General features: G+C 37.4%; 4 protein-coding genes across 4 annotated transcripts; all 4 read right to left on the minus strand.

Moving 5' to 3' along the window:
- Positions 1-2512: 2512 nt before the first annotated feature.
- SLC9A4 (solute carrier family 9 member A4) lies at positions 2513-86127 on the minus strand. The gene is made up of 12 exons (XM_043997013.1): positions 85226-86127; positions 69938-70401; positions 44858-45117; positions 42901-43118; positions 32343-32545; positions 30377-30463; positions 27802-27872; positions 23831-23992; positions 18589-18685; positions 14519-14650; positions 12204-12291; positions 2513-9891 (listed from the first exon to the last, which is right to left on the minus strand). Exons 1-12 carry the CDS (start codon positions 85503-85505, stop codon positions 9539-9541), a joined length of 2415 nt encoding a protein of 804 aa, XP_043852948.1. The 5' UTR covers positions 85506-86127; the 3' UTR covers positions 2513-9538.
- Positions 86128-100398: 14271 nt separating this feature from the next.
- On the minus strand, positions 100399-126311 carry LOC122750146 (interleukin 18 receptor accessory protein). The gene is made up of 14 exons (XM_043996812.1): positions 126275-126311; positions 125894-125976; positions 125435-125467; positions 124140-124147; positions 122004-122116; positions 121107-121443; positions 120831-121014; positions 117906-118056; positions 114420-114491; positions 114126-114249; positions 111877-112028; positions 110766-110903; positions 102451-102624; positions 100399-102313 (listed from the first exon to the last, which is right to left on the minus strand). The coding sequence occupies exons 1-14, from the start codon at positions 126309-126311 to the stop codon at positions 101958-101960; spliced, it is 1962 nt and encodes a 653-aa protein (XP_043852747.1). The 3' UTR covers positions 100399-101957.
- Positions 126312-139000: 12689 nt separating this feature from the next.
- IL18R1 (interleukin 18 receptor 1) lies at positions 139001-174834 on the minus strand. The gene is given in 11 exon segments (XM_043996707.1): positions 139001-140275; positions 142759-142917; positions 147063-147209; positions 149391-149530; positions 155349-155463; positions 156980-157042; positions 158626-158773; positions 163244-163409; positions 172562-172794; positions 173799-173800; positions 174777-174834. Coding segments are annotated over 11 exon segments (1602 nt in total). The 3' UTR covers positions 139001-139904.
- A 5107-nt stretch (positions 174835-179941) lies between these two features.
- Positions 179942-224167, minus strand: IL1RL1 (interleukin 1 receptor like 1). The gene is given in 13 exon segments (XM_043993412.1): positions 179942-180183; positions 183078-183130; positions 188723-188810; positions 188813-189037; positions 192554-192721; positions 194156-194302; positions 206449-206594; positions 206684-206825; positions 211489-211551; positions 214662-214824; positions 214919-215093; positions 220961-221171; positions 224085-224167. Coding segments are annotated over 13 exon segments (1887 nt in total). The 5' UTR covers positions 224149-224167.
- Between the last annotated feature and the right edge of the window lie 64191 nt (positions 224168-288358).

A 288358-nucleotide genomic window follows, 5' to 3' on the forward strand; every position in this document is an offset into this window, starting at 1 on the left:
GAGCAAGACCCACAGAGCAATTACCATTCAAAAGAAAATCCAATTCAAAAAACATACAGTGCCTTCCTTGCTTACATGAGTCATCAGAGAAATAATTTTAGTAATTCCAATGAATGGACTACTTGTGCTCTCATCCACTTTCTGTATCTCCCACATATTTAGTGAAAACAGAACTTCCAAATCTCTACTGCTCCCAAGAGAGATCATTTAATCATTTTTAAAAAGAGGTCCTATGAGGAAGTATGACTACATTGTGACAGGTTGGAGTCCCTCTGTTTCCTGCTACTAAGCCTTCTGCATCAGAGAAAGGGACGTTAGTGTAAAAGCACTTTATTGTCAAGTTCTTCATTCTTCAAGACTGATTTCTGAGAATGTAAAGTAAACATCAAGATTTCATATTTTTATTTGCATTTTGTGTCACCTTGTACTAGCACTAGAGATCATAGTCCTCTTATTTTGTAATTAACTCCCATTTACATTGTGTTTTAGAGTCTACAAGGTATGTTCTTCCCAATCCCCCTGCAAGGTAGGCAATGCTGCTATTATTAGTCCTATTACAAGATAAGGAAACCAAAGCTCTGAGAATTTGTGATTTGCCTGTCATTATATAGGTAGTATTTGTAACAAGATTCCACCCCAAATGGAGTTCTTTATTCACCTTGTCACATCATCTCCCATTTCACCTGTTTAGCAGAGCTTTGATGGCTTTGCTAAGTGCCTAGCATCCTGAATATAAGCCTAGGCAATGGAAAATTTGATTTCTCCTCCATCACACTTGCTGAAGCATCCACAGAACTAGAGATCATTAAGGTCTCAGTGTGAAAGACGAAAATTTATTGAATCAATTACCAGGCACAGATGAAACAACAAAACACTTTATAATTGCAAGATTGGCTGGCATTGATACAAGTATCTTTGAGTTTCTCTAGCAATTAACAGTGACTGATGGCCTCAGAGAAAGTTTTCTTTTCTCAGAGGAAATTAGAAATAAGACAATTGACAGAGTAGAGTTGGGGGAGGGGGGGGGCTTAACTCTTTTATTTGTGTATGAAGTAAAATTACAAAATCCTTGAAGAATATTTTATGGTCTCTTAAAAAAGAAATAAATATTTTACCTTTTCTAATTTTGAGTAGGTATGAAGGCAACATTTTTAGAAAGAAAGATTTTACCCATATTTAAAATCTTACATGTTCTCATAGGCATTCTTCTCTAATATTAAAGAAATAATTTCCAGGGGAAAATTAGACTGTGAGCCCTGCATCAGCCTAGGAACCAAGGCCTCCTATCTCCAGCTTCTTTTCTCTAGGGCCTTTCCAGATGCCCAAGTTGATTTAGATGCAGGTCATTTGCCTTTGATTTCTGTGTTCCTGAGCCTTCTGAATTTCTTCAGAGGTCAGTCTTCATACCAGACCCAAGTCCCACTGATACTTCCTGACCATCCTTTCTCCTTCTGCTTGCTATAAGTCAGGCTTCCTAGGATATAACATCAATATGCCATGACTTTGGACCTCAAGGATGAGTTCATTTGATTACCTTCCTCCCTCATCAGACTTCTCCCCAACTATTGGTATTCTGCCTGAACTCATTCTTCAGTGGTTAGCATACTACTAGTGATCATACCAGATAATATAGTGATACCTCTGGCTGCTGGTATATTATGTTCATGCTTCCAATTGTCATCTCCTTTACTCCCATCTCCCTTAACTCTAATCCTCAAAGTCTCACTCCAAATCTACCTACCCCTCCACTTGGATTCTCTGGATGCCTACTCCATAATTTTAAAAAAGTATTTCATTTAATTCTTTACTTTTCCCACTCCATCCATCTTCTGGCTTTCATTGACTTCCTCCTAATGACACTAAATCCCTGAGCACCTTTTCTAGTAGTGGGTGAATTTTCATATCTCCCTGACTCACTCACTGGTCATGGTGGGAAGTTGGCATATTCCTTGATCATTGTTTCAACTTCCAGATTCTCATTCTACCATCAACAATCACTCCTTTGAGGTTCAAGTTATTCAAATTTATCATCCAGTCTAAATCCTGGTGGTTGTTGTTTCTCTACTCTCAGGTCATTCTCCTTCTCAATAACCTCAGTGCAGAATTAAGAGCCTTTCTCTCCACTCTAACTCTTGTCTTCTTACCAGGAAAATTTAACATACATATTGATACCCTCAAGTACCCTAACTTCCTAGTTCTCATTCTTCTCAATTGTGGAGAGCCTCTCATTTCCCATTGTGGAGCCTCTACTCCACTTCGGCTACACAGTTGTTTATATCTTTGATCTTACCAACACCAACAAATGTTCTACTTCCATGTTAAATTCCTTTATCTAATCATAATTATTATTCCACAGGGGAAGCTCTCTGCCTTTCAGCTCCTGTCCCTATTCATTTTTAAATAATAAACATTTTTATTTATAGTTTTCCGTTTCAATTTTTATCCCTCTTTCCTTCCCTTCCCTCTACCCTCACTGAGGCAGCAAATAATCAGAAATGGGTTATACATGTATGATTATGCAGAGTATTACCATATTTGTCATTTTATACAAGCAAACTTGATTAAAAGAAAAAAAGGAAGAAGTGAAAAATAGCATGCTTCAGTCTGTTCCATAAATATCAGTTCTTTCTTTGGAGGTCCTCACTTTTACCTCTAATGCCTCCATTTCTCAGTTCTTTCCCAGGATATCACCTTGTCACTGTTTAAACTTTTCCTCTTAGGTATCTCCATCCCTTGGTAAACCAGCTTGACTATATACTATCCTCTATCCTCAGATCCCTTGGTCCCTTGTCCTATATTACCAATCATACCTTTCAAACCACAGTGTTGAGTTATTCCTCCATATGATGCTTTCTCTCCTATTTCCATGCTGCTGAATGTAGATGGAGAAATTATGAAATGATGCTGACTGGATCTATTACAAACTTATGCTGCACAATCTCACCTAGCTCTCCCTTCAGAAAGGTGATGATGTTATACCCATCTAACTGATTTACTGTCCCACTTATCATAGTGCTGTTCCAAACACCTTTTGTCTCTCCTCAAGCCTCCCAAGGCACACCTCCTTCCAGTCTCTCTTTTTGTTTTTGTTTTTTTTGTTTTTTGGGTTTTTTTTTTTTTTGCAGGGCAATGAGGGTTAAGTGACTTGCCCAGGGTCACATAGCTAGTAAGTGTCAAGTGTCTGAGGCAGGATTTGAACTCAGGTCCTCCTGAATCCAGGGCTGGTGCTTTATCCACTGTGCCACCTACCTGCCCCCCTCCCATTCTCTCAGTTGAAGACATTGTCTCATACTTCATTGAAAAAAATCTAGGTTGTTCACTGAGACCTCCCTCTCACCCCCTTCATCTCACATCACTCAAACGTTACCCCTACTATTTCCTCCTTCACCCTTGTTACACATGAAGAGTTGAACCTTCTTCTTGAAAGGTGAACATGTACATGCACCTGTGATTCCATCCCATCTTGTTTTCTACCACAGATTGTTCCCACTATCCTTATTCTCTTTCATCTTTAATTTCTCTCTATTGGTTTCTTTCCTGCTGCTCACATATATGCCAATGTCTCCTTCATCCTTTAAAAGAACCCACCATCTCCTCTGATACTACCATCCTGGCTAGATAATGTCATAAATTTTTCATTCTTTCTCACTAAACTCTTTGAGAAAATGACTTATACTCATTGCTTGCACTTCTTTTCCTTTCTGTAATAAGCCTCCTGCAACCGGGCCTCAAGTATCATCATTCAACTGAAACAGCTCTCTCCAAAGTTATCAGTAGTCTCTTAACTGCTAAATTTAATGGCTTTTTCTTAATACTCATCCTTCTTGACACCTCTTGTAATCTGCCACTATTGATTATATCCTTCTTCTGAATACTCTCTCCTCGCTATGTTTTTATGACACTGCTCTTCTCTGGTTCTTCTCATAGTCTTATTTATTGGTTCTTCATCCATGTCATACCCACTAATCAAAGCTATACCCCATAGCTCTGATCTGGGTCCTCTATTGCTCTATTGCTGTATGCTCTCTTGCTTGGCGATTTCATCACTTCTCATGAGCTCAACTGTCTCTATGTAGATGACAGTCAGCTACCCATCCTTAAGCTCTCTCCCAAGTTCTGGTCTTGTATCACCAACCTCCTTTTAGATATCTTGGGTTAGCTGTCTCATGACCATTTCAAATCCAATATGTCCAAAAAAAATATGATTTTTCTCTCCTGACTCTATACCAAGGCTCCCCTCTTCTGAACTCCTTTATTATTGTCTAGGTACCATCATTTTGAGTCACCCAGACTCACAACTTTACTGTCATCTCTTGAACTTACTTCATATATGCCTATCTTTTTTCATATCTTGCCATTTCCACCTTCACAACATTTCTTGTATACATCCCCTTCTCTCTGCTCACTTTGTTCCTATCCTGGCCCAATCTCTCATTCCACTTCATGCTTGGACTATTGCAATATCCTTTTAGTTGGCCTCCCTGATGCAAGTCTCACTTTACTTCAATCCATCCTCTACTTAGTTGCCCAAGGTGATTTAAAAAAAATTGTAGATTATGTCACTTTACTTAATAAACTCCACTGACTCCTGATTACCTTCAGAATCAAATCCTCTGCTTGACTTTTAAAGCCCTTCATAATCTGGCCCTTTCCTAAGACCTTTCTACTCTTCTGAAACTTTGCTTATTTCCATTTACATGGTTCAAGGACATTGAGCTTCTTATTCTTTCTTATAGAGGCATTCCATCTCCTGAATCACATCTTTTCATGTCTGTCATGTCTCTAATGCTCTCCTTCCTTATAGCTGCCTCCTGGATTCTTTGGATTCTTTTAAGACCCATCTCATATCCCACCTTCTGCAGAAGACCTTTTCTACCCTCCACTGCTTGTACAAACAGTAATTTGCATGTTGTTTTCCCCATTTGAGTATGAAAGCAGAGATTGTTTTATTTTGTCTTGACCTTTCTTTGAGTCTTTAGGGATTAGCACAGTATCTGGCACATAATTCATAATAAATGCTCATTGACTGACAAAAGAATTATCTGGAGCATTGGGTTTAAAGCCCTCTGAATTTCCCCTTGCCCCAAATATGGATTTCCCCCTCTAGACCAATTGTTATGATTTTCTCCCATTCCAGGTCCTGTCAGAATCCCATCAGGTCAACTACATCCTGTCAAATGGAAGGCCAAGGTCCGTTACACAAAAATGCCACAGTAGTAAACCATAATTCAAGTTGTTCATTATGTCAATTGGCTCAGAGGTTGGGTTAGCAATGCTTAAATCTCTGACATGAGATTGAGATTGTTGTTGTTGTTGTCCTTCATTCTCAAAGAAGACCATGACATTGAGTGATGTCATGACTTGCAGTGAATTGGATTTAAGTGAGGGAGGGCTGTGCAAGGTCACCAACCTAACTCTCTCCTCCAGAGCCATCTGGGTCCAGTAGCAAGATATATATTGGGGTGACTGTTTAAGGCAACTAAGCTTAAATGACTTGCCCAGAGTCACGCAGCTACTAGGTACCTGAGGTGAGATTTGAACTCAGGTCCTCCTAACTTCAGGGCCAGTGCTCTATCCACTACACTACCTAGCTGTCCTTATGAGATTGTACTTCAGATCAGAAATATTAACTCAAATCTGTATTCATTCAATTACCCAAATCTTGAAGATGGCCAGATTGGAGAAAAAGGGATGTTTGTCTTCAGTGTTCCTACTCTCATTTTTCGGTGGCCATTCCCCCTGCACCACTCCCCCACCCACCCCATCACCATTCCCAGGTACTTGGCTTATAGAGATAGTCCTAACAGAGATGGAGGTCATTTAGCCCATCCTCATAATTTTACATATGAAGTGAACATTCATTAGATCTACTTTGGGGGTGGGGAGAGTGGGCATTAGCATTCCTAATATTTTTACAGAATCTTGTATTCTTCCTCATTGCCTACTTCTAACTTAGGAACATACTTGGTATTTTTTAGCTATTAAATTTCAAAGCACCACCCCCATCTACAGGTTCCCTTTGTTTCATTCTCACCCTTCTTCCTATTATCATATACTCATTAAAAAATCTAATACCGATGACTTATACCTTAAATGTCAATTTAGATTTTATATACTGATAAGTTTGGGGGGTTTTTTGTTTTGTTTTGCATTTTAAGCCATATTTCTATAATCATATTGGGAAATATTTTGTCCCAGTTAAAGGAAAGTCGGGTATGGGAAGGAGGGTAAACTCTCCTATTCTTATGAAATCCTGACACTACCCAAGATGGGTGGAAAACTCTTTTGGGTGGGTATGAATTATATCAGTGAAGCCAATTTTTTTTAACCCTATCAGACATGACCCTTAGCCCTTCCCAGAAGTCTAGTATAAATAAAGTTTCCTTCCTACTCTCTGAGAAAGAAAATCCTGAAGAAAGGACAATAAATCTAATTCCTAACTTTATTCCTTCAAGGTGCCTAAGGTGTGGCAATATGGCATACTGCAAAGTTATAGTAGGAGCTTGGAAGATCTGGGATAAACTCCTGGCTCTGACACATACTGATTGCGTGACCCTGGGCAAGTTACTCTAAAGTTACTGGGCAATTCTTTAAGACTCTAAATTGCAAGGTCACAACCTTCATTAACAGAGGGAGTTCTGTAATTTCCTATATCAATTAAGCCACAGTCCACTATATATTCCTATTCATTTTTTCCAGATAAAATAGAAAAGTGATGGAATTCTGAAAGAAAGAGAAAGAGAGAGAGGAAGGAAGGAAGGAAGGAAGGAAGGAAGGAAGGAAGGAAGGAAGGAAGGAAGGAAGGAAGGAAGGAAGGAAGGAAGAACTTTAGATAAATTCACACATGGTAAAGCTACTAAGTGAAATTATGGCTCTTGCTAGCCCTTTGAATTTGACAGCAAAAAGTCAACCCACTCTCCCACAATAGGCCTCTTGGTGTCACTGGCAAAGACAAACTAGAGTGGCATAAGAATACTTCTGGTCTTTTGTTTACTTCCCTGAGGAAAGGAAGAGAAAAAGAGTACATCCCATATTATCTAGCCAAGAGGGAAACCATGCTGTTGACACTGCAGATTCAGAATTGAGGGATGGGCTCTTGATGCCTGTTGGAAAAGCACATTCTGTAAAACTGATACTGAGGGAAATTACAGGAGTGCCCATTACACACTGGACCAATCCCCAGCCTGCACTGCCAACAAGGAAAGCATGAAATGGTGATTGCACTGTAGGCTGAGACAATATTGGATGATTAAACAAAGAGGCTTTTATCATTTTTTAATTTTGATTTGAATGGGTGCCATTTTTTTCCTCTGTGAACTCCTCAAGTCAACTGCAGCAATCAGTGTCTCTAAAGGGCCCCCCTTTATTTCTTGTGCTTCCTTCAATCAGCAGCTAATGGTAAAAACTGCTCTGTTAAGAGGTACCTTTATCCCTTATTCATCAGATTTCTTAGACTTGTCAGGGCTGACATTGCTTTTCTAGATGGCCAAATGCCACTACAGCAAATGTCTAAAAATGATAAGGATCTCAGTTCCGTTGTATACCCTACCTTGCTGAGATAAAATTTCCAGTTGTTTCTTGAAACTACCTAAAAAACTATACTAATATTTAAGAGTAAAAGTTTACCACAATGGCTGTATCACTGAACCAGGGGTGAGAAAGACATGCATTCAAATCCAACCTCAGATATTTTTTAGCTGTGTGAACCTCAGCAAGTCACTTGACCCCTACCTGCCTGAGTTTCCTCACTTGGAAAGTGAGGAAGATAATAGCACCTACCTTTCAGGGTTGTTGTGACGATCACATGAGATCATATTCATAAAATTCTTTGAGAACTTGAAGTACTATATAAATGCTAACCATATTGATTCCCTCTGAGTTAATCCCTGTCTACTATTTTGTGCCAATTAATACATATACACATTTGAAGATTGGCTTTCTGTGTTATTTTGGTAGAGTAAAAGAAATTTATAAATAAGTGAGACAATTCATGCTCTCATTAATTTGTCCCACCAAGTTTCTATGTGATATTGGACAGCTAATTTTTGATACCTTCTCTCTACATTAGGCTATAATCTGATAACATTTTACTACTTTCCTGTTATGGTACTATAAAGTTCAAACTTCTTTTTTTTCATTTTTTTGCAGGGTAATGAGGGTTAGGTGACTTGCCCAGGGTCACACAGGTAGTAAGTGTCAAGTGTCTGAGGCCAGATTTGAACTCAGGTCCTCCTGAATCCAGGGCCGGTGCTTTATCCCCTGTGCCACCTAGCTCCCCCAAAGTTCAACTTTGTAAGAAAGAGCTTGAGAACTCTGGACTCAATGTGCCACTCAAAACATACAAAGAGATTATTATTATTTAGTATTTATAAAAATCAAGTAAAGTTTTATAGAGATTTTTCAATAAAGCATTACTTTTCAGAACCAGTATTAGAGACATGACTAATGGCTTTTGAAAATATTTTTAATGATGAGCTGTACCACATTGCCCTGAGTTGGATGCTTTATGTAAGGCTAAATAAAAATTAATAGTGGGGCAACAAAATCATATTTCATTATCCACTGATTAAATGATGACTGACATCGATGTCCTATATCAAATTATCAGTTCCTTGGGGACAGAGACTGCTTTTAAGAGCACTGGACAGGAGTTTAGGACATCTACACTTTAGTTTTGGTTCTGTGACTAACTAGTCATTTGATCTTAGACAAATATCTTCACTTCTCCAGGCCTCAAATTCCTCATCTGTAAAATACAATTGATGGACTAGATGATCTTATGTCTTCCCAATGCCTAGCTGAGTATACCCCACAAAGACAACACTTAGTCAGTATTCTTGCTTTGATATTCAGACATTCAGCTGGAATGATAATGATATGGAAACTTCTGTTTCTTTTTGAGGTTTGTAACATAAAGTTTTGGTCACACTGTATATTACAAATTCGCTTCACAGAGACTAATCCTATGGTCTATGTATTTATTACCTGTTATTAGTATTAAGTAAATGCTACAAATTAATTACAGCTCTTTTGATTTTTGATTCTATGGATTTATCTATCCCAGAAATAGCAGACTGTATAATGAACGTTCAAGTGGAAAATACACCAGAGCACACAGTTAAAAGCTCCACATTCATATGGTACAGCACACATCACTGATTATCCTTGTACCTGAATTATCTAGCATGGATTGGAGTCTCATGCTATACCACTTCATGACAATTCTTAGTAGTTAATTGCCTTCAGAACAATTATCTTTCATCATTCATTAGTAGTTCTCCCACAAACTGTGTCAGCCAAAAATGTGGTTTAACTTGCTTAGTTAAAAGAGTTCCAAAACATGACTCTGTGGATTTTTCTGCAGATGGTTTTTCTTCTGCCTTCATAGATACCTATCTAATCTTTTCCTTAGCTTGGGAAAGCAAACCCAACATAATTGTCCTCCTCAAAACTCTGAAAACTTCTCTTTCAAAGTTCCAAGTAAAATGCAGAAGAATAACTTGCTGGAGATGAAGGCAAAGTATTATGGAGAATAATGTTATTTTCTTGGGAGCAGAGGACTATGGGATTTATGGTATTCTTTTCCATTTCTGGGTTCTGCTGTCCATCTAGGCCCCACTACCCTTGCCCCTTCCTCTTCTTCTTCTCCTGACTCATACTCTTCATCCACTGCATGAAACCGTGGCTTTGGTATCAAAGGTGGCCTTACTCTGCTTATTTGGTTTCCTCGGGCAGTACTTCTTTGACCACCCAAATTTAAAGATCTCCCCCCTCTACGCAACCTTTCCATTGGAATCATCTCTGGATGCTGTCTTCTTTCTTGAAGTGACCCTGTTCGAGTATGTGGTTTAAATGTAACAGAAGGGAAGACTGAATCACTGCTGTCATCATCTAAAGGACAAAAACAAACAAAATTTGAAAGGAGTAAGGAGCAAAGAGCAAGGTATTCATCTTGGAAGGTCAACACACCCTGATGGAATACTAAGTGGAATATTGGACTCCATTCCTGGTTCTGACACTTACATTAGGCAAGTTACTTGTGGTCTTCATCTCCAACAACTTTCTCTTCAGTATCTTTATTTCCATTTCCCAAAGGATAAAATCTAACACATTTGCAATATTTTAAATAAATATCCCAAAATTCCCAGCCCATTTTCTACCAGCCCACTCTCTCCTTTGTTGGTACATTTCTCCTACATATATTCTTATTTTCCTGGATTAGTAAATGAGTGATTATTTTCATTACCAGATTAATGCATACAAAGTACTTTGTTTCTAAAAACAATACAAACACTAGTGATGTCATAATGTTAGGAAACAATTTATTGCTCGTAGAAAAGCATCACTGAAACCCAGAAAATTAAATGTGACAGTGAAGAAAAAAGTATTAGTATGATAGTTTTAGTATGATAACATTTGTCTTTTACAGATTTCAGTTGTTTTTCAGTCATGTTCAACTATTCGAGATCCCACTTGGGGTTTTCTAGGCAAAGGTACTGAAGTATTTTGCCATTTCCTTCTCTGACTCATTTTATAAATGAGGAAATAGAGGCAAATAGGATTAAGTGATTTACACAGGATCACACAGCTAGTAAGTATCTGAGGCCGGATTTGAATTCAGCAAGATGAGTCTATCCATTCCAACACTCTATCTACTATGCCATGTAGCTATAAATAATTTAAGCTCAATTCTATGAATTTTACCATCCTTAACTTATAAAGGTAGATTCTGAAGGTGCAGTGGATCAAACAACAAACCTTGAGGCAGGGAGACCTGAGTTTAAATCTAGCCTCAAAGACTCACAAGCTGTGTGACCCCAGGAAAGACACTTAACCTCTTTTCTCCTCACAGTTGATGATAACAGCTACCTGGCAGGGTTTTATAAGGATAAAATGAGATAATATGTGTAAGGTGCTTTGCAAACCTTGTTGTTCTTGTGCTGATGTAATAGTCAGCTTGTTTGCAAGTAAAATTGGATATGGTAACCAAGAAGTTCTTGAGAGGGTTAACATAAATCTTTCTATTAAAAAATATCATCCACATATTTTCAGCATCCAGTTTTCAGGTAGTAAGTGAAAATAGTGCACATCATTATGAAATGAAGTTGGTGACATAACCCAGGTACTTTTCAAATACCTAGACAGAAATTTATATAACTTATTTCTCTATTTGCCAATTCAGGTATAATTTGAAGTATCATTTAAATATCTTTTAATAGGATCTTTTCAAAATCAATCTTCTACTGGTGGTATATGTTTCCAAGACATGGAACACAATAATTTCCAATGAAATGAGAATGAGTATTGTACAGTGAGTTTATGGAGAGGTGTATGGTGGGTGAAAGCAAGTTGCCACTTGTGACAAGGGAATAACTTAGAAGAAGAACAAGTCTAAAAGATGTCATCAGGACTAAGTGCTGGGGAAGAACAAGGAAGAGAGCTGAGTGTTCTTGGTATCTTTCAAATGGCAGAGGAAAGGAATGGAAGGCTTCCACTATGATGAGTGGACTCCTTGTGTTGAACATATGGGAGGACATGGACCAGAGATCATCATAGATAAGATATAGTCTGTGTCATCTGAGAGAGTATTCAAGTCAGTGACATCATAGGTCCACTTGAGCATCAATATAAATGGTACATTCACATATCCTGAAGGTGGAACCTGAGGAAACAATTTCTAATTAAGAAATTCTGCTGAGGAGTTTGGATCACTTGATCTATTCATATTTGAATGGTGTTTTACCAGATAGAAACAAGCATACACTTCCCAAAGATTTGATAATAAACTATGCTTGAAATGCTTTAAAATTCAGTTTCCTATATTCTTTAAAACCTTAAAATTAAAAAAATAAACAAATAGAAGACAAACCAAGTCACAAAGAACATATAAGACTCCAAAACAATTTGAATTTGAAAAAATAATTTGAAAAATTACTTTTCTATCAACTTTGGGTTGGGTATTCTTATTGTTATTGTTGTTTGTTAGAAGAGTGTCTATTGGAATTTGTAGACTTTAAGAGATAAAAAAATAAAAAGAGAAAAAAATTGCTAAAATATTGTGGTCAGAAACCTATGTATTATTTTCATAAAAGTGAAACAACTTTTTAAAATTTCAGTAATTTAGAAATGGGCAAAATTCCAGAGGACCCATAAGATGCCCTTTTTCATTCTTTGAAGGAAGAAGAGCAAAGCAGATAAATTACCTGTAAAAACACCAGTCCCTGTTTCTCTGTTTGCGGAATGAGAGTTGCTATAAGGGAAGGAGAGGTAGCGGATATTTTTGATGCCACTCTACATGCAACAAGAAAAAAATTAAAGAGTAGGTTAGTTAGTAGAGATGGGGCTGCAGAAAGGAAATGAAATTAGGCAACACACACACACACATATACACTATGATGGCTCTAATTTAATCCACTGATTTTTAGTCATTTTAAGTAGTTCAATTTATATATTTATTGAGCACCTATTTTATACAAGACACCATGGTAGGTGCTGAAGGAGATTCAAGTATGAATATAAGAAATAAGCATTTATTATATGTTAGGCACTGTGCTAAGCACTTAACAAATATTATCTCATTCAATCTTCACAACAATTCTGAGAGGTAGATGCTATTGTTATCCCCATATTACTATTGAATATACTGAGGTTACGTGACTTGCCGAGGGTCACATGCCTCGTTTGTTTCTGGCGCAATATTTGAACTCAAGTCTTCCTGATTCCAGGCTCAGAGCCCAAGATTTAGAATAAAGAACCTGGGTTCAAACCCTACCCCCTCCTATTTGCTACCTTTGTGTCATTGGACAAGTGACTAACCTCTCAGGCCCCAAATCTTCCATCTTTAAAATGAGGAGGTTGGATCCTTCCAGATATCAATCTATGATCTCACGGGTGCTCAGAAGAAAGAGGGATTGCATCGTATTGGGGGATAAAAGAAAGCCTCATGAAAAAAAGAAAAAATTTAGATGGACCTTGAAAGATGGATGGGATTTTGATATTTTCCAGATGAAAGGAGCAGAATGGCAAAAGCGGGAAGCAGAAAAAAAGGGAAGGCATGCCTAAAGAACATCAAATAGTTGAGTCTGGATGTAGTTTCATATATATGTAGGGCAACAGTGGAAGATAGGACAGGAAAAAGTATTTGGAGACATATCAGAGCTTTAAGTGCCAGAAACAGGAGTCTGTATTGAAATGAACAAGAAGTGGGGAGCCATTGAATACTTGGAATCGTGGAAATGATTGATTAAAGTTGTGCTTTGTTTAAGAAAGATGAAATGCTTGAGTCTTTAATGGTACACATCCCTAGTTTACCTGGCCACTCTAGCTTATGATAAATGTTAAAAGACCTTTTCCTTAAATGCCAAGAGCCCTGGGACCAAACTCAAAAGCTCTAGATATATGGTAGTAGAATAGGGTCTACACCAGACCATAATTACATTCTATGGCACAAGACTAGGATGTACCCCAGATCAGGCCTTGACCTTCTCTGGGAAAGACACTAAAGAAATTAGCTTGGGTGTAATTTTGAATGAAGAATTCAGATTTGCTGTGAGAAGTGATAAAGAAGGTACAGCAGCCCATGTATAAAACTAATTCTAATCCACTATAACTTGTGGTGAATCTAAGCCTTTCAGATTCATGCCTTCATGTTGTATCTAGTCCTTAGAGGCAGCCCTCCTAATTCCAAGGCATGAGAGTCATAGCAAAACACGTTTTTTCCTAATTAGCTAATGCACAGGTAGTAATGGGCCTAATCTTCTGCCTTATAGATGACTCTCACCTAGTTTCATGTTAAAAGCTTAAGTTATTAGTAATTGTAATGGCTATTAAATGTAGTAAATAAAAAACCATATAATAATCTACATAGCTCTCAAGTAGAAAAATTTACTTGTGCGTATTCTTTTTTTTTTTTTTTTTGCAGGGCAATGAGGGTTAAGTGACTTGCCCAGGGTCATACAGGTAGTCAAGTGTCTGAGGCCAGATTTGAACTCAGGTCCTCCTGAATCCAGGGCCGGTGCTTTATCCACTGTGCCACCTAGCTGCCCCTACTTGTGCATATTCTAAGGGGTCACTAGAACCAACCTAGCCCAGTAGGTTGATAGGACTTCAATAGGGTCTTCTAGAAAATTCAATCAATCCTAGGCAACAGTAGAACTCCCAGAAGAATCCTGACTTGGAATGTGTTGGTTATTGGTACATCAGTTCTAACATTTAGTGGAAAGATCACATTACGCTTAGAATTTCTTTGGCAAATGCAACTTTTTACCTGGATCAATATGCTCCTGCAGCCTGGAGGAAGGAAGAGGAGGCTGCCATGGCATCCATCACCCAATTTTTTTAGAAGTTTCAAACAAATTAAAATTCATGATTAAATGAAGGTAAAAATGAATTTCATGGGGCTTGTTTTAAAATTTATAGAAATAGGTAAATATATAGATGCTCAATAAATATTGACAGATAAGTGAATGAATATATGAATTAATTTTTCTACTCCAAGTCAGTAAATGACAGCTTGTACCTGTTTTCCCCATGGCAGGCTATTGCCTTTCTTCAGACTTTCCCTGAAGGTATGCTGGCGTCGGATTAGAATTTCCTTTGCTTGTTTCTCACTTGTTTCTGTTCTTAGGTTATACTTATTGTAGGACAGAGTCTGAAATGAGAATGGGATTATGGACACATGAAGCTCATTTTGTAAGCATTTTCAGTATAGCTTTCAACTGTAGGCAAAATCATGAATTTGACTTAGTTTGTTTTTCTTGGACCTCCTTTTCCCCTTTTTAATAAACTCACCCAGATGTCTGGTATATATGCTGTGTCCTGGCTACCCAAGATCTCACCTAGATATGCTTTTCTTAAGTAGTGATCCATATACTTGAGATCTTTTCTCCCTCCATCAAATCTAACCTATCCTCTGTCATAGTTCCTCAGAGATTTTCTGGTGACCATATAACTAATTTGATAAACAGCTTAGTATTAATATGATCTTAGGTGACAGTGGCTTAATGCATTATCATTCCCAGCATAACATCATTGCATTGCATTTAAAAATGCTATCAAAGCTTCGAAGTGAAAGAAAACTTGTTTAGTTATTTTTAGTCATGTCTGACTCCTTATGACCCCATTTGGGATTTTCTTGGCAGAAATACTGCAGTGGTTTGCCATTTCCAGCTCATTTTACAAATGAGGAAACTGAAGCAAACAGTGTTAAGTGACTTGTCCAGAGTCACACAGATAGTAAGTGTCTGAGGCTGGATTTGAATTCAGGAAAATGAATCTTCTTGAATCCAGGCCCTATGCTCTATCCACTGCTCCAACTAGCTGTCCTAAAAGAAAATTACTATTAGGAATTTCTGGTCCTCAGGTCTGCTGGGGAAAATAATTGGGTGAGGGTGGGGAGAAGGGCAGAAATATCTTTCAGCATTCCTCTGGGTTTTTTTGTTTTGTTTTGTTTTGCTTTTTAGTGAGGCAATTGGGGTTAAGTGACTTGCCTGGGGTCACACAGCTAGTAAGTGTTAAGTGTCTGAGGCCGGATTTGAACTCAGGTACTCCTGACTCCAGGGCCGGTGCTCTATCCACTGCGCCATCTAGCTGCCCCCTTTCAGCATTCCTCTGATTCATATTATACAATATTGGCTATTCCTCACTTAATGTTCTTATATACAAGAAATATATTTCTGCCTGCTTTCTGGCCTCATAAATTTATGGTGAACACCCAGAGTTCTGGAATTGACATCATATGATGTTACAGAGACATCAGGCATTTTGACTAAAGAAAATATTTACATTTTAGTCACATATTATGAATTTTATCATTATGTTCAAAGTATAGCATAATGCACCTATGACACCAAGGTCATATTTATCCATAAGCCAAGAAAAACATTTGGGACATGTATCATCTATTACAGTCTAAGGATCCAGCATATGGGACCATAGGGACAAGACACTTTTTCTTTTAAACTAAGACTTTCTCTTTCTCATATTCCAGCCCTTTGAAGCTGAAAAATTCATCTGAAGACATTAGTATGAAAATGCTGGGAATGACCTGACTGTTCGAGATCACACTAGCGATTGAACAAGTCAACCACTGATTCACATCTAAAGGCTAAACTAATGTCTGAGTTCAGTGGCTCCACCTGGAGGATAAGATACATTATATAAATGTAGCCGTATTCACATCGGCCATGTTGCTTACAGCAGTGGGGTATCACTCCAATCTGATCTCTCCTGAGTCCCAGAAGGACTCCCCCTATTCCACACAGAAACAAAAGCAAAAAAAAGAGAGATAATGCCTTCTCACCCTCCTGAGACTAGTTGTGTTCCAGTCCAGCCCTTCCAATTCTCCTTCACATTGAAAATATAGGCTAAGGGAGAATCTACCCCAAATCCCTAGACAGGGCAGGTCTGATTGTAGCTTCTTCCTATTTCAACAGCCTTTGGGAAGAGAGTTCCATTGTAGGAATTACCCACGGAACTGACTCATGGTAGACTGGCCCTCAGTGATTTAACTGAGAACCCAGACCTGCATGGTGTGACTCCAGACTCCTAAACTAAACCAGCCACTTCTAAACTAAGAACTTCTTGGTATCCTAGGAACTCTTTTTTCCTTGAAGATATATGGGGCTAAGCTAGACCTTTAGATCCTGGAGCTATACAAGAATAGCCCATCTTTGGCTCTAGCCATCCTAAATGTGGACTTTTACCCATTGGTTTGGCTTAAAATTGAACCACCCTCAGGGGCAGCTAGGTGGCACAGTGGATAGAGCACTGGCCCTGGATTCAGGAGGACCTCAGTTCAAATCCAGCCTCAGACACTTAACACTTACTAGCTGTGTGACCCTGGGCAAGTCACTTAACCCCAATTGCCTCACCAAAAAAAAAAAAATTGAACCACCCTCCACATATGGAAAGAAATCAAGAGAAAAACAAAAATTACAACAACAACAATAACAACTCCTACTAATACTAATAATATTTATATAGTGCTTAGGGGTTTAAAAGGTACTTTACAAATATTTTCTCATTTTATTCTCCACAAAATTAGTAGACTCATCTAACCAGAGACCTACTCATCTGAATTAACTATGAAGTTATTTTTCTAACTATTTTGCTTGGCTCAGTCTATTTACTATTAACTCTTCTTTGTAAATAATACAAACAGGGTCCCACCATAGTGCCAGGCACATTGGACTGGGCCTCTGATTTACAGCACTTAGCGTGGTGCCTAAAAGATAGTACATATGTAATTCATTGATTAATGATTGACTTCATTGGTGTAGGGGGTTTTCCATGAAGTTTTTTTTTTTTTTCTGTTGATGCAGAGCAGCGTTTCTCTTCTACTTATAGCCTTAAAGAGTTGCTTGGGGAGGAGCAGCTAAGTGGCACAGTGGATAGAGCACCAGCCATGAAGGCATAAGGAGCTGAATTCAAATCAGGCCTTGGACACTTAGTAGTCATGTGTCCCAAGGCAAGTCATTTATTCCCATCTGCCTCTAAAAAGAAAAAAAGAAAAAGAGTTGCTTGGGGAGAGTTAATATGACTATCTCAGGGTCACATAAGGAGAATATAACAAAGGCAGAATTTGAACCCATGTTTTCTTGACTCTGAGGCTAGCTCTGTAGTCATGATACCATATTGACTCTCATGTTGTAGGTGCTAATACATATTTACTGAATGATTTATTAATTATAGGAACTGAATAAAGGCTTCACCTGTAATTTCATTAGTATAAGGAACTGACTGGTAAAGAAACTCCCTCTACCTGCATAGGTTGGCCCCTTCTCTAGAACTTATAGCCTTAGAGGCACTCAAAAAGTAAGTGACTTGTCTAAGGTTGCACAGCCAGGATGTGTTAGAGGCATGCCTGGAATGAAAGCATTCCTTATTATTATTCATTTGAGCATTTATCCTGATATAATTAGAAAAAGAGTGGGACTAGAAAACTGAAGAGCAGAGTTCCAGGCCCAGCTAAGGACTTGTGAGATCGTGGTCAAGTCATTTAAACTCTTTTGGCCTCGGTTCCTTCATAAAATGAGGAGTGGGATGTGGGAGGGGTGGGTAGACTTGATTCTGTCCAGAACTAGGCAGAAATAGCCAAGTGGCAAACACTGAGTCAGTCTCAAGTCAATCCCAAGGAAAACAAGAAGTATCAGTGATGAGAAGAGTCAGGAATTATCTAAACTATACTTAGGTTAACCAGAAGAACCATTTCTTAGTTTTGAGAAGTTTTCTTTTTGTGGGTCTCTGGATATAAGGATGAGGGCCTGGAAGCTCCACAGAAGGGGAATAGGACTCTCAGGCTAGGGTAGCCTGACCCCTAGAGTAAGATACTGGATCTGCCTTCTCTTTTATTTGTAGAGTTCACCTTCCCAGCAAAACAAACAAGCCAAAAACCTTAACAAAACCAAACCAACATAAATATCTAGATATGGACATTACCCTTTCCTCTGTAGATTTCACTTTCTTACTTAAGAGGAATGAAAGGGTTCAGCTGAGGTTAGATGAAGAGGAAATAAACCAACCCAATGCAATGATTAAATTGGCAAGCGAGAAGCCCTGTCACAAGAACCCAGAAGGACAGGTACACACCCTTTGTCGAACTTGGTACATGTTGTGTGTCAGAATGTCCCGCATGGATTCCACATCCTCAGGGGAAAGCCGTTTGGTTCCTTGAATTCTCTGTGCCCTGTATGTATCAGGGGAGGAAAGGCAGGCATTATTCTGCTAAGTAAAAACAACAGATGGAAAATGGTTCACCGTTTTACCAAGATTGGTATTTTCAAAAAAGTCGTGGAAGAAAAACCACTGAAATACCCTAGTTAAATGATACAGTATAAGAACAAGGATGGCATTCTCCCAAACTTAAAGCTGACCACTTAAGAAGGAGCCAGATTTAATTCAATTTCATTTATCTAGATGGCTTGAGAGAATATTACAGTAACTCTTGAGGTACCTGCTCTCTTGACTAATATGTCTGATACTACACACAGGAAAGATGATCTGGAACAAAGCTTAAATGAAATGAAATGAAAATTAGTTATGAAAAAGCTAACAGTTTAAGTGCAACTTAACTGAATGACAATTTGTGTTAGTAAAAATAACAATAAAACAGTTAACTTTGAGTTTTAGCAAAGCTGTTACTCTAACATGCATTTCTTATACAAAAAGTCATGAATATTATCTGAAATTTAGTGCATGCATTGGAGTAATTGGACTCAAGATGTATCAAGTTTATATGTTGCTTTCTTAGTTTCTCTTTCTTTATACCCCAAACTTATAATAGAAAGTTATTCTATGTTTCCAACCACATCTACATAAACATTTACTTTTTGTTTGGGCTTCAATTTCATTAGTGTAGGGAATTGTTGAAGAGGCAACTCTCTCAATATTGCACATCAGCAACTATTCAGCCACCAATAGTCTTGAAGATTGCCTAGGGCCTTAATAGCCTAAGAGACTTGCCCATAGCCAGTAGGTGCCAGTCAGGACCTGAACCCAAATCTTCCCAATTCAAAGGCTATCAGGCTTTGTCAGGGTGAGAGGTATTGGGGGGAAGGGAAACAGTTATTCCATACTGATAGTGGTAAGATGTATAATCAATTATAAGTTCCCCCTGAAATTGCTTATTGATCTCATTTATATAAAATGATTCAGTTCCTAGGGGTTCAGAACATATAATGTTTTAACATTTCAGAAAGTTTATATAAATACATTCATATCCTTTCAATATTAATAATAATGAAAACAAACAAAAGGAAAAAAAAAACAGCTTGTCAAGACAGTCATTACTACATCTGAGATTCATCCAGGGCCCTGAGTAAATGCTTTAAATACCTAGCACTAGTATAAAGAAAAACTTGACCAAAGAAAGACTAATATGACAAAAATCAAACTAAGTAACTGCCTCATTTTTAACTCCAACATACTATAATTTTATAACTGAGGTTGAAAGCTCTGCAAATGTTGGTACTAACAATATAGAAAAAGCCATGTCCACTAAGCCCTTGAGTTCAAAGGAGTCTCTTAGCCCTCTCAGCTTCCTCATTTGAAAATGGGAATGAGAATATCCATCCTTTTTTTCTTATAGAATTGTCAGAATCGAATGAGATAATAGTAGCTTGGAGGTTTGCAAAGAGCTTGATATGCATTGGATGCATATGAAAGTGCACTGAAAGCTATAGCATACAAGTGATGGTGGTGATGATGCTCTGGTATTTCTAGGCATCAAACTCTTACTAAGAGTATTGGAAACCAGACCACCTAACAAATTCTTAGGGGGAAAACACTCTGAACAAAACTTAGGGGAGGGGCAGTTGTATGGAAGTTAGTATTTGGCATTATAAGTCCATAGAGTGTTAGCATTTAAGTAGTGGCTTCAGTCCACATGTCTCTTTCCTAACATTGTATAAAGGTTTGTTTGTTCAGAGGTCAGCTGCCTTGATCTCAACAGAGGAATTCCTTTTCACTAGGCTTCTTAAGGAGTTTCCAATGAGATCAAACAGTTGCCATCTAAATACAGAAACAGTCATCATAGGGTAATTTTTACTTGTTCTCTTTTTTTATTATTACATCTAAATTTTGTTATTTAAAGTTCCACAGGTTGATTTGTTCAGAAAAGTAAGTGAAAAGAAAAAGGAAAAAGAAAAAGAAAATCTTTACCTGAGAGACTCTTGCTGACCCTGAATCACTGCCTGGTAGTGGGGTGGGGGTGGGGGCTGTAGTAGAAATAACTGACTCTATTAGATAGTTCTTTTGAACAGAAAGGAAGTTTATATTTTGCCTTGAGGAAAGAAAGTCAGGCAGTTGAGAGCTATGCCTTTAAATTGTCAAGCTCCAAAGTATTTTTTTTTAACCACACAACAGGCTGATTTTCATTGAGATAAGTGCGACTCACACACCCAAAACAAGTTCTGAGGGAGCAATAAGGGAAAGCCAAGGAAATTTCTCATTTTCTAACTCAAACACACTTCCAATGAGCATTTCCAAAACTATGATTAAAAGGCATGTAACTGTTGGCAGTATTAATGCAAACTAATCCACACACATTTATACATAAAATAATGATGTCTTCTGCAGCACAGCATAATTCTTATTCAAGACTATGAAAGATTGACCTTCACGAAAACATTATTCTTCTATTTTCTGGTGCTTGGTCATAGTATGGGGGTGACCAGGTTCCTTAAAGTTCATAATAGAGTAAAGCCCAATCTTTAGTCCTACCAAGATGGAAAGGCTTTGACAATAAGTCCAATGACAAACTACATGTCTATCATTGAAGGACTGGCTTAAGTTCAGAGTGGTTCATCACCAGTCTAGCCTTCCTTTCATCATCAGGCCATGTGCTGTGGTGGAAAGAGAGCTGTCCTCAAAATTAGGGAGTTTAGGGTTCAAATCTTATCTCTAACTCAGACTTGCTATGGAACTCTGGGCAAAGTTGCTTAACCTCTCGATGCCCAGGACAATTCGTTAATGAGACTAGAAATTGCAGAGCAGAGGCGGATCTACTTTGCTAGAGGGTGTTTCCTTCCTGGGGTTCCTTATACCAATGAAATCACTTGTCCAGTCCAAAAAAAAAACAACAAAAAACCCCAATACTCATAAAATCACAAAGGCATAAAGGGAGGGGACTATCCACCCTGTTGAAATGATAGATATTTCAAAAGAATAAAGTACTCATAGGATCATAGACTGGATTTTAAAGTTGGAAAGAACCTTTATTGGTTTTATCCAATTCAATCCCCTCATTTTACAAATGAGTAAACTGAGGCTTTCAAGAGAAAGGAATTTTCTTAGAGTCACACAAGAAATAAGTGGTAGATAGTATATTCATACCCACATATTCTGAGTACAAATTCAGTCCTTTCTCCACTATACAAAATATGCAAGAATGACGTTGGTGATATCATTTTATTGAAAGGGAAGGGAGTTATTCTGGAGCTGACAAACATAGAATTCAGTGTTATTCTTTTGATTTTCATTGTTAATTCTTCTCTTAAGTGGTTTTCTTAACCTAATGCTGATCTCTAGCTTCCAAAGAAGCCACAATGGGGAGGAATATTATTTAATCCTACTCTTCCAGCTTCATCTGTCACTATGTCTTACCACTCCATGCACCAGTCTGACTGGTCACTATCTATGGCCTCTGAACTATCTATGGTCCTCTCTGCACATTGGCTCATACTATTCCCCATTTCTGGAATGCCTTCACGTTTCATCTCCTCTATCTTTGATCCTTGAAATCTGATTCATCTTTCAAGATACCTTGCAAAGGGAACAGCTTCTAAAAATTATTTCTTGATCACTTTCTTCTGGACCTCCAGGTCAGAAATAATCTTTTCTTACCTAGAAATGGCATAGCATTTCATTTCCTTTATATATTTTCCATGCTCTGTTTTACACTCTAGTTACTTATGTATGTACTAAATTATCAACTCCAAATGGGGGCAGAGATACATGCTTTATATCTGCTCTGAGGGAGGACCCAGAACAGCACTCTGCACAAAGCAAGTACTTAATCAAGAATGTTGAATTAAATGGACCCATAAATAATTGTTATATCAACCTAAGTAATCTCTGAGTCCATAAGCTAGTAAGTAAATCAAGCACCTTTGGGAGTTTTATTAACTCTCAGAGTAACTAGTGCAATAATTTATGAATAATGGCCCCAAATAAAAGTTAATGTCACTTTCAAACAGTTCTAGCTTACTCTTAGTGAGTCACATACATTGGAAAAATTATATTTAAGAAGTCCCATAGGAAAGGGACTTTCTTTCATGAAGAATTAAGGTGGTCAAGGGGGGAATCTTTCATTGATTTGCTTCACATTCTATATTCTTTTTATCCATATTCCCTTATGATACAATGGAAAATAATGCTGTATTTAAAATCAGAGTGCCTGTGTCCAAACACACCTCTGACACTCAGTACCTGTATAACCTTGGTCAAATCAATTAAACTTAGTGAGGGGAAGGAGAGAACTCTTTTTCCCCATTTGCAAAATAAGTTATCTTGTGGCTTTTAACTTCCCTATACAATGTTTCCTCAGTAATATACACTCATCAATAATATTGCAGATGACCCTATAGACTTTTACAGAATCTGCCTTTAAACACAATTATAAATGTTCTTGGAACACTTGACTTTCCATATATGACCCAACAAGCATTATACCCTCCCACTTCTTGATTATTTACCCCTCCAACCCCACAAGAGGGCTCTATCCATTCCATTTCATAATACCTCTGTCAGCACAGGTGAAAGTGGGTCAATGGGAATACAATAGAGGCAAAGAAGCAATGAACAGAAACTACAGGAGCAGTCACTGACAAGAGCACCAAGCCTAAGACCAGGCATTATGGGCTTTTGGAGAAAACAGATTGATAGGCAGGGAAAGAAAAATAACTGTGTAAAAATCTAGGTTGTCATGTATATCATGGATCTTTACATAAGTTAACTTCTGCTTGACAGATATTGGGAGAAACAAGATAAAAGATGATATGCCCAGGTGAACTTCCAAATGGAAAGGCACAAAGGAAATTCATTCCTCATGCTTCCCCCTAATGACTCAAGAGGATAGCTACTGGCTTTGGAATCAAGAAGACCTAGATTCAACTCATGCCCAAATACTTATTAGCTGTGTGATCCCCAGGCACAGAACTTCACTTCTCTGTGATCATTTCTTATTTGTAAGACAAAGGGATAGACTTTGGTCTCGAAGGTTCCTTCTAGAGCCAAAGCTATGGAATTATTATTATTGATAAATTATTATCTTTCATTGAAATTCGATGAATTCTGGCACACAGTTCCTAGATTAAAAAATGGATTTACTTACTGGAAGGGAATCATAAAAGCTGTGGTACTTAGAATCCCAGTCTCCACCATCTCAATAGCTTGTTTCATTTCCAGCTTCTTATACAAAGAGACAATACTTGATTTGGGTTGGTTCTCTCTGATCAAGATTTTCCGTAAGTATTTATGGTCAAACTTTTTAAACCTGAAAATGAAAAACAACTTTTCAGAAACCAGTGATGTATATGTGTGTCACAAAAAGAGGAGAGACAGAGAGAGAGACAGAGAAAGATAGAGACAGAGAGAAACACACACAGAGAGAAGGCATCATCAGCATCACTTATTCCTTCTTTTTAAAACACTGAAAAAAGTCTTGGAATCATGGCTGTCTTAGCCTTTTAATAACAATCTCTCCTCATCCCCCCAAATGGTGCATTTTTAAATGAAGAAAAGAAAGAAGGAAATGCTGGCCCACTGGCCTGCATATATTGGAAATCAGCTAGACAAAGGGAAGGGACAAGCTGCAATCAGGGCAAAAAGTGGGAGTGAGTGGGGAATGGGGGAGGCATAGCATAGCTCAGCTCCAATTGTAAGAAAAGAAATGAGGGTGGGTTGAAGCTTTTGAACAAATGTTCTATTCTAATAGTACATAACAGCAGCAGCTGCACTTACAGTAATACTGGCCTATTCAGTGAGACACCAATAAGTTTAAATGGCCCGGTAGTTACAGTAGTTTTGCCCCATTATGCTGCAGATAATTTTGAATCCTGCCAATTAAGAAAAAGAAACAAAACAAAACAAAAATCCCCAAAACATATGTCCTGACAGTCTGAATGACAAAGAAGCTGAATAGGCTGCACGTGGATTTGGTGCTGACGATTATACTGCACCCCTGGCCTTGTATTAAGACTGAGCCTTGTATTAAGCATGTGGTCCAGTTTGCACTCTGGTGTGTTGTAAATGATAGTTATCAATCCTTCTGATAATTTTCTATTCAAAGGGCAGCTTATATGCCTCCTTTCTTTTCCAGAGGAGGGTCCAACTTTATGTTATTATAGGGTTACAGAATTAAAGCTAGAAGGAACCTCAGATACCATCTGCTATTCCCCATCACCACCATTGTACTGATGAGGAAACAGACCCAGGAAGATTAAATTAGTCAAGATCATACAAACAGTGAGAGACAGGATTTCAACCTAGAGCATCTGACTCCAGAATCAGTCCTCCCAAAGACTTCCAATGGGGATGGACCATTAATTCCTGAGGCAGCTCATTCTATCTCTAAATAGCTCTAATCATTAGCAAGTTTTTCCTGAATTAAATTTCCCTGAGCTTAAATTTCTCTTTTAGTAGAAATTACTCACTGCTCCTAGGTCTGCTCTCTGAGACTGAACAGAACCAGATTAAGCAGCCTAAATCAGTGACCTGCAAAAGGTTTTCATCCCTATGAGGCCTACCACAATCAACCCCAAAACATTACCCAGCCAAAAGCCTACAGTTTGCCATGCATGTGCCACTACCACATCTTAGTTATTCATAGCTAAAGTTGTGGTCTCCCTCTTGGCATCCCCTAAGGGGTCACAAGAAAGGTCTGAAAACTTGACAGAGTGACTCACTCCATTCATTTTAGCCTACATTTTGCTATGGACACCACGAAATGGATATTTAAAAAAAAACACTTCCATAATTTTAGGTTTCATCCTTTTCTCTAGGAAATAGTGTTCTGAAATGAGTCTATACAAATAAGGAGATCTCAAAATGGGATAGCGTGGAAAGAGGGGCGTCCAGCATTCCAACCAATACAAAGATCTCTTCTACTGTCCCTGGCGGATGGACAACTTGCCTCTGGTGACTCATTGGGGAACTGGTTCCATTTTGGGGCCTTTTAATCAAAACTTCCTTATGGTTTCCTCCCTCCCCCCCCCTGCTTTTTTTTTGGTCTGCATCTGTTATTTTATCCAGAGAACCTGGACAGCAAAGACTCCTTCCATCCTGAAGATTAGTAACAACTTTGTAACTTTTATTCTTAGAGGGTGACCAAAGACAGTGAGAAGTTAAGTGACTAGCCCATTATCATAAAGGTAATCCTTAAAAATTGGTCTACCTGACTCCAAATACTTATCCATCTACCATACTATGCTTCCTTTTTCCCCTTCCTGGTTATGCTAAGCTATGTTGGGATTTAGGGAGAAGGGATTCCCAACTCTTCTCTACTAGTTTATCCTACAAAGTCCCTACAATCATTTGCAGTTGACCAATAAGACATGATTGATTGATTGAGCCATGTGAATTTCCTTGGGAGTACAAATGATTCAGAACTAGAATGCATGTGAAATTTCTAGAAATTTCTATTGCTCTACAATCTTGTAGACCTTATCAAAGACAGGTTCTTTAAGTTAACTATGTAGCCTTTAACACCAACCCTAATGAAGAAGACAAACATTCCTGAAAGGAAGATGAAATAAAATTATAAAGTGGGTAGGACTTCTTCCACACCCTATTCAACTGACAAGAGAGCATGTGGTCTAACAGTTCTAAGCCTCAAAACGCAATCATAAAGAAAATGAAAGCAGCCAAGGAAAACTAAATGAGCTGAAGATGGAAATCATGGAGGTATATAGTGAGAACCTAGACATCTGTCCCCTAAAATGACCACCACAGAACACATTCAGAGCTAATAATATTGAAGAGATTATTCTCCCTCAGTTAAAGTCAATGCAGAAGAGGAATAAGAAGGAAAAAATGAGAGAGAGGAGGAAGAAGAGAGAGTAATAAAAGCCTTTCTTTTCAAAGAGAAAAGGAAAATAGAGTGGTCATCTGTTCTGAACCCACACAGAGAAAAAGACATCAGGTTATGTTCTACTTCCGGCTTCTTCCTAGAAGGAAGAAGGAAAGCCTGCATGAGTGTCACCTATATTCTTCCAACTATTTTCTGGTCTAGCCAGAGTAATATGATGAAAAACATGCTTGTCCCCTTGTCCCAGAACTGTCAGGAAATATATGTTATCATCCAACTGTTTTTCTTAATTTGCTTCTCAGTACTCCTTTGGACCAGTGCTGAGAAAACAAAAAGCAGTAATAAGGAAGTTCAGGAGAGGGATGTGTTGCAGAGGAAAATTACCAGTTAATTATTATATCAGTGTCATTCAGCCTCCCAAAGGTGCCTAATTTTCTTGCTAGTCTATGTCCTGAGAGATTACATGTATTAACACAATACATTTTTAGGAATATTATGAGTTTTCTTTGGACACACTGAGTTTGAGATGTCTATGGAACATGCAGCTTGCAGTGTCTGATAGTCAATTGAAGATCCAGGACTGAAGTTCAAAGAGAATGACTAGGGTTAGAAAAATGGAATTTGGATGTCACCCACATAGAGAGGACCATGTTATCTTTGATGGAGACAGGGAGAGTACATAGAGACTAAAGGAAATTTGGGAAGATCTTGGCCTAGCTTTGAATTTAATAACTTAGCTCCCCAATGCCCTTAACCTATAAAGACTTAGCTCTGTTGGTCTCTGAAAACTTGAACAGGCATCTCAATAATAAGTAGAAGAGTGAGGAGGTGTGTGTTTTAGGGCACTGGAACAGATAATTATGCAGATTTCCAAAGTACATCATCTTTCCTTGACTTTCATCCAGTGGTCTTAGTTCTGCCCATTGGAATGGGAGCTCCTTGAGGGCAGGGATTCCTGGAACATCAAAAGTGCTCATGTTTTTTGACTGGATTGTTGCCTGACTATGGAACAACACAGAACAAGTTGGGTCTCTCTTCCATCCATCAACTCTTCAAGCATTTGAAAAATGGCCATTCAATTGTTCCATAGTCTTCTCCTGGTGAAAAATCCCTAGTCTCTTGGACCATCCCCCATACAAGGTGATTGTCAGACTTCCTAATTACTTCCCCCAAATACTAGTTCCTTTTATGTCCACACATTTTTCTTACTTAATCTCTTCTTAAGGATGTTCTCTTTCCCAGGTATCATCTGCCCACAAAATGCCCAGTTTTCTTACTTGTCTCTCACTTGGTAGTGGCTCCACTGTCCACACACATCTTCAATTCCAGCCTTCAAATGGTCCATCAGCTACCGAAATTGAACACAAGAAAATGATAGTTTGTGAGGGGTTAATTCTGACAAGTACAGAAACAAAGTTCATGCATGGGGAAAATTAGGCACCTAGCAGAGTGGGCCTTTAATGTCCTCTCAGTATGCCCAACTATCTTTCCAAGTGCTTTACCTACGTGATACCCAACATTGTCTTATCATTTAGTTTCATGGATTCAGAGACTATAAATTTATTTTTTGATGATGGCTAGAATTTCTACTAATAACAAATACAGGTTATCTGTAAACATCTCAATAGAAATAACTAAGAAGTATACAGTTGGTGAAACCTAACTTATACACATTTTAATAATTAATAGCAACCTCTGATCTCTCTGAAAAGAAAGAACAAATACCACCATGGTTAGATTTAGTTTGTTTCTTCTATAGTAAATAGAGTCATCTATATGGTATAATGGTTAGAGTTCTGGACAAGAAGTCAGGAAGACCTGATTTCAAATCTTGCCTCTGTTACTTACTAGTTGTTTGACTTTGGACAAATTACTTAAATTCCCTCAGGGAATAACCTAGCCATGAAATTAAATGACTTATGCTTGCCTAGGGTCACCTGGATGATGAGGCAGAGGCAGAAATTTAAAACCCAGGTATTCCTGACCTCAAAGCCAGCTCTCTATCCAACCTGCTACTGGACCTCTCTTTTGGGAATTTAGCAACAGCACATCAGTCCAAAGGAAATACAGATCAACCTCCAAATGGATTTATGGCAGGAAACTTCAGGATGTTAGTTTCTGACATTTTCACTAAATAAAATTACAGAATAAATTTAGACCTAAATACTATGTCAGTTCACTGAGTTCTGCCATGAATGAATTGTTCTCTCTCAGAGAGGAAAAAAAAGGGATCAAAAATTTAATATCCTAATTCCTTTGCTATATACATAACCTTTGGTTTCTTGTAACAAATAATGCTTCTCAATTGTACCCCTCCTCCTTAATTAGATATTCTCACATTTCCATCAGCTTCTTAAGGTTTGGGTTGGATTATTTTAGTTTCCACTGCTCTAATAACTTTATATATATATAAAGCATATATATATAGGTTTTTAGAGCTTATATAAGTCATTTAATTTCATGGCTAGTGAATATATTTTCCCCACCAAAATATTTGCAATCTCACTAAAATCCTACTCCCTTACCTCATTGTATCTTGGGTTCTCAAAGGCTATGATGGAACACAAACTATAGCTGGTTTTATCAAGCTTAAAAGGCTGTAAATATGAGCCTGATGATGGAGTGTGTTGTTGTCTGAGGATTAGCCCGGATTTCAGGGTAACCTCAGTACACCTAAGTACAGCAATTTTTATCACAAGATGGCCAGCTATACAAGATCACAAAAAAAATTGTCCCCAGCAACTGTGAAATACTAAGATGAGACAGCAATCTACTTTGGTGGAAAGCGTGCCCACATATTTGAAACCACTGACCTTTCAAAGTAAAAAATTCCTAATGCTAGAGAAGAACCTCCAAAAATGGGGAGCTTTGGTCAAGCTGATTTTCAAGCTGGTATGACTTTCAAACCAATACCACCATCTCTTCTCAGATTCTAGTGGAGGCTGCCCAGAATCTTGTACTCAAATTCATGGAAATAGCAACTCCCTTCAGGTCACTGGCCCTACTTTCAGATCCACCCTCAACAACGATGATCCAGGAGCAAAACCCCTATAGAGAAGAGACCTGTGATTCCTACCTCCACTGATACCACCATTACCAGCCAGACATCAATTATTATCAATTGATGGAAACCCATATAGCCCAAGAGGAAGAAAGCAACAGTTGTAGGGATTTGATATGGTAATTGTCAATGCAGGTAATAAGGTCCCCATCTTCTCAGCAGCTGTAGCTACTGAAGATTTGGATAAGAAAGTCTTTACCACCTTGATAATATCAAATGATTCACCATCAGAAACCAATATGGTCTTATTAATAATGGAAATGATATTCAACAAGTCATATTATTGTCTGCCTTATTACCCCTAAGGACTAATGGTCCTTTCCATCTGACTTGCAGCCAAATCCTATGTGTACTGTCTACCTCTCCTTGAGAGTAGGGACTGTCTTACTTCCTGGTTTGTGTTCCTAGCACTTAGTGCTTTGCATATAGTAATTACTTAATAAAATAATTTCTCATTTATTTACTAATTCATTCAACAAGGCTGGAAAAATTCCTGTAACAGGAGGCCACTGGACAGAATTTCTAAAAGCAGTAACTGTCTAACATAACCCTACCAAAAATTTGAAAAGAGCAGTTACTCTGAGAAAAAGATCACAAGGTCAGTGATTGATTGAGCTGAGGCAGGAAGTCCAACTTTCTTAGTCATTCTGTCCTAGCATTCTAATGACAACTACATAACATATGATAGCCTCCCACTTGTACTGCAGGTAGATGCAATGCTCTATTTGGGAAGGTTAAGTGGTTTCTACTGAATCAGTTCTCTAATTCTTTTAGTTAAATAGACAGCTTACACGGGTATGAAGCTCTTCATTGATGGATTCCTTTTTGTTCGTCTTTTTCACATCTAGGTATCTGACCAATGGGCCAATGGTGATTCCCTGGATTGGAAAGAACAGCAAAAATTTTCACTTTATTATTCCTATTTAAAACTCAGAGATGAAAATTGGAAGGTAAATGAGATCATACAATTTAGAAAGGGGTATTAGAGATAATCTAGTCTAATCTCCTTTTACAGACAAAACTGAGGCACAGAGAGATGCAGTGAATCTTTCAAGGTCACATTGTCAATAAGTGGCAGCATTGGGACTTGAGACAATGAAGAAACCCCAGGGATGCTCACATCACCTGAGTAATCTTGGCAAATTAAGGTCAGCAATAATGAACAAAACCCCTCTTTCCCTTTTTTATCAACTCGCTGCCATTCCCCAGAAGTCTTCCAACTCCCTTCCTCTCCCACCCTCCCAGCATCAATCAGCACCAGTCCCCAGGTCCAGGCTTCCTGTTCCCAACACCCAACACTTGGTTCTGCTTCACACTAAGAACTCTGTAAAACCCCACCAAACTTTACAGTTTTGAGTTGCCCCATTCCATATGAGGTTCCAAAAGTGTACTCAATTCTACCTGGGTCCTAGTGGACCTGACCTGTATCCACCATTATTCCTCTTTGTCCTTCATGTTACAAGTGTGTCCCCCCCATAAAGCTGTCTTTTTTTTTCTTACTGTACTACTTCATGTTTACTTGCACTAAACTACCATTATTCCAAATCTTCATAAACCTGTATAGCGACATGATGCCTCCTGAAATCAGTGGTATTTTTACTACATAAAATCTATGGATTTACTTAATGCCCTAGTTTTCTTGGACTAGGCTCTCAACAGGAAAACTGTTTCCATATTATAAAATATAAGAAGGGCAGGGAAGGACTGAAGAGGTCATTTAAGTCCAACCTCTCCTTTTATAGCTGAAGAAACTAAGACCTGGGAGAAGGAAAATACCAGGGTCTGAAAACTATTTAGCAAAACCAGAACTAGAATTTAAAGCTCTAGTGTCCCTACTAAACTAATTATCTGGTTATTATTATGAAGTATATTGCTTTATTATAATCAACATCTTTTGTTTTTATTAAATACCATAAAGCATTCTTTTGTTACAGTTAATTATATCATTTTACATATTATCAGAATTAATAATAACAACAAAATAATTAACTAGTGCACTCAGTGGGGTTTCAAGAGTCCAAAATTCTAGCCTTGGTTCTACCATTAACTACTTTTAATAATATACAACCTGAGCAGGGTAACTAATTTTTTAATCTCTATTTTATTTTATAAAGAAGGAATAAAGTTTTTCATCCTAAGTAGCTTTGAATTAATTCTGTGAAGATTAATTCTAATTGAAATATGAACTATCAAGGTACTGGCAAATGTCTTTTCTAGTATTATCTGGGATTTTAATATCAGAGGAGTCAGGTGGAAGCCATTATGATCCCCTAGTTGTTAGTACTATTTCCCTTCTCAAGTTATCTTAGATTTATATATTCTACGTATCTCAATACAGTTGCAGATAAGATGCCAACCTGCATTGGCAGAGGGAGTTTCCTCACCTGGGAAATCACAGGACCTATCCATGGTTGTGTCCACGTTGTATGTCCCCTCTCAGTAAAGTGTAAGCTCCTTATAGGAAGGTGCTCTTTGTAGTCACAGTGACTCAGACAAAGTACAAGCTTGATAAATATATTGACTTTGAATTTGCATACTGTGGAGCTTACAGTTAAAAGTCAACTTAAATCAACACTTTTCAACAGTATTTGAAGCCTCTGTTCTGATCTAGTTTTTCTTTGAGCTATTAAAGCCAAATGCTGAAAATTAAGTAGTCTGTTTTTTTTTTAATTTATGCCTGCATATTGAAGGGAGGGGAGGAGGAAATATTAGAATATGATAAAAGTTACTTTCTTTTTTCAAAAGAAACTCACCAACCTGAATGAATACAGTAAAATATATAATAACAAGAGTAGCTGTCACAAACATTTTCTTCCTAGGAAACAGAGACAAGGGCAGCAAAAATGCAAGAGAAAAACTCCCGGCTCCTCTGAGTCCACTGTAGAAGATAATACACTGGTCCTTGATGGTGAAAGGAAAAGTCCGAAACTGGTTACTGACGTAGAAGAGAGCAAATACACCTACCAAGGGAAAAGGAAATGTTAGAGAATCTAATCTAATCCAATCCAATAAACATTATTAAGCACCTACAATGTGCTGAACACTGTGCTAAGCATCGAGGATACAATAAATAAAAAGAAAGACAATCCCTTCCTTCAAGTAAAGGGGAGACAGTCACAAAAGGAGGCAAAGAAAAGGTTCACAGCAATATGGGAATCAAGGTCCAATGAATGTGGCTCTAACATAGACTAATCAAATTCAGCATTTAAATAAGGGAGTGGGTTCTATTTAGTCAAGCAAATAAGCTGGGGGGTGTTGGGGTTGGTCTACAACAAGCAAAGCAAATCAGTGTCACTGAACTGTTTGCTTTGCATTCAGCTGCTCTGGCATCCTATTGACAGCTGGACTAACCATTGTTCAGTAGGAATCCTGCCTTTTTGGAAGAGTCAAAACATTCTGCACCAGATTCTATGTTCCTTGATTCAAATACATTCATTCATTTAACAAAACTTTTAAAAAATGATAAACATTTTTATTTCTAATTTTGAGTTCCAAATTTTATCCCTCCTTCCATCCTTCCCCTTCCCCCTCCCTGAGGCGGTAAGCAATCAGATGTGGGTTATACAAGTGCAATTATGCAAAGCATTACCATCTTAGTCATTTTGTACAAGAAAACTTGAAAAAAAGAAAAAATGGAAGTGAAAATAGCATGCTTTGGTCTATGTTCAATCAATATCAGTTCTTTCTCTGGAGGTGGATAGTATGTTCCATCAATAGTCCTTTGGAATTGTCTTGGATCATTGTATTGCTGAGAATACAGTTTTTCATCAGACAATACTGCTGTCTCTGTGCACAATGTTCTCTTGGTTCTGCTCACTTCACTATACATCAGTTCATACAAGTCTTTCCAGGCTTTTCTGAAATCATTCTGCCTGTCATTTCTTATAGCATAATAATATGCCATCGCCATCATATACCACAGCTTGTTTAGCCATTCCCCAATTGATGGGAATTCCTTTGATTTCCAAATTTTAGCCACCACAAAAAGAGATGCTCTAAATATATTTTTTTTTACAAATGGGTATTTTTCTCTTTTTGAAGATGTCTTTGGGATATAAACCTAGCAGTGGTATTGCTGGATCAAAGGGTATGCACAGTTTGATATCAGGGTTCGAAATTGCTCTCCAGAATGGTTGGATCTTTTCACAACTCTACCAACAATGGATTAGTGTCCCAGCTTTTCCACATCCCCTCCAACATCCAATATTTTTCTTTTTTCTTATATTTGTCACTCTGATAAATGTGAGTTGATACATCAGAGTTGTTTTAATTTGCATTTTTCTGCTCAATAGTAATCTAAAACATTTTTCACATGATTATTATACTATTCATATGATTTTTCATATTATTTGATTTCTTTAACAAAAACTTTTAAAGCACCTTTTAGAAGCAAGACATTATAACCAGCATAGCATACAGACCTCCAAAAATCAATGTGGTTTAGTAGACAGAGGATACCTATTGAAGTTAGGTCTTGACAAAGTCTTGTCTGACATATATTAACCATGTTACTATGTCACTTAACCTCTCTGAGCCCCAGACAACTGCTTAAAACTTTGAGATTCAGTTGAGTTTCCTACAGAGATGAAATCAGTGGTTGGACTTCCTTTCCCTTCTTTCCACCCCACTCTTCCAAAAAAGTACATTTAAAATCTGTTTTCAAATTGTCAGTAAGATGTGGGGATGTTTTTTAAAAAGCTCTTAATATCATGTATAAAACACAATCAATATATACTATTTCTACATAACAATATATACTAATTAATGCAAATATACTCAATATATGTTTGGGTATTTTAGAAGAGGATCTTATCTATTTAAAATTGGAAGGGACCTCAGAGGCTAACTACTCCAACCTCTTCATTCTATAGATGAGGAAATAGGCCAGTGAGGTCAACTGAATATCCGAAGTCACATAGATAGTCTGCATCAAAAGTGGTATTTGAAGGTAGATTTTCTGACTGCAGAGACAGGGCTCTTTTCCCTTTAATGTCCAGCCAGGGCGGTTTTTAGTTTCATGTTTGTTTTGTTTTTGAACACAATATAATACAAAAATTTTGTTATTACAGAAAAAACTATGCATACTTTTAACCCATAATTTGTGAATATTGCTTGTAAAAATTGTCTATCCTGACCACTAAGACAAGAATGTCACCAGCTAGAGTGGATGCCCAGGAGCCATCATCTCACCAAGCAATCAAGAGATAGAAAATATGGAAGTCTTTCTTGCAGAGGCAACTGGGAGAGATAGCCCTAATCAGCAGAAGATGGTAGCCCACTAGAAATCTATCAAAAAAGACACCTGGGAGATATATTCCAGGAATGGAGGTTATGTTGGAGCAGGGGAGATTTATATTTTCTATATTTTCTACAAGTTAACCCACCCAGATAGGAGAAGAATGCTTGTACGGCTGAAGTAGACAAAGGGAACTGCTCAGCTGATTGGTTATGACCTTTGTGTTCAATGTTCAATTGGCCCCATTCCTTTTGGGAGGATCTGGAGATTCAATGTCATGAACTGCTTTATGTTAGTAATGAGTTCACTTTATGGAAATCTATCCTTACTTCCTGCTGCTCTTTTCAGTGCCTGAAAATTTTTCTATCTCTCATTCAATTATGACTATTATAATTCTGCTGGGAGGTGGTGCTTCTGAAAGGGCCTGCAAAAATGTGGGAATGATGTAAGGACAATCAATAGATCCTAAGAATCACCAGGAACAAAGATGAACTGATAACTTCAGAAAGGTGTGTTTAGGCATTGTTTCTCCAGGTGAACTGGTAGGAAATTGGTCCTATTAGTGCCCGGATCTATCTGAAGACATGAGCTTTTCTCTGATCTTCCAGTGCTACAATGGATGGTGGTACAGGCTAAAGTCAGGAAGACACATCTTCCTGAGTTCAAATCTGGCCTCAGATACTTACTAGCTGTGTGACTCTGGGCAAGTCACTTAACCCTGTTTGCCTCAGTTCTTCATCTATAAGAAAATGACAAACCATTCCAGTATCTCTTGAAGAGTTTGGACAAAACTGAAATGACTGAAGAACAACAGTGGCCTGTGACTATAAAAGCAGGGGACTGAATTAAATTACAGTCCATAAGGCTGCTGCCAGCCTGAGAGTCTACAAGGGCCTGTACCCAAAGGATCCGGTCATTTGTGGTTCCTTGTACCAGAGGCAAAAAACCAAATGGCCAGTCATGCCCCTGCTAGTGGAGGTCAGAGATGGAGTAGCCTCCCTGCTGTGGGAATCCTTTTATAACCTCCTTTCTTGTATCTTTGGGTCTTTTAGCTAGGCAACTTGTCAACAAATTTTGTGGCTGGCCACAATATGGGACAAAGTTATCAGTAAAAAATCAGGAACAATCTGGTAATGGTCAGTTATGGCTGCTCTCTTCCCTTCCTACATAGATTGCTTGATAGTCAGAACCACTCATTGTAGCCTAAGTAGAATAGTAGCTTGCTCCCAGGTGTACACTACAGATCCTTTTTGCTGTAAGGAAGGTGATGGTTGTCTGTATCCAAGCAATCACAACTTTGAACAATTCAAACAACCCTCCACAAATTGACATGATGACTGCTTCCTTCTAGGGAAATCATAGGATCATAAATTTAAAGCCAGAAGAGACCATAGAGAACCATTAAGTTTAATCACCTGGCTTTACAGATATGGAAAGTGATTCTCAGAGAAGTTGTTACTGGATCAGCATCCCACAGCTGGTAGGTATCTAAGGCAGGATTTGAACCCAGGTCTTTCTGACTCCAAGTCCACTGTCCTATCAGTTAAGGCTCCTTTCCACTCCAAAGCCTTGGATGGACATGCAAAAGATGCTTCAATAGATGACAAATTTCTGGTCCTATTGAAAGTCTCCCAATTCACTAGTTCACAGTTTTAGCCTGGAGTAGATCATCAAAATACTCAAAGTAAGCCACTAGCAAGCTGTTTTCATTAACATATGGTGGAAAATTCCTATTCTCATGCTTTACCATGTCATGGAAATAGGTTCTCAAAGTCTATTCTAGAGAAGTGTAAGCTCTGAAATAATACCCATCTGGCAAGGTTTCTCTCTCTCTCTCTCTCCCCCTCCTTTTATATATATACATACATATATATGTATATATATATACATATATGTGTGTATATGTGTATATATAGATATATGTGTGTATATGTGTATATGTGTGTATGTATGTATGTATATAAAATGACATGCACACACATACACACTTAAGGAAGTGATCCAGGCAAACAACTTTGTAATCCATTAACTTCTAATATCTCTGGGCACTGGAAGCCCCAAGGCTAACTTCCTTATTAGATTATTAAGCACTGGAATTTAGGGTCTCCAAACTAGAAGAGCTGGTTTAGAAGTTAGCAAGAGGAATGTGACATTTGTTGCTGCATAGGATTGTAATCTTTGCTTTGGGGAAAACCACTGAAGGCAGTGAAGGAAGAATAAAGATAGAAAGGGTCAGGGTGGGAGCAAGAAGTCTTTCTGACCCAGAAAGCAGCTCTCTGGAGCTGGGAGTGCTCCCAGGAATCTGAAAGAGCTGTTTATACATTTTCTGCAGCTGCAGCCTTTGGGTTTGGGGGCTTTCAGACCCTGGTGGGATTCTTCCACCCTTTTCTCTTTCCTTCATGGGGCTTTGGGACAAGATGATGCACATATTCTGAGATTCCTGGTGGAACTCTCTTTTCCTGAAGATACTTTCAAAGAGTGTATTTAGTTGCCCTGCAAAGATTCTTTTTTCAGCTCTGATCTAGAGATGAAAAGACCTTCTTGAGCTTTGAGTGTAAAGAATTTCAAACCACATCTCCCAATCTAAGGGGGGAAATGCATCAGGATGTACTAAAGAACATGGATGTCTGAGTTGGAAAACATGGATTCTAGGTCTGGGTTTGCCACTAACTAGCTCTACAACCTCAACCAAGATACTTGTTCCCTGGGTCTGATTTCTACAACTGTAAAAAAAAAAAAATGATGACACATTGAACTGGATGATTTCTAAGGTTCCTTCTTGCTCAGAAATCTCATGTAAATTTTCCATGGGAAAATAGCCCCCTTCTTTTTCCTTTCTGTTTGCATGGATATGACCAGGTAGGTGGCAAAGTGGATGGAGCACTGGGCTTGGAATCAGGAAAATTCATCTTCATAAGTTCAAATTCAGCCTCAGACACTCACTAGCTGTGTGACCCTGGGCAAGTCACTTAAGCCTGTTTGCTTCAGTTTCCTCAATTGTAAAATGAGCTGGAAAAGGAAATGGCAAACCACTCTAGGATCTTTGCCAAGAACCCCAAATCAGGTCATGAAGAATTGATCACAACTGAAACAACCCAACAGCAATGAGCGACAATAAAATGCATGAATATTTATCAAATTTTGTATTATAGAGATTATGGCTTAGTGGATAAAATACCAGAAATTGGTATTTATAGTTGGAAGATATCTTCCAGATTGTCATATTTAATTCCCACATTTTACAGTTAGGAAAACAGATACCCACAGTGGTTAAACCCAAGGTCACACAAAAAGTAAATGGCAGTTAGGTAGGATTAGAAGTTTGGTCTTCTGGCTCTTAGTTCAGTGTTCTTTCCACTATTCTACATTTCCTATGTTTGTTTCTTCTGTGATTGTCTGATTGAGGGTTATATTCAGTAGCAGCTTAATACTCCTGAATTTTTGATGCTCTTTCTCAAGTGGTAAAAGCAGTTGAACATTCCAAGACACTACTCCCAGCTACTCCTGATGTTTCTTTTTTTCTTTACTCTCACAGTATCCCAAGAGTTGGAAGGAGCCCTTAGATTCCATCTAATCCAATCCATATCAGAAAAGAAATCCCCACGAAAAATAACCCAAATGGGGGATCATCCACCCACTCTTTCAGTACCTCTAGTGAAGCTGAATCTCTCCTGAGATGGCTCCATCTACTTTTGTCCATCTCTAATTGTAAGCAAGGTGCTCCTTACATTAGGCCAAAACCAGCCTTGGCAATGTCCACCTGTTGAGTCCCTCTGCTGTGAAACAGTCTTTCAAAGCCTGGAACTTTTCTTCGCTCTTTCCAGTGTCTGGGTTTTAGGGATGGGCCTCATGCTCCCTTCTCCCTTTTGGGGCTCTACTTCCTAGAGATAGCTTTTTTTTGAATCCTGGAATGCTTTGAGGAGGAAGCTGGTGGTACAGTGGGTAGAGCACTGATCCTGCAGTCAGGAAGATCTGAATTTAAATCTGGCCTCAGATCCTGGAAAAGTTACTTGACCTCTGCTTGCCTCAGTTTCCCAAACTGTGAAATGGGTATAATAATAGCACTCAGCCCCAGGGTTATTATGAGGAACAAATGAGATAATATTTGTAAAAAGCACTTAATTGATGTATTGTTGTTCAGCAGTTCAGTCATGTCCACCTCTTTGTGACCCCATATAGGGTTTTCTTGGCAAAGACAATACAGTGGTTTGCCTGAAGCCAGACTTGAATTTCAGGTCTTTCTAGGCGTTATATAACTGCTCATTCTTTTATGAGCAATTGTTTCTATTCTGACCAAAAACCCTGAAGGTCTTTCCTTCTCAGATTGATTTTTTTTTTGAGTAGGTGAAAGGGACCATTTTTTTTTTTTTTTGGCCTCATTTATTACCTAGGGAGACCTAGGAAAGACTTTACCTTAAAAAGACAAAGGTCTCCCACTGTATCCAGGGCCATCTGTAGTTGTCCTGATCTATGTCTTGCTGCTGGAACCAGATGCCTCTGAAGGAGAGAGGTTGGTGGCCTTGCACAGCCCTCCCTTACTTAAATCCAATTCACTTCAAGTCATGACATCACCTTCCTGATGTCATCGGTCCTCTTCAAGAACAACAACAATTCCTTTCCTCTTCCCTTTCAGCTGCCCCTACTCTATCTTTCTATACTGAGGTCTTTTAAGAAAGTCTTGTAATTGTAATGTTCCCTACTCCACACTGACCATCAACCCAAGAACAAAGTCCCTTCTGCCCCCTTTCCTCTGATCATCCCTCAAATATTAGAGTGAGTCTTAGTACAGATTGGAGCTGGCCTAAGTATTTCAAACATGCCTCCAAGCTGTAAAACCAAGCTGGCAACCAGGATTCCATAACCTCTACCTTGACCATTCAAATAGAACCAGAAACCAGACACCCCTTCTTACTGATAACCAAATGAACATTATCTTTGCCACTGTGAAGGGTAGGATGGCCTCCTGTCATGGGGCTCCCCTCAGCCTCTCCCTCGTTCTGAGGTATTGTCTCTCAAGGCTGAATTGAATGAATCTCCCTTCCCTGACAACATGCTCCCTTAAGTCCATCCATGTTTCATTCCTTTGGCATCAATATCCCAGTCTTCTCTGCTCTTCCATTGTGACTTTCAGAACTCCAGTTCTATTGTTAACAAACCATTCTTCACATTTGATGTGTGTCTTTCCCCTAGAAGTCATTTTGTACATATCTTATACATTTTGTAATTTTTTTTAACTTACCTGTCCCATAAGTTTCTTAAAGGAAGAGATTCCTTTTTGACTCAGCACACAGTGCCTGGCACATACTAGATGTGACTAAATGCACATTGAATTGAATTAAACAAATAAACTGGCAACACTGCCTAGATTCTCAAGCTATGGACCAACTCATTTCAAGTTATTATTATTTCAGAGTTACAAATTCAATGTAATAGACACATTATTTAGTTCCTAAAACCTTAATTCAGAAGACAGATAAAGCCACTACTCAAACATATTTCATTTGTTTGAATGATTTAATATAGTATCATGCAGAAGTTTCACAATAAAGCCTGATAAACTGTCCTCTCTTATGCTAGGTATATTTTCTCAAGATCCTTAACACATCCCAAATCAGGAGCTCCCGTCCTATTTTAGGGTGAAGTCTCATAACAGTGCTAAGATTTGTTTGACCCAGGATATAATTTGTGAGATCTCATTCTCACCACTCAAAAAAGTGCAAATTATAGCTGTTTATAATCTATAGCTGATCTAAAATGCAAGACTGTAGAAATTGGCAGAAAGGTGAGAGGGAAGGGGATAAATTTATCAGGATAAGATAAATTTATCAAGCTAAACATAAATGTGTTGATGTAAAAGTTCTCTTAACTTTTTACAAAAAGCTCATTTACTCTAGACTACTTATCTGAACATAATGTGAACACTCTTTGGAAAAGACCCTGGAAGAAACATGGAAGGCAAAAGGAAAAGGGGATGGATGGCAGAGAATGAGATGGATATTTTCATGGAAACAACAAACATATGAACTTGGACAGATTTTGAGAGATAATGGAGGATACGACATAGCATGCTATGGTCCATGGGGTCACAAAGAATCTAGCATGACTGAATGACTCAACAGTGACAGCAGCAACAAAAACAGTAAGAGATCTGCAAAGTGGGTTCTGTGCCCCTCAGGCGACACTCTGACCAGACTGCATTAAAGCCATAGGCTGACCCCAAGGCAGATATAATCTACAAATCACAGGGTGAATCTCACTCTCCCTGAAATAACCGTTCAGGGGGTTCATTTCCAACATAACTATAGCTATCTTCCTCATCTTTCCCTGTGTGCAAATTCCCAACCTCCCTCCTTCAGAACTACATTCCTCCCCTACTCCAGACTGTTACAGCTACTACCAGAACACAGATACCCCTGTGAATATCCACTTCCCTCCACGTTATTCCCCACATTCCTCCACTTTATTCCCGACCGACCTCCATCTCATTCCCCACCACCTGTTGGTTTTGAGTGGCAACCCTTCAGAGAGTCTCTGTGCTTCAGAAAAGTAATGGGTGAGTGTACAAGCTCCATCTCCTCTCTTTTTCAGTTAGAGTGGGACAGAGTTAGCATGATCTGACATGGGTGAATTGGACAGCACAGACTTCTATTATCTTTATCCCCAAACCCAACACTGTTCAAGAGCTCTATCATTTTCCATGATTGCAATTTTGGTGTCCTCTTCAGCCCCTCTCTCTCATTCTCTCTCTCTCTCTCTCTCTCTCTCTCTCTCTCTCTCTCTCTCTCTCTCTCTCTCTCTCTCTCTCTCTCTCTTTCTCTCTCTCTCTGTGTATGAGGCAATTGGGGTTAAGTGACTTGACCAGGGTCACACAGCTAGTAAGTGTTAAGTGTCTGAGGTCAGATTTGAACTCAGGTCCTCCTGACTCCAGGGCCGGTGCTCTATTCACTGAGCCACCTAGCTGCCCCATCTCACTCTCTCTTAACATTAATTTAATCAGTTTCCAAATGTGATTGTCTCTTCCTCCACAACATCCCTAGTATATGTTCCATTCTCTGTACTCACACATCTGCCATCTTAGGTCAGGCCTTTATCATCTCTTTCCTGGTCTATTGCAATAGCCTTTTACCTGGCCCCCTTGCTTCAAGTTCCTCCCCAATCCAATCCATCTTCCACTCAGTCACCAAATTGATTTTCCTAAAACTCAGGTGGCTCCCTATTTAATCTAGAATAATTTTATTGCACCTTCATCTCATCTTTTAAACATCCCCCCTTATCAATAAATTCCAATGGTTTCCTATTACCTTGAGACTTAAATATAAAATCCTCTGACTTTTAAAGTCCTTCACAACTTGGCCCTTCCTATCCACACTGGCTTTCTTGCTGTATTTTGGACAGGACACTCATTCTTTGGACTCTGTTTTCACTGTACCTTGGATGTTCTTCCTCCTTACTTCCTCTTCCTAGAATCTTTGGCTTCCTTCAAATTTTATCTCAAATCCTACTTTCTGCAAGAGGTCATTTATACTGCCTATATCTTGTCTCTACTTGATTTTTCATAAGTCGCCTCTCCCATGAGAATACAATCATTCTGAAAGCACTGACAGTTTTATTGTTTGTTTGGTTTGTTTGTTTTGCTTTTCTTTGGTCAGTATTTCCCACAGTCCATGGCACTGTGTAAACTCTTATTTATACTTGTCCTTGATTGATTTATTTCTGCTTTTATGTAAGTTTTATAATATATACCATTAATACAGCAGTATACTATATGGCATAAATAAATATACACATTTTGGGATGCATGTTCAATTTTTTCTTACTAATGGAGTGAATAATCAAAACAGCTTAGAAACCATTGCTTTAGGCAACTAAATAGTCTTATCATGTGAAAAATATTCTGTTCTGAGTGTGTAGGTGAAAAATGTTTCCTGGCTGTATAACATGCCTATTCTTTCCTAACTGGTTAAACCGGTTAGTGTCAAGTTTCTATTTTTCATATTGAATCTGTTTTTTTCCTTAAAACAAATAAAACACAGCCTTGTAACTCTCCAGGGCTGTGACATTGAGCTGCTGGCTTCTTACTTATCGCTCGCCAAATCTGGCAGAAGATCAGGGTGAAGCAGACGAAGGCCCAGTTCCACTCGTGGTCTTTTCCCACTGTTGACACTCCCATGAAGATGAAGATCAGGGTCTCACTAACACTGCTCAGCATCTTCATGAAGTACTTGATGGTGGTGTAGGAGGTCTGTGACACATTTTCTTCCACATACTTTTTCATTGTCACAGCACAGGCTGTGATCCTACAGGAGCAACAGAGTCTCAGTCAAAGCTACCAATTCTTCAACAACTTCAAAAATCATCCTACTGACAGAGATAAATATCAGCCTATCTTTTAACCCAAATGATCTTTCTTCTTTGCTGTCATACTTTAGATTTTTAAAAAAAAAAATCTATTTCTTATACTGGCCATCTCTCAAAGGTAAGGACTCAACCTAGGAACCAATTTTACATAACCAGATATATAAAGGTTTTAACCAATTTTATATAAAAGCAAAGTTTTTATATAAATCATTGTCATATATGAATATATATACATGTACACCAGTTATGTATAAATATATGTATATGTGTGTGCATATATAAAACTACTTTGATCTAATTCATTTTCATTGCAATCTTATGCATTTTAATTTATTCATTTAGAAAATATTATTCTAAGAAGGGGGACATAGGTCTCACAAAAGTGCTGAAGAGGTCCATGACACATGCAAAAAGAGTGAAAGGTTTCCCAAAAGTTGAGGTGGAAGCAACTTAATTATTCAAAATAGAGCAGTTAATGAAATGCCAAACAGTCAATATTTGCTTCTGACAAATATGATATAAGTTGAGGAAGAATGGGCATGTATGACCTTTTCATCATAAAATGTCAATAAGTCTATCTGTAAAGGATAGCTTGCATCTTCCCCTTTAAGTTACCACCTTTTACCCTAAGTTTCCACATTCCCATTCTTTTCTCTCCATTTCAAAGAATACTTTCAATGGCACTAAGTCAGCATCAATTGCCTGGGAAGTATAACTGAGTCAGGCATGCTAACATTTAGCATTTCTTTTGATTGTTTTTATGTATACAATTCAATTAAAATATGTGAATTTGTGAGCACTGGTACAGAAAAAACCCATAGAGAGAATTGAAGGACTCAGAAAAACAAAACCATTCTCAGGAATAAAAGTCTGAGACCTACACTGAAGAAGGCAATTTAACAATTCTCTTCAGAAAACATCTAAACCTCTCACTTTCTCCAGTTACCTGTTCTCTCTCCGCACTGAAATAGCTGAATGATAATCCTTGCCCTGCCATAGGAGAGTGAGAATGTCATGTTTGGTGGTAGTAGCCAAGAGTGAGTTATTTCAGGGCCTACCTTCCGTTACTTTTATATATTATACATATTTAATATTATGTACATAATTACATATATAATTTTACTCAATTCCATATCTAATTTTATATAATTATAAATAATTTTGATTCAAAATAATTGAATTACTTTGTAGGCTTCAGACTTGTTTAATTAATTTAATTAATTGAAAGGTACTGTTAATTCAGTAATTTCCCATTACTGGAAGTTAGTAATAGTAAATTAACACTGAAATATTCTTCCTGCATTCTCCTTTAACACTGCTGAAGATTCTAAACTAATAGTACAAAACCACAACTCTCCCCTAAGGAAAATAATGGAGGGAATGCAAATGCAAATGTTGGGGAAACATTTGTGCTATGCAAAGGGCCTGAATTTGATTTTGTGAACATTAAAAAACTATAAATCCTGTAACACCTTTGGGGGTTAGTTTCAACAGTAATGAATTTTCTGATATATGCCCCTGATAAAATGTAAGCTACTTATGGGCAAGGACTGTTTGATTTTTTAGGTGCTCAGTAAGTGCTTGGGGATTGCTTGATTGATAAAAAAAAGTGGTCCCCACAAGGCTGTTCTGATATTCTTTTAAATACTGTGAGGGATGATTGTTAATTGGTACTCACGCCAGGATGCCAGAGAGGTAGAGTGTTTCAGCAGCTAAATAAGACAAATAGCTGAACATGAAGACGATCAGTGGTTCAATTGCAGAAATATTCTGTGTGAAACGTGTGATAAAGGCAGAAATGAAGCCGAAGATGATGCCAAAGAACACCCCCCCAACCCCTACCACAATAAACCGAGCAAATCCAGCCAAAATGTCAATGGGTTCTATGTCTTCAAATTTATGCATCTTCGTGAAGGCGATTAATATATTGTATAAAACCTGGATAAAAAACAAACAAACACTAATTTAGAAACATTTTAGGCTCTCAAAATTTTAACTTGGGTTTGAGCTAATAATAATAAATAATAATAATAAAAGCTAACACTTAAATAGCATTTTACTATCTTCCAGGTGCTAAGCCCTTTACAAATATTATCTCATTTGATCCTCACAACAACCCCAGGAAGTAGGTGCTATTGTTATCCCCATTTTGCAGATGAAAAAACTGAAGCAAAGTGAGATTAAGTAACTTGCCCAGGGTTACACAGCTAGTCAGTGTCTGAGACTAACTCTGAATTCAGGTCTTCCTGACTCCAGGCCTATGCAGGTGCTCTATCCATTGTGGCGTCTTTGTTATTGTGGAGTTGTGTCAGTCATGTCTGACTCTGTGACCCTATTTGGGGTTTTCTTAGCAAAGATACTGAAGTGGTTTGCCATTTCCTTCTCCAGCTCATTTTTTTTTGTTTGTTTTATTTTTTATTTTTTTGCAGGGCAATAAGGGTTAAGTGACTTGCCCAGGGTCACACAGCTAGTTAAGCGTCAAGTGTCTGAGGCTGTATTTGAACTCAGGTCCTCCTGAATCCAAGGCCAGTGCTCTATCCACTGTACTATCTAGCTGCCCCCTCTCCAGCTCCTTTTACAGATGAGGAACTGAGGCAAACAGGCAAACAAACTGTGCCACCTGGCTACCTAAAGACAATAAGACAAAAAGACAAAACCACTAGTAATAAAGACTAACTTTTAAGGCTCCCTGATTCAATTCTTAATCCTCTCAGTGAATAAGAATCTAGTTCAGTGCTGTTGTTGTTCAGTCATGTCCAACTTTTCATGACCCCATTTGGGATTTTCTTGGCAAGGATACTGGAGTGATTTTGCCATTTCCTTCTCCAGCTCATTTTACAGAAGAGGAAACTGATGCAAATAGGGGTAAGTGACTAGGGTCACACAGCTAGTAAGTGTCTGAGACCAGATTTGAATCCAGGTACTTCTGACTCCCAGCTGGTGCTCTCTCCACTTTGCCACCTAGCTGCCCTCTGGTTCAATACTTAGGTTTTCTAAAAATCTGTAACATAACCTACTTTGTATTTGTGGAAATATCAAGTACCATCATATAATGGAAAGAGCAGAATTAGAGGATCTATACTGTTAATACTATTAATAGTATACTATACAATTAATACAACCTTAGGCAATTCATATAACCTCTCTGGGCCTCATTTTCCTCATCTGTAAAGTATGGAGGTTGGACTCAATGGCCTCTATACTTCTCCCCATTTCTAAATCTAAGATCAATTATAGTGTCAGGGTGTATCATGTAATAAACTGAATACTAGACTTTGAGTCAAGAAGGTTTGGCCCATATTTGACACTGACTAGCAATGTGACCCTGAACAAAAACATGTATGTATCAAGTAAATTTCCCTGGGAATTATCTATTTACTAAAGGTTGGAACCTAAATAGGTAGAGTTCCCATGCCAAGAGTTTCCCACAATGAGGAAAGTCACTGATCTTTCAAATATTCCCATTTGTATCAGCCAACCTAACTTTCCTACGTAGAATTCCTAGAAGCAGGCATAAGGAACACACATGAAGACTGCCCCCCCCCCCCCATGCTTCACAACTCTGCCTATTAGAATCCTGGTTCCCTTGAGCTCAAGAGCCATCTCCTATAGGAGATTTTCCAGACCCATCCCAGTGGCAGCGTCCTTCTCCCCAATCCCTGACCAAATTATTTTGTATTTATTTTGTATTTATTTACTGTATTTGTATTCCCTAGTTTGTTTTATCAATATTAGATTCTGGCTTTGTCTTCGAGCCCTCAGTATTCATGGGGGAATTGCATATCTCCTTTCCGCATTAAGTGGTCTTTCAGCTGTAGTCCCCAACCTGCTTCTACTTTAGCCCTTGGTCCCAGAAATGACAGATGCCCATTGTTGACTCTCAAATGGGGGGGGGGGCTCTTCATCAATTTGCAAGGCTTTCAGCAAGTCTGGATTCAATTAGTAGTAGATTGAATTGGTAGTAGTCTCTTTTATTTAAATAAACTGAGGCCACATTTCTAGCAAACCTTGGCTTAGTTTTGAGAGGGAAAACAGTGATTTATGGTTACAAAAGAAATCCAAGAGAAATCCAGTGGTTTGACTGTTCCACCCCCTGCATGACTATGCTCCTGGAGCAACATAGATGAGGCCCTTGGAAATCACTGGGTGTTGCATATTCAAAGTTCAACTCAGATCAAGGAAGTGAGGAGCAAGATGAGAAGCTAGCATCTCCATCCCACAGCAACCAGAAACAGCAGCTTTGCATGAGCTTAACTGAGGTTTGTGGGGTGGGGGGGGAAGGGGTGCCTGAAGGCAAATTCAAAGAAAACTCCAAGAATATGTTCTAACTCGAAGATTTGCAAGCGGCTACCACAAATTGAAACTGCCCTCCATCTCCTTGCCATACTGAGAGAAGCATTGGGTTGGAAAGGATCTTGAGAGGTCACCAAGCTCATACTCTTGCCATCTGGTTCACTTTGGAAGGAATATACCACTAACCATTTTGAGAAATTGAAGTCCATGTATAATTAAGGAGGTTAACTTTATAGAGGCAGCACGGAATAATGATAGTGGCAGTCAGGAAGACTGAGGTTCAAGTGTTGGCCCTATACCTAATAACTAGACTACCTAGGGTAAGTCACCTTAACTTCTCAATGTTCCCTATGCAACCCTTTAAGACTGGAAAAAGTCGGGGCAGCTAGGTGGCACAGTGGATAGAGCACCGGCCCTGGAGTCAGGAGTACCTGAGTTCAAATCCGACCTCAGACACTTAATACTTACTAGCTGTGTGACCCTGGGCAAGTCACTTAACCCCAATTGCCTCACTAAAAAAAAAAAAAAAAAAGACTGGAAAAAGTCCTTGGAGTTCCCCACATTAATGAAATCACAAGTCTTCTTACCCATACTCACCTCAGCCCCTTTTTAGGGGGAAAGAAAACCTTAAAAAAAAAAAAGAAACCTTACAAATACGTTGGTACCTCAGCACTCGGTGTTAATTTGTTCCAGAAGGCAAGATGAGTGGAAAAAATGACAAGTACCAAATGAATTTTTCCCATAAGGAGTAATGTAAATTGAAATAATCCATTTCTGAACCTCAGAAATTTCACATTTTACTTAGCAAATTATAAATTGGTGGGGTTGTTTTTTGATACAAACCCTTAAAGCTAGGGAGACATAAAGTTTAACTTCCATTTACCACTCTCATCATAAGTGAAGACTTGTTGGGGCTGTGGAAGGCGGCTGGCAGGGAGGGGGTGGGGAAGGGAAACTAAGGTGTGAGGGGAGCAACCAGTAGAGCCAGCAGTGTGATGGGGAAGGGATACAGTGGGAGTGGAAGGGGGTGTCAACCATGGTGGTATCACTTTTAAGCTTAATCTGCATTAATAACTTTTTCCTCCATAACTTTCATAAATCTAAATAAACAAAACAATAAATCAAACCCAAATTTGTGCTGTTGCCTTTGTTCAGTTATTTCAGTTGTGTCTGACTCTCTGTGACCCCATTTGGGGTTTTCTTGGCAAAGCTACTAGAGTAGTTTGCCATTTCTTTCTCCATTTCATTTGAGAGATGGAGAAACTGAGGCAAACAGGGTGAAGTGATTTGCCCAGGATCACACAACTAGTAAATGTCTGAGGCTAGATTTGAACTCAGAAAGATGAGTCTTCCTGACTCCAGGCACCCTATCCTGATTCCTGACACCCTATCTACTGTACCACCTAGTTTCTGACCCCCAACCTTCAATTTGTCACATTTGCCAATTTCTTAGGTATAAATGTTCACACTGAAAATTTAACAATCATTTCTCAGAGTCAGTAAGAGTTGGCTTGGCTTGGCTTCAGTACAACCATGTCACTATGCTCCAACCAAGACTCAGGTATTTTATAGGCTCCTGTATATGTTGAAACATCTCCTTGCTCTCTGATGTCAGAAAGATCCAGAGTTGAGACATTTTGGATTAGTTTTTGAATAGCATGGGTTCACCAATGACATATTTACAACTGTGCCCCTAGGCCACAAATGGTATGAGAGTGTGATATGGCAATCAGAATCTTTACTACCTATTACAGAGACTATCATTAAGAACCATCTTCATTTGTCTTACAAAAGCATCAGATAGTATAATGATTTAAAAAAACATACACTGTTTTGCAGTAATAGATACTGTCACTTTAAACTGTAAATGTGACAGTTTTGAGAGAAGATAGTTGCTAAGGCTGGTTGACTAAAAATGATTGAAACCCAGAAAAAGGAAACCCAGAAAGGAGGGGAGATACTTTACTCCAAACAGTGAAGGAAAGAAAAAAAACAACCATAAGACTTTTCTAATTGATTAGAAAGGCACAGGTTTTGATAGCTGGAAGTGTAGAGATGCTAGTTCTTTGTTCCTTCCAGATTTCTTCAACAGATACTGGAAAGATGAGTTGACCAAAGGCTAAGGAATATAACAAAAACAAAACAAAACAAAACCCAACAACAACAACAAAAAAAAACCCAAACCCCACAAACAAGCCTTAAGACGCACAATTTTGACAGACTTAAGAAATAGACAAGGATCCTTAAAGAAGCCACAGAGAATTATTTCAATCAATCAGTCAATCAGTATACATTTATTAAGCATCTACTATACAACAGACACTGCACTAAGTGCCGAGAATATAAAAAGAAGCAAAAGACAGTCCCTGCCCCCAAGAAGCCTACAATCTAGTAAAGGAGACAACATGCAAACAAATATATACAAAGCAAGCTATATAGAGAGTAAATATTGTTGGGTTGTTTTTCAGTCATATCCGATATTCTTGTATGACCCTATTTGAGGTCTTCTTGGCAAAAATAGTGAAGGGGTTTGCCATTTCCTTCTCTAGCCCATTTTACAGATGAGGAAACTGAAGCAAACAGGGTTAAATGACTTGTCCAGGATCATATACAGCTACTAAATATTTGAGGCTGGATTTGAACTCAGGAAGATGAGTCTTCCTGATTCTAGTTCTGTGCCACCTATCTTCCATAGGATATATAGGAAATAATTAACATGGGGAAGGCACTGGAATTAAGAGAGGTTGGGAATGGCTTCCTGTAGAAAGTGAGCTTTTATTTAAGCTAGAAGAGGCCTTGGAGATTACATAGTCCAATCACTTCATTTTACAGAAGAGCAAACAGGCCAAGGAAGATGAAGTGATATTTTTTTAACCAAAGTTTACAAAACTAGTAAGTAGCAAATCTGAGGTGAGAATCCAGGTCTCTTGATTTCCTATGTCAGTTAAGAAATAAATAACCAAGGATTTTGAAGGTTCAAGCCAGAAAGCTGTGTTCCAATTGTCCAAAGTTTCAGAAAGTTTGCTTAGAGTCAGATAATAACCATAATAACATAGTATTTAAACTTTTGTAGAATACTTGTCTTATAGAAGAAGGTTAAAGAAGATAGTTACTACATAGTTGAGACACTATGAGATATAGGTAAGAAAGATAGAAATATAAATATTCAGAAGCTTATGTGGTTTTGTTTTGTTTTTTAGTTTATTTGCTTTTTAAGATTTTTTTTTTTGGTGAGGCAATTGGGTCTTGCCCAGGGTCACACAGCTAGTAAGTGTCAAGGGTCTGAGGCTGGATTTGAACTCAGGTCCTCCTGACTCCAGGGCCAGTGCTCTATCCACTGTGCCACCTAGCTGCCCCTAGTTTATTTGTTTTTAAAAGGGATTTAGCCCAACCATTCTGGAAAACAATTTGGAACTGTTTTTTTTTTTTTTTTGTGAGGCAATGAGGGTTAAGTGACTTGCCCAAGGTCACACAGCTAGTTAAGTGTCAAGTGTGTTAGGCCGGATTTGAACTCAGGTACTCCTGACTCCAGGGCTGGTGCCTTATCCACTGTGCCACCTAGCTGCCCTGGAAATATTTTAAGAAAATGTATATGGACTTAAATGCCTATGCCTTTGACTCAGAGATCCCATGGCTAGAGATCTCAACTTCAAGAAAGTCAAAAGGTTAAAAGAAGGGTCTAATATGTTCCAAAATCCTTATGGCAATACTTTTTATAGTAGCAAAGTACAGGAAACAAGGTAGATGCCCATGAATAGGGGATTTGCTAAGTAAGTTGGGATATTATAAGTAAGCTGGAATATTACTGTGCCAGAAGAAACAATTACTACTATATAGAACACACAGAAGCATGAGAAAACTTCTATGAACTGATGCAAAGTAAAGTAAACAGAACCAGGGAAAACAACACACACAACAACAGTGTAAATGGAAATAACAATGACCATGACAATAAATCAAAACTAAAGCCTGTATTAGTAGAATGATCAGGTTTGGCCTTCAAGATGAGATATGAGAATTCCACCTCCCTCTTTTTCTTGCAGAGGTAGAGGACTATAAGTGAAGAATATTGCATACATAGTTGCTTAGTCCTACTGACACATTTTTTCTTTCTTTTTTATTCTTTCTTATGGGGATGGGTCTCTAGGTAGCAGGAGAAGGGATATATATATATATATGGAAATGAAGATGATATTAAAACAAAACATATTTAATGAGATATTTTAAAGCTGTTCTAAAACAGGGGTTCTTAAACTAGAGACCATGAACTGTTTTTTTAATATGTTGCTTATTGTTTTTGAATGTGATTTATTTCCTATGCATTTTATTGTATGCTTTTAAGAACATTATTATGAAAATGGATACATAGGCTTTACCAGACTGTCAAAAGGGTCCATGACACAAAAATGAGTTTTCTAGAGAAAGATCATCTTATGTATTAACGTTTATTTAATTTTTGGTATTTTATAAAGAGATATGATTTGATAGAGTTTGAAAATTGTGATCCATTTAAAAAATGTGGTACACTCAAAGTAGCAATGGATTCAGAGTCAGAAAACATGGGTTCAAATCCCAGCTCTTCCAATCATTACCCATGAGACTTTGCCTTATCTTATAAGGGAGGTTGAATTAGACTATCCCTAAGATCCCTTTGACTTATCAATGTGTGATCTCGTGAAAGCCCCCTTGAGATTAGAAGCTGTCTTAAATTAAGGTAAAGTATGATTTCAAGCTGAGACCATGAGCAGCTGACTTTGTGTCACCCCTTAAATTCTGAGAGAAATAACAACATCAGCAGCCATATATCTTTCTAAGTGCTGAAATGAGAGAGACAGATGTTGTAAAGTGATGCATTATGATAAACACTAAGTTGTACAGGACAGATAGGTGGTGCAGAGGATAGAGTGCTGGGCCTGGAGTCAGGAAATTGTTGTTGCTGCTCATCTTTCATTCTTGAAGAGGACCAATGACACCATGAGGGTGATTACTTGACTTACTAGTAAATTGGATTTAAGTGAGGGAGACTTGCATAAAATCATCAGCCTTATTCTCTCCTCCAAAGTCTTTGAAGTCCAGTGGCAAGACATAAGTCAAGAAAAATGATGATTACCCAAGATGCAGTAGGTGACCTTGGCCTTTCTAAATTAAGGACTTTCCCAGGCTTCTATTTCAAGAATTGAGTTCAAATCTGACCTTAGACTCTTACTAGCTAGTCTGGCTAAAGATAAACATCAGAGGACTAAGGGGACTAGAGTTCAAATTCTGTCAAATGTAGGAGAGACTCTGGAAGGAGCCCTAGTTTTGGAGTTTGAGGTTAGAATCCTGGCTCTGCTCACTTCTACTTATATTGTCAATTCTGAACAGAAATTAGGTGTTAAGAAATGCTTATTGAGATTTTGGGGTGGAGCCAAGATGGCGGAGGAAAGGCAGTGAGCTCCCAAACTCATGACATGATCACTCCAAAAAAATCCAAATAATGCCATAGGAAAATGCCCAGAGCAGCAAAACTCACAGAAGAATGTGCTGAAATCATCTTCTAAACAAGAACAGCTTGGAAGGTCAGAAGGAGGGAGCTGCTGTGCTGATACAGGAATCGGGCCCAACCCCACAGTCACCCTGACACAGATCCAGTCTCAGGAAGTCCTCACCAGAGAAGGAGACCCCCAGAGCCTCTGAATCTGCTGAAGGACCAGTGTCGTCTGGAACTAAGCTCCCAGTCTGGTGAGTGGGCTGTGTTGGAGGGGATGAGGGAAAGCTGGGATGCTAATCCACTCTTGGTGGAGCTGTGAACTAATCCAACCATTCTGGAGAGCAATTTGGAACTATGACCAAAGGGCTATAGAACTGTGCATATCCTTTGATTCAGCAATAAACTGCTAGGTTTATATCCCAAAGACAGCACCAAAAAGAGAAAAAGACCCATTTGTACAAAAATATTCATAGCATCTCTTTTTTGTGGTGGCTAAGAATTAGAAATCAAAGGAATTTCCATCAATTAAGGAATGGCTAAGCAAGCCATGATTGTAATGAAATATTATTGTGCTATAAATAACAAGCAGGATCATTTCAGAAAGGCCTGGAAAGACTTGTATGAACTGATTGCATAGTGAAGTGAGCAGAACTAAAAGAACTTTGTGAACAGTGACAGCAAAATTGTTCGATGAAGTACTATTAATGACTTAACTGTTCTCAGCAATACAATTATCCAAGACAATCCCAAAGGACTATTGATGAAGCATACTATCCACCTCCAGAGAAAGAACTGATATTGATTGAACACAGACTGAAGTATACTATTTTTCTCTTTCTTTCTTTCTTTCTTTCTTTCTTTCTTTCTTTCTTTCTTTCTTTCTTTCTTTCTTTCTTTCTTTCTTCCTTTCCTTTCCTTTCCTTTCCTTTCCTTTCCTTTCCTTTCCTTTCCTTTCCTTTCCTTTCCTTTCCTTTCCTTTCCTTTCCTTTCCTTTCCTTTCCTTTCCTTTCCTTTCCTTTCCTTTCCTTTCCTTTCCTTTCCTTTCCTTTTTTCTCTTAAGTTTTTTTTAGACAAAATGATTTTTTTTTTACATAATTGCACACATATAACCTATATCTGATTGTTTCCTAGCTCAGGAAGGGGGTAGAGAGGGAAGGAGCAATAGAATTTGGAACTCAAAACAAATGTTTATTTTTTTAAAAAGAGAAAAAGATGGAAAATGTTGATAATACAACTTAAATTTAAAAGTGTGTCCAGCATATCATCCCCCCCCCACCCCCTCCAAGAAAAAGTTGGTTGTTAAACATTTACCAGCATAACAACAGGTTGTAAAGTCCCACATTCTTACATCAGAATCCGTGGCATCTCACATACCAAATGGCATGAATGGAAGGAAGCAGGGATGCATTATTCAGGCCTTTTCAGTTTATTTTATATACTAATGCTTGGAGAAACTAAATGGAGTCTGCCAACTGTGTAGAGGGCTGCATAGTGCAAGGAAAAGAACACTGGCTCTAAAATTGAAAATTGGATTCAGATCCTCTTTCTTTGTCTAAAAGCATCTCTGATACTTGTCCCCTAAAAGAACCTGGGCATGTCATCGGACTTCCTTGGGCCTCTGTTTCCTCATTTGTAAAATCAGGGTTTAAGGTCCATTCCAGTTCTTGATACATGATCTCATGAACTAATATTAGTATACAAAAGCAAACCTCTGGGAAATTCTCACACAATAGCCTACAAGTACCATGGGGGCTAAAAAGCACTGGAGATAATTACTCCGGACCTAAGCAGCCCATAATCTTAGGTATGTTATAGATGGACAACGACAGCATTCTTAAAAGTCAGAAGGTACTTGAAAGATCATTTAGCCCGACCAATTCATTTTACAGATAAGGAAACTATCGTCACGGATGTATTTCCAAGAGGGCTATTTTTGCCAAGAACTGAATCAATGCAAAACAGATTGGTCAGGTTGGATGTGTGGGGATGATAGCAGGGTAATGAAGTGGGTGCCATGCAATGAGCTGAGCTGAAGAGGGGGTGACTGAAGACAACAGAGAAGGAATGACTGTTTATTAATCACAAGTCTGGTACTGCTTGGATTTAGAAAGGAACTGAAGACATTTTGTGTAGGCTCCTGTAGGTCACAGTAGCTTCTCAGACAACATGAAGAAAATCTTTCTCCAATTGTGTATAATTGCTCCAGGAAGTAACATATTTCTATATTCATTGTTTCCTTTCACTGATTATGTGGATAGCAAAAGAATTCTACTAACTCAAGAGATGGAAGTTAAACAATCTAATGCAGTGAGTGGTTTCACTGTATTCAAGGACATGTCAAATCACAAGGCACAATGGTACACATCCTGGGCCTCAGTTCCCTCGTTTGTAAAATGAATAGATAGCCTCTTCGACTTGCTCTAAGATAGAGGTTCAGAACCGAGAGTGTGTGTGTGTGTGTGTGTGTGTGTGTGTGTGTGTGAACGTGATGGGTCCCTTTGTCAATCTAATGAAACCTATGGACCCCTTTTCAGAATAATACTTTTAAATACATAAAATAAAATAAATAGGATTACAAAGGAAATAAATTATATTGGCATATAGTTATTTATCTTTAAATCCATAGACTCTAGGTGCAGAACACCTCTCCTAGATGCATAATTAAAATACACATTAATTTATGTCCTCAAAGTTTAAAAAAAGTACAAATATTTCAATTTTAAAATGTCATATCATGTATGTGCCTGTGTGTATGCTTATAGTGATTTGACATACATCCATGGAAAATCTCCTGACCATTTTTAATGGAGGAAGCTTTTCTTCCCCAAAGGGTTTCCTTGTTTCTTCCAGGAGCTGCTACTGATGCTATATCCACCCTTGCCTTCTTTCAGGCATTCTTCTCCACCTTGGAACTCTGCCTACTCATGAATTAGACTGAGATCTCCTATCTACTTTTAAGAGGTGATCCCCAAAGTTTCTAAATGAAAATGACTAGAAACAATTCACAATATGGGCTGCACTAAAAGCAACTTGACCTCCTTGTTGCCCTGGGTAAAATGACCCTACTCAGGGCAGCTAGGTGGTGCAGTGGATAGAGCACTGGCCCTGGAGTCAGGAGGACCTGAGTTCAAATCTGTCCTCAGACACTTAACACTTACTAGCTGTGTGACCCTGGGCAAGTCACTTAACCCCAATTGCCTCACTAAAAAAAAAAAAAAAAGATGACCCTACTCTCTGTGTCCGAGAGACTTCTCTGCTTCCCTAGGGACAATGCTATATGAACTGATTTCTCCAAATTATCACTTCACAGGGCTATTGTGAGGAATTGAAGTTTTGTTTAAAAATCCTTCTCCTTCTTCCTCTGCCCACTATCTCTAAAAAGACAATTCTATAGGGGAGAAGGAAGAGGAAGAAGCAAAAGAAAAAGAGGAAAGACAAAAAATCATGGGCCCAACATAATCTTTGGAGTCTCCCTCCCCCTACAGTGAAACTACCAGACAGTTAGTTACTCAGAGGTAAAAATAGGCAGAGAGCCTTTTGTTTGGAAACTGCCTGGGCCTTTTCTTCACAAAGTAGAACTGGAATTCAGAGAAGGGAGAGCTCAGTGTGGGCTGTAATAACCTGAGAATAATTCACTGAAGAGATGAGCTACATTTTGTAGGGGAAAAAAATTGAATTTTGAAGGAGGGGCAGGAGCAAATGCATTCCAAAAAGTTAGGAAAGCCATGGGCAATGCAAAGAACAAATATGTGAAAAACAGACAGTAAGGAGACCAACCTGAATAAATGAAAGGTATGTACTAGGAAACTATTTAAAGTTTTATGTATTAGATATAGTTATAGTTATGTAGTTATATAGAGTTATATATGAAGTTTATATATATAAAGTTTCATATATAAATACTGTGGAAATTTATTTTGATTTAGGGACCCTACCTTTGGGCTGAGATTAGAAAGCCTTAGGCCCTCAGGGTCTCTACTGTGTGGGAGGTACTGGTGCCCCTCCCCCCTCTGCTTCAGCTGAGCTCAAAAGCCCAGTGGGCTGTACAAGACTGCCAGGTCAGACAGCTGGGGGAAAAAAGCCCCCAGCCCCCTCCGACCTGAGCGGAGCTATCCGAAAGATCCCGGATAGAACAGCCGCAGCCCTGGCTAGCGGATTAGCTTGGTCTGTGGGGGCGAAGGAAGCCCCGAGATTTGAGTGGAGAGAAGAAAAGGTATATATAGACCTGGGAGTTAGATAACAAGGGGTGCGGCTAACAAGATTAGAGGGGGAGAAGAGGTCAAGCTGCTGCTGACGAGATTAGAAAGGTTGGAGCGCGGTAGACTAGAGATGGGGCTACAAGGACGCAGGAGAAGACGAGAAGGACGAGGAGCGGCGAAAAGAGAGGCCGAAGGGCAGACTGACGGAGCAGACAGACGGAAGATTGGTGAGAGAGAAACACAGGGGTTCAGCGGTGGCAGTAAGGAGAGGAAAGTTAGAAGCAGGGGGATTTACAAAGTGAAAGGGGCTAGGAGTTAGAATAAAGGACCTGAGTGCCCTAAGGCCTCTCGCGGCTAAATCCCCTATTGTATTCAAGAAGTTCCAAAGAGAGCAGTGGAAAGAAATATCCCACATTGAGTTTACAGCAGTCAGATAGCCAAATAGTCAAAAGTCCCCAGATTAGTCCACCAGTCAGCTTTAGTCCCCCAAATTAGGCTAGTCAGTAAAAATATTTTTACATTTGAATGGCGACCGTGGCAGGATTTACGGCCCAATTATAATTTTTCTAAACCTATAATTTTTCATATGTCCAATTATATAAAATTTTTCAGACTAATTTTTCTACCTAATAATTATTTTTCAATACATATATATACATATATACATGTGTGTGCCCAAAGATGCCCATTATCACCTCTATTATTTAATGTTGTACCAGAAATATTAGCTATAGCACTAAGAGAAGAAAAAGAAAATAAAGAAATTAGAATAGGCAATGAGGAAACAAAACTATCACTCTTTGCAGGTGATATGATGTTATACTTAGAAAATTCTAGACAAACCCAGGAACTATATGACCAGAACTACAAAACACTTTTCAGACAAATAAAGTCAGATCTAAACAATCGGAAAATGTACATATATATGTATATGTACATATATGTATAATATATATAATTTTTATGTATGTGTGTATATATAAAGGTTGTCTCTTAAATTTATCTATATTATACATATAATATATTTAAATTATATAGATATATAAAGTTATATGTCCTTACTATTTAATAATAGAGGGCCTTAAAAACCACTGAGGGGAATTTGACATGTAAGCCCCAGTGATGAGAACATTGGGTCTAGAGTCAGAGTAACTGAGTTTAAATTCTGCTAACTCCCTTGATGGTTACCTCAACTCTCTGGCTTCATATCCTTATCTTCAAAATGAAGAGGTTATACTAGATGATTTAAAAGTATCTTTGAGCTCTAAATCCTAGGATTTTTAAATAGGAGATTGATAGGATGAAATCAGTATTTTATTTATTTGTTTTCATTCTGAACCTAAACAATGAAAAAAGGCATTTCTGTACACATAGAACATAAAAAGGATTCCTTTTTTTTTTTATAGTGAGGCAATTGGGGTTAAGTGACTTGCCCAGGGTCACACAGCTAGTAAGTGTTAAGTGTCTGAGACTGGATTTGAACTCAGGTACTCCTGACTCCAAGGCCGGTGCTCTATCCACTGTGCCTCCTAGCTGCCCCAAAAGGATTCCTTATGAAACCATGAATCTATTTCACACAGCTCCCTTTTTAAAAATGAAAAAATATATATGTTCTACATGCTACATCCAAAATTGTCATGCTTGTTTGTGCTTCCTTCTGAAATTCCTCCAATGATACTTTGTATATTTTAAAGAATATTTTGGGGGCGGCTGGGTGGCGCAGTGGATAGAGCACCAGCCCTGGAGTCAGGAGTACCTGAGTTCAAATCTGGCCTCAGACACTTAACACTTACTAGCTGTGTGACCCTGGGCAAGTCACTTAACCCCAATTGCCTCACTAAAAAAAAAATAAACAAAGAATATTTCAATAGTTTTCTTTTTTGGGGGGTGGGCGGTTGGGGGGAGGGTATCACTATTGCTAATCTGTTTCACTCCACTCCCAACCTTCAATTTGAAAGAAGGGAGAAAAACCCTCATCAAACAAAATCAATCAGTGACTATGTCTAAAAATATATTACTTTTTCTGTACCTTGTGTCCATCATCTCTCTGTCCAACTGTAGGTTACATATTTCCTCACAGGTGTTCTAAAGACATGATTGTTCAGTAGAAAGCAAGTGTTTTAGAGAAAATAAAGTGTCATCAAAGTGTTTTAACATGTATTGGAGAAGGTAAAGGATGGTAGAAGAAAGGGGGCCTGGAAGGCTATTGAAGGAAAGCAGGTGTGAGAAAATATGGAACCCAGATTACAATTGGTGGGTAGCAATGAGGATGAAATATTTTTAAAGTGAAATGACTAGACCAAAGATGCCCATTATCACCTCTATTATTTAATGTTGTACCAGAAATATTAGCTATAGAGAAGAAAAAGAAAATAAAGGAATCAGAATAGGCAATGAGGAAACAAAACTATCACTCTTTGCAGGTGATATGATGTTATACTTAGAAAATCCTAGAGAATCAACTAAAAAGCTACTTGAAATTATTTACAACTTTAGCAAAGTTGCAGGTAAACCCACATAAATCATCAGCATTTCTATATATTGCCAACAAAGTCTAGCAACAACAGATAGAAAGAGAAATTCCATTTAAAATAACTGTGGTCAATATAAAATACTTGGGAGTCTACCTGCCAAGACAAACCCAGGAGCTATATGACCAGAACTACAAAACACTTTTCAGACAAATAAAGTCAGATCTAAACAATCAGAAAAATATTAATTGTTCATGGGTAGGCCAAGCAATTGGCCTACCTATATAATAAAAAATGACAATCCTACCTAAGTTAATTTATTTATTTAGTGCTATACCAATCAAACTATAGGAATGACTTGCCCAAGAAGTAAATTGAAAGGCTGGGATTTGAACCCAATTCTGAATCTAAATTCAGCCTTTTCTTCTTCTTCTTCTTTTTTTTTTTACTATACAATGTTTCCTGAATCAAAGATGACTTCAAGTTTTCTAGCCCAGGCACTGTGGACAAGATAAAGTTGGGGAGGAAGCTCTTTCCAGAAGGGACACAGATGAACATAGCTTTGAATAGGTTGAGTTTGATGAAATGATGAAATATAAAATATATGTGTGTGTGTGTGTATATATATATATATATATGCACACACACAACATACATAGATGTGTATATAGGTATGCATAATATGTGTGTGTATATGTATATATGTGTATATGTGTGTGTGTGCTTATGAGGAACCAGATGGCACAGTGGATAGAGCACTGGGCCTAGAGTTAGGAAGTTGTTATTTTTGTTGTTCAGTCATTTTCAGTCATGTACAATTCTGGAGTTTTCTTGGCAAAGATGCTGGAGTGATTTGGTTTTTCCTTCTTCAGCTCATTTTACAAATGAGGAAATGGAGGCAAACAGGGTTAAATGATTTGCCCAGTCACACAACTAGTAAGTGTCTGAGAATGGATGTAAACTCAGGTCTTCCTGACTCTAGGCCCAATGATTTATCCCTTGTACCACCGAGATGACAGGCAAAAGGTCAAACATAGAAATATTGATTTAAGAATCTGTAGCAGAAAAGTAACAACTGAAGCAATGAACTCTTTCCTCTACCAAAGGAGATGGAATAAAAGGGAAGGAGGATAAAAAAATTCAGTGAAAAATGAATGTGAAAATCTCATATTGGCATTCACACCATCATGACTGGTCTTGCCATCAACTTTCCCATAGCCCCCTTTGGTTCTACAGGCTTTCCAAACAACTTGCCTCTGAATCCTCTTATATGTGCTATCTCCCCCAATGAGCTCCTTGATAGCAGAGACTGTCTTCTTTTTTCTACTTTTTTCTCTAGTGCTTTGCACATAATGATTGCTTAGTAACTGCTTTTTCATTCATTGATTCATTCCTATTTAGCGAAGACTGACATATTACATGGGTCATGCACAGGCCAAAGATAACACATTCTTGTGGGTTACCTAAAAATTAATGCCTGCTCCAACATTTCTACAGGCATTACTTCTCATATTCCTGTAACTATATTGAAAATGGATTGAAAATCCTGGAGAGATGATGGGGGAGGATTCTCTTCCAAGATTTTGTTATGTTTTGATGTGCCCTTAACTTCAAATGATGATCCTCCCCAAAATGCTCTATCTGTACAACCTTCTATAGCCAAATGGATTACCAGGTATAATTTACACAGGCACAAATTTGGTTAGATCAGAGATTAACTCAATGTGGGACAAATAACCTCTTTCATCTAGGACTCAGTACTCTCATCTGCAATGTAAGGGTATAGAATCAGATCATCTCCATGGTCTTTTCCCAAATCTACTGATCTATACTGGTGTTTTAGGACTTTTTTCCAGCACAGGACAGGTCTGATTTACAAGGAAAACACCCTGATGCATCCTGACACATAATAATAAAAATAACAATAACTAGCATTTATTACCACAACAACTCTGAGAGGTAAATACTATATTATCCTTATTTTACAGATGAGAAAACTGAGGCAGACAGAGGTTTAGTGACATTCCCAGTATCACAAAGCTAGTAAGTATCTGAGGTAAATTTGAATTAAGGATTTACTCCAGGTCCAGTGTCCATCCAGTGATTTATGCATAGAGACTTATCCAGCACACATAATTTCAGTGATTAGACTATAACTGTGATGAAGTTGTAGAAGTTCCCTTGTAGTTTGTTTACAAAAAATGATCCAAAGATATGAATATTATAAAACCTATCTAGATATAAGCAAGGCTACACAGTATCAAATGAATGAATATCACTTGTAAATATTTACTAAGTTCCAAGCACTGAGTGCTACTGATACAAATACAAAAGTAAGGTTGTGCCTGCCTTCAGGAAGCTTATGTTCTAATGCAGTAGAAAATAAATACAGGGGCCTGGGCATCATATTTTGGTTTGGGAAGCCACAGGGATGGTGAGTGGAATACCCTTTCCAGAAGCAATGCTAGTTTCTGTTGGATAACTGTTGCCAGAGCCAAGTGATATAAATATATAAATGCTTGGCTGGATGTAAGCAAAATTGTCCAGTATTTAAAAAATCTGTTACCTACCAACAGTGCCCAGGTGGACACTACAGAAGGAAGTAGATGTCTCTTCCTAAGAGCTAAGGAGGCAGCATGGTGAACATGCTGTAGGCAGTAAATTAAGAATCACGAGTTTTAGATTCTAATTCTGACTCTGCCATTTACTAGCTATGTAACTGCATGCCAGTCACTTCATTTCTCTAGGCTCCAATTCCCTCATCTTTGAAATGAGGACTGGTTGGATAATCTCCAACATTCTATGAAGAATAGATAGCATTTGCCTTTCTATCTCTGGTGCCCATCATAGTGGCTGCTATAACTAGGTATTTAATTGTTGACTGATCAATTGATCAGCAGCAAATGTAGCTAAGGCATCTCTTGAGCCATGTACCACAGTGAATCATCCACCACGGCAAACTTAAGAAGTCATATGGGGTAGAACTGGGGCATCAAACTCATTTGGCTTTTTCAGTTATAATCCCTGGACCTGCATGCTCAAGCCATGGTGACCTTGGAGGCAGGTTTCTAGGCTGAATGTTGCATCCAACCAGAAGAGAAGATTGGAGAAGCCAGAATGCTGAGATATGTATACAAGCCCAGTGTGGAAGCACTTTGAACTTCATAGTACCATGCTATGTAGTGCCACCAATTAATGCTCCATCCCTCTACTCCTCAGAGACTGAGGAGGTGTAAAGGGTTATTTATACCCCTAGGTGATGGGGGGAAATGTGTGTAGGTTTGTTCTTTCTGTACCTTGAAATAAATATTTCTTTGTAAAATTAATCTGATTGTTGTCACTTAATAGAACTGAGGAACCCGTAACATTGGAGGAATACAAAATGGTGGAGTCATGAGTCAATGGCAGAGATACTAATCATTTAAAATGTAATGTCATCTATGTTTAATTATATTTTTATTTATTTTGTTTAAGGGTTCCCAATTACATTTTAATAGTGGCCCTAGGGAATGCTGTGGGTCTTATATGCATGTTTGACACCTCTCACATTATGGAGAGTAAGCTGGATCTGGAATAAGGAAAGTCTGGGTTTCAATTCTACTTTAGATATTTATTAGCTATATGATCCTGGAAAGAAGGAAAAAAACAAGCACCTACCAAGTACTGTGCTAAGTACTTTACAAATATTATATTATTTGATCTTCACACTAATCCTAGCAGGTAAGGGCCATTATCATTTCTATTTTATAGTTGAGGAAACTGAGACAGACAGAAGTTAAGTGACTTGTTCAAGGTTACATAGCACTGGATTTGAATTCAGGTCTTCCTGACTCCAGGCCCAGTCCCTGGACTGTGTCCCAGTCCCATCTGTTGTGCTTCAGTCTCCTCATCTGTAAAATGAGAGAGTAGGTTAATACTTAGTGATTTCTAAGGTCTTTCTAACTCTAAATTGTTGATCCTATGAATTTCAATTATAGTTAGGAGAGGACTATAATTTATCAGTGATATCTGAAATTTACAGATAATCCACAAAGTCTACTTTATTTATTAGTTTTAAATCCTACCCACCTCACAGCACCCATATATACACCCAGTCTTGAAACAAGCCTATTAATTAATAAGTATTTGCCATGATTTAAGCTTCACTTCTGATCCCTTTCCTGTGATGGAAGCACTAATGTACTCTGTAATGATAGAGAAGTAGGCTGCTGGAGGGTAGAAGAGGAGATGTGAGGTTCCTGAGTAATCAATCCCTGAATAATGAGGAGTTTGCAGTACATCAACATGTTAGAATGGCCTTGCTTTTCTCATTTTTCATATTGTATAAAAAACCCCTGGATCCTGAGTATCCCTACAGTGAGAAGAAACCACAAAGGGAAGTAAAGGCAGAGTTAAGATTAGAGGTAGGAAAGGTAGACCCAGGTCAAAGGTACAATGAAATGGGAGTAGAGATAGAGAAATAAAGCACAACAAGAAACACTTTTTAACATATATTGTTTCTAAATGTACATAATTTTAATGCTATAGGACAGTCAGGTGGCAGAATGGATAGAGTGTGGAGCGTGAAGTCAGGAAGACTCATCTTCCTGAGTTCAAATCTGGCCTCAGAAACTTACTAGCTGTGTGACCCTGGGAAAGTCACTTAACCCTGTTGTTGTCAGTTCCTCACCTGTAAAATGAATTGTAGAAGGAAATGGCAAGCTACTCCAGAATCTTGTGAAGAAAACCCCAAATAAGGTCACAAAGAGTCAGACACAATTGAAAAAAAAAACCATAACTGAACAACACATTTTAATGCCAGGATATTCTGTTCTGTGTGACATTTAAGTATTTATTTGGGGTTAAATCAAGTCACATAGTCAAATAAAATCAAGGATCCAGACAGAATCAAGTAACATGTCTTACAGTCAGATAAAGGTTCAAAGCCTATGTTGTATCGTAACAAAGAGGGGAAATAAATTTCAAATGTATGGTGATGTGAGTGGACTTCTTGGGAGCAGCTAGGTGGCACAGTGGATAAAGCACTGGCCCTGGATTCAGGAGGACCTGGGTTCAGCCTCAAATACTTGACACTTATTAGCTGTGTGACCCTGGGCAAGTCACTTAAGTCTCATTGCCCTGGGGAAAAAAAAAAAACAACAAAAAGTATTTCTTGGGGCAATCCAGAGATCAGTTTCAGTCCTTACCTCCTGCCCCCTCTCCCTACTCCAGAAAGTTCAGCTCTTGCCTGGGATGAACCCAAGGGAACAAAAGAAATGGAAATTGATTCTTTTGTCCAGCTCAGTGAAGGACTGATGGGATCTAACCACACCTAGATACTGGACATCTCCTTTGCCCTTGACTCAGGGTCTTTTGCAAGTTCTTCCTTGATGTCATCTGTGGAGTTCATTTAATTTAGACCACTCCCAAGTCATGTCAATCAATGGAATTGAATGATGCTAACCAATTAGTTTTGCTCAATGTATAAAGACCCACCTCTATCAAAAGAGGATAAAACTCTTGGTCACACCAGGGTCTTGCCCTATTAGTGTCACTCTTCCTCTTGGGACTGTGTAGGTTTTGTAGGGCTTCTAAACTCTCCTTGAGAACATGTGTTGTCTCTCTGAGAGACAGTATAGATCTGGGGATTTTCTCCTGCTCATGTTAACTGCCATGCGGTTAATTCTTTACTGGTATATATTATATTAATAAAATAATAATATGTTTATTGCCAAAGCTGGTACAATATATATATATATATATATATATATATATATATATATATATGACAGCAGTAACCATAGAATTTTTAAAAAAAACAGTGAAAAGATTACTGGATTTGGAAAGAAAGGATCCAGATTCAAATACCAACTCTGAAACCTATTAGCTGTGTCATAGACACAGTCTCAGACAAGTCACTTTCTGAGCCTCAGATTATTTATTTATTTTTTAAAAAAAGTTTAAGGAGTGGTGGGAAGAGTTAGAAGACCTCTGAGGTTCCTTCCAACTCTAAGTCTATGATTCTAAGAAGCCTTTTAAGCCTCCGCCTCTTTAATGCTAAAACAAGAGGCTCGGACCAGATTTATTTATAATGAAACATTTCTGTGCATGCACAGATCATCTGAGATGAAGGCAACCATGAGGAAAATGACATGAACCTGATTCTGGGAGAAGACAACCGATTCTATTTCTCTATCTCATGGATGAGAGTAGCCTCTTTCCACTGTTTGTGTAGCCAGAACAGGCTATATCTTTAAAACCAACAGCCTCAAATAGTCTCACTCTTTTTTCTGACAGCATCCAAGTGATGAAGATCCTGTTCATCTGAAACTTACACACCATGTACTGAGCCAGATTGGGGGGAATGGCTATCTTCCCTCTCTCCTTAGGCCCTATGGTCATGAGAATCAGGTATGGGATTTTGCTCTATCTCATTTAGCCTTTTCAGTTATAGGCACAGGTGATGAAGTCACTGGACATGGATGCTTAAGTTATGGTGATTTTGGAAGAAGGATCCTAAGGCTGGATGTTGCTTCCAATCCAGAAGAGAAGACTGGAGAAGCCAGAATGCTGGGATATATCCAGTGGGGCTTTGCATGTGGAACTCAGTGGCACCATGCTATCGAGTTCCCCCAGAGGTGGGTGTAAAGGGTCATTATGTCCCTGGGTCAGGAGGTGAGGAGGATGTGTGTAGGTTTGTTCTGTATTTTGTAGTAAATATTCCTTTGCAAAATTAACCTGATTGTCACTAAATGAAACTGGGGGATCCTGAAATTGGAAGAATGCAAAATGGTACCGGTCTTGAGTACCCTGGAAGAAGGGTGAAATATAACATATTTGGCCTTCAGGGACTAAGGGCAAGGATAGTCCTTTTCATTTCTTGAGCCCATGAATTTCCAGACCTTGCCTCGAGCCATCAAATGCCCTGCCTAGGTTGGTAAAGGTTCCTTTGTTCTGCTTCAGTGGTTTTGAGAAAGCCTACATAGTTGCCCCATTTATCATCCCCAAATGGCAATGCACTGCCTTTTCAATGGCTTTTGCTTTTTCTATTCCAGCCAAAAGAGCAAAAGCAGTTCCTTTGATACTCAAAAAGGCCCTTTGCCTTAATAGATATGCCTCTTTAGCATGTGGACTTTTAAAATACAAATGAAAGGTTTGATTTAGCCCTGACCACAAGCTGTATTCTAAGCCTGATTCTGGGAGTCTGTTTGGTTTTGGTTAGTCAGAGTAATAGGAGTGGCAATTAATGGTTTCTGTTCTGTAAATTTACCACAGAGATAATGTATCAGTGACTCCATAAAAGGCACCATAAAACTGTGGTTGGATACCATAGATACAAATCAGTTCTGTGAATTAGTATAACTTTAAAGTTATTACCTGATTTTTAAAAATATATCTCTAAGCTCTACTCAAGTTCTAGGCCTTACTGGGTCATGGAAGTATCCCTGAGGTCTCAAACATTTTGCCAGGGACCACAAACCCTGCCAGACCTTGAAGAGTGAGAAAAAATTTCTAATTGGGCCTGGTGGGGGAGAGTATATTTATTGTTTGGGGACCAGCTAAGCTAGTATTAGAAAGGCTAACCATCAAGTTCGCCTAGGGTTGATGAATTTTTCAGTCACAGAAACTTGAATTTGACCAATTAAGTCATTAAGAAGTTTCCATCAGGGCAGCTAGGTGGCGCAGTGGATAGAGCACCGGCCCTGGAGTCAGGAGTACCTGAGTTCAAATCCAGTCTCAGACACTTAACACTTACTAGCTGTGTGACCCTGGGCAAGTCACTTAGCCCCAATTGCCTCACAAAAAAAAAAAGTTTTTATATCTGCATTGTCAGGGGTGGGGTGGCCACACCAGTGTAACTGCAGAACCTTGAAGCACTGAAATGCAACTCTCCAAAAGATAAAGCACTTAGTAAGTACTTGCTTTGGGCCAGGCAGATAAAATAGTGCCTCCTCCATTTTGGCAGAGGTGGAGCTCTATGGGTGTGGAAAATTGTACCTACTGTTAGGCTCAGTTGATATGAGACCTTTTTTTTTTCCTTTTTATTCTTTGTAACAAAGGATGGCTTACTAGGTAGAAGAGGGGGCAAAGATATAGATGATAGAAAACTGAAATATGTCAACTTTTTTTTTTTTTTAAAGAAAAGAGGGGGTAGGTAGGTGGTGCAGTGGATTAAGCACCAGCCCTGGATTCAGGAGGACCTGAGTTCAAATCCGGCCTCAGACACTTAACAGCTACTATTTATGTGACCCTGGGCAAGTCACTTAACCTTCATTGCCCCGCAAAAAACCAAAAAACCAAAAATAGATATCTAGGCAATACTTAATGACACTGAGACCTATTTTTTATTCCAATAGAACATATTTACTGATTTTTAGAAGTCCTTAAAGGTTTCTAATCCATCCACATAATTTTCTTTTTCCTTTCTTCCTTCCTTTATTTTATTGTTCTCTTTCTTTCCTTTCCCTTCCTTCCTCTCTCTCACACCCTCTTTCCCCATTTCCTCCTTTCTTCCCTTCCTTCCTTTTCTCCCTCCCTCTTTCTTCTTTGTTTCTTCCTTCCTCCCTCTTTCCCTTCCTTCCTTTCTTTCAGAGTGGGTCTTTATATCTCACCTAGCTGTAAGTACAATGGTCACTCAAGCACCTGATTCCAGTGTCAATTAGCACAGAAGCTTTGACCTGCTCTATTTCCAACCTGAGCCAATTTGCCATCCTTGAGTAGGTCTCTTCTACTAGAAACTGACAATATTGGTGTCAGATGGGTACCAGTTTGGATATCTAATTATCTTGAGCCACTGCTGTAGCCTCAGCCTCTGTAGTGTTAGGGATTGCAGGCTTCTGCCACCACCCTTAGCTACCTCATTTTACAGACAGGAACCAAAGTCTAAAGAACTTTCATCATGTGTCCAAGGTCACATAGATCCTTAGTGGCAAGAGCTAGGAATAGCTCCCAATATTTATGACTCCTAGGCTTGTTCTATTTCCACTGAACCACTCTATCTCTTAGGTACTGCCAAACTAATAAAAAGTAAATCCATTTCCAGTGAAATAACTGAGATTAACCACAAGAGATCTAGATGTATTGGGCAATGGACAAACAGAGCTTCTGAAAGAATTTAAGAACAAAAATGTGTTTGTAAAGTAGTTCCCAAATAGCTTTGGTCACCCACTAAGAACAGATGAAATGAATAATAACAGAATGTGTGGAAAAAGAGCTCATGCTCAAGTGGTTGCATATGAACACTATAAATTGCACATGTTACAGGAACATAAATATACCACGGATATTTTGGTGAGTCTATGAATTCTTCAGTGACTCCTGCCACCAATGCAGTTCAGAATGCCTTCATACCATTTCATCCTATATAATTGTCGTCTGAAGAATACCAGAGATTACAAAAACAAAAACAAAAAAGCAAATGATGGCATCACAATGTTTGCCAGTAGCATTTCAGCCACTCCTACATAATTATTGGAGGGTTTTACTCACTGGTCAAGTTAGATAATGTTGGCCTTTCTAGATGACTCCAAGTTCTGGAGTAGAATTTGGACCATAAATTAATTGCATTGACTTGGCCTCTCCACTAACTTCCCTCTTCTTTACCTAAGAATAGTTAATGTAGGATTATAGGATTTAGAGCTAGAAGGGACCTAAGAGATCATCTAATCTAACTTTATAAATAGAATAAATTGAGGCCTAGTTAGGTGACTTGATCAAGGCCATACTAGTAGAGCATATCAGAACCAGAATTTTAACCCAGGATCTTTTGCTCCTTATCCAGTGTTCTTTCCCCAACATTAGTTTGTCTCTCATTAAAAAACAAAACCAAAAAACCCCAAACCTACACTTGTATCGATTCCATGTTAGTCACCCAATTGGGAGTGATTTAAAAGCTATTATTAAAAAACAACAACAACAACAACAACCTACTCCCCAGTCTTCTCCCATCAAAGTAATATTCATTTAACTCAATTCTTTTGGAACCAAGAAAGATAAAACAGGAGGAAAAACCCTTTAACTATTGCTTCTTCCACAGTGTGAAAACCCAGAAGAGCCCTTAGCAACGATTTCTGCATGCTAAGTGGAAAATTGAATTTAACTACAGAACTAATTGTTATGTCCCTCTGTTATTTTTTTAAAGAAGTGATTAGTCTACCAAATGACAAGTAGAATTAGTAAGCTATTAAGCAAGTAATGCAGATACTAATTAAAGTCACCATAATCTATCATATACACCATTGAATCTGAAACCTGTCATGCTTCCCATACTGGTCAATCAGAAGTATACTATTTCAATTAGTCCTAGGGATACCCCTCACTCAATTTTACCGTCCCCTGCAACTTACCACACTTATCCCATCATTGAGCAGGGCCTCCCCAAAGATCATCATGTATAGCTGTTCATTCACATGAGCCTCCTCAAATACTGCCAGCACTGCCACGGGGTCCACGGCAGAGATCATGCTCCCAAAGAGCAGATTCTGAAGCAAGTTGACATCACTGAGGCCAAAAGCCTTGACCTGGCATATCAGGTAGAGGGAGAGGCCAATGCCAAAGGCATTCAAAAGGGCCCCCATCCCTGACCACCATAGGATGGAGCCGATGTTCTCAAAAAAGGGCCGGGTGGGCATGAAGTAGCCCCCTTCAAGGACGATGGGTGGAAGGAGGTACAGGAAATAGATGCTTGAATCCATTACAGGTGGAGATTTGTGATCGGTGCCAAAGATGATACCCCCCACAAGAGCACCAACAATGATCAGAAGGCAACTCTCTGGCATAAGACCTGGAAGCTTGTGATAGAGATGAAAACCTAGGAGAAAACAGAGATAGATATTGTTTCCATTCATTCAATAAGCATTTAAATATTTAATACTGTATATGACAAGGCAGTGTGTTAGGTGCTAAAGTGTACAAGGGTAAAAATAAAACAATGTTTTCCCTCAAGTTTACATTCTATTAGTAGGATTAGATTTTATGTACACAGAAAAATAAATGTAAAACATATACACAGTAATTTTTAAGAGGCATGTGCAAGGAAGGAAGGAGACTAGCAATCCCAGAACAAAGTTCTTTTCTTAAAATTTTATTTTATTTTTAATTTATGGAATAAAACAAACATCTCCATAACATAGTATAGTGAAAAAGATGATTGCACATTAAACTGCAAATCTATTATGTACAACTTGCTATTCCTTTTAAATATGTAACAAAGTTATGATGTAAATTTCTTTTTTTTTCTTTCCTTTCCCCCACCTTAGAGATGGCAACCATTAGACAAAATATGTGTATGTGTATGTATGTAAGTATATATATTACATATATATAATCATTCTATACATCTATTTATCAGTTCTTTCTCTGCATGTAGATATCATCTTCCATCATAGTTCTTTTTGTAGTCAATTTGGGTATTTGCAATAGTCAAAATGGCTTAGTTGTTCAAAGTTGTTTTTAAAACAATATTGTTGTTACCATATACAACATTCTTTTGGTTCTGCTCATTTCATTGCAAGTCTATTAATGTTTTTCTAAGATCATCAAACTCATCATTTCTTATAGCACAGTCACAATCACAATCAACTACTAGTTCAGCCATTCCCCAATTAATGGACATCCCCGTAATTTCCAGTTCTTTGTCACCACTTAGAGAACTGCTTTAAATAGTTTAGAACACATAGCTTCTTTTTCCTTTTTCCTTGATCACCTTGGGAAACAGTGGCATTGCTGGGTTGAAGGGTATAAGTAGTTTAATAATTCTTTGGACATAATTCTAGATTGCTCTCCAAAATGGATGGATCAGTTCACAATTCCATCAACAATGAATTAGTGTCCCAATTTTCCCACATCCCCTTCAATATTTGTTGCTTTCCTATTCAATCATTTTAGCCAACCTAAAAGGTATAGAATGATATCTCAAGGTTGTTTTCATTTGCATTTCTCTAATCAATAATGATTTAGAGCATTTTTCATATTACTATAAATTGTTTTGACTTCTTCATTGAAAACTGCCTCCTTATATCCCGTGACCATTTATCAGTTGGACAATGACTCCTGTTCTATTGTATTCTGACTTGGTCAGACCATTGCTGGAGTATAAGATTAGGTTTTAGATATTATATTTTAGCAGAAATCGTGTTCATACAAGCATGTCCAGAAAAAGAGTGACCAGGACACTATTCAAGAATCTTTTTGAGAGACTGAGAATGCTTATCTTGAAGAAGAGAAAAGTCAGGACACAAGGCATGATACCCTCTTTCAACTGTCTGAGGAGTTATCATATGGAAGGTGGTTCCTGAGGGAAAAACTGGAAACAATGTGGAAAAATTGCAGAGACACATCTGGGTTCAATTATAATAGAGAAAATTCTAACAATTAGAGCCATAGAAAAGTGAAATGGATGGGATGGGTTTCTCCTCACTGGAGGTCTTCAAGGTAATGTGATAAAAAGGATTTATTTTCACCATACAAGTGGAATTGGATAGCTTCTGAAGTTTCTCCCAACTCATAAGAATGCTCAGTACTCAAGTTTCTCCCAACTCATAAGAATGCTCAGTACAACTAATACTAGGAGGAAAATGCACAAAGGATCTATCTAGTATTCTTTCTTGTATCTCCCCACCTTCAATCCAACAAGGATTCCAGCATGGTATATGAAAAGAGTTCTGAATCTGTAGTCAAGCTGATTCAATTCAATAAGAAATGATTGAGTATCGCTATGTGTCAGGCATTGTGCTACCATAAGTGCTGGGGATTTAGAAGCAAAAACAAAAACAAAAACATATCTCTGAACCTAAGGAATTTGCATTCTATTTGAGTCAGAGGAATGAGGTTCAAATCCCAGCTCTACCATTTTTTTTTAAAGCTGTAGGACCTTATGCAAAACAAAACCTTTGGGGGCCTTAGTTTCCATAGCTACAAAATGAGGAGGTTGGAATTATTTATTTTTAAGGTCCCTTCCTGATGTGAAGGCAATAAAATGCTTGTAGACAAGGAAAAGAAAAAAAAATTATAAAGTTTCAATTGGATTTAAATTAAGCCTGAGCTTGAAACCAGATGTTGGAGATAATATGGCTTACTCGAAAATCTGACAGTTAACTCTAATTCAGTTCAATGATTTAATGTTTATTAATCATCTTGTGTGTGCACAGTCCTGTGACAGGTGATTGGGAATGATTTTAATATTAGATAAAGCCTTAACAGTGTCCTCATGGATCTTGCATTCCCCTAGGAGGATATGGCATATACACAAATAACTATCACTGAGTCTTCGCAAAGTGCTACATGGTGCTCGAGGTGGGGAAGAGGCTAAATATTCTACCAGTGCCATTGCTCCCAGTGTCTTCTTTTCAGGGAAGACTTACTAGAGGAGGTAATATTTGATATGGGCTTCTAAGAATGGGTAAGAATTCCATTGGAAGAGGTCATTCTAATCTAATCCAATCTAAAAGGGATTCATTCCTAGAATGATTATCACAGGAGGGGATGGATTTGAAAGGTAGAATCAATAACTTGCCAATTGATTGAATATGAAACCACAAAATCAGAACTAAAAGAAATATTTTTTAATTATATAAAACATTACCAAATTAGTCATTTTGTATAAGAAAAGGAATAAAAGAAAAAAATGAAAGAAAGTAAAAAATAGCATGTTTCAGCCTATGTTCAATCAATATCAGTTCTTTCTTTGGAGGTGGATAGTATGCTTCATCATTAGTCCTCTGGGATTGTCTAGAATCATTATGTTGCTGAGAATAGTTAAGTCATTCACAGTTGGAAGAAATCTTTAGAAGTCCTTTAGCCCAAAACTGACTTGAAGCCTGATAACATCCAGAAAAAGTAAAAAATTGAGCTGATTTATCAGTGAAGAGACATCATCTACTGTGAACACTCATAGAAATGGGGTTATAGTTGGGAGGCTGGAGGAGAGATGAACAAGGTTTGGAACAGTTACTATGGTGAATAGGAAAAAGAACCAGTAAGAACAGACAAAAGAATTGCTAAGCAACAGTAAGGGCTTCACTAAGGTTATACACTCTAAATTTACAGCCAGTGAAATCATCTCAATTTTTTACTTTCTCTGGATGCCTGGAATAAGAGAGGAGAAAACAGACAGTGGCTGTTACCCAAGTCTGAGGATTAACAGATCAGTAATGACAGAAGGTCCTGGCAGTGAGGAATTTTAGGGTAGCAGTTAATGAATTATTCAGTAGCAGATCGTGGGGTCAGGACAGGCTATGAGGCTGTGTGTAAGTAAATGAGATGAATGGGGAGAAGAAATAGGGGTCAAGGGACTGGCAGTGATGATGAGTTTGAAGAGTATGTTGAAGGAATGGAAATGAAAGAAGGAAATAGAGGGGATGTGATTCAGAGAGTACAGTTCTGAACTCTGAGATCTGGAAAAGGAGAAAGAGGAAGGGAACAAGCATTTATTAAGCATGCCTACCATGTGCCAGGCATCATGCTACGGGCATTTGCTGCTCATGGCAACCCTGGAGGATGGATACTATTATTATCCCCATTTTATAAAGTGAGACAGATAAAGGTTGAGTGACTTGCCCAGGGCCACATAGCTAGTAAATGTCTGAGGTTGGATTTGAAGTCAAGTCCATCTACTGTGCCATCTAGCTACCTCTGGCTCAGTTCCCTGGCAGCCTGAAGTTCTAAGTTATAACCTTGTGTGTGTTGCCATGTGTTCCTGAAGTGGGAGGAAAGAGATCACTGAATGAAGAGTTTGAGTAACTGAGTGGCTATGATGTTAGAGGAATTGTTGATATGAATACCAAAGTCCCTGAGGATTATAATAAGAAGAACACCATGGGTACAGGGGAGGGGGAGGACCAGTGCAAAAGATTGTGAGAATCTGAAGGGAATGACCTAGAGGTCAATAGATGACTATACCAAGGATAGGGAGAGGGTGACATGTAGAGCTACCACAGATCACAAAGGAGGAAAGGTAATAGATGAATGGCTAAAAGCAGCTCTGGAAATCAAAGAGCAGGCCTATATCTGTTCCTGATCCTGTTAAGTAATTTTCAGTTGTGTCCTATTCTTCATTTGGGGTTTTTCTTGGCAAAGATACTGGAGTGGTTTATAATTTCTTTCTCTAACTCATTTGATAGATGAGGAAACTGAGGCAAATAGGGATAAGTGATTTGCCCAGGGTCACACAATGACACACAGTGTCTGAGGTCATGACTAGCCCTGTTAAGGAGATTTGGAGAAGCAATCATGGAAAGATTCAGGTGTGTGTGGTATTCTCAGAGAAAGCCACTTTTTTACGAAAAGGTAGAAGTGGAAGTAGTGACTGTAGGGAGGAGTTTGTTAAGAACAGAGTTGGTTTTCTCAAAGTTATAGAATCTTAGTTAAAAGGGGCCTCAAAGGCCACCTAATTCAAATCTTATCTGATCAGAAATTCCCTTGACAAGCTCTTTGATGAGGATTCGGGGCTCTGGTAAATAGTTCAGGAGATTTACATGCATTTTTAGGACTAATTTCCAACATACATAGGTCTTTGTTTTGACTTTCTCCTTTTTTAAGTCTGAAAATCAGTTTATTTTGTTTTATTTTTCAGTTAATGAAAATTCACCTTCTTTCCCTCCCATATCCTCTGCCCCCTACATTAAAACAGAAAGAAAATCAAAACCTCTATAATATGTCTAGTCAAGCAAATAAATTCCTTCTTTGGCCATACCCAATATAAATGCCTTCTATCAATGAAAATAGGCCAATATATACTATGTATGCATGTGTGTATGGCATGGCCAATGTAGGAATTTGTTTTGCTTGACTATGCATATTTGTTACGAGGACTTTTTTTTCTTTCTGTTTTAATGAGGGGGGTGAAGGAGGTAAAAAGGGAAATAGATACATATTTTAATATACACATATTATATATACCTTCACCCTGATTCCATTGCTTTTTCTATCAGGAGGTGGGTATGATGCTTCATCATGAAATATGGAATTGTAGTTGATTTGATCAGAATTTTTGTCTTTCAAAGTTGTTTGTCTTTAAACAATTGTTATTATATGCATTGTTCTCCCAGTTTGCATCAGTTTCAACAGGTCTTCTTAGATTGCTCTGAAATCTTAACTTTTTCCTCTTCAGTATTATAGACAGTATTTTCAAATGAGGACACAGCCTCAACGATTTGGAAGACATACCAGGCATATCTTTAAGCAGGTTTGCTCAGTGGGGGCTGCATGTCAAGACAGACAGACAGACAAAAAGACAGGCAGACAGACAGTCAGACAGAGAGACAGAGACAGAAAGAGAGAGAGACAGAGAGGCAGGGAGAGAAATCCTGTCCCTTTGGTTCATTAGAGTACAGCAGGATTATCACCCCCATATTTTGGACACCCTGCTTATTTGAATGCTACTCAAGACTGAATTAGCTTTTCTGACTGCCTTGTCATACCACTGACACCACTGAGTTTGCATTTCCCAAGAGTTTGGAATACAACTTTGCAACCTTGGTTTATCCTATTTGTAAAATAGGAACTATATAATACTATATATTTATTTTCTTCTAGAATCTAAACAAACAGAAAATTTAAAAAAATCAGCATGCTTTTTGTTGCCATTTTTATCTGTATGTTCAATATCTAAGAAGAAATATATGACAAGAAAATAATCTGATGTCAGGGATTTATTCATGATTCATTTAACAAGTTTTTGTTGAGCATTTGTTATTATATGGCAGTATGGTAGGCCTGTAGAAGGTACAAAAAAGTTTCTAAAAGTCCCTGATTTTGAAAATCTTATAAACTCCTTAGGGGACCAAGGATATATGTAGCAAAAGGTAAATAATAGTATGACAGGATAATTTTAGTCTAAATCAGAATGCGTTTATTAAGTTCCTACTATGTGCAAAGCACTGTTAGCCGGCCTGAGGATATAAAGAAAATGAAAAACATTCTCTGCTCCTAGATCCATTCAATTAACCTTTATTAAGCACCTATTATGTACCAGGCACTGTGCTAAGCACTAGGGATACAAAAAGAAGCAAAAAATAGTCCCAGCCCTCAATGAGCTAAAAATCCAATGAGAGAGACAGCAGGCAAACAGATAAATACAAAGCAAGCTATTCATAAGATAAATAGGAAGCAATTAAAATCGTGGAAGTACTGGAATTAAGAAGGATTAGGGCAGGCTTCCTGTAGAAGGTAGGATTTTAGGTAAGACTTAAGGGAAGCCAAAGAGGTCAGTTGTTGGAGTGGAGGAGGAAGAGTGTTCCAGGTACATGGCATAGTCACAGAAAAATGCCTGGAGTGGAGAGAGAGAGTGTCTCATTTGTGGAACAGGTGAAAGGCTGTTGTCACTAGATGGAAGAGTATATGTCAGGGAGTAAGGTGTAAGAAGACTGGAAAGGTAAGAGGGAACTAGGTGACAAAGGGCTTTGAATGCCAAACAGAGCATTTTGTATTTGCTTCAGGAGGCCATAGGAAGCCCCTGGAGCTTACTGAGTGGAGGGGTGTGGGATATGGGACATGATCAGAACTGTGTTTTAGGAAAATCACTTTTGCTGCTGAATGGAGAATGCAGTGATCAAGGCATGAGGTGGTGATGATGTACTGCACTACAGTAGTGGCCACTTCAGAGGAAAGAAGGGAACATATTTGGAAGATGTGAAGGTAAGATCATCAAGCCTTAGCAACAGCTTGTAGAAGGCAGGTGACAGAGAGGGAGGGCTCCAGAATGATCCCTGGCCTAAAAGCCTGAGGGACTGGGAAGATGGTGTTGCTCTTTACAGTAACAGAAGGTAAAAGAGGAAAAGATGAGTTTTGTTCCATATATTGAGTATAAGATATCTACTGGAATCCAGTTCAAGATGTCTGAAAGACAGGTAGAGATATGACATTGGAGGTCAACAGAAACATTGGCACAGAAAAGATAGATTTGAGTATCATCATCATAAAGATAGCAATTAAATCCGAGGGAGTTGATGAGATTCCCAAGTCTAGAAGTGAGAAGACCCAGGATAGAGCCCTGAGGCACATCTATGGTTAGAGGGCATGGTGTGGAGGAGGGGCCAGCAAAGGATATAGTGAAGAAGGGAAGAGAGCCTTCAGGAGGAGAGAAGAGGTATAAATGACATCTATTTACTTGATTTGAGGAAGGTGAGAACGCTAAAAATCAAAAGGGCTTAGGAAAACCTCTCATAGAAAGATATACCTGAGATGGACCTTGAAGTAAAATAAGGATTCTAAGAGGCAAGGGCAAAAAGGAAGTGCATTCCAGGCATGATGGAACAGCCTCACAGAGAGTCACAGAAGCAAGAGGAGGAACAACATGTTCAGGAAATGGCAAATAAGCTAGCTTAACTAGGAAGCATATGGTGTATGCTAGTTATAGAGCCCTGGGCAGGTGACTTAATGTCTCAGCACCCCAGGAAACTAAGACCTGAAATGACTTGGTAGAAAGAGTGAGTTCTTTATTAGGAATTCCTAACACCATTGAAATCATAGGTCTGTTTAAATCATGAAGTGCTTTAAAATTCAAGATGATAATAGGGAGACATTGATAGTTCTTGAATGGGGAGGAGCACAGAAATATATAATAAATAGGGAGAATCAACAAGATTTGACAAATGATAAGTTATAAGGGTGAGAGAGAGGGAAGAGTTGAGGATGACATTGAGGTGACAATAAAAATAGGGAAGTTTGGAAGAGGGGTAGGTTAAAGGAGGGATATAATGTGTTCTGTTTTGAACATGATGAGTTTGAGATACCTACACAACAAAGAAGTGGTGTCCAACATGTAGTTGGAGATGTAACACTGGAACTCAGGATAGAGACTAGGACTGGATACATACTGGAAGTCACAGATCATTGAACTCATGAAAGGTTAAAAGAGCATTGTAAAGAGAAAGGCTGTAAGGACAATACATTATGGAAGATAGGACACTGGATTTAGAGTGAGGAAAACCTGTATTCAAATTCTGCCTCCAAAAAAACCAAACCCAACAAAACAAAGCCAAATTCTGCCTCAAACACTAGCAGTATGACCCTAACAAAGTCACTTAACCTCTTTGTGCTTCAGTTTTAGAAAAAATTAATTATCAGAGTGGATTTGAGAGCAGAGAGACAAGAGGTAGGAAGATCTGTAAGTAGGTTAGTGCAATAGTCCAAGTGAGAAGTAGTGAGAATTGTCCTGGGGTGGTGGCAGTGGGAGTGGAAAGGAGGGATTGGATGTAAAAGATAAGCTAAATAAATCCTTGATAATAGTTCTTATCCCCTAAGCACTTCGCCTGTTCTCAAATGGAAGAGTGACAACTTCTAGCATGATTTGTTACCCCATGAAGGAGTCCAGGTCTTTAGTATATATAATGAATTGTTCAGAAGATATCCTCATCTTCACCAGCTGTTTCATCCTCTACAGACAATAATAGCTAGGTGGTATAGTGGATGGAGTCAGGAAGACTCCCTCTTCATGAGTTCAAATCTGGCCTCAGACTCTTACTAACTATATGACCCCTGGGCAAGTCACTTAACCCTGTTTGCCTCAGTTCCTCATCTGTAAAATGAGCTGGATAAGGAAATGGCAAACCATCCCAGTATTCTTGCCAAAAAAACAAAACAAAAATCACACACACACACACACAAAACCCACCCCCAAATGAGGTCATGAAATGTTGAATACAATTTAAATGATCAAAAAATAACAACAAAACCTGTTTTTCTCAGTTTCCTCAATTGTAAAATGGGGATAATATTCATCACAGGCTTATTATGAGGACCAAATGAGATAATATTTGTAAAGTGTTTGGCACAGTGTTTGGCACATAGTAGATGCCAAACAAATGCTTATTCTCTTCCCTTCCTCTTATCCTAAGGGCAGGGCTTGATTAGGTATAGATAACAAGTTATTGGTCAATTTTGTGGAGAGGCCCTTGATGTGAGTGGGATAGAAGTGGAATTTTCAGCTTAGTTACAAGGTCAGTAATTACAAAGTGTTTACAATTACAAAGATAGATTTGAGAATCATCATCATAAAGATGGCAATTAAATCCAAGGGAGTGGATGTGATCCCCAAGTCACTTTCCCCAAATTTTTAACAAGATTGAGAAACATTTGGATTTTCCTCTAATTACTTTGAGCTGAGCTCCATATTCTCATAGATCCTCGGGCTATAAGGGGCCTCAGAGATCAATCTACTCTACTTATCTATAAGGTCCATGCTGTAGGATCTGGTTATAAGTTTCAGGTCAAAACATCTAATCAGAGTTGTCCTGAGGTATGGAAGATGACCCCATATATCAATAGGAAGGGGGGAAAGAATCACAGAATTATATAATTTGAGGGTCAGAAAGGATCTCAGTTGTCATCTAGTACAACCCAATGAAAGGTTCGTAACATGAAGTCCATTAACTTGTTTTTAAAAAAAATATATATATATGCATACATATATATATTTTAAATAACTGTATTTCAGTACAATTTCCTTTGTAATTCTGTTGTATTTTATGTGTTTAAAAACATTATTTTTCTGAGAAGAGAGCAAAAGGTCTCACCAGTTAGCCAAAAGGATCTACAACACAGGAAAAGTTAAGGACCTCTGCTAATGATATCCCCATTACAACAATAGAATGATCAGTGCATTCAATAGATAATTGGATTAGATGGCCCCTAAAATCTAATTCTAAAGTTTGAGACTGTATGCATCTCTCCATGATCCAACTACCACCACTATTAGTCTGTAAATGCCTGGATAATGGAGAATGTAAGTTCCCTGAAGATTACGACTGTCTCATTTTTTCCCTTTGTTACCCTAGTGTCCAACACAGTACACTGGTACATAGCATATAATAAGTAACTGTTAACTGACCCCACTCCCTCCCAGCTTTCCTATATATAACCATCTCCTTCCACTGCTTTCTTGTCTCCATTCAATCTATACTTTCTGGTCCCAGTAATGTCATTATTTGTTTTGCCTAGATTCACATGGTCCTGCTTCCAATAATAAAGATCCCAGCATAAGGTCCAAAGTAAATCCCTTTTATGCTAAATTCTGCCATGTAGAAGAGAGGTCTGTAGTATGGCTACAAAGCCATTAATGGATCACTATAACCCCCCCCCCCCAATGCTGACAACATGCCATATAATACCATCTGCTATATGTCACCACAGGGAAAAGACACTAAATTACTTCCTTTTAAAAAAGTATCCCCTTAAAAAATTATTCCCTTGATACACACATTGTAGAGGTCATGCCTTTGTGTTGTATGTCCAATTCTGACTACATTTTTGCAGGTCTAGAGTTTCTATGAAAAGCTCAGCAGTCAAGCATCAGACCTGTACGAATCTTAAAAGGTACCGGGCAACCGTCAATGAGCTGAAACAACGCAACATGGGTAATTAAATTAAACATCTGGCTTGCTCTCATTTGCTTTTCTTGGTAAAATTTAAATGTGGGATTTTAGACTACAGATTTTTCCTGCAATTAATTTGACAGTGACATTAAAAAAAAAAAGTGGGGGAGGAAGCTGCAGAGAGGGAAAAAAAGGAATTCAATCGAAAATATAATGAACATATTGTGAATTACTGCCCATCATATCCTAGGTCTGAGATGGATGGGGGAGGGGGAAAGGAGGAAAGGGCAAATCCCAACCACTGGATACAGTCTAATTACAAATGCCAAGAAAGTAAATATTTCAATAAGCACAAATAATATGGCCCAACAGGGTAAGAAAAGGGCTACTCTTTCATGTTTTCTCAATAGTATTTCACATACTAATATAGTGGAAATTTTATTTTCATGCTCATTTCAGAGATGATGAAGCAAAACTTCAGAGAAGCTAAATCCCCTTAACTTCAGAGAAGTTAAATAACTTATCTACCACCACATAACTAGGAAGTGTTACAGCCAGGAACTGAACTGGTGTCTGTCAACTTCAGGCCTCATATTCTTTCTGTAATAGGATGCTGCCTCTCTTCCATTTAGCCCAATGATTCAACAAATATGCTTATAATTCTGTAATCTTAAGATGTGTGGTGGCTAGGTGGACCAGAGCACAAAGTGAAGGACCTGGAATTAGGAACATTCAACTTCCTGAGTTCAAATGTGGCATCAGACACTTACTAGTTGTGTAACCCTGGGCAAGTCACTTAACTCTGTTTGCTTCAGTTTCCTTCTCTCTCAAAAGATCTGGAGAAGGAAATGGCAAACCACTCCAATATTTCTGTTCAGAAAACCCAAAATGAGGTCACTAAGAATCAGACACGACTTCAAAATGACTGAGCAACAAATATTAAAATGTAATAGACATGAGCTACTTAGATTGAAAATTCAAAAAGGAGAGTTAGTAATTAACTTGTTCTGTAGAGTATCATGCCTAGGAGTAAACTTCCTTTAATTCTTTTGGATGGAGAGAATGATTAAGAGAAACAATGACTACTGTCATTGATATAGTGCTTTAAGGTTTGCAAAGTGATTTGCACATATTACATCATTTTGATCCTCACCACAGTAGATAGATAGATAGATAGATGATAGATAGATAGATAGATAGATAGATAGATAGATAGATAGATAGATAGATAGATAGATAGATAGATAGAGAAGGAAACTGAGCCTGATAAAATGTCTTAGGCAGGACTTCAACCCTAATGTGAAGCCAAGCATTCTAGGCAGTGTGAATTTGCAGTGTTTAAAGTCATCATTTTCCTTTTTTTTTCAGAAATAAAAGTTGACTAAATTAATTTAACACAATAAAAATGAATGTTCCTTTTTGTTTAGTTATTTCAATTGTGTTCGACTTTTTGTGAAAGCATAATTTTAATTGCCTAACCTTTCCCTAAAAGCTTGGCATCCCTTCACTCCTGTGGGTCTCAGTTTCTACAGCCATAAAATAAGGAAGTCTTCTTTATTTTAAAGACCATTTAGCTGTGAAATCCAGTGATTCTATGCTATTGACACATCACAGATCTAATAAAGAGAATTAAGGAAGCTGTCATTAAGAAGCTCCAATTTGCAATTTTATTCCTATGTACCAGTTGTAATTAGTATTCACATCATTCCTCAGAGCTACAAATTATGAATCAAGATAAGGTACAACCATGATGAAGTACAAAATTTCTGCCCTGACATGCTTCTTAATAATATATTTCTGTTTTTGTTTCTGAACAGAATATGTAAATGTACATATACTGTCTCCAAATAGCTGCTGGGTAATGATGGAAGTAGATCATAACAGAGGAACTTATGATACACCTAAGTTTTAAAATTATGTCAGGTTTTCTAATGGAATAAAGTTACCTAAAAATGAAAACCAGCATTTTAGTATTTCTTTTTTTTCTTTTCTTTTCTTTTTTTTCTTTTTTTTTTGCAGGCAACAGGGCTTAAGTGACTTGCCCAGGATCACACAGCTAGTAAGTGTCAAGTGTCTGAGGCCGGATCTGAACCTCAGGTACTCCTGAATCCAGGGCCGGTGCTTAACCAGAACACCAGCATTTTAGACTGAATATCTACAACAGTGTTTCAGAACATGAAGCAAAATCTTCCTGGTGATTTGTGTTCAGCAAAGAGGCCTAGATTCCCACAATTCTTGTTCATTCTCCATTCTTTAGGGATCCCAAAGCATCAGAAGAAATAAATTATCCTTGTAATATATAAGATAGACATCTCTACAATCACTAACAATGGATAGATATTGACAAAGTTGCCTCCCACAATGGCAACAAAATATGTTTGAGAGCCAGGTTTCCTTAACAATACTCCGTTCCAATATTTCTAATATTTAAATCCACCAGTGAAGAAAGAACTAGCTATGACTGAGTGAGCCCACTGCATGGCATATGCTTCAAGGAGGTCAATGATAAAAAGAAAGGTCCCATAGACAACAAAATAGTTATAGCAGCATGTCTTACAGAAGCTAAGCAATGTAGATGCCCATTGATTGGGGGAATGGCTGAACAAATGATGTATATGGTACTATATGGTAAGAAATATGATGAAGACAGAGAAACATGGGAAGATGTCTATGAATTCATACAAAGTAAAGTAGGCAGAACTGGGAAAACAATATACCAATGACTACAACAATGTAAAATGAAAGAACAACAGGAAAATGGTAGATAGAATGATTTCAAATTATAAGGATAAAGTTTCTTTCCCAAGAAGAAATTTTAGAATGTACCTCCTTCCCTTTGCTGAAATGGGAGACTATTATGCAATTAATATAGGACTTGGTTACTCTTTTGGTTAATTTCACAGAACTGTTCTTTTCGTCCTCTTTTTAATCCTTTGTTTTGAGGGGTAGTTCTCTGGGAGGGCAAGGGTTATGGGTTTATTTGAAAATATAGGTTACATATTTTTTTAAAGATAACAATAAAAATTATATAAAGAATTGACCAGAGGAAAGAAATAAAGAGAAATCATTGCCAAGTCATTTTGTCCACAAGCTTAGTGAGGAGATCTACAAAGTAGGAAATCATAATTGAAGCAAATGGTGATTCAGAAGGTTGAGATATCTGGATATTTACCTTCATTCCTCACTTTCCTTCATATGTGTTCATATAGTGGTACACTAGCAAGAGCACTGTCTCTCAAGTCAAAGGATATAGGTCCACATTCCATTTATTACACTTAAGACATCTATGACTTTGGGCAAATCAGTTATCTTTCTTGGGCCTCAGTGTCCTCATGGAGGTTTTCTCTACTGTAAATCTATACCCCTAAGTACCTTTTAGGGTTATTTAAACCCTAGCTTCTGAAACTGTGGGTTGCAACCCCATATGGGATCATGTAACTGAATGTGGGGATCATGTAACTGAATGTGAAAAATTAGGCAACAGTATATGTATACCTATTTTATATACCTGTATTGGCAAAGTTGCATAAAAATTTTTCAAGCAAAAAGGGGTCGCAAGCGGAAAAAGTTTAAGAAGCCTTGATTTAAACCCCTTGACACAACATATCAGTATAGATATTCTCATAGAGGCTTCCTCCAATAGAATTTAGGCCTCAAGCCCAGATTGGCTTTCTTTCATAAAAAGAAAGCAGAGACCAACTGTGCCCATGAATTTACTTCCTTTTTTGCTTAGCATTGAACGAATAATTTAGAGATTAACATCCTATAGTCTCTGAAGAAAAAAAAACCCCAAACCTCTGATATTCAAGTGATATGTAAGTTGCCTTTTAAAAAGAATTCTTCCTGCAGATAAATAGCGGCTGCTGACACCATCTGAAGTTATTGATGCCCATGAGAGAAGAGGGCTTTATACAAGTCGAGTTGGACCCTGACTTACGTTTTTGACATGAAGCAAGCACGCTGTGACATCTGACTGGTGCTGCTCACACTCATCATTAGAGAACCTGAGATTTTTTCCCCATGGAAAATAATAAATCACATGGCATCATCCCCAGACTAGGAAGGAAGCAGCCACCCCAGAAGCTAAAATAGCCGTCTGTGCAAAAGTGGGCTCGCCAGTACCAGAGCATGATTCAGAAGTGCTAATGTTTCTCTTTTGAATGTTTGAGTCCTCTGGAGGAGTTTATACAATTTCCTCTTATCTTAGTTGAGAAGAACAGAATTTCAGAAAATATAAAGACACTCACAAACAGGCATGCACAGCGTGAGGAGGTGTGCATGCATATACACACAGACATATGCCACAACATGCTTTTTACCCACCTATTTTTGCAAGAGATGCAAGAAGTATCCAAAGGGTCACTTCATAGGGAATTTGCACATAATCATAATCCAGAGAAAAAACAGGCAGCCTCTCATCCTGCTCAGAGCTAGCAGTGGCAGCAGCAGCAGCAAAGCGAGCTTTAGGTTCAGAGTGAGAAGTGGAGTTGCTAGATACATTCACATCACAGGCAGCACCAGGAAACTTGAAGACCACCAGCAGCATCAGCAGCAACAGTAACCATTTCCAAGCATTAGGAGGCACAAAGAGAGGAGAAGCCATGGTGCGAGCTTCAGCCTCCCACCTATGTCCCTGTCTGCTTCAGTATGCAGCCCTGCACGGGGCTCCTATGATCTCCCAGGAAGCCACTGCATGCACCTTTGCCACAGGTAGCTCCCCTCCTGAGGCCAGCCTCAGAGGTCATCCCCAGCAGTGAGCTGTCATGTCAGCAAGTTCCCAGTGCTGGTGTTTTCAGACCTTCTTTTATCCTGTGGGTCAAAGGCAGGTATGGGGTAGACTGAGTGAAATCCAGGTAAGACTCTTCGGCAGTTTCAGTTTGGCCATAATCTGAAGTGGAACTGTAGGGGGAAATAAGCAGTCACTTCTCTCAAACCTGATGCCAAGCTTCACAGAATAAGGCTTCTCCTTTATGTGGGGAAACTAAGGAGGATGCAAAGCCCATTCCAGATCCAACTGAAGTGCCTTCTACAAAGAAAAAAAATGCACCCTCTCCTCTTGACTCAGAGCCCAGAGAACGTCGTGTTGTGTTTTGTTTTGTCTTTCAGGTACTCCCCTCCTTCTTTTCTCCTCCCCCTGCTCCTTCATTTATTCTGTATGGCCAAGAGAGCAGGTAGCTTCTGAACCATTCTAAATTAAGCGCACTCCTTTGACTTCTGTAATGAAATGCTTCCCCCACGCGTGCCCTCCAGAGCTTACACTGGTGGCACCTAGTGGGCAACCACTACAACTACATCTTTACATCACTCTACCTGGGCCATTTTATTGGTGAGAAATCAGCCAAGTACTATGCTACCTACTGTACACAAGAAGAAAACACAATGCCTACTCTCAAGGAGCCTACACAGTCATAAAGGAGAGGAATGAGTGCTGTCTAGAATGTCAGAAAACTGCATTTTAATCCATCCTTTACCAGATGAATGACCCTAGTCAAGTTACTTCCCCTTTTAATATCTTAAAATGAAAGGAGTGGATTAAATCTCTAAAGTCATTTCAAGATCTAAAATTCTATGATTCTATGAGTTTATATGACTCCATAAAAATAAATACAACTCAATTTAACAGTTATTAAGCACCTACTATATGCAGGGCACTGATTCTTTTTTACTTACAGGTGCTATAGGCCAGGGCTTGAATGTTCTCATAGAAAGCAATCTTATCAACCTTGGCCATAGATGCTGCTAACTCAGTGTTAGGCTCTAAAGATACAGAACCAAAATAAAAGAGTCCCTGCCTTCAAGGAGCTTACATTCCACTAAATAGAATCAAGTATATACAAATCAGAAAAGTAATCAGAGGTCAGGTAACTGAAAGAATGTTGTTTTTTAGTAGCTAGAAGAGACTGAAGGATTATGAAGGATAAAAGGGTAACTCCAAAGTTTCCAAGTTGTTGTTTTGTGTGTGTGTCTCTTCTAATAATCTTTCAGTTTCATGTTCATCTAGTAAAAACTACACTTCCCAATAGTCCTTGCTACCAGTACAGAGTTATTGTAGCATAAGAGGGAAATTTGAGCTAGTAATGCCTTCCTAAGTTAATGGGAGTTAAGTGGGCTTCCTAAAATTCAGTCTGAAAGTAGGGTCTGAAGGAAAAAAGGGATATAGTGTGGTGGAGAAGAGGGGGAGAACAGTCTATCAGTCTTTTTAACAAATATTTACTGAGCACCAAGTATGTTCAAAGAATTATGCTGAGGTATTGAAGTTGTAAAGATAAATAAGATATAATGCCTGCCCTCAAGAAGGGATTTTTATGTGTGAAGGAGAAGTAGGAAAGGGTATGACTCTTTTTTTGAATGAAGTAGAAATCAAGGATGATGAATAAGGGCTGTTAGAGAAGGTGGGTGGTATTTATAGTAGTCTTTAAAGTATAAGCAAACCTTAAAAATTCTCACACTACAATTGAAACCCATGTTAAAGCTCTATCCTTGGTGGCAAGGTGAGTGTTGGACTGGATAGGGAAGACTTGAGTTCAAATTCTACCTCATACATTGACTAGCTTTATGATCCTAAACAAATTGCTATAATAATAAATAAATAAAATAACTAGCACTTAAATGATACGTTAAGATTTACAAAGAACTTCACAACCTTTCATCCTAACAGCAACCCTAGGAGAGAAGTGCTATTATTATAAACATTTTTACAGAGGAGGAAATTGAGGCTGAGAGTAATGAAGTGATTCTAATGAAGTGTCTAAGGCTGCATTTTTTTTAAATTGTTTTGTTTTGTTTTTGGGGGGCAATGAGGGTTAAGTGACTTGCCCAAGGTAACACAACTAGTACATGTTAAGTGTCTGAGGCCAGATTTTAACTCAGGTATTCCTGAATCCAGGTCTTATGCTCTATCCACTGTGCCAAAATAAGACACTCTGTGCCTGTGCCTTATTTTCTTAGCTGCCAATTGGGGCAGAGTGTGTGGACTTCACGAGATGGATTCTAAGATTCTTTCTAGCCTTATATTTAAGATCTTATGATCTAGGTGAATATTTATATTAATATTTTAGAGAGAGAGAATAGAGAATGAATAAGTATTAGAGTGTACAACATACATATGTATATATAATATACATTCATTCATACATATATTCATATTTATGTGTGTATATATACATATACATGAAAAATGAACTAGATTTTACATATTTTTTATTTTCATCAAGACCTATGATTTCATCAATTTAGGAAATTTCCAGGTACCTTGTGCTAAAATTTGTTGTCTTACAGAGTTGTTTAAGGTAGCAAAAGGTTGAGTGACTTGCCCAGGGTGACAAAACTAGTATCAGGGGTAGAATTTGAACTCAGGTCTTCCTGACTATCTACTCACTACACCTTGTCTCATATTTGAAGTATATGTCTGTGCATGAGTGTGTATATCTACAGAGGACTGAAAGTAGAAATAAGAAATGTGGAAAAAAAAAGTTTATTACACTTTCAGCCAACAGAGACCAACTCAAATATCTGCAGATTTTGTCAGAGTTATCCAGATAATTGCCTCATTTGGTTAAAAGTCTCAGTTTCAATTGGCAGTGAAAATCTGAAAGTTCCTATGCCTGTCTCAGTCTTCTCACTAAGGAGTCCTTCTCTATTTTCCTCATTTGGAAGCCTTCCAGCACAAAAGGTGAGCCATAGCCTTGAAGGACTGGAATCTACCCAAGTGAATCACTAGCCATTTAAGTGATAGTCTTAAATCTACCCTCAGAGGAATAAAACAAGGATGGTGTGCTCTGTGATGGCATCACTGCCAACATAGCCTGCAACTGTACTCATCTGGAAACATGACTCTTTAGGGTTTTCTTATCCGTCTACTTCTAGATTCCTAGAAACTGGCTTTTAGGCATTCCACAATAGTTAATGCAAAGGGAACCCCAGAGAAAAAGTTAACCAACTAACAAATTCTTTGGCTGTATGTGGTCAACCAACAGTCCCATCTCTCCATGCTCACACATTAAAATGTTTTATTAAAAGTTGCCAGTGTTATGTTTCTTCCCATAGAGGGTGGAAGAGTTTGACTTTGGCTGGAGTCCCTTCACTCTAGCTTGCTCAGCCCTTTGGAGAGTGAATATCTGCTGCATGTCCTGCTATTCTGACAGGGCTCAAATTCTCTATTCTTTTTTTAGGAAAGGAACAGAGATACAGAATTGGTCCCAGGTTGTTCAGAAAAATGGCTTGCTTTCCAAGTTTGTAGCTACTAATTAAACTGGGATGGTCTTGAATCTCATCTTGGCACTTCCAAACCTTGAATTGAGGGCCCGCATCCTGAGCTGGAGGACACTCAAAAGTTTTGACCCGGCTTTGGGGACACAGACCTAGCCCTGGCCCTACCTCCCAAAGCCAGACATTCCCACAGCCTGTGACATATATGACTGACAAAGAAATTCTTGGAGCAGCTCAGAACTAGGAGGAAAAGGGAAAAAAGATTGTCCTATGAGGACAATCAAAACCTCTCCAAGCCTCTATTTCCTCTGCAATAATTTTAAAATTACATTTCTATTGTACTTTTACATATATTATCTCATTTGAACCCCACAATGGCCCAGCCAAATAGTACTGTAGGTATAATTATCCTCATTTCATAGATGAAGAAATTGAGGTGGTGAGAGGTAAACTGATTTGCCTAAGCTTGCATACCTAGTAAGTGTAAGAGGCAGGATTTGAGTAAAGGTCTTCCTGACTTTAACCATTAACTAGTGCTCTAACCATTAAGTCAAGCTGCCTCTCAAAATGGACTAGATAATCTTAAGGTTTCTTCCAAACATGACATTCCATGACTATGACCTGTGTCACTCACCCTTGACCAGGACTTTCAGGCTTGGTTGTTTTAGGTCACTTCTATTTTTAGATGTATCTTAGATTAGTTTAATCTTTCCACGTTCTCCAGGAGTCATGAGTTCTTAATTGCTATGGACTTCATTTCTGAGCCTTTCTCCCCAATTTTGGACTCAGCAAGGGCTCCCAAACCAACTCACATAATTTTCCTGTTGAAAATTAATGACCTCTTTGGACCTTCCATCACATTCCTTTTTCTGGTAAGAAATTGACAGAACTTAGATAATAGACACATCTTTAAAATAGTGACTATGTCATTCCTTTTTGTACACAACTACCAGGGCTACTCACTGCTCTCTGATTTCATACTAATGATGCTTTTCAAGTCTCCTGGCTTCTCTTCTTTCTTTTCTCCAAGAAAGTAGATTCTCTACAATCCAGTTTGACAAGAAAAAATATTTTTCACCCACAGCCATTCTGCCATTATTCCCACTATCAGGGAGGCTAGGTCTCACTCAGTACCATAGACCTCCTCGGAGAACTTCAGTGCCAATTGCAGGGCTCCTTGTGATCCCTGAAGATGTGAGCCTCTAGAAGATAAAATAATTTCTCTCTTTTCTGGCTTTCTCTTGAGCAGAGCTATAAAAGAGAAAAGAAAAGAAAATAAGATAGAAGAAAAGGGAAAGTAGGGGAAAGAAAAAGAAGGGAAAGGAAAGAAAAGAAAAGGAAGGAAAAGAAAAGAAGAAGACAGAAAAGGAGAGCAAAGGAGAGGAAAAGCAAGGAAAGGGAAGGAAAAAAAGAAAAAGGAAAAGAATAAGAAAGAAAGAAAGAAAGAAAGAAAGAAAGAAAGAAAGAAAGAAAGAAAGAAAGAAAAGAGGAGCAGAGAAAAGGAAAGGGAAAGCAAGGCAAGGGAGAAAGAAAGAAAAGATGAGAAAAGAAAGAAAAGAAACTTGAATTGTCTTTGATGAGGGGAAATAAGGAGGGGAAGGAATAAGCATTTATATAGTGCCCACCATGTGCCAGGCATTGTGCTAAATACTTTACAAAGTTTTCTCATATTATCCTCACAACAACCCTAGGAGGTAGGTGCTATTATTACCCTCATTTCACATTTGAGAAAGCTGAGGCAAACAGAGGTTGTGACTTACCCAGGTTCACACAGGTAGTAAACATCCAAGGCTAGATTTGAACTCAGATCTTCCTGACTCCAAGTCCAATGTTCTATACACTGCACCACCTAGTCAAGAACAACATCTTTGCCAAAGCAGTGAGGTGGTCCCTTGGATAGAGTACTCAACTTGGAATTAAGAGGATGTGAGTTCAAACCCTACCTCAGACATTTATTAGCTGTGTGAGTCTGAACAAGTCATTTTCCATACTCTAAGCCTCTGTTTCCTTATCTAATAAAATGGGGATAGTAATAGGACCTGCTTCCTAAGGTTGTTGTCATATGAGATAGTAAAACAAAGTGTAATAGAAATGCTGGCTATTATTGTTATCTCATAGTCATTATGAGAATCATATGAGGTAACATAAGTGAAGAACTTTGCAAACATTAAAGCTCTATATAAATGTTAACTATGATCAAAGTCCTGAGATAGAGAGAAATCTGGTCTTCTGATGGGAGGATCACCAGAGAGCAGGGTTTTCTACTCTGAGCTACTGTTCTTGGGAAGCCTGGGGAGCCTTGAGCCACACTATGGACTCAGATAACTTTTGAGAAACAACTCCAGTGGTACCTCCAAGCTCATTGGGTTATTAAATCAAAAAGACTCACATCCACAGAATCCCATTCACCCTGAAGTCCTTTGACACAGACTCCCAAACTGTTCAGCATAAGATCCTAGTGCAAAGTTTGGAGCAAGGGGTAAAGAGTCAACTAGTCTGCCCAGGAAGACTCTGGATACCAGAGAATTACATATTAAAAACAAAATCTTATAATTCTTCCATTGGTGAGCATTTATTTCATTCTCCTTTCCACATCCTGAAAAAATAAAAGATAAATAAAACCCTTGCAACAAGTGTGCATAGTTAAGAAAACAAATTCCTACGTTGACTATGTCCCAAGTGTGTTTCGTTCCATATTGCATCCATCACCTCTCTGTAAGGAGGTTGGTCGCATTCTTTTTTTTTTTTTAAGTGAGGCAATTGGGGTTAAGTGACTTGACCAGGGTCACACAGCTAGTAAGTGTTAAGTGTCTGAGGCCGGATTTGAACCCAGGTACTCCTGACTCCAGGGCCAGTGCTCTATCCACTGTGCCACCTAGCTGCCCCGGTTGGTCGCATTCTTCATCATGGAGCCTCTAGAGTCATATTTGATCATTCTGCTGCTCATTGTTCCTAAGACTCTCAAAATTGCTTCTTTTTCAGTGTTGTTGTTATTGTATAAAGTGGTCTCTGGGTTCTCCCTAGTTCATTCTGCATCATTTCACACAAGTCTCCCTAAATTTCCCTGAAACCAGATCCTTTATTTCTTACAGCACAATAATATTGCATTATATTTATATAACATTAGTTCAGCCATTCTCCAGTTTACAAATACCCTGTTTCCAGCCCTTTGATAACACAAAACGAGTATCTATGAATATTTTTGTTCATATGATCTTTTGCCTCTTTCTTTGATAACTAGAAAGGACCTTAGAATTAACCTAGTCTAGTAACTTTATTTTTTAGAACTGAAATAGGCTCAGAAAGTTTAAGTGATTTTTCCATGGCCATAAAGGTGGTTAGGATTCTAATCTACTTCCTCAGACTTCAAAGCCAGTATTATCTTCATTGTGTCACAATGTACAACAATTTTCAAATGTAAATTTCTAGTGTGTGGCCAACATAATAAAAACATTGCATGAGATCAATAATAATTGGTGTTTACTTTATGTGAGCAAAATGGGCAGTCACCTATGTTAAGGCACATAGGATACATGTATTCCCCAAAATCAATCCAGCCTCATCTGACATAGTGACCAAGATTCTACTGTTAAATAGTTATTTATTTGGACTTAAGTACTGTCATCATACTATTTAAAGAAAGAAGTTTCCTATGAAAGAGATATAGTCATCAGTCCTTAACACCTTAGTATAAATTTGCGTATATTGCTTTCCTCCAACACAGCTAGTTGAGAAGACAATACTGAAAGAATATTGGTGGGTATTTACATATATATATATATGTGTGTACATATATGCATATGTGCATACACACACGTGTGTGGGCATGCATACGTGTGTACATATATGCACATGTGTATACGTACACATGTGTGTGGGTGTGCGTGTGTGCATATACAAACATACACACGTGTATTGTGTGTGTATGTATGTATGTATGTAGACAAGGGCTGGGGACAGAGGTTCTGGGTTTCTACTGGAGCATGAAACTGTCTTCAGGATCTTTGCCATCAGATGTCACCTTCATTCCCATACCACTCACTGTCACACTAGTCATGGAGAAGAACTAAACCACTGGGAGATAAATGAAAAGAAAGCCTGGTGATAAATTTTTTAGCCATGGAAACAAATGAAGATGATCACAGATTTGAAACTGGAAGGGACATTAGGTCATCTAATGCAATTCCATCCTTTTACAGATGAGGACACTGAAGTCTAGCAAGGTCACAGAGGCAGAAGTAGCAGAGCCAAGAGAAGAACCCATGTCCTCTGACCCTTTCCCCTGTTCCATATTTAATTGTAATTCAATAGGAGGGAGCACCAACACTGATGACACCACAGATTCTTAAGGGAGCAGGGATTTTTTTTCCATAATAAAGTGTCAATAAACTCCCAGATTACTACCCATTGGAGCAATTTAGAATAAATCATATCTTTTTAGAGCTGGAAGGGACCTTAGAGATAATGTGGTAAAGTTCCTTTATTTTACTAATGAGGCTATGGGACCAGAGAAGATAAATGGTTATCTAGGTCACAGACCAGATGGTGATAAGAAATAGGCTTCTACTCTAGAATTCATGACTCCCAATTTGGGGCTCTTTCCATTATACCATGGCTCATCTTTAACCTTTTCACTCTGCTTTCCAATTGGGATATCAACGTGGTGCCAATTCTTCCGTGGTTTTTATGATGTGGATGCCTTTGGGATATGAAAGGAGACCTGAAATTTTCTTCACACAGGCCCCCAGGCAGCAACCGAATGGTAGCAATTTCTAGCCACTTCCAAATTGGATCACATTCAGACCACAGAAGATGACATGTCCCAAAAGACCAAGTCTACAAGTTGGTTTGCTTTTTTGTCTAAAATAATAGATCATTCCATCCCAACAGAGGCCTTAGAGGACGAAGTTCCTCAAGCAGTTAGCAGTACGTGATAAGGTGGTGTTTGAGCACCATCAGGCGTACTAAACACAGTTCAGATGATTAGAGAATGAAATTACCTCAATACTTCAGGGGAACATTTTCCCAAGGAATCAATGTATATTCCCCTTAATGATAAAGCTGACAGTGTATGTATGTATATATATATATGTGTGTGTGTGTGTGTGTGTATGTATATATGTATATATATATATATACACACATGTATATATGTGTGTGCGTGTGGGTATACATGTGCATGTATATACACACACTCAATATCACTAGAAGAGTGGTGAATTTAAGACATATTTGTTATAGGAAGAAGCTTGGGATCATTAAAACTATGCAATTTCCCAAAGCCAATAGAGTTTGCTGTCTACCTGGTCAATTCTGGACTAAACTTATTCTCCATTTACAGTGTGTCTCCAAAAGACCTATATGGGCAATCTAGTCAACTGTGCAACTATCTAAATAACAAGCACTCTTCATTCACTTGTTTTTTCCTGTGTGGACTGGATAGTGAGACTGGACCCTTTTCAGTGATTAGCGATCTCATTTAGGAGGCTCTGCAGGGTAATACAACATCCGTTGAGAAGATAATCTGGATATCACCCTTTATAGAAAATCTATCTTTGATTTGGACTCTTTACTAGATACCATCCAGGACAATAGAAAACTCCTTGGCACAAAATACCTTATTTTAAACTTGAAGATAACACTCAGAGGGTTGTCAAACAAAGATCATGCTATATCTTCCAATGATATTTGTATAATTTTGACATAGGCATGGGAAATCCTCTCTTTTAGCTCTACTAAATCAAATACTTAAAAAAAAATAATCAACCAATGGAGTTTTAGACACACTTAGCTTTTCTTTTTAGTCATGTGACTATCAAAATGTGGTCTGCCATAGAATAGCATCTACAAAAACTTCCCTACCACCTTCTCATATTTTGTTTAAGTATGTCCTTGATGCATATGTAAGCTATTCTCTTTAAAAAAAAAATTTTTTTTTAAATGAGGCAATGGGGTTTAAGTGACTTGCCCAGGGTCACAGAGCTAGTAAGTGTTAAGTGTCTGAGGCCGGATTTGAACTCAGGTACCTAGCTTCCCCTTGTAAGCTATTCTCTTAACAGCTTCATAAAGAGGTGGGAAAATAGAGATATGGACTGTTAATTATTATATTCTCTCTATTATTTTAATTTTTAATTTTTTGGGGGGGTGAGTCAATTGGGGTTGACTTGCCCAGGGTCACACAGCTAGTAAGTGTTAAGTGTCTGAGGCCAGATTTGAACTCAGGTCCTCCTGACTTCAGGGCCACTGCGACACCTAGCTGTCCCCTCTCTATTATTTTAAATAAGAATAATAATTTGTGATGTAAACTTTATGCTTTTGGTAGAATCCCCTCTTTCACAGACCTTGAAATTTGATTTCTCAACATCATAAAATTGTAATATTTTAGCATAGACCTTAGCTGTATTTAGTCCAAAGTTTCCCATTTTTGTTTTCTTACAGGCCATGATCATGCATCAGGACTGTGATGTTAGAATCCAAATGTGGTTGTGCCACAGTTTTTTATGATAAAAATGTATTATAAAAATCTTTATATATCTTTGAATTTTTCATCAGTTTCTTGGCTTACTTCCAGTTTCACTTTTTTTTTTTTTTTGCAGGCAATGGAGGTTAAGTGACTTGTCCAGGTTCACACAGCTAATAAGTGTCAAGTGTCTGAGGCCATATTTGAACTCAGGTACTCCTGAATCCAGGGCCGGTGCTTTAACCATTGCGCCATCTAGCTGCCCCTCCAGTTTCACTTTTAAACACTCTTGAGATAACTTAACTTGGTTAGACTTCTTGCTAAACTTCATTTAAATTTATTTTTACCTGCACCAATTCTTGTGAGGTGACACTTCTCATAGTTTCCACCATCTGGTTCCTTTAAGGTTTAATAAATGAATTTACTAAAGATTAAATTTAAAGTGTTGCTCTTAGCTACGATATTCCCCACCTGGAAAAGATCAAGTGTTTACTGGTTGATGGGGAATTTCTAGATTCTTTTGATCTCTTCCTTATGTCAATTTGTTTATGTATTCTTTGTATACATTTATATATCTTTGGAAATTGGTGTTCACCAATTTCACTCATCTTTTCACATTAAACAGCTCATTTAAACAGATTATGTTTACATTTCAATTGTATACCATATCTTTCCATCATTTTTATTAAAATCACAAGTATATAATTGGAAAGGACCTTGGAAAACATAGTCTAATACAATCTTTTTATAGATGAGGAAACTGAGGCCCAGAAAGGTTAAGTTGCCCAATGTTACACAGATAGCAAGTGGGAAAGTCATGATTTGAATTCAGGTCTTTTAATTGATTTTAATCTTTTTTTTTTTTTAAGAATTTGATAGCCTAGCTGTACATAGAGAGCTGATTTCTGAATGGCACTAGTAAAAGAATAATTTACTTTCTATTAAACTATTATCACTTTTATTTTTGGTTCCTATATGATGCTCACTATCACCTATTCAAAGTATTAATGATATATTGGTGTAAAACTTCTTTTTAGCCTTGGGTCCTTCTTGTTTCTTATTCAGCAAGTATATTCATTAATGCATTTTCATCATTCTTTCCTATGCCCAGCTTTGCACTCATATTGCTGGATATCAAAATACAGGTTGATATAACTTGGAAGGAATTCTTTACTTCTCCATAGAATTTCCCTGACTCCTCAACTTTTGAAACAGGTGTTAGTTAATAAGCTGTAATTATTTTCAGTGTTCTATTTGCAAATTCTTATCCTGAACGTGGAAATATAAGATGTTCCATGAACATATTGCTTTCAATGTAAAGAAAAACCAACCTCTACTGCTGCTTTTTTATGTTTTGGTTTTGTTTGCAACAAGTATATCAAGATTATTCAATTCAGTTCCTCCAGTGAGCTCACTTCATTGATCACTTGAGAAAGTGATTTTATCATACCAACATTTATAGTACCAACAGTTAATTTAATGTTTATAGAGAGAAACAACCATGAGAGAATAGGCTGTGATTTTTTTAACTAGGAGAAAGTATGACAAAAGCCACAAGCCTGTTCAAACTTCTTTAAGTAGCATAGTCATTTTTATTTGCATGGTAGTGAGGACCAGGATGAATGGGGTGAGAAGGAAGAGATAATATGGAAGGGGGGGGTAGATAAGCAGGATCACAGTTCTTTTTTTTCATTTTGGGATAATTTGTCTAGTCATCTACATATTTAAAGGAAAAACCTTTAGGACTAAAATGGGTTTATGATCATAAATTAGATGATAGTTGAATGGAGAGATGAATCAAATAGTTCCATTCACAGAAAAGTACACCAAAAATGAGCATAATCATATCATTAGAAGACATTGGCAGCTTTGTAGCATTGTGTGAATTTTTCTTCCATGGATGTGTTCTCTGTATTTATTCTCTGTATTTCCTTATAGATACTTTATCCATATATGTTCTTTTTTTTTTTTTTTTTTTTTTTTTGGTGAGGAAATTGGGGTTAAGTGACTTGCCCAGGGTCACACAGCTAGTAAGTGTTAAGTGTCTGAGGCCGGATTTGAACTCAGGTCCTCCTGACTCCAGGGCCGGTGCTCTATCCACTGCGCCACCTAGCTGCCCCTCCATATATATTCTTATCTGTGGATAATGTATAAATTAAACCCATGTAGGTCCACTCTTACCATTAAGGGAATGTTTAATTGTGGGAGTAAACTCAAGGATAATAGGGAGAGTTGTCTGTCATTGTTTCTTTTCACATCACTATTTCCTTAAGTGGTTTTGTTTTGAACTATGTCTTCTGGTTGATTAATAAAAAGTACATTGATGGTTTGGCAAAGTTGTGCAAAGATTCTTACCCATAAAGTACATAGAACCTGAAGTAGATGACTAGAGAATTGTTGGAGGGGGGTTGGTAATATATAGGTAATAAAATAGTCTAAAAACACTTAGCATCCCACCAGTCTGCCACCATGACTGGAGAAGCAATCAAGGATTTCATAAGATTGAGGATCATTTTGTATTTTCTTTTTGTTTTAGGAGTTACTTTACCCAAGTGACCAGCTGACTGGTGATTAGCCTTTCATATTTAGCAGTTATAATCTATTGCCAGGATCATATAGTAGATGCCTCCTCAGCAAGACAGAACATGCCAGCATCTGTGGTCTTAAATTTCAAGAAGTCACTAAAACTTCCAAACCTTTATGAGTCACCAAAGATGGACTTTGTGTAAAGTGAAATTAATCTCAACTATATCAGGCTAGTTATCCAATGAGCACCTACCACAAGGAGAACAATGTTTTAAGTCACTCATGCCTGGACTCACTCTCTCTCTCTCTCTCTCTCTCTCTCTCTCTCTCTCTCTCTCTCTCTCTCTCTCTCTCTCTCTCTCCCTTTGTCTTTCTCAGTCTCGCTCTCTCTGTCTCTTTCTATCTCTCTCTCTGTGTCTCTGCCTCTGGCTCTCTCTGTCTCTTTTTTGTGTGTCTGTCTGTCTCTGTCTCTGTCAATCTCTCTGTCTCTGTCTCTCTGTCTGTCTGTATCCTTGTCTCTGTCTCTGTCTGTCTCTGTCTCTGTCACTTTTTCTATCTGTCTCTGTCTCTGTCTGTCTCTGTCTGTCTCTGTCTGTCTCTGTCTCTGTCTCTGTCTCTCTCTTGCCTTTCCCCTGCCACGTTGCCTCACTGGAGAATCCTTCACCCTGAGACCCTTCCCACTGATTTATGACTTCTTCCCTACAGCCACCATTTTAAGAAGGACCCTTGCCTTCTTAAATTTTTAGTCCATTGAGAATAGGAACTATCTTTTGCCTTTTTTGTATACCCAGCACTTGGCAAAGTGCCTGGAACATAATAGGTGCTTTGTTGTTGTTTTTCAGTCACATCTGACTCTGCATTTAACCATTTGAGGTTTTCTTGGCAAAGATGGTGGAGTGGTTTGCCACTTCCTTCTCTAGCTTATTTGGCAGATGAAGAAAACTGATGCAAACAGAGTTAAGTGACTTTCCCAGGGTCACAGAGGTATTAAGTATCTGAGATCAGATTTTAACTCATGAAGATGAGTCTTCCTGATTCCAAAACCAGGGCTCTATTCACTGTGTCCTAATAAATCTATAATAGATGCTAAATAAAGATTTCTTGATTGATTGATTGATTAAATTCACACCCTGCCTCTCCAGGCTCTCCTGCTACATCCTCCCTCTCAATTCCCCTTCCCCCTTTCTGGTTCTTTTCTGGGGGAATATCTTCCCCCATTAGAAAGCAAGGTCCTTCACCTATCAGACTGGCTAAAATGACAAAAAAAGAAAATAATAAATGTTGGAGAAGCTGTGGGAAAATTGGAACACTAATTCACTGTTGGTGGAGCTGTGAACTGATCCAACCATTCTGGAGAGCAATTTGGAATTATGCCCAAAGGGCAATAAAGCTGTGCATACCCTTTGACCCAGCAATACCACTTTTAGGTCTTTTTCCCAAAGAAATCATGGAAAGGGGAAAGGGACCCACATGTACAAAAATATTTATAGCTGCTCTTTATGTGGTAGCAAGGAATTGGAAGTTGAGGGGGTGCCCATCAATTGGGGAATGGCTGGACAAGTTGTGGTATATGAATACAATGGAATACTATTGTGCTGTAAGAAATGATGAGCAGAAGGAGTTCAGAGAAACCTGGAGGGTCTTTCATGGACTGATGATGAGTGAGATGAGCAGAACCAGAAGAACATTGTACACAGTATCATCAACATTGAGTGTTGATCTACTGTGATGGACTATATTCTTCTCACCAATGCAATGGTACAGAAGAGTTCCAGGGAACTCATGATAGAAGAGGATCTCCAAATCCAAGAAAAAAAAAAAAAGAACTGTGGAGTATAGATGCTGAATGAACTATTTCTTTTGTTTTTGGTGCTGTTGGTTTTTTTTTCTATTTTGAGGTTTTTCATCATTGCTCTGATTTTTTCTCTTATAACAGGACTAATGCATAAATAGGATTAATGTTATTATGTGTATATATATATATAAATATGTGTGTATAGATATATCTATATGTATAGGTATATAGATATATAGATATAACCTATATCAGATTACCTGCTGTCTAGGGAAGGGGAGAGGGAGGGGAGGGAGGGAGAAAAATCTGAAATTGTAAAGCTTGTATAAACAAAAGTTGAGAACTATCTTTACATGTAACAGAAAAAAATAAAATACCTTATATGTTAAAAAAAAGAAGAAGAAAGCAAGGTCCTTGATGGCAAGGCCTATCTTACTTTATTTGTGTGTCCAGTGATTAATACAGTGCCTGAGACATAGTAAATACTTAATTTTGCCTATTCTCTCTTTCTAAGCATTTTGTATTGATTACAACTACACTGAACATTCTCACCTCCTTCAACTTATTGTGGTCTAGTCCCTATCCCTTGTACATATTCACTTGTGTATGTTCTCTCTCACTGGGTAGAATGCAAACTCCTTGAAGGTAAGGACTGTTTCATTTTTTGCCTTTGTATCTCCAGCAATTAACACACAATCTAGAGCACAGTAGATACATCTTGAATGCTTGTTGACTGATTGATGAGCTCCTTCCCATGAAACCCTAATTTGCGTAGTTCACTGTGTTATTCTGAGGATCTTGTGAAGTGATGAGAAAGTTCTTTGTAAACTAGATAAGGGCATGTAAATGTAATGAATTGCTCCTGATACCCTGTTTCTGTTAAACTCTTTGCCTAGCATTTGTCTGTCCTGCACATTATTCAAAAAACAAAAACAAAAACACATTCTTGCCTGAATCCCAGACCCAGTGGCATTTGACAACTGGCTCTCTAAAAATTAAAAAAAAAAAAGACACGCAAAACACTTTTAAGTTTAATTTACATTATTAACATTTTCTCCATTGTTTTCTTAAATCTACAAAATCAACAAAATAACAAACCAAGCCCTGATGTGTAGCGTTTGCTGATTTCCAAGGTATAAATGCCCACCCTGAAATTGTAACAATCAGTTCTCCCAAACTGTTGAGAGCTGACTCCAGCACATCCTTGCTGTCTTCCTCTGTTCTCCATTTCTGACTCCTGGTCATCAAATCTCAGAAGTGGAACTGCCCTTTGTGCTTATATAGTGCTACTTTCATTTTATAGATGAAGAAACTGATGTACAGAAATGTATTGCTTGCTTAAAGTAACAAACTTTAAAAATTAACATAGTAGCCAGCTTTAGACTACAACTTCCATCTTTTCCCTCATAGACCAGTGTCCTTTCCACTCTGTCATGCTGTTTCCCTAGTACTGAAACCTGCCCTCCTGGCTGCTTATCTTGTTAGTCACTGGCTTGGGTATTTAAGGCCATTTCAGTCCTGACTCTGACTTGTGGTCACACCCACCAGCCTGCCCATCTACACACCCTCCTCCCAACACACCAAAGCTATCCAGTGGAGCAATGAGCAGTAACTCCAGCAAGAAGTCTTCAGCTAGGGTCATAATCATTTCAAGTGCAAAACCTTCATTTGATTTTGTTAATAGACAAAAAATCAACAACATGTATACACTATATCCACTTGTCATTTTAAAGGGCAACATAGATGAGCGTTTGTAATCTCCTTTCCTGTTGCTGAATTCACTCCCACATCAGAGGGGAAAAAGACAAGAACCCTTGGATGATGGGCAACATGGGGTTTGGGAATGTGCACCCTCTCCAATGAAAGAAATTTAAGGTTATGCAGTGCTGTGCTCGGCTTGTTGCTGTGCCCGCAAAGCAACAGGCCTATAGGAAAACTTGCAATGTGTCTCCTGAATCCCTTGGGAAGGCAGGAGGCAGCTCTTCAGACTTTACCATTCCTTGAGACAGTAGCACCTCCCAGTGGTTTCTCTCATAGTGAATACTTTTTTCTTCTTTTTTTCTTTATCACAAAATTCTTGGAAAAATCTTGAACACTTTCTCTCCTAATCCCCGGTGGTTTTTCACAGGCATATGGTAGCGGACACAGTTCCAGAATCGGGAATTTGGAGCAGATGACTTTGAACTTCTCCAGGTGATAGTGGGGAGTACGGCAAGGGCTTTCTTTACTCGATGAGGTAAAGAAGCAGGCTCTTTGAAGGGAGCAAATTTAATTAAAATGAGTTTCAATGTTTGGTCTTCCAAGGCAAGATTGACTGCAGCTTGCAGTTCAAAGACACTGGCGCTGCTTACATAGCTGGGGCTCAGGACACAAATGACTCTTCGACTCTGCTTGATGATCTTCACAATGTCTTCTGTGTAAGCTGGATGGGAAGAAACAAAAATTTCATTAAGTGGACTCTGCAAGTATCAGGGGTCTGGGTATCCTCCATGAAATCCAGAGGTTGCTAACTGCAAAGATGCCCATGTAAGGAAGGAAACTCTACCTGTACCCACTTACCTCCTCCTGGGATTACATCCCTTTCAAACAAACACAAGGTGTATCCATATTTTTTTTCCAATATGTTAGGGAGTAAATCCAATGCAAAGCTTTCCTCATTCAGAGATGAAGGGCCCAGGCTATCAAAGGAGTCTTGTTTAGCATAGGACACAAAGGCATCAAATTCTTTTCTATCTGATGGAAAATAAACAAAAGGGAGAATTTAGTCGATTTTAACATCATGTGTAATTGCCTCATTGTTATTGAGTCATTTCTGACTCTCCATAACCCCATTTAGGGTTTTCTTGGCAAAGATACTGGAGTGGTTTGCCATTTCCTTCTCCAGTTCATTTTACAGATGAGGAAACTGAAGCAAACATTGTTAAATGACTTGCCCAGGGTCACACAGCTAGTAAGTGTGTGAGCCCAAATTTGAGCTCAGGTCTTCCTGACTCCTGGCCCCAGAATTCTGAGCCACCTAGGTGCCCAGTTGAGGGGATGGGGATATAGAGGTGGTTAACATTGGGTCTCAGGCCATACTCTATTGCATGGAATTCCACTATAACATATACAATAAAAAAAAACACCAACAACAACAACTCTTTAAAGTGAAGTTTTCTGTGAATGCCAGTCAAGGGCCCACTTATTTAAAAGTGAAGTTTTACACAAGAAATTCCAAAAATTAAAAGAACACAACTTGGATTCTTCCTTAAAGTTCATTGAAATGACATTTTGCCCATATACCTATAGTTATGTGGTTTTTATTATACCTACAACTTTACTCTCCCATAAATTTCTTTATTTTTAATACTAATTTCCATCTTCAAAGCTCTATGGAGAAAAGTATGTTAGCAAAAGTAACAATTAAAGTAGTGCTGTTGGGCAGCTAGGTGGCGCAGTGGATAGAGCACCGCCCTGGAGTCAGGAGTACCTGAGTTCAAATCTGACCTCAGACACTTAACACTTACTAGCTGTGTGACCCTGGGCAAGTCACTTAACCCAAACTGCCTCACTAAAAAAAAAAAAAAAAGACAATAAAGTAGTGTTGTCTGGGTTTTAATCATGGCTTTGTCCTTAGACTGTTATGTGGTCTTGGGGGACAAGTCACTTAACTTCTTAGAATCTCAATTTATATGTTTGTAAAATGAAGATAATGCTAGCTTTACCAGAAATACTGTGATGTGTAAATGAGAGAATAGATGTGAAAGTGCTTTGAAATATATGAAACAAGAACATTAGATTTGGTATCAGAGAAGAAATATCTATTTTCAAGTTCTTGCTCTAGCCCCCATGACCTTTGTGATCATACTAACAACAGTGATGATGAAAATAATGATGAAATCGGTGATGGTGATGATGAATAGTAAGTATGATGTCAAAGCCTGGTTTTTGTCTATAAAAATAGGAACACTATTTGTACTAACAACCTCCCAGTGTTAATGTGAGGAAAATGTTATTCAACATATTATATAAACACAAAACTATAATCATATTAAGTAGGCATAAACAATTGTTCTTATTACAGGATTCTGAATGATTCATGTTTATTTCCTTTACCAAAATTTGGCCAAGCATTAAATGGTGTTTTGTGGTAGTTTGTGTGAAGTAGAAAAACACTGGCTGTGGAGTCAGAGGACCAGAGTTCAAATTCTGCCTCTGATGTTTACTACCTGTGTGACTTTAGTTAAGTCATTTAGCCTCTCCAGGTCTCAGTTTTATCATCTAAAAGATGAAGAGGTTGGACTAGATGGCTTCCAAGGTCCTTTCCAACTTTAGGCCTATGATTCAATAATGATGATTGTGATAATTATAATTATAATTATTATAATTTCCTGTAGGTTCTTTCCATGTCATTCAGTTAGTCAACAAGCATTTATTAACTACTTACTATATATGAAGCATTATACTAAGCACTGGAGACACAAAGAAAAAAACAGTCCTTCTCAAGGAGCTCAATTCTAATTGGGGAGAGCCAATATACCAACAATTAAGTATGTATAAGTATGTTTACAGAGTAAACTGGGAATAATCTCACAGGAAGACACTAGCAATGGTGGGGTAGAAGAAGGTTTCCCCAAGCTTCTTGCAAAAAGTGGGGTTTGGGCTGAGTCTTGAAAGAAACCAAGAGATGGAGATGAGGAAAGAGAACATTCCAGAGATAGGAGAAGGCCAATGAAAAGGCCCAAAGTTGAGAGAGGGAGCATTGTATTCAAGGAATAGCAAGAAGGACTATGGTGCTTGATCATAGAATACATGGAGAGGAGTAAAGTATAAGACAAGTGGAAATGCATAAAGGATCCTGGGCTTTAAAGGACAAAGGATTTTATATTTGATCCTGAATATTATAGGGAACCACTGTAGTTCATTGAGTAGGGGGAATGGCATGGTCAAACCTTTGCTTTAGAAAGATCAAGGTGGCAACTGTGTGGAGGAGAGACTGAAGATTGGGAGAAAATTCAGAAAGCTATTGCAATATTCAGGAGTAAAGTGAAGGTTTTGTACCAGGGCATTGGCTATGTCAGAAGAAGGAAAGAGATGTTTTGTAAGTAGAAATGATAGGACCCAGCAGCAAATTGAATCTATGTGGTGAGTGCAGAGTGAGGAGTAGAGGTTGACACCAAAGCCAACAGCCTGGGTGAGGGAGGATGGCTGTACCCTTGAGTGTAAAGAGAAAGTTGGGAAAGGGGCAGAGTTTGACGAGAAATATAATGAGCACTGTATTGAACTAGCTGAGTTGAGATGTCTATGGACATCTAATTTGTGATGCCTACTAGGTGAGTTAGTGATGTGATACTGGGGGTCAGGAGATGGTTATAGATGGATAAATAGAACTTAGAATTATCTGCATAGAAGTAATTGAATACAGGAAAGTTTGAATACAAGAAAGATATTGTAGGGGGAAAAGAGAAAAGGGTCTATAGTAGACCTTTGTGATGAAAATCCAACAAAGGAGGGAGGAGAAGACTCATCAGATAGATAGGAAATGGGACCAAGAGAGAACAGTGTCACAAAATCCTAGAGAAGAGAGGAAATCCAGAAGAAAGACTATCTCTTATACTTTCTGGTTTCTACTCATTCCCAGATATTATGTGTGCTCAGCAGGTGCTCTATGGTATAACCTCAAAAAATAGAATCCCAGTGTCATCACGTTTTGGTCATTTAACTCAATTTGGGATAGCAATTTAAAAGCCTACGACTAAAATCCTATTCTAATTCTTTATTATTATTATTTTGGTGAGGCAATTGGGGTTAAGTGACTTGCTCAGGGTCACACAGCTAGTAAGTGTCAAGTGTCTGAGGCCGAATTTGAACTCAGGTCCTCCTGACTCCAGGGTCAGCGCTCTATCCACTGCACCACCTAGCTGCCCCAGTCTCCCATCTTTTACTTAGTCTCTCAATCGGAGGCCTTTCTCCTTGCCAGAGCTTGCCCTTCAACTTGACCCTTTGATCTTCTCCTCTCTAGTCCCCTCTTGGTACTTGCTCTCTCAATTCCAGTTTCTCTCTATCCCATAGTTCCTTTCCTGCCATCTACAAAGATAGGTGAATATCTCCCATGCTTAAAAACCTTTACTTGACCCTTCAAAGCTAGCATTCTCTACTTCTGCTCTTTTTCATAGCCAACCTTTCTAGAAAAAGTTATTTACCCTGAACCATTTACACTGTCTCCACTCCTTCTCAGTCCCTTTTTACTCCCTTCTAATCTAGAATCTAACCTCATCACTCAACTGAAATTGCTCTATCCTGGACCATTAAGACAACAATTCAAATTCCACACAGCTTTCCAAAATAATTTTTCTAACTGAGAAGTCTGACATTTGACAGTCAAAGCTCTCTATGACCCAGCACCTTCCTACCTTTTCAGCTTTCTTAAACATCACCCCTAGCCACACTCTACAATCCAAATACTGGCCTCCTTCTTGTTCCTCAAACATGATGCTTCCATCTCCTCTGGTTTTGCCCTGACTGTCTCCTAGGTCTGAAATATTCTTCTTCTTCACCTTAGTCACAACCTAAGCAGGACCTTCTGCAGGATGCTTTCCCTGGTACCCCCAGCTTCCTTCCCCTTTATGATTACCTTGTATATACTTTAGTTTTTTTATTCAATTTTATTTTATTTTTGGTCCCTTTTATCTACTTGACATCTAAATTATATGTACCTACAGAATGTAAAGAATTAATTGTTATTTGAGGTTTTTATGCCTTGGGGGGCACTGGCCCGGGGCTCCGCAAACCGCATGGTTCTCCACCCACTGGTTTTAGCCGTTGCCAGGGCTCTGGCACCTCACATCATCACCACTCGGGACGCCTACATGGGCCTGGCAAAATTATAATGATTGGAAGCCTAGTGAGGGCAGTCAAGTGACTGTCAGAGTGGCCATCCCATTGGCTGGGATTGTGTGGGGGTGTTTCTAGGTTTGGGGGAGGAGAATTGGGCATTCTAGGTGGAAGCTAGAAAGTGACAGGCGTTCTGCTGCGTATTTTCAGCTGATTCCTGGGCGGTGGTATTTTTTCAGGTATTATAATTTCCCTTTCCCCATTTTATTTCCTTTTCCTTGATCCTACTGATCCTGTTTGTGTTGTTTGTTTTTTTTTTTTCTGGGGCAATGGGGGTTAAGTGACTTGTCCAGGGTCACACAGCTAGTAGGTGTCAAGTGTCCGAGGCCGGATTTGAACTCAGGTACTCCTGAATCCAGGGCCGGTACTTTATCCACTGTGCCACTTAACTGCCCCCTTGTGTGTGTGTTTTTTTAAGTTCGTTCTTGTTAAAATAAATCTTGTTCTGTTTTGAGGGAGGCTGCTGGTCTCCTTCCTTGCCCCAATATTGCGGCGAGCCGCTTAGCTAGCACTCCCCAATTGAAAATTGGTCCCCACAAGATGCACATCTCTCCCATTAGAATGTAAGCCATCAAAGGGTCTTTTGATTTTGTCTTTGTACCCTTAGCTCTTACTGTAATAGTTGTTTAATAAGTATTTTTTGGCTGATTGATTGATTAAACTCCCAAATTCCAAATGGTATTTTAATTGCAAAGTCCAATGTTTTGGTTTTTTTTCAGTATTCATTCTTCTTGACCTTTCTGTAGCATTCGATATTGTTTTGCCACACTCTCTTCCTTCCTAGGCTCTTGTAAAACTGTTCCTTCTTTTTTTCCTCCTACCTACATGACTAACCCTTATCAATTCTTCTTTGATAGTTCTTCATGCATGTTTTATCTGCTAATTACAGATGTCCTCCAAGACTCTTTCTTGTTGCTGTTGTTCCATCACTTCAGTTATGCCTGATTCTCTTTAATCCCATTTGGGGTTTTCTTGGCAAAAGATACTAGAGTAGTTTGACATTTTTTTTTCTCCAGTTCAGAAGAAATTGAAGCAAACACGGTTAAATGACTTGTTCAGGGTCATACAGATAGCAAGTGTCTGAAGCCAGATTTGAATTCGGGAAGATGAGTCTTTCTGAATTCTGATGCTATATCCACTTCACCACCTAGCCCCAGTAAGTAATAAGTGCTTTAAAAAATACTTAAATAAATTAACTGGAATTCAAAGAAGATTTCAGAATTTTGCCAGCAGAGGGCACTATATTATTGTTGTAAAAATATGACACTGAAATTCAGGACTAGATGGCAAAAACAAAAAACCAAAAAAAACCCAAAGAATTTAAGAGCGGAAGAGACCTGACTGTCACTTGTTTTTTAATCTCTCTCTCTCTCTCTCTCTCTCTCTCTCTCTCTCATTTTACAGATGGAAAAATGAGGAGCAATGAGGTAAATAATTTTAGTGGCTTGTTCATCAAGCCACTAAAAAAGTCTTACAACAAAAAGAAGCCATTTGAATGTGTTAGACCTGGTTAACTTATCTTTGCAAAATGTAAAAGAATTTTTTTCTGTTGTAATTCTCTTTAGTAAGGAGCACATGTAGTTACACTGCGACATATCCTACAGGTACTGTTGAATTGAAACAACATTTTAAACCAATTATGAAAACTACATAGCCCAGGTGTGATGGTGTCAAATTTGTTTTGGCCCAACTAGAAATGAAATCAGAGGCAACAAGATGGTGCAGTGGATAGAATGCCTGGCCTGGAGTCAGGAAGACCTCAGTTCAAATCCAGTTACCATGGAGTCAACAAAGAGCCAGACACAATTGAAACAACTGAACAACCAAAAGAAATGAAATCTACATTCCCCTACACCAAGCCCCATCCACATCCCACAATCCCATATTTATGTCAACAGTTTCTCAAAGTTCTTTCCATAATAGATCTAAACAAAGTAATAGCATGAAATAGTGGGGAGAAGGCTCCATCTAGAAATAGGAGAAGCTGGGATTCAAATCTTACCTCTGACACTTACTGTGACTCTAGGCAAATCACTTAAACTCCCTGAACTTCTGTCACCTAATAGATTGGAATAATCTTGTCTCTGGGAGCTGTTGTAAGGATCAACTAAAGATAACATATGTGCAGCACTTTACAAAACCTTAAAGTACTGTATAAATAAATATCAGTATTATCATCCACTCTTTTCCTTTCTGTTTTATGGCAGCTATTTCTACCTTGATACAAATTTTGGCATTTAGACTTAGAATATGGAAAGCACAAGGCAGCCAGGTTTGCAGCTCCCTATAAGTAGCCATTTCAAATTCAACATGTCCAACATTATTCTGCCCCATCTGTCCCCCAAGACCTCTTTTTTTCTAGACATCCCTAATACTACTCTCCAGGGCACTACTATCCTCTGGGTCACCTAGACTCCTAACTGCAATATTATCTCTTGACCAATACTCTTTCTTGACCACTACATATATCTAATCAGTTGCCAACTCCTATGCTTTCTTTCTCCACGGTATCTCTCACAAACTTTCCTTTCTCTTCAGTCACACAAACAGCAGCCTAGTTCATGCCTTTATGACCTCTCATTTGGATGATCACAATAAACTCTCTCTGTCTCAAGTCCTTCCTACTATATACCCTCACCAACTCAGATGCCAAAATGATTTCCTCAAGTGCAGGAGATCCATATTGCCACTGCACTTAAGAAACTCCAGTGGCTCTGTCTCATCATTAATATTAAATATGAAGTTCCTTGTCATTAAGAGCTCCTTACATGCCAACCCCTAACTACCTTTTCAATCTTTGTACATTCTACCACCCTCCAGATACTCTAAAATCTAGCAATACAGGCCTACCTGGTACATGACATTCCATCTCCTGCTTCCATGTTTTGGTACTGGCCTTCTATTCAGATGGATCCCCCCCCCTTTTTTTTTTTTTGCAGGGCAATGGGGGTTAAGTGACTTGCCCAGGGTCACACAGCTATTAAGTGTCAAGTGTCTGAGGCTGGATTTGAACTTAAGTACTTCTGAATCCAGGGCCAGTGCTTTATCCACTGCGCCACCTAGCTGCCCCTTGGCTCCCCCTTTCTAACCCCTGACTCCTGGAATTTCTGGCTTCCTTTAAGATTCAGATCAAGCACTAAATCCTGCAAATCCTGTCCTTGTCTCCCAGTTAATAGTGCAATGTCCTCGAAGGTTAACTTCTATATTCTTTGTATTTACTTTGTATGTTCAGATTTATAGAAATCTCTCCCAATTCAATATGAACTCTCTGTGATTAGGTACTATTTTTGTTTTCTCTTTGCTTCTCCAGTGCACATGGCACATAGGGAGCACTTAATAAATACATGTTGTTGGATTGATTCAGAGTAACCCTGCTGAAATGGTGGCTTCATGCCTATAATCCCTGCTACTTGGGAGGCTGAGGCTGGTGGGTCTCAAGCTTGGGAGTTCTGATACCCAGAGCAGAGCTAACAGCTGCACACAGTCAGTGCTTCTTTTATGCCAGGATGATCCTACTAAATACTTGTCAAAACTAGATGTTCTTGGCAGAGTTCTTGCTATACACACTCTGCTGTGGTGCTAGAGTACATTTTGGACCAGTTCCTGCAAAGGACTACAGGAATATGAAGAGCAATTTCCCCTCAAAAAAGCCTGAAATCTTAACAAATCAAACAGCACAGTCCAAGGGTTGAGAACTTTTTTTTTAACATTCATTTTCTTTATTGTGAGTTGCAAATTCTCTTCTTCCCACCAGCTGTTCCCCTACCCATTGAGAAGGCAAGCAATATAATACCTGTCATACAAGTGAAGTCATGTAAAACCTATTTCCATATTAGCCATGCTGCAAATACAAAAGCATGAACAATAAAGAAAATTTAAAAATATATAGTTTAACCTGAACTCAGACTTCATCAGTTTTTAGAGGACATTTTCTAACATCCACTTGCTAGTGACCATTTATTTCAGATCCTTAAGAGAAAATTCAAGGCTGGAGAACTTACCTCCTAGAGTTTCATCCTTGGCTTGATAAGTTCGGTACAGAAGGACTATTTCAACCCAGTAACGACAGGTGAACACACTTGCCATGAGGATTACCGCCAGTGTTAGAGTGGTGCCAAATAGTATATATGTGAAAAGCACTGGGAAGAAAAAAAAATCACAACTGTAATTCTCCACTAAGAGTTTGCAGCAGTAGGTCTAGAGAAAAGACCACATTTGCATAAGATTGTATTGCAGAGGAACACATAGTCTCAAACAGAACCTCTTATCTTACAATCATTTTCACAGAAACCCCTCCACTGGCAGCATTCCCCATCTATATGTGCTAACTCTTTAGAGAAATCTAAATGAAAGGCAGTGTTAGATTTATGGAGAGTCCTGGAATTGGAGTCAGAAAGACTGCTATTGGATCTCAGCTTGCCACTTAATAACTATGTCACCTGGGGCACCTGGGCTTGTTTACTCATCTTAAGTTAGGTGGTTGGGACTAAATGTTTTCCAAGTTCCCTTCCAGTTCTAAAATAATATGTTTTTCATGTTTGGAATGAGCGAGGAAGCCCAAGAACCCTGAGGATATTTATTCCTGAGAATTTGTCATATAGTATTAGAATATAAGCTGTTGAAGGATTAGAACTTCCCTCAGGAAAAGTCTAGATTGTTCTAAGGGCCCTGTTGGTTTCTGAAGTCAGCAACTAGAGCACTAGGCCTGGAGACAGAAACACCTGAGTTCAAATCCAGTCTCAGACACTTCCTAGCTGAGTGACCCTAAACCAAATATATAAACTCTGTCTGCCTCAGTTTCCTCAAATGTAAAATGGGCATAATAATAGCACCCACCTTCCAGGGTTGTTGTGAGGATCATATGAGATAATATCTATAAAACATTTAGCATGGTGTCTGGTAAAGAGTAGATGCTTAATAAATGCCTATTTCTTTTCTGCCTTTCTTCCTAATGAATATGAGCAATAAGATTAGTCCCAAGGGGCTGGCGGTTAGCTAGAAGTGAAGTGGAAAATAGAACTGGATTCCTCCTTAACAACAAAACCTACCCCATACCCACTTCCCTATAGACATGGACAGACCACATCTTCAACATGATGCTTTGGGGTTTACCTCCTCTTTTCTGTTTCAGCTTGATGGTCCGTGTAGCATTCCCCACAGAATTCTGAGCAAAACATATAAAATTCCTCAGTAGATCCTTTTTGGTTACTTGCTTCAAGTGGGCAATGTAATGTATGGTTTTCCACTCCACTTGGTTTTCAATACTAGGAAAGAAAGACACTCCCATCATGTATGTAGGTAATCACCTATGCAGAGAGCATGTGTTGGCACCTCCTGTGAACCTCCTGACAGCTCAACTATCACCCAGTATTTGTCTACATTCATGAGAATGAGGAATTTATCTCAGAAGTGGCATAAAGTGGAAGGATAATGTTGAGTTTGGCATAAGAGGATTTGGGTTTGATTCCCTAGCTTTGCTACTCACTACCTATGTGACAAGTCACTCTCCCAAAGACAGAAGGCGTTGGGCACATCTGTAAAATGAGAAGTTTGACCTACATAATTTCTAAAGACTCTTTTCTATTCAAATCCTATGATCCAATGTCCTTATGATTCAATCTGGATGTGGGGATTAAAATTACAAAATAGTCACCTGTAATATTTAATAAGAAATAAGAATCCATAGTTCAAATATTGTGCTAGATTCTTTTGTCCTGAGGTCTGATAATAATTACATGGATTAAGAATCAAAGTAGTGAGTCCCTTTACCAGAGACGTATCTCCTTGGCCAATCAATAAACATTTAATAAGTTCCGACCATGTGCCAGGGAAGGGTTACTAAGGGCTTTGATGTGCTACTGGAAGATAGCAAAAGGTGGAATGAAGCCATGGCAGTTTTTAGTTGGTGACAAGATTAAACCATAGACAGGACAGTCAGAACAGAGAAGGGAGCAGTTTTTCTCTCCCACAGAGTCTGAAGCTTTAGGCCAATGCCCAAGGCACGCCTTGAAACATATCTCACCACCTGGAAAAAGGGGCCCTCCCCTTGTTTAGCTGCTTGTCCTGAGAAGAGGCAGCGGTCCTGATGAAGCCCAACTTCAACCATTAGACTGAAAAAAGGGATAGCACTGAGAGCTAGGAGCCCTGGCTTTGAATGGCTTCTCCGATAACATAGCACAGTTTTGGTTTTATGCCTCTGCATTAAGGAGTGTGTGTGTGGGTGTGTGAATGAGCATGGTATATATAGTTGGTAGGTGTATATGTAGAGATATCCATATATGCATGTGCAAGAGCTGACCCACGATTCCACTTCTTATGATAATCACCTATATGACTTTGGACAAGTCCCCTAACCTTTCTCCACCTCAGTTTCCTCATCTATAAAAAAGAGATATGGCTTCCAAGTTCCTTCCACCTCTAGTGCTATGACCCCATTTCATTGATATAGGTAATTCCTAATGAAGTCTCTCCTTCCACCAAAGTAGATTGGTTCTTATTCTCCAACTTAAAAGCTCAGTAAGTTTTCTTGAGGAACTGAAACATTAAGTGACTTGCCCAGGGTCACAAAGTATGTGTCAGAGATCAGACTTGAGTCCTGGTCTTCTATCTCTGAATTTCTATCCATCTATCTGTCCCCTTTTTCTCTCTATGTAAATGTGTTTTGTTAAAGGGCTAAAATTCTAGCTATTCTGTCTAAAATATCTAATGGGTGGTTGCCAATAAATTATAAGCTTTAGCAAGAGTTAGAATTTTAAGTATTTATTAAGGAGAATAAGAATTTGGTAAAGAGAGAGAGAAAGGCCTACATTCATCTATCTATTAAAGAGAGAGAGCATTCCTAGCTCCCTTCTCCGCCAGAGTCCCCAGAAAAAAGACCCAGTCAGAGCGCCAGGCTCTTCCTTCTTCCTCCCACAAGCAGATGTCACTTCCTGATGCCAAAGAAAAGACTCCTGGTCTTGCCCTCAAAGACCTTCACTTCATGGCGGAGCTTTTCTACAGTAAGTCTCCAGCAGGTGGCATCATTCCAATCCTTACAGTGTACATATATGTATATGTGTATGTATTTGTAAGTGTAAAATAATATATGTACACATATGCACACATAAGTATGTATATACATATGTGTGCATATGCACACAAACACAGTTTTCCAAAATCTTATTAAATCCATTAAAGCTTAAAATTGCACTAAGACTTTTTGGACATCTTGTATAATTTATGGGATCAGAAATCTAGAGCCGAGAAGGACATTAGTAGTCAACTCTTCCATTTATTTCATTTTACAGATGATGAAACTGATATACCAGAGGATAAAACATTTAATAAAGTTGGAGTAGAACATCATTGGATTTTCATTTTACCTTTTGTTTTCTTGTCTTAGTTCTTCTCTGTTAAGCTCAGCGTCATCAATGTACCATTTTATCACAGGGTTGAAATTTCTTTCAAAACCAAAATGTGCTTTGCATTCAAGAGTCAACGGCTTTCCTGGAAACCAGTGAGAAAATAGGGAAGGAAGGATGTGAACATTTTACGGATGAGGAATCTGAGACTACATGCAGTACAAAAGGATAGCAGTTCTGGTAGAAGAGATGCAAATAAGGAATTGTCCCTAGGTCCATGGCCTCTTCCAAGGAGAGAAATAGGTCCCAACTTACCAAGTTCCACTTCCAATGTAGATATGTCATGTGTTGGATCAAAAATGATTGGCATGGATGAAGTATTTTTCACTGGAAGGGAGAACAAAACTTTATACTTTGCATTAGGAAAACTGACAAATTTGTTTATAACCTTTTGATTTGGAGACAAGTATTTCAAATTTTCATTCTTCCTCATCAATTTCCTGTACCATAATACTAGGAAGCAGATTTTTTGTTTTGTTTTATTGTGTAATGTTATATGTTTTTTTTTTTTTTGGTTTTGTTTTTGTGGGGCAATGGGGGTTAAGTGACTTGCCCAGGGTCACACAGCTAGTAAGTGTCAAGTGTCTGGATTTGAACTCAGGTACTCCTGAATCCAGGGCCAGTGCTCTATCCACTGCGCCACCTAGCTGCCCCATAATGTTATATGTTAAATAAAAGTATATTCCCCCAAAACTCAGTAAGGGAGCACTAACACATAACCCTTTCTTACAGGCTTATGGAACAATAGTTGATATTTTTGAGGTTATGACCCTTACCTAGAAGAGCAATGACTTGTCCAAGATCACATGGGTGGTACATACACACACACACACACACACACACACACACACACACACACACCCCTATACAGGGTATTCTAAAAATATTTTTCTATTGAGTCTTTATTAAATTATAAAAGTATTTTATTATTTTCCAGTTACATGTAGTTTTTCTATTGAATCTTAAAACAGCACAAAGGCTTTTGGGACAGCTTATATGTACCCATAAATGTGATACTCTTTTCTCACCTTAACATTATAAATCTTTTGTTCTTCTCAATGTATTCTACTATTATTTTATCTACCACCGAAAAGTGTCCCTGTAAGTAGTTTTGTTGGCATGGCATTAAAATTATAAATTAACTTTAGTAGTAGTCTCATTAATATTATATTGGCATGGCCCAGCCATGGGCAATAAATATTCCTCCAGCTACTCAATTTGTTCTTTTTTTTTTTTTGAGGGACAATAAGGGTTAAGTGACTTGTCCAGGGTCATACAGCTAGTTAAGTGTCAAGTATATGAGTCTGGATTTGAATCCAAGACCAGTGCTTGAATCCAAGACCGGTGCTTTATCTACTGTGCCACTTAGTTTCACTCTCAATTTGTTCTTTATATCTTTAAGAAGCACTTTGTAATTGAATCTATACACATTTTGAATGACTCTCAAAATATGTGAATTTCATACAATTTTAAAAATGCATAGCTACTACCTCCCATTTATTCATTATATATCTTCTATGTATATAGTTGTTGTCATGTCTTCCTCATTAGATAAAATGTAAACTCCTTAAGAACAGGGAACATTTTCTTTTAATTAATCTTTGACACTTAGCACAATTTCTGACATATAGTAATCACTTGATACTTGCTCATTGTCCATGATAACATTCGTAACAGCAGATTCGGAAAACCTTATCTACAGATAAGGCACTAGTATAAATAAGAATTGTTGCCCCTGGTGTTTCATTGCAAACCATGCCCAGGACAATATGGAACCCTCAGTCAGTGAGGACACCAGACTATCAAGGAAGACAGAAACCCTAGAATCCTACAGGGCTGCCCCTCCTTCATCTCCCTTTTTCCTTCCTGCTATGGAATCAAGCCATTTGATAACTTTATTTTCAACTCATTTTCCTTGATGTTCAGTCATTTAGTTATATATGACTCTTCATGACCCTGTGGACCATACTGTTCTTAGAGTTTTCTTGGCAAAGATACTGGAGTGTTTTGCCATTTCCCTCTGCAGTGGATTAAGGCAAACAGAAGCTAAGTGACTTGCCCAAGGTCATACAGATAATAAGTGTTTGAGACCAGATTTGAATTCAAGTCTTCCTGATAGAGTCAGGAAGTCCTAGAGCTCTATCCACTGAGCCTTATAACTGCCTCCTTTATCTTTTCCTTTATAGGTAACCGCTAAGGTCAGTTGTTGTTGTTGTTTTCATATTAGACATCCAAAAAATGTTACTACTTGGAGGAAAAGAGGTGTTTGGAATGGCAACTATTCTACAGAGGCAGTTAGGTGGCATTGAAGATAGAACACTGAACCTGGAGTCAGGAAAAACTGAGTTCAAATCTAACCCCAGAAACTGACTAACTGTGTGTCCCTGAGTAAGTCACTTAGCCTCAATTTCCTCATATGTAAAATCTATATAATAATAGCACCTGCTTCCCGAGGTGGTTGTGAGGACACAGAGAGATCATGTTTGTAAAGCAGCTCGTGGGTTAAGAACAGTCTGCAAATGCCAGGTCTTGTTACTGTTATTCTAGAAAACAGATGATCTGGGAGAGGGATCAAAAGGAGGCTGGGAAAGTGTCTGTTTTGTTTTACTGATATAAATTTTCCAGATCAAAGGTTTTAAAAGTTTTAATAGTTATAATCAGACTAAAATTGTTGGGACATTAATTATGAAGGTGTTTTAGATTGAATCAGAGCTACACTGAAGCTCTGATGTTACTTTCCCTTCAGTTTAACCTTTCCCTAATGTAACTGAGATATATTTTATTGTTTAAAAAAAGCACTGCAAGTTTTGTCTTTAAGATGTAAAAGTGTGATGCTTGAAAATATATTTGAAAATGTTTTTTTTTCTGTAAGAATGAAAAATGTGTATGTACTTTAGAAAATTTTGAATAATATGGATAAAAATATTTTGGCAATAATTTTAAAATTGGAAAGTGTATAGTCTTATGGTTAAGTGAATATGAACCTGTGTTAATATTTGAAAATGAAATTCTTATATCAAAAAATAGAAAGGAGAATTTAAAACTTTGACACTATAAAATGAAAACCAAAAAACAAACTTTAAATTGGGAATCAAAATATAAGGGGGGGAATACCCTTAGCTTTCAAAAGATAACAGTGTTCAGCCTTGAGAATTAAGCCTCTTCAGGGACAGCTAGGTGGCACAGTGGATAAAACACTGGCCTTGGATTCAGGAGGACCTGAGTTCAAATCTGGTCTCAGACACTTGACACTTACTAGCTGTGTGACCCTGGGCAAGTCACTTAACACTCATTGACACACAAGAAAAAAAAGAGAGAGAATTAAGCCTCTTCAAATAATACCTATGTAAAAGTCCCCTAAAACTTAAGACGATTTCTCTTGATTATTTAAATTGCATTAGGCCTTGCTAGACTTACTCTGTAGGAAAGTTTTCAAAAATGATTTTTTGGGAAGGGAGGTGGGGAGGAAGTTATCATCTTTTAAAATTAAGTGGAAATCAGAAATGCTTTTATGATTAAAAGAATATTTTAATCATCAAAAATATGAATGTTAAAAATTGGTCTTAGATTTTTAAAGTCTCAGATGAATTTTAAAACTACATGGGCTTTGTAAATTTATGGGGGAAAATTCCTCTATATGGAGAAATTAAATAAAGCCATTTTACTGATCAGGGCTTTTATCTTAATTATTACTTATGCACAGAGTAATTTAATGTGATTCAGGAACTAAATATTACTTACCAATGGTTTTCACTTCAACAACTGCTCTGACTATCCACCAAGTTGAGTTAATAAACTGTTTATAATCACATATATACACACCATGATCTCGATGATAAATTTCTTCAAAGTCTATGCTAGTTTTTCTCCAATTAGGACATAGCATTCCATTCTAATGCAAAAGAAAACAAAAATCAAATAATCAGACTTTCAGTTTTTATCATTAATTTGTAGTTGGGGTTCCATTCCCTATGAAAACAACACCGTATAGTAAAACCTTAATGATTTAGTCAGTCTAAATTATAGGAAGTCCCATCATTTCAATCCACCTTTACCTCAAAATTGTTTTGTAAATTGGTTTGGAATTTGGAATGCATTTCCCAGAGAAACAATATTGTATGAGGTAGTTGGACCCTCCTTCCTGTCATAAGCCAGTTCAAAAAAGCTCCTTTTGTTTCTGAAGTATTGTACTATTAGAACTTCAGTGAAAAATAGCCAATAAACAAGCAGTAAGCAATCAATCCATGAACATCTATTTCTTTAAGTAATAAACATTTTTATTTATTGTTTTGGGTTCCAATTTTTATCTCTCCTTGCCTCCTTCCCTTCCCCGCTCCCTGAGGTAGCAAGAGATAAGATACGGGTTATACATGTATGATTATGTAAAACATTACCATATTAGTCATTTTGTATAAAAAACTTGAATAAAAGAAAAAAATGAAAGTAAGTGAAAAATAGAATGCTTTAGTCTGTGTTCCATCAATATCAGTTCTTTCTTTGGAGATGGATAGAATGTTTCATCAATAGTCCTTTGGGATTGTCTTGGATCATTGTATAGCTAAGAATTCACAGTTCTTCATCAAATGATATTGCTGTCTCTGTGCACAATGTTCTCTTGGTTCTGTTCACTTCACTATACATCAGTTCATACAAGTCTTTCCAGGCCTTTCTGAAGTCATCCTGCTTGTCATTTCTTATAGCACAATAATCTTCCCTCACCATCATATACCACAGCTTGTTTAGCCATTCCACAATTGATGCAAAGCCTGGCATTTGCAGACTGTTCTTAACCCTTGAGCTGCTTTACAAACATGATCAGGTCTTCCTGAATCCAGGGCCTGTGCTTTATCCACTGCACCAACTAGCTGCCCCTGGAATCTTGTTATTCTTAAGCCCCAGACAATCTAAGTAATGGTGTGTCCCTGAGATTTTCTGGGGTTTAAGAATAACAAGATTCCAGGGGCAGCTAGATGGTGCAGTGGATAAAGCACAGGCCCTGGATTCAGGAAGACCTGAGTTCAAATACGGCCTCAGACACTTGACACTAGCTGTGTGTCCCTAAGCAAGTCACTTAACCCTCATTGCCCCGCCAAAAAAACAAAAAACAAAACAAACAAAACAAAACAGAATAATAAGATTCCTTCCTGCTCTAAACCTATGATCCTATGATCCTATGAACCTATGAACCTATGATAGTGAAGTGATCACCATACATCAGTTCATACAAGTCTCTCCAGGCCTTTCTGCAATCATCCTGTTTGTCGCTTTTTATAACATAATAATATTCCATCACCATCATATACCATTGCTTGTTTAGCCATTCCCCAATTGATGGCCATTCCTTTTATTTCCAATTCTTGATACTACAAATTCTAATTGCTCTCCCAGTACCTTTACTGAAGTTTTGCTATTCTTAGGATCTTTTTTTTTTCTTTTGAGATCAAGTCTCCCTATCTTACCTGAACTAGAAATGCAGTAGCCATTCATGGGTACAGAAGCCTTAATCTGCTGTGTTTTTCTACTTTCCTTATGCATCATGGTGGCCCTCTGTTCCTTAAGGTTCACCATATTAGTCCAGTCTTATTGTGTACACCCATTAGGCTTTTGTCCTACTGCATCTCAGAACCCCTATACTCAACAGTTCACAAAACTTCAATATCAGGGATTACAGGCATACACCATAATGCTGTTCTCATAATCTACTGGCCTAATCTACATTAGGATTAGAGACATTATGCAGTTAGTGATCATCCTTCTCAGCTAACATTCCACATAACAGGAAGCAAAGATGTGCAATACTTACTGTGGTCTATAGCTTTTTTTCTTGTTGTATTAGCTCAATAATGTAGGAAAATTAATGTGGAAATTAATCCTAGATTCATAAAAAAGCTTGCTTTCACTTCCTCTCCTCTCATTCCCTCTACTTTGAAATCTGGCTTCCCACCTCATCACACAACTGAAACTACTCTCTGCAACATTACCAGTAATCTTTCATCTGGCAGAGCTGATGGTCTTTTCTAAGTCCTCATACTTCCTGACCTATCTGCAGCATTTGACTCCCTTTACCACCTTCTCCTCATGAATATGCTTTTCCTTTCTGGAATTTCATAACATGTAATTTTTCTTAGTTCCTTTCTAATTTGTTTGACCACTCTTCTCAGTCTCCTTTGCTGGTTCATCTTCCATATCATGCCACCTAACCATGGATGTAACCGAAGTTCTATGATAGGCCCTCTTTTCTCTGTATATTATTTTCTGCCCTGGGCTGTGCCCAACCTCCTGACCTTTCCTTCAAGGTCCTATCTTCTGCTTTCTCAGGTGATAGTTAATTATCTGATAAATTAATCTGGTCCATGTTAGCAAATGTTAATGCGTTCATGGGTTATCCTCCCCTATTTATATTTCAACAAAGATATTCTAGCAATTATGCTTTAAATCTAAAAACATTACTCTAAGGTTGGGATCTTTTGGTACTCTTTGTACAAATCTACCTAAGTACTAAAGGAAAAGCCTTATCATCAGATTTTAGGTTTGCTGGGTCTATTATAGGGCAAACTGTTTAGAATTTGGAGACCCTGAATTTAAGTCTTCAAGTTGCCTATTATGAGGAGGGTGTTTGTATTTTATACTTGATATCTCTTGGTGGCATAATTCAGTCATTCTTACCTTGTACCATGTAATATCTTCCCTTTGTAAATCTCCCTCACAGTTCACCCCAGGACAAGGAACTGAATCAGTGCTACCAATGAGAAGGTATAGCTCATTTTTTACAGAGTCCATACAGGATGTCTTTTCCTTTGGCTGAACTTCTAAGGTTATATTAAGAAAACAAGTTATCCCCTTGGATTTCCTGGAAAAGATAACAAGTTTCGATAAAAATATTTACAGTATCAAAATAAAAAAAAAGATTAGATGGTATTTCCAGACAGGAATGATCATTACCTGGAATCTACTACAAGTTTTGGTTTAAACTTGATTGTACAAATATAAGACCCAGCATCAGTGATACCAACTGGTGAAAACTGAAGTATATTATTTTTCCATGTGATGTGACGTTGGTCATTCTGAATAGCATATGGTTGCGATCCATTTTGAGGTTGTTTGAACCAGTGGACCTCGGATGAACAATTGATCCCTTGGTATGCAGTTCTGCCACACACCTGTTTCTTTGAAAGATTTCTCCTATTGCAGAGACCTAGTCTAGGAATATCACAGAATAATACAAATTTCTCTCCACTCCTTGCACGGTATCTCCAGGTGCTTTCTGTAGAAGGGCAGCCTGAAAAAGAAAGAAACAGAGAACTGTAGAAACTAATAAGAGGATGAAGCTTATAGTTAGATTCCATTTGGTGAGTATACCAATATCTTTTACAATCTGATTTGATAGGATTTTAATCTTGGTATCAAGGTACTTATGTACTTATGCATATTCCTCAAAAATAAAACATTTTTTCTACATACATAACAAAGAACTACTACACTTTTCTGGCATAGCAATTGTCTCTTGGAAGGTTCTGTAAAAGCAGTTGAATACATCTGAAACACCCAGATGATTAAAGTAAGAGATAGACAGCTTAATCATGATTCATGGCTTTTTGATTGCCTTCACTAATCTCCCATTTGCAGCAAATGGTTCCCAATGTAACTGTTCATTATAGAAGCTAGAAGCAATTCTCTCCCAATATTTTCTCACTCTTTTCCTGTTGTAGAAATTTTTTTAAATCCTCCTTAAAGGGAGTGGAAATCACATGAGTTAATATAACATACTAGTTATGTAGATATATAGTCTATCTCTTTGGACTTTCACCACAATATAGAAAATGAAAGATATTTCCTTACCTGACAGATCAGAGTCTCCTTTGACTCCTGTCCTTGTGAAAAGCCAAATAAAGATGCAATACAAAGATAACATTGTGTTTTCAGCTTGCTTGCTTTGCTTCAGTATATCTAAGCTGTTGAAAGATAATACAGACTGTATTAGGTATTCATCTTCATAATTTCCTTTATTTCTCTAAAGTGCAAAATGGGAAATGAGGAAATAGAGACCAGTTTCACAACAAAAGTCACACCGGAAGTTCTGGTTTGACAAGACCTATGAGAATGGGTTCTTATGCACAATAGTCTTTGGAAAAAACGATGTGACTTTAACATTCTAAATGGTAGGTGATAGTTTCATGTTAAATGTAGTTTCATAGAGATCTTAGGAAGGGAATGCATAAAACTCCATTATAGCATTAACCCTTTAGAATTTTTCCATTTTGAATTGTTCTATATTTCGTTTTTGAACTTTTTCTCACCTAAAAAGACTGTTTCCATTGATCCTTTGAATGTACTAGATGGTGGTTTCCTAAAGAGATGCCTATATGTAAAGAAAATTGTCCATAGTAAAGTTAGAAGTTAAGATGACATTTGTAGTTTAAAAGTGGAGAGGGAAAAGGATGGAATTATATTAATTGCCAATAAATGTATCGATTCCATTGATTTTTCCATCAGTTTATGGTTCCATAGTATTCCCAAATTATTTCCTATTGGTCACAAATAGCTGAATAATCTTAGGCAAATCATGTAGCCTCTTTATACCTCTGTTTCCTCATCCACAAAGGGGAAGGATTGTACAATATGTATTCATGTTCCTTCCACCTTTCAGTTTCAAAGTTTATATAATTTGTTTTTTCAGTCAGAAGTACATATGACTCAGTACTAATTACTGGCACTAGGAAGATACATAACAAAATCTTTGAAGGAGAAGAAATTTGAATTTTACCCCGCTTCCTCTGTTAACCCTAACTTACCATTGTTCTTTTACTTTATGCAATTACATATTCTATAAATTTTTAAAATTCATTCAATTTCAATGAAAATTACAAGCAGAAAGAATTTGTGTTAAACTGAAAGTTTTTCTATAGGATTTTGTGTTGTCTAGCATTGCAATGTGAAATCCAGAATTTTGCATACATAAAAATAAAAATTACTTTTCCAATTGGTTCTACAAAAAGTACTTGCATTTTTCAGATTGTATTATACAGTCATAGGAGTATTGGATCAAATACTTATAAATGGAAGGGAACTTTGAGACTATCAAGTAAATTTCTTCATTTTACTAATGAGGAAACTGAGTCCTAGATAGAGGACATGACATGCCAAAAGTCACACAATTAATAACAGAGCCAGGATTTGAACCCGGGTCTTCTGACACCAAATCAAGTACTCTTTCTCCTGTGTAACTCTTCTTTCTTTCACATTCCAAAAAAGAAACTTCATGGAACTAAAAATATGAGAGTCTGAGTTATTGATCAATAGATAGACACCATCTTGTTTGGCCCATGAGCTTTTGAGTAATAGACCTTGCTCCAGCTAAATAGCTTTTTACCACCTGTGTTTCAGCATCTCTAAAATAACAATCTTGTTCCAACTCAGGTGGCCCCTCCCCAATCTCCACCAAGTTGCACATATTAAAAATAATAATAAAACATATGCACATACAAATGAGGCCACATAAACCATAGTTCCAAAATATGTTCCAATGAATTCTATTAATCAGGCATCACAAGCAGAAATTAATATTGTAGAGCTAAGTTTAAAGAAAAAATGTGCAGAGGAAATTACTCCTAATCGTCTCAAATGCTAACAAGAGAATGCTACCTATTCCTTTTTTTCCTTTTTTCTTTTTTCTTTTTTTTTTTTTTTGGTGAGGCATTTGGGGTTAAGTGACTTGCCCAAGGTCACACAGCTAGTAAGTATAAAGTGCCTGAGGCTGGATTTGAACTCAGGTTCTCTTGAATGCAGGGCCAGTGCTCTATCCACTGTGCCACCTAGCTGCCCTGCTACCTATTTCAAATTTATTTTACATGCTTAAAAAGTTAAATTGAGTTGAAAGGATCAGAATACCATGATAAATTCAAAAGATACCAAATTGTACCAAATGCAAGCACAACTTAGAAAGAATAAAAAATCAGATGCATGAAAAAGTCTGACTTTTTGCTCTACAAAACCTATAATACTGCATGTAGGACACCTTAAAATACCTTAAAATGATAAAGAATCCACTTGATAACCATCTCAAGTATAAACAATCTTTGCCAATTAGGGATTAGTAGTGTAATTAGCACAGGTTGAAATTTGAATATTGACCCATTCCTCCAACACACACACACACACATACACACACACACAGACACACACAGACACTCACACACATACATGAAAACACACACACGAGTTCTAGGATCCTTTCTGCCATCTTAAAGTGCCTTCATCTTGTCCATAAGTATGCCTTTCTTTCTATGAAGACAATGGAGAGGTGGGGAATAGAGCTTTATTGTTTTCTCAGCTATTATTTTAAAGCCTTTACTTGACAAGGTCTCCTTTGAAGAGCACCCACTTTCTATGTTCTCCCACTTTTTAGTAGTTGTTAAGTCACTTCAGCCATGTCCAACTCTTCATGACCTTGTCTGGGGTTTTCTTGGCAGAGATACTGGAGTGGCTCACCATTCCTTTCTCCAGTTCATTTTATAGATGAGAAAATGGAAGCAAACAGGGTTAAGTGACTTTCCCAAAGAACACATGGCTAGTAAGTGTCCAAGGTCACATTTGAACTTATAAAGATGAGTCTTCCTGATTGCAAGCCCAGTGTGCTATCCACTATGCAACCTAGTTGCCCCTCTCCCGCTATTAGCAGGTAGTTTTTAAAAGATTCCCTAACATAAACTCAAAGACCATATGCAACAAACATACTGTGTGATTAAAGCACTAGGAGGCATCAGCTAAATTAAATTGTACTCTACATGCATGAATATAAAGGGCAGCTTTACTGGTAGACAGAGTGGGTGGTCACCTACATGGTTTGATTTTAGAGACTCTGGAAGATACCTTTCCTTTTCCCTAATACATGACGTGGGAAATTCCTTCATTTTAAAGCCATACATTAGGCTGAAAATGCAAATAAACCTGGGAAGGGCATTGTCTTAAACTCAGAAATATCTAAATAACTGACTTTAGGGCCTTCTACATAGTATACAATGAACAAATATTTCTTTAAAAATGAACATAACTTCATTCCATCAGAATAGGTTGTTTAATGGGAAAGGAAAGAGCTTGAAAAGGGTGGGAAAGATGACAGGCAGAAATAAAAGAGAAGACTAAGGTACATAAAAGAAAGATATCTTGCCTGAATACAGTCCTAATGAATACACAGAAAATATTTTAGTGTTTTTTTTTAAAGAGAATATTTTATCTGGGTTTTCTGTTTGCTTGCTTACTTTTTAAAGAACAGTAGGACTGGAGGAGGTTTGGGGAGAAGTGATCTGTGAAAAACAATGAAAAATTTTGAATCTGATATATCATCGATCATATTCTACTTATACCTAGTGCATGAGAGGAAGTACAGTCCTCAAAAAATTGATCATCTCTAATATGAATAATCTAATTTAGACTTCATGAGTCCATCTATACTCAATATTTCCAAGTATTTCCTCAAAACATTTCTTATTCATAAGAAATTCTTTATTCAAAAAACTCATAAAAATATAAAATATTTTTCATTAATAAAAAAGCACACAGTGTGTGTACGCTCTAGTTATGGGCACTCTTCATCTGCTACAACCCTTTATATTAATAGGAAAACTAGCCCAGAGGATTTGTCATTTGTTGCCAGCACTGCCCAAGTCTTTCGCTCAGGGACATTTTTCTAGTAGCACCCAAAACTGAGTGATAGGTAACAATTGTCTTACCTTGGTTACCAGTAGCAAGTCATGGGAAAAGCGGAGAGAGCTGTATTTCCTTCCCATTTCAGTCATTTCAAGGTAATGCAATTGATGAAAAGCATGTGGAAATTCCCATTTTCACCGAATCCCATGTTTTTCATAGGCAGAGAGAGAGAACACATGCGGGGCAAGCCCACTAAATTTTAGAGTTTGATATTGATAAGCCAGACCTGTTGAAAGAAAGGAACCATTATTATGAAACCTTCAATTAGCCAACAGGAATATTAACTTCAGTTTTAAATAAGCCCCTAAAAGGAGTTGTTTTCAAGAAAATTGTCATTTCATGCAAAACCAGATTCACTATTCTTCTTCTGTCAAGCAGAGGAAATGTCATATATTTTAAAACCTTAAAAGATGAGCATCTACAAACTCTTCCTTTGGCCATCCAGTTCAGTCTGATAAGACATGTGGTCTGGTTAAAACGAAAGAGTATATACATCTATTTCCTTTAGAGGAAATTCCTCAGTACAGACCCTTTCTCAAGTGTGGTTTTTTTTTCTTGTAATACTAGCTAAATAACATGTGTATAAGTTGTAACCTCAAGACTGAATAGCTTCTTCTGGTATTTCTTTCATATCAAAATGAGGGGGGGAAATCCCTCTCAATAACTCTTATATGAAGTAATTGGTTCATTTGGTTAGGGTTTTTTTTTGGGTTTTTTTTTTGTTTTGTTTTTTGTTTTGGCTTTGTTGGTTAATTGGTTTTACAGGAAGGGAAATAACTTTTACAGAACAAAATCTTGACAATTTTTACTATTTCTATTTCAAAAACCAAAACGTTCACAATGGATGATGTAACTAGGAGGGTTTTGTACAGCTTCTGGAAATGATGGTGCAGAAATAAAATTATAGTATATACATGGATACAAAGGAATAGGGACAGAAAAATTAAAGAAAGGAGGAAGCTTGTAAAATAGTATCTACTCCAAAATCCTTTTTGTGGAAGACAAAGAAGCAAGAAAAATACAGGGCCTTGTAACTGTATTCTACCTGAAATGAATGCCCTGGTAGACAATAGCAGAACAGGTTCTATTTGTTTTGGAACTCTAGTAGAAAGCTATTGATAGTAATCCAAGGTAATTGAGCAAGGTAGCTATTATGAAAAAAGGCAAAAGAGGACTATTTATAAAAGTTTTCTTAAGGATCAACAAAAATGGAGGAAGGAAAGTAAGAGAAAAGATGGAAAGAGTGCTTTGGAAAAATAAAATTTTGAATAGGAGCCCCATTGATTGAGCCACCAGGGAAATAAGCAATGAGTTTCATCCAGAAGCATAATCATGTATAAAGCATGGGACTGGTATGGCAGAACATCACAAGGGAGCTTTCCCACTGGTCATAGTCCTGAGGGAAAGGGGAAAGGCAATTAGGTGTAGTGAGTAAATTCAGTATCCCACAGTCAGGCTGCTACATCAGCCCCTCAGGCTTTCAGGATCTTTTTTCTCTATTTCCATCAGTTAAATTCATTACTTCTGCTGTTCTCCTCTCACTATAAGGAGCCAATGTACTCAGTGTCCCAGTTCCATTTAACCACTTATCATCATTTAGCTTTCACAAAAAGATATTTACTCTGAAGATAGAGTGAAAACAAAAATGAAAACATTCCTTCCAACACAATTGAAAGAATTCACAGATAGACTCCAGATAATAATCCAAGGCTGTAAATTCCAAGACAGAGTGTTTAAATTTAACACTTAAATTCAAAAACAACTTCTGCAAGTCATCAGAAGAAAGGCCTTCAAATATTAAGTAAACTATTTGTCCGGGTGAGGGAGAGTAGGAGACCCAGAAGGCAACCTGTAGGAGACAGAGAGTTTTGACCTAGAGAGATTTCCAGGAAAAGAAAGAAAGAAAGAAAGAAAGAAAGAAAGAAAGAAAGAAAGAAAGAAAGAAAGAAAGAAAGAAAGAAAGAAAGAAAGAAAGAAAGAAAGAAAGAAAGAAAGAAAGAAAGAAAGAAGCAAGTGTCAACAAGATCAGGTATTGATCAGTGGTAAGTGGGGTGTCCAATCATGGAGCATGTGTCCTCTCTGACACCTGCCATAATTGAAAATTTTCTGAGAGTGAGGCACAATGGGAAAAGACAGTGGCAGAAAGCACCCTAGAGGGCAAATTTACAATGAATACCTTGAAAGCTTTGAATGTATTAAAAATACAGAGAAAATGAGAGACCATATGATTATAGGAGTTAGTTGATTGTTGTCCTTTGTTCTTGAAGAGGACCAAAATGGCATATGGCGGATCAGACCAATATGAACTCTGAAGACTTTACCAAAGTTCAACACAAATAGTCCATATGAACATTTGGAATGGAGATATCTCTGAATTTGAGCATCTTGCCTTTCTTTAAAGCTACTGCAATTCTGTTTTGCTCATAGAGCAAAGTACCATTTTTGATGCGAGCGCACCATGCTGGGTGGTTCTTTGCCAGTTTTTCCCATGTCTCACAATTGATTCCAAAGTTCTTCAGAGAGACCTTGAGAGTGTCCTTGTATCACTTCTTCTGACCACAATGTGAGTGCTTGCCTTGTGTGAGTTCTCTATAAAATAGTCTTTTAGGCAAACATGCATTTACTATTCAAACAATGTGGCCAGCCCACTAGAGTTGTGCTCTGTTTAAATATTAACCAGTTCAGCTTAAGAAAGGAACTCATTATCTGGTACATTATCTTGCCAGGTGATCTTCAGATTATATGAAATTAAAAGGGTTTGCATAAACAAAATTAATGCAATTAGGATAAGAAGGGAAGTGGTCAAATGGAAAAAAATGAATTAAATATCTCTGATAGGGATCTAGTATCTAAACTATATAAACAGGTAATAAATATATATGAGCAAAAGGCTGTTTCTTTGAGAGTGTTCCAAACACTGAGCTAGCTCTGGTAATACATGCATCAACCTCATCATCTATATGTACATCCCTGGAAAGTATCTCAAGGTAAGTGAACTTATCCACAGCTTTGATTGTTTCTCCACTTGCTGTAACTAATGGTTCCACATATGGATGGTGTGGTTCTGACTGGTGGAGAACCTGTGTTTTCTTGGTGTTAATTGTTAGGTCAAAACTTGCACAAGTAAGAGAAGTTCTCATCTGGTCATAGGAGCAGTGACACCTCCCTCCAATTATTTTAACACCAAATGCTAAGTGTATAACCTGGAATTGCTCAGGGAATTGTCAAAACAGGTTTGAAATGACTGAGGATAAGAAAGCTTCCTGCATCATTTTACAGTCCTATTTTTCTGGGTCTTCCCCCACCCTCCTTCAACACCACATTGTTTTCCTACTTCCATTTAGTTAAGTTCTTACCGTGCCCATTTCCCTTGAGATACATCCCAATTTTGGTGACCAAGTTGGAATTATGCACAAAGGGTAATCAAACTGCGCATACCCTTTGACTCAGCAATACTACTAATAGGTCTATATCCCAAAGAGATCATAACAAGGGAAAAGGACCCACATGTACAGAAATAATTATAGAAGCTCTCTTTTGTAGTGTCAAAGAATTGGAAATTAAGGGAATGCCCATCGATTGGGGAATGGCTGAACAAGTTGTGGTATATGAATGTAATGGAATACTAATGTGCTATAAGAAATAATGATCAGCAGATTTCAGAAAAACCTGGAAATACGTAAGTGGACTGATGCTGAGTGAAGTGAGCAGAACCAGAACATTGTACACAATAACAGAAACACTATGTGATGATAAACCATGATAGACTTGGCTCTTTTCAGCAAATACAATGACCTAAAACAATTCCTAAGAACTCGTGATGGGAAATGCTCTCCACATCCAGAGAAAGAAACTGTGGAATCTGAATGCAGATTGAACCATACTATTTTCACTTTTGTTGTTGTTATTTTTTCCTTCTTGAGGTTTTTCCCTTTTGTTCTGATTCTTGTTTCACAACATGACTAATGTGGAAATATGTTTAACATGACTGTACATATATAACTCATATCAGATTTCTTGCTGTCTTGTGGAGGGGGGAGGGAAGAGAGAGAGTTAGAAAAATTTGGAACTCAAAATATTATAAAAACAAATGTTGAAAACTATCTTTACATGTAACTGGAAAAAAATAAAATACTTTTAAGATTGAAAAAATGATACCTAAAACTCCTGGCCACTTCATTAAATCCATGCTGCCTAGTGCTCTCAACTCTAATCCTTCCCCCCACCCTTTCCATCTACTTCTTTAAGCTGCTTTCTTTCACCATCCCATTTCCCTGTCTTGAGTCATGTGATCTTGTCCCAGTATCCCTCCCCACTTTTTGCTGTTTGCCTCTGTGTCTTATTTAAAATGTGATTGCTATCCCATTTCCCATAAGCAATTAGAGTCTTTCCCATTAAGTACCCAAAGAACCAGGTGTGCCAGGCCCCTTGTCATAATTTCATAAATTAATAATCAATTCAACCCACAACTATGTGTGTGGGTTTTGAAACAATGTTGCAACTCATTTGTCTACAGAAAGCAAGGGTTCTTAACCTCAAGTCAATTTTTGATATATAATTTTATTATTAATCAGGGAATAAACACTTATTAAGTACCTACTATTTGCCAAGCTCTATGTTAAATGCTGAGTATACAAGGAAGGGCAAAAGACAGACCATGGCCTTGAGAGCTCATAAACTAATAGGAAAGACAGCATGCAAACAACTATGTACAAATTAAACTATATGAGGGCAGGTGTCATGACTTTTTATCTGCCCAATCCTTACAAACCGTTATGCATAAGTGACTGATATAATCTATGTATTTCAATTTTTGCTTTTAAAAACATTATTCTGAGGAATCCATAGGTTTCACCAAACTGCCAAAAAACTGGTTTAAAAGTCATTATTCAGTAAAGACCATCAACATACCATTGGTTCCAGTAATCCAGGGGCAGGTTCCAGTACCTTATAGTCACATATTGTTATTGCTCTCATTATTATTGTTCAGTCATTTCAGTTGTGTGCCACTCTTCATGACCCCATTTGGGTTTTTCTTGGCAAAGATACTGGAGCAGTTTGACATTTCTTTCTCCAGCTCATTTTACAGATGAGGAAACTGAGGCAAACAGGGTGAAGTGATTTGACCAGGATCACACAGCTAGTAAGTGAGGCTGGATTTGAACTTAAGACTTCTAGACTCTGTTCATCATCCTATCCACTGTGCTGTCTAGATGTTCCTATGGTCAAACACCAGCCCATAGAATCAATAGATTCTTATCAGGTGTATGAAGGTCAGGACATGACTGCCCCATGCCAGAATCAGAGATTTTATTATTATCTTTTTTTTTTTTGGCGGGGCAATGAGGGTTAAGTGACTTGTCCAGGGTCACACAACTAGTAAGTGTCAAGTGTATGAGGATATATTTGAACTCAGATCCTCCTGAATCCACTGTGCCACCTAGCTGCCCCCAGAATAAGAGGTTTTAACCAGGATTCTCAGGTACTCCTATTCTGAATACCTTATCATATTGGGTTGGGAAGGGTGGGTATAAGAGGAAGAGATGTGAATCCTAGGTTAATAGGGAGAATCATCTTCAGCTGCCTTCAAGACAATTCCTACTCTTTCTAATAGCTTGGGGCCTGGAGGCACATTAAAAAAATGACCTAGGGCTTCAGGAGATTCAGCACCATGACTAATGATTTACACGTTGCAACCAATCTTGTCTTAGGTTAGCAATTAGTATTGCCATTTGGAAGGAAGGATGCTGGAAGAGAAAGAGAAAAATAAAACATATCCACAAAGGTTAATAAAAATGGGAAATGAATTTTAAAATTCCTTCAACTTCTTCCAATTCCTTCCCAACTTCAGCAAAGACTGCCACAACCCTATCCTTATGGGAAGTGAAAGGATGTGGTCACCTCATCAAAACCAGAGGCCAACCAGCACTGATGCTGATAGGTAAGGAATAGAGAAGAGCAATTCCTCAAGTTAGCAGGGGTTCTCTTCTATTTCCCTCATTTTCATCTATCTTCATGCCTTCCTTCAGGTAGAAACATGTTACCTTCCCAAGTGAAGACGGGGAAGGGGAAGGAGAATTTGGGCAAGCTTATATTCATCATCTAATGGTATGGGAGATATGCTTATGGAGATATTCTAATTAAAAACACACAAAAAGGTAAATGAAACTAATTAGCTTACTCGCAGTGATGAATGTAAGGTAAAGTTTGCCATAATTACATACCCCACCTTAAAATTGTTTTTTTTTCTTTTAATGCACTCTTCTCCCCTATTCAAGATAACCAGTGATTTCATGCTAAGGAGTTATTACTCTTCAACAAAAGTAAATTTGAGCCTTCCTTTTAAGGCCATGCCCCATGTTCTTAACCTTTATTTTTACTGACCCCTCAAAAAGCAGACCAAAACATGAGATAAATTGAGACTTCTGACTGGACATGATATGGGAGAGAGAAATGTGAAGTGGAAAAATTCCTTCTGGATCAAAAGGAGGAAGTTATTGGTCATAGCAGACATTTCAACATGGAGAAAGAAGTGAACCATGTTGGTCACGGTATCTGACACCACCAAGATGGCATTGCATCCATTGGATTAGAACAGGTACATAACAAAATCTATATTTTGGATGGTACCACACAGAGATAGAGGGGAAATGAGAAGTTCCAATAGCCAATAAATATTTTGCCACACATTTAATAGGACTGAACATACCAGCAATCATGTCATGGTTGTGGCCACCAAAAGTTCCAGGAGAATGTGTAAGGTTTTGAAAAGAAGTTCCTATACACATACATACAATCACCATCATCACCACATGGACTGTTACCAGGCTGCCATTGTAGAGAAAGAGATCATTGAACATTACCAGGAGAAATAATAGGGAATGCGAAGGTACCTAAATCCAACAAATTTAGCCTCCTTCAGATGTTGGTCTTATACCATCTTGAAGGTCTGGAGAAATTGGTTCATATAAAAATTAGAGTTTTCCATTTTCTGCCTACAGATTGCAATTTATGAGAACATAGGTGATGATAAAATTGAACATATTAAAAATAATCTGAAATTGATTGATCTCCCAGGTACTCTATGTTTTTATGAATTGTGTGGGTGATAATGGGGAACCACACTCTTTCAAAAGGATGCTTCCAAATGACTTAGAATTATATGAGGAAAAGTACCAATCTATTCATCCTTTTTTAACACAGTAATCACATTACTGGGTACAAACTTCAGGGAAGTTAGACAGAGTGACACAATATATACTATAATATTTTTAACAGCACTTTTCATGGTACTACAGACTGGCAATAAGGTGTAGTGTAGTCATGTCATGTAGCCCACAACATTCCCAAGTGGATCTGCACCAGATTAAAATGTAATTAATATTAATTTGTTAATTAAATTAAATTAAAACTAATATGTGACCTGTGGGGATCATTATGTGTATTTCAGGCCCTGTTTCTTTGTGAGTTTGATACTACTTTATGATCCAGGGACACTGTCCTCTTTGCTTTTTCTTGAACAAGATACTCCATCTCCTAACTTTATTCATTCCACTGATTGCTTTCTATGCCTAGCATTCTCTCCTTCCTCGTTTCCATCTCATGACTTTCTAGTTTCTTTTAAGTTCCAGCTAAAATAATACTTTTTTACAAAAATTATTTCCTGAGACCCTTTAATGCTAGTGCCTTCACTCTGCGATGATCTCCCATTTATTTTCTATACATCTTGTTTGTACATAGTTGTTTACATGTTGTCTACTTCCATTAGACTTGAGAACACAGATTGTTTTTGCTTGTTTGTCTTTCTTTGTATCCCCAGCTCTTAGCAGTTCATGGCACAGAGTAGGCACTTAATAAATGCTTGTTGACTTGTCTAGACTTGAATGTATGACAATGTGCATTGAAGTCTTCTGAACCAAGTCATTGAGCCTCTTGATGAACCCAGAATATTCCTTAAGATCATAGATTAGAGGAGTTGCTGATCTCTAAGAACATAGATTAGATTGAGTATTTCAGATGAGAAAACTGAGTGTCAGAGATGATGTAAAGGCAAGAGATAGGTTTTAAACTCAGGTTGCCCTGACTCAAAATCTGACTCTTTATCACTACATCAAACAGATGAATACAAAACAGCCAAAATGAAAAAAAAAAATCTAAGCATAGTGTACTTTAAGGGGCTATATTTGTTTCTTATGCTTTCCATGTATTACAGGTGATAACTGCATGTTTTGTTTTACAATAACAACCTGATGGAGTGACTATATTTAGATAAATTTGCCTATCCTAAACTTATTGTGACTTACAGTGTAAGATGCTTATCTGACACTTCTTTGTCAAACAGCTGTCCTTGTAAAACAAAGTTACTTCCCCAAGAAGCTTGTGCTCGTGGGTTTAACATTAGGCTACTGTAGATGCTTCTAGATCTTACATATTTAATCTGTTCTCCTTATCTGCTTCTCTGCAATGACACAAATAAAGAACTTAGAGAAATTTTTAAAAACCATGTATGAACTGATGAAAAGTCTGGAAAGGGAACCTCAGGTATAATATACACAGTGAAGACAACATAATTCAGATAAAAAACAATGGACAATTGTGACATCAGATTTCTAAATTTAAGATGTACATTCTTCCTCTTAAAACATGATAAACTATAAATATGGAAAGTAACATCTGAGTATCAGAGACAATTACTCTTTTCAATAATTTTGTTTAACTGTTTACTATGGGAAGCTATAAAACATGTTTAGGGAGGTGGGGTTACTTGTTGGGAAGTGACTAATGAAACAAAATGTATAAAAAAAAATCCTGCTGAATGTCAAGTTGGAGCAAGAAAGGGAAGGAAGATAAAAGATAATTGATAGATTATGGAAAATACTATTTTGTCAATGAAACACTTGTTCTTTTATCCAAATACAAAACCGATGGCATTAATCATTTAAAACTTTTGGGAAACATTATATGATATATTACATACATATTATTTATCATAATATGATATATTTTATATGAGTAAATATATACACATCTTACAAAGATGTGTGTAAGGAGATATATATATACATACATACATATATATATATATATATATATATATATATATATATATATATATATATATATATATATATATGCGTGTGTGTGTGTGTATGTATGGAGAGAGAGAGAGAGAGAGATTTCTTCATCTGATCCTGGTTGGGGAGAGGGAAGGCAGGAAAAAAAAAAAGTATTTTGAGGTGAGGAGTAAATGAGGAAGTTCACACATCTTTTTTCTCAAGAAAATAGAAGAAAAATGTCCTTTACTCTCAACCACAGTTTCCTCATCTTAAAAATAAAGAGACTCGATTAGATGATCTCAAAGTCCCTTCCAACCAGAACACTTTCTGTGATTGTAATTTTATGGGGAGAGTATAGAAGATCTCAGACTTTAAAAAGTCAAATACATGAAATCCAGTAGTTCATTTTATTGGTTTTTAAAAATCCATACGCCAAGGAAAAAAGGATAACAGAACATCGTGTACGAGAAAGTTCCCATTGCCTGAAGAACGAATGAATGAATCTAGCTAGTGTTTTGCCAAGAATCCCATCCAAGTGTAGGAAATGGAAAACTCAAATAGAACTACATTTAGGTTTCAGTTTAGCCAAATATATCTAACTTCAAAACTTTCTGTACTATAAATACAAAATGGAAAGCCTTTCTCTGCATTTATTTTATTTAGTGCTTTCTACTTCTTTCGTTTTTAAGAAAATCCATCTGAAATCATTAACTAGTTCTATGAAAATGCATCATCATCATACCACAGATCTAGAGCAGGAAGTATCTTTAGAAATTTTTAAAATTTTATTTTCAGTTCCAAATTCTTCTTTCCACCCCTCCCACAGCCATTAAGAAGGCAAGAAATATAATACCTATTATACATATGAAGTCATACAAAACATATTTCCATTAGCCATGTTGCGGGGGGGGGGGGAGCAATAAAAATAAAGTGGAAAAAATACGCTTCAATTTCAACTTAAAATTCAATCAATTTGAGGCAGCTAGGTGGAACAGTGGATAAAGCACCAGCCCTGGATTCAGGAGGACCTGAGTTCAAATCTGGCCTCAGACACTTGACACTTACTAGCTGTGTGACCCTGGGCAAGTCACTTAACCCTCATTGTCCCACAAAAAAAAAATCATCAGTTCTCTTCTGGAGATAGATAGCATTTTTTAAAAACATGAGTCCTTTGGAATTATTGTGGATCACTGTCTTGATGACATCATTCACAGTTGAATATCATTATAAACTTGCTACAACTGTGTGCAATGTTATCCTAGTTCTGCTCACTTCACTTTTTATCAGCTCATATAAATCTTTCCGGTTTTTCTGAAACATTCCTTTTGTCATTTCTTACAGTGCAATTACAATCATATGCCACAACTTTTCCATCCATTCCTCAATTGATGAACATCCAGTCAGTTTCCAATTCCTTGCTACTACACAAAAAGCTGTTATAAATCTTTTGTACATATGGGTCCTTCCACCCCTTTTAAAATATTTTTAGGATATTCACCTAGTAATGATTGCTGTGTCAATAGGCATGCAGTTTTATAATTTTTTGAACATAGTTCCAAATTGTTCTCCAGAATGGTTGGACCAGTTCACAGTTCTTCCAACAGTGGAGTGCATTAAGATACTTATTTTTCCATATCCTCTCTAGCATGTAATTTTCCTTTACTGTTGTGTTATGTGTGAGATTGTGCCTCAGAACTGTTTTAATTTACATTTCTCTAATTATTAGTGATTTAGAGAATTTTTTCATATGACTATCAATAGTTTTAATTTCTTCCTTTGAAAACTGCCTGTTCATATCTTCTGACCATTTATCATCTGGGCAATGGCTCTCATTTTTTTATAAATGCGCGTCAGTTCTCTATATATTTGAGAAATGAGACCTTTATGTAAAAAAACTTTGTGTAAAAAATTTCCCTAATTTCCTTTTAATTTTGGCTGCATTGGTTGTATTTGTGCAAAAGCTTTTTTCATTTAATGTAATCAAAATTATCCAATTTACCTCTCATGGTCCTCTTTATCTCATTTGGGCATGAACTCTTCTCTTATCCATAGATCTGACAGGTAATTTTTTCCATGCTCCTTTAATTTGCTTATCATATTACCCTTTATAACCAACCAAGCCATGTACCCATTTAAAACATATCTTGGTATATTCTGTGAAATCAAGGTGTGAAATACTCTTAATGAGGTTAATTCTTAATATATTGGGTTTGTTTGTGTGTTTGTTTTTTGAGGAGTAATGAGGGCTAAGTGACTTGCCCAAGGTCATGCAGCTAGTAAATGTCAATTATCTGAGACTGGAATTGAACTCAAGTCCTCCTGAATCCAGGGCCAGTGCTTTATCCACTGCACCACTTTGCTGTCTCCTATCCATCTAAGCTAGATATATAGGAGAAGAATAGTTAGGAGGTCAGAAAGAAAAACTGTTCAGACACAAATAGCTTCTCTTCCTTTGGGAACCGGCTACCCAGACACATACCACTCCAGAAAATCATGTACTACATGAAGCCATAGGCAGTAGATTCCTTATTTTCCTGAACCTTGGAAGAAATTCTTGAATAAAGTAGATGCAAAAACTGGGTCAGCAAAAGATGGAGTCACAAGATAGAAGAGTAAACTTGGGCCCTGCCCTTCACTGGTAGTGTGTGTTTCTTGGACTTTATAGGTCCTAGAAAAGGGGACTCCTCTCTAGTGACTCTGAGTTCCTTTCCCTAGTTGGGGAAAGGTAATATTACATGTTTGAAGGATTGTCTAGGTCCCATAGAGGAGGATTTCTTGACTCTTTAGCAACCCTGAATTCTTTCCTTTGTGCTGTGACCTTCCATCCTCCATGCCCTAACCCCTGAATCCAGGAAAGTACTACCGAAGGATTGTATAGGACCCTGGCAAGATGTTTTGTCTGTCTGAGTACTTGCATAGAAGCTGAGGGCCTTTTTCATCAGAGACCTAAACGCAAATCAAACTCTGATATTCCCAGGGGAAAGACTGGGTATGGCCAAAACAATTCAACGTTCTCAAAGAAAATCTTGGGTAAAGCCATGAGGCAAATAAAGAGATACTTAATAAGACTTCTCGATATTTAGACCCAGTTAATGTGAGCCCAGAATTTCAATTATAGGACAATAGGTTATCTACAATCATACATAAGTCACCTGAATCAACTGGAGAGTGTTACTTATTGATAAGTAAGACTCCTGAAATGATAGTGTAGGCCCTATTGTATTTTTGTTATTTCATTTACTTAGATATTATCCCAGTCACTCGTGACAGAATTACTATCTTTTTATACTTGCCTTCATTTCTCACAAATTGGGAGCAAATTTCCACAGCACACCCTGCAGACTTTTATGACTTCCTTCCTTGCCCTATTCGGATTTCACTTTAGTCCACATATTCTTTTTTTATTTTATTTTATTTTTTGTGGGGCAATGAGGGTTAAGTGACTCACACAGCTAGTGTCAAGTGTCTAAGGTCGGATTTGAACTCAGGTCCTCCTGAATCCGGGGCCAGTGCTTTATCCACTATGCCACCTAGCTGCCCCTAGTCCATATATTCTTTACCATGGATACCTTTCAGGGGATCCATGAACTTGGATGGGAAAAAAGTTACATCTTTATTTTCACTGACCCCCTAACTGAAATTAAACATTTTCTTCAATTAAGAAAAAACACATTCTGAGGTTTTATAAGCCTCAACAGAGTGCTCAAAGGGTCAATGACACTGAAAAGATTAAGAACCCCTGTTTCAGTCTATTACCAAATACTTGATGATAAGTATTGGCAGCAGGTGCTTATCAATCACATCATTCTGCTCAGAATTATATGCACCTTCCTTAAAAAAAAAATGTGGTGAACCCATGTGACTCCTGACCTATCCCTAAAATATAAATGACATTAATATAGGCCAGCAATTTTCATACTTTTTATATCAGGATGCCTTTGCCCTATTAAAAATTATGGAGGACCCCAAAGAGTTTTTGTTTATTGAGTTATATCTATTGATATTTACATTATTACAAATTAAAATTGATAACATTTTAATTTAATTAATTTTAAAATAACAAAGGACTCCAGAGTTTTTCTTTGAGTTATGTCTATTTATATTTACTATAATACAAATTAAAACTGATCGAATTTTAATTGATTAATTCATTTTAAAATAACTATGATAGATCCATTATATCTTAACAGAGATTGTGCTTATGAAAAATATTTTCCAAAATCTCCTTAATGTGTGGTTTAATATAAGACAGATGGATTCTCACATCTGCTTCTGCACTCAGTCAGCTGTAATATGTTGTTTTGGTTGAAGTCCATGAAGAAAATCTGGCCTCGCACAGATAACATAGTTGGAAAAAGGAGGAACATTCTAAATAGACAAATAATGTCCTAGTATTATTATGAACATAATTTTGACCTTACTGACCCCCTGAAAGGGTCTTGGACCACACTTGGAGAATCACTGATGTGGAATAAACACATTTTTAACTTATTATAAGTGATAAAATGGTTGCCATTTTCCCCCTTCCTTCTGGCTTCAGATACTTCACATAGGCACTGTGGAGAAGTAGATGCTTATTGAGAGAGTATGAAGGTGCATAACTCAATCTACATGAAATGTTCTTTATCTTTTTAAAAATATTAACCACTTAACCCAATGGTGTTTTTAGCATTCAGAACTAAAGATCAATACTGAAACGAATATAACATGCTACAAAGTACATGCATCCCTCTCTGGGGACTGTAAGCAATACATGGGGTCATGGCAAAATGGAAGAATAAAGAGGAAAAAGGACTTCATTTAGGTCACTCTCAATTTGATGAAGATATGGAAGTTTGTACCAATTCCAAAATAAGGTTTATTTTAAATAAACTCTTCAGTTTGCTGGAATGAAGTGAGATGATTTTCATTTGAATCTTTCATTACACAGCCTCTTGATGTCTTTGTAACCAGCCACTTGACTTGGTCATCTTGAAGACTAAACTTTTGAAAGAACCGGCAATGATTCATTTCCCAAGGAATCTGAAGAAAAAACAATTGACTTGGCAGTTTTGGCAGGCATCAAGTAACGAAGATTTTTCCAAAATCTTGAATTATAGGGAAGAGACTTATCTGCCTTCCACTTTAAAATCCTGTGAGATTTCAGAAGCTCCAAGGATTGTGGCAAGAATGTAAAGTCACTAATAGGTGTGAATTTGATTAAGATTATTTTAATTTTTCTTTCCACCAGTGCTTCATGGAGTCCACTTTCAAGTTCATATCTGACTTTATCACACATGTAATTTTCACTCAGGACAATGATTAGTCTTCTGCTTTTTTTAATCAGTGAATGGATGTCATCAACAATAGCTGATAATTCAAAATGTATATTTGGTTAGAACAGCTAAAAGAATAGGCAGGAAATTATAATCATCAAAAAACTTTTAATTTGGAGTAATAGAGCTTATTCTATTAGATTTCTGGGCCTAATAAAATTAGAGTGTTTTTTGGGGGAAGTTATAACATTAGCCCAAAATAGAAAATGAGACTAAAAATAATTTTATTTATATAAGACCATTTAAAATGAACTCATCTTTTCTGAACTGTGATAACCTCACCTTTATATAGTATTTGAATTTATAAAATGTTTTCCTCAAAACCACTACATAAAGGAGATTGTACAAGTATTATCTTAATTTTACAGGTAAGGAATCTGAACTTAGAGAAATGATATGGCTTGCCCAGGTTAATACAATTAACATGTATCTGAGGAAAGTTACAAACTTGGATCTGAATTTCAAGTCCAGTGCTCTCATTCCATAGATATAGAGACTGGACCCATGATTTGATATAGAGAATTCACAACTGAAGAAACTCTCTCTACCACTATAGGCAGGTAATTTCTCTGCAACATATAGTTTGAGAGAGTTGCCTAGACCAGTATGAGTTTAAGCAATTTGTTCAGGGTCACAGTGCCAGTATATGGCAGAGGGAAGATTTGAACTTAGGTCTTACCAGCTCCAAGAGAAACTAGTAATCTACCCACTAAGTCATGGTGCCTCTCAGAATGCCACTCCAAAAATATAATGCATAATACATACCTGTGTGTAGAGAAGACAATGATTTTGTCGATTACATGAACATAGATTCACTAACCCCTTTGATCCTCCCTCACCCAGCCCCTCTGATCTGCATGGACCATGCTTGGCATCATGGGATTTGTAAGAAGTTGAAAAGAATTTTCTTAACTCTAGATCAATGCAATGTCACACTGAAAGAAGCCACAAGAAACAGTGAGAAAATCAGTTCAAAAGCGAGCATTGAATGTCAGGGCTTTTTTAGCTAGTTTACTAGGAGCAGTTAAGTTATTATAAGTAGCCATCTCTACAAATCGTCTTTTTGGAGCTAAGGCTCTGTAGCTGTGGTTAGCAAAGAACCCACATGCCAGCTGAAGACCAGCGGTAAGAGAAAAACACAACCACCAAGCACTGGATAAGCAGACACCTGCCAAGAGTGGCGGAAAACAGAACTGTGACTTCATCAGAGGAGATCAGCAGCTCTGCCCCATGAGTATAACAAACCCAGCCCAACATGCTTCTTCTGTCTCCTCTTTCACTAGGAGTATGAGCTAACCTGCAGGTATAAGAATATGTATGGGATGGAATCTTCCTTGTCATGTATTTTGATATGTGGTTTAATTAATTATATTTTGTTTTGAAATGACATTTTCTGGTTGCTTAAGTCAAAATAATTAGATAAGTGAACTAAGGAATGAATGAGACATTAATGGCTATTTCCAACAAACAGGCAATTTCAGTTCTTGTGAGAGAGAGAGAGGTCTAACTCATAAGTCTGTCTTTAGAACTGCTTTTTTCCTATGGATGTTATGGATGGGTTCTTTCAATCTAAACACTTACTTGAATTAGCATAAGAAAATTCTTTTTAATTCCTTTCCACTCCCATAATGTCAACTGTAGTCCATACAAAACAGAGAACCATGGTAAAGACTGAAAGAGGGTAAGGATCATTGTTCAACTTTCTTTTTGTTCTACATTCCTACCAGCAAAAAATTTACCATCCTCCTTACACATTCACACATGTGCACATGTGCATGAGTGCACACATAACCCCCCCCCCCCGAGTATTTCAAGGATCTATAATTTCACTGGTGTGGGCACACCTAATGACACAGACCACAGACACTCTGTAGCCTCTATGACTGAAAAATTCATCACTTTGTGGTCAATTGGATGGTGAGTCTTTTCCAAAAATTAATGCACAAAAAGATAACTATCATTCCTTATACTTATCCACTAGCAACTTGCCAATTTTCTTTATTTTTGTCATCTGAGGCTATGTCTTTGTAAAAGACAGCAAATACTTTTTATGGAAGGATATCACTTGTACTTAGATACATAGTGGTTAGTATCTTAAAAGTGGGAACTTCTTTTGTCCCACAAAATGTTTCATCAAAACAGGTGTAGTATTCTGGCTTTCTGAAAGTTTTTTAGCTCAAAGGAATTTTATTAGGCCAATATCAAAGCTGATCTTCAAAACAGTATGCCCACCCCACAGTTTCAGAGAAAATGTATGAAGCACAGCAAATAAGCAGATTCTTAAAAAGGAAATTGCCAGAGCTACCACAATTAACATGTGTATAGCTGCTGGGTAAACCTAAAATAAAAGGACAGATACCAAAGGTTTCTGTGTGCTGTTCTTTTAAAAAAATAAAAACAAGAAAAAAAGTAGTCATTTACAAGGTTAAGACATTAAGTCATAACTCCTTTTGTCCCTTTATCTTTTATACAGAAAACATTTTCACTGATTTTCCACCCTACATTCTCTTTGCTTACCTCCTCCAGGAATTATATCCCTTTCAAATATGCACAATTTATAGCCAAACTGTTTTTCTAAGACTCCAGGTAAAATCTCGAGAGCAAATTTGTGTTCTTCTCCATTATCTGGTTGGCAGTCTTTCAGGTAAGACACAAATGCATCATATTCTTTTCCATCTGAGGGGAAAAAAGTTTTCTTCTTAAGTTACTGGATATGTAAATCAAATCTGATCAAGGAAAATTTTGGAAAAATTGTTTAAACAATTGATAATCACTAGATATTACTTGAATAAGATAAAATTATAATATCAGTTTAACATATCCATCTAAGAAAGAGAGCACTCTCTGGAATATAAATGCTTTTTAAGGAAACTTGAATGGCAATGCATTTTAGGAGACTTTATCTGAATGAGATGGCTAAAAATTTTTCTGAACTTAGATAACTCTAACAAATCACCTGAAAGATCACAAACAACAGGAAGAAAATTATTTGCTTCAACACACACCCCACATATGTAATTTTTTCTTCTTAAAAGATGTGTTTAATTTCAGTAACATTTTAGCTATAATCATCTATTCAGTACATTAGGTACAGATCAGTCAACAAGTATTTTCTGAATGCCTTCTGTTCTATCAGTCACTTACTGCTATGTTCCTAGAACTGTGTTATAGAGTAGAAGGGATGGAAAGAAGTATAAGTTGCTCTTGGACTTGGAGACCTTAAAATATCTCTATAGGTATGTCATACATATAAGAAAAAGTTAAATCATAGCAAATGGCTGACGAGCTAATTAATATTCCCATGAGTTGATGATGAAACAAGGTAAGCAATCATTCTTTGATACAGGATAGCAAGAATGTCCAATGCTGGATTTGATTTATTTCTATGAACAATCTAAAAAACATCCTCAAGTGATGCATGTACTCAAGGGAAAGGAAAAATAGAGATCAAGATTGAGGATTTTATGCTAGAAAAGAGTGCACAAGACATAATATAGCATACTCCTTGTCTTGTCATTACCTTTTAATAAGAAACTTTCTTCAGACATAAAAAAGTCATTACTCACTGACAGTAACAACTGCCCTGATTGGTTCCACAAGGATGTAACTGCTGCTCAAGGAACAAAGGGGAAAACTGAGGAGGTGTTAGGTTTTGTTTTTTGTATATAAAGCATTAATTGAATATTATTGTATAGTATACCCCTCCAAATTAGAATATGCTCCAAACTTCTAGGATCTTCCAATCTAGTTGAGGAGACAAAACATACAATGATGAAGTAATGAGAACAAATACAAAGCAACATAACAGCACATGTAAAGTAACATAACATAAATTGAAAAGCCATGAATGTTAAGGAGACAGAAAAAAAAAAGTGTTCAGAGTGGGAGGAGTGTCCATTAGGGAATGCTTCCTAGAAAACCTAAGTTTTAAGCAAGATATATGTAAATTAGTAGAGGAAGGAAGTATTACAAAGGATGGGAATATGAGAATGGTCTAACTTTGATGGCTAAAAGAACATATAACTGACACAAATGGAATCATAGGAAAGAATTCAACATTCTCTTAGAGTTACACTTACTAATCCTTTAGTACTAATCCATTTATCAAGTCACACCAGAAGTCTATTTTGTTTGTTGGTCAGATTTTTAAAATATTACATATTCAATAACATAATTCATCATCTCAATAAGCTGTGCCTGGACTCAAAAAAAGTTAGAGTCAGAAAGGACCTTTTCATTTTATAGATAAGAAACATTATTTTCACCTGTCAGCATGTACATTTTGTCTCCAACCAATTCCAATAACACAGGATGAAATTGTTTCCTGTTTTACCTTTATAATTTTGATTAATGAAAGTAAATTTTCTTTTATGTAATATCCCACAATCCTTATTTTAATTAATGCTGGGGCTCTTGAACTAAAACAGGCAATCACTATTGTGAACTGTTATCCTCTGTTAGACTAAGAATTGTTTTTTCTATTGTGAAATGTTATTGATTATTAGAATAAGATTCTAGCGTTCTGAGAAGTGTCCTAATGTTAGTATATAGAGTAAAGCTGGACCTCAAAGCAGAAGGCATATATAAAAGCACATATAAATTGCAAAATATAGGTACATTTTCAGTAGAGCTAGGTTGTAATAAATAAACTGACAGGTTCAAACTAAGAAATGACCACTGTTGACATACATATATACAGTGAGTATATAACCACAATTTAACAATGTGTTAATAGTTAATCTTTGTTTCCCAGATCAAATATATAATGTTTTTAAAATTATTCTGTGGATACTACTGCATGTTAGTCAAATCATATGCTTTATAGAGTTATTAGCAGATGAGTTATGTGTATATGTGTAATGGATTTTTAAAATTTCCTTAAATGTTTACTCTCAGGGATATTTTGGGTGATTCTGCTTAACAAGGTTTCATTTCTCATTTCTTCCTGTTTACTGACTTCCCTACCTACCTACTTCCCTACCCTAATTGGCTTATACTAAATAAAATACAGTTGCTTTGGAAGACTACTTGTGTAGAAAACAGAATAATGAATTAACCAACAATTTTCTACACATCAAAATTGCTGAACTTTTCATTTTAGTATTATATCTGTAATGCCCACTCTCCCAAAGGACCATCTATTTCTAAGCTTATTTCATCTTTAAAAAAATCAAATGGATCCATATATTTCACTGGTCCTAGTAGTAAAACAAAAACATTTTTTTAAAAGTGGGGCAATTGGGGTTAAGTGACTTGCCCAGGGTCACACAGCCAGTAAGTGTTATTAAGTGTCTGAGGCCAGATTTGAACTCAGGTACTCCTGACTCCAGGGCTAGTGCTCTATCCACTGTGCTACCTAGTTGCTCCCAAAAACATAACTTTAAAAAATATTTTTTAAATTCCATGGTGTAGTCTGATGATTTAAATTAAACATCTAAGTAAGCATTGCTATGAACTGCCCAGCTCAAAAAAAGTAAGCATAAAGACTTACAGTTAAGAATATCTCTAATTCAGGTCAAACATACCCAGAAAATACTTGTTTGAAAAACAGAGGAAATTGTTTAAATTGCTGTACTTTATTTGGGTCCTTTATACAAGTCAAACTGCTATAGCTTCTCTTCACCAGAAAGCCATGCATTTCAGAACCAAGCTCATGAGCTTTTTTATTCTCACAATGTTATTTTTTTTATCTTTACAAATCCAACTGATGATAATTATCTTATCCTGTATTAATTTTAGGGTCATTAATTAGACACTGATAGCTCGGTGGGACAGTGGATAGCTCACCAGGCCATGAGACAAGAAGACCTGCGCTCAAATCTGACCTATGTGACACTGGCTGTGTTACCCTGGTCAAGGCACATAACCCTGTTTGCCTCAGTTTCCTCATCTGTCAAATGAGCTAGAGAAGGAAATGGCAAACCACTCTAGTATCTTCTTCAAGAAAACCCAAAAGGATGGGGTCACAAAGAGTTGGACACAACTGTAGAACAATTAAACAACATTGATATGACACTTTAATGTTTACAAAGTGCTTTACAAATATCATTTCTTTTTGTCTTCACAAAAATACTTTTTTATCCATGTTTTACAGATGAGGAAACTGAAACAGAGTTTAAGTGACTTGATCAGGGTCACACAACTTACTCAGTATGTAAGTCAGAATTTGAACTCAGGCCTTCCTGTCCCGGATCTAGCACTCTATCCTCTCTGCCATCCAAGTAACTTTAGTACTCATCTTTCATATTGAACATGGGTAAACTTGGGTTCAAAATGACAAATGATTCACCCATTGTCACACAGTAGGGAGGGGAAGAGCTATTACTAAAAAATAACTCAGGTTTTGTGAATCTGTATACAATGTTCCTCCCATTACCCAATGTTGCTGCCCTTGCCAGGCCAAAGCAATGAATGGCAATTCAACTTAATTCAGAAAATATTTATTAAGAACATAACACCACATGACACATACAAAAGAAAAAGATCTTATTCTTGAGGAGTTTGCAGCATCTTGGAAGGGGACAAGACAGATGGTCATATAAACATATAAACAAAACAGTCAGAGCAGAATCCCTAGATAACATTTAGACAACAGGTAGAGAGGACCATAAAAATTCATTGAGTGCTAAGGCAATTCAAAATGTCACCACAAATAATACAAGGTATTGTTTATCCCTAGATTCCTCTTTATAATTATATCTTACAACAAATAACAATGTTAAATCAATGCAATACACTTAAATGCACACTAACTTCTCATTTGAGAACGGAATATATATATGAGACAAGAAAAGAAAGTCCAGTAAAGCGATAAATTTTACCTGTTAAAGTCTCATCCCTTCTAATTAGGTCCCTGTAACATAAAATTATATCAACTCTATAAATGACACACATAATCACTAGGAAAATGACTGCAGCTGAAGATACAAGGACAATAATGAAAATGTGTCTGGAAACATCAGCAGGACCTTCCAGAGGGAAAAAAGAGAAAGAAAAAGCATTATTATTTTTTAAATTAGAAAAAAATTAATTATTCAGCCTCCTTAATACCATTCACTCCCATCACACAGGTTTACAAATATCTTAATCTCAAATCAAGCATTTACCTCTTTGGCTCAGTAGAATGTTATGCCTTGAAGACAAATTGGGATACATGTCACTGTTTTTTAAGCTCAAAATCTGTGCAAATATTAATTTTGAGCCTTGAAGTATAGAAGCACTTAAAATCATAACACCCTTAAGGAGAGAGACTCAATTTAGGAGGAAAAAGGAGAAATAAAGGGAAAAGCATTTAGAAATAATGCAGCTTTAGACTCAGGAACAGTGCAACAGTGCCCTCAGGATTCTTAATTAGAGCCTTTCACTTAAGAACTCTGATCAATATAACTGGCCAACCACAATTGAAGAGATGAAACAGAGTATCTGCCTCCTGACATGGAGTTGATAGACTTGGGATGCAGATTGAAACAAAATTTTTTTTGAAATGACCAAAGTGGGAATTTGTTTTACTTGACTAAGCATGTTTGTTACAAAGGATTTCTTCTCTCTCTCTCTCTCTCCTCTCAGTAGTGGTGGAATGAAAATAAATTTTTGCAAATTGAAAAAAAAAGTGAATTTTAAAAAGAAATGAATGGGTTTTTTAAAAGAAGAAAAGAAAAAAGATAAAGGTGACATAAAAACAAGGTATCAACTAAAATAAGATTTTTAAAAGATGAAAAAATAACCTACTTTCTAATACAATTACCTATTAAAACAATATGTAAATGACTGTGGTTATTAAGTAAGGGACATGTCTAGCTAAGGTCAAGCCAAAGTAGGACTAAATTAAATCTAGAGTTAATTGTGTTTTCCTCATGCCCACCCCACTACTATCCAGGCCCTCCTCTTTGGAGCAGAAGGGGCTTCCCCTTCGACCTTTCCTTGATGGTTGAGAGCCTTTCAGAGAAGGGGTCAAAATAGGAGGAAAACTGGTGTTGGCAAAAGCACTAAGGGCAGTGAAGGCCTGGGAGCAGGAGAAAAAGCAGAAAATAAGCAAGGAGGAACAGGGGCAACCCTTGGGTTCGCTCCTTAGCCCTCCCATCTCCCAGCCCCTCACCTAGGGTACTGTGAATTTTTGAGTCTAGCAAAGATCCACTGAATGTGAAAATGGTAAAGAACCTTCAGGCCTAGGAAGCAAAGGATAGAAAGCAGTATATACAGGGTGGGTCAAAAGTCATGAAGGGGTAAAAATCTCATAAATGGCATAAATTATTCAAAAATATAGTTTCCAGAAAGTTGTTAAAACATCAGATCCCAGGGCAGCTAGGTGGCACAGTGGATAAAACACTGGCCCTGGATTCAGTAGGACCTGAGTTCAAATCCAGCCTCAGACATTTGACACTTACTAGCTGTGTGACCCTGGGCAAGTCACTTAACCCTCATTGCCTGCAAAAACAAAATGAAACACACACACACACACACACACACACACACACACACACAAAACAAACAAAAAACCCCATCGATTCCTTCGTTACTTTTGGCCTACCCTGTACATGTGTATAAACACATATACATATACATATACATATACATATACATATACATATACATGTATACACACACATACACACTTATGTAAGCTTTTGCCTTTCTCCTGTTCAAAGAGAGATCTCAGAGAATTGTCTTTGGAGCTATCTCCCCTAGAGACTCCTCTGATTATTTTATCCTAACTGGATTTACGTGCCTGAGGGTGCAATTCTTTAAAGAGGAATGCCTAAGGACCCCCACCACCAATTTCCCCCATGACAATCTAAAGGTAAAGAGGAGCTGAGGAAGAAAGAAAGAAAAGAACCCTCAATTCCCACCCAAACTGATTTCTTAGCTCTGGTCACTAGTTTCTATATGCAACATAGAAAACAGAGTGAAATAAAGTACATCTTCCTTTCTATTTTTTCATCTAATTTAGAGAATGATCTGTTTGTTATAATGGAAAGCAACAAAACCCAGTTTCTAGTACCAACTGCAATATTAACTAGTTGTTTTGCAAATGACGATCTTTTCTAGTCTGTTTCTCCATTGGTAAAATGAGATGAGACACTATGATTTGCAAACACCCTTCCAGAACTAATATATTATCAAATCCTTTAAGTAAAATTGGGCTAACAAACCTTTCTTCTTCAAGAAGAATCCTATTGTCTCTAACACTCCAGGAGATGCCAGGGTACAATTATACCAGACATCCAAATTCTCTTCTTTAACGAGTTTAATCTTCAGTAGGCTGGAAACATACAACTTGCCATTTGATCCACTGTAAGAGAAGTTCAGATTTAGTAACAATGTTTACTTAACATCACCAAAATATTACTTGAGTAAAATAATCTATACATGGGCAATCCTTCAACTGTAATGACTATCTTTACCTGCATAATTTCCCCCCCAGTAATAGATATTTTAAAAGGAGAGAGAATAATCCTCTCTCTAGTGACCTATTAAAGGATAGCAGAGATTACTTGGGATTGATGTGTTTTGTTTTTTTTTTTTGGTGAGGCAATTGGGGTTAAGTGACTTGCCCAGGGTCACACAGCTAGTAAGTGTTAAGTGGCTGATGTCGGATTTGAACTCAGGTCCTCCTGAATCCAGGGCCAGTGCTCTATCCACTGCACCACCTAGCTGCCCCGGGATTGATGTTAAAAGAGTGATTCAGGATTAAACTTCTTAGGAGATAATGGTAATAGAACGAAAATACAAAATGGTCACATGTAAAAAATTTATATTTTTCTTTGTTCCCCACTCTGCCATAATAAGGTCTCCTCTAGATAGGGACAGAATTTGAAACCACTTAGATCAGACCAACGTGGTCTTACAAGGACTTTTTAAAAGTATGCACTTTCTTTTTCTTGAATTGGGAACTGTTTCAGAAAATCTTAAATCTAGAGCCTCCCCTTCATATATGGTACATCCATAACTTGAGCACCTGTAAGTCTGGGACCAACTAGAAGAGAAATTATACCACTGTGGCAATTTCTACATATGGAGATGCTTCCAATGAATTCTTCATGACATAGAGAATTATAAGGCTCAATGAAAGAAAACAGGCCAAACCTTATGCAACATCTATGCAGACAATGAAAATATAACAAATATTTCCAAACTCTAGTTGATAAGCTCTTATTATTTTTTTATATAACCTGTAATTTCATTGGTACGGGGAACTCCCAAGGAGGGAATTCCCTATACAAAGGCAAATAAATAGGTGAGTTCTTGGCAGCCCAAAGTGTTAGAAATTTTCCATAGTGTATTGCCCAGGGTCAGGAAACCAATGAGTCAGGAGGAGGACTTGAATTTAAGCCTTGTGATTCTCCACAGCTTGCTCTTTATCCTGTGGCCTACTCTATGAAGATGCAGCTTAGTGTGACATTGTGCCTCCATTATTTAGTGCAATCATATATCAATTTAGCTGAAAAGAAAATGTCCTGTCCCTTGGGCAGCTTTGTGGCTTAGTGGATACTTGCTGGTCCTGAAATCAAAAAAGCTCATCTTCATGAGTTCAAATATGGTCTCAGACGCTTCCTGGGCAAGTCACTTAACCCTGATTACCTCAGTTTCCTTATCTGTAAAATGAACTAGAGAAGGAAATGGCAAAACACTTCAATATATTTGGCAAGAAAACCTCAAATGGGTTCACAAAGAGATGGACACAACTGAAAATGACTGAACAACCAACACAACATCCTTTGGAGTCATTTTACAGTAGGATTTGGCCTCCAGTATGTGAATTTATTTAAAAGTTAGGGAAAGGTAGAAGAAGGGAATAAGCATTTATATAATATGTGCCAGGCACTGTGCCAACCTCTATTTTTTACAAATATTATATTGTTTGGTCCTCACAACAATGCTGAGAGGTATGTGTTATTTTTTCTCCCCATTTGACAGAGGAAATGGAAGTAGAAGTTAAATGACTTGCCCAAAGTCACATACCTAGTAAGTTGCCTGAGGCTGTATTTGAACTCAGGTCGTCTTGACTCCAGACACAGTACTCTATCTACTAAGCTACCAGCTGCTATAAGGTGTCTGGTGTTAAGGTCACATGTTAAAATACCCTTGTAAGGATTTGAGGTAGTGAATAACTTTTGTATGGGTGCTTTCAGCAATTGTTTGGCCCTTTTCTCTTGACCTTGAACCCTTTGCACACTAGACAAGGAGAACACAGTAGCCACAGACAACTCCTTATACCAACACATCCTGTGGCCTCTGATAAGCAAAAGTGCCACTGATGCTCCCTAGGGTAGTTTCAGTCATTGGTAGCTAGATGGTAGAAGGAATAGAATGCTAAACTTGGTGGTGAAGAAGTCTAATCCTACTTCAGATACAAAATAGATGTAAGACCTGGGGCAAGTCATCTAAACTCACCTATTCTCAATTTTCTCCTTTGTAAAATGGAAAAAATAATGGCCTACCTCATAGGATTGCTGTGAGGACCAAATAAGATAGCATAATAAAACATTTTGCTAATCCTAAATACTATAAGTGCCATATAAATGCTTATTATTCAGCTGAGTAGAAATGACAATTGACACGTTGAAAGATCTTTTTTTTCTTTTTAATTTGAAAATCTGAACTGAAGAACCCATTTATATATATATATATATATATATATATATATATATATATATATATATATATTTTGGCGGGGCAATGGGGGTTAAGTGACTTGCCCAGGGTCACACAGCCAAGTGTCTGAGCCTGGATTTGAACTCAGGTACTCCTGAATCCAGGGCCAGTGCTTTATCCGCTGTGCTGCCCCCAAACCCATTTTATTTAAATTCTTACATATTAGCATAGAAACTGGTATTATTCTCCATATTCCTTTCTCAAAATATAGATTAGATTATTATAATAGGGCTATGAATTAAAGAAACAATGATATATTTAAATATTGAGTTTGAAGTCTTTTTGGAAATGTGTTTTTCATCACTGAAGTAATATATACATGTTATTGACTAGATTCAGGAAATAGGTGCCATCTAATCGTATGGGAAATACTTTTTAGGGAATGGATTGTGACCTTATTCTATGTTAAAGGATATGACTTGAGGGAGAGTGGTTGTTAATACATCATTTTCTTTGCAACAGGGGAGTTGGCAAATACAGACTTTAGCAATATGAAATACAGTAAATGAATCTACTGGTTGCACAATGTGCTGTCACTAGTAGTAATATCAATTAGCAAATCAACATAAAAGTTTTAGTGAGAGGAAGCAGTCAGATTTCCCATATACTAGGAATATGGTGGGGGGCAGAAATCATTTAGTACCTAGATAAAAGAAATAACAAATTTGAAATCCTCTAAAGTTATATGTTTAAATCACATGGTGTTAAGTTAAATGTTTCCACAATAAAAAGACCAAACTAGGTTTCTTTATCTCTAAGATAAGGTAATGGGACAAATGCCCTCTGAAGACCCTTCATTCTGAAGATCTATGATTCTGTTAACTAAATGTATTAAATAGAAATTAAAGGTTACAAGTATGGGCAATCACTCTGCTAGATAAAGCTCCTAGAAAATAATAGCTGTATGCACTGACAGTTTAGAAAACTGGACATATGGGGCTATGTCTATGAAAAAAGTGAAATGGTGATTTAATTTTAAAAAGTTCCTTACCTACCCATTCAATGTGGGATCCTGACCTATTATCTATATTATAGTCTATATATAATATATATGTATATATACATATATTATATATAAATATACATGTATTATATAATATATGTATATAAAATATACATATAATATGTGTATATGTATATGTATATATACATGTATTATAGTCTAAAAAAGAGCAATACGATTACAGACATTTCAGAGCTGAAAGGGACCTTAGAAGTCATCTGGCACAATGATGAAAGCCCAGGCCTGGAGACAGAAAGACCTGAGTTCTAATTCAACCTCAGGCAATGACTAGTTGTGTGACCCTAGGCAAGTAGCTTACTTTTTGTTTACTTCTTTTTCCCCAACTGTGAAATTGGGAAAATAATAGCACCTACCTCTAGGGTTGGTATGAGGATCAATGAGATTTTATTTGTAAAAAGTTCTTAACATGGTGTATGATACATACTAGGAATTATATAAATCCTTATTCCCTTCTTTTCCCCTGTTCCATTATTCTAACCTCCTCATTTAAAGTCAGGGTAATTGAAGGGAAAAAGTCAGTCACTCAGTTAGTGAATGTGAGACAAAACCTATATCTCGATTCTCAGCCCAGTGTTTATTTTGTTATATCAACTTGTCTCCATCATGTTCACTAGAAAAAGGAATAACATTCATTTAGAAAGCCTGGGTAAAATTTGGGTGGGGATTTGTAACATGATTTGGGTATTCTCAGAACTTTCAGGAACCTCTTTTCTTACTCAGAGAATCTGGCAAAAACTTGTTGTAGGAGGAGGTGGTATGCTAAAATTAAACATGTAAAAGGAAATGCTACCATGTTTGTCATCAAAAATCATAGGATCACAGACCAAGAGCTGGGTGGGACTTCAGAGTCTATCTCATCCTAGTCTCTCATTTTGCAAACAAGGAAACTGAGGTATAAAAAGGGTATGATCACTTAGATTGTAAGGAGTCAGAGGTGAGTGTTGGGGCCAGGTTTATTGACTCTATATCCGATGCACTTTCCACTGTACCACTTGCTATCACTTGATGTATATCAATACATAATTTCTGTCAATTCAATTAATGAAATATCATGTGGAATTATAAGTTAGAAGACTAGTTTCAAATCCTGGCTCCCTCCCCACCAAGTTCTAATAATAGAAGTGCTTTATGGCTATTAATTCATTTGAGCTATACAACAACCCTTAAAGGATAAGTGTTATTATTAGATACATTTTACAGATGAGGAAAGTGAGGCAGAGGTTAAGTAACTTGCCCAAGTCAGCTAGTAAGTATATGAGATAGGATTTGAATTCAGGTCTTCCAGACTTCCAGTTCAGCACTCTAGCTACCGGGAGACTTTGAACAATTTATTCAAGTTATATTGTTCTCAGCATTCCCACCTGTAAATGGGGATAATGACATAGGCATATTCTACCCCTTAGAGTTGTGATATAGAAAAAACTTTGTAAAGTGTCAAAAGTTATAAGCCAAATAGTTCATAGAACTGCTTATCTTATGATCATTTCCCCAGTGTTTCCAACTACTTCTTGAATAATAATATTCATGATAAAAACTCAACATTATATAATGGTTGTTGATTTAAAATACTTTTCCCACCACCTACCATGGGAAGGAGGGTAGTGTAAATATTATTATCCCCATTCTCCAAACAAGAAAACTGATGCACAAGAGGATAAGTGATTTGACCAGTGTTACACAAGATTAAGTGACAAAGTTTGAAAGTAACCTTAGTCTTCTGATTCTAAGGCCTTCATAGACCAATGAACAGTTAACACAAGGAAGTTTGCTTTTCCTAGCATAGGAAGAAAGAATAGAGTCCCTAATGGATTATTCTGTGTTCAGAACTAGGAAAATATTCCCCTGCAGTTACCAAACCTGTGGGCTACTTTGTAGCTACTCAGATATCTGCCAGAAAAGCCAAATCTACCATCACCACTGCTTTTACATGCTTATGGGGAACTAAAAAAGAAATGAATTAGATCTGTAAAGCCCCTTTCAGCTCCAAAATGTCTGTAATTGTACAGCTATGTTTTAGAATGTAAACTATAAACAGATCAAAATTATCCTGGATGAGTGGGTGGCTGGGAAACCCTATTTACCATTTCCATTTTTTCCACATAAACATAGCTCTGTGTGTGGTCTAGTTTTTGTGGTCAATCTTCTACCTGGTTTGAAGGTTTTTAGTAATTTTCTGCACAATTAGAGTAGTCAAGTACTTAATTTGGTGAATAAAATGGCATGCTACAGGGGCAGTTAGGTTGTGCAGTAGATAAAGCACTGACCCTGGATTCAGGAGGACCTGAGTTCAAATCCAACCTCAGACACTTGATATTTACTAGCTGTGTGACCCTGGGCAAGTCACTTAACCCTCACTGTCCCACAAAAACTAACAAACAAATAAAATGTCATGCTATAAATCACAATATGTAAAGTACACTCAATATACCACCTGTATGTTCGTGTCTCTTTATATATATTAGTATCATTATCGTGCTCGTCATTCCAGTAAATTACGCCAGTTGGGTCCCTCATTAAGGCAGTACAGTTGAGTACTTTCTCTTTTCCTAAAGAAAGATAGACAAACTTAAAGAAAGATTTCTTGTTAGCAGAACCCCAAAGCTCCAAATGACATTAAGAGATTTATACTAGCTAAATGTCCCATCATCACCAATATATATGAAACATTTTTATGTAATACAGAACTAAAAACTTAAAAAGTATAAATATTCAAGTCTTGTTTTGAGAAACCTAATTTATAAAAATCCAAATGTAGGAAATAGAAAAATTAGGTGGTTATTTGTAAGTTTTCCCCAATTTTACAAATGAAGTATGATCCAAATTTTTATTTTTAAATTAATGATTTAGAATGTAAAATATTTTAAAATTTACAAAGTGTTGTATACTAGTTTGGCCTCACCACCACTCTATGAGGTTGTTATTAACATCATTTTGCAGATGAAGTGTCTGAGAATCAGATAAGCTAAGTGACTTGCCCATGGTTCTATAAGTAGCATCAGAATATTTAAGGCCAGGTCTTTCTAATTCCAAGTCCAATACTTTAACCATTCCTTCATACTATGACTGCTCTTTCCTCTGATTCAGAATCCAGAAATCAATCAGTTTTCCATGTTCAAGTAGCAAGACCAAATGGAATATTTTTATAGCATTTTTTCTAACTTTATTACCAAAAGGTCCAATTACCATGGCACCTTGAAAGGTAATCTCCAAAACTCTGGAATATTATGTTCAATTCTGGACACCACAGTTGAAGGACATTGGGGAGCTTCAGTACATCTAGAGAAGGGTAACCAAGATGGTGAAGGGTTGTGATTGCAGGAATTGGGAGTGTTTAGCTTGAAAAAGAGATGTGAGACAAGAGAAGGGGCATAAGGGCTGTGAATGTCCTGCAGAAGAGGGACAAATCTAACAAGAAGAGCTTGTTAGATTTCACCTCAGAGGGCAGACAATGGGTAGAAATTGTAGAAAGACAAATTTAGGTTTGATATCAGGAACAACTCCCCAGTAATTAGAGCTGTCCAAAACAGGAATAGGGTGTCTTCAGAGACACTGATTTCCCTCTCCCTGGAAGTCTTCAAGCAGAGGCCAGATGACCACTCTGAAATATATTAGCGAGGAGATTCCTCTCAGATACAGGTTGGACTAGGTGATAGCTGAACTCCTTTTCAACTCTCAAATTCTATGAAGATTAGAAATTTTAACTTCCCCAATAGGATAGCAACATCAAAACAATGACAGATAGACCATTGACCTAGGTATTTGACTACTTCATCACCATGTAGTTGGCTTATTCTAATCTATTTGGCCTAAAGTTAGTTGCTCTTTGAAACCCTGTTTGCCCTAGTTTGCTCAATTGTAAAATGAGCTAGAGAAGGAAATGGCAGAAACCCCAAATAAGGTCACAAAGAGTCAGACATGACTGAAACAACTGAACAACAGCAACTTTGAAACCCAACTCTATTTTTCTCCCCATCTTCATATAAACTCACCATTTTCATATAAACATAGGATATAAACTCAACACTTCATATAATCATAGATATATATGTATTATAAATATACCTAATTCAGCTTCAACATAATTAATGCTGTTCCCATATAGTGTTGATATTATGTCTGTGTTATCTGTTTTTTAAAGAGAGAAAAAATATATTATTTCTCTATAGTGTTTTCCTACCACATACATTAAGGTATATGAACTATATTCAACACAGAGATTCATATGTTTACCACATTTATGACATGTTTTATTTAGAAATTATTTCATTCCATCCCATAATAACTAGAAAATACATGTTACTCAGAGTTAAATTATCAAGTTACACTCAAGACATATAAAAAACAACTATGAAACACTATTTACAGAAATAAAAAACTTAAATAACTGGTAGAATATTTGTTGCACATGGCTAAGCCCTATACATAAAATAAAAGTGATATTACCAAAATTAATTTGTATATTGATGTTATAGTAACAAACCGCCAAAGAGTCACTTTATAGAACTAGACAAAATAACAAAATTTATTTGAATGAAGAAAGGGTTGAGAATCTCAAGGGAAATAATGTAAAAAAGTAGAAATAACACTTCTAGGCTTCAAATTATATCATAAAACAACAATCATCAAATCCATTTAGTACAAGTTTAAAAAACAGAAAACTAGATCAGTGGTAAAGACTAGATGAAGAAGAATCAGAAACAAACTTAATAGCCTTGTATTTAATAAATGTGAAAACATTTATTAATCTGTTTTAGAAAGGGTCCCCTACTAAACATGAAAAAAAACTAAGAAAACAATTTTTAAAGTATAAATATATATGAATATAAATATATGAGATCAAGAGCCATTCCCTAATGGATAACTGGCAACAGATACAATAATTCTCAAAAAAATTGCAGCCATTAGCAACCATACAAAAGATTTTTTTGCAGTAATTCATAATAATAGAAATACAAATTAAAACAATTCTGAGATTTCACCTCATACGCAGCAAACTGGCAAATATGACAACATTTAGTAAATGTAGACAGGCTGCAGGATGATAGGCATCCTAATACATTGTTGGTGGAGCTGTAAGTAGGTCCAACCATTGTGGAAAACAATTTGGAATTAAATGGAAAAAACCCAGCTAAAATGTTTATACTTTTCAACTCAGAGATGCTACTATCAAGCATATCTCTCAAAGAGGTCAAAGCTAGAAAGAAGGGTCTCATTCACATATCAAAATCATATCGCTTTTTGTGCTGTCAAATAACTGGAAATAAAATAGACTACCCACTGATTAGGGAATAACTAAACAAATTAGAATTTGTTTATATTTATGTTTATATATAAATGGAATGAAGTAGCATTGTGCTGTACAAAATACTAAATATTAGCTCATAAAGCTAATATCTAAGGATCTGACTCAAATTCACATAAGGATTAGTGAATAAAAATATCTTAAATAGTAAAAACATAGTAAATATCTACTCTTAAAAATCATGTGCTCCTGAAAATGCTTTTATTTCTTTCATATAGTAAGAGTTCAAAATAAGGTTTTCTTCAGGCATTGGCTCTCTCTGCTCACCACCTCTGTTGTCCACTATGGGTCCTCTGATTACCTGTGAATGTATGCTCACTGTATTTGAAAACAATAAATAAATATGAAACAAGCTTGCTATTCAAAAAACCCTTCAGTTTCTTCAGTATTCCAGAATTATTCTTACCTCTTATTTTTACATTGAAAGTTTTAGTGACATTAAATGATCTTCCATTTTTATAAAGGAAAAATATACAAGTATAATTTCCTACATCATTCCACACAGCATTCTTCCGAATATATGCTTTGTGATTCCCTGGAATCGGAGAACAGTCCTGTATGTTTATAAAATAAAGAAGTTTAAATACTTTACATAAACAAAACTAGTGTTAAAATCAGGTCCCTGTGTAATCTTAGGCAACTAGGTGGCATAGTGGATGGTGCACTAGGCTTGGAATCTAGAAGACTCCTCTTTATTAGTTCAAATCCAGCCTCAATCACTTACTAGATGTGTGACCCTGGGCAAGTCACTTAACCCTGTTTGCCTCCATTTCCTCATCTATAAAATGAGCTGAAGAAGGGAATGGCAAGCCATTCCAGTATTTTTACCAAGAAAACCCCAAATGCGGTCACAAAGAGTTAGACATGACTGAACAACAATAACAATCTGTAATCATATGATGAAAGATGTTATGCCATTTAAAAGTTAAACCACAATAAAAAGTAGCAAATGATAATCAAAAAATTCTGTAGTCCATGACTCTTTCTTTCTTTCTTTTTTTGTGGGGCAATGGGGGTTAAGTGACTTGCCCAGGGTCACACAGCTAGTAAGTGTCAAGTGTCTGAGGCTGGATTTAAACTCAGGTACTCCTGAAACCGGGGCCAGTGCTTTATCTACTGTGCCACCTAGCTGCCCCCCTATGACTATTTCTAAGGGCATAAGAGCACTGGATTTTTAAAAATAATAATATTTGGGATTATCATTAATATTAGGAAAGTCATTTCTTCATAGCAAGTAATTTTAAGTATTTTGTTTCGCTTAATGGTATCATCATACTCCTTAGAGATTTTGCAAATATATCCTTTGCCATTCCAGTGTGGTAAATAGTGCAGGTTAAAGAAAACTCTATTTTTGTTAGCCATGAACCAAAATTGAATCACAAAAACATGGTGCTGCTACTGTTAGAATAATTTCACAGGATAGTAACCTACAAAGTAGTAGGTAGAGTGCTGTGCCTGGAGTCAAGAAGACCTGAATTCAAATCTAGCCTCAAATACTTACTACCTGTATGATCCTGGGTGCGTCACTTAACTTAATCTTTGTCTGCCTCAGTTTCCTCATCAGTAATAAGGGATAATAATAGCACCTACTTCATAGACTTGTTGTGATGATCAATAGAGATCATATTTTTTAAGTTCTTAGCACATAGTTGATGCTTAATAAATGTTTGTAACCCCTCTTCTTTAATTCCGCATATTCCTCTCTAATAATACTTTAGCAATGTTTAAGCAACTGTATACCATTTAAGATCTGCGGAAAAGCAAATTGATACCTCTGTTGCATGAATTTTTAGCAAAGTGTATGTAGAAGGTGAGGAAGCTGAAATCCACCCCCACTCCACCATGCCTACCCCTCCCTTGCTTCTGGTCAGTGATGACTGACTTTGAAATGGCAATGATCCAGGCCATCAGGGTTGACTTTCCAATCACAACTCATCAAGGATCCTTCTTTCACTTCTTGTGAATGGAAAGAGGTCTACAAGCCAACTGCCTGAAACAATGCTAGGGGAAAGATGACAATTCTACCATGAAGGTTTATCCACCTGAGTTCTGACATTCATCCCAGCTATAGTTGTTGCTGTTTTTTTAACACCTTTACCAAAAGAATGATCATCCTTACCAGGCTCTGAACCATTTGACAAGTTGTATAGCATAGCAGCTTGAGAGCTGGACTTGGACTAATGAACATAATAATGATAATTAACATTTATATAGTGTCCCAATACTGTGCTTTACAATTATTAGCTAATTTGCTCCTACAAACAACTCCAGAAAATAATTGCTATTTTTATCTCCATTTTATAGATGAGGAAACTGAGGCAAATGGCAGTAAAGATACTTGCTCAAGGTCACAGCTAGGAAGGGTCTGAGGTCAGTTTTAACTCTGATCTTCCTGACTCCAGGTTCACTGCACCACCTAGCTTTCTCCATGTTAGAAAATAATTATTAATGATGGATTTCTAGGGGAGACCCAGAGAACAGTTGTATTGCTCTTTCTCCCTCAGCTCTTGTCTGGGATGAGCCCAAGAAAAAGGAGATTGATCCTTTTGTTTAGTTAGGTGAAGAAGCACACCTAAACAGTGGAATTTCCCTTTTGCATACTCTCTAGACCACCCTCAAGTCATGTCGATCAATGGAACTGACTGATGTTATAACCAATTGGCTTAGATCAATGTGTAGTGGCCCGCCTCTACTAAGGAGGATAAACTCTGTGGCCAAACCAGGGTCAGGTTTTCCCTTTTTGTCCTCTCCTGCCCCTCTATCTGGCCTCAGTCTCACTTGGTGCTAGATAATTTAGAAAACACAATTTAGCACAAATAATTAAAAAAACACACCCAAGGACATCTGGAAAACCTTGACTTGCATCTCATGCCAGGTGTTTAATTAATGTATGACCCATGGCATATAAATCAGATTCTCTGAGCCTCAATTAACTCATCTGTAGAATGGGAATTACAAAAAGAATACCTCAGAACTGTTGCAGAGTAACATATGGTTTGTGCAAACTTTAAATCCTTACATAACTGTGACTTATTCTTATTTTTCTTATTAATCTAAGCAAAAATGTAGAACTTCTATGAAAAAGGTCCATGGGCTGGACAGAAACAATGACATTGGTGGTCATTCCATTAGAATGTATCATTTAATTTCAGGAAGTTCACTGAATAAACAATATCTGAATAAAGTGCTCAAGATACAAAGCATTAGCAGAAAGCACTTTCAAAAGATGGTACAGAAAGGCTGACAGTGCTTAATGTAAATATTGGAAACGGATTTCATGTAGCTGCTCATACCCATGGGGTTATTCTTCGTGTCTGTTACTATTTTACAATACAGTATCATGCCATGATTATGACATTGTAAAAAATAAAACTCAGTGGAGCTAGCTCTCCAGTAGATGATATTTTATTAGCAAGAATGACCAGTGGGTATGTCTTAAGAGGCTTATTAGTAATAAGCTTATAAATTTATGGAGTATTTATGGTTTATAAAGTTTTTGGACAACATCCACATAAGGTAGTTAGTACAAGTAATCTCTTCCTTATTGACCTGATGAGGAAACTGAGGTTCAAAGATAGCCGCCTGCTCTCTGTCTCACAGCTACCAAGTGGCCAAATGAAGACACAAATTAAGGTCTCAGCTTCAAATGCATTGCTCTTCCTACTAAACCATAATGCCTTTCAATCAATAAATCAAGTTCACAAAGCTAGATGAAATGGTAGAGAAAAAAGTAAAACAGGGTCAACATATTTTAAAGGGATTAAAATCATCACTACTATATAGTAAATGTTTTGTTTATATATAACTGACTTGCATCAAATCAAACCAGAAAAATTAACTTGAGCCAAAATCCTACTGTTTCTTATGGGAGGGATGACAGTTAAAGATAGCTCATGATTTCATGGCCTTGTTCCCTTGGCCTGCCAAAAACAACAGCTACATCCAGAATTATCAGGCAATACTCGGGAGATGATACTCTAATCAGAAAATTTTCACAGGTATCTGCACCCATCTGTCCAAAATTATATGTCTCCATGACAAATTCCTCTTATCTTGAATTCATGTATCTGAGACATAGAAAGAGTGATCCCTTCTCCAATGTGAGTTCCAATGATAAACGATTGTGGTAGAACAAGATTCATATCCACAACAAAAGTTTTGCTACTCTCATGTAGGCCAATTTATGCCAACTATGTGGTTTTGGCAACTTGTTTGGAATATACTATTCACATTTCTCCAATTAACTAACCCACTGCCCAGGTCCCATCTGAAAACAAGTATGGACCAATGGTAGCAGAAGCTAACTGCCTGAAAGGGATATGGGATTCTAGGATTACTACAATTTCATATGTAGGGTAGCCTTGCTCCTATGTGTAGCAAGTTGGGTTTTCATCAAACAAATCAATTTTTCCCTTTCACTTAATTTTTTTTCTTTTCTTTTTTTGTGTGGGGCAATGAGGGTTAAGTGACTTGCCCAGGGTCACACAGTTAGTAAGTGTCAAGTGTCTGAGGTCAAATTTGAACTCAGGTCCTCCTGAATCCAGGGTCGGTGCTCTATCCACTGTGCTACCTAGCTGCCCCTCACTTAATTTTTTTAAGGACTTTTAAAATTTTTGATCAATTTCTACTTAGCAGTGACATCTAACATCAATTCATTGTAAGAAGACCACTTATCTTCTAGTGAATCCCTAATGGACATAAGGCAAAACCCAAATTTTCTGGCAAATTTCATTTCAACATTTAAATTGTCTCAGATCTTAATATTTAGATTAATCCTCACAACTTTATAAAGTTTCTAAGACAGATTCAAACTAAAGCCAAACTAAAGCTCCAGTTAAAAAAATAATACCAATAGAAATTGAGAAGGGAACAAAAAGCCCTTGAACTAATAACCCTATAATTATTAATGAACTTTACAGATAAACAGAAGTACTAATATGCATTATATACAAAGAGACCAGCCTTTCTCAAACTCAGCATCTCCCCCGCCTCAGTCCTTAATAGAATTTTTCAATAATTGTTACCTTAAATAAAGATATTTTATAGGCCTCTGTCTGGAAGTAATCATGGGTACAGTTTATACTTAAGGATTTCCCAACTTCTACTTCTTTAGTCATTAAATATTTTGGGTGAAAACAATAATGTTCACTTCTTTTGGTGACAGTTATATTCCACTGATTTTTATTTTTTCTGTATGGGGAGAAAAAGTTTAAAGACAATTTAAAGCATTTTCAATACAGTAAAATCCCTCATATGAAATATATATATACACAGAATTATACCCATTTCCACACCCCCAGATCCATTCTTCCTGTTTTCCAGCAGATTCAAAGATAGCAATTTTACTAACCTGGTAGTTTCATCACAGAATCTTGAAACTGAAAGGTGATCATATAATATTAATAATAGAATAATATATTAATAGAATAAATAATATATAATTCAATGTCTTTATTTTATAGATGAGGAAAATAAGGTCCAGAAGGGTTAAATAGCTCAGAGAATGAAGAAATGGTAGACCTAGGATGGTCTACTACAGTGCCTCTCTGATGGTTAGTAGCAGTTGATCAGCAGTTTTTGCTGATGATAATGAGTCAGATAGGTCCTCTCTCCATAACAATTTTCCCCCTCAATGATAGCTATGTGGGTTGGCCTTGAAATAGTGTATTAGTGAGCACTGCTTGGGCAGTGAAATTCTGCAGAAGTTTCAACTCTGCATTCTAAGTAAAAATCAGAGCACGAAGTTTTTCTGGCTTAGGTTTTTATGGGACCTCAGTTTTTGTTTTTATTTTTTGTCCTGTTTCAGGCTTATACATTTCAGTTACCTCTGCAAAATGGTCTTTAGTCTTTTTCATACCACCTCAATCAGTCTTTTGAGAACAGCTTTGTATCTTTCTAGGAAAAATAATTATTTTTTATATTTTTTTCCATCCTTGCCAACACTCTGCCCCTTCACCTCCATGGATACTGACAAATTGAACATTAAAAGGTCATTTGAAGAATATTTGACATAATTTTCAGCATCTTATATGTGAAGTATGCAAGTGGCATTTAGGATATGTTAGCTATCAGGTAGTCTCAGAGTTAAAAGAGACTTTAGACTTTGACTACATCTAATCTCACCTCTGTGTAATGCATCAATTCCCCCTATTACATCCCCAGCAATGACTATAGAGCCTCTTCTAGCTATGAGATTATTTCTGAAACAGCCCTTTACAATTATGGACAGTACTCATTATTAAGAAGTCATTTCTTATATGAAGTCAAAATATACTTAAAGGAAATGTATATGGGATGAAAAGGTACTGTTGTAGACTCAGAAGTTAAGTGACTTGTCCAAGGTTATACAGTTAGGAGGTGACAAAAGCAGGTGGGGGCACAATGGGTAGAGTGCCAGGTCTGAAGTCATGAAGACTTATCTTCCTGAGTTCAAATCTAGCCTCAGCTACTTACTAACTGTGTGACCCTGGGCAAGTCACTTAATCCTGTTTGCCTCAGTTTCCTCATCTTTAAATGAGCTGGAAAAGAAAATGGCAAACCACTCCAGTATCATTGCCAAGAAAACCCCAAGTGGGGTTACAAAGAGTCAGACACAACTGAAAATAATTACTGGTTCTCCAGAAAAGGGAAATTTCTTCATTAAATGATTTCTTGGTGAGTGATAAAACTCATGACAAATTATCTGAGAGTTTATTTCAGTTGTTCTTAGTATTCTTAATATCAGAATATGTAGATCCACTATTTAAACTCCAAAGGGATTTTTGGGCTCAAGTGTCCTAATGTCACTGATGAATTTGTGCTCATCCAACTGTACTCCTTTCCCCTCCCGGTGACTAGTGGACCCTTTCATGAAAGACAGACCAGAGCATGAGACATAACATCTGAGGGTCTCATCAAGAGCACCAGCATGTGGCTATCCACAAAGCAAGACTAACCTTATTGGCAACTACACAGCCTTAAAGGGCTAGACAGAAAACAGGGGGGAAAAAAGGGATAGCCTTTTTCTCCATTATAAAGTCAAAGAGGCAAGGAACAATGAAGTAACAACACAATGCAGAGAAAGTATTAATACCACACAGAAGAGACTGAATTTAACTTAGACCAAAAAAAAGGAACCAATAAAACCCCTTCAGTTAGACATCTTCAGAGTTGTGTTTAAGGAATAATAATTGTCAACATTTATATAGTACTTCAAAGTTTGCAAAACCCATTTACATATATAATTTCCTTTAATCTTCCAATAACCCTGTAATAAAAATACTATTATTCCCCTTTTGCAGTTAAGTGACTTCCCCTGGGTCACACAGCTCATCCTGAAGAGGAATTTGAATTTAGGTGTTCCTGACTTCAAGTCCAGTGCTCCAATCCCTATACCACCTAGGGACAGCTGAAAACCAGGGGAGATACAATTAGGAAGGGGGGATAGCTCTCTTGGAGTGAAGGAAGAGGACTCTAGGCTGTGAAGCAACCAAAAGTCCTTGAAATCTTGAGATGTTTCCTTAGACCTCAAAATGCCTTTAAGATATTTCTTTAAAAAACAAACAAACAAAAAGAACCCCTACCTTCAAAGAATGAAAGTTGCCATCATTAAGAACATTCACTTTCACTCTGTATGTGACTTTTGTCTACCTATTTGTTAAAGTTGCCTCTCCCATTAGAAACTAAAATCCTTGAGGGATAGGATTCTTTTGTCTTTTCTTCTTCTTAACCCCAAGACTTGCTCCTAAATATTTCTTAACCTTCTTCGTAATCTCTTTTATGTTCTATTGTATTCCTTCCCAGTAGAATATAATGCAAGAACTGTTTTTATAAGTCTTAGTGCCTGGCACAGTGCTAATACTTGGTAAATAGCTATTGAATCAACATACCCCACTTGTATCTCAAACTCAACATGCTTAAAAATAAATTCATCATTTTTCTCTCAACCTGTTTCTCTTTTTAACATCTCTGTTTCTGCCAATGGCATCTTAGGATCAAAGGATCAGAGATCTAAAGCTAGAAGTGACCTTGGTGCCCATCTAGTTCAATCCCTTCATTTTAGAGATAGGGAAAATGGAGGAAATGGTGGTGAAGTGATGTACCCAAGGTCACATAGGTAGTGAGCATTATTTCCCTACAATTTTCTCCCTCTCTCCCAGCCACTTCCAGTAAGTAAGTCACCAGGTCCTATCCATTCTATCACCAAAATTTCTTTCAAGTTTGTCCTCTCTTCACCATTCCCATGCCACCTCCCTAATTCAGGCCATGATTACCTAAATGTTATGAGATAATTAGTTTCACTGCCTTCAGCCTCTCCCAATTCCAATTCTTCCTACACAGAAATGTGAGACTGACATTTCTAAAACATATTATGATGTTACCCCAACAAACTTTAGTGTTGCCCTCATTGCTTAATGAAAAACCTGAACACTTTAGCTTGATAGTCAAAGCTCTACAAGATCTAATTCTAAACCACCTTTTACCCTGATCTCCATAATCCTTCCTCATATATTATCTTAGAACAACTGATTTCATGCTTTCCCCATCTCTGCACTTTGGCACATTCTATTCTTTCCTTATGAGCATCTAGGTGTTGCAGTGGATAGAGTGTCAGGTATGAAGTCAGGAAGAATCATCTTCCTGAGTTCAAATCTAGTATCAGACACTTACTAGCTGCGTGACCCTGGCAAGTCCTTTAGCCTTGCCTGCCTCAGTTTCTCCTCAAATATAAAATGAACTGAAGAAGAAAATAGAAAACCACTCTAGTATCTTTGCAAGAAAACCCCCATGTGGGGTCATAACGAGTTGGACATGACTAAAATGACTGAACAACAACAATCCCTTCCTTATGAATGTCTCATTGTTCTCTCTGTTGAAATCCTAATCATCATTTTGTCTCAGTTACAAAGCTGCTCCTTCATTAAGTTTTCATCAGTCCCCCAACCAACCAATTTCTTCCCTCATCTGTGCTGATAGCACCTTTTAAAATAAGCACACATCTCCTATGTACTTATATTCTAGTTTGTATTGTAGTTGTTCCTATTTATATCTTGTAAAATCCTCCACAAGGTCTCTTCTTGGCCTGGAAGTGACCCTGGATTCTAAAAAACTAGGCCCATAAAATGCAAGCCTTAACAGTTCCTACCAAGCTGAAAATCTTTTTTTTTGTTTGTTTTGGTGAGGCAATTGGGATTAAATGACTTGCCCAGGGTCACACAGCTAGTAAGTGTTAAGTGTCTGAGGCCAGATTTGAACTCAGGTCCTCCTGACTCCAGGACCAGTGCTCTATCCACTACACCACCTAGCGCCCCAAGCTGGAAAGCTCTTGAGCATCTCGGAACTCAAGTTCAGAGAGCTTCATTATCAGAGTGATTAATGTAACAGAAAAAACTGTTAAATCATAGAGAGGCTATCATCTTTGGTTGTAGAAGCACACTAGTAAAGCGTGGATCTTTTATGTATTGGAATGAGTACATAAATGATTTATTACCTGGACTAGACTATAAGCTCCCTGAGAGCACGGGCCTTGTTTTGTTTACTTCTATTTCCCTCTACCACCTAGCAAAGTCTATTTTATATAGGAACTAATAAATGTTTGTTGAATGAATGAAAAAAAAAGGAATGATTTGGTAGGGGTAGGGAAAAGAAAGAAAATCATGATTTTGGTATTGGGAATTTTGAATTTTAGGTACAAATAAGTCACTGAGGTAGAAATGTATAGAATGCAATAGAAATGATAAAATGAAGTTCAAGAAAAAAGGATTCACTAAAAAAGAGAGAGAAAAGAGAGAAGGGCAGAGGAAAAAGGTTCCTTTTAGAGAACACCTGCATTGGGAAAAATGTAGGACTGGGAATCAGAGGATTTGTGTTTTCTGTTAAATTGTTAGAAGACTTGGGTAAGTCAAAACCTCTTTAGGCCTCAGGTTCATTATCTGGGAAACAAGAATAGGGCACTGGGCCTAGACTGAGGAAGACCCGAGTTAAATTTTGGCCTCAGACACTAGCTGTGTGATCCTAGGCAAGTCACTTAACCTGGAGAAGGAAATGGCAACTCACTCCAATATCTTTGCCAAGAAAAACCCAAAACAGGTTTCAAAGAGTTGAAAACAAGTGAAAAACAACTTTAAAAAAAGATTTAGTAAGGAAGGATGTTCAATCAATCATAGCATTTTTCAAGTATATGAAGAACTGTCATGTGGAGGGATTAACTTTGTTCTATTTGGTCCCAGAGGGCAGAATTGGGAGCAAAGGGCTGAATGTTAAAAGAAAAAGAAAAAAAGAGGCAAATTAAAGCAAAGATGGGACAATCCCTGCCTTCATGAAGCTTATTCATAGGTTTATTTCATAGGTTAAGACAACATATAGAACCAACATGGTATAGCAAATTAGGCACTGAACTTGGACCCTGTGTAGTAATCACTCAATTGCTCTGTGCCTCAGTTTCCTCATCTGCAAAATGAAGGGGTTGGACATGATGGTCTTATATATACACATATATTTATTTTGTAAACATATGGATATACATGTAAATATATTCTTTCCTCACCTGCACTTCTTAGAATCTATAGCATCATGCAAAACTCATCTTAAATTAAGTGCTTAAACTAGGGTGCTGGCTATACTAGAAGACAGAAGAGAGAAAAATGAGGGAGATATTGTGTAGGTACAAGGCTTCACAACTGATTGGCTATGTGGGGTCAGAGACCTATCCTTATTTAATTCAATACATCTGCCATAGTTGTCACCTCCAACTATGCTTTAACTACCCCCTAGCCATCAACTTCTGGTTGCACCATGAATCAGGACTAAACACTTCAAGTTTTCATTTAAAGCCTTCATCCTATTCTATATTACTTCCCTTATCTTTTCCTATTGCCCAGCCCATCTACCTCTGTAATTCTTCTCATACCTCACACCTTCATCTAATTGTTCCACTTTGTCTTCACACCTGTTCCAGGAATACTCTCCCCACCCCTACAATCTTCTCTTTTTATTCTTCTGGTACCTTCTAAAATCCTACCATAACTATGAAACCTTCCCTTGGTAGATGAAAGAGATTGAATATTCTTGGCTGCTTCAATCTAAGAATGAAACTCACATGGGCTCCTCTCCTTATTATATCTCCTCTGTTTTTAAAACTCAACTTATTGGGGCAGCTAGGTGGCGCAGTGGATAAAGCACCAGCCCTGGATTCAGGAGTACCTGAGTTCAAATCTGGCCTCAGACACTTGACACTTACTAGCTGTGTGACCCTGGGCAAGTCACTTAACCCCCATTGCCCCGCAAAAAAATAAACAAAAAAAAAACCCCTCAACTTATTAACTTAAAGCTTGGAGTTACTCAATGAAGCCTTGAGGTGGAGAAATAGGAGCGGTTTCCCTTCTCTTTTGACTGACTATTACATCTTCCTCTCTTCTCCATACCCCTCCCCACACCCACCACCAAAAATGGAAGAGGGAGGAAATTAATTATGGGGAAATGAGTCCAGGAGAGTTTTTCCAGAGTTGTTCTCCCACCAAGAAGAACTGTAGTAATACTTTGATTTTAAAAAGTATAGCAAAATACCTACCAAAATGTTTTGAACATAATATAACCTAGAACTCCATGACTGCACTGCTAAGGACTCTTCTATTAAAAAAACAAAACAAAACATTCCAACGGAACTAATTGTAATAGCTGGGAAGAAATTAGGTGCCTAATGATCATGGAGATATGTGATGATATTTTAACAACTATGGTATATTAATATGATGGTATATTATTGAATCTCAAATTAGGAGAGGTAGTATTTATAGCAAGCCAGCTTTGGAGTGAAGAAAACCTAGGTTCGAATCCTGCTTCTGACACACTAGCTATAGGACTATGTACAAATCACAATTGGTCAAGGTCTGAAAAAACTTTATAATTTACAGAGGAGTTGCTAATAAGCAGTGGTTGAAGGGTTTTCCCACATCTTTCAATCTGGATTTCTTGAAGTGATGATGATCATAGAGAGGAAGGAAATAGAAAGGGGAAGGGGAAGGAAGGACAAATATTAATATTAAGAAAACAGTAAGACATATGAAATGATACAGTTTGGAAAAAATAGAACAATATCCACACTCACTACAACTATCCATCTATTGCTTTCTTTCTTTCTTTTTTTTGGCAGGGCAATGAGGGATAAGTGACTTTCCTAGGGTCACACAGCTAGTAAGTGTCAAGTGTCTGAGGCCAGATTTGAACTCAGGTTCTCCTGAATCCAGGGCCAGTGCTTTATCCACTGTGACACCTAGCTGCCCCCTATCCATCTATTTCTTAGGTGGAAGTGATCTCTCCCTTCTTGTTTCTCTCATAGCTAAGAAATGGATTATCTGGAACCTAGGTATAGAGTGAGAACTGGGAACCCTTTCTCGCTATAACTTGTTACCCTTGTGCTATTGATTCCAGTCAATTCAATAAGCACTTATTAAACACCTACTATGTTCTGGGCATTGGGGATACAAGTCAGGTTAAGTCAACAAGCATTTATTGTATTAAACATTTACTATGTGCCAGGTACTGTGCTAAAACACTGAGAATACAAATACAAGTGAGAAAGACAGATCCACAAGGAGTTTCCCTTCTAATGGAGGAAGACAACACACCAAGGGAGCTGAAAGGCTGGGAGGAAGTGAGGAAGTACCCTTGTGAAAAGTGAACAGCATAGTCAGAAAGGAGTGAAGGATCAAGAATGTCCACCCTGAGATACAAGAATAAAAATATAAAAAGTCCCTGCCTCCAGCAGATTGCATTCTACTGGGGAAGCAACACATGCACAGCTAAGGGAAAAAAATGGCTTTTTTGCTGTTTTGTTTTGGTTTTTGAGGGAAGACTGTGAATTAGGTTATTTTGAGGGAAGTGCCTGGAGGAAGATTGAGAAAGGCATAGGTGGTGGCACTGCTATTAACACACCTGACTAAAAGGAGGAAGGAAAAACTAGCCCATGCAAACACACACACACACACACACACACACACACACAGATAGACACCCTCTATCACAGGACCACACCCACACCGATGAAATTAGCCCTGCCCTTAATGCAGGAATGAATTCAGTCCATGTCAATAACATTTTGAAACTATAGCTACTGCTTTTGTTTGAAGAGTAAATCTATACAACTGCAGACGACTGAATCAATTTTTTTTTTTTGCAGGGCAATGGGGGTTAAATGACTTGCCCAGGGTCACACAGCTAGTAAGTGTCAAGTGTCTGAGGCCGGATTTGAACTCAGGTACTCCTGAATCCAGGGCCGGTGCTTTATCTACTGCCCCACCCTAGCCGCCCCTGAATCAAACTTTTTAACAATGACAATCAATCACTATAAATTCCAGGAATTAATTTCCTAAAATATTACATTTGTAGAATTATACTTTTATTTTAGGTTACCAAGACTTGTTCCCAATTAAGCAAGACAAATCAGGTTGACCTGAATTTAAATGAGGAAATTTTATATATGATATGGTGGATGTAATTAGATGAAACAGATTAATTCTTTGGCTTAGTATGCATTTTGTTTGCTGATTGGCATACTAAATAATAAGACTTCAATGAATCTGTTAATACATTGATAAGTATGGATAACAACAAAACAACAACAAGAAAAAGTAATCTTGAGAATAACTGAGAGTATGTTTTGTTTCATCTTTATTTTGGAAAAGTGAGGCAGAAAGAGTATTGGAAGACCAGAATACTTTTCTGAGAAGGGAATGTCAGAAGTCAGGACCATGGAATTAGCACAATTATGGGTGATACTGTGGTCCAAAGCAAAGCTTCTTAAATGTGAGTCCTTAACTGAATGTGGGGGTCGAGAAAAATTTGGCAGTAAATGTTTGATTTGTATACCTATTTTATATACCTATATAATCATATCACATAAATTTTCTTGGGCAAAAAGGGGTCAGAAGTGGAAAAAGTTTAAGAAGCCCTATTCTAACGTATGACTATCTATTGAGTATAAGTCGTGGGGTTAAAGAAGTTGATGACCTAAGATATCAGAGTGTTTCAGAGGTCATCATGGTATACTGAAGTCCCAAGTATGAGGGCAGGGTTAGGGTGGAAAGGAAGATTGTGGACTAAGTATTGATCTCTTTGTGCAAGGAAAAAGATGAGCTGGAGTCTGGTAGAAGAATTCCAAGAGAATATGCACAGAGTGGTGATAGATAAATCCTATGAACTGAAATGTTTTTAAATTCAAATTCTATTAAAATAGTAAATTAATAAATGTTTGTTGAATTACACTGAATATTCTTCTACAGTTTTGCTGCACATTCATATATACCTAATCTTCACTAATAACCTTAAATTCATATTAATCAATATAAAAGAATAAATGTACTTACCCTACTGCACAGGAGTACACTCCTTTATCGATCATTTTAATTGGCCAAAATTCTATAGCATCATCCTTAAAAATGATTCGCTCACTTGGGTTCAGGACCACTGTTCTATTTCCATATTGTTTTGACCACCTACAGTATGGGTTTCTCTGATGAGATCAACAGATGAGGCAGCATTTCAAGTGATAAGGTTCACCTTCAAGTGCAGTGATGTGCTCTCCGGAGAACACACAAATCTTCACAAGTAGAGTTAAAGGGGAAATGTGGTTTAAAAAGGCAAAATACCATCTTTAAACAAAACAAAAAGTAAACAGGTAGTAGAAAAATTACATTAGCTAAACAAAGGAATTCCAGAAGGCAGGGCTATTTCTAGGTGTGCAGAGATACTCCTGGGGCTACTGGCCTGCCATAAATTGAATTATGTACCTGTAGCTAATAGTCTAATGTAGCCAAAATCAGATTAAAATAAGCATCATGGGGCAACCTTAGAAGTAAATTCCAAAAGGGCAACATAGAGGCAGGCAGGTTTATCATAAAGGATCATAAGATTATGAACTCATTTAGTCTAATCTTTCATATTATAGATGAGAAAATTGAGGTAAAGAGGTTAAGTGACTTTCCCAAATCACAAAAGTCATAATGGCTTGAGTGAAGATGGTAACTCAGGTGCTAGGACTTTAAACCAGAGGTCTTTCCTGCTATCTTTCAAAAGGGGAGAGCATTCCCACCCACTTTGTTTTGCTGTTAGAGTGGGACAAGGGAAATTACTGTCAGCTATCTGGTTACTAAACTTTTTCCCTACCATAATCCTAGATCAGGCACAGAGAATGATGAGTGTATATCTATGTGAGTGAGTGTGTGTGGTGTGTGTATGTATGGAGGGTGGGGAGTAGGATTGTGTAACTGAAATTATGCATGTTTTTTGTTTTTTGTTTTTGTTTTTTGGTGAGGCAATTGGGGTTAAGTGACTTGCCCAGGGTCACACAGCTAGTAAGTGTCAAGTGTCTGAGGCCAGATTTGAACTCAGGTCCTCCTGACTCCAGGACCAGTGCTCTATCCACTGTTGCCACCTAGCTGCCTCCTGAAATTATGTATGAATGATCCCTTCTTCTAAATAAATTAACCACACCATGACTTCTATCCATTCCCATAGATAATCAAGAATTAATTATGTGAAAATGTGCTCTTTATGTCCCCTTATCATACCCTTAAATCTATTTGCTATCACCCATCCTCTGACATCTTTTCCCCCCCTAGGATACAACCTTTTTCATTTCAGGTTAAAAAACAAATCCTCCCCCCCCCCAAAAAAAATATTGAAAATACATGGTGTCCCAAAAGTCTTGGTGCAGCTGTTAAGTTAACTTAAAACTGCACTAAGACTTTTGGGACATCCAATATACTTCCCCCTCATCTGAGACAGTTAAATTCATTCAGATAAGTACCACCAATATTCCTCTCAGGAGGCCAACCTCTTTCCTTTGAAAATTGATCTCAATCTGTTGTCAAGAAGAGTAGAAAGCTTCATTGTTTCCTGTTTGATTCCTTCAGATTGATGGAAGACCTCAATGTCTCAGCCTGAGGTTTTCAAGAGGTCATTCTACACATTCTGTAGCCCCATTTGCACTATTTATTTAGGGGTTTTAACTAAGCCTGCTCCAGATCCTAGCTTGCTAGGACTGGAAAAGTCTTTAATTACTACAAAGAGTTACAGAGGGAACAGAAAAAGAAAAACTGAGTAATTAGCAATGTTATAACTATAATAAACCAAATAATAAACAAACTAAGTAATAAATTCCTTCCTTCTTTGTGGTTAAGAAATGTCTGCCATCAAAGCATTAAGGCATGAACTAACCCTGTTGATTAGTCACCAAGGAGAAGGGGCTGAAATAAAAAGTACATTGTAAATACTGCTTTCCAATGCTCATAAACATTCCTCTTCAAAGAAGGGGGTATTCTAATATTCCTTCTAATAAAAACATGGCCAAAGTGACCCCTAATTGCATCCTAATTTCTATCAATTTAATTGCATGTGAAAGTCTGTTCAGTTGATGGTGGTGCCAAGACAGATTAAGTTAAACACTTAAATAGGAAATAAATGCTTAAAATCACCCAGAATGCAGAATAAATAAAACTTATAAATGGGTTATGGACCTCCATGGAGGGAGTTTATTGAGTACATACATAATGCTATGAGAGCACTTATGAGAGTACTTACCTGGGGTGCTTCGCTCCATAAAAAACCAAAATAAAATGACCAGGACTCTCAAAGGCATTATGGAGGTTCGAGATTTTTCTACAAAGGCAAAATAATAGTGGTTCAACTAATGTGCTCAGACACAGATCATCCTTACCTTGAGGATACATTAAAAAATATATACATTTTGACTTCTTGTTGTTCAGTAATGTCCAATTTTCTGTGACCCCATTTGGAGTTTTCTTGGCAAAGATACTGCCGGTTCTTTGCAATTTCTTCTCTGGCTCATTTTACAGATGAGGAAACTGAGGCAAACAGAAGCTAATTGCTTTGTCCAGGATCACATAACTAGGAAATGTTTGAGGCCGGTTTTGAACCCTTCTTAATTCCAGGTCCATCAACGCTAACCAATGTGCCACCTAGCTCTGCCTTTTGACTAATTACCAGTCTACTATATTTTTGAGGTTCTTTTGGTAGCACCACTACAACATTCTAAACACAATAAACAGTCACTAAAATACTTATTAACTTGACTTTGCCTGCCCTAGCTACATATTTTACATGTACAGTAGTAATTTGGGCAATGTATTGGTAGCAAGTAAAGAAATGTAATAGTAATTCTACAGAAGGGGGAATTACCAGTTGGCATTAGTATTCCTACCCTCCCCAACTTCTTTTATACTTACTCTAATAACTGCTAGATCCTATGCAAAGGTGGCACTCAGACACCTACTATACTTGGAATTGGCATCAGAGTATGTGCGTATATGTATGTGTAGAGAGGAGATGGAGGTAGAGAGGAGAATAGTAACCAAAATTGGAGTCTTCCAACTATATTACTAACTTAGGGCTGGGAGGCTGTCATTTGCTTTAAAGGGGACTTGAAGTGGAAGAGGGATCTGCATTCTTAGCCATCCAACCAGACCTTAGTTCCACACATGGCTCTGCCATCTTCAGACAGTGGAAGAGCCTGGGGGTGGGGGGGTGTGATGTGGTACTCAAATCTACTTCCAGGTTCCATACCCCTCTGTTTTCTCATCCATCCAGCCATACAATCTCCCACCTGATCCAGGAGCTCTGTTTAATCAGTCAATCAATATGCATCTCATAAGCACTTTTTGTGTGCCAGGCACTATGCTAAGTAGTGGGGGCTACAATATGGCTCCTGTCCTCAAGGAGTTCACATTCTAAAGGGGAAGAAAACATTTAAACAATTATGTATGTATAAGATATATACAGCGTAAATAAGAGAAATTTCTCAAAGGGAAAGCACTAGCATGTGGGAGGATAAGTGACAGCAGGATAATAATAATTAACATTTATAGTGTTTACAATGTTCCAGGTACTGCGCTAAGTGCTTTACAATTATTATCTCATTTGATTGCCCCAACAACCCTGGAAGTAAATTTTATATTATCCCCATTTGACAGTTGAGGAAACTGAGGCAAACAGAGGCAAAGTGACTTGCTCAGGATCACATTACTGGGAAGTGTCTGAGGCCAAAATTTGGACTCAAATTTTCCTAACTCCAGTCCAGCACTGGACCTGGCTGCCCCTGAGAGACTTTTGGCAGAAGGTGGGGATAAAGCTTAGTCTTGAAGGTAGAGGTAAGAAAAGAGATGATACTAACTACTGGAAAGGCACCAAGTCAGGAGATGGAGTACCTTGTATGAGAAATAGCAGTGTCTCTGGATCACAGAGTACAAAGAGGAGAATAAAGTGTAAGAAGAATGAAAAAGGTAGGAAGAGTCCAGGTCGTATAGGGTTTAAAGGACGAAATGGTAGTTCTAACCTGTTCCTGCATTAATTTTAACCTAGCTCTGCAAACATATTACATTTAAGCAATATGAGTTATGCCACCAATCGATAAAACAGAGATGAAGAAAAAAATTCACTTATTCAATAACATAAAGATCTTTAGTAATTTAAAAAAACCTATGGAAAGTACCAACTGCTGCCTTTTTAGGTTCATTTAAAAATTTTTAAAGAAGCAAATTGCAGTTCGGCTCAGTATTTAGTAGCCACATTATGATTTGGGGCTTTCCCCCCACTCATATATGCATTTTAAACGTCTTTCTTTGAACTCATCTCAGATTTATCACACAGAAGTTCTTTATGATGCTCATGTGAATACATTTGTCACAACCTTCTAAATGCTACTACTTCTTTTATATTTTTGAAGGTGCTTTAAGATAAGGTATTCAGAGATTATTCAGCATTTATGATGACTTAGTTCTTACTTTCAATATGAAGCCTGCTGAGAGAAAAAGTTTTTATGTATACAAATTGTCCTTTGTGTACTTAATTAGATTATGACATAAATTCAAAATATTTGTAGTAGTTCTTCTAAAACGGATGCCACAATGTTAGAAATGTTCTGTAGTGAGCAAAATCAAAAGAATAATTGCTAATAACATTAACATCATAAATACAAACAGCTTTGAAAGACTTAAAAACTCTGATCCACACAATGACCAATAATAATGGCAGAGGACCAATGGTGAGGCAAAGCAACCTCACTAGGGAGATGATGTTATCAGGATTCGGAATGACATATTTTTTTTGGACATACCTGATGCAGGAATTTGTTTTTCTTGACTATGCATATTTGTTACAAGGATTTTGTTTTTCTTCCCCCCCACCACCATGGGAACATAAGAGATAGGAAGGGAGAGAAAATAAAATTGTGTGTGTGTGTGTGTGTGTGTGTGTGTGTATGTATATATATATATATGTGTGTGTGTGTGTGTGTGTATGTATAAATGCCAGACCAAAGAAGGGTCTCTCTATTTCTTGATTGTGTGACCAAGTTTTGTTTTGAAGTCAACTTGAAAAATGCCATAGATTGTTGAAACTGTTATTTTAGGTAAACTGGATGATATATGCTTACCAACCTACAAAAGATCATAGAATCAATTTGCTTAGAGCTGGAAGGAACCTCAGAAACCGCTGAGTTCAACTCAGGAGGAAACTTTTGCCCAGGTCACATCTGTAGTAAGTATCAGAGGGAGGATTTAAATCTAGTTCATCTACCCCCAGAGCTAGCATTCTTTCCATATACCATACTACAATCTTTAGTGGTAAAGGCTTGAAGAGGAAAAAGAAAGCTACTTTTCCTTCTGCCTTACTTGAAACAAAAGGGTGTATATGTTTCTCTGCTTCCTGCCTATAACTACCCAATAACCAACTGAAAAGTGAAAACATTCATTCTCTCAAATGATTTAATGTCACAGAAACATATCTACACATTTGAAACTTTTTAAACATGTTTTAGTGCCTAGAAAGTAATAAGATTACTAACAAAAATAAGCCAAACACCTGAGATCCTATGGGATCTTATTTCCTCCTCAGCACCAGAGTCAAATATTTTCTCCTTTCACTCTAGCAAAGCAATAGTAATCGATAATATATTTGCTTTTGTTTTTCAATCTGGATTCACTTTTGCCCCCAAAACTGGTCTTGAGGAGGATTAGAGTGGGGAAGGGAGAGATAATATAAATCAAGAAAGGTGAAGTCACCTGTAGCATGAGACAGACGCTCTAAAGGAAAAAGGTTACTGCTGTTCATTGTCAGATAAAGGCAAGGCAATGTAAACAATAATAAAACACATCCACAGGACCCTTACAGATTTAAAAGCATTTTCCTTACAACCACAGGAATTAGCTCCTATTTACAATTGAATAAACATCGAAGGAGAGAGAGAGAGAGAGAGAGAGAGAGAGAGAGAGAGAGAGAGAGAGAGAGAGAGACAGAGAGAGACAGAGAGAGAGAGAGAGATCTTAGAAATAATTAAAAAAAATAACCTCGTTTAGGGGGTGAGGAAACCTAGACCCACGATGCTTAAAGCAACATACAGTTACACAGTACTAGAAATATTAAGTTAGGATTTGAACATAATTCCTCTGCCCCCCAAATCATTACACTCCATTGCACTGTGAAGTAACTTCCCAAGGGATCACACAACTAGTAACTGTCCTAGGCCTGAATTGCAACTCATCCCGACTCTATCCAATAATCTTTTTACCAGGTGCGACTGAAGGAAATTGTAGTTGTAATCTCAGTGTACACTGCCAAATATCAAGGAACTTTCCTAGCGGGTGCGAAAGACAGAGATGGGATTAGACAAGGCTCCTCGTCTAGTATTAAACTCCTAAGAAGGAAAGACAATTCCCTGGTGAGTAGAATGACCAAGTAAAAGTGTCTTTTTCACTAGTGAAACCTGTCTCCCGAGTATTGGGTACCTACTGCACAAATTGGCAGCACAAATTGCATCACAGATCAGTCTTCCCCCAAAAGGAGGGGTATTATCTTTTGCTTACCTTAAAACAGGTGTCCTTGAAGGCTGAGTGGGGAGAAGGGGTGGTTAGGGTGGAATGGGAGAGTGGCACGCAAGTGTCTTAGAAAGGTAAAAGATGTGTAGTTTAAACAAGGTCTAGAAGAAATCCGGATGCCCCCAGAAAGAGGGGAGATAAGCAGTCAAACCGAAAACGTACGTCCCTGAGGGAAGAAGCGGCGAGACCGTGATAAAAGATAAAGGGCAAACCCAGAAAAAGGGAAGGGAAAGAAAGAAAGGGGAGGGTAACTTCTCACTGCACAAGACAGTGAAACTTTGGTCAGGCTGCAGGTGGGAGAGCCACGGGGCAAAGAGGAGTAATCGCCAAAGATGAAACAACGATTGAGAGGAGGCCGGGGAAAGTCCTTCCCTGAGCTGGGAGAGGCAGCGTCTGGCTGTGCTGCTCGGTCTGGCGCTCTCTCGCTTCTGCTTTAGCCTGAGCACAAGTGAGCAGCTCTAACTAGCCAGCCCTGCCCGCAGGCCTAGCTTGGCGAATGTGCCGGCCTCCTCCTGCGTGCAGCTAAAACGGCTGTGGACTCCCTCCCTCGCCGCGAAAAGTGGTGCAACCCAGGGTGGCTCCCTGACCGCCCCCCGCCCCGCTGGGAGGGGCGCCTTAGGCTCCTCTGCATTGGCTTTACAGGTGCCCCCCACCAACATTCCTGGCCTGGGGTGGCGTTGAAGAATCTCCTACAGACACTTTTTTTTGAGAGAGATTCTTAAACGCGGAGATTAAGAAAAAGGCTTGGTTTGGGTGTTTTGGTTGGTTTGCTTTGGTTTGTTTGAAAAGGAAACCCAGGAATGGTTATTGCAATGCTAATAGTGAAGCTGGCTGGAGGAGACCTGGCCAAGAAATTTAGGAGCACTTCCAGAGAGGTGAGGCCAACTGCTGAAGGCTGCTCCAGCGTTGTGGAAGGAGCCCTCCTCTCAGGATGAGGTTGGGGGCCCTGCCCTGGCTTTGGTTCAGCCCAAACTGGTTTTCAGAAGCCTGTTTTTTGCTCATGATTTCCATGGAGCCTCCGGTTAACAGAAGATATACTTTATTCTGCCCATAACTAAAAGATCTTGCCACTTTTTGCCTCTTTGATTCCTGGGTACCTACAAAGGGAAAAGAGTCAAAAGGGCTGAAGACTTGAGAAATTTCGAGTTGACATTGCCGGGGGAATTAAACTCACAGTTCAGAATACAGGTCATTTGCTACCTTTTCATAGCAACACCCCTTCTGCAGTGTGCTGAATATCATTTATATGTTCTTTGAGGTACATTTTTGGGTGGCTTGCAGTAACTAGAACCTGACACAGTGACATAGGCATAGAGATGCTTTATGCAATGTCAAAAGTCTGTTTCCTCCTATCAACATGAAATTTTAATGTAAACAATCATTGCAACAAAATTGAGGTGTTTAATCTGGGCAGAGGAGTTGCAGCTCAATGTACCTTTTCTTTTCTTTTTTTTTCAGGCCTTAAACTAAACTGCTTATCCCCTAAGGATGCCTTCTGGTTTGTATATCAAAGGCTACATCCTTGACCACCGGAATTCCCTATTCCTCCTCTGCTTGGGAATGGGACCTGCATTCCTTTCTAATACCACCTTTTCCTCCAAATCCCTTTACATGCCTTTGTTTAAACTGTATATAAACCTTTGCAATATATTACATGGTGTCCTATTTGGCAATAAGCTAGATAGCACCCATGATCATGTTAAATTTTTCTTCCTGCTTAATAAAACCATTCTTTTAGTTTTCACAAGCTTTGGTCTTTCTGCCTTGAATTCTCCTGTCTTTCTCTTTGGGGAAAGAGAGATCTAAATTCGATTAAGAGAGCATTTGACTCAGTTTGCACTAGACATCACCAAACTATAGTCCACAGGCCAAATCCAACCCACACCTAACAGCCAGGGAGTTAATGGTTTTTTGCATTTTATTGTAACACAACAACACTCATTCATTTACATATTGTCCATGGCTGTTTTCATGCTGCATGGACAGAGTTGTGTAATTGAAATAGGGACCATAAGTAGGTGCTTTTCTTCACTGCTCATCAAACTACAAATGGCAATGACCCAGTTATAACTTGACAGCATATTGCCATACAGCATTTTTTCATTATTATTACTGTACCCAGTACATACCAGTACATATCAGAAAAAGGAGGGGGGTTTATTACAATATTTTTAGCTCCTGGCTGAGATTGAAATTTTTCTGAACAAGAACAACCACCCTCAATCACTATTATTGAACACTGAATGGCTTGGAAATTAGCTTTTGATACAGGCTTGAGAAAGTTTCTTAATAAAATTGAAACTAAATTATAAGGTAAATCAGTGCTTAAAGTGATTTGACAACTGAATCACAAATAATGTCAACTGCTTTATACATGTCTCATGCTGTCACAAGCTACAAGAAGCACAATCTCCATCCCCACACCAATTTGCAATAGATACATTTTTGAACTCAACTCTATTTCTAGCAACTTTTTCAGATCTTTTTGAAAGTACAAAAAGAAATTTCCTCATTTCGAAATCCCTTTTACTGTGCAATTGAGTAGCTTGCACCTGTTGTTGTTTGTGCTTCCTTCTCCAAGAGGACCATGACATTGGAGGTGCTGTCATGACCTGCAGTGAGTTGGAGTAAAGTGAGGAAGGGCTGTGCAAAGTCACCAGCCTCACTATCTCCTCCAGAGACATCAGGACAACTTGAAATGCAATGCTGAGGCCTTGGCCTTTTAAGATAAAGCCTTTCCCATATTCTCCAGACAGCTAGGTGTTGCAGAGGCTATAGTGCTAGGTCTGGAGTCAGAAAGACTCCTCTTCTTGAGTTTAAATCTGGCCTCAGACACTGACTAGCTGTGTGACTTTGGGTAAATCACTGAGCCCTGTTTGCCTCAGTTTGCTCATCTGTAAAATGAGCTGGAGATGGAAATGGCAAACAAAGAAAACCTCAAATGGGTCAGACATGAGTGAAAACAACAAAAACACCAATAAGTATTCTCCATTTTGCCTCTTGGCCTACAAAACTTAAAATATTTGCTCTCTGCCCTTTACAAAAATGTTTGTTGACCACTGGTGCAGAATAAAAAGGACTGAGACTTGATAAAAATCCAGTTTAATGAGTGTGACAAGATTGAAGAACCAACAAAAGAGATAAAGAAGGTGCAGTTGAACAGATAGAAAGAAAACAACAGACAACAGAAACCTTAAAAGGGAATATACCGAAGGAGAAGATGACTAACAATGGCAAATGCTACAGAGGAGGGAAGAGAAGAGAAGGATTGAGAGATCAGATGCACATGCACATATGCATATATTTTTCTACTAAATGTATTTATTTTTCTACTAATAGATCATTGGTAATTCTGGCAGGTTGTAAAGTACCTTATATGCATTCATGTGATCCTTAATAAAAGGCCTCCAAGTGGGCATTAAAGATATTATTATCCCTTATACAGAAGAAGAAACTAAGGCTTGAAGAGGTAAGTGATTTGACCACTATCCAACCAGGTCCTGCTGACCCCAGGGCTCTTTCTACTACACCCTATAGAAGGTGCTGATACTCCTTTGTGATTCATGAAAAGGAGGGAGAAAGTCATACCCTAGGCAGAACAAGGCCAATAACCCTTATACTAATAATAATGACTAGCATTTATATGGTACCTTAAGTCTTGAAAAGCACTTTACATATGTTCTCAGTTCAAGGAGTTTCATAATGAGCAATTTTCCCCACCCATTTCTTTCTTTCTTTCTTTCTTTCTTTCTTTCTTTCTTTCTTGTCTTTCTTTCTTTCTTTCTTCTCTTCTCTTCTTTCTTTCTTTCTTTCTTTCTTTCTTTCTTTCTTTCGAGGCAATTGGGGTTAAGTGACTTGCCCAGAGTCATACAGCTAGTAAGTGTCAAGTGTCTGAGGTCGGGATTTGAACTCAGGTCCTCCTGAATCCAGGACCGGTGTTCTATTCACTATGCCACCTGGCTGCGCCCCCTCACCCATTTCTAATTCTTACATGTGGCAGCAAAGGTCTTTTCCAATGGACTCATTATCGAGTAACTGCCTATACTAGGGAATGGGACAAAGAGAAAACTATTGTGCAAGACGTATATATCCCAAAGAGATATACAGTGTCCCAAAAATCTGACAGATATTAAGCTCTGAACTAAGACTTGTAGAATACTCTGTATTGTAATAATCTGTGCATCTTGCTTAAGCCCTCAGAGGGCTTGAGAGAGGAAGAGGGCACTGTAGTTCTCAAGATGTACTCTCCAGATGAGGGTGATGGTATGGCAGCCCCTAAGATGGCTCCTTAATGTTCCTCTTTTGTTTCCTCTCTGACATTTGCTAAGGTTCCTCCTTTTCCAGGATTTCAGGATGGTGGGAGAAGGTTTTATTTGTTATTTCTGCTTCCAGACTGATCCTTTGAGAATTTTTGAACATTTCAGTTGATAGAAAAGGATGAGAATCACAGTATCAGAATGTCTTCCTGTCTACTCAAGGCCAGCTAATAAAGGGAATATGGAAGAATTTACCTATAGTACCAGGAGTAATAGTGTTATTTGGGCCTACGTGGATATTTACTTATGAAATTATATCTGGAGAGACCTTCTGAACTTGCCTTAAGGGTCAAAGCAAAATGAAGTTAAAATCAATTGAAACTACATCAATACATGTGGTGGCCAATTACAGATGTGAGACTTCCTTAGAAGTCCTGTCTCTAAACTGCTGCTATTACTATGAAAATGGCCTTGGATTATTCTCTCAATTAAAGGATCAAAAGCTCTCTGACAGAGATGCTTATATTTTTTAACCTTTGGATTTCTATATAAGTGATATTCTATATATGTTCATATATATGTGTGTGTGTATATATACACATGTAGATAGATGATAGATAGATAGATAGATAGATAGATAGATAGATAGATAGATAGATAGATAGATAGATAGATAGATAGATAGATAGATAGATAGATATAGATAGATTGTGGAGGTAATCGGGGTTAAGTCACACACCTAGTAAGTGTCTGAAACCAAATGTGAACTAACTCAGGTCCTCCTGTGTTCAAGACTGGTGCTCTATCCACTACACCACCTAGCTATGTATTTTTTTCTAACAAGCAATAACAATTCATTTGCATTCCTAGAGGAAGAATAACACTTGGAATAACATAATTCTAAGAAAGGTCATGGAAACTACCAAACCAGAAAGCATAAGGAAGGTCACAGAAGCTACAAAACCTAGAAAAGCGGGCAAAGAAACTAATTGAGATAACATTTCACGCAAGTATAGGATATGAAATGAATCCACAAAAATTGGTATCATTTATATGCAGCACTATAAAATCTAAGAGGGATCATAGAAAGGGAATTTCATTCATAGTAATGAAAAAATATAAAATATCTAAAGAGACATGTTCAATACATACAATCATAAAACACTCTTTAATGTTTTAAGTAATTTAAGGGATATACATTGCCCATGACTGGGCTGTGTCAATATAACAAAAATATAACACTACTTAAATTAACTTACAAATTTAGCACTATCCCTACTACACTACTATATAGAGATAACTTATAAATTAATTTTTAAAATTAACTTTGGAAGAATTAAAGATCTTGAATAGCAATGGAAAAATAAAGAAGATATTAATGAAATGAGATTATTTCCATATCATAAATTATATCTTAAACCTATAATCTCCCAAATTATTTGGTATTGGTTAAAAAAGAAAAGACAATTATATCAGTGGAACAAAATCAGAAGCAAATGAACTTGAGAATTCAGTTTGCAATATAAACTACAAGAGAGGAGAAAAACTCCTTTACAAAAAGAACTGTGAGAAAAACTAGAAAGCAGTTCAGTAAAAAATAGGGTTAAACTAGAACCTTATACATACATCATGATATGTTCCAAATATATGCTTGGCTTAAAAATAAAAGGTTATACTGTCTTAAAAATTAGAGGAAAATGGATAGAGATAATATGACATAACCATAGATCGTAAATTCTTAGCTATGGGGAAGTAACAAAGATAAAATAGATAATTTTATTACATGAAATTCTAAAGGCTTTCTATGAATAAAATCAATGCAGCTAATATAAAAAAGGAAATTGTTTTAAGACAAAATCTTCACATCAAATATCTCTGATGGGAGTATAATATCCAATATTTATAGGGTATAACACACAAATATAAAAGGTCAAGAGTCATTCCTCAGTAGATTAGGATATGAATAAACAATTCTCAAAAGATTTGAAACTATTAACAAATATTTCAAAAGTTGTACCAAATTACTACTATAAATCCCAATTAACATAATTATGGAGGTTTCATTTCATAACCAGAAAATTTCAAAAGATAACAAAAGAGAATCAATCAATGTTGGAAAGGCTATGGGAAAACAGGAACAATAGTAATAGACTCTTGGGTAGATATGTGACTTGGTTCAACCATTCTGAATAATTTTGCTTAAAAGAAAGTAAACTGTCCATACCCTTTGATTCAGCGGATCCTACTATTAGGTTACATACCTAATCCTGGAGGTAAAAAATACGTCCTATATATCAAAAATGTTTATAATAGCTCTTTTATGGCAGCAAAAAGAAAAGAAAGGAAAACACAACTGGAAACAAAATATGTGCCCCTGATTGGAGAATGGCTAAATAAGACATGAACTGACATAGAATGAAATAAGCAGAACCAGAAAATAATATATGCAATAAATGAATAAAAATTAAACGGGAAGTTGTGTAACAATATAAATCAAGCATTGATAGAGAGAGGATAAAGGGGGGGGTAGAGGAAGAGGAAGAGAGAGAGAGAGAGAGAGAGAGAGAGAGAGAGAGATTGCTTACAGAAAGTACATGGCTAGTTCCAGAAGTGATGCTGGAATGATATCAAGGTCACTGATTTAATCCAAGGAATGGCATGTGAGGTCGTATTTTTTTTAGTAAGGACCCTCCTGAAAACTCATCCTTCCACTCTACCCTACTTCCTAAGAAATTCCTAAGAAATTGAGTTATAAGATTATTGAAACTATGGTAATGTGTAGCAACAGGAGCAGTTTTATAAATGGCAGCCCATGGATTATGAAAAATGTAGGTGTAAAAGACCCTGCTTGATGCAGCACCCCTTCAAAAAATCTTTCTCATCAGTCTGACATAGTCTGAAAATGGGTCAGTCAACAAAGGTTTCATAGAGGCTGAGTTAATATGAAGATGTTTCCTCAAAGCAATTCTGTGAGCCTTTTTCCATTAGTGCATTAGTGGGAAATTAGTTTTGCAAATTACCTAGTAGATATCTTGGTTTCTATGGAGACAAAATACAAAGCAAGAAAGTTTCATGGGAAACATGGTACATGGGACAAGCTCTGAGTGAGAGTTTTTTCACACCTATTATTTCAATTGACACTCAACAACCCTGTGGAATAGGTAGGACAGGTACAATAATAAATCCTATATGAATTAAAATTACAGATTCATAGAATGTCAGAACTGGAAGAGATGTTTTTGTTCAGCTGTATCTAACTTTTTGTGACCCAATAGAAGGTTTTGGTTTGTTTTGTTTTTTTTGGAAAAAAGATACTGGAGTGGTTTGCCATTTCCTTCTCCAGTGGATTAAGGGAAATGGGGGATAAGTAACTTGCCCAAGGTCTGAGGCTGGATTTGAATTCCTAATTCTATCCATAGTGCTCTATCCATTGAGCCACCTAAGATATTAGCTATCAGGTAGTTCAAAGATCTTAACTTTTTCTGTGTGTTATGGACTCCTTGGAAGTCTTATAAATCCTATAGACCCTGTCTCAGAATAATGGTTTTAAATGCAAAAAAATTAAATACATAGGAATACAAGGGAAATCAATTACTTTAAAATACAGTTATCAAAAATAATTTCCTCTTAAATTCATGGACCCTAGATTAAGAACCCTTGATCTAGTCCAAACCTTTCCTTTTATAGATAAAAAACCCCCTTTGGTTTAGATAAGTGAAGAAGTCTTATGAGAGGATATTAATAGTGAGAAAGGATGGATAGAGGAGTCCCAATGACAAAGTTTAGCTACTTCACAATTTTGCACAACAGCAGCCTGACTTGAAAATCTCGAGGCTGTGCCTCTCTTCATAATACCTTGCTGGGAGTCATAGCATTAAGAACTGGAAGACCTCAGAGTCTCTATGGTCCAATCTCCTCATTTTATAGGCGAGGAAACTGAGGCCCCAAGAAGTTAACTGACTTACCCAACATTATAGGTGGTGTCAGAGCCAGTATGCAAATCCAGATACTCCAACTCCAAATCTAGCATCTTGGTTCTATTGGAAAGATCACTGAAAAAGGAGGCAAAAGTCCTGGGTTCTAGGCCCAGCTCAGTTCTTGTCTATCTGTGTGATCCTGAGTAAGTAACAAAGCCCTACAGCACTCATTTCTCTCATCTTGAGGACAGTAATACTGCTTTGCCTATGTCAAGATAATACATGGCTCAAAATAAGAAAATATATGTGAAACTCCTTTTAAAAAATTGAACACATTATATACACAGGAATTATACACAGATCAGATTATTATGTCTCCACATTATGAGGTAATCTTTTCTTTAATGTATGTCTGTATAGACAGCTAGATGGCATAGTGGATAGAGCAATAGACCTAGAGTCAGGAAGACCTAAGTATATATTCTATTTCAGATTCTTACTAACTTAGTGACTTTGGATAATACACTTAACCTCTGTCTGCCTCAGCACCTTTCTACCAGAGTTGTTTCAAGGATGAAGGAGATATTTTTGCAAAGTGCTTTGAGAAATCTGTGCATGTCAGAGGCATGATATGAGAAGTAAAATGCCTTGGGAAGTATGGGAGTAGGGATAGATGCTTTCTTTTTCATTGAAAAATATGAGAAGGGCCAGCTAGGTGGTGCAGTGGAGTAGAGCACCAGCCCTGGAGTCAGGAGAACCTGAATTCAAATCTGACCTCAGACACTTGACACTTACTAGCTGTGTGACCTTGGGCAAGTCACTTAACCCTGATTGCCCTGCAAATGAAAAGAGGTTTATGTTAAAGGTGAGAGTCTTTTAATTGCTTTCTCAGTTTATATATTCTTCATTGAAATAAAATATTTGCTGAAGTTTGGGCATCTAGGTTAAAGCCAAGTATTCATTAAGGTCTCTTTGCATCAAAGTTTTCTATGAAGTACTATTTGATCACTGATGAAGACATAACCATATCACTCCAGTTTTTCAGAATGTGGATTATGTTGACTAGGGATGTCTGCAGCTAGAATAAGACTTGGAAGTGGGAAGGAGAGAAGCATTCCCTTATACACACAACTGGGTTTAGGGGTATAACAAAAGAAAAAAGAAGTGGAAAAGAAGCAGACAGAAAGTGGGAAATTTTCTGAGCCTTTTGCACAGATTAGAAAATAGGACAGAGGAATTAGACGCCAAAGGAAGAGCTCTTCGAGTATTATTTGTCTATACCCTTGCTTACTTCCTTCTTCCTATCCCTATACTCTAGGTCACAAACCAACTTACCCTGATTTAAAAAAAAATCTAGACATATTAGATACAAAAGCAAACTTTTTTTGTCAATGGGAATTGGAAAAGCCAGCAATAATGTCCTGGTCTTGACACGCCATGGTAAAATGGATCTCAGGACTTGCCTTCTTGCTGGCATCTGGTACCGTACATGCTTCCAGAAGTTGGAATTAAATGATCGTTGGTTGGTGACATGGTCTCCCTTCCACTCAATGTACCTTGTTGTTTAATAATGTGCTTGAGAGAATCCTGAAGTTCACTGGTGTCACCAGTTGTCTCCATTTCAATAAGGATCACCTTGGAGTCATTCTGCATCAAAGCACAGTGCAAAGCAATCTCTTGCTCATAGGCAAATTCCTCACCATGCTCCACCTGTGGATTCAATATGATTATTTGCCTTCGGCTCTTCTGTATGCATTTTACCATTTCACTGGCTGCATCTGTTAAACAAAGGAGAGAAATTATATTTATTGTGTTTTCTTTTCTAGTTTGATGGTGTGGCATTTAAAAAGTGGGAAAGGACATAATTTCTGATTAATTAATTTTATTAATTTATTATTTTATTAATAAGGCTAGAATGTTTGTTAATAAAAAGAGTTCAGTTGCCAAAACACCCCTCATGGTGGTGGGCTCACACTTTATATGCCCTTGAGTGTTCCTGAGGGTGGCAATCAACTCTGATTGGTTAATAATTAATGGGGAAATTAATATTATAATAAGATGTGGGGCATCTAATTAGGATATGACTTGGATCACCCATATCTTGGTAAAAGAGACATCAATTTCCATATCACCTGTCTGAATAAAGAAAATCAACATAAATGGACAGGTATCCATTAGCCTAAACTTAGGATACTGTCTGATTAAATCGTAGTCTGGGTTTTTCCTAAAAATTTCCTAAAATTTCACACACTGGTTGATTTCTGAATTAGGAAGTAGAAAACGGGATAACCTTAGTCCTGATACAAGAAAGAAATACCATTTCTCTCAATGACTACTCTGACAATAAGTGTTACCAACCTTTAGAAGTTTTCTTAATAGTATTTCTATGATTTGGCATAAATTTCACAACTACATGCTCTGTTCAGTTAATTCTGAGAGTATACAACTAAATAGAGAAAGAATATTGTCCTCCAAAATTTTTTGCTTTCCTATTCCCACCCCTAAATTAGCACACTCATATACCTGACTTAATTGGCTTCTTGGGAGACATATCAGTACCATAGCCACAACCATTGACATGGGGTATTATGGTGGTGTATTCTGTCACTTACTACTTCCTCTGTTGACCTTTGTAAATAACCACTCCAGATCTGTTTCCTCATCTATAAAGTGGGGGAATTGGCCCATATGATAGATCTAGATCTAGAAAGAAAGTTAGAAATTGAGTCCAACCCCCTCATTTTTACAGATAAGGAATTGAGCCCAAGAGATATTAAGTGACTTTCCCAGGTTCACATAACTGCGTAACCATCTATTGAAGGATTTGAATGTGAATCTTTTCTATCTTCATGTCCAATGCTCTATCAACTACACCACACAACTACAACACACTACCTTCTAGATCTTTTCTAAGGTTCCTTCTAACTCAAAACTATTATCCCATTAAATGCCAATGAATTCTATGAACATGTAATTTGAAATTCCTATATTTTATCATGGCATAGTAGATAATAAGCTGAGCTGGAAGTTAGGATAAACTTGGAAACTTTTAGAATATGAGCTACCCTGATTGAGGCCAGATATCTCTGATGAATATTGCCAAGAATACTAGACTTACAGAAGATCTACATTCAATCCCCATTTCCATCACTTACTATATATAAGCTCCTTGAGAGAAGGGGCTGTCTTTTGCTTCTTTTTGTATTCCCAGCACTTAGCACAGTGCATGGAACATAGTGAACACTTAATAAATGTTTGCTAGTTGAGTGCTAGTCATGTGATTTGGGGATATTCTAGCAATTGTGTATGGCTTTGATTGGAGAAGGACCTATCCAGGAAGGACTAAGGAGGTTATATTTTAGAGGACAATTGTCCTGTATTTAATTTGTTACAGTATCCCAGAGTTATTACTGCTAATAATTTTTTAATTTAAAATTTGTTTTATTTTCAATTCACAAAACAAAACAAGCATTTCCAATAAAAAATGATTATGCATGAAATCACAAATCTACCATGATACCATGTATCATGTACAACGTGCAATTTCCTTCAAATATACAACAAAGTTCCTGTGTAAATTCCTTTCCCCTTTCCCTCCCTCTTCCACCATAGAGATGGCTACCTTAGATACAAATAGATATAGATATATATGTGTATATATATACATATGTGCATACATGGATGTGCATATATACATAGTATATATACATATGTGTATGTGTTTTGAATTATTCTTTACCTACTTCTATTTATAAGTTATTTCTCTGGATGCAGATAGTGTCTTTCTTTATATGTCCTTATCTTTAATTTGTATATTTATAATAGTCAAAATTACTTAGTTGTTCAAAATCATTCTTAAAATGAAATTGCTGTTACTGTATACAATTTTTCTCTTAGTTCTGCTCGGATATTTAAAATTACCCTCATATTACATCCATATGCTATCCCCCATCCCACTTGGAGCACTGGCTCTGGAGTCAGGAAGACCTAAATTCAAATCCAGCTTCAAACATTTACCAGCTTTGTGACACTGGGCAACCTAATTGCCAAAAGAAAGGAAGAAAGAAAGAAAGAGAGAGAGAGAGAGAGAAAGAGAGAGAGAGAGAGAAAGAAAGAGAGAGAGAGAAAGAAAGAAAGAAAGAAAGGAAGGAAGGAAGGAAGGAAGGAAGGAAGGAAGGAAGGAAGGAAGGAAGGAAGGAAGGAAGGAAGGAAGGAAAGAAAATCCTACTTTTTATAATAAGTGGGTGACCTTGGACTCTAGTGCCAGCTGTCCATTAGGTCCTACCAAGCTGAAAAAGGCTACAATTGTCAGATTGTGAAAGATTTTATGTTTGTCATCCAAAGACAAGCTTAAGTTTAGGTGGAATCATCACCAGAAGAATGAAAGCAACAACTCATGAAACTGTTTACTATGACCTGAAATTTGTAGAATGTAAGCTTCTTGAGGGCAAGGACTATTTCATTTTCATCTTCATATCTCTAGCACCTAGTGCAATACCAAGTACACAGTTAATTTATTGGTTGATTCAAAGAATAAACAATTATAGCAAAGAATCTAAGTCTAAGTATAAAAGTATCATAAGTGGGGTGTGCCTAAAGTCTTAGTGCAGTTTTACATTAATAAACCTTAAAACTGCACCAAAGACTTTTGAGACATCTTTATTGTAATTTCTGGCAATCTAACATAAAAATGGACATAGTATTATAAAAGTTCAGCAGCTTGCTGAAAAACTTGTATTCCCCAACTCAACTTCCAAGTACCACTTCAAACCTTTAAGATAATGCTAGGGAATTCCAGGGCTCTCCCAGTATTTGTAGTAGAAAGAGCAAGGAGCAGAAAAGAAGGGAAAATTTACAGTGAAGTATTGTCAAAGTTCAAGTTTCCAGGGAGACTTAACTTCCAGAATTTTCACAACTGGTAGAGTTTTTGATGTAGTTACACTGAAATGTGATTGATTGACCTTTTTTTTTTTTCTAAGTGAGGCAATTGGGATTAAGTGACTTGCCCAGGGTCACACAGCTAGTAAATGTTAAGTGTCTGAGGCCGGATTTGAACTCAGGTACTCCTGATTCCAGGGCCAGTGCTCTATCCGCTGTGCCACCTAGCTGCCCCTTGATTGACCTTTGAAGGACAAGGTACAGAAGAAATTGTTTGATAGATCTAAGCCCTGAGCCACAGGGACTTGGCTATCTTGTTCAGTTATCCATCAACAAAGAATGAGGTGAAATAATTATTTATATTTGATATCCTATAATAATGAAAGTGAATCACTGCATCATATTAAAAGTCACACCTTCTCCAGGCAGAAGATCTCTTCCATAGATACATAAGCGATATCCACATTTCTCTTCAAGAACTTCAGGCAGAATTTGGTGAACAAAATATTCCATGGAATTAACACTCTCAGTCCTGTTTTTGTAGTTTCTGGGATAAATGATGTAAGCATCATACATTTTTCCATCTAAAAACAAAAGCAAATCAAAGTTCCATTAATGTACTTAAAATGGTTATTTGTATATATAAATAAGTATACACATACACACACGTGTGTGCGTATATACAGAGAGAGAAAGAGAGATGTGGTAGGTGTGGATGAGTGTATGAGTGTTCTCAACCCTACAAAAATATGTTAGGCCTGTCCATATAGCAAAAATTTCTCATCTCTGGTCTCTTTGAGGTCCAGAATCACACAGCTAGTACCTGTGTGGTGGGATTGGAACTTGTGTCTTCCTGATTCCAAATCCAAAATTGGAACCTCTATGCTACCTAGCTGCCAATGGGTATGTATGTTTATGTACTCATATGTGTAGACATACATGAAATTGCTGCTACCAGATACATTCAATTTGCCAGTTCACTGAGCTCCGCTAAATCATAGACCATCGTTCACATTTGGGCAGCGGATACACAGAGTCTGTTTTCCTTTTTTAATCTCATGATGTTTCGCAAATATTAATAATAATAACTAGCATTTAGATAAGTTTCAAGATTTACAAAGCAGCTTACAAATTTTATCTTCACAATAACCTTCGGAGGTTAAGTACTAAACATGTTAAATGTTTCACAATTTATTAAACAGTTCTGAAACTGGGCCAGCTGCTGCAAATGAGATCCTCAGTAGCAAATAAAAACAATCTAATTACAAATCAGATTAAAGTTTTGGATAATAATCTCAGTTTGGTGACTGACCTTTGAGTGTAACTCAGTGTAAATAATTGGCAGCATAATCGTGATTTAAATGTTGTGAGAAAATTATTAATAATAGGGTGTTTTGGAGTTCTATGAGACCCAGAGAGTCTGGCCAGATCTATCTTGGGGCCAGCCCAGAGTCAGGAGATTTTCAAAGGAATTGTGGTTGGACCTTGGACTGTGAATAGGCATTAAAACCACACCTATCTAAAGGCTTTTCCCCCTCATACTCTGACATCAGCTGGACCACCCTCAAATCCAGTAAACCAATAGATTTGAATGATGCTAGCCAATTAGCTTTGAGCAATGTTTAAGGGCGGGCTCTCCTCTTCCCCGCAGCAAGCTTACACAGTGATTCACTCTCTTGGCCCTGGAACTTGGTGAGAGCAGATGCAGCTCATTATGGTTCCTCATTATCTCTCCTTCTTAACTTTCTGAGCCAATTTGGTATACTTTAATAAATGCTTAATGTGCCAAATTGGTGCTAAAGCTTCTAATTTATAAGTAGCAATATGTTAGAAACCCCAGCTAATTTTCCCCAAATTTGAAATAAGGCAACCACATATAATTTTATATGCCACGATGTTAACAGCATAATATCTTTTAATTGACTTTATAAAGGAGCCATAGATTAAGAATCTGAAAATAATATATATCTTCTATGAAAATTTCCAAACAAAAAAGAAATTTTAAACTTAATACTCACCATCCCTGGATTTATAAGGTCTAGTTACTTTTCTCCACAGCAGAATAAAATCAATCCAGAATACTTTTAATATAACTGTTAATATAATGATTAGTATTAACAATGTACTAAGTCCTGCAAGCATACAGTAGGTGCTTTGTTGACCAGCTATTTTGAAAAAAAGAACAGGGAGAAAAGAGATAAAGAAGAAAAAATGTTATTATCACTAAAGTAAGGTAGGATGAATAGTGTCACATTAAATAAAAAGTTTCAACCAAAAGTTAGTCTTCACTTACAATAACATTTGTTATCTATTCAGAATTTTCATGGCCTATATTGGTGTCAATTAATAAAAACATATTTAGCACCATGTATAAGACCCTGTGGCAAGAGTTGAAGCTGCAAAGAAATGTAGGGACAGTACTTAACATTGAGACAATTAGAATCCAAATATAAGATAAAATTTCTCCATATGAGAAGTAACAAATTTAACAAAAATAAATATTTAATAGAAGCCAAACATGTAAATAAATCTTTGACTCTGGATTCCCTCATTGAGCCATAATCCTGTCTATTCTCTCTTCCTAATGTTTCTCTCTTCCCCTTTCTACACTCACTGCCCATTTTAGTTTGGACCCTTATATTACCTCATAGACTATGGCATTTAGAGACATTCAAAGGTAAGAGATATTTAGATGGATGGATGGATGGATGGATGGATGGATGGATGGATGGATGGATGGATGGATGGATGGATGGATGGATGGATGGATGGATGGATAGTACATTAATTACTTAATAAGAGCTAATAGGCACTGTATGAAGAGATGGGGATAGAAATATAAGCAAACAAAATGGCCCTTCTACTCAAGTAACATATCCTAATGGAGGAAGACAAAAACTATAGAGAAGGAAGGCAAAGAGAGAAAAAGGAAGATGGTACCTAACTGGCAGCAAGTTAGAAAGTATGAAATGAAGGAGAAATCCAGAGAGTTAAGTCAAGGTGAGAATATGGCAATATGGCTGGGCTCTTCCTTCCTTCCTTGGTTTAAAAGGAGAGGAAATCATCAGTTAAGAGAGCAGGACCCCAGGGTGGGAGGTTTTTAGTGGGGTAAGGGACAAGATGGTCAGCTAGGTGGCACAGTGTATAGAGTGCTGGACTTGGAGTCAGGAAGACTCATCTTCCTGAGTTCAAGTCTGCCCTTAGCCACTTGCTGGCTGTGTGGATTATAGTGAAGGATCATATTAAATCACTGGACAAATCACTTAACCCTGTTTGCCTCAGTTTCCCCATCTGTAAATGAGCTGGAGAAGGAAATGGCAAACCACTCCAATATTTTTGCCAAGAAAACTCTGAATAGAATCACAAATAGTTGGACATGACTGAAACAAATCAACAACAAAAAAGAGACAAGATGGGTAGGAAGAAGATTGGAAAATGAATTAGGGAAGTTCAGGGTGTTCAGGAAAGGCTTAATACAATGGTAAGTTTGCAAAGCTCTTTAAATGCATTAAAACATGTAATACTCACAATCACTCTGTAAGGTAAATACTATAGTCATTATTTTCCCTATTTTATAGTTGAGAAAGCTCTAAAAAAAAACCAAAAAAAACTAGAAAACTAAAGATACTTGCCCAAGATGACACAGCTAGTAAATGTCAGATGCAGGATTCAAATCCAGATATTACTGACTCCTTTAGAGGCAGGATTTAAACCCAGGTCTTACTGACTCGTGTATAATTCTTTTCCAAGAGCAATATCTTGCCTTTTAATGAAAGACTTGAGGTGAGTTTGAAAGGACAGTTAGACTTTAGAGTGGTCAAATGAAGGACATTTGGAGGTAGAGCCAAATGGCAGAGGAAAGGCAGTGGATTACCTGAGCTTTCCCCAAAACCCCTCCGCATATCTTTAAATAATGCTATAAGACAATTCTTGGAGCAGCAGAACCCACAAAAAGACAGGGTGAAATAATTTTCCAGCCAAAGACAACTTAGAAGGTTGGCAGGAAAGTTCTGTTGTACCCAGGTGAGAGTGGAGCTCAGTCCAGTGCCAACCCAGCCCCAGCAAACCAGCAGCAGGCCTTGGGAGACACTGAATCAGAAGCAGCAGGAACTGCTTCTGAAACTCAGTTCACAGAGGGTGAAGGGGGTGAGAAGGAGATTACTAGATTCTATCTGCTGGCATTGAGGCAGGACCCTTTTGTTCTGTCCATACTTTGATTCAGGTTGTAGTCCTGAGGGGAGTCCAAGGGAGAGGAGGAGCAGTAGCATACCAGAGCTTGTGGCCACAGTGGAGTGGGGACCCACCCCTCAGTTCCAGGGCAGAAAAGAGTACTTATGGTCTCTTGCAGATCAGAGCACAGGCCAGGAGAGTAGTAAATACACCTCTCCTTAGATCATAGCCCTTAGAAGAACTGAAAACTGCCCTGATATTCTAGAGCCAGAGGGCAAAATAGAAATGGAAAGATCACCTCCTGAAAGAGATCCCCAAATGAAAACTCCCAGGAATATTATAGCCAAATTCCAGATCTCCCAGGTCAAGGAAAAAATACTGAAAGCTGCCAGAAAGAAATAATATCATAGTTATAATAATGCAAGATTTAACTGCTTCTACATTAAAGGATCAGAGGGCAAAGGAGCTGAGATTACAACTAAGAATCACCTACCCAGCAAAATTGAGTATAATTCTTCAGGTAGGAAATGGGAATTAAATGAAAGAGAGGACTTTCAGGCATTTTTGATGAAAAAAATCAGAGATGAATAGAAAATTTGACTTTCAAGTAGAAGACTCCAGAGAAGCATAAAAAGGTAAATGGGAAAAGGAAATCATAAGGGATTTAACAAGGTTAAACTGTTTGTATTCCTACATGGGAAGATGACACTTGTAACTCACAAGAACTTTCTCATTATTAGGGCAGTTGGAAGAAGTATATATAGACAGAGGGCACAGGTGTGAGTTGAATATGAAGGGATGATATCTAAAAAAAATAAAATTAAGGGGTAAGAGAGGAATGCACTAGAAGAAAGGGAAAGGGAGAGATGGAATGGGGCAAATTCTCTCACATAAAAGAGGCAAGAAAAAGATTTTATAATGGAAGGGAAGATTTGGGAGGTCAGGGGAGTGAGTGAACCTGACTCTCATCAGAATTGCTTCAAAGAGAAAATAACATACACACTTAATTGGGAATAGAAATCTATCTTTCCCTGCAGGAAAGTAGGAGGAGAAGGGGATAGGAGAATGGGATGTGATAGAAGGGAGGGCAGACTGGGGAGGGAATAGTCAGAAGCAAAACACTTTTGAGGAGGGACAGAGTGAAAGGAGAGAGAGAATAGTATAAAAGGAGTGAATAGGATGGAGGGAGAAACAGCACAGTAACTGCAAAAAAAAAATTTAAGCAAGTTTGTCTGATAAAGGCCTCATGTCTCAAACATATAGAGAACTGAGTCAAATTTATAAAAATAAGAGACATTCCCCAATTGATAAATGATCAAAAGATATGAACAGTTTTCAGATGAAGTACTCAAAGCCACATTTAAAAAAATGCTCTAATATTATTGATTGGAGAGATGCAAATCAAAAGAATTCTGAGGGTACTACCTCATACCTATTAGATTGGCTAATAGGACAGAAGAGTAAAATGACAAATATTGGAGAGGATGCAGGGAAAATGAGACATTAATGAACAATTTGTGGAATTATAAACTTATTTAGCCATTCTGTTGAGCAAATTGAAAATATGGCCAAAGAGCAATAAAACATGCATACTCTTTGACCTAGCAATACCACTACTGGGTCTGTGTCATGGGGGAAATGTGTGAGTGGGGGGCGGGGCGGGGTTCCTTAGGTATTCCTCTTTAAAGAATTGCACCATCTCACACAAAATTCAATTAGAATAAAATAGTTTTTTATTTAGGCACTTAAAGTGACCAAGAGATAAGTCAGACTTAAGAAAAGCAAAAGCTTTTATAGACCTAAGATGAGGTGACCATCACCTGACAATGGAAAGTTCCCTTTGGGGGTGGGGAAAGCATGAGTGAGGTGGTGCTCCTGACTTGTTATCTCTGCCCCTGGTTCTGATCGGGAAGCAGGCATGCCTGATGGGCTTATTTCTCTTTGCAAGGTGTATCTGTTCTTTAGCTAGTAGGCCAGTTTAAACTTTAATAATCCCAACCCCCATGACAGTCTGTATGAAAAAAGAGATAAAAACCAAAAAGGAAAAGGAGCTATAAGTTAAAAAATATTTATGGCAGCTCTTTTCTGGTGGCAAAGGATTGGAAACTGAGGAGATACCCGTCAATTAGGGAATGACTGAACAAATTGTGGTATGTGATTATGATGGAATACTATTGTGCTACAAGAAATGATGGGCAAGATGCTCTCAGAAAAAACTGGACTTACATGAGCAGATGCAAAGTGAAATGTACTGTGTACAAAGTAACAGCAATGTTGTAAGATGATCAGCTATGAATGACTTAGGTCTTCTCAATAATACAATATTTCAAGAGAACTCTGAAAAACTTATGATGAAAAATGTTCTCCATCCCCAGAGAAAGAATTGATGGTATCTGAATCCAGACTGAAGCATAATTTAAAAACTATTTTTTCTTTTTTTTCTTTTTTTTTAAACTATTTTCTTGAAGGTTTTTGTCATGTTTCTTTCACAATATGACTAAAATAGAAATGTTTTACATGACTACACATGTATGACATATTGAATTGCTTGACTTCTCAAAGTGCAGATGGGGAGGGAGGAAAGGAGAGAATTTGGAATACAAAGTTTAAAAAATGGATGTTAAAAATTGTTTTCACATGTACTTGAGGAAAAATAAAATATCAAATAAAAAAAAGAATGAAGGACATTCAAATCAGGGTATAATGGAGTAGATAAAAGTAGAAAGACAGAAATGTATGAGACATATAAGATTTTGCTCTGAATAAATAAGTTTGAATAGGTAGGATATGGTCAGATTATGAAAGACCAGGAATGCTAGGCTAGGGGTTGGATTTCATCCTCTAGGCTCTAGGTGGTCATTGAAGTTTGGTTTGATTTTGTTATTGTTGTTGTTGTTTGGTTATTTGGTCGTACAAAGGAGTAACATAAAGATGAAAGAAAGCATTGGTCAAAGAACAGTTAGTTCGTTAATTATTATGGCACTGTTCGAGATGACTTCTTCATCAAAAAACAAAAGATCTGTGTCAAAATACTACTTAATTGCCCTGACAAGACATGCCAAGTTTATCTCACTACTTCTTCCTAATTAAGCATCTTAACAAATGGCAGTTAACAACTGAGGTAATTTCCTTCTGCATCTGGTTTTCTTCCAAACCATTCAGGCCTTCTGAGATGGGTATAAACAATCTGATATCACTTGATTAGGATTATTCTGGCAGTAATATGTAAGATAGATTGGAGTCCAAGATAGCATTTTAAATTGGTTCAGGCACTCCAAATCTTGCAGGCATGGAATATAGACTTTAAAGAATGGGTTAGAGATTTAAAAGGCAAAAAGGGAAAAGGCTACAATTTTAGACAAAGCAATAAGCAATGATATAGAGGTAGGAAAATATCAGGATTGTAATAGTGACAGAGGTCAGGTTCACTGGAGTATACAGTGCATAGAGAATAATAAAATGAGATAGGGTTGGACAGGTAGGATGATGTCACATTTTGGCAAAAGGAAGTCACTGAAGATTTTTGAGTACTGGAGTGGCTGGCATGCCATCAATGAATGAATGAATGAATGAATGAATGAATGAATGAAGAGGAAAGAGCCAAAGATTCTTCCTAGATATGGCTGATAAAAAAATCCAATGATCTGTTCCAGGCCTCAACCCTACCCTTAAGTGTTACTAGCTGCTATTTAGTATTTATTGTGCTAAGTATTATACAGAATATACAAGTACAACATATATAGTAGCTGTCTTTAAGTAATAATGACCTTAACAACACATAAGCAGTATATAACTTTAGGACAAAAATAGGAACCACAATTATTGGGCAGCGTAATGATGGACTAGTACCCCAACTACATGGCGGCTTAATATTATAAAGTACTCAATCCCTATCAGAGGAGAAGTAAAATATTAATAAAACCTGCACGAATGGAGGAAAGCAGATGCTTTTATCCTTCATTGTAATATAATTTTTGTCCTTGAAACCCTGAAGTTTTGTTTAAAAGGACAGTCTTTTCCCCTTGTTTCTTGCCTTTGAACAGTGAATGTTTTTTTAATTCTCATAATAAATTCTTCCCTTTTCTACTTTCAATTATCCTCTTCTTTCTCTACCCCTTCCCCTCCTGTGAAATGTTTTACTTATCTATCTTAAATTGTCAGAGAATGCTTCTGATTGGCTCCATTCTCTTAGAGTCCTAAAAGGTTATAAAAGTCAAATTTGTACCCTAGAAAGTTGAAGTTGCTATTCAACAAGAGCAGTGTTCTTTACCATGCCTAGAATGCATTCACCTCCTTCTTTGCCTCATCGGTTCCCTATCTCTTCCTTCAAGGTGGACCTCAACCACCACCTTTTACAAGAAACCTTTCCTGATTTTCCCTAACTGTTAGTCTCCTCCTTCCCAAACTACTTTGGATTTCACTCACTCTATGTATGTATTTATGTATATGTGTGTATGCACATATGCATAAATATGTATACATGTATGTCACAGAGAGTAAACTCACTACCTGGGGAATCTACCTTGTTATTACAGAAATGATTAGGCGATTAAGTTAACAAGAAGGCAATAGAGGCTTTGAAAAAGCTAGTTCCTAAGAATACTGACCCATGTAATAATTGTTGGGGTGCTTTTGGTTGCTGTGCAAAAGACCAAACTTTTATGGGTCTAGAAGAAAACAGAAGAGGCAGCTATGATCTGTGTCACTCTCATGGCAGCTCAACTAACTTCTCTGCCAAAAGAATTGAATACTAAGGATAATGTACATTTCACTGGTGTTTTCAGATTTATAAGGGGATTTCTCCACACTATACCTGTTCAGTCAGAAATATTATCATCTTCAATTTTATAAGCGAAAAAATTGAGACTGAGGCATGAAGTGGCTTTCCCATTATCACACAGCTGGTGCCCATTAGAGACAAAATTTAAATCCCAGAGCTCTGATTCTTTTCCACTGATAACACTGCCTCCTGAGTCTTCAAATTGCTGCTTTCTTCCCTATTAAAAGAGGCAGCAGAGGTGGCACTCCCTCACTCCCTGTTTTACCTCTTCTCTGTCCCCAAACCAATATAACCAAGCAATCAATTAGGTTGCTAAAAAAAAGGTTAGAATGTGACCACATTATGTTTTAAAAAATGATTGCCATTTTTGTTTTTTGTTTTTGTTTTTTAGTGAGGCAATTGGGGTTAAGTGACTTACCCAGGGTCACACAGCTAGTAAGTGTTAAGTGTCTGAGGCCGGATTTGAACTCAGGTACTCCTGACTCCAGGGCCAGTGCTCTATCCACTGCGCGACCTAGCTGCCCCTGATGGCCATTTTTAAAATGATTTACTTTTATTCCTAATATTTCTTTGAATGACAAATAACATAAGCATTATAAAATTTAACCAGGATATTTGTTTTAAATGAAACTGGGTCCCCAAAATGGTAAAATGTAAATTCTAAGACTACAGAACTCTTTTTTAAAAAATACTCCTTTTTTTGCTTGTTTATGTGCTCCTCCATATGTACACATCACATCATGAAACATTCTTACTATAATAAAGTTGAGCAAAACATAGCAATATAGTAACAGTAAATGCAACCTGAAAATGAAGTTTCCCCCATCCCCATCCAGATGGAGGAAAGTCACATTAATGTGTTTCCCAAAATTTACCAACTCTCTAGAAGAAAGGTAAATTTTATAAGAAGATATTCCAAATGTATGATGGTGATGCTATAAGAAATTATAAGAACGATGATTTCAGAAAGGCCTGGAAAGACTTGTATGAACTGATGTATAGTGAAGTGAGCAGAACCAGGAGAACATTGTGCACAGTGACAGCATTATTGTTTGATGAAAAACTGTGAATGGCTTAACTATTCTCAGCAATACAATGATCCAAGACAATCCCAAAGGACCAATGATGAAACAGACTATCCACCTCCAAAGAAAGAACTGATATTGATTGAACAGACTGAAGCATGCTGTTTTTACTTTCTTTCATTTTTTCTTTTACCCAAGTTTTCTCATACAAAATGACTAATATGGTGATGTTTTACATAATTGCATATGTATAACCTATATCTGTTTGCTTACGGACTCAGGGATGGGGGGAGGGATAAAATTTGGAATTCTAAACCTTAAATAAAAATGTTGATTATTTAAAAAAAAAAGAAGAAAAAGAAAAGGATATAGCAAATGCAAAAGAAACAGTAGATAGAGCACTGGTCTTGAAATCAGGAAGACATGAGCGTGGGCAAATCATTGAACCTCTCTCATTTATAAAATGGGAATAATAATAGCACCTACCTCCAAAGGTTATTGTGAGAATAGAATAAGATAATATTTGTAAAGTACTTCACAAACACTAAAATACTATGTAAATGCTTATGAATGACATTAAAGTGCATGTAAATATATGCAATATAAAACTACACATACAAATTTTAAGCAGTTGACATATTAAAACAGGTAATGTGTTTTATAATTTCTGTTATTAAAAAAGAAAAGATAATTTTTGCAATTTCTTTTATTCTATGATTTGAGGTAAAGGATTCCAATATGGAATAAAACTTCAAATCTTTAGGTTTTAATTTAATACACGCAGCTACCAAAGCAGAGTTTGTCACTTCCTCACAAAGAAAAACATAAAATATAGAGACTATAGACCAGGCAGAATATCAACTTTAACAAGGACACTGCCTGAAGGCAATTTTAATGCACAGATAACTAGAAAGCTGTTGTCAAACAACACAGGAACTCATCTGAAGATCAATGTACAGCCTCCTGACAGGAAAACATCTACGCAATCTGTATACACATGTGGTTATTTAAACCTATCTTTAAATATTTGGCTTCCAAAATTCATACCTCCTCCCTCATGAGCATGAAACTACCAAATGGAATGATATGGGTGAAATATATAATAACAATTCTCAGAGTCAGTTAATGAACAAGCTATCTCCAATTTCAGATCAAATGATCAAACCAAGAAATCTTGTCAGTCCATCACAATGAAAATGGGGAAAATGACTTAGTAAATGATGGTGACTTTGTCGTGCTCAGGTTATGTGTCAAAGAAGACTTTCTATTTGAGAAAACAATACAAAAATAACAGAGTTGCTCTAAACAGGCCAACTTTCTATCTGCTACAGCCAAAGTGTCTCATATATACCACTTGTGTGACTCTAGACAAATTACTTACCTTCTCAGTACCTCAACCACCTCTCTAAAATTAAATATGGCAGAATAGGTGGTGTATCCATTTATTTGTTTGTTTGTTTGTTTGTTTGTTTGGTTTTTTTAGTGAGGCAATTGGGGTTAAGTGACTTGCCCAGGGTCACACAGCTAGTAAGTGTTAAGTGTCTGAGGCTGGATTTGAACTCAGGTACTCCTGACTCCAGGGCTGGTGCTCTATCCACTGTGCCACCTAGCTGCCCCCCCGGTGTATCCATTTATAAAAAGTGCTTCTTCATTGGGAGTGCCTTACTTTAGAGGATCATGAATCACAAGTCGCATCGTGCCCCCCCATTAAGATTAAAATGTAATTGGGAAGGGGCATCTGGGTGGCGTAGTGGATAGAGCACCGGCCCTGGAGTCAAGAGGACCTGAGTTCAAATCTGGCCTCAGACACTTAACACTTACTAGCTGTGTGACCCTGGGCAAGTCACTTAACCCCAATTGCCTCACACACACACACACCCAATATAATTGGGAAATATTTAACAAAATAAATAAAAATGCAATAAGACATAATTTATGGTTTTCTAAATAAATGTGATTCAACTAAGTAAATAATGGAACATAATTTGTGGTTTTCTGAATCAATATACAGCCTCTGGGGATGTTTATTTAGTTTCTTTGTAATCATTTAGTGTCTCCCCCTTTCTATTTCAGTCTGACACAACTATCTTATATCAATGAAATCAAAGTTTCAGCCCTAAATGAATGAATGAATCAATCAATCAATAGATGCAGCATACCAGACTAAGGAAGAAATGTACTGAAAAACACTTGGTTTTATATTCTCAAATATAATTAATGCTCTATGCGATAAACGGGAGCAAAATCCCAGGAGGCTATTAACAATAATTTATCATTTCTAATTTGTATAAATATAATAATAATACTTAATAAAATAAGTAGAAAATTACTATCATGATTAAATTATATAGAATAACAGATGGAAGTATGTAATATCACAATGCCTATATGTGATAATATAAATGTACACAAATAATTAAGAAATAGGCAACTTGGGGTAGTAGAGAGAGAACTACCCTACTACTCAGAAAGACCTGGGTTCAAGTCCAGTCTCTGACACACACTAGCTGTGTGATCCCAGGCAAATAATTTAACCTCTTAGTGTAAGCAGGAAACTCTCCAATATTTTAAACTATATTACAAGTACTGATTTACATTGGTAAAGAGGATTTCCTCACTAAGAGTTCCCTATGCCAAAAAAAATATAGATCTAGACTGATACCTCCCTCCCCCATGCCCCATGTAAGCATATGATCTATATACTTCGAATATGTAGGATAAAAAAAAGATATAACTAGAATATATAGGATATAATAAGGATAAACATAAGAATACAGTGATTTGGGCAATTTAATTCAGTAAACATTTGTTGTGTCCACTACCAAAGGAACTGTGAGACACAACCAAATCCTAAATGAGCTACGTTTAATAGGATCATAAATTTAGAGTTATTGAGAACCTTCAAGGTTATTTAATTCAAACACCTCCCTTCCCATTTTATAGATAAGTAGACTGAGGCTTTCAGTGACAAAATGACTTACCTACACTTAGCTAACAACTGAGCTAGGATTCATACCTGGACCTTCTGATTTTTCCATTTATAAGACAGATACTGAACCTATTATCTTCTGAAGTTGAATAAAGACATGGATCTCTCACATCTATGATCATAAAGTGTTTTCATTAAAATCATATAGTTGGGGGCAGCTAGGTGGTGCAGTGGATAAATCACTGGCCCTGGATTCAGGAGTACCTGAGTTCAAATCCAGCCTCAGACACTTGACACTTACTAGCTGTGTGACCCTGGACAAGTCACTTAACCCTCATTGCCCTAAAAGAAAAAATCATATAGTAATATAACAGAACATAGATCCAGAGCAGACCTCGGAAGTCATCTAATTTTTAGTTCAGTCATTTTTCAGTCATGTCCAACTCTTTGTGACCTCATTGGGAGTTTCTTGGCAGAGATACTGGAGTGGTTTGCCATTTTCTTCTCCAGCTCATTTTACAGATAAGAAACCAGAGGCAAACAAGGTGAAATGACTTGTTCAAGGTCACACAGCCAGTAAGTGTCTGAAGCCATATTCAAACTCAGGAAGATGAGTCTTCCCGGACTCCGGGTCCAGCATTCTGTGCACCATGTGCATGTGCACCTAGCTGCCTAGTCATCTTATTAGACACTCCAATTTTGCCATTGAAGACTTAGACCCAGAGAGGTTAAGTATCCAAAATCACATAGCTAGTGAGTGTCAGAGTAGGGATTTGAACCCAGGTTTACTAATTCCACAAGCAGCACTCCTTCCATTGGACTGGACTGTTTCCCAAAGTTAGTAAGAATGTGCTAATTTGAAACAACCAAAAACTGTGTGTGTATGTGTACACATACATTTGTTGAGGAAATTTATGTGTTAGCTAAATTATATAAAAATGTATAAATGATACAAGTAAGCTAACTGCTTTATGGAATGAATCAGAGGACCAATAATAGTATCGGAGTCCAGGAAAAGGAAAAGATGACTCAGGCGAGGGGCCAGGAGAAGCAGAAAAACATGTTTCTGAGGGAGAGGAGGAAGGCAGATTTGGGGAGGCTGACACACTAGGTCAAGCAGAAGTGGAGAAGCAAGGCCCCTCAAATCACACACATCTTTCACCCAGGAAATACTGGTCAGTAACCAGGGCCATGGGAAACTCACATTCTCAAAGCTTCACGGTATTAGTGGTATCACATCCACCTTGCAGTCAAGAAAAAGTCTACTCCAAGGCTTGTTCCAAGGAGGGAATTAAACCAATCTTGTTGCCGAGGGTTAGACAACACATGAAACAGAAATATGTGACAAAACATCCCCAAAATATCCCTAAAATGTCCACAGAAACATCGATAAACTTTAGTTCTTACTTGTCTTTTTTATTCTGATACTTATGTTGCTTTCTTTTACTCCATGCTCATTCAAGGCCCAACAAGAAAATTCCAAGGAGAGGTCTTCTTTCTGCACATTAGCTATTCTTAAAGTGATGGTTCTGCAGTACAAGTTCTCACTAGGCCTAAGAAACCAAAATGTGATCTTTAGTAGTTGTTCTGTAGGTTGCAAAATTCATGAAAGGAAAAAATATTTAAGCCCAACTAATATTACTTTGGTGCTTCGTTTTCCTCATAAAATCGAGAATCTTCAATGCAATTAATAGTGTTCTTCTTTTTAACACACCATCCAACTTCATCTATCATCTGTAAGCCTTTTCCCAAACAAGTTTTACATGGGATACTCACATTGGTTCCTAGAAAAAAACAATTTTTATTGTCATTGATGTATTCTCTTTTTTGCATTCATAACTCACTTTAAAAATTAATAAACTTTTATTTTCTCTATCTCTCACTTTCCTCTTTCTCACAGAGGTGGGGAGAAAAACAAAACACATGGTAACAAATATGCACGGTCAAGTATTTGTACAAAAATATTTATAGCAGCTCTTTCTGTTGTGGCTAAGAATTGAAAATCAAAGGAATGCCCATCAATTGGGAAATGGCTAAACAAACTGTGCTATATTCTGGAAAGACTTACATGAAATGATGAATGATAAAGTGAACAGAACCAGAAGAATGCTGGGCACAGTAATATCAATACTGTATGATGAAGAACTGTGAATGACTTAAGTATTCTCAGTAATACAGTGATCATAATATCTGCCCCCAGAGAAATAATTTATATTATTTGAGTAAGATTGAAGCATGTTATTTTTCATTTTCTTTCTTTCATTCTTTTTTCTCAAGTGTTCTTGTATAAAATTACTAAGATGGAAATGTTATATATGATTGCACATGTATAATCTTTGTCTGCATACCATCTCACAGAGGGAGGGAGAAGAAGGAGAGAGAGAGGAAGGATAGAATTTGGAAGTCAAAAAAATTTTTTTAAATGATAAAAATTACTTTTAACATGTAATGGGAGATAAAATATATGTAAATATATGCATGGCCAGGCAAAATAAATTTCCACATTAACCAAGTCCAAAAATGTATATCTTATTCTGTATGTTGTGTCCATCACCTCTCTGTCAAAATGTGGCTAACCTTCTTCAATATTGGTACTCTGGAATCATGGCCAGCCATTGAACTGACCAGAGGGTTTTTTGTTTGTTTGTTTTTTGTGAGGCAATTGGCGTTAAGTGACTTGCCCAGGGTCACACAGCTAGCATGAATCAAGTGTCTGAGGTCAGATTTTTGAGCTCAGGTCCTCCTGAATCCAGGGCTGGTGCTTTATCCAGTGCACCACCTAGCTGCCCCCTGACCAGAGTTTTTGTCTTTTGACAGTAACAATTTCAAAATTGTTCATTTTTACAATGCCATTATTATATAACTTGTTCTGTTGGTTCTGTTCACTTTACTCTGTATCACTTCATATTAGTCTTCTAAGGTTTCACTGAGACTATCACTATCATAATTTCTTATGATAGAATAGTCTTCCATTACATTCATGTACCTTAATTTTTCCAGCGATTTGCCAATTGATGGGTACTCCCTTAGTTTCAAGTTCTTTGCTGCCACAAAAAAAAGGATGCTATAAATGTTTGGGTTTTTTTTTTTTTTTACATATGGTTAAGAGGACAACTCTTTCTTTGATTTCTTTGGGGGTATAGGCCTAATAATGTTTTTTCTGGGCTAAAGGGTATCTACAGTTTAGTGACCTTGGGGTCATAGTTCCAAAGTGTTTGCCTGAATGGCTGGACCAATTCACAGCTCCATCAAGTATATATTAAGGGGGCAGCTAGGTGGCGCAGTGGGTAAAGCACCTGCCCTGGATTCAGGAGGACCTGAGTTCAAATCTGACCTCAAATACTTGACACTTACTAGCTGTGTGACCCTGGGCAAGTCACTTAACCCTCATTGCCCTGCTCCCCCCCCCAAAGAATATATTAAAAAATGCCTATTTTAAACATTTTCTACAGAGAAGAGGCAGTCTAGGTTAGTATAAAAAGCATTGAACCAACAGTCAGAAGAACTGTGGCCTAGTCCTGCATTTGCTACTAACTCCCTTTTGTAATATTAGGCAAATCACTTTACCTCCCTAGGCCTCAGTTTTCTCATTTGTAAGATAAAAGGATTGACCTCAATAATGTCTAAGATCACTCCCTACTTTAAAATTTCTGAGTTTTACAAGTATATTTTATGCCTAATTACCTCTTTTAAAAAATATATCTCTTTCCCTTTTGTCTTATCATATTTCTGTTCTCCCTTCCCTTTATCCACCTGCCTCTTGCTTTTATCACCCCTCTTCACATGCCCTTAGGAGAAATTGGTATGGTCAAAGAGATACTTAGTTTTATCAAGTTAATATTATGATATAGGTTCCCTTATTTAAATTTTTAAAAAGCTTTTTTTCAGATTGACCTTGACTTCATATCTACAAAAGCAGCTATTTTGGTAAGATAATCTTTCTGTCATAGGGAATTGTACACGGGAATTTCATGATGCTCTATTCTCATAAATCTCCTATAAATTTCTGAGTAGGCAGAGAGCTCCATTTAACCTAGCCCTTAGCATTTTAGTAGAATCATTAAATTTTAATTTATTTTTTTAACCCAGAAAAGCAATATTTAAAAATACTCACAAAGAGCATTTCCCCTTATTCTAAGAGAAAGCTGCAGGGGACTCTCAGTCTTCTAAGATTCTTACAGGGTTACTAAATGAGTAGATGATGGGAATGCCACAAATATAAGTTATGTACATTTTTGTAAAGCATTTGCTAAACATTTCATGGTAATTTTTGTTAGGATAGATAAAGAGATTTGGGTCTGGTTGAGGGATTCAGAGGTTGGTGAAAGCCCAGACTCAAAGAATAACTGTTAATGGTTCAACATGTCCTTGGCAGGAGGTCACCAGTGCAAAAGACTGTCCTTGAGCCTGAGCTAGTTAATATTTTTTTCACTGACTAGACAAAGGTGTATATATAAATGGCATGCTTAGCAAATTTTGCAGACACAAATATTGGAGAAATACTAATTTCATTAGAAGAAAAAGAAAGAATACAAAAAAAAGATCTTGATAGACTAGAACAGGATATCCTGTTGGCAAATATCCTTCAAGCTAAGAATGGGCTTAATATTCTGAAATAAAGTTTTATTTTATTTCAAATTCATGATGAAGGGCACAGCTTACAAGAACAAGGAGGGTATAGTGTTTCTGTATCCTTTCACTGTTGTTGTATTGTTTCAAGCTGTGTCCAACTTTCCATGACCCCATTTGGGGTTTTCTTGGCAGAGATACTGGAGTGCATTGCCTTTCCTGCTCCAGATTATTTGATAGATGAAGAAACTGAGGCAAACAGGTTAAGTGACTTGCCCAGAGTCACAGAGCTGGTAAATGCCTGAGGCCAGATTTGAACTCTGATCTTTCTGACTCCAGGCACCCTGTGCTTTCTCCACTGTACCACCTATCTACCCTTTTTGTGTGTGTGTATTTGCATGCATCTGTGTACCCATGCATGTACAGATGTAGGTTGTAGTAACATGCATATATATTATATGTGCAGTTGTATACATGTATACATACATGTATATACACCTGTGTAATTTGGAGGAAGGGTCTAGATCTGTTATTTTATTAATATGAGAGACTCCATTAGGTAGAAATCCCTTCCATCAATACAAACCTACAAAACAACGTATCTGTAGTGCATGTTAGAGGAGTCACCTGAAATTTGAAGTGACTTGCCCATGGTCACCTAGTTAAGTACGTTTCAGAAGCCAGACTTGAACCCAGGTCTTCTCCCAAACCAGTCCTTTCCCCACTATTCCACATTACCACTCTTAATAATAATAAAAGGTACAAATTGCTTTTTCTTGAAAGAGCACTGGATTTGAAGCCAAAAGACCCATGTGTGAATTTTCAACTTGCTGTTTAATAGCTATCACTCCTGAGTAAGTCACTTTTCCTTGCTTGGCCTCAGTTTCCTTATGTCCAAAAAAACTGAGTGAGTTAGACTAAATGAGGAGTTCTTTACCTGTTTTTTTGGTATATCCTTGACCCCTTTGGTCATCTGGTGAAGCCTATGGACTCTTTCAAAATAATATAATGTTTATAATTGAAGGAAAAGCTAAACTTCAGTTAGAGGTAGAGAAAATATAGATGTATCATTTTTGCCATTCAAGTTTATGGACTGCCTGAAATTTCTTCATGGACCCCCAGAGGAGTCCATGGTCCCTTAACCTAGAATACCTAGACTAGATGTTCTTTAAAGTCCCTTCTAGCTCTATCATTAGAAGCCTATAAATTCTCCATGCAGTCCTCTTCCTGCCACCACTGGCAGAAAATTTACCTTATTTCAAACTTATGAATATCTTTTAAAAGATACTTTAACTGCAGAAATTCCCTTTACTTTGCATTACTTACCCTGGCACTGCCCACAATTCCAATTGCAGCCTCCAACTGCATATCAAAAGATGACTTGCCTACAATAAGTATACTTAGGGACTCTGCCCACCCACCCACCCACCCACAAATACAGATTCCCTGGAAAACCAACCCATTAGTAAGGAGCAGAAGAATGTGGTAGGGATCTTCTGCAGCCATTGTCAAATTTTCTTTTCTGCCACCCATTTGATTCATTTCATGTCTCATTGTAATGTGAGCTACTTGAGAATGGGGCTGTCTTATTTTTCTATTTGTAGTCACCAACAAATAGCACAGTGCTTTGCACGGAAAAACTTTTTCATTCATTCATTCATTCATTCATTTGGAGTCATATGGACTAAGACTTATTATGTTCATGTTAGTGACATTAGGGAAATGCTCTGAAATTGTCCAGGGTTCCAATATGTGAGATTGTATTATTACTGAATCCCTACTATAGCAATTATGAGGATCCTGACCAGTAACTTAGAAGTTACTAGATGTAATTCCAACCTTCTAGTCCACCATCATGGTATTTGAAGAAATTCTTACCAAGCTCTACTTCTATTTCATGGCGCACAGAAATTTCTGGACACATGGAGAAATTACTTTCACCTTAAAAATAAAGGAAAAGAGAATATTGAGTGTTAATTGAGTCAGGAACTTAAAGCTCAGATTCTGAGTTATCATTTATTCATGGGATGCTCTTCAGTGGAGTCAGAGAAAACTAAGTAAACCTAAAGGAAAAAGTCCAATCACAATTAGGAATCAGTCTGTCTTCTGAACTGCTCACAGCATCCCACCAATATATTTTATTCCTGGAAGGCAAAAGCCATTCCTTCCATTATGAGAAATTTTGATTTTCAGGACCTTTCAAATTACACAAACTAGTCCTTTGAAGTCTAGGCCTGAATCTAGAAAGGTATAAAGAGCACTTACCAAGCAAGGCATTAATGGAGATTTCATGGACTGGCTTAAAGAAATTATAGGCAGAGGTTTCCAATGTTTTTTTTCATTTTAAGGGTTTTTTTGTTTGTTTGTTTGGTTTGGTTTGATTTGGTTTGGTTTACTTGTGCTTTCATCCCCATAGAGAATTTCTAGGATAGAACTCCCTACCCATTCCACTTTCAACTATTTGACCATGACCAAGGTATTCTACCTTTCTAGGAATTCATTGTCCTAATCTGCAAAATGGGGGTGTTAAATAAGATGATTTCTAAAATGATTTTCATCTTAAAATTTTATGATCTATTGGTAGAGTTTTGAAGGAGTTATTTGGAGCTCTGAAAGATTAATTAAACTTGCTCAAGGTCACACTGACAATAAATCTCATAGATGGAACTTGAAAGGAAGTCTTTCCAATACCAAGGCAGCTAGGTGGTGTGGTGTATGGAGCATTGGGCCTGGAGTTAAGAAGACTTTAGTTCCAATCTGGCCTCTGACACTAACTATGTGACCCTAGGCAAGTTATATAGCCTCTGCCTGCCTCAGTTTCCTCAACTATAAAATGGGGTCTGTTTGGTGTTAATACTTGAAAGATTATAGCACATTCTTCCCACAGTTGTGTACAGTACTTGGTACAGTGCCTCTTCTATAATAGGCAATTAATAAGTGCTTGTTAGCCCCCCTGCTTCTTTTCTAAGGCCAGCCCTCCATCCACTATACCATGATGTCTTCATTTATATGTGGCAAATATATCAGGTGACATGATTTAAACGTATAGACCAAGCTTCCCAGAATTCATCATATACTGTCATTTGCTTCATAGAGTGACCTCTTCCTCTTGAAAATTTTATAGGGTATATTTAAGAATTAAAGTGAATTTTTTTAAGAAAATTCATTTTCATAATCATTTGTTGTTGTTTAGTCATTTCAGTTTTGTTTGACTCTTTGGGACTTCATTTGGAATTTTCTTAGCAAAGATACTGGAGTGGTTTGTCATATTCTTCTCCAGCTCATTTTACAGATGAGAAATGGAACTTGCCCAAGGCCACACAGCTAGTAAGTGTCTGAGGCCAGATTCGAACTCAGGAAGATGAGTCTTCCTGACTCCAGGTACATCACTCTATTCACTTTGCCATGTAACTGCACAACATCTCCAAAGATAACCTCTCCTTGATGCTGATGTCCTTTCAAGCAATCATCACATTTCTTATACCTTTCACCGCCAAACTTCTAGGAAGACCTCTCTATACACGGTTTCAATGCTCTTACCACACCTGTTCAGGTCTCAACTTCCTATAATTGGGCTCTCATCCATAACCACTACAGTGAAATTTCTCTTTTTAAACTCATTAATGATTTCCTTATCACCAAAGCCAAGGGAATCTTTTATTAGTCCTCACTAGGATAAAGCACTGAACTAGGTTTTCTCTTCTCATCCCTCCTTCTAAATCTTCATTGCAGGTTCTTCTTTCTCATATCTCCTAGAGATACTGCAGTAGTTTGTCATTTCCTTCTCCAGCTCATTTTTCAGATGAGGAATCTGAGGCAAACAGGGTTGTGACTGATTCAGTGTCACATAGCTAGTAAATCTCTGAGATGAGAATTCCTTCAGACTTTATTCTTGCCCATGATCTCTAAATTTTTGTCCTTTGAAACTTCATTTTTCTAAGACTACAGTTTTCCTTACTATCAGATGACATGAAAGTCTCTTTCTCCAGCTCTGACCAATTCTCTGATTTCCAGTTTAACATTTCCAGCTGGCTACCAGAAATCTCCATCTGGATGTCCAGAACATTAACTGAATTCATTATCTTCCTCATCAAATCTACTCCTCTATCCATCATTCACAAATTCAAAATCTCAGAGCCATTGATGACTGTTATGATTTCCTTATTCTCCCATCTAACCTGTTTCCAAGTAATATTGACAATACCACCACCTTTGCTTTTTTCCCCACCCCTTGTCTTCTACTCCTAGACCTACTACCATTGTTGGATTCTTCCCCCCCTCCCCTTCCACACACTTGCATTATTCTCTTAATTCATTTCCTCTCTTTTCTCTCCAAATCATCCTTCACACAACTGCCAGGAAATCTTAATTTGCACCATGACTAGTAGACATCTTTAATGATTTCCCATCACTTAAAAAACAAAATAAAATATAAACTCCTTAGTTTGTCATTCATGGCCCTCTACAATCTGAATCCAATCCACCTTTCTATCCTTATTTTATATTATTCCCCTTCATACATTCTGTACTATGGCTAAACTGTACTGTGATGGATTTGAAGTCAAAAGACCTAACTTCAAGTCCTGTCTCCACCATTTACTCCTGTGTGTGACTTTGGGAAAACCACTTAGTCTTTATTAGCCTCAGTTTCCTAATACACAAAATGAGGTGCCCAACTAAATGAGGGGGCTCAATTACCTTTAAGGTTCCTTCCAGCTCTAAATCTAGAATCTGATGAATTTATGTTCCTGATTTTAAATTACATATAAGGAATGGGAATCACATAATTTGGAAAGTTGGTGCTCTCATTGCCCCCATTATAATATGGTTCTAAAGCAACATAAGGGAAATGTACTATTAACAAAATCACTTGTCTTTATAAAATCAAATGGCATGGCAAAAGAAATAATTTGGGGACATCCACCCTTAATAGTATCATTAGAGATCATCAAAGAGCATAGGAGGGGAGAGGGAAATTACTAAAAAGAGCACATTAAAAAAAACTATTACCTTTTTCTCATCAAAGACTTCTCTGTAATACAGCAACTTACCTTGAAATATAAATGGCCTAGATGCAGTCACAGTATAATTGATTCCATTTTCACTATAAATGAATTTACAGGTATAATTGCCTGCATCAGCAGCAGTTGGATTTTTAATTATCAAGTAATCATCCTTTGCATAGTAAGCTTGTCCCTTGAGGGCTTTACAATTCTGAAAAATGAAATTGTGTTCAATTTCCAGCTACCCATAATGCTTTAAATTAATTGTCTAGTATCAATCGATATCATTGCTATTTCTCACTTACCTTAAACCAGTCCACATGTGCTATTTTATCATAACGTTCAATTGTAGGACAATAAATCATTGACCTTATAGAAGTTCCTTTTGTTGTCATGTATAACAGGTCTTTGGGGACAACACAACCTTGTTGTTTGGGATATATTGTAATATTCACATATCCACCAAAAGAGCCCCGGGGGCTGTTAAAATAAAAGAAATCAAAATCAAATATTTTAAAACCAAAATGTCTGAAAGGAAATAAGCTTAACCCTAGTCATTATTCATTATTTTTACACTTTATGAAAACTGATATAGAAGTTTCCTTTTCCTTGGGGAAAAAATAGTGTCCATGAGACTTCTAGGAAGATGAGGAAGAAAGTTGCAATCAAACCTGTCTCCTTTTAATTTTCCCTTGAAGAAAAACAACTGAAATTCTGAAAAGAAATAAAATTGTCAAAAATCCTTACAGGAAAATGAAAATTCATCTAAGAGACAATAAACAAATTGTTGCAATCTTAAAACTATAATATGGGGAAAAAGAAGCAGGAGAAAGATTTTGGAAAAGATGAATAGTGAATGAGTATAACAAATAGCATCAGAAATACTATAAGAAATATAATGCTATAGTCAAGGATAGAAATAAAAAGAGTAAGTCTGTGTTCCATTTTGAAAAATAATGGACTACAATTTGACAAAGTTAGAAGGCAAAATTGACAATTCTAAAATTACATGAGGATTAAACTCCTTTTGAAAAATCACAAGAATTAATGTATGTATAAAACCCAACAAATATGTCCCCATAAGAAATATGTTTAATGCCAAAAGATATCAAAATATATAAAGATTGGGCCAGCTAGATGGCACAATGGATAAAGCACCAGCCCTGGATTCAGGAGGACCTGAGTTCAAATCCAGCCTCAGACACTTGACACTTACTAACTAGTAACTAGCAACTAGTGTGACCCTGGGCAAGTCACTTAACCCTCATTGCCCCGCCCCCCCCCAAAAGGCATATAAAAATTGAAATTAATCTTATAGACTAAAATTCACATTATAGCTTGCTCAAAAAAAATGTGCAAATGCAGGGAAGATATCTGACAATTTTAAAAAAGAAATCATATCATACTCAAAAGGTGCCTTATAAAACATTAATTTTGAATAGCAATTAAACATATAAAGAAAAAGCTTGTCTCCTGAAAAAAAAAAGATTGAAAGTACTCCATTCTCCAAATACGGTAAACCTACCAAACATAAATCTGGAATATATTATAAAGCTTTAAACAGAGTTTTAAAGAAACTAGATTTAATAAACATATGAAGATAATGCAATGGAAAAGCAGAGCACATATACATTTTGCCCGAAATATAAGAGGAAATTAATTAATCACAAAATTAATTGACTTGTAAGTCATAGGCAAATTTAGAAATGAGATCTTAAATAGTACATGCAGGTCATAACACAGTAAAGCTAGTCATAAGAATATAGTCAAAAGTACATGGAAATCAACAAAAATTATCAATGCTTTATTGAACAAAGCATTGGCCAAAGAAAAATTATATGGAAAGGGAATGATTGGGGACTCCTAAAAAAATTGTATCCCAATCACATTAAGGATGTCAGACCCTTAATTTGTATCTGGTAAATGGTATGTGACTTTGTATAAAAAGATTATGAGGAATCAATTTAGGATTGGCAAAAATAATAGACGTGGCCCTGGCTATATTTTGCTCCTATATATCCCTTTCTCTGCCTTGTGTCCAGAGTAGGATGTCAGAATTTTAAAGAGGAACCATTCTGGCTTAAGTATAGGTAAGGAGAGAGAATCCAGTGCCTGGCCAGGATCCTGTTTTTCAAGGGATGAAAAGCACAGCTCAGAGTCTGAGGGATCCAAATTGAGGAGGATGCCCACTGTGTCTTCCAGGTTAAAGGTTTTGGCTCTTCCCACAATTCAATCCTTTTTCTACTAATTCTAGCAGCTTATTGGCTTGTCCTTCATAATTAATCTTGACTAAAGTCACATCCATGCCACATAAGTTCACATAGCAGTACCAGAGGCCAGGATCTCAAGGCAATGGAGACTATGGCTGAATGGTGGATTCACATGCCCAACCTAGCACAGATGTTGTGTCCTTGTGGGAAATATGCCAAACAAGTCCAGGAACCCAAAAGAGTGACTAACCCAAGAAAGATACTGTGTCCATTGAGGAATAACACATAATACTATGAGAGGAAATCAATGGCCCTGAGGTACTAAACATGTGAATTTCCCCTCCACATATGTTCTGCATGTATGGGTTTCTCTAGACATGTTCAGTATACTTGAGGGAGAATAAGGATTTTGTTTGTTGGGGGTAAACATTGTGATGAAATAATGGGATTTAGCAGATATTCAAAGACCCACCTGGAGATTAATCAAGACTGATTGAATCAAGTGAGAGTAATTGACTGCTGATTAAGCCTACTTCAAGTTAATTGGATTGTAATCACACCTGGCTATCCCTTAAGAAGGTATTGTTCTCACAAACTAGACTGTGAACTCAACTTGAGAACACCTTCAAAGCCAATGGATTTGGATGACGCCAACCAATCACCTTGAAGCACTGTGTAAGGACCGCCTCTGTTCCAGATCTATAAAAAGCTTCCACAAACAGCTTGCTAGGGAGTTCCTGATTAAAGCAGACCCGTGGAGGAGGACTTCAGGAAGAACCCAACCAGGCTGGAACTCTAGGCTAGGTAGGACTTCTTTTTCTTAACTCCTTGTGAATATCTCTATGCTTTAATAAATGTTTAATGCCTAAAGACTGGTGCTGAAGCTTCTGATTTAAGGTGACCACAATTTAGATTTTAAACATCACAACATCCCATTGTAAATCTCTGTAAACATAATAATGTTATACCAGTAAATGCCATGGCTCAAAGCCAATTGTATTCCTTGGCTGACTAATGAATGATAAACACATTGGTGGGAGCAATAGGAGGCTACTAAAGAATACTTTATGATCAGAGGAGTAATAAGATCAGACCTGTGCTTTAGGAATATCAATGTGGCATCTGTGTTGAGGATTAATTGGAAAGAGGAGAGATTGGAAAGGGGAAAGCAATTAAGAAGTGTTTGCAATTGCCCAATTGAGCAGGGATAAGTTAGAGGCAACTTCATAGAACTAAATACCTCAATGTTTCCTGTCTATTGAAATTGAAAAATGAACAAAAAACCCAAACGAAAGTAGAAAAGGGGAGAGCATCAAGATCAGAACATATTGATGAAATAGAATTGATAAACAAAACCAATAAAACTAAGGGAAGTTTGGGTAGGAACTTTTGAAAAAAATCAAATGAAACAAACAATTGGAAAACTTTGTTTTTATAAAGGGAAAGAGAAAAATAAAATAACTAAAATTTGAAATCAGAGCTTATAATAAATTTAAAATAAGTTAAGAAAATTATTATTAGCCAAACTTTGTTAATAAAATCTACAATTAAAAAATTAAATCTGCACCCAGAGAAAGAACTGATATCCAGAAGTATGGATAGAATGAATTTACATTCATACATACATACATACATACATACATACATACATACATACATACACACACACATTTGTGTCTGGTGTGGGGAGGAGAAAAGAGAAAAAAAAGGAAAAATAAATTTACATCAGGACTTTATTATATATTTAAAAGAAATAGCATATTGTACATAATAGACTTGCTGTTTCTTGTGAAATAATGTTTTTAGAACTATACTATGTTATAGTAGTGCTTGTCTTATTCCATAAATTAAAAATAAAATACATTTTAAAATTAAAAGATAAAAGAAATAGACTAATATGTTACCAGACTAACAAAATAGAAAACTGGAAACTCAAATAGACAAATCTCAAAATTTAAGATCATTAATGAACTGTCACATTTTGGTCAGCAGGCAAGATTTGCAAAGAAAATTCTTCTATTGGATTCAGGAGGACCTAAATTCAAATCCAGTCTCAGACACTAGACACTTAACTAGCTGTGTGACCCTGGGCAAGTCACTTAACCCTCATTGCCCTGCAAAAATACAAACAAAGAAAAAAAACCACTCCATTCTGAGATGGGGAGGAGCAGGGTAGTAAATTAATTTTATACTCCTCAGAAAAGGCTCAAAGACCTTAAACTCATCAGAGTTACCTCAAGGAGGGATTAACACACATACCCAATTAGGTGGATTAATCTATTTAATCTGGGCAGTAAATGAGCCTAACACTCATCAGAATTGGCTCAAAGACCTCAATCTCAACATCCTTGGCTCAAGGAGGGAATAACATACACACTCAATTGGGTGGAGTAATCTCTCTAACCCTGCAGGAAAATAGGAGGGGAAGGGGATAAAGAGAGAGGGACAAAAGAAGGAAGGGCAGATTGGGGGAGGGGACATACAGAAGCAAATCCCTTTTGAAGAGGGATAGGATGGAAGAAGGTGGATAATAGAATAAATATCATGGGGAAGGGAATAGGAAGGAGGGAAACAGTTAATAATAGTAATCATGAAAAAGAGAAAAGGGGGGAAATTGTACAAAAAATATTTATAGCAACTCTTTGTGGTGGCTAAGAATTGAGAATCAAGGGAATGTCCATCAATTGAAGAATGACTGAAGAAGCTGTGGTATATGATTGTAGTGGAATGGTATTGTGCTATAGAAAATGACAAACAGGATGATCCCAGAAAAACCTGGAAAGACTCATGAACTGATGTATAGTGAAGTAAGCAGAGCTGGGAGGACATTGTGCATAGTGACAGCAGCATTGTTCAGTGAACAATTGTGAATGACTTAACTACTCTCAGCAATGCAATGATCCAAGACAATCAAAGGACTAATGAGGAAGTCTACTATCCACCCCCATAGAAAGAACTGATAAAAAAGAACACTTGTGGATTGTACATATATAACCTGGTTGCGATCTTGTGGAAGGGGGAGGGAAAGGAGGGAGGGAGGGAGAAAAATTTGGAACCCTAAATCTTATGAAAATGAATGTTGAAAACTACCCTTACATGTAACTGGAAAAAATAAAATAAATGTTTGTTGAAAGAAAAAAATTTTTTATTAAAAAAAAAGAAGAAAATTCTTCTAAATCTTTAAAAAATAAGTAACCCTTTTACTGTCTAAAGATTATAAATTCTATCCACTTGTTTCTACAAGGTAAATATGCTTACATTTCTCAAATATGGCATCTACCTCAAAGAGCTAAGGATCAAATGGAATAATACTCCCTGTTTTACCTGCCTCGACTTTACTGGTTTTTACCTTTTTTTCCCCTCAGAGCTTCCTTATTTGTTCATTCTCATTTATTCCCCAAATTCTAAACTAAACTATTTCTCTAATGCCCCCTCAGTCATTGGTAAGGCCAGGTCCTTTTTCTACTGAGATTCAAATGCATAATTCAGATTCAGATAAAAAACATTCCCTGTCAGAGCCGCATCCCTGGAAGTGATTTTATATTATGAGAATCTTAGATTCAGAAGATAGTTTGAGGGAGAAATAGCAAAATAAAGAATAAGAGATTGCTGTAATTTCACTGAATTTTACTAAATTGTGGTTATTGAGTTGATTTTCAGTTGTGTTGGATTCTTCATGACCCTATTTGGGGTTTTCTTGGCTAAGATACTGGAGAGATTTGTCAGTTCCTTCTCCAACTCATTTTATAGATGAAGAAACTGAGACAAACAGGGTAAAGTGACTTACCCAATGTCACACAGCTAGTAAGTGTCTGGGGCCAGGTTTGAACTCAGGAAGATGAGTCTTAGCAGATGAAGAAAGTCCCTGTGCCAATGCCAGTCAGTACGTTCTCTGCAATTTGTAATCAGTGTTATCTCAAGCACTAAGAGACTCATTGATTTGTCCAGAGTCACATAGACAGTATGTGCCAGATGTAGGATTTGAACATAAGTCTTTATGACTTCAAGGTAGGATCTCTATCAATTATTTCTGCTGTTTCTCATCTGAAAGAATCTTACCAAGACAGAGATCAAAATGACATTCACAGGTTGGCTGCCTGAAGATTTTTTTATTATTTTCCCCTTAGGTGTACATACCTTTTTCTAGTACAATTATATATTCCAGAGTCATTCACTGAAGTTGGTAGAAATTTTAGTTGTTCATCTGAGGAATATATCCTATTTCTTTTATTGGTAGTAATGTTTTTATTAGATTTAAAGTGAGTCCAGTAAATTTGAGATTCAGGTTTTTTTAATCTGGGACACAACACAATTAAAGCCTCGTTTTCCATTGCATTATAGAGTTTCCCTGCAAATGAAGAAGAGATGTTAAAGTCATATGTGTGTACATACATATAAACACACATATATGTGTATTGTGAGAATTGGAATGACACCCCCTGCTGGGAGAGATATTGCAGGGAAGCTCCGCCATAAGGAGAAAGCATATGATTTAGAAACTATGTAACTTTAGCGTCTGGAAATTATCCAGTGCCCAAAAGTTACATCTATAGAACCACCTGTGGGACCTGTCAATCAGAGCTACCAGCCAATTAGCTTGGAGGTGTGTGTGTGTGTGTGTGTGTGTGTGTGTGTGTGTGTGTGTGTGTGTGTGTGTGTGTGTGTGTTTCTCAGGAGGCTTCTGGGAGAAGCTGAAGAGCAAGCAGGCCTTTCTGTGAGAGACTTTGGCGGGGGAACAAGAGACAGGCAGGATAGAGAGAGCAAGCAAAATTTCATGCTTGATCCACGTGTTTCTCTTTACTAGCCCCTAATATACTTTAATAAATACTTAATGCCCAAAGATTGGTGCTATATATTTTCTAATTTAAGGCGACCACTCATTAGATTTTAGACATCATAGCTAGAATTTTAGCTCTGTCTTATTAAGGATAATGTTCAAATTCGCTCCTACAAAATGACAGTCCAACATCAGGTGAAGAAAATTAGATTTAATGAACATTATAGTACAGGAAAAGAGATATTAGTTTTGTAGCAACAATAAAGTAAGCAGCCTAACAATGTAACTATTAAAGCAAAAGTGACCACTATGTAAATATTTAGAGGGGGAAACATCACCAAATTGGGGAAGCACCAATTCCTGGGTCCATTGGCTGGGGGTCCTGGTACAGCCTCCCAGAGTCCCAATTGGGAATATCCCTGGCAGAGCATCCTCTCCACAGGTGAGACTCCGAAGAGGCTGGGGGTTTACTCTGACTTATACAGGACTTTAAACAAAAGTGGCTTGTATGATGAGCTAATTTTATGACTGACACCAAGTGAGTTCATGCAGGATCACTGCCAGAGAAGTTGGAATAAACATTTAGTTTCAGGACATATTCCTGAGGGGGAGCCAACCCCCCAGGACTACTCCTGGAATTGTTTATAGTCCCTAGGAATGGCTAGTTCCTGGGAACCTTAGGCAGTTAATCAGTGAGATATGCCTAGAAGGGACCTGGCCAAGATCCCAGCAGGGTATCCTCCTTCACGTTCCTACTCTCAGTCAAAACAGGGGCAATTTCCCATGTTAAGCTATAGCTAGAGTTAGCAGAAAACATCTGGGAGTTCATAGAGGGGGCAAACAGGTTTGTGAGCTAGGCCTATGCCTGGATGATCTTCTAATATTCATTTACCTTTCAGCCCCTTACAATATATTTGGCATATATGTGGCATGTACGTATGTGTGTATGTATATATCCATATGTGTGTATTTGTGTGTATATATGTGTGTGTGTGTATACATACACACACACATATATATATATACACACACACACACACACATACATACAGATATATGGTACTCCACTGTGTATGTTATTGTTGTTGAATCATTTCAGTTGTGTCTGACTCTTCATGACCCCACTTAGAATTTTCTTGGCAAAGACACTGGAGTGGTTTACCATTTGCTTCTTCAACTCATTTTGTAGATGAGAAAATTGAGGCAAACAGGGTGGAATGACTTGCCCAGGGTTACCCAGTCTGAGGCTGGATTTGAATTTAGCGAAATAAGTCTTTCTGACTCCACACATGGCACTCTATCCACTGTGCCATCTAGCTGCCTCCACTATGTGTGGCCTTGAAAAATATTTCCTGTTGGAATTTGCATTCACAGCTGTATCAGAAACAAAAATGTTGGTTTCTGATCCAGTTCTGAAAGGATGCTAAAGAATGCCAAGGTAAAATAATCATCTGGCTGGGTACTGTGGACTGTGGACCTGTTACAGTGTAAGGAGCAATAATCAGAGGCTCTGCAGTCAGAGGACCCAGGTTCAAATTCAGCTTCTGATGCTTATTATCTGTGTGATTTTAGATGACTTAATTATGCTCCCTGGGCCTCAAAAGCATTTAGGTGGCAGAGAGGACAGTGAACTGCTCCTAGAGTCAGCAAGGCATAAGTTCAAATCTAGACTAAGACATTCACTAGCTGTATAACCCTGGACATGTCATTTAACTTCTGTCTGCCTCAGTTCCCTCAACTGTTAAAAAAGAGATGATAACATCACCTACCTCAAAGGGTTGGTGAAGATCAAATGACAGTATTTGTAATGCGCTTAAAATGGGCATATATTATTATTATTATGATGATTATTATTATTGTTGTGTTTTTTCCTTTCCTCATCTGAAAAATAGGAGTGTTGGTCTAGAGGGTTTCTGAGGTTTTTACCAGCTCTAGAACAGGTCTTCTTAAACTTTTTTCCATTTACAACCCCTTGGCAGATATAACCTTTTACTGTTGTCAAGTTTTTCATGATCCCCACATTCAGTTACACAGCCCCATTGTTTAAGAAGCTAAGTTCTGGAGCTATGATGCTGTAATTTGGAACTGGATTCATTGTAATACTACATTGGAAACATTGCTTATCTATGTAAAAGCAGATCCATTTGTCAATGACAAATGATTTAAGAGCCAAAGACTTCTAAAAGAGACCTGCTCTCCCATATTACAGATGGGAAAACTGAGGGGCAGAAAGGTTGACTTAACTAACTTGCCCAAAGTTACAAATGGCAGTTAAAACTAGAGTCCACATTCAAATGAATCTCTTGTCCAAAAGCAACAGGAATAGAAGAAAACTAGCACAACACAAAAGAACCCTCACTTTGACAACTTAGACCCAGTGAATACTAACATAAAGTTAAAATATCTGAAATTAGTTTTATTAAAGTCAGACAAGTTTTTTTTTTAATTAAAATATTTTTAAATCAAGAAAAAGAAGAATCTTACCTGGATTTGCTCCTGTGGACTCTATAAAGAGAGTTGATAAAACCAGGAAGTACCAAAACTCCATTTGTTTTTCAATTTAGTACAATTCAATTAAATAATGAGCATTGCAATAAACCATGCGATGGCAAAGACCAGGAGCCACTCCAGATTGCTGGTGTTCACTGCAAGATCTACAGAACAATATTTGCACACACAAAAATTACTGAGAGGGAGATAATAATTGTCAAGTATGATTTATATCCTCATTGAGCTTCAAAAGAATGAATGAATCACTCCACTATCCAACTCTGCATTTTTCCTGACTGTCTCCTATGGCTGGAATTCTCTCCCTCCTCATCTCCACTTCCTGGACTCTCTGGCTTCTTCTTTGGCAAAAAACCTTTCCTGATCCAACTTAAAGCTAATGCCTTCCATTTGCTGATTTCCTCCCCCCCCTCCCCATTTATTCTGTATATATGTTGTTTGTCCAAAGTTGTTTGCATGTTGTCTTCTCCATTAGACTGATTTCCTTGAGAAGAGAAACTTTTGCCTTTCTTTGTATAATCAGAGCTTATAACAATGCCTTATACATAGTAGACACCTAAAAATGCTTGTTGATTGATTGAGCAGCTACTGTAACCTCAACATTATCTTAGTTACTCAGAACCATATCTATTCCTGCTGGCCAAAAAAAGCAACATTTTCTAATGGATACTGTGCTAGACTTTCAGTCACAAAGACCCATGTTCAAAGCCTGCCTATGATTGTTTCACATTTCTGGCACTCAGTTTCCTCATCTGCAAAATGGGGGAATTGTACCCAATGAACTTTGGGGCACTCCCAGCTCTAAAGTTATGATCTTTTTTCCCATGATCCATCTGATTATTAATGCATTTCAATGACCACTCCATTTTACAGTTTCATTTCAATACACACTTAGGGTATTTGTATGCATTATTTAATTTTATGTGCACAACAACCCGTACTTAAGGAATTAAAATGCTCTTTTTTGTAGAAGATAAAACCAAATGCTAGAGATTTTAAGTGCCCGGCCCAATGTCACTGCTAGTGAGCAGAGGTTTAAATTCAGGTTTTTAGATCATAGATGCTGCAAAGAATAACATAATAACTCCCCATTCCCCCATTTCAACTTTTATAAATTTTTATTTCAGAGTCAAGAGGAAACTATTAGAAATTATCCAAGTAAATTGCGTATGTATGATTAAAAATAGCTGACATATATAAGCTATAAGGTGTAGAAAGCAATTTACATACATCACCTTATCAAAACCTCAAAATAATCATATGACATGGGTATTACAGTTGTTTTTAGCTTCATTTACAGATGATGGAATTCAGAAAAAGTTGAGCTATTTTTTTCCCCTCGAATTTATTTGCTGAAATCACTATTCCTCTTAATTAGGTTTACATTATAGACAGATAACTATTTTGTACTTACCCAAATTAAGGGACCAAAGTGAATGCACTGATAATAACTAATCCAGCTAGGGATAGATCCCAAATTTTCTGGCTCTTATTCTAAGTCATTAGACAACCATGATCAGTATTTAAGTGGGAGACAATGAAATAAAGCTCTTCATGCTCATGTCATTTCCATTCACCCACCTACCCACCCTCTCACTAACATCTATTTTAACCCAAATCAATGACTTGATCTAGCATGAAGAAAAACCACTGACACATCACAATTCTTTCCCTTGGCATATAAACACTTAAAACATAATTTCAACATCTAGAGGAAGATTTTGTTTTAGTGAATTACCAAATAGCCTCAATTCTTCCTGGTCAGTTCCCTTAAATAATATTTGCTCATCTTGTCAATTTACTTTTATTTTGAATTTCTGCCTCAAGCTGGGAGAAATTGTACTGGAGTGTACCCAAAGGTCTGGAACAGAATCTTTCCCTTTGTCTGGAATGAAAAGTAGATATCTCTGTAGGCACACATCCCCTTTCATATATTAAATTCTGTTAGAAACAAAAGTCAAACGAGTTGGACACATAGTAGGTGTGATTCACTGAAACCATTGAATGGATTCATTCAAGGTTCTATTTTTTTTTTAATATATGAGGTATTTTATTTTTTCCATTACATGTAAATATAGTTCTCAACTTTTGTTTATACATGCTTTACAATTTCAGATTTTTCTCCCTCCCACCCCTCCCTCCCCCCTCCCCTAGACAGCAGGTAATCTGATATAGGTTATATCTATATATCTCTATACATATACATATATATATATATACACACACACACATATATATACACATAATAACATTAATCCTATTTCTGCATTAATCCTGTTACAAGAGAAAGAATCAGAGCAGTGATGCAAAACCTCAAAATAGAAAGAAAAAAAAAAAACCAACAGCACCCAAAACAAAAGAAATAATATGGTTCAATCAGCATCTATACTCCACAGTTCGTTCTTTCTTTTTTTTTTCTTGGATTTGGAGATCCTCTTCTATCATGAGTTCCCTGGAACTCTTCTGTACCATTGCATTGGTGAGAAGAATATAGTCCATCACAGTAGGTCAACACTCAATGTTGATGATACTGTGTACAATGTTCTTCTGGTTCTGCTCATCTCACTCATCATCAGCTCACGCAAGACCCTCCAGGTTTCTCTGAACTCTTCCTGCTCATCATTTCTTACAGCACAATAGTATTCCATTGTATTCATATACCACAACTTGTCCAGCCATTCCCCAATTGATGGGCACCCCCTCAACTTCCAATTCCTTGCTACCACGTAAAGAGCAGCTATAAACATTTTTGTACATGTGGGTCCCTTTCCCCCTTCCATGATTTCTTTGGGCAAAAGACCTAAAAGTGGGATTGCTGGGTCAAAGGGTATGCACAGCTTTATTGCCCTTTGGGCATAATTCCAAATTGCTCTGCAGAATGGTTGGATCAGCTCACAGCTCCACCAACAATGCATTAGTGTTCCAATTTTCCCACAGCCTTTCCAACATTTATTATCTTCCTTTTTTGTCATTTTAGCCAATCTGATAGGTGTCAGGTGGTACCTCAGAGTTGTTTTAATTTGCATCTCTCTAATCATTAGAGATTTAGAGCATTTTTTCATATGGGAATAGATAGCTTTGGTTTCTTCATTAGAAAACTGCCTGTTCATATCCTTTGACCATTTCTCAATTGGGGAATGACTTGGATTCTTATAAATTTGATTTAATTCCCTATATATTTTAGAGATGAGGCCTTTATCAGAAGCACTGGCCTCAAAAATTGTTTCCCAGCTTTCTGCCTCCCTTCCAATTTTGGATGCATTGCTTCTGTTTGTACAAAAAATTTTTAATTTAATATAATCAAAATCATCCATTTTGCATTTTATAATATACTCTATCTCTTGTTTGGTCAAAAACTGTTTTCCTTTCCAAAGATCTGATAGGTACACTATTCCTTTCTCTCCTAATTTACCTATGGTATCACCTCTTATGTCTAAATCATGTATCCATTTTGACCTTATTTTAGTATAAGGTGTAAGATGTTGGTCTATGCCTAATTTCTGCCATACTATCTTCCAGTTTTCCCAGCAGTTTTTGTCAAATACTGAGTTCCTATTCCAGAAGCTGGAGTCTTTGGATTTATCAAACACTACATTACTAGTGTCATTTACTACTGCATTTCCTGAGCCTAGCCTATTCCATTGATCTACCACTCTATTTTTTAGCCAGTACCAGATAGTTTTGATGACTGCCGCTTTATAGTAAAGCTCCAGGTTTGGTACCGCTAACCCACCTTCCTGTGAATTTTTTTTTCATTATTTCCCTGGATATTCTTGATTTTTTGTTTTTCCAGATGAATTTTGTTATTATTTTTTCTAGCTGTATAAAATAATCTTTAGGTAGTCTGATTGGTATGGCACTGAATAAGTAAATTAATTTAGGCAGTATTGTCATTTTTACTATATTAACTCTGCCTATCCATGAGCAATTGATATCTTTCCAATTATTTAGATCTGATTTGATTTGTGTGAAGAGTGTTTGGTAGTTGTGTTCATAGAGTTCCTGGGTTTGTCTTGGCAAGTAGACTCCCAAGTATTTTATATTATATTATCTACCGTTACTTTAAATGGAATTTCTCTTTCTACCTCTTGCTGCTGGACTTTGTTGGTCATGTATAGAAATGCTGATGATTTATGTGGATTTATTTTATATCCTGCTACTTTGCTAAAGTTGTTAATTGTTTCAAGTAATTTTTGACTTGATTCTGGAGGATTCCTTAAGTATACCATCATATCATCTGCAAAGAGTGATAGTTTCATTCAAGGTTCTATTAAAGAAGTCAAGACCAGGCCTATAGTATAATAGGTTGAACTCAAATCCCTTTGAACAAAAGACAAAAAAAACCCAAAAAGAAATAATATTGCAAATTAGGAATAGATGCAAGGAGTGAACATATTTGCTATAATCTAATAAGAGTGGATTTCCCCAGGACAACAGTGTAGAGTAGTGATAATCGCCCATGATATTTGAAATGGGAAGTTTTATGTTCACATGCTGACTCCTGCTACTTTCTGCCTGCTTGACTTTAGGCCAATCCTTTCTTTCTAGATATTGTGATAAAATAATGGGATTTAGCAGATACTCAAAGGCCCACCTAGAGATTAATCTAAACTGATTGAATTAAGTGAGAGTGATTGACTGCTGATTAGCCTACTTCAAGTTAACTAGATTGTAACTCTGCTCCAAACCTATAAAAAGCTCTTAAGAAGGTATTGTTCTCAGAAGCTAACTCAACTTGAGACCACCTTCAAGTCCAGTGAACAATGGGTTTGGATGATGCCTACCAATCATCTTGAAGCAGTGTGTAAGGACCGCCTCTGCTCTGGACCTATAAAAAGCTTCCACACTCAGTTTGAAGGGAGCTCGTGATTGAAGCAGACTCATGGCAGAGGACTTGAGGAAGAAGCAGACCAGGCTGGAACTCTAGGCTGGTGAGGCCTTTTCTTAACTTTCTGAACTCCACATGAATACCTGGTATGCTTTAATAAATATTTAATGCACAAAGACTGGTGCTAAAGCTTCTAATTTAAGGCAACCATACATTAAATTTTAAACATCACAGTATCAATTTTTTCATTTATAAAATGAGACGGTTAGAGTAGATAATAAAGAAAGGACTACTCTATCTGTAAATCTAAGATCTTCTGATGATCAGGAGCTGTGGTCCAAGAAGCAGCAAGTCAAGTAGGCAGTCAATGAAGGAAGGAGATGTCTCTGTCAACTGATTCAATTCTACAAAGATTAGGACATGGATAAAATGGGCTCAGACATCTGCTTTGAACAGCATTATATAGATAATATATTGCTTGAATAACATAAGTAATAAGTAGAGGAAGTTACTAAAAGGATTATTAAAAGATTAACAAATAAAGGATGGGCAGTTGCCCCACAAAAGATACCAAAAAGACAATAATTAGTTAAATATTTTGGAACAATTTGGATTTCAGAGAGGGTATCCATTCCTCAACCAGTAGTAGAAAATATTTTAGCTTTAAAACTCCCAAAGGACAAGGTTTCAGGACATAAAGACACATGGCCTCTGGCTGTCATTGAATACAAGTACAAGACACACTGGAAAGCTCTAGGAGATCATATTGGAGATTTGTTCCATTAACTGTGTGATGTTTAAAATCTAAATTGTAGTCGCCTTAAATTAGAAGCTTTAGCACCAGTCCTTCGGTATTAAACATTTATTAAAGCATACAGATATTCCCATGGAGTTCAGAAAGTTAAGAAAAAAGCCTATTTAGCCTAGAGTTCCAGCCTGGCCTGGTCTGGTCTGGTCTGGTCTGGTCTGGTCTGGTCTGGTCTGGTCTGGTCTGGTCTGGTCTGGTCTGGTCTGGTCTGGTCTGGTTCTTCCTCAAGTCCTCTGCCACAAACTTGCTTCAATCACGAACTCTCTCCAGCAAACTAATTGTGGAAGCTTTTTATAGATCTGGAACAGAGGCGGTCCTTACACACTGCTTCAAGCTGATTGGTTGGCATCATCCAAATCCATTGGTTCTGAAGGTGTTCTCAAGGTGTGATTACAATCCAGTTAACTGCTAATCAGCAGTTAATCATTCTCACTTGATTCAATCAGTCTAGATTAATCTCCAGGTGGGTCTTTGAGTATCTGCTAAATCTCATTATTTCATCACAACTGGCATTAAAGTTTGTATTGTCTAATAGATAACATAAACTAATGTTAGCATACATTTGATTAATAAAGGTTGATTGCTAGCATTGAGAAGTATTTCTGATTAGTGTTTGAAGTGATACATCTAAGGCTTGACTCCCTTCCCATCCAATTGGAACAAACATAGCATATAGCCATATATTATCAATTTGGAAGTAAAAGGAAGAAAAAACAGTCTTTCTTTTTCCTTCTTTATTTTGGGGGGAGGGGTGGTGGGGTGGGACAATGAGGGTTAAGAGACTTGCCCAGGGTCACACAGCTAGTAAGTGTCAAGTGTCTGAGGCTAAATTTGAACTCAGGTCTTCCTGAATTCAGGGCCGGTGCTTTATCCACTGCACCACCTAGCTGCCCCCCAAAAATGGCCTTGATGCTAAGGAGGGCAGGTCATTTACAACCAGATATTAACATGGAGACTCTAGGAACTTGGGGAACAGAGCACCAAAAATAAAGGAAAAATAATAATGGGAGAGTTAGTTGGGCACAGAAGACAAACTTTGCTTGGTTCACAGAAAGATTCTCCAACTGGACCAAAAAAAAATACTAAAAATATTTTTGAGCTTTTCTTTCAACAATATCACAGGGCTCCCAAACCACAGCTTTAAGAAATCTTTTTTTTTCTAAGAAAAAAGTTCATGAAGTGTGGTTACAAAGAATTGGGACTCATGTCTTATGCCAATATCTTGGTTTACCAGGAAGCTACTGCCTTTGCCTTCCTTCCAGCTAAGGTCTTTGATATTTTTCTACTTGCTAAATTTCTCTTCCTAGTTTATTGAATCCTCAACTTGGAGGACTATTACTCCTGACCTTCCTTTGTCCCTGTATTCAGAGCCTTACTTAATCTCCAATTGTCTATACATTTTGTTCTTCCACTGCCTCTTTATCTTGGTGCCTATCTCCTACCCTGCTTCCTATCCCTTGCTATCTCTACACAGTTCAAACACGTTCTAAAGGAAGTCTTTTCTGATCTGCCCAATGGGTGCTCACCTTCCCTTAACTACACATATATTTATATGGATATGAGTTTTCTTCTCCAGTAGAATATAAATTACTTGAGAGCAAAGATTGTTTCATTTTTTGTATTTGTATCTAGTTTTTAGTATATAGTGGGTGCTTAATAAATGCTTGTTGATTAGTAGATTGATTTTTGCAAGGGAAAAAAGGATATACTAATTCAGAAATCAGATGCTAGGGTAGATCAACTCAAAGTTCATATAAAAGAAAATATCACAGAATAATCTCAAACTAAAGTTCTCCAGATCTAGGCTAACCTGTTCAGATTCTTGAGGTCTGAACAACACTACTACCCAAAATATCCTCAAGTCAGTTTAGAAATCTCCCCACCAGTACATTTGGGATAAAGCTCATTTAGCCATTCTACAATGCTGGCTCATAGCCAATCAGGAATCAGTTCTTTAGTGGTTCCAACCACATTCCTAGGTAACCATTAGTGAAGTAACTTCCCTTCCCTCAATACTTGATTGCCATCTCACCCCCATAAACATCATAAAGAGGGAACTAAAAATGGGTAAATCCAGCAGTTATTTCCATTTCCTTAGCTCAAAAATAAGAATAATTTAACTCCATACAGATTGCTACTCAAAGATCACAAAAGTGATTGATATAATGAAAAGAATTTTATACTTGTAATTCAATTTCAAGGTTCTGGTCTTTGAAAAGTTGGCATCTCTAATGACTTCTCCTAAACCTTCACTCACAACCAGGTTCTCCTACCTGGAGTTTTACAAATAGCCTCCTAATTGGTGTCTCTGCTTCCTATCATTTTCTAACCCTGATATCAAATTGATATTTCAGAAACATTGGTCTGTCCATGCCAACTTTCTATTCCACTCCCCACAGATAAACATACTCAAAAAAACCTCAGTAGCTCCCTCTGTCTAGAATTTAAAGTCCTTCATAATCTGTCGCTCATTAGCTTGTCAATTCATTTCTTCTTACTCTCCTTCACACATGCTCTTTTCCAATCAAACTGACCCATTTGCTAATCCTTATATGTGACATTCTATTGTAAGGGGCTAAAATACTAGCTAGTCTGTCTAAAATATCTAATGAGTGGTCACCAATAAATTATAAGCTTTAGCAATAGTTTAGATTTTAAAGCATTTATTAAGGAGAATAAGAATTTGGTGGAGAGAAAGGCTTAAATTCATCTATCTATCAAAGGAAGAGCACATTTTTTTTGCTCCACTCTCCACCAGAGTCCTGAAAAAAGAGAGAGTGCCAGCCTCACCCCCTCTCCTCACACAAGCAAACATCACTTCCTGACACCAAAGAAAAGCCACATGTCTTGCCCTCAGACGCCTTCTCCTCATGGCAGAGCGTCCTGCAGTAAGTCTCCAGCAGGTGGTGTCATTCCGATCAAATCCGACCTCAGACACTTAACACTTTCTAGCTGTGTGACCCTGGGCAAGTCACTTGACCCCAATTGCCTCAGCAAAAAAAAAGTAGGCATTGATCAAATTCTGACTGAATTGAATTTTGTTGAATAAATACTCGCTGTTGGGTATTAATAAATGTTAGCCAGTCTTTTCATGAGAACAGTTATTAGAAGAAACCCAAGTTTCCCCAAATTTTTAGTCTTTATAATAAAAGCATTCAAATAAACTCAAGAAATTTGGTGTCGTACCTGATCTGCTCAATACACTTGGCATTAGTGCCAAAACATCAAGATTGCTAGTCAGAACACTCCATTAATACCTGTATTTTAAAGCATCGGCTTTGCACCCACTCTAGAAAAAAAGCATTTTTTTCCTTGACAGAATAGCAACAATTTACAGAACAAACAAAAAATTTTGGAGCAGTTAATTTTATTAGTTAATATAACTTCATATTTACAGAATAAACAAAAAATTTTTGGAGCAGTTAATTTATCAGTTAATAAAACTTCATTTAAAAAGTACAACAGTAGCAAAATTCTAAAAGATTCTCCCAATTAACTTGTTTATTCCCCACTATACACAAATCCACTTCATCCAACAGGATGTTATGCTAAACATTAAAAGTCTTAAAACTAGCTTTAGAATAATTGTGCATCAGGATTTTTCCCATAAACAAAAGCTTCAGCTATAGTTCAGATATGTTAACCTCTCTATTAGGAGGAGGATAATAAGCAACCACTTATTAAGCCATTTCTATCTTCTAGGCATTGTGCTTACCTTCTTACAAATGCAACTTAGATCTCAAACAGCTCAAGATGTTTACAATCTTCTAATATTTCTTTTAAAGGAGAAATTAAAAATCATTCAAGCTCTCAAATTTCATCCTAATCATTTTGGTTGTTATCAGAGTAGAACTGATCAGTTAGTTACTGGTTAATACAATTAACATGAAAGCTTGAACCTGCTAAACCTAATAGTACTAAGGCAAAGCTTCTAATTTTCTCCTGAGATAACTGGGAGTGATCCATCCAGTCTTGTCTTTTCTACCCTTGCTGAGTCATTCTCTCTTAGATTTCCCAGACTCATTTATGGTCTTCAGAGTGGTTCTAATCTACTCTATCCCAATCAAACCTGATTTTTCTTATCTTTTATATACAAATTATTTATTGTGACCTATTGAAATGTAAATCTTTTTCTCTGGTCTTTTTCAGCAGGAGAATATTCCTTACCATAATCACAGCTAGGACTCTACATTTTGACTTAATCTCTCTATCATCTATGACGTAGAGAAAATGTCAGAAATATACCTTTGAATGCTCAAGGATGTCCTCCATTAGATACACATATGAAAGTCTTTGTATCTCAGCTTGTCCAAAGTTGTTTCTGTCAAATTTGCTATATTGCAGCTGACCATCTGTTTCCTACCCTTATGATCAACTTAAATCATGAGCCAGGAAACTCTCACCAATTAAGCTGATAATATACAGTAAAACAAAACAAAAAAGGAATATTGGCCTACAGTCAGAAGATGAATTCAATTCCTGGCTTTGCAATTAACTAGTTAGTTGGCAGCAACAAGTTGCTTAACCTCTCTGGATCTCGTCCTTTTCTGTTAAGTTTAGAGGTTGGGCTATAACTCTGAAATTTTTATTCTAAATCACAATGGAGTCAGGCTTTCATGCTGTGATTCTTTGAGCATGATAGAGAGGGAAATGCTCCTCCTTCCCACTGTAGCCATACTGTCTCTTCCTCACATACAATACTCCACCTTCTATTAATGTGTCTCAGCACTAGCTATTCCTCATACTGGAATGCATTCTTTTCTTCCAGATACTTAGGTACCATCCATGGCCTGACACCTTCCTGATCCACACACCCCTCAACTGGTAATGCCCTCCCCTCCAAGCTACTTTGTATTTAAATTCTTGAAACATATTTGTATTTATTAACTTTATATTTATGCTGTATTTATTTTTATATGGAATTGTTTCCTCCTCCATTAGAAAATAAATTGCTCACATTCCTTGTGAGTAGACTCTTTTATTCTTTGTTGTTGTTGTTTATTACCTCTCACTCTTCATTACCTCATTTGGGGTTTTCTTGGCAAATGTACTGGAGTAGCTTGTCATTTCCTTCTCCAGATCATTTTATAGATGAGGAACTGAGGTAAACAGGGTTAAGTGACTTGCCCACGGTCACACAGCAAGTGCTTTGCTTTGATTTGATTTGAACTCAGAAAGATGGGTCATTCTGACTTTAGGCCTGGCATACTATCCATTGTACCAGCTAGCTACCTCTCATTCTTTGTACTTAAATCTCTAGTGCTTAGCACAGTGGCTGGAACATAGTAGGTTCTTTTTAAATACTTGTTTGATTGAAGTCACTTGGTTTGAATTTGACTAATCAAGTATAAGAGAGGAAGGGTTACTCCCATCCCCATTCCCCAGCACAATTGATGTACTCACAGGATATAATCATAGATATAAGATGTTCATGTTTTAAAAAAATGTTAAAATCCAGTAATTTCTTCATGAAGTATGATCACTTTTATCCCATTGTATATGAAGAGACAAGGATATTGGCTAGGCTGAATGTTTACCATGGAAGCTTGGAGTCTTACCTAATACCTAAGCCTAGAGCCAGTTTGGCGGCTCAAAAGTGTAAAGCAATCCTGTTGTATTTATCTCCCAGAGTTTTGTGAGGGTCAAGTGAGAAAATGTATGTTAAATGTTTTGGAAAACTTAAAAGTGATATATAAGTAATAAAACTGTCGGGTATTACTATGTCTTCAATTGATGGAAGAGGGAGTATGGTAAAATGGAGAAATTCTAGCCTGGGTTTTAGTTCTGGTCCTAGCATTAGCTATATGACCTCAAACAATCAGTTTTTCTCTGAGCCTCAGTATAATCTTGTATAAGTCAAGTCAATAAATATTTATCAAGTGCCTACTATTATTAAGGAGGCTGTCACTCTATCACTCAACTCTGTTGAAGATCAGCACTCTCCCTATTTTTCTCAGTACTGGGTACTAAATTAAGGGTCATCAAACTCCAGATCCAGCCCACCCCACCCCACAATTTTTTCATTGCCCACCATCTAAGAATAGTTTTTATACTTTATTGAAAAGTATAAAAGTATAAAAGTTATATTGTATTTTAAAATGTAAAAATTGTTAGGTGAAGTAATGTCCAAAACCAGACTGTAAATCTTAATTTGATTCCCCTGCACTAGAGCATTGAGCAGACTGTCCCAGCTCACTAAAGGGAGAGACAGAAACAGAGAGAGAGGGAGAGGGGGGAAGAAGTGGGGGGAAGAGAGAGAAAGAGACAGAGGAAGAGGGAAAGGAGAGTAAGAGGAGGAGAAGGAGAGGGGGAGCAAGAGAGGGAGAGACAGAGATAGGAGAGAGACATTTAATTAGAGCTATAAAACATGTGTGTATGTATATGTGTATATATGTGCGTGTACATGTGTATACACACACACATATATATACACGTATATATGTGTGTATATATATATATATATATATATATAAAATAAGGAGAAACTTCTAACTCAGAACAACCTAGAAATCCATTAAAAATGTTTCTTATAAAATTGAAATTAGAATTCTTAAAAAAAACCCTAAAAATATGAAACACAACTATTCCTAGAAGAAATTTGGAAATGAATCACCCAATACTTTTCCTAGGCAGAGCAGGATCTATCCTATGATCTCCTGAGAAAGATGAAAGAGGACTTATCCACCAAGAAGAAAAAAAGAGAACCAAATCTCTACTTTCCTGTTCATCAAAAAGAAGAAAAACCATAGTCTCTTGAAGCCTTTCCTATTAAGTCTACTCTAGTAAGGTCACATGCTCCTAGTCATCATGTTCGTTCCTGGAGGAACTTCTGGGCTGCTTCCTTATGAGCACCAGAGACTGTCTCTTATCTTCTGCATTCCAAAGTTTGCCAAATTGGAATTTTAATGGAATTGACAAGTCGCTTTTGACTTAAGGGGACCCTGCCCTATTCAAAATAAAAATCTATTCATTGGGCCTCCTTTTCTTTTTTTTCTTTTCTTGGGTTTTTTTTTTTTTTTTGGTGAGGCAATTGGAGTTAAATGACTTGCACAGGGTCACACAGCTATTAAGTGTCAAGTGTCTGAGGTCAGATTTGAACTCAGTTCCTCCAGAATCCAGGGCCGGGGCTTTAGCCACTGTGCCACCTAGCTGCCCCTGGACCCCATTTTCTTGACTGGATACAAGCAGGCAAAGCACAGCATATTGTGTCCTGCATTCCAAACAGCTAGATAGCAGCTGTCAGTTCTTAATTATGATATCACTATGATTGGTCAAGTAGTGAAGCTCTTACCAGTATGCAGAAGAAATTTTACTAGCTGCTGTAGATACAACAACAAAAATGACAGTCCCTGATCTAAAGGAATTTAATAAGCGTAGAATTGTAAGACACGTCTACTAATAAGTATAAGAGAAGGTTTGGAGTAATTTGGTAGAGAGAAATAAAGATAAAGGTGTTACCTTTTTGATTACAGGGAGTCTCTGATCCAGTTAAGTGGATCAGAGACAACTATACACAAGGAGTAGTATTTTAGGTGGAACTTGATGGAAAAGGGTTCTGAAAATCCTTCACCTCTCTGGCCTAAGTTTCTTGCTCTATGAAGTGAAGAAATATGACTAAATGATTTTTAGAGTTCTTTCTTCTAGTTCCAGATCTGTGATTCTTTTGATCCTGTAAACAATTGTCTGCTTCCAGAATTATATAGTTTTAAGCAAAGCCCCTTTTGTTTAATGAATGTGTTTATTTTAATTGGCATAATAGAATATGTAAAAATCAAAGTAATAGGATTCTTTTATTTATTCTCTCTATTCTTTTCCTCTGGAAAACACATTGTGTCACTTCTTCCTCCATGGTCTTTCTGCTCTTTAAAAAAAAAAATTCCCACACCTAACACACCAACAAAGACTTCCAGATACTAATATATACAGTGCCCTAGCAATACAGTCATAGTCTGGTACCTTGGTACTAGGAGACTTCTTTGACAGAGCATGATTATACTCTATGCCAAATTCAAAAGATTAAAGCACTTTTGTTCAGTTTACAAAAAATTCTTACATACATTCTTACTTAAATCTTATGGCAATCCTATGAGGGATGCAGGGTAGGATTATTCCCATTTTATGGCCCAGGAAACTGACTGAGCACTGCTGGTAAGTGGCAGAGACACAGGACTCCTGCTCCCAGCTTCAGCTTCTACGTCCATGGTCCCTTCCTAGCACCAAGCAAGTTAGTGTATTTCACCCTGTCAGAGAGATGTGAATACAAGAGGCTCTGCTCTGTTTCACAAGACACTTATTTTTTTCTTCACTCCCAAAGCTGTGAAAATCCCCATTTACGTGTTAATATCCGCATTAATGAAAATGATTTTTACAAGTAGTTCTATGTTAGCCAAGAGGACACTACTGGAAATGTGCCAAATTCAAGCTGCTGTTTTAAAAATTAATTTAATTTCACATAGTTCACTACTATTTTATCATGGCAGAATTTGAATATTAATGGGAAATTTAAATTTCTAAGCAGATAAATTAAATTCCTCTTTGGCATAAACAGGTAGTGGGGCTTATTTTCAATAGTATTTATATTCTTACCTCATTTATTCATATCTTGAATGCTATCTAGCAAATTATGGATGTCTCCTTATTCATATGATGTCTCCTTACTCATATGTTCAATCTTGCCACAGCCACCAAAATGGCATATGTATACTTGAGACTTCATCATTTGAAATAGTTTCATGTATAAGATTTTAATTTCAGAGCTCTCCCCCTCTTTCCATAGCCTTCTTCCTTTCCATCTCTCCCAATCTCTCATCTCAGCTGTACCTGACCTCTGCCTTTATCTTAACCACTAGTTCTATAATGCCTCTTTATTTTTCCAATACATTCACTCCCTTCTGTCTTAATGAATATCCCTACCTAGTCTGTGTTATTTCTTTATTGCATTTCCTAGTAAATTAAGACTCATCATCCTTGCCATTATCAACCCTGGTTCACTCCTGCAATTTACATTCTTCCTTCTCACTCCCAGGAAATCATGAAAAAATGAAAACTTGCCCAGTCAAAATTCATGATACAATAGGTACTCACTTCTGTTCAGCAATCCTATAATAATCATAATGGTAATCATATTTAATATTAATTACATATTTACTAATGTTATTTCATTATAAGTATGTTGATTATATTATATATTTATATAATACATTGATTATTAATAATAAATTATGATGATGAAAATTATTGTTATTAATCAGTGAAGAAACTCCCTCTACTGATGTAGATCAGCACCTGCCCTGCAGCTGGTATAGCTATTGAAAGTTGATTGGGGTCACTACACTCACATGCTTCTATTGCCTCGTTTTTCCATTCACTATTCGGTCCTTAGAAATCTGGCTTCCATCCCTATGACCCCAGTGAAACTCCTCTATCAAAAGTCAATAGATAGGGCAGCTAGGTGGCACAGTGGATAGAGCACCGGCCCTGGAGTCAGGAGTACCTGAGTTCAAATCCGGCCTCAGACACTTAACACTTACTAGCTGTGTGACCCTGGGCAAGTCACTTAACCCCAATTGCCTCACTAAAAAAAAAAAAGTCAATAGATATCTTCAGGTTCTGGAAAAGGGGAAGGAAAGAGAATGAACATTGATTGATTAAGCATGTGCCTGGCCCTCTGCCGAGCACTTTACATATGTTATCTCATTGATCCTCACAACCACTCTGGGGGCAGGTGGTCACACACTTAGTACCTGTCTGAGATCAGATTTGAATTCAGCTCTTCCTTGCTCCAGGCCCAGGCACTGCCTAGCTGCCTGGAAAAATGAATATTTTCATGGCAATCTCATCTACACTCTCCTTTCTACCAAATCCTCTTATACCTTTTATTTTATCCAAACTAAAGAATTTAGAAAGTTTATCTTGTTCTCATACAGTTCTATTGCTTCTTGGCCAGCTAGATGAGAGAGTAGAAAGAGTTGTGAGGAAGTTGTTCAGTCGTTTCAGTCGTGTCCAACTCTTCATGACACTATTTGGAGTTTTCTTGGCAAAGATACTGGAGTGGTCATTCCCTTCTCCAGCTCATTTTAGAGATGAGGAAACCGAGACTAACAGGGTTAAGTGACTTGCCCAGGGTCATATAGTTGGTAAGTGTCTGAGGCCGGATTTGAACTCAGGAAGATGAGTCTTCCTGACTCCAAGCCCAGCATTCTATTCACTGTGCCACCCAAGTTCAAATCCTGCCTCAGATAATTATTAGTTATGTGACCCAGGGAACTTTATTTAATCTTTTTTACTCTCAGTTTCCTCACCTGTAAAATGATGGCAATAATAGTACCTGACTCACAGAGTTGTGAGGATCAAATGACACAACACATACAAAGGGCTTTATAAACCTTAAAGTGTTCTATAAATGCTAGTTGCTATTACAGTATTTCTTTTGAAACCACAATTGCATACTGACTCCTAAGGTATGATTTTTTTCTGCTTTGTTTTCAATACTTTTCCTACATGAATGTCTTGTTGTGACAAGGAATTTCTCAGATATGGAAATTTTGTTTGTTTTTGAAAGAAAGAAAGAGGGGGGAAAGAAGGAAGGAAGAGAGAGAAATAGAGAGAGAGAGAGAAAGAAAGAAAGAAAGAAAGAAAGGTGAGAGAAAGAAAGAAGGAAGGAAGGTTCTGGAATCCTAGGTCTAGTGCATTTTGCCATGACAAAAAAAAAGTTTAGAATATATTCCCAGAAATATACTATGTATACTTTCTGAGGATCAGCCTAGCTAAGTAAAACCACTAGGAGGCCCAATAAAGATGAATTACTTGGATAAGGCATTTAAAGAAGCAAAGAATAATGCAAAATGGCTCTTCTGTGTGGCCCATTTTTGTTTCTACAGTGATGATTAGCTAAGTAGTGGGAAAGAGAGGCAAATGATAATAAGAATCAAAACATTTTTAGGCCATCTATAAACATTAGCTTTACTGTTAGTACTCTAAATGTGAGATCTCCAACCAGTGATCAATGAGTATACTTAATCATTTTAATAATGAGAAACTGAATCATATTTATTATGACTATGTCTTAATGTAGCATCTGCACTGTAAGTGCTGCCATGAAGATAAGAGATTCAAGCTGAGGCTAGGTCAGAGTTTACCAGCTAATGAAGTGTTTAAGAGTTCTAGGAATATGTTTTTGAAGACTTCTGGGAAAAAGGAGCCAGAAGCCCTGAATGAACCACCATTATTATTCTCCATCAAGGGGAAGAAGGTGGGGACAACCAAGCAGAGTGGCTAATCTCTGGGTGCTGGTTCTAGTCCCATCATCACCATTACCACCACTTGCTCTACAACTCAATAAACTTCAATCATAAACAAAGATAGTAAGAGCTGAGAAGGCTTTTCCCCAGACCCTAGGCTGAGAACTGATGAGTGTGTACATGAGAAAGAACTGTGTATTTCCTACCCCACCCCTTGACTATAAAAGTAATTGACTCATGGTTTTCATTTATGTTAGCTAGTGGATGATTATTTCCTTCATCTTAAAAGCCTGTGCTCAGAGGGAAAAGATGATTGAATTATAGCCAATAGCATAAGCACCAGCTTCCTAGCTAAATGACCTGTTTCAATAGCTCACTGTCCTTTCATTGCTATAATTTTTTTCCTCTCTCTATTAAATGAAAGAAAATCTAGTATCTGCTAAATCCTTCTTCATCTGATTAATGCTGGAGTGGTTAAAACTTTGGGGAAAGATTTGGATTATTCTAAAGGCATAGTTTCAATGAGGCTAAGGCATAGGAAAAGAGGAGCAGACAATTATCCCATTAGGAAGTGATAAACACATTAGAAACACATTGAAATCATTCCCTTGATAAAGGGTAAAGACAGCCTGTCAGAAGAGAGAGATATAAATAACATAGATGCAAAGATCCTCTAGACCTAGGAGAGGTAAGCTGTTGGAGTTAAACCAAGCTAAACTCAGAAAAGGGAACATGCTACCTGTGGTAACATTCCCCAGTATTATATGTTGGAACCTCTTCCTTGGCAATTAATTTTTGAAGGTTTATTTGGTTTTTTCTTCCTTTTTTCCTCCCCTGTTAATATAACTATGTTTGTTTTATTACTTCTTGAAAGGTAATTTTAATCTTTACTCTCTTGTGCTACAATTTGTAATATGAGCTGGATCATATAGCTTGGAATCTGTTGCTGTTGACCTAAAGGAGTTTTGTCTCATTCACTTGACATATTATGTCTCAGTTGTTTAATTTTAAGTACCTTTGTTCTTTTCATTGATTATTTTTTTCCATTGTGACCTTTAAAATTCTGTTTTAGTTTTAGTTTTGTTTCTTTTGCATCCAATAGAATATTCACCTCCCCACTCAGGAAGTTGTTGTTTGTTTGTTTTTGTTTTTTTACCATAAACAAGCATTGCATCATCTCTTTTTAAGTGTATTTGCCAAGTATTTTCATTTTCAATTTTGATATACAGATTTATTTCATTTTCTATGTACTGGAATTTTTATAGATGTTTATTTCAGGAAGATCCTATTTCATTGGTAGTTTTATTTTCTATTTTTGTTGGATGTCCCCAACAATCCCCAAGTTTCAAACAGAAATGCATTGTGCCTACAATTTATCCACACTATGAAAATGTTGATTTGCAAAATGTCACTTTGGTCTTTGTCTTACTAGCATCTAGAATGGTGCCTGGCATAGTAGGTGCTTAATAATATTGTTTTATATATATATATAATTGATGCTATTAATTGATAAGCTAACTTGATGAAGCATGACCCTGAAACACTTGAACAAGTGTTTAATTCATTGCACATTAATTGCTATATGTTGGTTTGTACATGAAAATGTTATTGATACTGTTTTCATGATCTTGAGTTTATTTCTATTGCACTGACATAAAGTTGCATATTTTCTTATTATGTGTTCTGTATTAATTAATACAGTCTTCCTTACTATGCTATTGTGATACAACTTTGCATATTTATTGCTTGAGTTAACATTACTGATTTTGTTGACTTTCTTAATCATACAGCAAACTCTTGAAAAGATGACTGTTAATGTGGCAGGTAGGTAGTGCAGTGGATAAAGAACTGACCCTGGATTCAGGAGGACCTGGGTTCAAGACTCTTGACACTAACTGTGTCACCCTGGGCAAATCACTTAATCCTCATTTCCCCACCAAAAAAAAAAGATGAGTGTTAAATTAGTTTTAAAGTATTTATAATGGTATTGGTGTTGAAATATACAGATCTGATCATAGAAGCAGATGCATATTACAATTCTGATGATAATACAAAAATGTTGAAATGTAAAAGACTTTGGAATTTGCAAAGTAATGTTCTGTAAAGTCAGCCCAGAAGAGAACACTCAGAAAGGGCTCTGTGACCCATTTGTTCATTCAAGAATTAGTGATGCACTGATGGGAGGAGATAGTACCTGGAAACTAATCTGTACAGCACAACTCCCCTCTCTACCACCCCTACTCACCACCCCCACCCAGAATAAACTTCTTTTTAAAAAAGACTTCAGTGTTTAGTTGGAAAATGATCAAGGAATATGAAAAAGCAGTTTTCAGAAGAAGGCTATCTATAGCCATATGCAAAAATGTTCTCAATCACACTGTTTAGAGAAATGAAAATTAAAACTACTCTGAGGTACCATCTCGCACTTATCCAACTGTCTAATATGACAAAAAAGGAAAATGACAAATATAGGGGGAGATCTGGGAAAACTGGAACACTAATGCACTGTTGGCGGGGTTGTGAACTGATTCAACCATTCTGGAGAGCAATTTGGAACCATGCCCAAAAGGGATAAAACTGTGCATATCCTTTGACCCAGCAATACTGCTACTAGGTCTATATCCCAAAGAGATCATAAAAAAGGGAAAAGGACCCACATGTACAAAAATATTTATAGCTGCTCTTTTTGTCTTGGCAAAGAATTGGAAATTGAAGGGATGCCCATCAATTGGGATATGGCTAAACAAGTTGTGATATATGAATGTAAGGGAATATTGTTTGCTGTAAGAAATGCTAAGCAGGCAGATTTCAGAAAAAATCTGGAAAGACTTACATGAATTGATGCTGAGTGAAATGACCAGAACCAAGAGAACATTGTACACAGTATCAATAACATTGTGTGATGATCAACTGTGATAGACTTAGCTTTTCTCAGCAATACAATGATCCAAGACAATATCAAAACACTCATAAAGGAAAATGCTCTCCGCCTCCAGAAAAAAAGAACTATGGAGTCTGAATTCAGATTGAAGCATACTATTTTCGCTTTTGTTGTTGTTTTTTTATTTCTGTTGTTTTTTTTCTTGTGCTTTTTTCCTTTTGTTCTGAGTCTTCTCTTACAACATGACTAATGTGGAAATATGTTTAACATGATTGTAATGTATATCAGATTGCTTGCTGGCTTTGAGAGTGGGGAGGGAAGGGAAGGTAGGAAAAAAATTCAGAACTCAAAATTTTACAAAAGTGAATGCTAAAAACATTTACATATAATTTGAAAAAAATAAAGGTCTGGTAAATGGGGAAAAAATACTTCAGTACCTTTGCAAAGTATAGATTCATCTTGAAACACTTTCTTGAGTGTGGACCATAGAAGATATGCAACAGAGATATACAGCAGATGCAGATTTGAAGGTTTTTAAGATCCTCAGACTATTTTTAATTGTGATCTTTGGATCTTATCTGATCTTCTGAGTTTAGATAAGAGATGGAAGAGTGAACAAAATTATTCTCCTAGGAAAGGTGGAAAAGAAATTATGAAGGCTTGATATAAGAACACGTTGCTGTTCCTCTCACAAGGTTCTCCATCCCCTGACTCCTTGTATTTTTACTAGCTGTCCCCCATGCCTGGAATGTTCCTCTTCCTCATCTCTGCCTCCTGGATGTCCTGGCTTCCTTCAAGTCTCAGCTAAAGTTGTACCTTCTGCAAGACTTTGCTATTCTTCCTTTGCTGTTTTTATATAGCTGTTTGCATGTTGTCTCTCCCATTAAATTATGAGTTCTTAGAAAGCCAAGATATTTGGCTTTCCTTGTTTTCCCAGCACTTGCCACAGTGCCTGCCATAAAGAAGGTGCTTACTAAATGTTTGTTTATTGATTGATCCCAAACTGCCCACATCAAATGTCGGGAAAGCTGCAAGAGATTCCAGAACTAGGTATTCCATTTTATTAGAACTTACTTTCACACTTAGAATCGGAAAGAAATATTTCTCTTTCTGGTCCTACCAGTCCAATTGGTTGGAAAGGTATAGGGAAAATGGGATGGGGGAGGTATTTGAGCTCCTTACACCATTTAAATTTTCTCCTTTGGATCCCCTGTGCCTAGCCCAGTGCTTTGTACATAGTATGAGCTTAATTTTTTCCTTTTTATTTGAATTTTGGGCCTGCAGGCCCTTTAATTCACCATTCTTTAAGGCAATCCCATAAGTAGTATCAATTTCAAGTCAAAGTCTATGAGAAAAAAAAATTTGGATGTTTCCCCTTTCCTCAACCACTCACCACTTTTCCCCAATACAAATTCTCTCAAAATAAATTTGGACTACCACTATAACCCTTTTGATCCAGTGATGCTAAAATCAAAAGATCATAGAATCTCATAGATGGAAGAGATCTTAGTCTATTTTTTTTTCAAGACTGAATCTCCCCATTTCATCCAAGTTGGAGGATGACTACTCATGAACCTAATCCCACTACTAATCAGCATTAGATCTTTGACCTACTCCATTTCTTACCTCAGCTGGTTCTGGGAGGAATCAATTTGGGAGTGCACCTTCCAAGACACACTCAGAACTTATATGAACACAACTACAAAACACAGAAATGAAATTTTTAATTAGATAGATAGTAACCATTCATGACTGGACTATGCTAAATAAAGATGACAATACTATTCAATACAATATCTAAATTTATGTTTAGCACCATATCAATCAAATTACTTAGGGGCTACTTTGTAAAACTAAGGAAAAAGGAACAAAATTTATTTGGAGAAATGCAAGGTCAAAAATCTCAAGAGAAATAAATTTACAAGTAGAAATAAAGGAGAATAGTAGTACCAGATCCCAAACCATAATATAAAGCAGTACTTATCAAAACTATTTGGTATGGTCAGAAAAATAGATCAATTGAACAGATTAGGTAAAGTAAATCCAGAAGTAAACACAGCAGTATAGTGATCAATAAACACAAAGATACTTATGACTAATGTTAGAATTTAATATTCAATAAAATATGCTACAAATCTGGCCAAATTGTATTTAGACCATAATCTCATATATGTCATATTAAGCTCCAAATGGACACCTGATCTAAATATAAAAGGTTATAGCATAAACAAATTAGAGGATAATGGAAGGAAATAACTTTCCCAAATATTTTCCAAGGGAAGAATTCTAAACTAAATAAGGGAGAGATATTATAGAATAGAAAATGGACAGTTTTGATTACATAACATTGGAAACATTTTGCACCAACAAATCAATGAGTAAGAATTAATAGGGATGTAATAACTGGGGGAAAATCTTTATGGAAGATTTTTCTGTTAGAAGTTTGATATCCAAGATATGGTGGGAATTGATATGAATATATAAGAATAACAAAAAATATTACTCATTAGATCAGTGACCAAATAAGTAGATATGAACAGTTAGTTTTCAAATTAAATCTATAAAAATAAGATAAGAAAAATTCTCTTAATCACTAATGAGAGAACTTCAAATTAAAACAACTCCAAGCTTCAATTTCATACTCATAATATTGACAAAGATAAAAAAGAAGAAAATTACAATTATTGGAGGGTTTATGGAAGGACAGACTCACTAATACATTCTTGGTGAAGCTGTGAATTGGTCCAAGAAGTCTGGAAAGAAAATTTTAACTATGCCCAAAGAATCACTAAACTGTGTATACCCTTTCACCCTACTGCTAAGTATTTCCCCCTTTAAAAAAAAGGGTGAGAGAGGGAAAAGACCCATCTATGCAAAAATTTTTATAATTATGAAATAGAAACAAAGTGGGTAAGATGGAATGGTGATAAATATGACACATACAGAGAAATTTGGGAAGACTTGTATGAATTGAGGCTGAGTAAATTGGCAGCCATATGGTGCAATGTATAAGGCACCAGGCCTAGAGTCAGGAAGAACTGAGTTCAAATTCAGTCTCAGACATTTATTTACTAGTCGTGTGATTCTGGACAAGTCACTTAACCCCTATTTGCCCCAGTTCCTCATCTGTAAAATGGAGATACACTGGACAAGGAAATAGAAAACCATTCTAGTATTCTTTGCCAAGAAAACCCAATGGAAAAGTCCATGGGGTCACATAGAATTGGATATAACTAAACAACAACAACAAAATTGATCAGAATCAAGAAAATAATTTATACAATAATATAATTAAATATTAATTTAGTATGTTATAATTAAATATACATAATATTTATATAATAGCATAATTACATAGTAGTAAATTACAAAATAGTTTAATAATAGTATAATTCTACTTAATGCAGTGACCAATCATGATATTGATGATGAACATGCCTATCTTCTATTGACAGAGGTGATAGACTAGAAATGCAGAACGATTCATATCTCCAGCATATTATATATTGATTTGTTTTGCTTGACTATGATCATATGTACAATCAAAAGAGGATTTCTATTTTCAATGAACAGTGAAGCAATGAAGAGAGCTGGGATAGAGATGCCCCTCCCCGCCCCAAAGAAGAAAAGAATGGCAGTGAAACATTTTTTTAAAGTATACAGAAGTTCTGAAAGGAACACAAAGTTTATTATTACCATGTTAAATTTATTATATACTTCATAAAATAAACAATGTCTATATAAAAGTTCATAATTTTATATATAGTCTTTTGTTCTCTGTATGTTGAAATGTTCATATTTGTTGATGCTGGTTAAATTTTTAATAAAAACTTGTCTTTTAATGAGGAAGTCAAACCATATAGACTTTTAGATTTACTCTAAATTTATGATTCTATGAACTTCTGAGGAAGTCCATTCTACTTTTGGATAACTCTAAATGTTAGGCAGTTTTTCCCTTACATCAAACCTACATTGAAACTTCCACCCATTGTTTCTAATTTTGGCCTCTGGAGCCATGCAGAAGTCTATTCCTCTTCCATGTAAGAGCCCTTTAAGTATTTGAAGACAGCTATCATTGTTTCCCTAGGTCTTCTCTTCTCCAGGCTAAACATTACTAGTTTCTTAGATCAATACACATATCAATACACATATTAAATGCTTCTGAGTCCCTTCAGCATCCTAGTTCCCATCAGTTGGAACTACCTTGTAATGAATCTTCTTCTCCTAGATTAGAAAGAGTTATAAAATAAAACTGATTTCATAGTATAAAATCTCATTGGCTTCTAGTTGTTGTGTGACAATATTGGGTCCCTTTTTAATATCCTACAACAACAGTTTCAAACCTTTTCCTCTCTTTTCAAACACCCAACCACACCACAACACCCATACTTACAGCAGATGATTTAGTCTCCTCTTTCATCGAGAAAATTGAGGTTATCCAACGTAAGCTCCCTTCCTTCATTCCTCAAAAGTTTTACAAGTCATTATCTACTCTTTCCTCTTTCTGTCTAGTCAAATATCCCTATATTTCACTAAGGCTAATCATTCTGTCTGGGCCCTTAATCCTAATCTCATCTTTCTAACTCAAGTAGTCATCCCTTTTCCCTTATATGCATTTCCAATTTAATCTCTCTACTGGCTTTTTCTCATATGCCTAAAAACATGATCAAAGCCTCCAAGTCCCCCCCCAATAAAAAAATACCCCTCTCTTGACTTTCTAAGCAAAGAAACTACCAACCCATCTCCTTCCTCTTCACTACTAAACTTCTTGAAAAAGTTATCTACTTTGGATGTCTTCATTTCCTCTCCACCCACTCTTTCATGAACTTTTTGCATTATGATTTCCACTGCTTCTGATCTACTGAAAGTGCTCTTTCTAATGTCACTGGTGGTATGTCAATTGCTAAAAAGCAATACTTTTTTCAGTTATCATCTTTGAGGTCTCAACTACATTTGATTGTGTTCACCACACCCTTATACTAGATACTCCTTTCTCCATTAATTACTCTATTTCCTTTTTTTATAAAAAATTGCTTTTCCCAAACAACACCATATGCAAAATAAACAAACAACAAGAGAAACAAACAAAAAGAGAAGAAAATTCAAATCCTCGGGTCCTGGATCCTCAAAATTCATTAAATTGTACATTCTCTTTGACTCAGAAAAACCACTACTAGGCTAATAGCCCCAAAGAAATTCCAGAAATAGAAAAAAGGATAAACATGTACAAAATATTTATAACATATTTTTGTAGTAACAAAGAAATGGAAACAAAGGGGATGCCCATCAGTTGGGGAATAGCCAAACAATTTATGGTATATGGTTATAATGGAATTCTACTGTGCCATAAAAAATTATGAAAGGAGTGGTCTCCACAAAACCTGAGGAGATGTACATGAAGTGATGCAGGATAAAGTGAGCAAAACTAGAACAATTTATACAATAACCACAGCATTATACAAACAATTTGGAGTCTTGAGAATTCTATTCAATACAATTACAATACATTTAAGGGGACCTAAGAACAGACACGCCACTTAACTCCTAACAAAGAGTTTATGAACTTGAGATGCAAAATGAAACATAATTTCTTTGAATATGGCCAACAACACTTCTTAAATAGGGGTGGGGGATATGAGGGAAAGAACATCACTTATTTTAAATTTAAAGGAAAATTGAATTAAAAAAAAACAAACAAAATTATGAACCAGGCACTGGCAGCCCACATTCATGGTATTGGTTATATTCCGTCCAACACCAGAGATTGCTTGAGGAAAATACCAAGCTCTTAAAGCTTCTCATCAAGCTCTCTCCTGTCCCTGAGCTCCACCCCTTTATAGATGGCAGCCCTTCTCTTATTTATCCATCTATTATCTAATGAGATGTTTATGGTTCCTCCCCTTATACACTGAGAAAAAAATTTTGTGCCTCACTTTCATTCAGTCCCACTCGCCTAAATTAATAGAGAAGAGCACACAAACTCAATACTATCATAGTTTATATCATAGAAATGGAATTACAAGGCCAGAAGCAGGTGATAACACACAGATGTTATCTTCTCTTTATAGTGCTGTCTCTCAGAGCTACTTCTCAAATTCACATGTGAAGATTGGTTTGCTTAGTGGGTAGCTGATACCTCAGATTCAAAAGTACTCCCTGGGTCTGCACACATGACATTATAGGTCATGAACCCTCACAGTGAATTCACCTTTAATACTTAGCCACTTTAGCCAGGAGTTAGCCAGAATTAGCTCAAAGAAAACACATTTACTAGCTACAACCTCCCCCATAAGCCAAACTCTCCCTTAAACAGAATCAGTGGGATAGTAGGCAAAAACTTAGAGGACGATACTTGTGAGGCACACAATAGGAAACAAGGCAATTCATGCCTCCCTTACAGCAAGGTTCTGAGGTCTTCAAATTTCTGGCACTGTCCTGGCCCAGAATTCTGTTTAGCTTGGAATATGTGCAAAATAGGCTCCAGTGTCCTAGGTCAGGCTTGTTCCTCACAGGGCAATTATAGTCTCTACTACCTTCACCTTCAGGAGTACATGCAATCTTTGACTGGAGTCCTGCTCCATTCTTTCATGAAAGACAAGGCCAGGGCAACTAAGTGGCTCAGTGGATAAAGCACTGGTCCTGAATTCAGGAGGACCTGAGTTCAAATCCAGTCTCAGACTCTTGACACTTAGTAGCTGTGTGACCCTGGGCAAGTCACTTAACCATCATTGCCCTGCAAAAAACCAAAAACAATACAAAAAACAAAAAAGACAAGGGAGATGCCTATCTCTCCCTCAGGAAGTTGGGTTTAAGGTCTTCCATACTTTAGGGAAGAGGCAGGAAAGTAGTTACCTGGCAAACTCAGGCTTTAGCTGTTCCTTCCTTCCTGCCTTTGAATTAAATAACATAATGCTACACAAAAAAAAGGTATTTAGATTGAATCCCAGGAGAGAACTACTCCAACCTAAAGTAAAATTCATGGGGACCCCACAATGGCAAAAAAAAAGACTTCTCAACTAGGAGGTAACCCTTTTGCCACATGTGCTCTCTTTAAAGGGCCATGCACTATCTATATGTATATATGTATATAAAACACACACATACACACACCCCCCTATATATAAAACATACGTATATCAGTGGTTCACATGATCAGAAATCCATATACAAGGGAGTGAAATGATTTTCAATTGAACCAGTGAAGATGTTGGCATATATAGAAGATATATATTGTATACAAATATATACAATTTTAATATATGATTTATATATCCATAAATTGATATTTTGACTAAAAATTCACTGTTCCCTACCTCCTCAAGGTTCAAGCACAACCCATCTGGTTCATAGGTCTGGTCTTCAAAGCACAGATACATTAACTACTTGACTCTCAACTCTCATCCTTCAGCAGTATTATATACTGTCCTGTCAATGACAAAGGAGTCTCAAGGGTATGACAGAATTCTGACAAAACCTACCCAGCTAATAAGGTTGCAAGAATAAGTCTGTTGACATCTGTCATCTAAGAACAACCCTAGCTAAGTCTGTAGAGGCTCATCTCCAGATTGGCTACAAATCTCCATTAATAAGTTGTGGAGAGAATTCCAATTGGCCTCATTGGAGTCAAGAAGCTCTAGTCCAATTCCTTTTTTGATGAGAAGAAAACCAATTGTTCAGTCGACAAGCATTTATTAAACACCCATTAGGCAGGTGCTAGAAATGCAAAGATAAGGGTAATAGAAATGAAATGTCTTGCCTTCGTTCACACAGCTAATATGTGGTGGAATCCAAATGCTTGCAAAACCTAAGAAAGCAATTTTTAAATATGCAGCCTGAGGTAGGGCTTGTGATACCACAGATATGTCTGTTGTTGTGCATTTGGGAGGAAACAAAGCAGACTCCTTGCCAAATTTCAAAGATATCAGGCATAAAGGCTCCCCCTAAATATCTGTGAAATTTCCCCAGTTTGGGGAAAGGTCTTTTTGCTTTTTCTTCTTGGATGCTGATGTTGTTGCTGTTGTTTGTCCTTCATTCTCGAAGAGGGTAAGGTCAAGACTTGCACTGAACTGGATTTAAGTGAGGGAGGGCTGTGCAAGGTCATCAACTTCACTCTCCCCTTCAGAATCATCTGGGTTCAGTGACCAGATATACATCAGGATGACCGGAGATGGTCCCAGATGTTTAAAGCAATTGGGATTAAGTGACCTGCCCAGATGCTTCTGAGGCTTGTGTTGACCCTATACACAGAACCTGTTTTTTTCTGTCTACCCAAGGAAGTAATGCTCTTCATCCAGTCCTCAGGTTATCTTCCTGCTATTCCCTATACCTATACCACTACAGATGCAGCTAGAAGGCACAAAGCTGGGCTTGCAGTCCGGAAGAATCATATCCTTGAGTTAAAATCTGACCTCAGGGGCAGCTAGATGGCGTAGTGGATAGAGCACCGGCCCTGGAGTCAGGAAGACCTGAGTTCAAATCCAGCCTCAGACACTTAACACTTACTAGCTGTGTGACCCTGGGCAAGTCACTTAACCCCAAGTGCCTCACTTAAAAATAAAATAAAATAATATATTTTAAAAAAAAAATCTGACCTCAAAAGGGCAGCTAGATGGCGCAGTGGATAAAGCAGTGGCCCTGGATTCAGGAGTACCTGAGTTCAAATCCACCCTCAGACACTTAACACTTATTAGCTGTGTGACCCTGGGCAAGTCACTTAACCCCAATTGCCTCACTAAAAAAAAAAATCTGACCTCAGTCACTTATTAGCTGTGTGACCCTGTGTCATACTGCACTCTGTTTGCCTTGGTTTCCTCATCTGTAAATTGAGCTGAAGAAGGAAATGGCAAACCACTCTAGTATCTTTACCAAGAAAACCCAAATGGGGTCATGAAGAGTCCTACACCACTGAACAACAATAACTCTAGTCATGCTCCTTCTTTGCTTCTCCCTTCCTAGCTGTTCCTCATTGCCACCTTAGTCTCTTCCTCAGCTTCCTGGACTATAATGAGCCCATTCTGACACTCAATCCCTTCTAGCTCTTATTATTTTTAAACCACGTGTTTAAGTTCCATTCTAGGATTTCCAACAACCTTGGCAGAAGGAGAGATAGGATTTTAACAACCTTGAGTTTCAATGAGGATTCTGGCAAAGCCAGACAATGTCAAGACCTGAATTTGCTCTTTTCTGAGACATGGCTTTTGTGGCATTGAACAGATTGCTTAACTCCTCAGTGATGCAAGCAAAGTCTGAGATTACACTAGATAAAAATTGCCACTCTGCATTAGTGGAGGAACTTTCCATGCTGGGACCAAAAACAAACAAATAAACTCAAACTTAATATACAGACACAGTCTTTAAAACATGTAGAGATAACTGAATCTTTTTATAAGAGTCAGACCAGAGTCCCTCATCAATGAAAGACTTCAAAGTTATTCTCCTTTCAAATATGTGGGGTTCTTTCATCTGTAAAATGGTGACAATATCACTACCATGACATCCACATTTTTCATAGGCATAAAAGATTTTTTTGCACTAGACTTACAATTTCACTAGTACAGTTAGTTCTTGGTGAGGAGACTCCTTTATCAATGAAAATTAACACTTGTTCTACAATTTATAATCTCAGATTTTCCTGAGGCACTGAAAAGAAATTGAACCCAGATCTTCTTGGCCCTGAAAACAATTCTATCCCCTGGTCAGATTGGTTCTAATATAACATAGATTGCAAATGTTATTTCTATGTCTGCAATAGATGTTTCATTTTTTACCATATTCCATCCAGTTCTGAGAAAAGTGAACAATAAATACAGAGTAATTAGGCTACCCCAAAGAATACTTACCATCAGCCAAAGTGATCAGTTGCTTTCTTCAACTACCTTCTTAGAACAAAACTTAACTGTACAGAAGTGCAGTTTCTCTAAGTCAAGTAACATCCACCCTATATTCATTAACACTAACATTTTTCTTATCTAGGACATAGGATCTTTCTTGATAATAAGCATAAGTTTTGGCATCATCAGCACCCATGTTACCCTTGTCTTTGAGAGATTATTCATGAAAATGAATTTTCCACTTTAAAGAACTTTGTAAGATAAGACCTCTAAAAGTGTTATCTAAGTTCACTTCAAATATAATCTTTACTGTAACCACACTTAGCAACAACTATTTGGATTAGGAGCAATGAGGAGAAAAGGATAAAAAGGAAATAACATCTCAGATTCTATCTGAGTGGGGGCCATTGCCTAGCAGCTCAGATCACACTAAATTCAGCTCACATTTATAGAATAATTGCTATCCCCCAGCATTATTACTGTAAATGTCAGTTGTCATTACACAACAAAGAATAGGTTGCAAATAGAATTTCAAATAAGCAAGATTTGGACATCTCTTGACCTTTATAAAATCAATCAATCAATATTTATTATATGCCTCTTAAATGCCAGGGAGTGCCTAGGCACAAGTACAGGGAATGATGGTCTATACATAAGGATCTTATAGCCTAATGTAATTCAAATTCAATCTAAAGGCAACTGGGTGGCACAGTAGACTAAGCATTTGTCTTGGAGTCAGGAAGACTTAAATTCAAATCCAGACTCAGACATTTAATAACCATGTGACCCTTGGGTAAGTTTCTTAACCTCTGTGTGCCTCAGCTTTCTCATCTGAAAAATGGAGATAATAAATAGAGCCTACCTACCAGGATTGTTGTGAGGATCAAAGGCAATAATATTTGTTAAATGCTTAACACAGTGCCTGGTACATAATAGGTGTTTAATAATTAATTGTTTTTTCCTTTTTCCCAAAGAAAGAGATGACAAGTACAAATGGCTGTATAGAATAAATGTAATTAATACAAACATATGCAAAGTAGTTAAATACAAGGTAGGTTGAGAGTAAGAGCAATAGCAGTTGGAAATATCAAGAAAGGCTTCATGTTGCTCATCTTAAAAGAATAAAAGAAACTCTAAAGAAAGAACCTAAGTTATTTATCGTGACCCCTTGCCTCACATGTCCTTTGATGACATCTCTATCCAGAGATCATCAAGCAGAGATATTACTTTGCAGATAAAGTTCTGTGTAGTCAAAGCTATGCTTTTTCCAATAACAATGCTTGACTGTGAGAGTTGAACTATAAGAAAGGCTGAGCACTGCACAATTAATGCTTTTGAATTGTGGTGTTGGAGAAGACTTTTGAGAGCCCTTGAACAAGCAAGGAGTTCATGTCAGTCAATACTTAAAAAAAATTAATTCATACTCCTTATTGGATGGTCAAATACTAAAGCTGAAGCTTAAATACTTTGGCCACATATTAAGAAGATGGGACTCATTGGGAAAGTCCCTGATGTTGGGAAAGATTGAAGGCAAAAGGAAAATGGCATGGCAGAGGATGAGATAGTGTCATGGAAACAATGAACATGAACTTGGACAGACTTTGAGAGACAGTGGTGGAGGATAGCAGGGCCTGGTGTGCTATGTTCCATTATTCAGACATGACTGAACAACAACAATACCAGAAAACTAGTAAGTATAACTGACATCACCATATTGACAGGATTTTTCATTAATATTTATAGTAGCTCTTTTTGTGGTAGCTAAGATTTAGAAGTCAAAAGTATGCCCATCAATTGGGGAATGGTTGGACAAACTGTGCATATGATTGTAATGGAATATTATTGTGCTATAAGAAATGGCAAACAGGATGATTTGTCTGAAAAGACTTGAAAAGACATATATGAACTGATGCATAGTGAAGTGAACAGAACCAGGAGAACATTGTACATAGTAACAACAATATTGCTCAAAGAAGAATTGTGAATGACAGCTATTTTCAGCAATACAATGATCCAAGCCAATCCCAAAGGACTGATGATGTATACACTCAATTGGGTATAGTAATCTATCTTATCCTGTAGGAGGGGAAGGGGAGAAGGGGGAGGGGATGATTGAAGCAAAACACTTTTGAGGAAGGACAGGGTGAAAGAAGATAGAAAATAAAGTAAATGTCATGGGGAGGGAATAGGATGGAGTTATAGGAGTTATTATTATATGGAGTTATATTGTAGTTAGCAATAGTAACTATGCAAAAAAAATTTTGAAGCAAGTTTGTCTGACAGGCCTCATTTCTCAAACACATAGAGAACTGAGTCAAATTTGTTAAAATAAGAGCCATTCCCTAATTGATAGATGATCAAAAGATATAAAGTTTTCAGATGAAATAATCAAAGCTACCTATAACCATATGACAAAAAATGCTCTAAAGCATTGATTGGAGAGATGCAGGTCAAAATAATTCTGGGATACTACCTCATACCTATTGGATTGGATAATAAGACAGCAGAGGAAAATGACAAATGTTGTAGGAGATATGGGGAAGATGAGGCATTAATGCACTCTTGGTGAAGTTGTAAACTGATTCAAACATTCTGTAGAGCAATTTGGAACTATTTCCAAAGAGTTATAAAACCATGTATACTCTTTGATGTAGTAATACCACTACTAGTTTGGTATCCAAAAAGAAATTAAAAAAAAGAAAAAGTTGAATTCGAAATTGAGGAGATGACCATCAATTGGGGACTAGCTGAACAAATTGTGGGATGAGATTATGATGGAACATTATTGTGCTATAAGAAATGATGAGCATGATGCTCTCAGAAAAGCCTGGACTTACATGAGCTGATGCAAAGTGAAATGTACTGTATACAAAGTAGCAGCAATATTGTAAAATGATCAGCTGTGAATGACTTAGCTATTTTCATCAATACAATGATCCAAGACAACTCTGAAGGACTTATGAAAAATGCAGTCCATCTCCAGATAAAGAACTGATGGTATCTGAATACAGAATGAAGCATATTTTTTTAGTTCCTTTTTCTTGTTTTTTTTTTTATCTTCTCTTTCACAACCTGACTACAGTGGAAATGTTTTGCATTACTACACATGTATAACATACATTGAATTGCTTGCATTCTTAAGGGGTGGGGGGGAGTAGGGAGGGAGGAAGATCATTTGGAAGACAAAGTTTTAAAAATCAATGATAAAATTGTTTTTACCTGTAATTTTTTTGGGGGGAGAATAAAATTCTTAACCTCCCCCCAAATACTGACCTAGAAAACAGATCAAGAAAAATAATTTGAGAATCAATGGACATCCTGAAAGCAACAGCCTGCCCATAAAAATTTTGATATCCTATTTCAAGTGTGAGAAAATAATTATTAATAATGGATTTCTGGGAGAAATCCAGACATTAGTTTTAGCTGCTCTCTCCCCTCACCAGAAACCAGTCTAGGATGAGCCTTCAGCTTAACCAAAGGAATGCAGATTGATCCTTCTGATTAGCTAAGGGACAAACACACCTAGATCATTGGAATTTGATCTCTAGATCACTCCCCCCCAATCATGTCAATCAATGGAGATGAATGATGTTAACCAATTAGCTTAGATCAATGTGTGGTGACCTGCCTCTACTAAAAAGGGGATAAAATCCCAGGGTTGCTCTCTTGTCTCTTGGCTCTCTTCCCTGGACTCTCTCTTTTACTCTCCATGCTGGGTATGTAATTGTTTAGGCCTATAAGCTTGTGACTAGTGGGGAAGTCAGGGAGACACTTCTGGTCAATATTTCATTAATATGTGATATTAATTAATAATAAATACTTACTGCCAAAACTGGTGCAATAGCCATTGATATATAATTTAGAAAATATTTTAGAAAACCCAGACTAGTCCCACAATAATTTAAATAACACACAAGAAATTATGAAAGAACACTACCCAGGTAGATCAGACAAAGAGGCCAAAATGGAAATAGAAATATCCTCTTGAAAGAAATAGAAATTACCTCTTGAAAGAAACCCCCAAAATGGAAACTGCCAGGAATCTCATAATTCAAATCCAGTGTGACTCAGGTCAAAGAAAAAAATACTACAAGAGGCCAGAAAATACCAAGAAACCAAAATCCAAGGCACAAGATTTAACATCTAAAGGAACAAAGACATGAAATAAGATATTCCCAAAAACTACAACCAATAATAATTTACCCAGTAAAACTGAGTAAAATTCTATAGGGGGGAAAATAGATCTTCAACAAAATGGAGGACCTCCAAATATTGCTGATGTTTTAGGTGAGAAGAAACTTTGAAATAATAGGAATCAAGAGAAAAATAAGAACATAAATAAATGAGCAATCAGAAGAGATTTACAAGGAAAAATTGTTTATATTCTAATGGGGGAAAGGATTGTGTAAATGCTCTTTAGAATTAAGCCATCATAAGTCCTAGAGGGAGTCAAATAGAACAGCCTAATGTGGTTTTATTAGATTTTAACTATCTTAAAAGAAGAAAGGAAAAGGAGGAGAATGGGGGGCAGGAAGGAAAGAAGGAAGCGTGGAAGAATGTTTTATGTCACACACTGCAGTACATAAGTACAAGGCTATACAAATGAGAAAGGGATGGGGAAGTAGGCATCACTTGAAACTCACTTCCATCTAAACTAGTTAAATGGGGGTCAAACACACACACAATGTTTATTGTATAAATATATTCAACTCATCAGAGAAAGGGTAGGGAGGAAAGATAGGGGCAAAGGAAAAATATGAGGGAGGTTAGATTTTTAGGAGGAATTAGTCATAAGTGCATGAAGAGAGATTTAAAAGGAAAGAAAAGGTAAGAACCTGAAATTATGGAGGCAAGAAGAAAAGAGAGGAGAAGGTATAAAAGAACAGGATATGGGGGAATATACAATTAATTATCAAGACTATGAATGTGAATGGGATAAACTTGCCTATCAAATGGAAGAGGAGAGCAGAGTGAATTAGAAAGATCCAACATTATTTTATTTACAAACAGAGCTAGCTAAAGGAAGCATAGTAACCTCCAATAAGCTAAAATAGAATATTACCATTGAAAAATGATCCTGGGAAGTCTAGAAGATTGGCTGTCCAGCAGAGATAACAGCCAATAGCTGAGAGATCTTTCTGGCCCAATCAGGCAGCAGCCTCCAAGTTGAGTAGCAACCTGTCTAGCTGAGTGAATGAGTGAACTGCTTATTCTAGCCCAGCAGTGACCAAACTTGGGGAGGACTTAATTTGACATCTGAGAAACCTCCCCAGCCCAGCCCAGCATTGAATCAATCCAACCAGCAGAAATACCATGCCCTTTGAGAAATAAGCCCAGCTGATCAATCACTGCAACCAGAAGACCATAAGGCAAGCCTAGAAACACCCACATTGAACTTTGTGAGGATCATGGAGAAAGAAGGTTATCATGACCCTTCTGTTCCAGAGTTGTTAATTGCCTTAAGCACTTGTATTCTCTACACCTATTCCTTACATCATTGGTCTTTAAGTTCATACCCACTCTTACCCCCAACAGACTCTGTGTGTTTGTGAAGGAGATTTTTGGAAGTGACTACTGTTTTTGCTAAGCCATCTGAGGGAATGCCTTTTCTAAAACTCTGAGTCTAGTAGCTGTTGGTTAAGGGGAAACATGCCAATTAGGGCTCATGAGGTAGAGTGGTAGAAGTGCTCACAGGGTGACCTCCTAGTACTTGAGGTAGCAGCTGATATTCTAGGGACACAACCTATCAGTACAAAAGTATTCTGGGGTAGTGAACTCAGAAGACCTATTATATAATTAAATTAAATCTCTGCCATAATTTATAATTCTTCTAATTCTTATAGATATGTATGCATAAAAAGCTTTTGCATTTTCAATTTTCAATATTAGGAACTCTGTTCTTTTTTTTTTTTTTTTTGCAGGGCAATGGGGGTTAAGTGACTTGCCCAAGGTCACACAGCTAGTAAGTGTCAAGTGTCTGAGGCCGGATTTGAACTCAGGTACTCCTGAATCCAGGGCCAGTGCTTTATCCACAGCGCCACCTAGCCGCCCCCAGGAACTCTGTTCTAATTTCAATTTTATTAAAATGTATGCTCATAAATAAACCTCTCTGGGACTATGTTTTGAGGACAGTAACACTTATAAGACTTACTTCATATGGTTGATGTGAGAAAAATGTTTTGTAAAATGTAACGTACTTGGGGGCAGCTAGGTGGTACCGGCCCTGGATTCAGGAGTATCTGAGTTCAAATTCAGCCTCAGACACTTGACACTTACTAGCTGTGTGACCCTGGGCAAGTCACTTAACCCCCATTGCCCCGCAAAAAAAATGTAGAGTACTATATCAAATGGAAATTGTAAAGTAGAGAGTTTTAGACCTAGGAGTCAATTTCCATAAAAATAAGAGAACTGAGGCCTAGAAGTTAAAGTCATTTTGTCCAAAGTCACATAATTTGCTTATAACAGAGTCAGGATTAGAAACCAGTTCTCCTGTTTCCAAGTGTTCATCTTAGTACACTGCACATCTTCTTTTTTTGATGAATACATACTCAAAGTTAAAATTAGCCTAGCATATCTGGATGAACATTTCCTCAAGTATAAACTGAGTTGTGACCAGGACAGGGTCACTGGAACATTGGCCCTGACTGAGAAATATAAAGTGTGCCAATAGCATCATCTGGAAGAAATACTTCCTGCCCCAAATCCTCCTTTGCCTGGCACAGCCCCCAAAGCAGCCCAAACTTAGGGAACCCCTCTTCCCTTAAGTCAGGAAATTTAGCATAGATAGTAATATTCTTTGCTTATCCCTTCCTTAGCCTCATCTTGTGGCATACTTTCTCTCTCCCCTACACCACCCTACAGGGAAGTTTAGAAGACACAGACAGCACCATTCCAGGTTTCATCCCTCCTAAATCCTCTCCTGCCCACTCACCCCCCTCATAGTTGTAGCAACGCCTTCATTCTTTGGTACACTTACTTCTCTACAGAATCATATTTCTAGTGCTGGAAAGGAGTTCAGGGGTCATCTAGTTCAATTTTCTCATTCTACAGATGAGGAAAATGAGACTCAGGACAGTTGACTTACCAAATATCACATAGATAGGGTGATTTGAAGTCAAGTCCTCTGACTAAAAAACCCACATTATTTCCACTATATTTTGATGCTTCCCTATTCTCAGCCCCATCCCACCCCCTCATCCCAGCAGAATGGGAACCTCACAGTGTCTGAAGGTATACTTCTTCCTAGACATCACATCAAGTGAACTTCCCTCTCCTTATGTCTGCCATCAGTGATGGTGGCAGTAGAGTAGCCTTGTCTAGGAGTGTCTAGTCCTCTTCATAATTACTGGACCCCAGGGGAATATCTTCTTATTCTGTTGCTTGCCTCAGATTCAAGTTCCTTAGTTATGGTTTTAGAGTAATGGAATTTGTAAATCACTAGGATGCAAGAGCTAGTAGAGTCCTACTAGCCATAAATTTAGGGGGGGAGATAGAGACGAAAGTACCTGAGAAGATAATTTTTTAAATCATATAATCTTTAGACATGATTTATATATATATATATATATACAAATATACATATACATGTGTATGTATATGTATGTGTGTGTGTGTGTGTGTGTGTGTGTGTGTGTGTGTGTGTGTGTGTGTACAAATCCACTACTAGAAGATAAACTGAAACTTTTGGAAATCTAGAAGTCCTGAGTTCTCCTATGCCTAAAATATGGGATAAGGTTAAGTAACGAGGAACTGGACTTGTGGTTCTAAAGGGAATCCCAGGTAAATTCCCCCTACCAATGAAGGTCAGTTTCCTCATCTGTAAAATGAAGGGGTTAAACAAAAAGTTCTTAAACTGTGATCTGTGAGCTTTTCTTAGTATTTTGATAACTGTATTTCAATATGATGGGCTTCCTTTGTAATCCTGTATATTTTAATTTATGCATTTAAAAATATTCTTTGAAGAAGTCTGTAGGTCTAACACAACTGCCAAAGAGGTTCAGGACACACACAAAAAGAGGTTAAGAACCTGGGTTAGACTAAATTATCTCTAAGTTTTCTTGCAGCTCTAAATTTCCCTATACTCCGAAGGCCACCTTTATTTATATCAAAGATCAAGAAGTGCTAAGAGTTTGAAGGTCTGCTTCTTGTTCTTCAGTCATTTCAATCATGTCTGACTCTATTTGGGGTTTTCTTGGCAAAGATGCTGGAGTGATTTACCATTTCTTCTCCAGCTTATTTTACAGATGAGGAACTGAGATAGACAGGGTTAAGTGGTTTGCCCAGGATCACCCAGTTAGTAAGTGTTTGAGACCAAATTTTAATTCAGGAAGATGAATTTTCTTAACTCTATCTATCCACTATGCCACCTAGCTGAAAGTCTGCAGTTTGTGGCAATTCAATCAATACAATATAATTCAATTTTATTAAGCATACACTGTGCTAAGTACCCAAGGAAAGAAGGAAGGAGGGAGGAAAGAAGGGAGGGAGGGAGGGAGAGGGTGAGAGAGAGAAAGAGAGAGAGAGACAGAGAGAGAGAGAGAAGCTTATATTCTCTCTTTGGAGGGTATCAGTGACAATGAGATAAGAAAAATACAAAGTATATGCAAAATAATTCAAAGTTATTTTAAAAGGCAGAGGACACTAAAAGTTAGGAGGATCAGAAAAGAACCAAATGGGGCAGCTACGTGGCGCAGTGGATAGAGCACCGGCCCTGGAGTCAGGAGTACCTGAGTTCAAATCTGGCCTCAGACACTTAACACTTACTAGCTGTGTGACTCTGGACAAGTCACTTAACCCCAATTGCTTCACTAAAAAAAAAAAAAAAAAGAACCAAATAAGAAGAAAAACAATATGTGCGTTGAGGGAAATTAGTGATTCCACAGTGTTTTCACAAGACGAGTGAAGAGAGAGTACATTCCAGATTCAGAACTACCTGCATCAAGATGTGAAGCCAGGAGGTAGAATGTCATGAAGTGCATGAAATAAGACTGAGAAGGTAGATAGGAATCACAAAGTGTCCCACCCTTGACACAGCTACCCTGTTGTAACTCCCTATTAGAATGTTAGCATCTTGAGGGCAGTTTCTCTTTCCTTTTGTATTCTTACTCCCAATGATTGGCACATATTGAGTGTTTGATTATTTTTTCTTTTATTCATTTATTCATTCAGCTTTAAATGTTAGGCTAAGGAATTTGCATCTTATCCTGGAAGCTATAGGGAGTCACCTTGCATAAGAGAGTAAAAAATTTCAAGACCACTGAGTATTTTTATGGAAAGGCAAAGGAGCCTGGGGCTTCCAAGAGGATGAGTGTCAGTTCAACTAAGTCTCAAACATGATTTCTGATAAATTCTCAACCCTGGTTTCTCTCTTTGATACAACATTACAACTTATGACCCTGCTGGTTCTTGGGGAATCAGCGTGAATGTGTATGCTTGCAGAAGGGATAGGAGAAGGTAGGGGTTGGGATGTGTCATAAATGGTCATACCCCACTACACCAAAACACTAGAGAACCATGATGAAAGCCCAATCAGATTCTGACTAATACTGTAAAACTGAATTGACAGATCACATGTGAAAAACTCCCTGTAGATTCTATAAGGGAAGAATCTTGTCAACCAGATGAAACCCACCCCTCAAAATGCAAGGAGAAACATTTTATTAGGAGGAAAACAAGATACTAGTGCCAAGGCACTCCAGCATAAAGTACAAGGGAGTCCACAGCCCAGGAGAGTCAGGGGAGATTTATGTTTGAAAACCATGAAGGGGAGGTTCAGGGAGGGGTTAGAGACAGTCTTTCCTAGGAATAGGTGGGACACAGAAGCAGGATGTTTTGCAGGAACAGTTGACCACAAGGCTGGTTTGGGGTGTGCATCTCAGTAAGGTCAAACCACTGAACACCTGCAAAGGCATCTGGGAGTGAGCAATACTTTGGCTCACTGCAGGCTCCTGATTGATTTCTTTCGACGAACAGGCTTACTCTGTGTCAAGTGCACCTGCCTGATAAGGTAACTCATAGAAAAGAGAAATATAATCTCTGGTGTAGTCTTATAATGTGCACTTGGGAGGGCATGTTGACAGGCATAAGGAAACTTAGAGTATAAGGTGACCTTAGAGCATGAGATAAACTACTATGCAAGCCATCAGGTTGTGATAGAAGTAGCATTTAAGATGGGTCATGAAAGAAGGAAGAAAGTGTGGTGAAAGGCATTCTAGAAAGAGGGAATATCAGTGTAGCAAGGGCTGTCCCTCACATGGAGTGTTGTTGCATGGCTTGAAAGGAGGAAAAAAAAGACATCTTTAATCTTTTCTTTCCCCACCCTTTTCCAAGGGTGATTTTAATTCCTGACAAGAAGATGGGACCATAGGCTGTCACTCTGCTGTCCTCAGAAAGAGGCTAGAATTATATCTATTTGTTCCCTTAAATATTATTAGTTAAAGGGATGTGGTTTTCCGGTTCAATCTAACTTGTTCATCTGGGGTGGGGGTGGGGGAGAAAGCAGGAACCCAAGCTTTATACTTGAGGCTTGATTCCTTTCCTACTTGATACCAGTTCTACACATAACAGAAATCAGAGAAAGTATATATAGGAGAATTATATACCAGATAATATAGAGTGAAGGAGCTTTCCCATTGGAGCAAGCTCAATTGAGAGAGAGAGAAAGACAGAGAGAGACAGAGAGACAGAGACAGAGAGCGAGAGTGAGAGAGAGAGACAGAGAAAGAGAGACAGAGACAGAGAGAGACAGAGAGACAGAGAGAGAGAAAGCAAATGGATTCCCCAGTCTCTAGTGTAGCAAGCTCAGGATAAGGACTGGATGGAAACTGTTATCTTCTCTCATGTTGGCTTCTTACCAATGTCTTTTCCTTTAGCATTCAGAAGTGCAGTTGGCATCTTCCATCTTCCTTTTGAAGATGTAAGTCAGAAGTGCCTGAAGCCTAAAGAGACATGAAGAGACTCTCAAACTTGAAGAAGACTGAGGAATCCTCTCTCCCACTCCCAACCCTATACCACTTCTCAGAAATGTGTGGGGCATTCAACTCTATCATTGAGGACAGAGTCTCATACCAATCAGACTTTGGGTCTGGAGTTACAGCAAGATAATCAAAGGCATAAAGTTGAGAAGGTATAGACAAAAATAGTATCACTAGATTTGGAATTGGAAGGTATGTTCATGTTCCAGGTATGAAATCTCATTTGATCTCTACAATGCCTTCGCACTCTAATTGCCCATTAACATATCCATTTTTATAGTGGTCACAATAGAAATCAATTACCTTTCTATCCTCAGGAGTAAATGAATGATGATTGGGATATGTTTTCAACCTTCTGTACCACTCACTCATGCATTTCAAACTTGAGATCATGTGGAAAGAAAGTTGGTCATGAAAGGTGGCCATCCCCAACAAATGAGTAGGAAGCCAGAAATTCTGTGAGGGCAACTGATGAAGGCTTGGGAGCTGCAGCTGAAACATTCCCTCAAATTCAATAGAATGAGCACTGGTTCTAGAGTTAGAAAACCTTGGTTTAATCCTGCCTTTGTCACTGTATGACTTCGGGGTAAGACATTTAACCTTCTTAGTCTTCCTAATCTGCAAAATGAGAAGATTGGACTCGATTGTGGGTAAAGCAAAGAGCTCCTTCCCAAAACTTCATTTAAGGAAGGCACCCAGGCCTCCTGTGTCTTAATTTCCCACCCTGGTGCATTTCTTTTGACTTCTCCATTATACTCCCTTGCCGTGTACCTTCCTACTCCTCCCCTTTTCAGCTTCCTTTTGTGTCAGATACTTGAGGGCAGAATATTTTTCATATTAAAAAATATTTTTCATATTTGTATTCTCAGCATGTACTCATGCCTGGTATCTAGTAGGGTGCTTAATAAATGTTTGTTGAATGACAGGGAATGAGATAATTAGCCCAACTCCTTCTTTTGGCAGATTAGGAAACTGAGGCCCAGAGAGATAGTGACCTTCATAAGGTGCTATAAATAAATTCTAACATAAAGATTTTTTAACTCTAACAGATCATATATGTGCCATATAATTAATTTCTGCATAATAAAGTTGTAAAAATTCTATCCCTTTCCCTTCACAACAACTTTTTTAAAAAAATAAATCATTCCTTTTCCCCTTTTACTTTTCTCTTTCCCTTTACCTCCCTATTCTTCTTTAATCTCTTCTCTCTACTTCTGTCTCTTCTTGTCTCTTTTTTCCTCCCAGGGAGAAACTTTATTCAAAACTGAAGAATAGCCATAAATATTGTTTGTTATTAAAAAACAAAGAAACACTAAGACTATGAAACCTCTGGTTTCAAGAGAAGAGAAAGCCTAGTTCCTAAGACCTGACTAAACTGCTCAATTTGGCAGAGTGATATGGTTGACAGGCAATGTGAAAGGTCTAGTCTTGTTGCCTTTGGGCAGAAACACATTGAAATCATATTAAACTAATGGAAATCTGATATTGGGTGTTTTTCTTTTTTTCAAAAATATTTTGAAATATAGACGCACCAATGAGAATATCTGTCTGAAGGTCCTTTTTCATTGTCATATACATATAAAACATATCTGAATATATATATATAATGCATATAGATAATTATATCAAAGGACTAACATTGAAGAATACTATCCATCTCCAGAAAAAGAAGTGATACCCCTTGAATACAGACCATATCTGTTTTCTTTCTTTCTTTCTTTTTTTTAGTCTTCTTCTACAAAATTACTAATATTATTGCACATGTATAAACTATATTGGATTGCTTACTGTCTCAGGGAACGGGGAGAGAAGGGAAGGATGGAAGTATAGTATGTGACGATTAAAATTTTGAGTGACATAGTTTCTGGGTAATTTAATCCTTTTATTAAATATTAATAATAGGTTATTAATAAAAGAGTGGTCATTTGGATCAGACCAAAAACCATCATAGTGAGCAGATTCACAGTTTATATATTTTTGAAAAACAGTAGGTGGTCAATGGGGTCGAGAATTAACCCCTGAACAAAGAAATTATCTCCAACCTTGGGTTATCAATTCAAAGAATGTCTTCCCCCTTCAATGGTGGAGGGGGGAGGGGAGGTGCTGAGTGACCCTCCCTCCAGTGACCCAGTCCATGATAGTCTTCACCTCGGCTATCTAGAGAAAAGGATCTGTCTCCACCCAAGTTTGAATAGAACACAATGATCTTCCCTACCCTAGATTAAATTCCTTGCATGTTTGCATGGGGTCTGACCATTATGAAGAGAATTAATGCAATCTTATTATCAAGGAGACACCGGGACTTTAAAAGACAGGGCTTGGGAAGAAGGGTGGGGGGAGCTCTGAATTTCTCCAAGATATTGCTTATCAGTAATCATTTTTCACAAGAATTTAGTCAAAACTTTTTCAAAAATGGTTTTTAAATTATTTTAACATGTAATTGAGGAAAAAATAAAATATTATATAAAAAGTAATACCAAGAAACACAAATCTGTTCATGTAGAAAGAAGAACCGAAGAGAGGATTGTATATAAAACTATGAACTTTTGTTATGTATGATTTGGCTGGTTTAAAAAGTATATAGTAAATTAACAAGAGAGCAAAATTTTTGTTTGTGTCTCCTGAACTTGATACTGTATTATCATGATCCTGCTCCCTGACCGTTCTCCCTCTGTCTTTTGACAGTTTTTATTTCTCCTCTCTCCCTTCCTCTGGTATCTGTACAACATAACTCATGTGTTCCACACATGTCAATGCCAGGTGAAGGGTAGGAATGATTAACTCCATTGCTTCCTGATATACTGGATAGTTGGTTGACTTTGAAACCTTGATTTTACAACTGACTTGTCACTCATTCTCAGCCCCATGCATTTCAGTGCTCTAATAAATACTCTGGTACCAACTGGCCTAGCTTTTGGGGTTTTATTGGGGTTTTACTTGTTCTCCTTCCAACTTGGGGTTTGCCCTTTGTGTCCACTATCTAGAGATATGCTTAATCATTAGAATTTATCAAGCCCTACCCTGAACAGGAAGTTTAATTATTATCTGATTCTGAAAATTAATGTTGTCATGGAAAAACTACTTTCTGCACTACAAGCCCCACAGCTTGGGGCTCTAAAAAGATTGAAATTAGCATTACCTTGAGTTCCTACTGTATTGATTCTACAATGTAACTTTTTATACTGTATTAACTTTATAATTGAGTTAGTATCTGCCTAAAGCTACTTTTCTATGTCCTTGAGCTAAACTCAGGAATTTTGCTTTTCCTCTGAGTTAGTTTAAAGGTATAATTAAAAGAAAAGCTGCTAACTCTCATATTGGTAGTTCCTAGGATACTTTCAAGACATTTGCTTGTTATCTTTAGACCCCATAAATTAATCTGGCACCATCCCCCAAACAATGGCTTCTGTCTTTGTCTGTTAGAGGAGAGCAATTAGAGGAGATTTTCTCTCTTCCAAGGGGACAGCAAGTCTGGTAGTTTTGTTCTCTTAGCACAACAATTAGCATTCCTTAATTGTCTGAGTTGGGGGGGGGGGCATGATTAGCCTCACCTGAATACCAGCCCAACTTTCTAAGATCCAATTGTAATGTTCCATAACTACCAATATCTCTTCTTTCTTGTATGTCAATAAAGAGGGTCTCCTCCTCAATTGGGTCACTGGCTTTCCTGAGGTAGCCTGTCTGAACCCCTTTGTCAACAGTTATACATGTCACTTAATAAAATTATTTTGCTCAGAGTATGTACCTCGGTCTAATTTACTCAAGACAGCTCCAAAGACAAAGTTGTGATGTGAGTTGCCTTAAGTCTCTGAAGTGGCACAGTACATAGATAATTCTAAGGGTCATAAAATTTCTGACTTGCCCATTTTTTGGAATAAGTGGTTTGAGTCTTGGCTATTCTCAGCAATGCAATGATCCAAGACAATTCTGAAGGATTTATGAAAAATGCAACCCATCTCCAAAGAAAGAATTGATGGTGTCTGAATAGAGTGAAGCATATTGTTTTAGTTTCTTTTACTTACTTTTTTTTTAGTCCGTTTTCTTTTACAACCTGACTAACGTGGAAATGTTTTACATGACTACACATGTATAACATATTGAATTGTTTGCATTCTTAAGGGTTGAGGGGTGGACAGGAAGGAAGGAAGAGAATTTGGAACACTGTTTTTTGTTGTTTTGTCTTTGCAGGGCAATGAGGGTTAAATGACTTGCTCAGGGTCACACAGCTAGTAAGTGGAACACAGTTTTTAAAATGGATGTTAAAATTGTTTTTACGTGTAATTGGGGGAAAAATCAAATTTAATAAAGACCTAAAAAGAAAAAAAAGAGTAAGTGGTCTGAGCCCCAGATAGGCCTCCAGACTTTTTTTAAAACAAACTTGACAAAGACCTGCCAGCTTTCCTTGTGCTGTTGTTTGTTATGGAAATCCATTTCCTAGAGAATTCTCTATGAGGTATGACCTTTGTAATGTCTGACAAATCAAGGTGGGCTGTCTATTGAGGCATCCTTTTGAGAGGATGGAGTACCATGGTGGCATGGTTGTCTAGAGGACCTATGATTTTATTTTGTGTGGGGAATGCTCACTGTGGAAATTCCCTCTATGGATACAGATCAACAAATCATCTGTAACTTACAAAGTTGTCTGGAGTATTTGGGAGTTAAGTGATTTGACCAGTATAAGAGAGCTAGTATATATCTGAGGTGTCAGGATCCTCCTGAGGACTCAGGTCCTCCAAGGATGGCTATCTATCTCCTATGCCATGCTGATCTTTGAACCACCACTTACCTCATTCAATAGTCCCCTACTGGATAAAGTAAAGAAGTTCCAGGAACTTAATATACTTTTGACATTTCCTTAGAGACGGTATCACTAATATATAGTCATACCCTAGAAAATAAGGAAGGATTCAGAAAGCATTATCACAAATGAAGTAGTCACTGACATTGTGACAAAGGATATCACAGTTTTCTCTCCTGACAACATAGTAATTACATAGTAATTACAACTCTATAATCTAAAATACCTTTTAGAGACACTAGTCCAGAGATCCGGACTAACAACTTTATAGGCCATCCATAGGTAGCCTTAAAAGGGGAAGAATGGATTTTGCTTCTTTCAGGGTTTCTGGCAACAACTGCTGCTTTCCTGAATCATAGATCAAATGTCTGAGCCTGCTGACTGTGTTGACAGTCCCATACACTGAAATCTTCAGGAAGAGACAACTGATTTTGTAAACTGAATGATCAATTACCCTCACAGGCTCTTCTTCTGACCATAAATGTTGAGGCTGCTTCTTATTGTTTGGTCATTCAGTCCCATATGACTCTTTTGTTTTCTTGGCAAAGATACTAGAGTAGTTTGCCATTTCCTACTCCAGTGTGTTCTCATTTTACAAATGAGGAACTAAGGTAAATAGGAATTAAGTGACTTGCCCAGCTACTAAGTGTCTGAGGCCTTATTTGAACTCAGAACTTCCTGACTCCAAGTTTAGCACTCTTACCCAATAGACTTAACTAAAGCTATTAGAGCAAACCCATAAGAAGCAAATTACAATGCCTATATTCAGATCCAGTTGTCCACCCTCCAAATGAACACAATGTCCACAACCAAAAGGAGGATTAATCTTAAGCCTTCAGCAGCTCTACTCACACCTGTACTTCCCTCCTAGTGATACCCAAAAGCCAGGGCTCCATGGTTGCCATGAAAGCAGGGGACCATGCTGGTTAAAACCTTACACATATGAGAGGCAGCTAGGTGGTACAATGGATAAAGCACTGGCCCTGGATTCAGGAGGACCTGAGTTCAAATATGACCTCAGACACTTGACACTTACTAGCTGTGTGACTCTGGGCAAGTCACTTAACCCCCATTGCCTCACCAAAAAACCCTTACACATATGACAACAATGACTATGATACCATGTGGGGTGGCATGTCTAGTCATGTGAACCATGTACTTACTTGGAAGAAGTACCAATAGGCATTCTGTGTGACTCCCCAGACCCAGTTCTAATGTCCCTTTGTACAGGAGGTATTTCCTGATCTCTTCAGCTACGAGTACCTCTACCTCTAAGTTCATCTTATGTCGTCTGTTCATGTGACTTGCTTATACCTATTTACAAACATGTTATCTCCCCAGTTAGAATGTAAGTTCCTGGTTCTGCTTATTTCCCTCTTCATTATTTCATGCAAGTCTTTCCATGTTTTTCTAAGATCATTGAGCTCATCATTTCTAATAGCACAGTAGTAGTCTATCACAATCATATAGCCATTCCCTAATTGATGGACATCCCTGCAATTTCTAGTTCTTTACATGCAGAGAAAGAACTGATAAGTAGAAGTTATGTATAGAATAATATAAGAAGTATGTATATATAAGAAGTACATATAGAATAACATGAGAAGTATGTATATATAAAAAGCATGTATAGAATAATCATGTGTGTGTACCTATTTGTGTCTAATGGTGGCCACCTCAAAGGTAGGGAGTGAAGAACAAAAAGAAATTGACAAAATAACTTTGTTGCATATTTAAAAGGAATAGCAAGTTGTACATAGTAAATTTTGCGGTTTTGTGTGCAATCATCTTTTTTATTATACTATGTTATGCAAATGCTTACTTTATTCCATAAATTAAAAATAAAATTAATTTTTAAAAAATGAATATAAATTCCTGGAGAATAGAAACTTTTTGCCTTTCTTTGTATCCTTAGTACCTGGCACATACCTAGCACATAACAGGTATTTATGATTTATCGATCATCTCTAGTAGGTTCTCAGGTAATCGGATATTTTTGGAGTGTTTTATTCATAGATCTTCAGGTTAAGATCCACTTTCCCATAGCATGGCATCCATGGCCTAGGGAGTGAAAGGAGCACACAAACAGAATTCCAGAATACTAATGCCAGTCACCCTGCCATCAGGATGACCGAGCTGCCATACTACTTCCTATGGAATTTGTTATAATAATTTAGTTCACTTGCTCACCCAGAATATGTTCTTCCCCATTCAGTTGTGGTTTTTCCTGCATTGAAGTTCCAGCAGCCAGTGATGACTTAGGACAGCTGAGCTCACCCAAGCTGACTTGTATACAACTATGAGAACAGTCAAAGCCACATACCAATATCAGAGAGGAAAAATCAGTTTGATACTCTCACACCAGGCCTTCAGCACTGAGGACCACATCTGGCCATTGTCCCACAGCCTCAACATCAACTGACCATGGCAGATAGGTTACAGGGTGGATAAAGTGGTGGACCTGAAATCAAGAACTCAGTTCCAATACAGATTGAGACACTTACTAACTGTGGAGCTTAACCTTTAACTTTTTAAAACTTTTTTTGCTAGTCACAATGTTTGTTTGCCTCAGTTTCCTCATCCATAAAATGGGAAAAATAGTAGTATAGAAAAATAGAGGTAGCTCCTTGGTTGTTGTGAGGATCAAATGGGATAATAATCATAAAGCACTTAGCACAGTGCCTGGCACATAGCAAGCACTATATTAGTGTTAGGTACCACCACCACCACCACCACCACCACCACCATCCTTATTATTATCTTTTCAGAAACAGGAAATGGCAGCAGGTCCTTTCCCATAATTCAGATGGGAATGTTCTACTGGCTAGAGTTACCTTCCCCAAACATTATGCACCTGGTGTTGTCAATAATCAATTGACAAGTGTTTATTATGTTCTTGTTATGTCAAGCACTCTGCTTCCTAAGTGCCCATCTTGAATCTGAAACTCACCTGCTGAAACCTCCTCCTTGGGTCTCCTCACATTCCTCTCCCCTTCAGCATACACACACAATAATTGTGGGCAGTTGGGAGGAATATACGGTTACATATGTCCTTAACTCAAGGAGACAATGGGACCAACTCCAGTACCTAATGGAGTGGTAGATCCCTGGCTTTTTGGTTCCTTCTTGCTATTCTCCAAGTTCAGACCCTATCTCTAAGATTCTAAACAACATTTTTTCTCCTGTCCTATACCAACCTCCCACTTTTCCTCACACCCCAACATTATCCTCAACAGACATACATACACAGAAACACAATAATTTATCTATTCACTGGCACCTGTTATGTTGTGCCATAGGGCACTTTAGCATATTTCTTTCTCCCAGAGTAGAGTTTCATTTAGCCAATGAGAGTATGGGGGGGGGAAGAGTGGGAGATAGTTAGATGGATCTTATATATATATAGGGAGAGCTAGATAGAGATCTCTACATATGGTGTTAAGAGCTTTGAAGAAGGTAAAAGGAAATAATGTCTCCTACCATTTTACAACTATAGATAACAGCTAGATTTTCTTCTTTTCTTTCTCCAAGAATCTAACTTAGACTGTCAACTAAAGTAACAGCAATAATTTGGGTTCTTGTTGTTTTGAGTTTGAAGTTTTGGTGGTTCATCCAGGTAGGGACTGCCAGCAGTGAGATGTAAATATGAAACTGGATAGAACTCAGCTGTGATGTGAGATTCAGGTGTCATCTGTTTAGGAACTATTATTGGAACATGAAAGGTTGACAAGGGAAAGAGGATTTATAGGAGAAAAGAAGACAACAATTGAACCTTGAGGTAAGCACCCATTTCATGGGTGGGAAAAGAAAGAGAAATCATCAAAGGAGGCAGAGAAGGACCCTTCTTTTCTGAGATGAAAGTGAAATGCCGTAGAAATGAAAAGAAGTGAGGGTTTCAAGAATCAAGATCTCATGGAGGAGGTGCCACCTAAGCTAGACACTAAAGCATGGATTTTTAATCTTTTTTTTTTTTTTTACATTATGAACCCCTTTGACAGTCTGTTGAACTCTATGGACCACTTCTAAGCATAATGGTTTTAAATGTATAAAGTAAAATATGTAGGATTACAAGAGAAATCAATTAAATTGAAAGCTCCTCCAAGTCAGAGAGCCCGCTACTTCCTTTTGGGGTCCCTTTTTCTACTTTTTTCTCCCTCCCCCAAAAGGGGAGATCCTTCAAGTTGTGTGGCTGAGACTGGTCCTCTGAGAATACTCCTTCTCAGGATTGGCCAAGTTAGGCTGGGTTTAACAGGTCAGGCCAGGTATGGCTCAAGATCTAATCATCTTAAGTGGGTACTTAGTAGTTTCTCATTCACACCCAATTCAAACACTACTAAATCAATCAAGTTGGACCCCTGGGCATCTGCCAAATTCCATTATTTTACCACATTTCTCCCATTTTGTTTTTTCTAGGAACACGAAGTGTTAATAACAATATAGGAAAGGAAGAAAGGGGAAATTTTGTCCAGAGGGGAAGTCCCCCATGGACCTGCACTTTGACAATGTCTACAGAGGGAGGGCCTCTGCAGAGAATACATATGGCAGATGGTGTAGTAGTAGTAGTAGTAGTAGGCTTCCACGACCATGGATCAGCGCCTTGAAGAGCCACAGACCACAGTGTGGCTGTGCAGTCCAATACGGGAGCTGCAGCTCCTGCTGCAAAGAGGACATCGGAAAACTGCGCTCTCTTTTGCCCGTTGGTTCCTTTGTCTCATTCATTTTTCTTCCTTCCGTGTTTGAAGGCCCATCTCAGCTGTGCGCAGGCTGTTCCTGAGTACTGAACTCCATCGGGCGTGGTCCTTGGCCATCTCCTCCCAGCTGCTGATGTCTATTCCCAGAGCCCTCAAGTCTCGCTTGCATACATCTCTGCAAGATGCAGATGGTGTATATAATAACAAAAGGGAAAAAACAAAACTGTTCATTTAAAGTCTTTGAAATCTTGTCTTCTTTGAGTGTTGAGATGTCATCAGGGAAACTGGACTCTGGTCTGGACTCTGGTTGTCTCTGGACTCTCTCCTTTAGCTGTTGAACTTCTGGATTTTCACTAATCCTTAGTATACCATTGTCAATGAGTGAGTAAATTAAACAAGCTGAGTGGTGTTGTGTGTGGTTTTTTTTTTTAGGGGGAGATGTAGTGTTAGAAATTCTGCATATGGTGGGTGAATTATTCAAATGCATGGAGGCAGGATCAAATGGGAACAGCCATCAATAAGTAGAGTTTAACTGGAATATATTATATGTAACATCATTTGACATAGTATGAACTAAGGTTGCAAAGGTAGGTTGGAGCCAGACTATATAGAGGGCTAGAAGGAAAACACTGGTAAAATTGGGAAATCTGGATCCTAGTCCTCATCCATTGTTCTACTAACTAGATTTGGGTAATACACTTCATCTCTGAGACTCAGTTTCCTCATCTGTAAAACAAGATGGACTACAATAGATGATCTCACAGAAGTAGTGTGGTGTAGTGGATAGTATTCTGGACTTGAATATAGGAAGAACTGGGTTCAAATCTCACCTCAAACCATCTATTAGTTGTATGACCTTGGATAAATTGCTTACCTTCTCCAAGTCTCAGTTACCTTATCTTTTAAATGGAGCTAATGATAACACTCACTTATTCCAAAGAGTTGAATCCAATGAGATGATGTATTGAAAGTATTTTCAAATCTTAAAACCTCCCAGAAATGCTAGATAACTCAAAAATCCCTTCCGACTGAAAAAAATCTACATGTGAGAAGTGATTATTAATAACCAATAATTGGGGGGGGATTCAGAGTTTTCCCCTTCTTCCACAGTCCTGACTTAGTCCAGTTTTTCTTTGATCTCTATCACTAATAATGAGATTGCATTGACTTTCCTCCATCTTGATCAGACCCCATCCAACCATGTAAGGAATTTGATCTAGAGTGGGGGAAGCTCATTGTATTCTACTCATGTTTGGGTGGAGACAGATACTTTTGTCTAAATTGCAAAAGACTGTCTAGGATCACTCAGTCCACCCATTCAAAAGGGTATATATTCTTTGAATTGATAACCTAAAGCTATGGGTAGTTTGGTATAGTCCTTCATTTTAATATAGTCCACCTCCAATTACATTAACCAATTAGATTTATTTGTTGTTTGATGAACCACTTAACCACTTATTGTTTTGAAGGGTATATGAACTATAAGTCTGCCACAAAGGTTGTTTTTTGTCTGAGAGAGATAGCCAAAGGACCATACTTTTATTAATAACCTGCTGGAATGATTAATAAAATGATTAAATTACCCAGAAACTATATCTCTCTAATCATCACATATAGTATAAATTTTTTGTTGTAATATTTTGTGCACAAAATTTTAATGGCAGAAAAGATGGAACTATTTATTTGAGCAAGGCCCAACATTTCTGGGCCTCATTTTCTTCTTCTATAAAATAATAGGGGTTGATAGGTCAAGGTTGTCTAGCCCTTGACTCTCCTGGCATTACCCAGGAAGCTTTCCTCTTCTGAAGTTGACATTTTCTGAATATACTACACTAAGGTCCTTTCCAGCTCTAAATCTTGTTGTTGTTTGTCCTTCATTCTGGAAGAGGACCATGACATCTGAGTGATGTCATGATTTGCACTGAATTAGATTTAAGTGAGAGAGGACTGTTCAAGGTCACCAACCTCACTCTCTCCTCTAGAGCCATCTGGGTCCAGTGGCAAGATATATATCAGGATACCTGGGAGATGGCCCTGGATGTTTAAGGCAATTAGGTGACCCCCAGGGTCACACAGCTAGTAAGTGTCTGAAGTGAGATTTAAACTCAGGTCCTCTTGACTCCAGAGTCAGCTATCTCCTGTGCCACCTAGCTGCCCTAGTTCTAAGTCTATGACCCTTGGTAATCTCCAGCATGATACAAAGGAAAAGGCTCAGGATTTGGAGATAGACAATAAAGATCTGAATCTGCCACTTACTTGCCTGTGTTAGGCAAGTCATAGAACCTATATGAGTCTCAATTGCCTCACCTGTAAAATGGAACTATAGGTCTCAATGCATTTGAAGGTTTCTTCCAGTTCTAAGTCTATGATTCTATCACAATGACCAAATAATTACAAGACCATGAAACTAGGAGAAGTAATCTAACAAGACTATAGCCACCAGCCCCATAACTAACAGCTGCAAATGGCAGCTAATTAAGGAATACTATTTGAAGGTAAAAGAACAAAATTCCTTCTTATGTGGCAAAAGTGTAGGGGTTAGGACAAAGTGACCTGTTTCTTAAGCACAAATTTTATTAGTGGATCATGTGTTGGAACTAGAGTACACTTAAAATCTAAGTCAGAAGTTTCTGTGAATTCAGCATAAAGCAATAAACTGCTTATCATCAAATCAAGATATCTTCTTATAAAATCAGGAGTCAGAGCAAATTCAAAATAACAGTCAAACCCCAATTATAACTGGGGAAATCCAACAGAAAGGGGGAAGTCTCCAAAAGTCCCCACCCAGTACAATCACCCAAAGGGGCTGGACCTAGAAGGCATTCTCAGCAGAGACAACTTCCTTTAATAAGAAGCATGGCCTTCAATTTGTCTACAAGCTGCTGTCTACATTATACCCTTCTGCTGTATGGATTTTATAGTGAAAAACCTCTCCACATTCACCTCCTTATCCAGTTTAGCCTTTCCCCCCTCTAGTTCCTGTCCTTCTCTCCATTTCAATCCTACTTTGCCTTCTAGAATTCTTGATCAATTAATTGTTAATAAACTCTCCTTGATCTTCCTGGCCTGTATCAGATTGTACAGATTGAAAATGGCAGACAGTGAGACTTTGTCAGTAGGACAAAGCCAGGTATAGGTTTTTAGTGAGTATTAAAAAATGGAAGGAGTATGAGAAGAAGAAATCTATAAAGAAGGAAGCTTTCTTCAGAATATTCCTTGTTCTCCATTGCCACCTCTAGACCTTAACTCTCCTGGCATTATCCAGCAAGCTCTCCTCCTTTGAAGTTGACATCATCTTAATATACTACACTATCCAGATGCTGATTGCTGGCATCTATTAATCTCTAAGTCATTCTCTTTAATTTTTCTTATCTTTATTGATGTGTTTTCTTTTTATATTTTAAATATTTACAGATTCTTCCACTTCTGAGATCTCATGTAATAACTAAAACAAAACAAAACAGTGACTTCATTTCTTGAAAATTCAACATTTCACATCTGTAGCACCTCTCACCTCTCAATTTTTTGAAATATATTTTCTCTCCCTCTGATTCCCACCATATTTTTAAAAAAGAAAAGAAAAGAACCAATGTCTTCTAACAAATATGCACCACTTAAACAAAGCAAATTCCCTCAGTGGTTTTGAATCAAAAAGAAAAAAAAATATGTTTTATTCTCCACCCCAAATCTAATATATTTCTGTAATGGATAGCATTTTTCATCATCAGTCTTTTAAAATCATGAATGGTCATTACATTGACCATAGTTCTTATGGCTATCAAGGGTGTTATTGTATAAATTATTCTGGTCCTGCTAATTTCATTCTTCATCAACTCATAAAAATTTTTTCATTTTATAATATTTATATTATATTATAAATTGTTCTGGTTCTGCTAACTTCACTCTGTATCATCTCATTAGTCTTTCCATGTCTTCTCTTATAACATGACTAATGAAGAAATATGTTTAATGTTATTTTACATACATAACCTATATCAGATTACCTGCTATCTTGGGGAGGGGGGGAGGGGAAGTGGGAGAAAAATTTGAAATTGTAAATCTTATAAAAACAAATGTTGGGCAGCTAGGTGTCGAAGTGGATAAAGCACCAGCTTTGGATTCAGGAGCACCTGAGTTCAAATCCAGCCTCAGACACTTCACACTTACTAGCTGTGTGACCTTGGGCAAGTCACTTAACCCTCATTGCCCCGCAAAAAAAAAAATGTTGAAAACTATCTCTACATGTAACTGGAAAATAATAAAATACTTTTATTTTTAAAAATTTAAAAAAATAAAAAAGATGCCATCAGGGAATCTGGATTCTGGTCTGAATTCTGGTTGTCTCTGGATACGTTTATTTCTTTAGCTGTTTAACTGCTGGATTTTCACCAATCTTTAGTATAGCATTGTCAGTGATCAAATTAAACAGTGAGAGTTCTTCAAAATATAACTCATATAGAACAAATTTAAACTTGATACATACAGCATATTACATGGCAAAATTGGACAGCAATATGGAAGAAATTAGATTTAGACCAATACTTCACCCCCTTATATAAAGATAAACTCCAAAAGGTTACATAATCTAGTTATAAAAGGTGATATGATAAACAAATTAGAGAAACACACAAAGAAATAACCAATCACATCTACAGTTAGGAAAAAAATCATGACCCAGAAAGGAATACAGAAGAACACAGAAAATATAATAAATAACTTTATTACATAAAATTTAAAAGTTTATGTATAAAAATTTAATAAAGCTAAGATTATATGGTAAATATCTAGAAAATAACAATAACAACAACAACAACAATAATAGCATTTATATAGCACCTACTATGTGCCCGGCACTGTGCTAAGAACTTTACAAATATTACTTCATTTGATCCTCACCACAACCCTGGGAAGTAGGTGCCATTATTATCTCCATTTTATAGTTGAGGAAACAGAAGACAATCTTTTACCTGATAATGTATCATTTCCAAGTTACATAGGGATATGTGTGTACCTATATCATTATATAGAAGATACATAAGGAGCTGATTTAAATTTGTAAGAAAAAGGGCAATCCCAATTGATAAATGGTCTAAGGATATGAATATGCAATTTTCAAGGGAAGCAACTCTGGCTCTTTATGGACATATTGGGGGGGGGCGGGGATGCTGCTTCAGGTCCTTTTCTCTAAGAGTTCAGTAACCGACTCAGTCTATCTCTCCACCCTGACCCCCTTATTGGAGAGTTTAACATTCACACTGATGGCCCTTCAAATACTCTGGCCTCATAATTAATCAACTTAAAGACTTACATAGTCTTTGCTTCCACCAATCTTTCCTTTCCTCTCCACGTTTGTTATCTTCTTTCCTTCTCTCTAAAAATGTTCTCAGGTCTCTACCATAATTAAAAAAAAATCATCCCATAACTTGTTTGTCAGATTATCATCTCATATCTCTCTTTCTCTCTAACTCCCAGGAAGAGTTAGTCAACTCACTCTCCCCCCCACACACACACATTTTGTTGTTGTTATTGTTTAGTCATTTAATTCATGTTTGATTCTGTGACTTCATTTGGGGTTTTATTGGCAGATACTGAAGTGGTTTGCCATTTCCTTCTCCAACTCATTTTACAGATGGGGAGCAGAGGCAAACAGGATTAAGTGACTTGCCTAAGTCACTGAGGCTGGTTGTCTTTTGATCTTGAAGAGGACCAAAATGAAATCACTATGTTAGAATCAGGTTACAGTGTATTTGACTATGACCAATCAGAACAATATGACATCAGAATGTCCTACCACAGGTTGTTCATGTGAACATTTGGGGTGGATTCTCTAAATTTGAGCGTCTTGAATTTCTTCGGAGCTACTTCAATTCTGCTTTGCTCATAGAACATATCTTTAATGCAGTGTATACCATGCTGGGTAGCCCTTTGACAATGTCTCCCATGTCATACAATCAATTCCAAAGTTATTCAGACAGACCTTTAGGGTGGCCTTGTATTACTGCTTCTTACTACCATGTGAGCACTTGCCTTGTGTGCATTCTCCATAGTCTTTTAGACAAGCATGTAAACAATGCAGCTAACCCGTCAGAATTGTCCTCTCTACAGTAGAGTTTGAATTCTTGGCAGTTTAATTTGAGAAAGGTCTGGTACCTTATCCTGCAAGACAATCTTCAGAATCTTCCTAAGACAATTCAAATAGAAGTGATTCATTTTCCTGGCATGGCACTGGTAGACTGTCCAGGTTCTACAGGCATACTTTGTAGATCTCCAGTTTGATAATATTAAATACCTTTAATACCTCTTCTCTCCCACACTAATACTCTTTTCAAGACCATCAATGGCCTCTTGCTAAGTACTATGCTATTTTTTTAGTCTTCATCCTCTTGGGCCTCCCATCTGCATTTGATGTTGTTAAGCAATGTTTTCTTTTGAATACTATGTTCCTTGATCATTCATTCTTTATTTTCTTTCCTGATCCCTCTGATTCCAGACTATCCTAAGTATATGTATGTCTAAAGGCTCTCCTCTACTCTCATTTCTCCCTTGATGACATCCACTACCTCCATTAGTTTGATTATCACTTCTTTACAAATAATTCCTAAATCTCTCTATCTAGAATTTATCTCTACCCTCAACTCCATTATGTTATCTCTTCCCTGGATTTCTGTGACACTACTCCAGGGAAATGATTGAAGGAAGATGGCAGTGATAGGAAGCACAAGGATCCCAGATCACCTCCTAAATGATCCATGTTTTAGAGTTGTACCACTCAACTAAGAGATAGAAAGAATCACCCCTAGGTTCCCCCCCCCACCCAACCCAGAAATCCACAGAGGGCCCCACAGAGTCCTGAAGAGAACTATGATAGAGGGATCTATGAAACTATACTGCTCCTCCTTTCTCTCCAAGGGCTCAGAAATATTTGTGGATTCAATTATGAAAAAGGCTTACAAATCTAATTCTCCACCCCTTTCCTCTTTTCTGAGCTCTAGACCCACATCTTCAACTACTTAGCAGACATTTCCACCTGCTTTCCCTAGTCAAACTCAATATAGCTGAAAATAAACTCATAAAGGAGTATAGCATCTGGAAGGCAGATTCTCCCTTAAATCTTTCCTGTTTCCCAAAGACTCTGGACTGAGAACCTCAGAGTCCTCTTTGGATCCTTTCTTTCCATCACTCCCTATAAGCATTTTGCCATTTCTCCTCCAAAATGTTGTTTATGCCTCTCTCTCTCATACTACCTTATGCTTGATTTTTTTAGTAGCTTCTGAATTGTTCATATGCCCAGCCTCTCATCTTGTCAGACTGTCCTATATGCTAATTCCAAGTCAATCCTCCTAAAACAAAATTTTTATCATCACTTCCCTGCTCTAAAATATTCAATAACTATACCTGCTTAAAGCAGTATTATTTGGGGCAGCTAGGTGGCGCAGTGGATAAAGCACTGGCCCTGGAGTCAGGAGGACCTGAGTTCAAATCTGGCCTCAGACATTTGGTACTTACTAGCTGTGTGACCCTGGGCAAGTCACTTAACTCATGGCCCCACAAAAAAACCCAAAACAAACAAACAAACAAAATGCAGCATTATTCAATCTGAGTGCTAAAGCACCCTGGGATTTCAAGAAGAGGCCCTTGTGGTGGTTGTTGCTGTTTGTCCTTCCTTCTGGAAGAAGACCATGACAACGGGGTGATGTCAAGACTTGCAGTGAATTGGGTTTAAGTGAGGGAGGGCTGTGCAAAGTCACTAACCTCACTCTCTCCTCCAGAGCCATCTGGGTCCAGTGGCAAGATATACATCAGGATGACTGGAGATGGCCCTGGGTGTTTAAGGCAATTGGGATTAAGTGGCTTGCCCAAGGTCACACAGCTAGTAAATGTCTGAGGTCAGATTTTAACTCAATTCCTTCCAATTTCAGGGTCAGTGCTCTATCTACTGTGCCACCTAACTGCCAAAGGAGGTCTTAGGCATTCTTTCTTTTCCTTTTTTTTTTTTTTTACGGGGCAATGGGGGTTAAGTGACTTGCCCAGGGTCACACAGCTAGTAAGTGTCAAGTGTCTGAGGCTGGATTTGAACTCAGGTCCTTCTGAATCCAGCACCGGTGTTTCATCTAGCTGCCCCAGATCCTAGACATTCTACAAAGAACATGATGCAGACTAGTGTTTGGACTAGAGCATTAAATTGGAAATATACTTTATGTAGCAAAGAGTCACAGTTTCATCTGCAGGCCTTTTTCTGTTCTTCTTTAAGTGTTCATTTTTTAAGTGTTCATTTTTGTTGGTGTTCCTCAAGTTCATTATAATCAAAGTGATGTTTTTAATGGACAAGTACCCATCCCACACCTTTCTGGCTCCCTTATTATGTGAATCTATTCTTTGGAATTCCTCTATGATTTCAGCAGTAGATAACAAACTTTATAAGATTACCATCCCTTGTGTAAAGTAGCTTTTCTTTTTGTCAGTCCTAAAGCTTCTTCTTTTTGAAATGAGGGACTTGAGGTGGGGGACAAAGAAGGTGTTCTAATTTCATTCTGGATCATGAGCAAGTCTGTATTGATTGACTCTTTCCATGCCACTCATGATCTTTCAATCTCTTCAGCCTTCACCTTTTCACATGGAAACATCCTAAGCTTTCAAGGTCTGTCCACATATGGGAACTGCTGTATATATTTGAACATTTGAACATTTTTATTGCCTTTCGCTAGATCTTTACTCTGTACTGACTAGTTTTGTAGAATTTAGGGTAAATAATTATTGTCTTCCAATATTCAAAGATCTGTCTCATGGAATAAGGATTAGACCTTTGTCCTAGGGGGCAAAACTAGGACTGATGGATTACATATATGTATGTATTTACATATATATTACACATACACACACATATATGTTATAGGAGGCAGTTCAGTAGAATGAATATTATCTTAAAGATTAGAGTTTTTGTTGTTGTTCAGTCATTTCATTCATGTCTGATTCTTTGTGACTCCATTTGGGATTTTCTTGACAGAGACTGGAGAGGTGTGCCATTTCCTCCTCCAGCTCATTTTACAGATGAGGAAACTGAGGCAAACAAGAATTAAGTGACTTGCCCAGGGTCACACAGCTACTAAATGTCCAAGACTAGATTTGAACTCAGGAAGATGAATCTTCCTTACTCCATGCCTGGTACCACCTAGCTTCCTAATAATTAGAGTAGAAATGTCAAAAAATGGAATGGACTGCCTTATTATTCAAAGGGTTTTAGCAGAGGTTGGATAATAACTTATCAGAGATAGTTTTTGGAAGGCATATCTACCTAGAGATAGCATGATATCACGGAAAGTCATACACGACAGAAAAACAACTGAACAACAACAACAAAACCTGGATTTCAAATCTCGGCTTTTTTACTTACTACCACTGAGATATTGGACAAATCATTTTACTCCTCTATGCCTGTTTCATAGGATCACAGATTTTAGCACTAAAAAGTTTATCTGCTCCACATGCCCAGAAAGGTTGATAACCTTCCCATGCTGACAAAGGCAGGAAGTAGAAGACCCAAGGTTTGAATTTAAGGATGGTATCTTCAGCATTCTTTCTTCATCTGTAAAATGAGTATGTGAATAATGAGTAAATGAGTAAAATGACTTAACCTTCAAGGTCCCCTCCACTTCTGTACACCTAGAAGCTAAGAAAAGGCTAGAGTAAGAAAAATAAGAGCAAAGACAGCTTCTGCCACCTAGTGGGAAACTTGTTCAATTTTAATTTTAAATTTTAAGAGGACATTCACTAATAGATATGTAGTCAATGGATAAGAACAAATAATTTTCAGAGGAAAATATGTGAGCTACCAAAGACCATATGAAAACACTTCTGAAAAACTAATGATAACTAATAAATATTTAATAATTCTGACATTTCACCTCACCCCCAGCAAATTGACAAAGATGACCAAAAAATAAAATTAATCAATTTTGGTGAGCTGAATCAAGATAGGGACACTAATACACTTTGGGGGGAGCTGTGAGTTGGTCTGGAATCATTTTGTAAGACAGTTTGAAATTATATCAGGAAGGTGACTAAATTTTTCATACACATTTCAAGTAGGTCAAAGACAATGATTCAATATATATGATAACATTCTTGGTAGCACTTTTTGTGAAAGAAAAGAATTAGAAACAAAGTAGATTTCACTCTCTGCATCTCTCAAATGAGGTAGCTGGCCCAGATAATCTCTACAGTACCTTGCAGTTCTCACATTCTATTTTTGTGCGGGTTGAGATTTCATTTTAACTTTTCAAGAAAAATTCAGTAAAATCCTTTAAGATTTTCATTTTTAGAAATAAAAATCCTATAATCTAATCTAATAATTAATATTGCTATAGATTATAGAAATATAATAATATTGCTATAAATTAAAGATAAGCCTTCAAAAGACTTATAGTTTAAATTTTTTCACAATTCTCTTTTCATATTGGAATTATTTAAATTGGGAAGATGACTATCAATTATGAAAGGCAACTTGACATAATAGGTAAAGAACTTGCCTTTGAGTGAGGAAGACTTGAGTTCAAGTCCAGTCTATGTCACACACCAGCTACATGACCAACAACAAGTCCTTCAACTTCCCAAGCAATTCCTAAGACTAAGCTGCTGAGCAGGTACCCATGTAAAATGGTAGAGGGAGTTTTTCTCTGGAATCTCCCTATATAAATAGTTCTCACACTTGTTAATCTAAGGTCTCCAGACCACTCTTTGAGAACTGCAGCCTTATGCTAATGAAATCATTGGTCTAGTCCCCCATCCTCCACCCCTCTCCAAAAAAATCTAGAATAACTTCTCAAGCTGAGAAGTGTCCTGTCTCTGTGGGATAGTATTGAGGGGTGAGGAGCTACCCTGCAGCACAAGCATGGGATAACATGTAAATGTGGAGGCAGAAATATTTTAAAATGTGTAAAGGCTAATGAAAATCAGTCTTGGAAAGGCTGTAACCTCCAGATCTGCATCATTAGGAGTAACACCCATGTCACAGGGACACATTACAGTGTTTGAATGAAACAGGACTTGCCAGGATAACATGGGGATAGTCATTAGCATACTAAAGTGTTCCATGAATCCTTAAGAAGGAGAGTGCATAGGATGGTAGGATTTTAGAGCTGGAAGAATCCTTAGAAATTGTTTGGTCCAGCACCTTAATATTATTTTATTGTATTACATAAGAAAACTGTGACTCAGAAGTGTATAGTGCTTTTTCCACCACCCTATGTTCAGTATTTTCAGTCATGTACAACTCTTTGTAATCACTTTTTGGGGTTTTCTTGGCAGAAATACCAGAGTAGTTTGCTATTACCTTCTCCAGTTCATTTTACAGATGAAGTGAACAGAGTTAAGTGACTTGCCCAGGGTCATACACCTAGTATCTGAGGCTAGCTTTGAACTTAGGTCTTCCTGACTCTGGGTCCTACTACTCTATCCACTATACCACCTAGCTACCCCAAGTTCAAGTAGTAATTTCAAAGATGGAAAGCTGTTTCCCAAGTTTTCTAACTCCACATCTGGAGCAGAATGGCCACAATGAGTCAAGAGGACCTCTAACCTTGGCCAGATTGGGCTGGGAAGAAATTGGGGGAAAAAGAGCCAAGAAAAATTTATTGAGAAGAGAGGTGGGGAGATCTATCTTCTAAAATGGCTTTAAGAACCTTCTTTAGTCTAAGGAAGGAAGAAAAAAACTTGGGAAAGTGATAATAGTTGTCACCAAATATTTGAAGTAATGCCACATTTGGGAGAAATTCCTTTGATTGAGTTTGTTCACAGAAGGCAAAACAAGGAGAATTAAGTAGAAGCAGCAAATTTAAGCTTGATATCAGTTTTTAAAAAAAATTTGTAATAATTTGAGCTATCCAAAAAGCCAGGTCTGCCTTGTGAGATAGCTTCCCCCCACTAGAGGTCTTCAAATAAAGACTTGAGATAGATTTGGATCAGGTATGATGGAGAAGGATTTTGTTTGAGTATGGGTTGCTCTGGGGTACTTTATGCCTTTGAGAGGATGTGCTATGAACAAGAGAGGAGAAAGAAACAGGAAGATCAAAAATGTGAGAGTGAACAAGACCAAGGAAGTGGTTATGGAGATTGGTGTTTTAGCTCAGGGAAACTGACTAGAAGGTTGAATGAACATAATCAAGAGATTTCCTGTGGACAGAGGCCACAGGACCACCAACCAAATTGGTGGGGAAGGAGACAGTCAGGAAAACAGGTTTTTTTTAATTTTTTTTTTTTTAGTGAGGCAATTGGGGTTAAGTGACTTGCCCAGGGTCACACAGCTAGTAAGTGTTAAGTGTCTGAGGCCGGATTTGAACTCAGGTACTCCTGACTCCAGGCCTGGTGCTTTATCCACTGCACCACCTAGCCACCCCAAGGAAAACAGTTTTGAAGAGATGTCAAAAGGGGTAGATCTGTCAAAGACCCAATCAGAAAAGGAAAGACTTCAGGTTTCTGTGGTATCAAAAGAAAGTGAAGACAAGTGAAGAAGGTGACTTCCCTTAGACTGGAAGGTAGAACATAAGAGAACATTAACAAAAAGAAGCATAATCCTGAAAGTTGGAGGGTCTAGAAGAAAGCCCTGAAGATTGGGAAGCAGTGTTGTATAGTGGAAAGATTCCCACATCTGGAGTCAGACGGGTCAAAACCCTGCTCTGTCACTGGATACCTACAAATTTTCGGATTAGTTCCTTCACAGCTCTAGACCTCAGCTTCCTCATGTGTAAAAGAAAGGGATTGGACAAGATGGCTTCTTTTAGCTCTAGCTTTATCGTCCTATGACTTAAATAATGATAAAGGTCACTTTCAGACCTAGCTCACATGAAAAGGGGAGTGACAATAGGTTGTACACAGAAGATCTTAGCTAATGCTTTTCATGTATGCCAAACCAGCTAAGTGACACAAGATAGCATAGTTTACCTCAACTAAATAGTTTAAATACCCTGAAATTTTCTCAGGTTTTGATAAAGTTAGTTTTCTATCATACTCATTTTTGAAGACTGTTCTGCAATAAATAGGGCAGGGAAAAAGTGGAGAAGTGAGGACATGGTGCTGGGAGGAGAAATCTCCCTCTCCCCTTCAAGTTAATGGATGATGGGAGTGGAAAGTTAGCTCATGATCACTGGTAAAGGAAAACCCAATTGAGGAAACTTTCTGTTTGGGACTGCCCCAAACTCCCCAAAGGGTAAAACCCTTGAAAGTTTATTCTATGTTTAGACAATTGTTCAATTACGTGCAGAACTTGAGGATCCTCTCATCAAAATGTGTTGCCACAAAAGAGGAATTTGCATGTATGGGGAGTAGGAGGGGGCAGTTGCTGTAGGCTTGTAGCCTTGTTGAGGAGGGGAAGACAGGACCCAGGACAGTGTCTGAGTCATCACTCCTCCCTCCCATCTCCAAGCTAGAATTGTATTTATAACATTTTAGATATATGTAGTGTTTTAAAGGGACTCAGAATAATAGCCACTTTGTCAAGTCATTCCCAAGGGGAGGGTGAGAATTTAATCTCATAATTTTAGATCCCTCCTTCTAAACATTCAAACAGAAATGATCCAAGGAAGGTACACAGATCAGAGTACATGATAGAATATTTAAAGGACATGAGGTCTTAGACTAGAGAACAGGATAGAATGTTAGCTCAATTAAAGAATGACTTCACTGAAGAAGTCTGTTCCTAGTAGTAGCTGGGGGTGTAGGCACTGGGAGTAAGGGACAAGTTGGAGGACTGGATAACCCATATTTTTGATAACTGGCTTCCCTACATCTATTCTAGGGCTTCCTATTAACCATTCAAATGTAAAGAATCATGTCTATATATACATATGTGTGTATAAACATACACGCACTGTCTAATGTTGGACATTTATAGGGTTGGGGGAAGAAAAAAAAGAAATTTACATAACTTTATTATATATTTTAAAGGAATAGCAAGTTGTACACAATAGAATTGCAGTTTCATATGCAAATATCTTTTTATTACATTTTAAATTATATTTTTATTATGCTGTGATATGGAAATACATATTTTATTCCATAAATGAAAAATTGAATAAATAAAAAATGTTAAAAAGAAATGTATGACATGAGCTGATAATATTAAAAGGTGAGTAATTATATCTGATACTGTTCCCAGTTATAAACCAATTATTGGAATCAATCATACCCTTTTAAAATATGTTATAAAT

This window comes from Dromiciops gliroides, chromosome 3 (genome assembly GCF_019393635.1).
Source record: "Dromiciops gliroides isolate mDroGli1 chromosome 3, mDroGli1.pri, whole genome shotgun sequence".
Lineage (NCBI taxonomy): Eukaryota > Metazoa > Chordata > Mammalia > Microbiotheria > Microbiotheriidae > Dromiciops > Dromiciops gliroides.

Coding starts and splice junctions, on each gene's coding strand:
- SLC9A4 (XM_043997013.1), bottom strand. CDS start 85,505: ATGGCTTCTCCTCTCTTTGTGCCTCCTAATGCTTGGAAATGGTTACTG. Junction 45,118..69,937: donor TCAATGATGGGATAAGTGTG/GTAAGTTGCAGG, acceptor TTTTTTATCCAG/GTTTTATACAATATATTAAT. Junction 30,464..32,342: donor ATTTTACTGTATTCATTCAG/GTTGGTGAGTTT, acceptor TTTCCAATCCAG/GGAATCACCATTGGCCCATT.
- LOC122750146 (XM_043996812.1), bottom strand. CDS start 126,311: ATGGCCAAAGGAAGAGTTTGTAGATGCTCATCTTTTA. Junction 121,015..121,106: donor AAACTTGTAGTAGATTCCAG/GTAATGATCATT, acceptor TATCTTTTCCAG/GAAATCCAAGGGGATAACTT. Junction 118,057..120,830: donor AAGATATTACATGGTACAAG/GTAAGAATGACT, acceptor CTTTTGCATTAG/AATGGAATGCTATGTCCTAA.